Here is a 288358-nt window from a genome sequence, read left to right as displayed (position 1 = left end):
TTTGGGGCTATTCTGGTGGTATTTGGGTCCATTTTGAGTATGGATTGAACTCGGGTAATCTATAATTCAGCACTGAGACGGTAAAATATATTATACTGTTTCTTTATTCTGAGTCTTGAAAAACAATATAGTACCGTTTGCCAGATCAGCTAGTAGTGACATTAGTGACGATAGTGACATTATCCATACTTCTTTTATTATTAATGCAAAAGTATGCATGTCTATCTGTCCGTTACCTCTTCATATCCATCCGTCACCTCTGGTTTTGCTGGGTATGATACTTTGAATCCCGGTAAAAGACATAGGATACCTTTTATTCCGGAAAATCGGTACCTTCGCGTTAAACGAATTTTGGCGCAGCGGAGTTGCGGGCGTCGTCTAGTATTTTATTACATCTAACGCCTCCGTGGTCTAGTGGTATAGAGCGTGGCGCTTGACTCGGAGGTCATAGGTTCAATTCCCGCGTTGAAAACATGTTATTTCCAAGTTTGGTTAGGACAATGCAGGCTGATCATCTGATTGTCTGAGAATATGATCCATGCGTCGAATGGGCATGTGACTTTTTACATGCCCATCCGACGCCTTCTCTCGCCAGTCGTGTCCGTCTTCCATCCCACTGGGTTGTAAGAGTATAGGAATAGAGAGAGAGTGTACTGCGCACACACTTGGGCACTATGAAATTACTCCTACATAAGTGGCCTGGTTTCAATGAAACCGGCCACCATGACCGAAACCGGTGCGGGAGTTATTATTACATCCTCCACGTTCATTTTCATTCCCTCTTAACAAAGTGTCTTTAATGAAGTAAGAAATTTGCTTCAAACGCCAGGTCAAACTTGGAACTTAATAATACTAAAGACAACTTATTTATTAACCTAACCTGTTTTCTCCAGTTGTAACTAGTTTCCAGTAGTTCCAGACATCAATGGCTATGAAACTCGAATCAGAATTCTAAATTGTTAAGATCTACATTTCCCAGTATTGTGAGTAGTTCAGCTACTATTGTGTAGAACTTTAATGCAGTATTTTAGTATAGTTTTAAATATCACAATATTAGATGATATCCGCAATTCCGTCCAAAATTGGTTTATCGGGTGTGAATTGTATATTTTACCGAGATAAAAAGTATCCTAAGGGTCTACACAGACGGACCGCATTTCAACTGCAATCCAACTGCAAATTGCAGTTCGAGTGCAGTTCGAATGCAGTTGACACGACTGCAATACGACTGCAATATAACTGCAAACCAAACGCGCAGTCGGATTGCAGTTCAGTTGTAGTTGGCGTGCAGTCGCGTGAACTGTTTGGTTTGCAGTTCTATTGCAGTCGTGTCAGCTGCATTCGAACTGCACTTGAACTGCAATTTGCGGTTGGATTGCAGTTGAAATGCGGTCCGTCTGTGTAAACCCTAAGTCTTTGTCCGCGATTCAAAATATCTTCGTGCCAAACAGCTAAAAAGGGTCCGCGTGAAAAGGTTACAGATAGACAGACATACTTTCTAGTTAATAATATAAGTATAGGAATAATTGTGGATGATTAATATTTTTAATTGCGTTTAATAACGCGAGGATCGGACAGCCACCTTTACCTAATTTGTTGCGAGTTACTAATTGATAGTGATATTATGCTAAGAACTACGAATAATAAAAACTAGCTAAGAACGATCTGTACCTAATTTGTGGACGTCTGTGGACGTTTAATATTCTCAAATGCCTGTGTAGCACCTCCATCGTGGGTTTTGCAGCCACAATAGATTTTCAATTGTTATGCGGCATCCGGCTGCCGCTTGGGGATTGATGGGTTAAAGTTTTTCTTGATTACAGTTTTATTTTGTGAGAGTAAAATATGAAATGTTTGTGATGATAAAATTCGTATGAAAATTTAAACAAATTAATAATAATCATCATCGCGAAATATATTTTAATGATGTCACGAACTTCGTATTATTGAATTGCGACTGAATATGTAATTTAAATAAAATTATTGCGTATATTCCTGCTGCTGTATTGCTCAAATTATATCGAGTTAAAATAAAATATTGACTTTCGAAAGTTTATTCAATTATAAAAATAATTAATCTTTGAAGATAAATGTTTTTCATTTGGCCAGTGCATTAACATTATTTTTAATTTTTATAAATAATATTTCGATAGTGCTAAAAATATATTTTTGTAGATCATGTTTTTACAAAATAACTATTCGACTTTATTAATTATTTTACAAATCGTCGAGATGGCAAGAATGCTTTAAGAAGTACCTACAAAAGGATATATTATTATGGCAATTATCAGATACATAATTACCAGAACAGACAGTAAACAAAAACCTTTTGTCGAAATTCTGTTATGCCGTGTGCAACATGTCGTTGTTTGGTAGGATTGCTCACTGCGTGTGCTGGCAGTGCCCTCTCCTCCGACCTTGTTCCCTATTATTGGAACTCACAACAAATACAACCAATGCATGAGAAAGTTAAGCAGCATATCATAATAGATAATATTCTCGCTAAAGTCTCCGTGGTCTTGGCTTAGGTCATGGGTTCGATTGACAAGTTGTATTGTTAAGTTTGGTAAGCATAATGCAGGTTTTTCACCTGATTGTCTGCCACGAAATATGATCCATGCGTTGGATGGGTATGTATTTGGTCCTGCACCTTATCTTTCATCGGTCGATCACTCGTCCCACTGATTTGTGAGAGTAATATCCAAAGGAAAATGAAGAGATCCTAATTAATTATTCACGCTAGTTCCCACGCTGATTTTCGGTGAAGATTTATATTTAGTTATAGCCATTCGTTTGTGGTATGATGCTTACTCTTTCATAAATATGAAGATCGAAAGAGACAATATACGTAACATAATATATTATAGTCGCATGTGACCAAAATTAGATTATTCCGTTTGTAACCGTGCGAGTTAAATATATGGTTTTGGTTAGACAATCACATATATCACTCCCTCCTATCTTATCTTAAAGCCTTACGTGAGATCCCCCTGTATTTATACCCTAAATCCAGATGAAAAGAGTCTAGACTTAAATTCCAATCTGGATTTAATATTAAATATTAACGTTTTTATAAGTTATATCAAACGTCTTGTGATGTTTGAAATAGCTTCGTATTTATCTTGATAATAATCCTCCTGATGACGGATTTAAGGATTATTTAAAGTAAATTCCACTTAAAGATTTATTATAAAACGAGCTTTTTCCCGCGGCTTCGCTCGCGTTAAGAAGTATTATTATATACAAACTTTCATTCCCTATTTGAACCCCTTGGGGTTGGAATTAATCAAAATCCTTTCTTAGCGGATGCCTACGTTATAACATCTACCTGCATGCCAAATTTCAGCCCGATCCGTCCAGTGGTTTGGGCTGTGCGTTGATAGATCACTTTGTCAATCAGTCAATAACCTTTGAGTTTTATATAATATATATTATAAGATATATAAGATATAAGATAGGTACGTGTAATTTTATATTTATGAAAAGTATTTTAATTTTTTAAGATTAATTACGTGCTTACGTATTTATAACTTATTTTAAAGTTCAATAAATAATTATCATTAGTAATTACAATCCAGCGATCCAAAATAACACCGAGGGCAATGTGCGAAATATCAAATCGGACAAATTATGATAGTGCGGACAATCATATGAATCCCGGTTGAATTCAGGCCGAAATCCCGGATCTGTAAACACGGGAAACCCGCAATTTGTCCGGGCATTAGGCCTGTTTAAACATCCAGCTAATCATGACTGCATGGATTTATAACTTCCGAAATGATTTCACGACTTCGGAATTTAATGATGGCTTTTGATTCGGCATCAATCTATGTAAATAAAAAAATATAATACGTGTGGCACTCGGAGACTGCCGCGGTAAAGCTATTGCATTTCTTATCAACTTATGCATTTATAATTAGCATACGTCGCGCACACAAACACCGTGCCGGTGGAGGTGTTAGATGTTTTTCGTTACGGAATTTCTCGATTCGGTCACCGCGTTCAAAGCCCACGATAAAAGCTATGCAATAGCTTATAATTAATTTTAAGCGTTAAGTCTCGCTATAACTTGAGAACGGCTGTCTGCCGATTTGGCTCATTTCAGTCTTGAAATATTCCTGTAAGTCCAGGGAAGGTTTCTGTCAGGAGGTAAGTGATACGAAGTTAATGTCAGTCATCTAATTTACGATAATATTACATTTAGAAAAGAAAGAATCCCCGATCCAAAACTCTGATAAGTGTAATCAGAATACTTAATAAAAAAAAAATATGTTTAATACATATCAAATCACTAGGAAATACCAAAAACCTCTGGGTTTTGTCTCTTCATAAAAGAAATATCTAAAAAGTTTCGTTAAAATCTGACCAGAAGATTCACTATTCGAATAAGTTGACCTCTTCACGGCCAAACCGCTAAACCGATTTTGGTTTTTGGTAAGGAGATACTTTGGGTCTCGGAATACTTTTAGCCCGGAAAAATGTGCGGTTCCCGCGCGACGAACGAGTTTTAGATCAACGGAATGGCGGCCTCATGTAGGACTAAATATATCTTGGAATAACGTTAAACATAAATATTATAACTTTTTTTTTTTTTTATGAAAAAAAGCAAACGAGCAAACGGGTCACCTGATGGAAAGCAACTTCCGTCGCCCATGGACACTCGCAGCGTCAGAAGAGCTGCAGGTGCGTTGCCGGCCTTTTAGAGGGAATAGGGTAATAAAGGAGGGTAGGGATGGAAGGGAAGGGAAGGGAATAGGAGAGGGTAGGGAAGGGAATAGGGTAGTGGATTGGGCCTCCGGTAAACTCACTCACTCGGCGAAACACAGCGCAGGCGCTGTTTCACGCCGGTTTTCTGTGAGAACGTGGTATTTCTCCGGTCGAGCCGGCCCATTCGTGCCGAAGCATGGCTCTCCCACGTTTATACTGAGATATTATGCACAAACAAAACTCATGATGGCGGTTGTAGGACAAATTGTACTAATTTGCAGACATATCCGCCATCATGCAGACACATGCGCCATTATACAGATTGCCACCGCCACATTTGTCAAATCTTCTATTGTTCGAGACCTTACCGTGTTATGTAATGGACAGGATTGTTGTGGTTAAGATAATTATCATTAGAAAGAAATATCAATTTTGTTTGTGATTATCCTTTCGAAGTATTAAGAAAGTGCTGGCAGAAGTAAAACAAAACAGCAGCGGGGCTAAAACGGTCACATTTAGCAATTCCTCTCAATCAATTCAGCAAATCAATTGTCAAAACAGAGGAATGTCAAATTAGTACGAATTACAAAACATGAATTGCAGACAGTGTGACCATTTTGCGATTTAAAAAAGTGATATTATGATTCTCCAAGCGACCATTTCAGTCCCGCTGGACAATATTATGCTAATTGATAGCCTTTTCCTCTAAATATCTAAAAAAAAAAAACAAAATTTCATCATAATCGGTTTAGCAAGCCAGACAGAAAAACAAACACTTTCGAATTTGTAATATTATGTTCTAAGGTTCTAAGGTAAGTATCTAACTTACCTATTTGAAATCCCTTTATAAACAACACCTTACCAAATATCATAAAATTCAATTCAGTGCTTTAATCTCGGACGTATCAGACAGACAGACAGAACACTTTCGTATTATTAGTATGGATTTTCATTTAAGGCTTCATTATAAATACGTAATATCGGGGCATATTCCTTTTGTGGCTGTACAGTGATTGATGGTGCTGATGTTGGCTGAGCTGAGTTTAATGTGTACCGTTCAATGTTATTTTACGCCTGACATCACCCTTATTCCAATACTTTATGGTTCATTTTAAAGAAAATCAGAGGCAAAATACACATGACCGTGCCGCGGCCGAATCCCGAATATTCTAATGTGTTTTCTTTTTATCTGTACCTTGTTTTTTAATCTGCTATCTTTTGAATGTAATGTGTTTTGCTATAGTCTGTACTTTGTACGTAATTTAAAATGTGTGTTTTTTGGCTGGACTGGGTTTAAACAAGGATTATGTACCTTAAAAAGTCTTTGAATGACCATTTTCCTTGCTTGCTGTACTTGGCTTATCTTTAATAAGTTTGTGATACGCCAACAACTATGTTTTACAATAATATAGCAGCGTTATAGCTTAAAATAGTGGACGCCAAACATTAAAATGACACGAATATGTAAATTAAAAACTTTCTTAAATCAAATAAAAAATATATCAGGGTGATAATATAGATTTACTTTTAAAAATAGTTAAAGTGCACATAATAATATGTTGTCGGTGTAAATCATAAAGTTAATATACTTACCTAGCGGAATAGAGCAACAATCTCGAGCTGTCAAACGTAACCAAAATTGATTTTCATCTGTGTGAAAAATATGTACGTATACACTTACACAAGCATGATTGAACATGAATTCTATGAGATTAAATTGTCAACGTGCGGCACGTGCCGACTGGACGTCAAAAAAAGAGTGCATGACAGCAGTCATGTATCACACGTCTCTTTTTACCACGCAGTGTTACTGATAGTGACATCTCTCTTGGTCAGGCCTTTGTTGCTCTATTCGGCTAGGTATAATATTAACTTTATGGTGTAAATACCAAAATATACAAGGTCGAAACCACAACTCAAATGTGATGACGTTGTGAAAATTTTATTCAGCGTCTTCTTTTTCTATAGAGACACATCATGATATTGAAAAATCATCTACTTTATAGCTTTGAAGCCGTAACAAAGCAAAGTTATAAAGCTTGGGTGTGTATAAATTTAAGAAAATCTTGAGAGGTGTCAAGAGACACTCGAATGGAACGAAGTTATTTCTTATTTTCAAAAAAAAAACGCCATCTATTGACGCCCAGGAATACTAACAACGCGTCGCTGTTTATAAAAAAAACGCCATCTAGTTGACACACAGGAATACTTACTAATAACGCCCTCTGCCCCTAACATTACAAATAAAAAAGTGTCAAGGTCAAATCAAGGTCAAATATCGTTCTAGCCTTTAGCTAGCCTTCAGATTTACGCCGAACGCGCGATAAGGAACTCCGTTCCAACTACCTTTAAGCGTTGCTACTTTCACAGTGAACTCTACACAGGGGACTAAACACAATAAACTATTATCACTTTGTTTTGTTAAATTTGTATTTCCTAATCTGTACACTCCACGCGTCAGTACTTGACACATATAGTTTTACCACTTAAAATGAGTTCTTGTTAATTATATACGGTTAGAACGTTAACTATTCACAAGGGCCTTCGTCAACATGACTTGTGGATGTGACACCTCGCTCATCCTTTGAATAGTATGAGTATTGAGAGTACCTAACATACACTATATATTAATTTATTTATTATATCCACACTAATAATTATTATTATACATGCAAAAGTGTATCTATCTTTCTGTTTGTCTGTCACCTCTTCACGACTAAGCCGCTGAACCAATTTTGCTGAAGTTTGATATGGAGATACTTTGAATCCCGGGAAATAACATAACATGATAATTTTACCCCGGAAACATTATGTGCGGTTCCCGCACGATAAATAAAATTTTGAAACGTCATCATACCGGTTGATGTAGTAATCATTGATGAAAACGAAAGTAGACAATTTGTCACCGTCAATTAACAATTTTTTTTTTTAACTATAATATTGTATTTTTTTAAGCCGTTTAAAAATGTATATTGTTTTTTTAAGCTGTTTAAAAATTTATATTATAAGTATTTTCTTACAAAATATAAACATTTTAATATATTTTGGGCTGATAATTCTAAATATATCCGTAGCCTGAACAAAACAAACGCATGTAGATAGACATTTTCTTAACTACTACAGAAATGAAGCCAGGTTTAAAGGCCTGTGGATGCAAAATCTGGCTGCGTCTGTAATAGTCTGTGGCGCGATAAATATCGTGTAGTAACGGGGGGAATTGGGTCAACGGGTGTCTGAATGCTCGTAACCGGGCATTATCTCGATTGCCGGGAGATTTTTAGGTCGTTAGTGTGCGTGTGCTTTACGATTAAACATGTGTACACGAAGGAACTTAACTGATTGCTTTGTCCACACTGTGCCTTTTTCTGTTCGTCAAGGGCATGCGTTATAGCGCAGTCAACAGTGAACGTGAGGCATGCCCGTGACGCATGCCCTCTGACCGTATCCAAAACTTAAAAAATCACAATATTGGCGTTGCGTTCCTTGACGCATTCAATTATTGAATGCGCCAATACGAAAGTTGATGACGAAAATTGAAGATGAAAGTGCACAGTGTGGACATAGGTAGTTATTGAGATATTTGACAAACAAAAATAAATAAATAAACGAATAACGGTGTCTAGTTGCCCGCAACTCCGAATAAGATCCCCTTATCGCGTGGAAACTGTACATTATTCCGCTACAAAAACTACTGTATGCCCTTTGTCGGGAATGAAAGTATAATATCAATAATATGCATATGATTCGAGTCCCGTGATTCACTGCAATGCATATCAAATTTTATCAATATCGGTTTAGTGAAGCGTGAAGAGGTAACAGATGGACAGACAGACATAATTTAGTATTTAAGGGTGGCATTTAGCTAACCTAACCTAAATAAAGTTTATTTTTGAATGCATTTTTGTTGATTTTTTTTACTTTTTTGACACGTATTCGTGCGTAGACTTCGTGATCACACGCAATATAATCTAAACCACTCACTTTTAATTTTCATTGTGCTCTATGTTAATTTATTTGTTTTACATACAAATACAAATAATTTATTTTCCAGAAAAATACAATATTATACAACTTCAGATTAAGACAAATCCCCACACTAGGCATAGCCTGTCCTGTAGCCGGGCCAGTAGGAACATATTGGAGAAATTTATAACTTTTACACTTAGGATAACTATATTAAAACGATTACAACAAAAGATTAGAGGTAAGTTAGGAGTGGGTGTGTGTGTGTCGTATTAAGATCTTATACAGTAACCTTTAGTATGTTTTCAGCTTCTTTGTAAGAAGTACTGAGAAGCATTTTTGTAATTATTTCTTTAGATTTACGTAGAGGGAAACTTTCTAGTTGGCATAATTTGATTAACTTATTGTAGATAAACGGGAATAGAAAGGGCGCGAAGCGCTGGACAACGGAAGTTTTGACAGTGCTACCAGGTAATCTAAAGTCTCTCTTTTTAATTAAGGTGACATGTTGTGTAGATCCAAGTACTGATTTGTGGACAGCAAGCGCTACCTTCAATATGTATAGTTTACGAATGCTTAAAATCTGATAGTCGCGGTATATGGCAGAGGTGGAGTATCTACGACGTTTGTGTAGTCCTACCTTGAGTATGGCCCTCTGTGCTCTTTCAGCGGAGATTAGGGTGGTCGAGGATATACCTCCCCAAACAAGTATACAGTAGTTGATTATCGATTGGCACAATGCTAGCTAAATCATTTTGAGCATACGAAAATCATCTGAAGTTAAGGATGTTTTTTATTATTGGAATTATTTTCCTAATGCGAGAGCACAACAAACTAAAATGACTAACTAACATGAATCTGAACTTTATTGATCACATCTACGGTTTTATTTCGCTTGAATTAAATCACGATAGTACTGATATAAGGCTTGAAATGACCCTTTTCAAATCTCGTGAAGGTATCTGACATGCGTTTTATTATTTACCGTGATGTCAGTGAGGACCAAAAGATTTTCTATGAACCATCACGTCAGGGGTCTTCGGATATTTTAACTAACTTCCAAGAAAGAGGTGGTTATATTGGGAAGTGAAATTTTTATGAAACGCTTATTGCAAGCCACAAAAGCTTAGTTTTAAATAATAAAAAAAACGACCTCCGATTTGAAACATTACTAAGTGTCTGGAGTAAGTTTGCACGTGAAACTTAAATTACACACCCCATTTTTTGTCGGGGGTTGAAATTAAAACTGTTTTACCAAAAGCAATAGGGCATTTTGGGATAACTATCTTTTCTCCGTGAGTACTTTAAGCAAGCCCTGGCAATACAAAAAGTAGGAAACAATTAATATTTTACCTATTATATTATTATTTAAGGCGTTTGCTGTGTTCCTTGGTTTTTTTGTAATAACGTTCTTTATTACAGCGATGCGTAACAATCTTACTATTGGGAAGTGTATAATTTTATTAAAATAAAAATATGCTTACTTATTTAATTCTGGAGGCTTTGGAGAGTCATATTATGAATCATAATATGATACATTTTTTTTAAATCGCAAAATGGTTACTCTGCTTGCAATTCATGTCTAGTAATTCATACTAATTCGACATTCGTCAGTTTGACAGTTTTGACAATTCATTTGCTGAATTGATTGAAAGGAATTGTTAAATGTGACCATTTTAGCCCCGCAGTTCTTCATGGCAAAATGCTTTCGCAATATTTTTTTCCTTTTTGCTATAATAGTGATATGCTTTTCTTGGACACGCATATAACTATGGACGAACGTTATTAATAAAATTCCTTACAATGACATGTAAATTGTAAAGTTTACAGCCCCTATTTTCTAAAACAAAAAAAAAAACAGTAATAATGACCATTATTACTAAATTCATAATTAAAAATACATCACGCACATAATTGTAACCTCAATTCGTTTATTTAATTAGACATTTTCTAACGAATCACCTAATTATTTCTGTCTGTGCTTACTTTTCTCTAGACGTTAGTAATTAAAGTACAAGAGCACTCGGTTCAGAGGTAGACCGAAACTAATAGATGATAAGTACTATAAAAACAGATTTTCAGATTTAAGTTAGCTAAGTTACTTAATGGGAATAACCAAAATATTTAGTACTTATTCTAGTACTTATATGTGGTACCACTTATTGTTTGAGTTTGTTTTGTAATTAAAATCCAACGAAATAACAGTATTTTTATCAATAATATTATTTCGTAGTACCGCGTAGTACCGCATAGCATCGCGTAGCATCGTGTAGCACTGAGCAGCATCGTGTAGCACGGCATAGCATCGTGTAACACGGCATAGCATCGTGTAGCATGGCGTAGCATCGTGTAGCACTGAGCAGCATCGTGTAGCACTGCGTAGCGTCGTGTAGCACGGCATAGCATCGTGTAACACGGCATAGCATCGTGTAGCATGGCGTAGCATCGTGTAGCACTGAGCAGCATCGTGTAGCACTGCGTAGCATCGTATAGCACGGTATAGCATCGTGTAGCACGGCATAGCATCGTGTAGCATGGCGTAGCATCGTGTAGAACTACGTAGCTTCGTGTAGCACGGCGTAGCATCGTGTAGAACTGCGTAGCTTCGTGTAGCACGGCGTAGCATCGTGTAGCACGGCGTAGCATCGTGTAGCACGGCGTAGCATCGTGTAACACGGCATAGCCTCGTGTAGCACGGCGTAGCATCGTGTAGCACGGCGTAGCATTGTGTAGCACGGCATAGCATCGTGTAGAACTGCGTAGCTTCGTGTAGCACGGCGTAGCATCGTGTAGCACGGCGTAGCATCGTGTAACACGGCGTAGCTTCGTGTAGCACGGCGTAGCATCGTGTAGAACTGCGTCGCTTCGTGTAGCACGGCGCAGCATCGTGTAGGACTACGTAGCTTCATGTAGCACGGCTTAGCATCGTGTAGAACTGCGTAGCTTCGTGTAGCACGGCGTAGCATCGTGTAGCACTGCATAGCAAAAATTAACTCTGAATAAAAATTATTTGATGTGATTTAAATTGATTACAACATTTATTGAGTATCAATATTTTCTGGCTTTTAAAATTTATTGGAATAAATCATAATTATTACAAATAAACATTAATTATATAATTATCTGACCATAGTGAATACACTTAGTGCAATAATTCGATAATTGGTATTTAATTGTCACAAGCTGATGATCCATCTATTAGAGATCTTCAAAATAAGGCTAATTTTATATGGAAAACTCGAGAAAACTAGTCCTTGGTATCAATTTATAAACTTTTTTGTTTACGAAAGCTTCTTATTTGTAGGAGAAATGATTAATTAATGCGCAAAACAATGGCAAGAATAACGAAGTGGGGGAGATCCCTTGTACATTAAGATGATTAAAACAAGATATTTTCATTGAGAAATCCTAGAATCTGTTTTATATCTAGAATAATACCTAGAAACAATAGGTTACTATCACAATTAACAGTATAATAGTCCTTCACTATTGCACACTTCGAAAATTCATTGATTTAAGCAATATTTTTGATCAAGCAAACTCAAAAGTTTATGTTACAATCTTACACTAGAGTCATAAAATAAGCAATTAATATTATAATATTATAGAAAAAGAAACAAATATTAATACGAGTCAAAGTAGAACATACGTATACAATAAACATAATTTCTGTATTAAATTACTTCTAATGTTTTTCTATTGTAATAATGAAATCTACAAGAATGTGCCATCTGCTGTGTGTATAATATTTATTTATTAAATTAAGTATTGTTAGCTTTATTATCTCACAATTTTAAATCTCTCACCCATTTCTTGTGATTTAATAAAATTTGTAGTTTTCCTAAAATAATTTATACTTGAAATATTTTTTTAGATTACCTTAAGTTGTGTTGTGTGTCTCGTCAAGACTTTTTGTTTGATATGTTAGTTAAATTTAGCTTTAATTTATTATTTATAAGCGAAAACTTGTTATTGGCATGTCGTCATTTAATATGATTATCGCTGTTATAGTTATAAACTGTAAGTTTTCGTAGTAAAATAAAATAAAATAAATAAATATGATCGGTTCTTTGATTTGAGAGCAGGTACTTTTAAGTTTTACTTTATAGTGGTAACTTTTATCTATAAAGTTTGTGTTTGATTTGTCATTTTTTTCAATCTAATTGAATTCATGGATCACAACATTGATTCGAGTACACCCTATAAGTGTTGAAAAGGTAACATTTTCAACAAATTTCAAAGTATTTATAACGTAAAGTAATATACATTTTCACAAAGCTTTGCTTTCGTTTTACTATCTGTACTTTAACGCTATTCAGCTGGAGAGGGCTTATTCTGATGAATGAGCATTCCACTATTTACAGGATGTTTTAAACCTTATCTTGTCAAGCGATAGTGTCAGTGTTCCACAAACGTTTTCTAAAAGTATTTAAATAGAATTTTAGTATGAGTGTGTGTAAAGTGACAGTGTTGTTGTGATGTAGCTTTTATACTATTGTTTAATATTGTTTAATATTGTTTGCTTAATAAAGAATTTGAATTTAAATTTTAAACTTAGAACAACAATAATTTATAACTATACTGTAAATGAATTAATGCCCGTTTTCTCATTTTTAAGGTTCCGTACCCAAAGGGTAAAAACGGGTACCTATTACTAAGACTTCGTTGTCTGTCCGTCTGTCTGTCTCCAGGCTCTATCTCAAGAACCGCTAAAGCTGGACTTCTGAAATTTTCACAGACTGTGTATTTTTGTTGCCGCTATAACAACAAAATGTACTAAAAACGAAACAAATATATATAGTTAAGGGGGCCTCCCATATAAGAAAATTGACTTTTTCAACCTTTTTTGCTCGATATCAATAATGGCAACAGGTAGGTACTTGAAATTTTTACACAGTTCTTATTTATATGTGTACTTTAATAATTAACAATAAAATTAAAATATTTTAATTTCATTGTTTTAGCTTCCATACAAAAATCACAATTTTTGGCCTATTTTTGCTTTATAACGGTACGGAACCCTTCGTGCACGAGTCCGACTCGCACTTGGCCGATATTTCTGATTAAGGTTTGTCTATTTCCTTTGATTGTTTTATTTCACGTCATACAAATTAAACACGAATCGCTACAATATTGAATTATGAAGTAAAAGCATTTTATATACGGTTAACAATAACCCGTGCACTCATTATTCATACTCAGATAGTTTTGAATATGCTAAAATTTTGAGGATAAAGTGACTAAAAATGTATACGACTTTATAAAGGTACGATTACAAAATGAACTTTTCAGAACTTTGTCGCAAAGTAATTTTCATGAATACGACTACAGAGGAAGGGTCATAGAATCATAAGTATGCACTTAGAGCCAGTCCACACGGCGCGTTGCGTCAGCGTTGCGTCGACATACAAATAACCAAGGTGTTGCTGCGTCGTGACAGCAGCGCGCAACGCACACATGGCGTACAGCAGCCCCCGAGATGAAGCGGAGGGGGTGTTGACGTAAATACACTGACCTCCATTATACATTACCAATTACAAGTACGCTGGACTTATGATATCCTTTGAAATGACAGCTATTTTTTGTTCCTATTTGAAGCGGAATCATCGCCCGCAATACGGGGGAAGAGAACTAAATCTGACGTAAAAATGACTTATGAAAGTCGCCATATTGACGCTGATAGCAGTAGTGAGAGTACTTGGAACTAATACTAGTAATGACAACCAATAACGATTAAGCGGCCATTTGCAAGTTACGTCAGATTTAGTTCTCTTCCCCCGCATTGGGAGCGCTGATTCTGCTTCAAATAGAAACAAAAAGCAGGTGAGTATCATAAGTCCAGGGTCCAGCTATCTACGCAGTGACCTCCATTATACAAATAATGGAGGTCAGTGCGTAGATAGCTTCGTAATAACGCTGCAATGTCGCTACGCGTCAAACGGCAGCGCTGCGTCGACGCGACGCTGACGCAACGCCCCGGGGTGACTGGCTGTTACTCGACCTACATGCGGTTGAGTAAGGTAGGAAGTATGTACGATGAGTACACACTTCTGTGAAATTGAACAAAATGTGAGGGTCGGTGTGAAACACAGTGGTGTATTTGCAACCATAAGATGCATATTACGCACTAGGTACTCTAGTCTGAAAGAAACGTGCTTGACACAATTGAGGTGTCTCAAAAATTATAGAAATAAAATATAGCTTGAACAGTTTGTAAAAAGAAAAAACTAAAAATGTGCCCACAAATGGAAGATTAGCGGAATCATATTAAATATTTAGTACTTTTGTACGAGAAAAATCAATTATAAGTGGTATATAATGTTAAATTTGAAATAATTTTATACGTAGTTTCAAGCACAAAAAAAATCAAATGCTTACCAATGCAAAAAAATCCATATAAAAAATCCCAGTGATATGTCATTCCCAGAAACTTTAAGTGATTGACTGACGATTGTCCTAAAACTTATAAATATACTTTTATAACTTTTAAGACAATCGTCAAGTTACATTTCATCGTTTGACAGTTACATCTGCTATAATAATTGTACTAAAATTAGAAATCAAAGTGTGAGGCAAGCGTTTCAAACTATTTCAGAGTCATGGATTAGTACCAGTGGATTGAAATACGGCTGTTATCCAAACAGCCTTCGGCCGGGGTCAGATCGATCCCCGAAATAGCAGCGTCAACGCACCTGCGTACCCCTTTGTATTGAAGATACTATGATAAAATTGATATTTTTATTTAGATTAACTTACCTTAAACAAAAAAAATGTATTTCATTTTATCTATATAATTATATAAAAATGGATCTTCAATTGCGTTAGTAACGCTATAACTCGATAACGGCTTAACCGATTCTGCTAATTTTAGTCTTAAAATAATCCTTTAAGTCCAGGGAAGGTTTTAAATTGGCACGAGGTTCACCGGGACAGCTAGTTTATTCTAAAATAGTAAGAAAATAATTCATTAAAATAATTAATTCATTTTTTAAGTGTAGTTTATCTATTCAACAGTGCTGATTGGTTAATATTTTAAAGTAAGCCAATCAATTAGCGCATTGATTGGTGAGTCGATAAAATAACTGTCAAAAAGCGGAAACTGGATAGTAATTTAGCGTATGCATAGTCGGATACAAAAATAATAATCATTAGAAGTGCAGTTCTATTTTAGATTTTTTATTTTTAATATTATTTTTAAGTTTGTTCTTTGTTTGTGGATTTTTTGTTTGACCGACTAAAAAAACCGACCAGCCAAAAAAGTTCATCAATTTCTAATCTGTAATAATTAATAATATTATTATGTATGTTCTACCGTAGCGAATAAGACCATGATATTATTTCGGTACGGCATAATAAATATTTTTTTATAATATTTAACCTTTGAAATTTACTGCAAGATCCAGACAGCTTAAAAGAACAGCAGTACACATTGCTGTTCTTTTGACTTAATTCTCTGTATACACCTAGAAAGCTGAGTATAAAAGTTTATTTCCCTTTATTTCTTTCACAAACACATTTTAACTTATTCAGTAAAGATTCAAAGGAGTTCATGGTTGGTTTTACAACGTAATCGAGGTGGCTCGGCCATTTGCACAGAACATTAGTGGAAGTTTATACAGTCGGTTCCTTTAAAGAGTTTTTAATAATGCTTTTATTGAAGGAGATTGCTGTTTTTACGTTTAGATTCGAATTTTATCTTAAGTTTAAAATGAACTAAAAAAGGTAGTTCAATCAATGTCTTCTTATGCTAAGTACTCACATGCGGTTTTGCTCGATAGTTTTACTCCAAGTCGAGTAATAATTACTGTGTGGACCGCAAAACTGACAGCTCGAATGGAATTAAATATATCAATTTAGAATAAAAGTATCGAGCAATGCTGAATGTGTGGACGAAAGCCCGAGCCACGGGTTTTGCTCGATGTTATTGCTTGATCGAGCAAAACCGTATGTGAGTACTTAGCATTAGAGTGAAAAGTTTTTGCAACATCATCCATCCTTTTTGGGATGGGTAAAAAATGTTATAGTCACGTCAGGACGTTTCCAAATCCAAATCTTGTGTTTAGGTGAAAGGATACTAGCCATGTAGCAAACATGTAAGCATGCAAATTATGCACTATTAAATTGCTAAGAACACTCTAAAATAACTTTATTTCCCTTTTTGGGTTCGAATCTTACTCTTACCTTGTCTATATTCGGGTAAACGTACGATAAAACAGCAATATATCTCCAGGAACATTATAACTGCAAATATTTTGTGTACGGAAACGATTCACAAAATACATTTTGCTACATGTACGCCAGTGTCGCGTGTAACGTAAAAACAATGTACCCTTTCCACGACTGAAATAGTCTTAAAGAATTATTTATATTTAGGTTTATAAACTACTTCTATTTTCTCAGCAAGTTATTTAAAGAGTTCTTATCTTTGTCTGACATATCGCAAACTTATTATTTTGAGAACCTATAGATGATTAATACATTATATAGAAACCGTTCATGCAAAACGTTAAAATTGTGAGCAATATGTTTAAGGGGCCGGCTATGCCAAAATTTACGATTTTATAATTCATTTTTATACTTGAAAATAAGCCCCAAATTGTTTAATTTTCTAAAACTAGATACTAAATTATATTTCCAAGAATCAGATCTGAGCAAAAATACGATATCTTAAAATTTTCTCGATAGTAAAAAAATACAAATATGCATCTAATTTTCACGAATTTTTCATTTATCGCTATAGCCGTGCATTGAAATAAGTTAATATTTTAACACATTGTATAAAATTCTATCATTAAGAAACCGACCTAGCGGATTTTTAAAATATTGTATATTTATCGAGCTATTGAGAAAAAATAAATTTGGTGATGAATCCGCGTCGTCCTTTTTCACCTGGCATATGAAAGACGAGCGTGAGTGTGAAGAGAGAAGGACGATGTTTGATTTTTTGGGTTAGTCGCCCTCTAAGTACAAAAAAAATATTTCAATATTGCTGTAAATTATGTAAGTATACATATTATATTATCTTATATATAAAAATGAATTTGCAAGTGTGTTAGTAACGCTAAAACTCGAAAACGGCTGAATGGATTGGGCTAATTTTAGTCTTAAAATATTCGTAGAAGTCCAGGGAAAGTTTTAAAGTGACACGAAGTTCACCGGAACAGCTAGTATTATATACAGGGTGTAACAAAAATAAGTGATAATACTTTAGGGTGTGTATGTGTTCCATATAGAGAGTTCACTGTGAAAGTAACAGCGCTGAAAGATCAATTGTTTTTTTTTCTCTTTTGTATGGGAAAGCGCCCGAGCGTCACGAGTTCCCCCATACAAAAGTGAAAAAAAAATTGATCTTTCGGCGCTGCTACTTTCACAGTGAACTCTCTACAAGGAACACGGACAGACCCTAAAGTATTATCACTTATTTTTGTTACACCCTGTATAAATAATTATGTGATAACATCGCATGACTGATAAAAACAGCGGATCCATGCATGAATATCTTCACTAGCAAAGACTTTAAATTCTAACATCGAATATGTACTCATATTAACATACTAAAGATCAAGCGTCCACGATAAATAAGAATAAATTGTATATTAAATTAAATGGGATATTTGATACCGGCTGAACCGTTTTAATCCGAACATTATTCGGCCGATGTCTTTGACAGGCGGAGGAGACAGCAGCTCGGAGCAAAGCCGGGGATCGTTACATAAGCTGTCGGAATTGGCCAGCTGAGTTATACCAGCTTTAATAGATTTGGGATTGAATGGGAATAGAATATTAAGAGAGTTCTGCTTTTAATAATTCGTTTTATTTTAGGCCAGATGACGTCCGTAACTCCAGTGCGCCAATATTCGTTTATTGCGCGGGCACCGTACATTTTTCCGGAATAAAAAGTATCTTATGCCTTTTCCCGGGACTCAAACTATCTCCATACCAAATATCACCATAATTGGTTGAGCGATTTGGACGTGAAGAGATGTAACAGATAGACAGACAAATAGACATACAGTCAGGCACACTTTCATGTTTATATTATTAGTAAGTTTCACACACTCTTTCTGTTACACCCTCAGTTACACCTCTTCACGCCCAAATCGCTCATCCAATAATTATGGTGACATTTGATATGGAGATACTTTGAATTCCGGGAAAGGACATACATGGGATACTTTTTATCCTGGAAAAATGGAGGGCTCCCGCACGATAAATGGATTTTGGCGCAATGGAGTTGCGCCTGCATGTAGATATTTATAATGCTAAAAGTCTAAGGGCCTGTTTAACCACTTTCTGATAAAGTACCTAATAGGCTATTCACAACTTTTTTGACAGATTCTCCATACTTGATCTGTCAAGCTAATTGGTGGATAGCCTTATCAGGAAGTGGTGAAACAGGCCCTAAACATTATATGCATCACGCCATAAAGACCGTATTTAGTTTTAGACATCATTGTATTGTTGACTTTGCCAGCATCCGGAATCCGGATATATAGAAAAAATATACCCTACCTATTTTAGCAGAGCTCTGGTGAATATTTTTAAGAAAAGACTCGTGGATATTCGCCATGTGTCGTAACACTCGGAGCGGGGCATTTCTTGACTTGCAATACTAGCTTAAATAATCCCTACATAGGAATTGTATTTTATTTATGTTCTATTGTTTCTAGACCGAAATGTACTTGATATTTTTCGCACGTTTTTAGTGAGACACGGAAATTCTGAGCTGCAGAGGATTACGGTGTATCCGATAGAAGGTTCGGAATGATATTTTGAAGTTTACAGTTTGCATTGTCTTGGTTTAAATGTGATGATATCGTCGACCGTTATTATAACGAAGATAACACAGGAATGTTTATGTAAACTTGGGCCGTAAAAACCATCAAATTCGTACCGAAAGGTAAGAATTTTAAGGTTTTTGGGCTATTGGTACTTTTAGTGTGGTTTGGGCATTATTATAGGTTTAGTATCTGTCATTTTAACTTCTTATTTTGCTTTACATAAATTTTAATATTTTAAATAAATTAGCCAAACATTTATAATTTACGATAAAATGAATTGTTAGTTCTAAAATCATTGGATTTTTATAAAAAACCACAACTATAAATCTTCATATTATTGTGAGCAAAAATGTTATTTTGAAGGTTGTTCTATAACTTTATATGTAGCATAACCTACGAATAATAAAGTATTCGTAGAGCATAACTGATATTTAAACATTACTTTCAGGATGACATCGCCCATTCGAAATTACGAGATATTGCCAAGACGTTGCCATAACAACCGAGATCTAGATCATTTGAATTTCATGCTAAGCTGTACCACGTGTGTTTACACGCTGTATCTGAGCTGGATATACGTGGCATGTAACCGGGTTAGCTGCAAATTGTGTTATCACTTATGGTGTATCGGTTTATATGGAATTACCACGTCAACTTTACTTGTTAGGGTTTTAGTTACTTGTTATCTAACAAGCTGACAAATTAAGATGTACAGATACAGTAAACATTACGTCACGAAAATAAAAATAACATACACTGTCATAAATTCCCTCACTACCTTTTGGCGTGCGCACTTTTTAGGTTTTTTTTTTTTTTTTTTTTTTATGAAATAAGGGGGCAAACGAGCAAACGGGTCACCTGATGGAAAGCAACTTCCGTCGCCCATGGACACTCGCAGCATCAGAAGAGCTGCAGGTGCGTTGCCGGCCTTTTAAGAGGGAATAGGGTAATAGGGGAGGGTAGGGATGGGAAGGGAATTGAGGAGGGTAGGGAAGGGAATAGGGTAGGGGATTGGGCCTCCGGTAAACTCACTCACTCGGCGAAACACAGCGCTAGCGCTGTTTCACGCCGGTTTTCTGTGAGAACGTGGTATTTCTCCGGTCGAGCCGACCCATTCGTGCCGAAGCATGGCTCTCCCACGTATAGCATGGCTCTCCCACGTATGGATAGAAAATGATAAATTCGCGTAAAGACTTATATATCGTAAATAATAGTATTTTAAAAAGGGTAAAAGCGACTTTAAATTTGTACTAAATTAAGAATTAAAATACTTTACTACATCTCAAAAACGACTTAACCGATTTTGATGAAACTTGCAGATTCTCAAGTTGAACAATACTCAGTACAACTAAAAAAAGCAATTATATCAGATTTGTAGTTCCGGCAGTGTGTGAACACAAACATGAAAACTTACAATACATACATACACTTTTGAAATTTAGCACATTTGTCTGCGTTACAGCGTCTGAACGTTGATATATATTATAGACTAACATATTATACGCAAACTGGAACTATTACATACATACGGGTCAAATAATTGATAACCTCCTTTTTTGAAGTCGGTTAAAACAGAGAAAGAGTATACTACCGATGCGGCGTAGCAGAGGAAATAATATCTTCTTGTCTTTCGACCAAGTGCCGATAAGTATGCCTGTCTCTGCTGTTTTATATTCACTTTAATATCTAGAAGCGAATTTTTACCATATGCATACTAATATTATAAATGCGAAAGGGTATCTGTCTGTTACCTCTTCACGCCTAACCCGCTGAACCAGTTTTGCTGAAATTTGGTATGGAGATACTTTGAGTCCCGGGAAATATACGTGGGAGAGCCATGCCTCGGCACGAATGGGCCGGCTCGACCGGAGAAATACCACGTTCTCACAGAAAACCGGCGTGAAACAGCGCTTGCGCTGTGTTTCGCCGAGTGAGTGAGTTTACCGGAGGCCCAATTCCCTTCTCTATCATCCCCAATTCCCTTCCCTTCCCATCCCTACCCTCCCTTATTACCCTATTCGCTCTTAAAAGGCCGGCAACGCACCTGCAGCTCTTCTGATGCTGCGAGTGTCCATGGGCGACGGATTTTGCTTTCCATCAGGTGACCCGTTTGCTCGTTTGCCCCCTTATTTAATAAAAAAAAAAAAAAAAGAAAGAACAAACGAATTTTGGCGCAACTGAGTTGCGGGCGTCATCTAGTTCTTTCTATTTTTATAATTCAAAAGTAGATGTTAAATTACACCCGCGTAAATTAGGAGTTTTACGGAAACCGTACATTTTCCCGCAAAAAAAGCTTATGTCCCTTCACGTAGTCTACTCTAAATCTTTCCAGATAACTTCAAAATTTGCGAGATAATCGGCTTCAAATAATTTTTCCAGTTCTTTCCACATTTTCCTCTGTTTATTAGCTTCTATTGGTTTGAGAGTGATAATTTATAGCCTATAGCCTTCCTCGATGAATAGGCTATCTAACACTGAAATAATTTTTCAAATCGAACCAGTAGTTCCTGAGATTAGCGCGATCAAACAAACAAACTCTTCAGCTTTATAAGATTAGTATCCAGATTAATAAGATTAGTACTATATAGATATAGACTTTGTGTTAATGCATAATAATTTAGCAAAGTTAATCTTCACCTCCATAAAATATAATTTACCAATTAATTTTTAATACCACTCGGGAGCCAGCATAACCGTCCCAATAATACTTCAGATTAAAATATTACATCCATCCGTTCTCATTATTTTTTATTTTACACAATATTCATAATTTTATTGTACTAAATTCGCAACAAGTGAGTGTTTTTGTGGTATTTATTATTTAAAAAGTGTGTTGTTTTTTTTTTTTTTTTTTAAAAAGTCTTGTTTCATAACTAAGTAATAAATGAAAATAAATGCGTTTATTTTAGGCACTTACCATTTTTTTATTGCGTACAAACTAAATTTAGGGCATATTCCAGCTTTTTTGACAGATTCTCCATGATACTTGATCTGTAAAATTAAGTGGTGGATAGCGTATTCGGCACTTTATCAGAAAGTGGTGAAACAGGCCCTTAACAACTTTGTAAACTGTAGTCTGTGAATAAAATATAATTTGAATTATTTATTGTTTTTTAACCCCCGACAAAAAAGAGGGGTATTATAAGTTTGACATGTCTGTCTGTCTGTTTGTCTGCGTGTGCATCGTAGCATTCAAACGGGTGGACCTATTTTGATCTAGATTTTTGTTTAACAGCTGACATGTTCGACAGTGTTCTTAGCTAAAGCCCGTCCAGTGATGAAATATTTGGTTTTATAAACTTCTGTAACCAAATTTTTAAATTTTATTTGAACTTGGAATCGGGGGTTGTTTTTAAATTTCTAGTTTAACATTATTCTCGAATCAGATGTAACATCATTTTAATAATATTTTTTGAGGATTCCGTTCCTAGTACTCGCACAAAAACAGGACTCTAAGGCTGCGTTTCCACCAGAGCTGAGTGGAGCTGAATTGCGACTTGCGATTAATGTGATTTTGACAACCAATAGCATCGCCGCGCTGAGCGGTGTCATGGCAAAGTCATGTCATGAAGTGATTCTATTGGTTCTCAAAAACACATTCCTCGCAACACAGCTCCGCTCAGCTTTGGTGGAAACGCAGCCTAAGGGTGCGTTTCCACTAACGCGGAGCGGAGCTTAGCGGTGCCCGAATTGACCAATCGTGCTATTCCAGCGGAATGACAGCGAAGCGGAGCGAAGATTTCGAGCATGGTGATTGGTCAATTTGGCAGCGCTAAGCTCCGCTCCGCGTCAGTGGGAACGCGGCCTAATACTAGGACCTCGTTATCCATCTTTCTGTCTGTCTGTCACCAGGCCGTATGACAAAAAGCGCGATAGCGATGCAGTTGATTTTTTTACGGAAATCAACGTGGGCAATTCTGACTCGCACTTCGTCGTTTTTATTTTATTTACGTTTAATCTATACTTTAATATAATAAAAAAAAGTCCATGGCGTGATGGACTACAATTACAATTAAGTAATAATAATTTTTCAATTATCCTTGGTGCGAAAAACCTATATACAAAAAAGGACATGGGCGAATAGCCCACAGACGGCCCCAAATTACATAATAAAAAAAATATAAAGCTGAAGAGTTTGTTTATTTGGTTGAACGCGATAATCTCAGGAACTACTGGACCGATTTTAAAAATTCTTTCACCAATGTATAGCTAAGATGTCCCTAAGTACTATAGGCTAGTGGCCGTGGTACATACTAGGTATGTACCACGGGCGGCGCCAAGGCGGCTAGTTTTAAAATATGTCGAATACGGAATATCCAATAATGTTTGTAGCAAATAGAAGTACATACAACGAATTTACATGGAGTTAGCGACATACAGCGCTGATACGAAGCTCGTTTAAATTTATGAGATACAATTAAATGGGTACAGTAAAGCCGAATGTCAGGTAGAATGTAAATACAGATTTACATAATCGCGAACCCCTCGATCAATTTTACGATGGACGTAAAGACGTACCTGATACAGTATAATTATATACAGTAGTACACCCTCAGCCGTAAAATCAAAATATTCGTTTAAAATGTAGGTATTTATTTTATATCTATAGACGCTTCACACCACGTCAGTCTGGCCCCGTGATAAGTACCTGATGGACTTGTGTTACGGGTACCAGACAACGGAAATATATTTAATACTTTTATACTATACATATATTTACTATATCATACACATATTTAATACACATCCATGACCCAGGAACTTTTGAAATGCAAAAGAAAATTGATACAAGATTTGCGGGCGCGATGGTTATATTTTATTTTATAAATCTACAAAATATAAATCTTTAAGCCGTGTGAGAGTGAAAACAATATTATGTAATTAAGCTATTGTAAAAAATTCAAAACGAAGATAAATTTTCTGCATTTAAAGTAATTTGAAATCACTCTTATGCGTGTGCCTGATTTGGGCGATCTCGTATGGTGATGATTAATGATAAAAATAATAATAATAACCTTACCTGACGTATACTAATTGGCTTTGGACCGTAGATACTAGTTTACCGGTGAGAACCGTGAACATCAAAATAATCACAAATAATAATAATAATAAAAAATATACATTGTGATCTACTGTTATCTTTATACTGTGTACCTTATGTGCGCAATTTACTTGGGTTTATACGTTCAAACAAGGGCGTTAACACTCATGTATTAAAATACTCTATTGCTCAATTTTATGTTGAGCTATTACTGTGATTACTCAATTGAAAGAAAATTCTTGAATGAGGGTTTTTAAGTTCGACAGCTGTTGACACGAAATATTCTATGATATAGCGTTTTCGGCATCAAGAAATGCCCCGGGGCAGGGCAGGCCGAATGGATACGAAAATAGCCGAGGTTTAAATTACTACTTAAAAACTGGGTCAATTCAGACCACAACGCGACGAGGCGAGGCGAGGCGCGGCGCGGCATAAATTTGTGTGGATTTGACAGATTCCAATTGCGTGAGACGTCTTGCGAATCTGTCAAATCCATACAAATTTAGAAATGCATCTACGCGTCACGTTACGGTCTGAATCAACCCTTACTAGTATCTAAGTGCTTCGTGGTTCACCGGTTTTGTTCAGTTCCCGGGCAGTTCTGAATTCCGAAAACGCTAATATTATATACATTACATAATACATTGCTCCGCCTGTGGCAGGTAGGTAGGTGAGTGGCAGAAAACTCTTATGAACTATGTCCACACTATGCGCTTTTGTCTTAAATTTTCGTCATCTTCTTTCATTCAACTTGAATGCGTCAACGAACGCAACGCCAACATTGTCATTTTTAAAGTTTTGGATACGGTCAGAGGGCATGCGTTGCGGGCATGCGTCACGTTCACTGTTTACTGCGCTATAACGCATGCCCTTGACGAACAGAAAAAGGCACAGTGTAGACAAAGCTATTGACAGTTTTTGAAAACACTAGTTCACCGCGTATAGTGTTCGTAGGTCTGTCCCCTAGCGGCAAATTAAACTGTCATTGACATTTATTAATAATAATCGTACCTTCTACACCTGTTTCGATTATGGTGTTCGGTTTTTTTTTAATGAAATAAAGGGGACAAACGAGCAAACGGGTCACCTGATGGAAAGCAACTTCCGTCGCCCATGGACACTCGCAGCATCAGAAGAGCCGCAAGTGCGTTGCCGGCCTTTTAAAAGGGAACAGGGTAATAGGGGAAGGTAAGGAAGGAAAGGGAAGGGAATAGGGGAGAGTAGAGAAGGGAAGGGAAGGGAATAGGGGAGAGGGTTGGGAAGGGAATAGGGTAGGGGATTGGGCCTCCGGTAAACTCACTCACTCGGCGAAACACAGCGCAAGCGCTGTTTCACGCCAGTTTTCTGTGAGAACGTGGTATTTCTCCGGTCGAGCCGGCCCATTCGTGCCGAAGCATGGCTCTCCCACGTAAAAATTTCCCACGTTTCATTGAAACCAAGCTCGTTACGCAGGAGTAATTTTATATTGCCCAAGTGTGTGCGCAGTATTAAAGAGTACTCTGTTTTTTCAGGACGGACGACCGACAGGCTAGAGATCAGGCACAGGACTGACTTTTTACATGCCCATCCGACGCATGGATCATCTTACTTGTCAGACAATCAGGCATCGCTCAAATTACCTTCAGTCTAGCAATTTTCATAAAGTTCAATTTTGTTTCCTATTTAAGGTTGAAATTAGCCTTCTGAAACAACGAACTGCAACAAACTTCAACAGTTATTTTCAATAAAAACTTTCCCAGTCTTCTCCGTTGTAAATTACTAGATTTCAGACAATTCTATTTCTTACATTAGTGTGATTTACTGTGAGTACGCGTTTTATTGGATTTCTTTGTTACCAAACTTCCTTGGGCATACCTCCAGCAAAAATATTTATCGTTTCCTCAAATGAAGTAACTCTCGTGGATGATGTATTGTCATCTAAAGTGCAGTAAGTACTTATTGTCTTTGAAAAGAATTAATCATTGTTTTTTTTCACAGAAGGCTAGTCAACGCCTCTGGTTATTTTGATATTAACTAAACCAACCATCAAAGGTGCTAGCTGGGAATAGTTAAAAAAGGAACATAAATTTTCGCAGCGCTGAAAGTATATTATGTACATCTACAGGTACCGTCTCGCAAATTTTCGCTGGTCACTTGTTTTGATGCAGGTTTAACATTTTATCCATACCAAAAAAGTGCACAATGATCTTAGTTATTTTTTTGTGAAATAAGGGGGCAAACGAGCAAACGGGTCACCTGATGGAAAGCAACTTCCGTCGCCCATGGACACTCGCAGCATCAGAAGAGCTACAGGTGCGTTGCCGGCCTTTTGAGAAGGAATAGGGTAATAGGGGAGGGTAGGGAAGGGAATAGGAGAGGGTAGGGAAGGAATAGGAGAGGGAGGGGAAGGGAAAAGGGTAGGGGATTGGGCCTCCGGTAAACTCACTCACTCGGCGAAACACAGCGCAAGCGCTGTTTCACGCCGGTTTTGTGTGAGCCTGTGGTATTTCTCCGGTTGAGCCGGCCCATTCGTGCCGAAGCATGGCTCTCCCACGGTAAAAAAAACCATCCCAGAGGTTATTAGTATTTTTAAATTAATATGATGTAAGTTACTAACTTTAAGAGTAAGCTTCTAGTTCGGAACACTATCTCTAGTGTAAACTCGGAATTAATTATTTCACATTATCATACTAAAACGTCTTTATCTGAGCGAATTTGGGAACAATATTGTACAATGAATTCTAAATGAAATGATTACGAACCGTTTGCATATTTTATGTGCTCAATGTTATATAATATTTGGTTATTTGGTTACTGTATTTGGTTATTAAGATACTTCTACTAGATGACGCCCGCAACTCCGTTGCGCCAATTTTCGTTTATCGCGCCGGAACCGTACATTTTTCCGGGATAAAAACTATCTTATGTCCTTTCTCCCGAGAAAGGACATAGGACATCGAGCTAATATTATTTTGAGACTTTGAGTCCCGACTCAAAGTCTCAAAATAATATTAGCTCGATGCACTCCTTCACCATATAAACTATAACTGTGCAAAATTTCATTCACCTACGTTTCCCCATTTTTCGTCAAAAGGGATACAAAGTTTTTGGGTCACGTATTAATATATAGATAATATTACAACTATTTCAGATTTATTAAAAAAAACAACAATCAATTTTTACTTCGACCATAAACAAAGGAGTATAAGAGTGTGCGCGTTGTAGTGTGTGTAATGTTTTATTTATTAAAAAATGTATGATAAAAGCATAATTTTAAAACAATATTAGATCTATGCACTCCTTCACTATATAAACTATAACTGTGCGATATTTCATGCTCCTACGTTTCCGCATTTTTCATAAAAAGGGTTACAAAGTTTTTTGCTCACGTATCGCGTAAAAACTTTACATTTTTTCACAACAAAAACTATCATATTATGCCCTTTCCTGTCTCGCAAATTATCTCCATTCCTAATTTCAACCAATGTGTAAAGAGGTAACAGACAGACAGAGAGACAATTTCACATTTATAATATTACTATAGATTGCAGTCATCTGATCATAGTCTTAAAGGGGCGACTAACCCTAAATTGTCAATTTTATAATTCATTTTTTTAAATAGAAAATAAGCCCCGAATTGTTTCATTTTCTAAACATAGATTTTCTCGATGGAAAAAAATCACAAAGATGCATCTAATTTTTACGAATTTTTCATATACTGCCATAACCGTGCATTAAACTAACTTAAAATTTTAACTCATTGTATAAAATTCTATCATTGAGACACTAACCTGGTGGATTTTTAAAATGTTCCACGTTGTCCTTTTTCACCTGGCATATGAAATACGGGCGTGAGAGTGAAGAGATAAGGACAATGTTTGATTTTTGGGGTTAGTCGCCCTCTTAAGATAAATTATGTCTCGAGTGCCAAGCCAACCCTAACTTGACTAAAAATTCCATAACTTGGTGCTTTAATTGCTCACGCGAGGTTCGTGTATAGTTTATATCGGGAATTAATGCACGACGCTGCACTGTTTGCTCGCAGTTTACCCGGCGCTAAGTTTACTAATTAGCTTACTGTGACGTCACTGCAACGGGCAATCTGCTGTTAGGCCTATAGGCATATTAGCTATACCACAGAATATATATTAGTAGTACCAACAGATTTCTCACTCGTGCAACCCGTTTAAAAAAATAACAACTCATGCTACGATACTGTAAAGTTCAAATTCCGACCGCGCAGTGCTAGGTGCCTACAATTATATTTGCCTACATGTGCGCTCTCTTTCTATCGCGTAAGAGGCACCCTTTCTGACGAAATCAAGATTGTCACCTTTTAGAAAATAAAATAATCTTCTTTTAATTACTATAGCTACTAATAGCAAACTTGTTTATAGTAATAATCAAATAGTAACCCAACGTATATTTTATATTAGTTTTATATTCGATTATAGTGTAGGAGCTGGTCAGGAATTTTTTACAACTTAAACATAGTAACTTGTGTTTATTTATGTGTAGTATGCGGTTTGTTTGTAACAAATTAATTTATTTGCTATGTTTGTGTATTTTTTTTAATCTTTTTTTGAATTTTAAAGTCTTAAATTACTTTATTCAAATATTTCTTTGACTTTTTTCAATTGTTCATATTTATCAGACTAATAACGATTATGTCACAGCGGTTAAATCAGTACGTAGATATATGCGACGAAAAAACCTCGCGCGCGCGTCACCGCTCGCTTGTGAGTTCCTTGTGATCTGCCCCTTTAAAGGGGTACTTACAGTTCGATACCTAAACGCGCGAGTGAGACAGGCCTGGCTATACTCCATACATACTAATATTATAAATGCGAAATAGTGTCTGTATGTGTGCCGGTTATCTCTTTACGCCCAAGCCGTTGTACTGATTTCGCTGAAATTTGATATGGAGATTGGAGATACATTGAGTTCCGGAAAATTTTGGCAAAATGTTCACGTTCAATCCATACTAAGCTCATTTTGTGATTAAGACACTCAATTCTCATGCTTATTTATTTATGTACTATCACAGAAATTGATTCACAGGCCAATGTAATTTGGTCGGATTACGACATATCACAACTAACATTGATTTAACCCGACCAAATAAAGTTTTGGTGTTAACTTAAAACGTATTAACTTAAAAATAAGTGGAAAGAGCCATCCCCATTTTATGTCAGAAAACTTTTGAAAAAGGACAGGCATGAAGTTTTTGAGTTGGGATCAATAAGTAGCTTATATAATATCTCAAAAAGTATTTCTCAATACTCAAGAATACAAAGTTTTTTAAAAATATAGCGTAACAAACCAATTATTTTGTTTGAACTTTCTACTCCCTAGGAAGTTTTTCTCGAAGATTGTATAAAACTAGCAATCGGAGTTTTTGTATCCGGAAACTCGCTGTCTCTTAGGCTGGCCGCATACATACACGTTTTAGATTTCCGAATTCGTTTTCCGTATTCGGAAAACCAAATACATGGACTCAGTAGAAAACACATTGCGCCAGGCACACGTTCGCTTCTTATCGGACGGAACGAATTCTGCACGTAAGTTTCAAGAGCAAGGCGGCGTTCGCGCGTGAAAAATTCGAACGTTTTTGCGCTTGTCCCTCGGAATTTTTAATCGTAATTCCACATTAGGAAATCGAATACGGAAAACATTTGTGTATGCGGCCAGCTTTAATATTTGTGCAGTAACCTACTTCGATAAGAATTTGGTTCACAATAGTAAGGCTATGTAAGAAAATTACTGAGCGGGTCTGCGGTTTCAAATTTCGTACTCACATAGCGAAGCTAACGTTTTAAATTGGTTTAATTTAGTTTTACTAACGAGATGGAATTTTTATTTTGTTATTTTTAGGAACTCTATTTCTATTACAAATTAAAAGAAATAACAGTCTTAAGGTGACGCCGCCTTAAAGTAAAAAATCGTTTTGGATATGTTTTAGATCGCTTGTTTTCTATGAAATGGAACAGCAAGAAATGGAAAGGGCGTAAGCGACAAAATGGTTTTTGTCGCGTAATTTAAAAACCATAAATATATTTCATATAAGCTATGGGCAAATTATAGTGTATGCTTGAACTAATCTATACAATACAAATTTTGGAAGCTTCAATCACTCTCCTCTGTTGGTAAAATTAGAATCCCCGTTTTTATAGACGTCTTTTTGATTAATTATTCTGTGTTATAAAAGTTGACTAATCATGTTATGCTATGGGTAATTCAAAGACTAAGACATGATGAATACTGACAATGAACTATAATTTCCTAGCTTTAGTCATTGTTGAAAAAAATCGATATCGCTACAGCCAAATTCGTCGTCTTCGTCGTCTTAAAACATACCTTTTCTACACTAGATGACGCCCGCAACTCCGTTGCGCCAAAATTAGTTTATCGCGCGGGAACCGTACATTCTTCCGGGATAAATCTATCCTATGGTATTTCTCGGGTAAAAAATTAATATCTGCATATCAAATTTCCTTACAATCGGTTCTGCAGTTTAGGCGCGAAGAGGCAAAAGACAGACACACTTTCACATTTATAATATTAGTATGTCACATGATATAAATGTCACAGTCCACTTGTTAAAATAGCCGTTCAATCAAACAGCTAGCCCGTTGACTGAACAACGCCATTCACACAGCTATACGTCGTTTAGCCGACTTGTTGACTGCAACGTTCAACACTACAGCTAGATGACGCTTAGCAAACTGGTTAAATGGCAAATTAACTTAGGTAACCATAGTTTAGTGTTATTATTAGATACAGTACAAGCCTAATGATAACAAGTAGAATAAATTGTATTCTAACTCATTTTGAACACAATTGCAATAAATACCTTGATGATGCATTTCATGATATCGTAATTTGTCCACGAATATATTTTGTTTAAATTTTGATTTACTCGTATACAGTGCCCTCATAATTCCTGTCACTTTAATAATACTTGTAACGTATATTTACGAAAAATATCTTAATATAATCACAAAGTACCGGCTAGTTGACGCTATATTGTAAACAAAAAGCACCTAGCGCCGTGGTGGTGAGCGCTGATCTAATTCAATCAAACGGCTGCTTTTGAATCAGCTGTAGTGTTGAACGTTTTGAGCGACTGAAATATTCAATTAAAAAGCTAGACGTATGATTGAATGGCGCTGTTCAGTCAAAGGGCTAGCTGTTTGATTAAATGGCTATTTTAACCAGTTGGCTGCGACATAAACACATGATCGTGTCCTATGGCAAGCTTTAGGGGAGGCCTTATAATATGCTGAAACAATATTTTGAAATATTAAAAAGACTAGAGATCGCCCAATGGTCGAAATTCGACCTTAATTTCAACGACATCAGGGGGGTGAGCCAAAATCTTTTCGTTTACGCTTCGTTATAGAATCGCCGATGAAAATGTATGGAATTGACATAAGCGTTCGTTAATATGACGTTGACCTTCGACTCGTCTGATGTCAGTTCCATACATTTTGATCGGCGATTCTATATCGAAGCGAAAACGAAAAAGTTTCGGCTAAATGGCCTGGACTCCTTCATATATTTTGTAAAAATATTAACTTTATCATATTCTTTTCAACTCTCGTCTCTGGGACTCAGACTCTGATCTCAGACTGGCCGTGTAAGCATTATCTAATAGTATCTCAGATTCAATAAAAAAACTATAATCCATTTTCAATTTGTCACCTTGTTGTCAACAGACTTCAACCATAAATAAAAGACTATAATTCGTATGTATAGGCTTGTCACTCAAAAAACTGTCATTTTTCCTAGTGTGTGTGCTGTAGTGTGTGTAACGTTTTATTTGTTAAAAAAATTTATGATAAAAGCATAATTTCAAAATAATATTAGCTCGATGCACTCCTTCAGCATATAAACTATTACTGTGCAAAATTTCATTCACCTAAGTTTCCCCATTGTTCGTCAAAAGGTATACAAAGTTTTTGGCTCACGTATATATAGAATATATAGATTGTCAAATAAACATATTAAGTCATTCATCCATGCATAATAATAATGTATGGATGAATGACTTATGTTTTAACGCTCCGTAGTTAAAAAGAAGCTGCTGTGAATCAATCAATGATATTCTATGTTACTAACGTAACTAGATTGGAAGTTTTCGGTAGCAACGCGTTGCCACTTCGAAGATGCCTGCAGGCATATCTCACATACATAATGACATAACGAATATATGACTTGACATTGTCTTTTGAACAAAAAAGTGGTTACGCATTTCTGAGAATCTTTTGTAAGACATTGCTACTCTAGTATTTTAGAAACTCATTGGAATCAATAGTAAGCCAGAGAAACTAATCATGTAAATTGATACATGACTTAAGCATAGGCATGACGGAAATATAAGGCAATATTATAAGAAATGTCTCATCGTACTCTTGATGGCGAACACTCAAGTTTTCATATCCAGGAGCGTCTTGATGAAACATTCTTCGCGTTATTTTGTTTTGTTCTAGAACATTCTGCGAATCGAGTTGGTCGCGGATGACGTCACGAGATCACGTAGGCCACGGTTTATACTCGTATAGCAGTGAAAAAGATGGCGATATTTTTATATGAAAATAGAGCGAGACAGGTGAAATATCCATACTTAATATTATAAATGCAAAATATGTCTGTCTGTCTGTTACCTCTTCACGCCCAAACCGCTGCACTGATTTCGCTGTTTGGTAGGTCTGAGAATCGGCTACTGGCTACTTTTTATATTGATAAATTTTGCATTTGTTGAATTTATAATAGTAAATTATTATAATTTATACTTAACTCGAGACTGACGGCGACCATTGTTTGTGCGACGGGATAGCGATGGATGCTGCCATGGTGCCATATAGGTACTTATTTAGTCTTTTTTTAATCATTATTAGTAATTCGCATATTTTTATGTACTTAAATAAAAATATGCGAATTACTTTATATGGCAAAACAACGTTTGCCGGGTCAGCTAGTATAATAATAATATTATGAATACTATTCTCCACCCTATTAGAATTATTTGTCTACCTAGATTGCGACACAGTGCCACTTGGAGTGTAAACTTCTCAACAGTTCCGACGTGGAATTCCCAAAGGCTGTGAGTGTGCACATAACAATCAGTTTCAAATTACGTCACACAGTAACTCGATAGTACACAGGGAGTTTTCAAGGCTCGATATCTCGATGGTAGACACAGAGAGTAAGTTTTAAAGAGAAAGAAATATGTATGAAATAAATGACTTTGTCGCGAAAGCCTGTATAGTGCTTTTCGCCCATAATTTTTATCTCATTTTTACGAATTAAATAATTGTAATTGTTCATCTTATTCCAGATTTAGAGTCATTTACTTTGGGACATTTTGGTCGAAGCCATACATAATATTTACTGATATACAGTAGAATTTGTTGAAGTTAGGTAAAGTTAAGCTGAATCTAGCAGCTTGGCTCTACATATTAATATGATCTGATATCTTTTTCACAGGGCAAATCTTATGTGGTCGTCTTGGCAACATTTTACATGAAATATTTTTGGTGGGATTATCCTGTGTTATGATGATGATACCACGTAGAACAGTAGTGACGTCACAGCTGCAGTTTGCAATTTTTCCCGAATAATCGCCGACAATTTATCACACCACTGGTAACTCAATAGATCCAGTCAGTAAAACAAATTAATCAGTTTTACGAGCGAGCGTCAATTTTCTAAAAAAAGTTGTAAAGCTACGCCATCCATAAATAATACGTTTCCCAGTGCAACGGAGCGCGACGTGGCCCGAGGCAAGAGGTTAGCGGTTTGCGTCCTAAATGATGAACACTCGGAATTAACACTGAAACAAATGAACACTCAGTATCTGACTAGTACCTTTTATTGGTCAACTAGTTGATGCCCGCAACTCCGTTGCGCCAAAATTCGTTTATCGCGCGGGGACCGTACATTTTTCCGGGACTAAAAGTATCCTATGTCCTTTCCCGGGACTCAAAGTATCTCCATGCCAAATTTCAGCAAAATCAGTTCAGCGGTTTAGGAGTGAAGATGTAACAGACAGACAGACAGACAGACAGACACACTTTCGCATTTATAATATTAGTATGGGAATCAAAACGCTAACTATACCTCGATTGTTATTAATGCAACAAGAATTCTTCTTTATTTTTATTATTCTTGGTTATTGGCCCATTATGCTTTGGCACGAATGGGCTCGACCGGAGAAATACTACGTTCTCACAGAATACCGGCGTGAAACAGCGCTTGCGCTGTGTTTCGCCGAGTGAGTGAGTTTACCGGAGGCCCAATCCCCTACCCTATTCCCTTTCCTACCCTCCCCTATTCCCTTCCCTTCCCTACCCTCCCCTATTACCCTATTCCCTCTTAAAAGGCCGGCAACGCACATGCAGCTCTTCTGATGCTGCGAGTGTCCATGGGCGACGGAAGTTGCTTTCCATCAGGTGACCCGTTTGCTCGTTTGCCCCCTTATTTCATAAAAAAAAAAAAAATGACAGAGTTTACCGGAAGCCCAATCCCCTACCCTATTCCCTTCCCTACCCTCCCTTATTCCCTTCCCTACCCTCCTTTATTCCCTTCCCTTCCCTACCCTCCCCTTTTACCCTATTCCCTCTTAAAAGGCCGGCAACGCACCTGAAGCTCTTCTGATGCTGCGAGTGTCCATGGGCGACGGAAGTTGTTTTTTATCAGGTAACCCGTTTGCTCGTTTGCCCCTTATTTCATAAAAAAAACGATATCATTGATTCTATACAGTTTGAGAAAACTATAAAATTTTCTTATTTAACAAATATTCTGATTGGTATATACTTTAATTCGGTATACAGAAAATATGTTTAATTAAATGGTATTTGTATTACGTTACATAAACCAAAGAAAATATAATTAAGATAGTATGGAGATGTTTTGAGTTACTAAAGAGGACTTTTGATAGATTCATGATTCATGACGAAATAATATTATTATGGACATTTCCCACAAAAATATATATTCGACTATGGCTATATTGGCTATTAAATCAATGTTAATCGTAATTTATAAGTGGAGTCGATCAGCTTACGTAAATTCGGTAACTACCATTAAATAACTATCTATTTTATTATTTTTTCGCTTGAAATTGTCAAATCCTGTAACTTGGACCACCTTATCCTAACTCGTAAACGAATGTAGCAGCTATAAACAATATCAGATAATTGTTCGTCCGCGGGAGGCTGCGATGCGTTTTACATTCCCATAAACTCTAATGTTGCTAAAAGGAGGTGGTGGGGGGGGGGGGGAGGGGTAGGTGGTCGTACCACCTAAAAATGAAACAGCTTTAAAGTGCTGATTGGATTAAGAGATGATGAAAGTTGTATCTATGAGGGACCCAAAAAAAGTCAATCGGTAAACTACCATTTTACTTGACTAGAGCTATAATGCTATGCGTATCACGTATGATTATGTACTATTAGAGAAATTAATTCATCATATTATTATAGGCTAGTGGCGGATAAACGTTAATTAGTTGGATTATAGCAAGCCCAGCCAACATGTATTGACGATGGCTATAATACAGCTGTGAAATATTTTTTCAGCTATTACGCATTTACGTAAAATATGTTTTTACTGTGTTGTAATCCATGAATCTTGTCGTCAACATTATACGGGATTTTTTTTGAGGAAACATTTTCTATGTTTGCGGATAATTTTTATACCATAGAAGAATTCCAAGAAACAGTTTCATTGTTTGAAATTCAATTCCAAAGACTTGTGAGATCACAGTAAAAACGGATCTTCAAAGACTTACACAATTGAGCGACTTCCACGAAGGATCGTATAGTATAAAATGTTTTATTTTGAAAGGTTTCGTACCATCAGATATATTATATTATCCCAGGCTGATAGCGAATCCAGCTTTATCCAAAGTATGATAATAATATACCTACCTTATAATCCAGTAAGCCATTTCTCAGCAACGGCAATTATGTGGAAATGAATTTAATTTGCGCATTATCCTTAAAGGATTCCAGTGCATTGTAGTAAGGCAATAGCCCATCGGAATTTTGCGAGCAATGCATCACATACACCGACATACACACGTCGGGAATGCTCTCGTAAATCGCTTTCGATCCAGAGCTGGAATGTAGAATATGTAGATGGGTCATTTGGTTCAATCAACTGACGAAAAACTACTTGATCTCGAGTTAATAGTTTTTTGTATGTTCATCCCTAACTTTTTAAATATTAGTCCGGAACCGATGATTCTTTTTTGATTGTAAAATGCTTTTTTCTATGTCGGTCCTATTGTCATCGAATGGTTCTACTAATCATTCAAGCGAATTTACGTACTTGTCATCACGTCTACCTAATTGGATCCGTAGGGAATAGAACGAGCTCTTCTTGTATGGTGACACCAGTAGCGATTTAAATTTTATTATCTTGACTGCGTTCTTACTGTATAAGCTTTCCCAAAAGGTATTTAAAATATTAGTAGGGATTATATAACTATGTGTAATTTAACTGACTAGACATTCCTGCTGCTGCAAAAAGTGTGTCTTCTGTCTTCTTTTCACGCTGGAACAGCTGAACAGATTTTGCTGAAATTTGCTATGGCGATACTTTGAGTCCCGAGTAACGACAAAAGAGAGTTTTTATCCTGGCAAAATGTTCAGTTCCCATGCGGTAAACGATTTTTGGTGCAGCAGAGTTGCAGGATTTGTCTAGTTTTTAATAAACATAAAACTTACGAATAATAAATAGCATAAAATACATAAAATCGTTCTAGTTTATGTTAAAATTACTGTAGGTAGTCTAGGTAAGCTAACAAGCACTAACGAGTGCAACTACGAACTAACTTCCATCGATTTAAGTTAGACTCTTGGAAAACATCGCCCGAGCGTGAAACCTCTTTTGGTAATAACTTTTAGCAGGTATTAATGTTGCAGACACAAACTTTAGCTATTTGCCCATGAAAAATACAGTTAAAAAAATAATTTAAAAAAAAACCGGCACTCCAAATTTTTGTTAAGAGTACCATTCTTATAATTAAGTCTCGAATCTCGATCTATATTATTATTATGTGTCCGCGTCATAGAGCAGTTTGACAGCTATAAAACAAAATCACAAGCAATTTTGTACGTAAATAGCACTGCGACCGCTTTTTAGGGTTTCGTACGAAGGGTAAAAACGGGACCCTCTTACTAAGACTTCGTTGTATGTCCGTCCGTCTGTCTCCAGGTTGTATCTCAAGCTAGACCTCTGAAATTTTCACATATTGTGTAAGTATAATAAATCTATTGCCGCTATAACAACAAATGCTGAAAACAAAATAAAATTAATATTTAAGGTGGGCTCCCATATAACAATCGAGATTTTTTCGGCCTTTTTCGCTCGATATCAATAATGGCAAGAGGTTGGAATAATGGAGGAGAGAGAACACACACTATTTTGTTATATTATGTGTACTTTAATATTTAATAATAATATTAAAATAAAATAAAAATTTAAGGGGGAAATGGAATCTGAACATTTTTCATTATAATTTTAAGTAAACAATAAGTAATAACATATTTGTATGCGAATGGAGGCAGCTAGTGTTAAGCCAATGAACTTTACATATTTTATTTTATCTTGTAACTAAACGTACAGGTGTAGCACAAAATTAATAGCAAATACATTCCCTATTATTTTATTATAACCCCTCTTCCTCCATTACTTCAATAATTGCATTCAACATAAATTAAAACGAACTACGTTTTTCACTTACCGTACATACGTGAAGTAATTGTATTTTTTGCTTTAGGAACCAAGCCCACCTGTGCCGATAGCCCGACCTTATCATAAAATAGGCAAGCTAGACTGTAACGCATCTGTTACACATATTCAATTGACAGCTAGGACAAATGTTACATAACTTTTCTGTAAATATCGTTTTAAAATGACCACAAAACGGCAATTCTTTTCCTTGAAACGAATATTAAATTTCACCTTGTTCACAAGTAAATGATTAAGTGCAAGTGCTCCTACATACCAGTATCACCTTATTTTTAACCCCTGACAAAAAAGAGGGGTGTTATAAGTTTGACGTGACTGTCTGTCTGTCTGTCTGTCTGTCTGTTTGCCTGTCTGTGTATCTGTCCGTGGCATTGTAGTGTCCAAACGGGTGGACCGATTTTGATCTAGTTTTTTTGTTTGAAAGCTGACATTATCGAGAGTGTTCTTAGCTATAATTCATCATCATCAGCCTGCTCAGTGCTGGAAAATCAGGGTTTATCTGGTTTATGAAAGGTCGTTAGCAACTTGTAGTCGTTTGATGGGTTTTATATTTCATTGGCGGGTTTTTTTTTTAATTTCTTAAAGGACTATAACAATAATAAAATCAGAAGTAGTAATGTAGGTGATGCTTAAAAAATCAATAAGTTGAGAATTCTTTCAGCACATTGCTTTCTTTACTTTTTTTTATTCTCATTGAGCAATTATCGAATCAATAATAAACTGAACTAATAAAATAATTGGCTGCTGCAAGTTGGATATTTGTAGACGTCCCTTTATGCCCGCAGGTGTAGCAAAAAGATTGATCAAACTTTTGCAATAATAAAAGAGGACATCTCCAATTTATACGAGATTTATTCGTTACTTGTTATACACTGCTCGATTCTTTATTTAATACTCCATCCATGTAGAATATAAGCCGCAATGTAAAAGCTAAATTGGTTTAGAACATAACAAACATGACAGAAAGAAAAGAAATTTACTGAATTGTTCCTACTGGAATAAAAGTTATATCTCTTCCGAAACCTTTTAAGTCAAAGGTCCCTGTGTACCCAGATTTACATAATATTATACAATTCCAAATATTACATGTATAAAAGGGTCAAAAAGTGGATGAATCAGACATATTTTCATTGAGATAATATTATATTTATTCAGTATCTTTTGATTCAAATTATTTCCCCAGTGCGGTGGTAACTTAATTATTAATAATATTAACAGTATTAAAAAATATATATTACCTTTTGATGTTTAAGAATCTCCAACCGTTTTGATGAAATTTTATATAGGGTATATATTCATCGATAAATATTCAGAAAACAAACATTTCTGCGCCAACGAAAGTGACAAACAATTTCACTCTGCTTTCAGTTCCGAGCTCTTTAATTTATTTTGTTATATTCGTTTTCTTAAGCAAAATATACCTCAGAGATTTTCTCACTAGATCATTGTTACCACGAACAATGTATGTAAATTGACTGGTCAGAGAATGTAGAACGGATTGGCCTGTATGTCTACAATGACCTGTGTACCTACTTGGTTTGTACATGTTTGTACTATCAGAGAAGTTGATTCCTATGCAAATCGGGGACCTAAGTAGTTTGGTTGCGTTACGTCAAACCCAGCTGACAGATCACAATTAACATTGAATTGACATATTCGACCAAATAACGTTGGTCTGTCAATTGCATAGGAATCAACTTCCTCGATGGTACAATGTTATGTTTGGGTCACTTAGAAGACACAACTTTAGTTGGTTTTTATACAAGGTGTCACAAAACTAAGTGATACTCGTAATACTTCATGTGATGTTTCCAAAAATGCAGAAAAAGTCATTGTATAATATTTAGTGTCTAAACACAGCATGCCAAAGTTCCGCGGCAGAAGTTCAGCATGATTCATGACACGCCATGCCGAAATTACGTCGTGTTATATTGTATGCGTTTGACATTGCTGAGGTAATCAGGCGGAATTTCCGCCGAGGAACTTCGGCATGGTGTGTTTCGACACTTATTTGATATACAGTAAATATTTTTTAAAATAATGGTGCTAGATGTTGCCTCCCTTGCACCAAAAATAGCTTATTGCGCGGGATCCCTATATTTTTCTGGGAATAAAGCAATTTTTTTATTTTTGGAGAGTGTGACAATATTTTTATACTAAACATCTAAATCGTGAGGAGGTAACCGACATCTCACAATATCTGTCAGTCACGCAGACATAACAAATAGCATACTTCCACTGATCTCCATTATACAAGTACGCTGGACTTAATATGATACCCAACTGTTTTTTGTGCCTATTTGAAGCGGAATCAGTGCCCCCAATGCGGGGAAGAGAACTAAATCTGACGTAACTTGCAAATGGCCGCTTAATCGCTATTGGTCGTGGAAACTAGTATTAATTCTAAGTACTCCCACTACTGCTATCAGCGCCAATATGGCGACTTTCAAACTAACATTTTTACATCAGATTTAGTTCTCTTCCCCCGCATTGGGGGCGCTGATTCCGCTTCAAATAGGCACAAAAAATAGCTGTCATTTCAAAGGGGTTGTCATTGTAGTTATCATTTCAAAATAAGTCCAGCGTACTTGTATAATGGAGGTCAGTGGCCAGTGCATATTACTTTCCATTCATTAACGACGATTTGACGACCTCCGTAGCTCAGTGGTTGAGCGTGTTGGCAACGATCATGCCGGGGGTCGCGGGTTCGAATCCCGCCGACGGAACAAAAAGTTTTCAATGTTCCTGGGTCATGGATGTGTATCCTGTAATAAAAATCTTAAATATATGTAAAGTATAAAGTATTAAATATATTTCCGTTGTCTGGTACCTGTAACACAAGTCCTTCAAGTACTTTTTAGCACGGGTCCAGACTGACGTGGTGTGAAGCGTCCATAGATATTATAAAAAAAATCATAGGCTAAATTGTGGGGCTCAAAAAGTATTTAATTGTAAGGCCATGATCACACCTACTCATATTAAAGTAATATGTAAGTTTTAGGGACAGTCCATATCGAAGCGACCTTTGTCATCTATTTCGGGGGACACGTGTAGCGAATATTCTAGAAACTTTGCCACGCATGATTAAAGGTGTGGCCCACCTACGAATTTTTGGATTTTCCTCTGAATTATTTACTTTATTAAATTAGAACTTTAAGTAATACTTAAAAGGCCGGCAACGCACCTGCAGGCTGCAGCTAATCTGGTGTTGCGACTGTCCACAGTCAACGAAGGTAGTTGCTCCCCATAGGGCGAACTGTTGACTCGTTTGTCCACTTATTTTATAAAAAAAGGTAAAATACAACAACAGTAAAACATAATAAAACAACATTACACTGTGTACGAATAATCCTCTATCTTTAAACGAGCAATTATTGTATATATGTATATAATATATACATGGAATCTCGGAATCGGCTCCAACGATTTTCATGAAATTAAGTATATAAGGGGTTTCGGGGGCAATAAATCGATCTAGCTATGAATCATTTTTAGAGAATGTCATTTTATTCGTGTTTTGATGAATACCGAGCAAAGCTCGGTCAAATAGCTAGTGATTATTAAAGAGACATAACATGGAATATTTTCGACTCTAAATTATAAAAATACAACCAAAATATAACCAAATTTCCTCTTAAATTAAAGCTTAATAAGGACATCAAATCGGTCAACTTCGCATAATAAAGTCGGAACAATGAAAATATTTAATTACGGTGACTTAAAACGATCACCCCGTGACGTGACCGTATTGTGAGGTACGTCACGTATACGGGGTGATGGTAACAAATCGTGACGGAGATTAACTCTAGAGAGTAATCGCACCATCTGTTCAGAAGTTTGGGTGGAGTTGACCTTAGCTTCGTAAGGCTTCGTCATACTTTGTAATTTGTACTGTATATTTATAAAATATTTTTGAAAAAGAAGATGAAGTTACTTGATTACAAGGTACGTCACGTATACGGACCTTAGCTTCGTGAGACCTTTGTCATAATTTGGATTTATTATAATTATAAACAGAAGTATGAGATCATAGGGTACATTCAATATTGTCATATATATACGTCAGTAGAAATTACGCTATTATAAGTTACGTCACATATTATACTGAGTAAGAGCCAGTCCACACGGCGCGTTGCGTCAACGCAGCGCTGCGGTTGCGTTGTTTTACATACAAATAAGCAAGGTATCGCACGGCACGCTGCGTCGTGACAGCAACGCGCAACGCACATACGGACGAAGCGGGAGGGGGTGTTGACGTTAAGTCTGCTTCGTAATAATGCTGTGATGACTCAGCGCCCGTGCGGCCGGCTATGCGTCAAACGGCAGAGCTGCGTCGACGCAACGCTGACGCAACGCCCGTGTGGAGAGGCTCTAAGGGTCAATTCCGACCGCAACGCGACGCGTAGATGCTTGAATTGACAGACTTAAATTGCGTGAGACGTCAGACTTGCAAATCTGTCAAATCCATACAAATTTAGAAATGCATCTACGCGTCGCAATGCGGGCTGATTTAACGCGGCACATAATATTATCTCAGCTGGAAATTCACAAAACATCATTGCTACTAAGTTTCGTGATAAGTAAATTATGAGAATTATCATTTAATAATATATTTTTAATAATAAAATAAAATAAAGAGATTATAATTAGGTACGTTACGTATAAAAGGTGACCGTTGTAAAATACAAACACTAACTCAACAACGGAATAATTATTGTGACATCTGTGCCGCTAAAACTTTTGCTTGGGTCGAATTTACCCTAACTTCACTTTTAACACTACACTTTATGAGTATTTTATATATCTATTAAAACTATATGACGCCCGCAACTCTGTTGCGCCAAAATTAACAAAAAACCTTACCCTTTTTCCGGCGAAGGTATCCAATGTCCTTTTCTGGGACAGTATCTCCTTGCCGAATTTTAGCAAAATCGGTTCAACCGTTTGTGCGTGAAGAGGTAACAGACAGACAGACAAACCGACAGACACACTTTCGAATTTATAATATTAGTATAGGTGTTCTTAATATTATTTATTATCTATATATAAAAATAAGTCGGGTTTTCCTTCCTGACGCTATAACTCCAGAACGCACGAACCGATTTCCACGGTTTTGCATTCGTTGGAAAGGTCTCGGGCTCCGTGAGGTCTGTAGAAAAAAAATTCAGAAAAAACTTCAAGACAAAAGCAGGAAAACAGGGAAAATTTTATGGCAAAAAAACGTTTGCCGGGACAGCTAGTTTATTATAAAGCTACTCTTCTAAAAACCATTAAATTTTAAAAAAGTCCTTTCACTACCCAGTCAAAGTAACAAATTCACTAGCGTAACCTACATAACGAACCGTTATTTATAACTCGATCAAGTAACTTGGTAATTGCCAATTCGCTTATGCTTAGTCAAACTGTAAGTTAATTCAGGTGAGCGATCAAACATAGTTTACTCTGTCGCGAGTACACTTCAATCTACTAAAGCCACTGAACGGATTGCGCTAAAGAGAAGGTTGATTAGTTAAACGCCATCTAATTAGAATACAGTAGAACGGCGATTCTCCTATATTTGGCCACGCAAATATAGTTCCAGTTAGGGTGAAGCCAAACGAGAGTAATTTGTGAGTTGTGAGTCGCAGAATTTCGGCTGGCAGAAATTCTGCTGCTTGCTGAAAGTTTCATACAAAAGTCTTTCGTGAAGTAGATAACCCCATATTCTCCAGCATCGAGTGGGCTGATGATGACAAACTTTTGCTTAGCACTCTGTCAAAAAAAAAATGTTCTCGAACACACACACACACATACACGCACACAGAATTAGAAAACAAAACATATTGAAAAGAAATAAGTATCAGGCCATTTAGCCGAAACTTTTTCGTTTTCGCCTCGTTATAGAATCGCCGATCAAAATGTATGGAATTGACATTAGACTAGTCGAACGTCAACGTCATATTAACGAACGCTTATGTGAATTTCATACATTTTCATCGGCGATTCTATAACGAAGCGAAAACGAAAAGATTTTGGCTCGCCCCCCTGGATCTATTTAATAATAATAATAATAATATCTATGGACGCTTCACACCACGTCAGTCTGGCCCCGTGGTACCTGATGGACTTGTCTTACAGGTACCAGACAACGGAAATATATTTAATACTTTTATACTATACACATATTTAAGATTTTTTTATTATAAGATACACATATTTAATACACATCCATGACCCAGAAACTTTGAAAACTTTTTGTTCCGTCGGCGGGATTCGAACCCGCGACCCCCGGCTTGAGCCACCAACGCGCTCACCGCTGAGCCACAGAGGTCGTCAAAAATCGTATTTATATGAGTTTAAAAATATTTTGCTCGTAAGTTTCAGGTTATTCACATTTTAGGTAAATAACCTCTCCAAAAATATCACAACAAGAAAACAGACTTTCCAAATTATCACAAACGAGGAAAAAAATATTTCCAACAAGATCGATAAGCAATTTGAATAATCCCCAATAATCATCGCAATTGCGATCGTGAAAAATCCCGTTTCAAAAATTATATTAATTAAATTGGTTAGGGGATTCGTCGGACCGATAAGACGATTATGACTTCGTCCACGTGGATTTTATTAAAAAACGAGCTTTTGCCCGCGGCATCGCTCGCGTTAAGAAGTATTATTATATACAAACTTTCATCCCCTATTTTAATCCCTTGGAGTTGAAATTGATCAAAATCCTTTCTTAGCGGATGCCTACGTCATAACATCTACCTGCATGCAAAATTTCAGCCCGATCCATCCAGTGGTTTGGGCTGTGCGTTGATAGATCACCATGTCAGTCAGTCACCTTTGAGTTTTATATATATAGATATATTAAGTTTTGATATTTAAACGAATCTGCCATTTCTAACCCTGAATAAAAACAAAAGGGAAAAGTTTTTTTTTAATTTCTTTATTATTATTCGTAGTGTCTGTACTTATCTTATAATGCATTGCGCTGAATTTTTTATGGTACGGGAACCGTACAGTTTCCGGTATAAAATTATTCTATGTTCTTTCCCGGGATTCAATGTGTCGCCAGACTCATTTTAGCAAAATTGGTTTAGCAGTTTTGGACGTGAAAAGGTAACAGACAGACAAACAGACACACTTTCGCATTTATAATATTAGTATGGATAGTATGGACTTAGACGTGTCGACTTACCCCTACTCCGAGGTTGTTTTGGGGCTAGTTTGATATTGATGAAGATAAAATACTGTTTTTTTGTCATAAATCTCTTTATTTTAGACCTACAGATCTTATTCAAAGATAATAAAGGTGCCGGTTGGCAGCGGACGACATAAAGTAACCGCAGACGACGTGTCGTCGCGTCACTACTGGTTTGTATATATTTCTATGAAATACCCTGCACAGCTAGCGACACGAAGCTAGCGACACATTCATATAAATACATAGAAATGACGTGTCGCGACGACACGTCGTCTGCTGCAACTTCATGTAGCCGGCTTCCAACTTGAACCTGGCTTAAGTACCCGTAGTCGCAAAATTTACAATATAAAGTCGATTTTTGAATCTGCCATCGGCACTACATTAAGGCATGGAATTACATTTTACATCGCGAAAAGCTTCTACACCTCAATCTACGGCTGAAAGGGAATATCGATTTAAAACACTCTCAATGCAGACACGCTCCTTACAGCGCGTTGGGAATAAATTAGAAATACGTTTTCTATAGACATCAATAATAGTCTAAGCTCTAGTATATTTTCTTGTTTATTTCACTTCGTGAAAACTAGTTTGCATAGTGTTTTATTGCTTGATAACTCATTGACGTGGAAGAACCATGCATCGGCACGAATGGACCGTCTCGACAGGAGAAAAACCACGGGCTCACAGAAAACCGGCGTGAAATAGCGCTTGCGCTGTGTTTCGCCGAGTGAGTGAGTTTACCGGAGGCACAATCCTCTACTTTTTTCCCTTCCCTACCCTCTCCTATTTCCTTCCCTACCCTTTCTTAAAAAAAACTCACAATCTTTATTATAGGCAGTCGCCTCTCCCCTCCTTCTAGAGATCAAAATATGTAGTAAAAGTACATTGATACTGGTGTAGCGGACAGGGTAGAGCTCAGGGAAAACACACGGTGAAGGTGGTAATAGCAATGAAAGATTTATTCACGATTCTCACGGCTTATGCTAAGTACTCACATACGGTTTTACTCGATAGTTTTACTCCGAATCGAGCAAAAACTACCGTGTGGACCGCAAAACTCACAGCTCGAAGGCTCGTATTGAGCCGGCTCGATGTTTCCTTCGAACTTACTCGACGCGAGCCGTCGAGCTTTACTCAAGCGTATGGACGTGACTTCGAGTGGCGCGAGTCGACCTTCTCCTAAGTTGAACGAACATCTTTAGGCTCGAACGGTTCGGTGAATACTGAACGGCGAGCTTACTCGTTAGAGTAATGCTGAATGTGTGGACGAAAGCCCAAGCCGCGGGTTTTACTCGACGTGATAGCTCGATCGAGTAAAACCGTATGTGAGTACTTAGCATTATAATATACAAAATCACAAAAAATAATTTCAACGGCGAACGTCAGGGAGCGCTGCAGACATCGTCCAATTGGCCTCAATATTAGAACATCTTATTACAATCGCATCGTCATCAAGGCAAAGACTTCCAAAGTGTAATGCTAAGTACTCACATACGGTTTCGCTCGATAGTTTTACTCCAAATCGAGCAATAACCACCGTGTGGACCGCAAAACTGACAGCTCGAAGGCTTGCTTCGAGCCGGCTCGATGAAATTAAATATGTCAAACATGTCATTTCCTTCGATTCGGAGTAAAACTATCGAGCAAAACCGTATGTGATTACTTAGCATTACGCTTCATGCTCTCGGCTGTATTTATATTTTTAATCCTCCGTGATGTTGCCAAAAGATGAACCTAGAAATATGCCATTGCTTTATCTGCTTTTGTTAAATACAGTTTCGCAATTCGCATCGATAAAAATAAAATCCAAAAGTTACCCAACTCATTAATTTCCGTCGTAGGACGTAATTTTCTGTCAAATTCAGCATTAAATTATTATAATCTGTGATTCAAAAGGAATTCCGCGTTCCGCTCGTTTTGGCTTTGTCAGTACTTTACAATTGTGGAACAACTTTATGATATCAAGACACATACGTAGTGACGTGCCCTTCCTTTGAATTAAAATTTTAGCCGATTGCTCTAGAAGGGTGACGTTTTTCCAGGGTCTGTTTGGCGGCTTGTCGGATTTTAGCTTGAGAAATATAGTTATAAACACTTATGGATTATCGCAGAACACTTTTCTTATTCCGTATCAAAAAAAACTTGAGAGGTGTCAAGGGACACCCAAATGGAATCCCAGTCATTTCATATATTCAAAAAACTGTATACATATACACTCAAAAAATAATTAAAAAAACTCCATCTATTGACGCCCACGAAATTTACTATCAATGCCCTCTGCCCCTAATATGCAGGTACTAATAAAAAAGTGTCGAGGTCAAATCAAGGTCTAGCCTTTAGATTTACGCTGAACGCGCGATAAGGAACTTCGTTCCAATATGAAATCGCTTCTCGCTTTCCAACGGCCGTGGTTACGGGTTGACTGAGATAATAGTTGATGTCTAACTTATTATTAAGTTCTTAAAAATCATCAATATCTTCCGCTCGACGTTGCACTATCAAAATTTTAAATCATCTTTCTCGTAACTGTAACACAATATACAGGGTGTAACAAAAATAAGTGATAATACTTTAGGGTGTGTATGTGTTCCTTGTAGAGAGTTTACTGTGAAAGTAGCAGCGCTGAAAGACTAATTTTTTTCACTTTTGTATGGGCTAGCGCCCGAACGTCACGAGTTTCCCCATACAAAAGTGAAAAAAAATATCGTTTTTCAGCGCTGCTACTTTCACAGTGAACTCTCTACAAGGAACACATACACACCCTAAAGTATTATCACTTATTTTTGTTATACCTTGTATAGGTAACCAATTAAAATTAACAAAATTGGTGTCGAATTTGTCTATAGAGGAAAAGACAAAAAATGCAAATGTCCATACCTAGGAAGTATTTGCCAAATGTATCACTCAATTTTTTTTCGTAACACGTGTTTCTCGCCGTAAAAATTATTTTGTGAGAAATAACGTCTTAAGCCGTAGGTTTTGTTTAGATACCATACTCATTTACGAAATACCCGTGATTTTAATACGCCTATTAATTTTATTAAACTCTTGTTAAATAAATATATGAATTTGACGCCAAAGTTTATATACCGGTAATGAAGTTTCTAAGAATTTTGTATTAATAAAGGTACAGGGAAGTTTTTATGAAATTCTTGTTTCACGGGTTGTGATAAAATTTCTTTAAATATTTAATAAAATCCTAATACACGTGTAGATGGAGGTTTATAAAACATGAGTAAACTGTATATTCTTAATATTATGTTGGCAATGTATTTTAATAAAATAGATAAGTAAGTATTACCAGGGGGGTGAGCCAAAATATTTTCGTTTTCGCTTAGTTATAGAATCGCCGATGAAAATGTATGGTATAGACATATTTAATATGACGTTGACGTTCGATTATATTTATTGTGTCAATACCTACAAATAATAGAAACAGGAATCGTAAACTCCCATACTATTACCACAGTATAACAATATGACATATCCCTACAGTAGTGAAACGAATGTACTTGCGCAGAGCAATGGAGGGGTACCCGCGGGGAAGCGGGCGGCGCGGACCCGCGTACATAAACTCGCGGCGTTTGTATACCTGCGCCCACAGGGGTGACGTTGGCGCGTTGTCTACGAATTTTGTGTTATAAAACGATAACTTATCTTATAAACAATTGGATATTATAATAAATGTTCAGTGTACGGATGCAAATCTGATTCAAAAAACAAAAAGGATTTAAATTTTCATAAATGTCGGCTCACAGTTTACACTAATATTGTGTTGACCTTGGCGGATTAAAAATCTGTCAAATGCCCTGTTACATACTAATTAGTACCTACCTAGCTAGGTACACACACCAAGTGTAACATTTTGTCCTTTGGACCGCCCTTACCGCGCACGTAATAAGAGTTTTAACCGGATGTTAGACGGCCACTTGGAAATCCTTGTATCGAGCTGAAAACTGGTATCGGAAACCGAAAACTGGTACGCCTGTGCTCCGCTCCGGCGCTGCGAACACTGATGACAAACTGTGTCGGAAGTCGCATCCCAGTGGAAAAAATTAATATTTTAATTTCGTATACTGTTAATAGAGGGCAGTAATCATCGAACTCACAGAAGAAATATCATTTTGAACTGCATTACCTTTTTGATATTATACTGCATACTTAATTTGGGTATAAAATGTAAAATATATTGAAAAAAATAGATAAATGATTCATAACGAAGATTTTTATAAGAAACGAGGGTTCGTTTGCCTAACCAAACAATGGAAAAGAAGTCCGAAATAAACAAATTGAGATTTCAAAAAACATTTTTACACACAACACAACTGTTTTATATTTCCTTTATAATATAAAAGTTTTATATTATTGTGGCAGTACCCACATTCGCCTAACATTCTTGCATCGCGCTATCGAAGTTTTCTGAGCGCGTCGGTATATATACGACAGCTGAGATGTATCACGTGGGCTCCGGCCTGACCGAGCATAAAACCTCGCTCGGTCGGAAGATCTTCCTTTGGCCGCCACACATTATTCCCACATTGGTGACCCTCGACAGAACACGCCTCCTTCATCATCATCACTCCCCGACCCTCCGCACCGCGCCAGCCAGCATCGTCTCATCGGGTACATCGTCCACTAGCCGCAATGTACCGCGGTCTGGGCGACTCCGCATCGGCATCATCGGGCTTTCTCACTACACCGACCGGTCAGCAAGCAGAGCACATCTCTCCTGGTCAGCACGTAGCATCGGCCCCGCACGGCAGCTATCCGACTCACTGGATCCCGTGCAGCAGCTTACAGTTCCGACTCACTGGGACTCACTGCAACAGTTCCGACTCACTGGAACTCACTGGCACTGGCGACTCAAGCGACAAGACTTCAAGATTCGACCTCCGGTCTTCGGGGGGGAGTGATGTGGCGGTACCCACAATTCGCCTAACATTCTTGCATCGCGCTATCGAAGTTTTCTGAGCGCGTCGGTATATATACGACAGCTGAGATGTATCACGTGGGCTCCGGCCTGACCGAGCATAACACCTCGCTCGGTCGGAAGATCTTCCTTTGGCCGCCACACATTATTCCCACATTATAAAGAAAATCTGATTGGAATGTTTTTTTGCATGCATCTTTGAAATTTTCAGGTTATTCTATATGGTCAGTGTATTTTGGCCATAGCACTGTCACTGCTCTGTTAAAAGTCGCAGACGATCTGCGGCTAGCTATGGAGGAAAAATGTGTTTCCATTCTGGTTCTTCTTGCCTTTAGTAGTGCTTTTAACTCAGTTGATTTTGATATCTTCCTTTCCATACTTCGTTCCCTTAACGTTTCCTCCTCAGCGGTAGAATGGTTCTATTCATATCTTCGGGGACGTTCGCAGCGGGTTCGCTCTGATGAGGTTACCTCGGACTGGTGTGATCTCGATGCGGGGGTCCCACAAGGTGGCGTTCTCTCTCCTCTTTTATTCTCAATTTTTATTAACACAGTAACCTTAGTCATATTATTATGTAACTTCCATCTCTATGCAGACGACTTGCAGATTTATCGTCAATCGCACGTTGAAAGCATTAGTTCCGCAGTCAGCGATATTAACGCTGATCTACAGCGGATTGCTGATTGGGCTAACTCTTTTGGTTTCTTGGTAAATCCTAAAAAGTCACAAGCCATTATCATCGGTAGTAAGTATATGACCCAGCGCTTGCACAATGTCCCCAAGATCATGTTTAATGGTACTCCGATTGATTATACGAACACAGTGACAAACCTTGGTATAATTATAGATAATTATTTATCTTGGAACGCTCAGGTCAATGATGTCAGCAAAAAGGTGTATCATTCACTACACAAGCTTAAGACCCTCCAAAATTTCCTGCCCTTGAATACAAAAATCCTTCTAGTTCAAACCCTTATTTTCCCTATCCTTGATTACGCGGACTCCTGCTACTTGGACGTTACTAAAGAGCTGTTATCAAAACTGGAACGGTTGCAGGATCTCTGCATCCGTTTCGTATTTGGGCTAAAAAAGTACGACCATGTAATCAGCTTTTCGTTCGAAATTAAAGTGGCTCCCAATCCGGCTCCGGCGAAATTCCCGTATCCTGTCTCTCTTTTACAAAATCCTTTACAATCCTATATCTCCCTCTTACCTTATAGATCGCTTCAATTTTGCTCGATCTCTTGACATCCCGTGCAGGTCCAACGTGAGAACGAATCTTTCCCTCCCCTCCCATCGCTCCAATTTCTTCTCCTATTCCTTTACCGTTCATGCAGTTAGATTATGGAATTCCCTTCCCCACACCATTCGTGACAGCCATTCCTTCGCTGTCTTTAAAAAGCGACTAAAAGAGCACTACCTCAGCAATAAATCCTAAAACTCTTATAAAATATACATATAGTATGTATTTGTATTTGTTTATTTTAAGTATGTATTTTTAAGTAATTTTTTTTTATATTCTATAAAATAATATAATATATATTTATTATTTTGTATATTTTAATATATGTATTTATGTCATGTATTTGTATTATATAATTATAATTTTTTATTGTATGTGTATTACTATGTAGATTGTAGATTTCTAAAATTTATTCTGTGCACGTCCTATCCGATATTTCCCATCACATTTCTCTCCGTAGGACTGCTGGAAGAAATTTCTGTTAGAGATAAGCAGTTCCTGTTGTGTCGTTTTTCTTCTGTGTATATTTCGTGTTAAAATGTATGTGTGCAATAAATAGTAAATAAATAAAATATCTCGACGTATGTGTAAATGTATGCTTGAGATCTCTCTTAAACCGCTCGTACGCGCGAATGCATAATATAAATTAAGCCCTATATATTTTTTTTCTATCACTCAAAGATTTTATTCGGGGATACTTTTCCGTCATTCGTAGATACTGTAACAAAATATAATATAATATAGTGTTACGAACTTACGACTCCCTCAAGTTATTTTGTTGATCGATCCCAAGACGGTTATAACAATAATTGCGATATTGGATCGGGAGTGCTTCGTATTGATAGTATTTATTACGAGCGAACATACATATTTACTAAAATGTAAAAATACTGCAGAATAGAAAAAAGTTTATATCTGTCTGTGACTCAACAATTTTAAAAGAATTAGAAACAACTTACATTAACTATAGCTTTGTCCACACTGTGCCTTCTCTTGTTCATCAAGGGCGTGCGTTATAGCGCAGTCAACATCGCTCGTGAGGCATGCCTGCGACGCTATGACACTTTTTTCCAACGCGGGTAGATGTTGACGCATTCAATTGTTGAACATGCCAAATGATGAAAACCGGCGTGAAACAGCGCTTGCGCTGTGTTTCGCCGAGTGAGTGAGCTTACCGGAGGCCCAATCCCCTACCCTATTCCCTTTCCTACCCTCCTCTATTCCCTTCCCTTCCCTACCCTCCCCTATTACCCTTTTCCCTCTTAAAAGGCCGGCAACGCACATGCAGCTCTTCTGATGCTGCGAGTGTCCATGGGCGACGGAAGTTGCTTTCCATCAGGTGCCCCGTTTGCTCGTTTGCCCACTTATTTCATAAAAAAAAAGAAAAAAAAGATAGTTGAATAAAAAGATAATGACAAAAATTTTTAGATGAAATTGCATAGTGTGGATATAGCTATTAATATATTTATTTTGGAAAAATAAAGTTTTGAGCTACATTTACGCACTTTGAAAATAAAAAATATAAATTGCTTATAGGCCTCTCCACTTTATAACTTTAGTCCATAGTACAACATGATCATTGCAAAGATGTCTATAGTATAAGCAGCTGAACCAATTTAGTTAAAATTTGATAAACAGATAGTAAGATTTGGAAAAGGAACCTAGGATAGTTTTCATCTTATAAAAATGTGTGGTTCTCAAAATATGATAAATAAACTTCCGGACAACCTATTGTAGTAGTTAGGACTACATTATGTATCCGGGTGCACGGCAGTGCGCCCGCCGAGACGAGCTAAGCGAAGTGCAAGGGCACTACCTACCTTTTCTCGAAGTGTTTCGTCGTTTTTTGAACCCTCATAGAGGTGGTTTCCGATGTACCAGATAGTTCATAATATTTTCAGGAAGTCAGGATATGATCATCAAAATGTTTGGCTACTTCCTGAAGTTCTAGAAAGCTGGATAATCTAAGTTTAGTATACAACCAACAAAAAATTACTAACCGCCCTCCATCCCAAAAAAGGAGGGGCGGGTGGAGGTTTATATATGAAACATATATTATGACAGTAACTAATCTACCTTTAATAAATACTTACATGAACCAGCATACAAAAAGAACTGAAATCCCACCAAAAATATTTCCTATAACATATAGCCGATACGATCACATAAGGTTTACCCTGTGAAGATCTTATGTAGAGGTAAGCTTCTGAATCTACACGGCCGAACTCTACTGACCCTAACTCAAACAAATTTTACATAATACCAGTAAATACTAAATATGTATGGCTCGGCTGTTTCGTTACAAAAATCAGATCAGAAACTAAATATTCGCATCACTTCCACAACGGTAGTGAAAGGGCGAAGCCATACATCTGGTATGTAGAATTTGTTGAAGTTAGGGTCGGTAGAGATAGGCCGTGTAGATTCAGAAGCTTGAGATCTCATAATATTATCTTTTTCACACGATAAACCTTATGTGGTCATCTCGGCTACATTTTACAAGAAATGTTTTCGGTAGGATCATGTATTTTAGGAAATGTAAGGTTACATTTTCAATAAAATCCGTCGGATTCACCCTCCGAATTCCTTTACGAGTGTCACATCCCTACACACTCGCTCCTTTGTTGTGTTAAACTATGGTTCAGCGGCTCCGATGAATTAGACATAAGGCGTTTTCCTCTGGTATTGGCTTCATAAGCCTCAATTGTTACGTTACGTTTAATAGAAGATGGTAGACATTCAAATAATAATTTGCTTAAAAGTATTTCTCGTGAAGTGCCTGATAGACGTACGAACTTAAAGCACGCGAGTTTTAAGTTTGCGAACTTACTCGGCTCGCGTCGGTGATATACGTACGAACTTTAAGCACGCGGGTTTTAAGTTCGCGAACTTACTCAGCTCGACGTCGGTGACGCACGTGAATGGCTCACACTAGATTACCATGTCCCCAGGCTCGCGGCTCGCGGCTCGCGGCATACGGCTCTCGGCTCGCGGCTTGCAGCTCGTAGCTCGTAGTCTTTCCCGACGTACTCGTACGAGCCAAAACGAGCTACGCGTAAAATTCCAAGACGGAGAACTTGCGCGGCAATCTATAAGTGCGCGAACTTTAGGTGATACACTGGCGATTAAGATCGTCGAGCCATAAGTCCGCATGAGTACGCGGACTTGTGGCTCGACGATCTTAATCGAGTAAGTACTCGCACGTCTGTCGTCACCCCTTTATAGAAACAACGGATCTGCAGGGTGATTCACGATTTCCATTCGACTCGGATTCGTAAACTTTACCGTGCAGTCATTGGTCCACGCCTAGCGTTTTTTTTTTTTTTTTTTTATGAAATAAGGGGGCAAACGAGCAAACGGGTCACCTGATGGAAAGCAACTTCCGTCGCCCATGGACACTCGCAGCATCAGAAGAGCTGCAGGTGCGTTGCCGGCCTTTGAAGAGGGAATAGGGTAATAGGGGAGGGTAGGGATGGGAAGGGAAGGGAATAGGGGAGGGTAGGAAAGGGAATAGGGTAGGGGATTGGGCCTCCGGTAAACTCACTCACTCGGCGAAACACAGCGCAAGCGCTGTTTCACGCCGGTTTTCTGTGAGAACGTGGTATTTCTCCGGTCGAGCCGGCCCATTCGTGCCGAAGCATGGCTCTCCCACGTATGAAAATGAAATAGCGTGGCGAGTGTTTATTGGGTGTCGGGTGACGAAGTTTTCGATTCCGAGTCGAATTGCGCATTGTGAATCGGGGCCCTGAAGCTGGTCGAAGTGAAAACGTAACAGCTCATTAAAAGCGTAACACATTTCCGCCGCGCGGTAGAAAAAGTAGTATTACCCTTCCTACGCCGACACCACGATTTTTCTCAGTCTGTATTACTAATTTTCTTTTAAAAGTTGATAGTAGGCCTGGATGTGAATGTCCTGATACGTAGTTAAGATATTTTAACCAAAAAAAGTGCCCAACGACGCAAAAGAACTGTTAAATATGTATCATTATCTTTTTCATTCGTTCAAGGACGTTTTGGCACGTTACGAAAATCATGTGATTATTTCAATTTTGGGACAATAATCAAAGGCCAAGTATAAATTTCAAGTAATTTTTTTTAACGGCCTGGCCATTTAGCCGAAACTTTTTCGTTTTCGCTTCGTTATAGAATCGCCGATCAAAATGTATGGAATTGACATAAGACGAGTCAAACGTCAACGTCATATTAACGAACGCTTATGTCAATTCCATACATTTTCATCGGCGATTCTATAACAAAGCGAAAACGAAAAGATTTTGTGTCACCCCCCAGATTTAAAAAAATATCATAGCGCCAACTTTATTCATTTTATATATTATGATTCGCAAACATTTTTGATGCTTTCTATTTTCGTCTTTATTAAATAATCCCAACAATATTGTGTAATAAAGTTAAAGCTGTAGGTATTCTCAAATTAATTAAACATTATTAACTCAAAGTCAAACACTCCCGAACTTCGATAGGTCGATTTGTTTCTGAATACTTTGTGACCCAGTGCTCAGTTTTGGTATCTACCCAGTGACAGCTGCCCCGAAGTGTTGTTTTGCCTAATTTAAATACTTCAATATTAATATGCTTGCATCTTACATAATATTTAATAATAATTTATTTATAATTATACTATTTTTGACGGTGAAACCATAAAACGTACGAAATCTGTTTTCAACTTTCTGTGTTGTAAACACTCTTTAATAAACAATATTAAGGTGACGCCGCGTTAAAGTAAAAACCGTGTTGGATATGTTTTAGATTGCTTGTTTTCTATGAGAGGCCGGCCCGGCTTCTCATAGTTTTATTCATTGCTGAGAAAAATCGATATCGCTAGGCAAATTATCAAGGCGTCGCCTTAAAACCGCAGTTACAATATACAAAATAATCAAAGCGTAATTTTCCTCAACTATCGCGAAAGGTGAATATCAAGTGAACAAAATGTTTACTTATTAAATTAACAATCACGGCAGATAAACAGTCCCGGGGGCCCCGGGGCGGGGCACCGGGGCATGGCGAGGCAGACGAGTTTTCATTCCCAACTCTCGTTTTACTTAAAACTTCAACCTCTTTTTATATTTTCTCAACTTATTACGTTTCTTTACGACGGTAATAATGTTTGCGTGTTCTATTTTTAAACTGATATTCAAATCTTTAGGCCCAATTTCACCAACGTCTGTTAGTTGTAACAGCTTGTTAAAATATCATGTCTGCTCTTTTATTCATATGAAAAATGAAAGTGGAAACGTGATACTAATTCGAGCATTCACTTTAACAGTTGTTGATGATGAAATTGGACCTAAATGTGCCTGACTTTGTAGAATTTTAAACTGAGAGAAAATTTTGGACTTGGTCATAGTAAATGAAAATCTTATAGTAAAACTTTATCTATTTCACGACTTCTGCATTAGAAAAAATCTTAAGTGGCATGGTACACTTTTTTGGGGGTGGGTAAAAAATGATAAATTGGCGTTTTCACTTTCACTTGACCTCGTCGAGATTTTCAAAAGGCAGAAAATAGCCTAAAGAAGTAATGTGAAAAGGGAAAGGTAAGAAAATAGGCGTAGGAAGTATAATTGTGAAATTTTCTTTGGTGAAAATACTCGCTCTGCTGTATCTGCATACACTCCCAAACCCGTTGTTTTTATGTAAATTTTATATCAAACGAGCTTTTGCCCGCGGCTTCGCTCGCGTTAAGAAGTATTATTATATACAAACTTTCATCCCCTATTTTAACCCCTTGGAGGTGGAATTGATCAAAATCCTTTCTTAGCGGATGCCTACTTCATAACATCTACCTGCATGCAAAATTTCAGCACGATCGGTCCAGTGGCTTGGGCTGTGCGTTGATAGATCACCATGTCAGTCAGTCACCTTTGAGTTTTATATAAAAAGGATTATCAAAAATGTTCATTCGTTATAACTAGACATCGGATTATATGCATTTGCATACTTGCATATGCAAATGCATATAATGGCACTTTTTAGGCGTTAGTGCATGTTTTGCCAGTTTTTCGTTCATATTTTGGTAGTTTTATGCCCTCGTAGTATAATAACTTGTAACTTATAAGTAACCTTGATGTTCCGAATTCCTTATCATTCCCTTTCTCTCTTTGAAGTTGTGAAATCTTCGTGTATAAAACGTAAGACATCTAAATTGGAGCCACGTGTTCCCGTAACCTTCGTTCCACGGTCACCCCGAGCCCTCATTTTGCTGTGATATATTTACGCACTCAGGAACAAAAATAAACTCACTGTCAGATAAAATGTAAACGTGAGACCATGATGGATTTTGTTGCACGATGTTGCGCGGCAATGCTGCACGGCAGTGCTGCAGCGGCAACGCTGCGGCGGCAATGCTGCACGGCAATGCCGCGGCGGAAATGCTGCGCGGCAATACTGCAGTGGCAATGCTCCAGAGGCAATGCTGCACAATAAAGCGAGTGCGCGATTATTTTGTGGCGACAATATTACTGCGATAATGCTGTGGCGATATTGTTGCGGCAAAAATGCTGCGCTGTTCCAATACTGCGTGATACTAATAGGGCGGTAATGTTATGGCGATTATGTTGCGGCAATATTGCGGTGGCAACGTTGCGCATCAACATTGTGGCGGCAGTGCTACGCGATAGTATTGCAGCGATATTGTTGCAACTTGCAGCAATAAAGTTGCACAACACATTTGCGTCTAAATTCAGGAATCTCAACCTAATTAATTTTAGCCGTCTAATTTGGCAACCCGACTAAATCACGAAAACCCACCATATACCTAAGGGTAGGCATTCACGAGCGATCCAGATGGCTCTCACGCCATTGGCTCGATACTCGATGTCGAGCCAAATTAATGGCATTCACGAACACGCCAGCGAGCCGTTTCATTTGATCATTTTGAATGTAGGCGTTGACAGCACCGAACGTGTTAAACGCAAACTAAAATCAAAATGGCGTCTTTCGCGAGTAATTACACTATTCACGAGCGCGCCGCGCCAATTGGCTCGGCGCAGATGGAATTCCATCGCGTCGAGCCGATCCATTTGGACCGACAGTGTTTCCACATTCATGGACGAATTTTCGATCGACAGTGTACCAAATAGATCGATGGATCGCTCGTGAATGCAGGCCATAAGAAACAGTTCTCCAATGTTATTCCTCTAGTAAACTCTAAAAGCAAAAATTTCAAAACAATTTTTACTCAACCCCACCTCGCTGCGCATTCATCAGGCTTTATTTACTAAAGGATACTGAAGGTTTAATTAATACTAATCGCCCATTCAGGAAGTGATTTCTTCCACCTCCAATTATCCCTGGATGCCGGCCAAATGAAAGTTGCTCATTATGGTTGAGATTAAGGTTGAATTTACAAAACACTACGCTGCAAATTCTTTCGACGCGCTTATTGCAGTGAGTAACTGCGAAGGAATTAAAACTCTATGTTTTACAGATAAGGTGTATTTTTCCGTTTCGTTATCTTGAATTAAGCCATCTTCAAGATGACAACTTGTTAGCTTTGCATTCTTTCAGGTTTCTAGACTACGAGGAATCTGAATCTATGTTAGTTGAATATACCGTTTCGCCAGATTCAATGAAGGAAATGTTTTAGGTGTAAAATATGATGTGTAAGAAAATAATAATTAGTATTATTGTAAAACATTTTGTTTTAAGAAAATAAGGAAATATTAAAACGACAAACAGTACTATATTATAATTATAATTATTTCTATTTTCTGCTATCTTCAAAGTAGACATTACAATCAATACTATGAATATAGATACTAAACAGAAAGGATCATAGTATTAAAAACTAAAAAAATACATTTTGTAGACAAGGTTAAAAAGGAATAAAACGGTTACGCTCTTTTGGATTACTGGCAGAAGAATCCTCTTCTTCCGCCTTACGAACTTCTGATCAGCAGGCGTAGCATGGTCACCATAGAAACGGTTTCATTCTACGGAAGAATTCTCCATTGTCTATTCTTCCGTAGAAAAAAATCGTTTCTATGGTGACCATGCTACGCCTGCAGGTCGGGATCGCGAGAGAGAGAAGGAGGAGACGCAGCACAGTTGAGAAGTCGAGCCTCGGAGAAGGCCGAGGTGGAGACAAAGGACCAGATATGGTCACAACGTCCCGTTTTACCAGGGGAGCTCGGGGAGTCGGCATGGGGCTGCCGTCGCCCATGATATCGAGTCCCTCGCATCGTCGCGGAGTGGTGTGGAATGTGGTGCTTCTGCACCGCCGCAGGCCGAGGTGGTGGGTCTGCGGTCGTGTATCCCCTAGTCCCACCTTCAGGAGCAGGAACACCGTTGGGGTTTTAGTGGGTAGTCTCGGGTGCTTTTACGTCCGCCCCGGAGAGTCCTACATACCTCGATGGTCCATCCCAGGTCCAGGGATGCGTAAACGCATTCCCCCAACAAAAAAAAAATGAATTGCGAGTTTAACAACTCAAAAAATGTATAACTCCGCTAAAGATTTAATTTAATTAATTCCTAGCGATGCAATGAATCCATGAATATACTCTACTAAGTGGTAACCCCAGCCTTAACACACAAAACCGCAAAGCCGCTGAGTGTTCTGTCATCACGATTGCATAGCGACACAATTTACGAGGTCTTAATCTAGGAATTTCGTTGCCTGGTCTGCAGTCCAGCAAAGATGTAGGATTGTTTGATAGATTGATAGGATTGATGATTAGTGTGTAGATATATTAAGAACCAGATAGGATTGATGATTAGTGTGTAGATCTACGAATAATAAATAGTTTTTATTATTCGTAGGTGTAGATAGGTACATATATTAAGAACCAGATCGGATTGATGATTAGTGTGTAGATACATAATATAATATTAAAAACCAGATAGGATTGATCATTAATGGGTAGATATATTAAGATCAAAATAGGATTGATGATTAGTGTGTATATTTAGATCCTAATAGGATTGACGATTAGTGTGTAGATATAATATTAGGAACCAAATAGGATTGATGATATTATTGATTAGTGTGTAGATAATAAGGAACCAGATGACGCCCGCAACTCCATTGCGCCGAAATTCGTTTATCGCGTGTTAACCGTACATTTTTCCGGAATAAAAAGTATCATAATATGTCCTTCCCGGAACAAAATATATCCATACCAAATAGCAAGATCGGTTCAGTGGTTTAAGCGTGATAAGCTAACAGATCTTCTGACCCTTTTTACTGTGGATATCAATTCTTTAGTGTATAATTTTGCTTGTGAGTTGTGACTAAAATGAAAAGGTGAAAAATGTAAAAATGTTTTGTTGCATTCGCTTATTTCGATACCAAAGTATTCTAACTAGCATATTCCCTGAGGCCCTAGCCAACCCTTTTTTTTAAAGAATCGCCGATCAAGATGTATGGAATAGGCATGACGAATTTTTGTTTCTTGTTGGTAAGTGAAGGACCATTAAAAAATAGAAATATAGGTGAAAAAATGACTTTGGCAGCTTAAAAACTCTCCAAGATATCCATACAAAATGTTACCTAACTGTGACGTCACGCTTAGCCCCAATTTCACCAACGTATGTTAGCATTAACAGCTTATTAAAATGTCATATCTTCTCTTTCATTCAAGAAAAATAAAAGAGGTAACGTGATACTAATTCGAGCGTTAACTTTAACAGTCGTTGGTGAAATTGGGGCTTAGGTAGTTTGTTCGATAGCTATGTTAAAATTGCGTTTCTGAAAGTGGTTTCATATTTTTTTTTATAAATTGCATAATTTATCGAATGGTATACAAAAAACTTTGAAGGCTCATAACAAAAAAGTTATGAAGCTGAAATTTTGGAAATACTTATAGTTTATCTATGTCTTTATTTTATTTAAAAAATCAGCTAATCTTTGACCTTGTCGTCATCCCTATTGACATGACATGAGTCGAATGTCGACTTCACGTTATCGAACTGACCATTTTTCATCGGCGATTGAGAGCTCTGCTTTAAATCCACGATTTTATTACAATATACCTTTTACCTTTATATACCTTGCATATAAAAGGTATATTGTTTGAATTGTTTGGCCTAGACTACTCCAAACTGTATCCTTTCCGATTGGATCAGCGCTCGCTCATCCATTCCTCTAGACTGTCCAACTTCCATCCTTCAATAAATTTGTTTATCGACGCTCAAAGCTAAAATCCTGATATTAAACTTATTTCGAAAACATCCCCCAACTTATCAGACCGTTGACACAATCTTCAGGTGCAAATCGAACGGTACTGATTTGAGTGTTTCTCATTTTCGACTAATTCTATCTTAGCGATATATTTTGTTTATTTTGCGATGTATTTATATTAAATTTATGTAACTTCTTTTATGAGTATACTCTGTGAAAAAGTGTTTGAGTTTTTTTTAATCAATTAATTAATATTGCCTTTTTTTGTAAGCTAATAAATAGGTACACCCTTTTAAGAGATACGCTGAATTTGATTGTGTTCACATTACAAAAGACAATTATAAAAAAGTTATATTAAAATTATTAAAATAACCTTATTGCATTAAAATAAACACGTAAACACAAAAAATAAAGTATCTAAATTCCTGACAATATAATATTTGTAACATAATATTACGTCCGATTAAATATTATTGTAAATAATTGGTAAACCCTTAAAAAACTCAAGAGAGAAGAAAACACAATGAAACGTCTTGTGTTGACCACAACAAACTTATAAACACATCCTACGTTGCGTTCTTACGTACAAAACACCCTTCCATCCATAAACATGAACTTTTTTTTTTATGAAATAAGGGGGCAAACGAGCAAACGGGTCACCTGATGGAAAGCAACTTCCGTCGCCCATGAACACTCGCAGCATCAGAAGAGCTGCAAGTGCGTTGCCGGCCTTTTAAGAGGGAATAGGGTAATTGCGGAGGGTAGGGAAGGGAAGGGTAGGGAATAGTTGAGGGTAGGGAAGGGAATAGGGTAGGGGTTAGGGGATTGGGCCTCCGGTAAACTCACTCACTCGGCGAAACACAGCGCAAGCGCTGTTTCACGCCGGTTTTCTGTGAGAACATGGTATTTATCCGGTCGAGCCGGCCCATTCGTGCCGAAGCATGGCTCTCCCACGTATATATGGCATATAGTTTAAATTGTTTGATTTATTACCAAATAAATCAAACAATTTAAACTATATGCGATCGGAACTTGGTGAATCTGCTAAAAGTCATTTAAAACTGGGATGGCTCCATTTAAGGCGCTTTGTTTTTTCCTTATTTCGCTTTTAGCAGCCTAATGGCCGCCGAGAAAGCCTTTTCAATGCCTTTAAATCCAATGAGAATGATAAATATACAAGTATTGAGTGCTTTAACACTTATTGTTCGCCTGAAATAACTGAGGGCTTACGGCCGTTCCCAATATTTGACCTATCTCTGGTTTTGCCCTACTAGAGATAGGAATAGCTCACATTAGACATTAGAGACATATATTTTATGTCAATTGTGAGCTATTCCTATCTTTAGTAGGGCAAAACCACAGATAGATCAAATATTGGGAACGGCCGTTAGCAAACACGATTTTATCGCGTCTTTATAGAATCGCCTATCATAAATGTATGGAATTGACATACGCGTTCGATAAATAAAAATAAAGTCGACATTCGACTCGTATCATGTCAATTTGATATTTTGATGGATCGACGATTCTATTAAGAAGCTATAAAGAAGACGTGTTGGCTAACCTGTTTTAGTTTTTGCTTTTCCTCCAAAATTTGAATGCTGCGACAGAATAAAGATACTTTTTTCAACCCCCGACGCAAAAAGATTGGCGTAAAGTTTGACGTATTTTAGTTTGTGGGTATCGGTTGGTTAATCTACCATACCAAATTATATCCCCCGAAAAGCTAAAGCCATTTTTAAAGAAAAAGTAACAATATTTTTATGGCTGACTAAAACGAAAAAAGCAAAAAGGTATATTGTTACAAATACGAAACCAAAGGAGCAAACTTTGAACTAACAATAAATATTTCCTTTATAACTCGAGGGAGTCTTGATACAATTTGAAATGTGAGTTTAGTGAAAATGCAGTGTTTTGATTATATTTTATGAGATTTTACAAATGGCGGCTCTCAGACAGCCCGCTCTCTTGAAATTAAAGTTATTAGTCTTCTTAATTATCTACTACGTAGAGAATTAATCAAAGATAATGATGACTAAGTTGTTATTGATAAAGGAAATGATTAATTGGAAATGTAATTAAAATTTGTTAAGCCTTTTTATTATGTTACATAGTTAAATAATTACGGCAATTACCATAGTAGTCGCTATAATATTATGCCGCGTGGCCTGACACGACACGGCAAAATATAAAACCATGGATTTATAAGGTATACTACATACATTTCTATATTCTATCGATGGCTAAGGTATAGAATATTATCAGGGCGAGCGAAGGGAGCCCTAGTATATACCACAACCTGAACATTTTGTCGTACACTTTAAGAAAAAAACTATCATGCCTATTGATTTGTACTTTAACATAGTAATTATTATTAATATGTAGATGTGTCATAATCAGTCAGTCAAGGTGTGACGACGCATGCCCTCACAAAGCTCGGCTTATAGCTAGTGATACCTATTAATTTAACAGTTGAGCTACTGCTTTAAATAATTGGTATTTAAATACCTTTACAAAATCATGGATTACAAACGTACGTAAAAGTTCCAATCAACCTCAGAATCTTTTATTTTATTTTATATAGAAACTATAATAAGATTATTCTTGTTTGTAATATTACGCTACACGAGAAGTTCGTTACCGTTTAAATATCCTTAATAAATACAAGCTCCTTTTATAATAAATTATTTAAAAATGACAAGCGAGATTTCTTTACGATCTAGACTGCTGTAATGTACCAAACCTTTCGCGAGGGTAATTTTTATTATTAGGCAACAAATTGTGATTTTGTATAGCAAAATATGGCCTATTTATTTTCGTTATCTTTTCCTCGTGGTTAAATATTTGAAGGCATTTATCGCAGAAGCTGAGGGCTAGGTTTAGTTATTAGTTCTTAACCAGAATTTGATGGTGATAGGTAGAATAATTGAATTGAATTTAATACCCACCTAGGAGGAATTAGGCCTTACTCAATATTTATTAACCTATTCGTCGTAACTCTAATGCTCTTAACCGACGAAAAAAGACTATTGAAACGAAATGGAACGGTCAAGGAAAGCTGCATTAATGTTCCATTTTAGTATTAGTACAATCAATGCAATGCTTATGGTAGCTATTTTTGACGATTTATTGATCCCTCCTAAAATTGTGTAAAATCCCTAAAAGTGAGGTATATATCCGGTGAGATTTGGTTCTTTATGATCCTTGTTCAGATGTCAAAAATGTATGGGATTTGACATAACTCATCGGAAGCGCCATGACTCTTAGAGATGCCATAATATTATGACAAATCCCATATAATATTTTTGCATCTGGCTTTGTTATCGAAACAGCCTAAAAGTGAGATACTGTGATATCCGGTGAGATTTGGTTCTTTATGGTCCTTGGTCAGATGTCAAAAATGTATGGGATTTGACATAACTAATCAGAAGCGGCATGACACTTAGAGATGCCATAATATTATGACAAATCTATATATATAAAACTCAAAGGTGACTGACTGATTGACATAGTGATCTATCAACGCACAGCCCAAACCACTAGACGGATCGAGCTGAAATTTGGCATGCAGGTAAATGTTATGACGTAGGCATCCGCTAAGAAAGGATTTTGATAAATTCCAACCCCAAGGGGTTCAAATAGGGGATGAAAATTTGTATATAATAATACTTCTTAACGCGAGCGATGTTGAATCTATAAACACAACTCATTCTGTCAATGTTAGTTGTGAACGTCACTAATGTCATTTGATTTTGACATCTGTCCTTTCTGTTTCCGACACCACTGCGATTGTAGTGCTTAACCTTTTTATCTAAATAAATCCGTGTTCATCTTCCAAGTTTGTTTCTTTTATGTGCATAATCCTTCAAGCGAAGCCGCGGGCAAAAGCTCGTCCCATAATAATTATAATATTTTTGACATCTAACTTTGGTAACGAAACAGCGAATGCATTTTGACTAAGTACTCTTGGGTCTCAGGTCCCCAGCTCAAAAACCTCACCCGCCCGCTATCAAACAGACGTCTTTCAAGTAGAGTAAGAGTAAGCTGAAAATTTACCTGTTTGTTACCATTACAGAGGTAAAAATGAGCAGCAACTATAGAGTTTTGGTCGCGGTTACTTTAGGAGGCATCCAGTTCTGAAGAGTAAAGTTCAATTTAATATGCAACTGCAACAACAACTGTCAAATATGTTCGGCACTGAAAGACGAGATTCCTCCACTTACCGCGAAGAATATAAGCTATGAAATTAAGCTTCACTCCTTCTCGAAGGTCAGGTAGAACTTCAGAACTGGATACATCTTAAAGTAACCACGACTGAAACTCCATAGTTGCTGGTTGTACTTACCTCTGTAAAGGTCACAAACAGGTAAACTTTCAGCTTTACGAAACGAAGGAGCTAGTACCTCGCGGGCTCTTGGTCTAAAATGTAGAAATCGACAAATCGATGTCAACTTGATGACATTCTAGCAAGTCGTCCCGAAATTCCGTCGCGATAAGGGAGTATGCGGACTTAAATCTGATTTTATTCCAGCCGTGACCCAAATGACGCCCTCGGGCAGACTCCGGCCGGAATTAAACAAAAAACTAAAAAAGAATTCTCACCTGTCCTAAAATATCGGGGTGTTACGAAATTGATGAATTCAGTTCGCGTTATAGAAATAAGTTTTATGCGCTCCCTAGATGGTAATTCAGCATGACATGCATTTACGTGAGAGTATTAATTGTTGCATGATATGTCGATCGCGAAACGATCATGCGTGCATGTCATGCACATATTGCAGGACGAAAAATTAAACAACTTGTCAATCAATGTACAGCACGTAGGTAGTAAGCATGTCATTCGCATCAATCAAAACAATAAACGATCATGCGTGCATGACAGCTCGTAACGCATGACATGCTGCACGAACGTCTAGGTTTTTTGGATTGCAGTCCTGCAAGGATGTTTTATGTGTCACTTTAGAGACAACTTGTACCCACGCTCTCTTATCAATATATAATATCTTGGCCACGTAAGCTCGAAGTTTATGTGGCCAAGATATAGTCGAAGGAGTTATTATCCATTTATCGTTTAAGGTGACGCCGCGTTAAAGTAAAAAACCGTGTTGGATATGTTTTATATTGCTTGTTTTCTATGAGAGGCCGGCCCGGCCTTTAATAGAAAACAAGCAAGCAACAGCACGAAATGGAAAGGGCGTAGCGACAAAATAGTTTTTGTCGCGTAATTTAAATACCATAAATATATTTCATATAAGCTATGGGCAAATTAAAGTGTATGCTTGAATCAATCTATGTACAAATTTTGGAAGCTTAGATCACTCTCGTCTGTTGGCAAAATAGAAATCTATTTTTATAGAGGTCTTTTTGATTGACTATTCTGTGTTATAAAATTTGACCAATCGTGTTATGCTATGGGTAATTACCCATAGCATAACACGACAAAGACAAAGACATGATGAATACTGACAATTAATTTTTAATTTCTTAGCTTTAGTCATTGCTGAGAAAAATCGATATCGCTACAGCCAAATTATCAAGGCGTCGCCTTAGTCGTGAACAGGTATCAGACAGACAGACAGACACACTTTCGCATTTATAATATTATTAATAAATACTATTAGTATGGATATAATATTTGTAGTACTGCTAGATTCTTGTAGGTCTGATAACAGTTTTTTTATTATTATTTGTTCGTTGCACCAGTGTATTTGATATGTTACTGATCTGACATGCGTCAAAATTCACTACAAAATTGAATTGTTTTTAACAAATATAATTATTAAATAGAGCTTATAATTCAAATATACCACCCTTAAGTATTACCAGCCGTAAGTTTTGTTCTACCCTATATATAGCAAAACAAAGACACCCTTACAAAATCGGTTAAAACTTGGCATGTTTCTGCATTTTGGCTGCAATTCCCTATTTCGGGTTTGACAGTATAAGCTACTCTGTAGCAGTATAAGCCCAGTCCCTCCCAATTTAAATAACACGTTACAACGTAGGGTTGTGAGAAACCTGTAGTTGGTGACTGGTTTCATTGAAATGAAATCTTTTACGCATAATTTTATAGTGCTTAATAAGTTTCCATCGGGCAATCCGATTTTGTTTGCCATGGTCGCTTCTATATAAATGTACCATAATTTTACTTACTTTAGTTACATACTTAGCGTAAATGAGTTTAAACTGTCATTGTTATTTTCCACCTTTTTGGTAAAAGGTGGCCCCGTGCGAGTTTCTTACGCCGGTCCTTCTCGGCGGGATAGTTCCCGAACCGGTGGCATTCCTCATGTAGACACGACGCTCTAAAAAATAACTTTTTTAACCTATTTGGAAATAGGTTAACCTATTTGGAAATATTTTTGATTTTGATTTTATTTGAAACTATATGACGCCAGTAACTCAGTCGCGCAGATATTGTGCAGATAAAAAGTATCGTTCTTTCCCGGGACTCAAACTATCTCCGTACCAAATTTCATCAAAATCAGTTCAACAGTTTAAGCGTGAAGACTTTACAGACAGACGGACATTTTTTTAAATATAAAATAAGGGGGAAAACGAGCAAACGGGTCACCTGATGGTAAGCAACTACCGTCGCCCATGGACACTCGCAACATCAGAAGAGCTGCAGGTGTGTTGCCGGCCTTTTAAGAGGGAATACGCTCTTCTTGAAGGTTTGCAGGTCGTATAGTGACATATAATAATATTTTCGCATGTATAACTACCAGCAGCCTCAGAACAGCCATTTTATATCATAATACTTACACATTTTTCCAGATCATAACGTCACTTTCAAAATACCTTTTGTTTCACCATAATGGGCCATCAAACCGCAAACTTAGGCACTTACCTGCCCCATTTTCATTTGCAACGATGTTGACATTGTCAGAAGGCGTGAAACAATGTTGTTTTGTTCCGGCATTCCGAGTTGAGTATCGATTTTAATCGCAGCCGATAGTAATGTAAGTTTTCACCTATGCTATTAAAGCATTCTATAGATATACATACACATAGATGATAGAAGTACACAATTATGAAGGCATTAGTGGATAAAGTGGCTTACTAACATAATAATAATATCTATAGACGCTTCACACCACGTCAGTCTGGCCCCGTGCTAAGTACCTGAAGGACTTGTGTTACGGGTACCAGACAACAGAAATATATTTAATACTTTTATACTATAATAACATATATTTAAGATTTTTATTATATAATACACATATTTAATATACATCCATGACCCAAGAACATTGAAAACTGTTTGTTGCGACGGCGGGATTCGAACCCGCGACAGCGGGATTGAGCGTTGACCACGCGCTCAACCACTGAGCCACAGAGGCCGTCATAAGGGCATTTAGTCATTTCTTCCCTGATAATTTGAAAGACCCTTGCAACTCACCTACATCGAACATCAAACTCAATTTATTTGTATCTAAGTACAAATAATCAATTTCATCAAATCATCATCTGGATAACTTTTGTAAGTAAACATAAAGTCCACATTTTTTTAATGCAAATCATTTTTCCTGTCCTAAAGTAGGCAAGGCAAGAAAACGCAAATTTTTAAAAAAGTTATTTAGCCACTTCATCTCTCCTTACCTGCAATTTAACTACACGATAGTATTTTCTTTCTTCTTTGTGTTAAGCTTCATACAAAACAAGAGCGGTCCGTTATCGTAGATAAAATTTTAAAATATTATCTTTGCTGTGTGACGAACCTAAACCTATTTTATTATTAGCAATTTTTATTCTTATAATTTTATTCTAATCCTACCTACTATTAGGAATTATCTAGTCTTCATACTCAGTCATATTGTATGCGTCTTCTAAAAAAAGTACACGCTTTTTAAGTTTATATTATGACTGTGTGATACTTTTACTTAGTGAAAAATTCAATAAATTCAAGAAAATCTAGCTTATAAAGTTTCTCAAGTTCCAGAGGAATAACTTTGAGAAAGGTACACTTTTAAAAGAAAATAGTGTCAACTGCAAAAAGCACTTTACTTTAAAAGGATAAGCATGACCTCCTTACACTCTCAAAGCTTAAACACTTTTTGTTGAAACTAAATCAAGTTTTACTTGATGCTAATTAAAAGTAAGTTTAAAAGTTGCTAGTCATAATTGGATCTATCATGTAATATAGAAACTAATATTTAAGTGTAATTTCCAACACCCTGTAAAAATGGAACAACTAAATATATGACAACATTTTTGAAATCGCTTAACCTGGTTCAACTCAAAAAATAATGAAATCGTCTTGGATAAAAATTTCAGCAACTTCTTTTGATATAATACGAGTACTGTATTTTCACTTTTTTTTTAAATAAGGGGGCAAACGAGCAACCTGATGGAAAGCAACTTCCGTCGCCTATGGACACTCGCAACATCAGAAGAGCTGCAGGTGCATTGTCGGCATTCCAAGAGGGAATAGGGGAGGGTAGGGATGGGAAGGGTAGGGAATAGGGTAGGAGATTGGGTCTCCGGTAAACTCACTCACTCGGCGAAACATAGCGCAAGCGCTGTTTCACGCCGGTTTTCTGTGAGAACGTGGTATTTCTCCGGTCAAGCCGGCCCATTCGTGCCGAAGCATGGCTCACCCACGTCTAAGTCACTGTTACTATTTTACTGTTTGAACAAAGTGTACAACCAAAATAATTAATTTCCCACCCCTATAATACCATCCTTCCCCATCAAAAGATACAATATATAAAAGCACGAAAATAGAGAATAAAGGAAGGGTATAATAAGCCAAAGGAATATAAGAGCGCTCTAGTAAGGGTTTATTTCAGACCAGACTGTCCCTTAGGACCGTCAAGTACCAAGGGAGCTATATTTTGTAAGCTCGCAACAGACTATTTCGCACTAGAATATATTATAACGGAATATGGGGTACGTTCTGAAATGTTGCACAGTATACTGGTCACTGGTCAGTGGTCATGACGTCGAGAATTGACGTCATACTGTTAATTTGTTATATCGTCCGAAATATTCTTGCCAGTTCATTGCTGCATTGGTATCACTCTGTTGAGATGAGTTGTTTCAAGTCATATACTACTAATACCTCATACCTGTCTCACCAGAGTAATATTATATCGTCCTATTTAGAAATAATGAGCACTGGCTGGGCGCGCTGGGTTTTATTTCGGAACTCACATATGAGTATTTTTTATCTATGGACGCACTTCGTTAGTCTGGCTCCGCAGTAAGTGCCCGAAGGACTTGAGTGCCAGACAACGAAAATATTATAATTCAATTATTTTATACCATGTTCATTGTTCATATTATATTTGAGATTTTTATTATAATATGAAACACATATTACACATTCATGACCCAGGAACATTGATTCGAGTGTAACCTCCACCCGGTTTGGTTATTCGCTCAACAACTGAGCCATAGAGGTAGTCTAATAGAAGAAGGAATGGGAATAATACACGAAGTATTCACGATTGTTTATTTTGTCGTAATATTTTTTTTGTATTTGATACTTGTCATAAGATACTTACGGTTACAAAGAAATCGTTCAACAAGTCGATTAATCAGTTCACGATTGACACAAAATCTATATCTAAAGACCCTCCACGTTGGTCAAGGATGGATTACCATAGACGATTCACTTTGCTGGTCATTACCATGATTGAAAAGCTGTCTTTATCGTGAACATTCGACATCGATCATTTGCAATCATAGATGAATATGGCCATCACGTAGTCGATTGTCCATCATGGACCAACGTAGAGGCATAACAACGTAATACACAAAGTATGAAAACATCAAAGTATTCGATCAAAGTAACAACCAATTTAATCACTTTCGTAACATTTTCATAGACTAACACGGATATTCATATCCTGAATTCTGAGAAATATCGTTAATTGGAACTTTTAAAACAATACAACCACAGTCATTAAAAAAAAAAATAACCTGTACAATGTACCGCGATTAAAACGCAACAATTTTCAACATTAACTTCTCATCCAAAACAAAAGAAGCCCTAAACGATTATAAAGACGATTATTTTGTCGTATTGAGGTAAATATAGGACAATTTGACACGCAATCTTTACAGTACAGTCTTTAATCACTAGTTTATGTACATTTATTTGAAACTTCGTATTACTAGAAGTAAATTTTTAATTAACGTCCGATTTACTCGATCATGTAGGAGGTATATAATTAATTGATTCATTCTAAAATCGTGGTATCCCGTGAACCCATTTCATGGAGGCTATACTATTTACATTTATTGACTAGAATTTACACTATAGAGTCACTTATTTACATTTTCGTCGCGATATTTACAACTATGCACTCCGTGAATTGTGTCTCTGCCACAATGATAAGTATCACTTTATACATAATTGTAAATATCTTCTATTTCTCATGCGTTGATCTCCGACATGGCCGCCTGCGGGATTCGCGACTTCTGGAAGTGCTGGGAGGGTGATGATGATGGGACCGAGCCGTTGCCTGGAGTTTGCGACTGGCCAGTCTGCGCCTGGACGTCCGGTAAGTTCCCGCTGCTCATAAACGTCGCATTCTTGGGCAAGGTCATACAATTCGACGCGCTGCAGATCTGATTCTGGTAGCTGAAGCCGACCTTTCTCGGTAGCGTCGTGCACTGACCTCTGTTGGTCGGACTCGATTGCTTTAAATTCGACATTTGAATTCCCGTATGGCACACGTTCGGGCAATTCGCACTCGTGAAATGCGGCACTCGATTCGTCATCGCGATAATTGCGGATTTGTCCTGATGGTCGATGTCGACTATCGTGCTGGAGCTTTGGGAGTGGCCGACGAAGAAGTGCTGATGCTTCGACGCGCCGTCGAACGTGGAGTGATTCCGTTTCTGCTGCTGGAGCGCCTTCACCTGTAATCTCGTTTTGTCCCTCTGGTAGTACACTCCGGCAAATATAAGCACGTTCAGGATCAGCAGAGAGCATCCTATAGCGATAGTGACGCTTAAAGCGGTAGAGTATGCCGTGTACCCCGCGACTTCCAAATTAGAAACGTCCTGACGGGAATCGTTCCGACTTTGAGTGACAAGCGAGTCGGGTCGCGGGGACACGACGCTGATGCAGGTCGTGACGTACGTCTCTATTGTCGTGGACGGGTCGAGGGACATGTTGGGTCGCCGGTACGTCTCGAGCGTCGGGTCGTAGTAGTTGGCGCGGGTCAGCGGGTCGGGCCGGACGAGCCCGTCGTACAGTTCCATGTCGTTGTGGTTCCGGAACAGGTTGTGTTTCGCGACGACGTCTTTCATCCCCGCTCTGTGGATTTCCGGTATCAGCCGCAGCCACACTGACAGCTGATGGGCGCGATAATGGTTCTTCATGCGGGGCTTCATCCCTGCGAATAAATAAGCTTTGAATAATCAGCGTGAAAGCTGTTTGCGTAAAGCGAAGTTAATTAATTCATATTTTAATTAATGGTACAAATATGAAAGTAATTTACAGCTCATAAGCTTTAATTAGTTTGATTGTAATTAATGAATCATCCTTTTTACTTCAGTATTTACATAGTATTTTGTGTTTATAATTATTTAATTTAGATAATGTATTTGTATAGGGCTAATCCCAAAGTAAGATTGACGGTGTCCACCTACTCACAAGCCTACACGGTACACAAAAAGCCATCTAAAATTATAAGTAAACCGTTTTAAAAGTTAAAAGTAAACAGGCCTCAGAGCCGCGTAGAAAAAATCTACCCTGTTCGATAAACTCGGTCCAGATCAATAAATACAAAGTAGATTTCCGCGTTAACCTTATTTGCCATGAACGGAAAATCAATTAATAATTACGTGCTTTTGTTTGCACATACGCAATAAAATGGCTTTTAGTCATTTCATGTTGACATTATGACGTTTTATATTGTGCATTAACGTTGGCAATCATTAATCATCTATTTTGATAGTTCCGTGATTCGTGAACCGTATTATGATAAAATAAATGTTTCTTTATTATAACAAAGTTTATTTTGTGTATTGGTTTAATATTTCCCGTTCCGCGTACTACATTATGATAATGTAATTATTATGTAAGACAATAAATTATGTATAATTATATCCGATAAATTCATTGTTATGTTTGTTAAAGTTTTCTAGGATATATGTACGCTATTGCATAGAGCATGTTATAGATTATTAATTGCACAAAAATCCCAAAGTACATTCTAGATATTACGTATCCCAGGAGATTATCTCTGGTAGATACAGTAGCAGTAAATAGAAGTGCTAAAAATACAGTATCATAGTTATTTTTTCCCAAAGATAAAACAAGCGCTGTTATTCTAATACTCGCTCTACGTTTAGATAATATTTTGACATCTTTTAGATCTTTTATCTTTCCTTTGATCTTCTTTTGATCCTTTTGGGTCAGACGGAGACTTTTGGGCGTGTTATTGACGTGTTTCAAACCTCCGATATCTTCGTCTTTTACACCTGTCTAGCCGCAAACTTGGGGCAAAATAATATGAACTTTAATATCAGTTAACATGGTTGAGTTTCCTTCAACTGTTTGTGTACTTTAGCTGCCTAGTATCATAACAGATGCTTCGAGAATAACAAAGCATGTTTCGGATTTAGGTGCCTAAACACTACAGTTTATTATCTATAAGCCTGTGAAGCATCTAACGGGATGAGGTTTTATTAACGCTTCAATGCCTTGACATCTATAGATTTCACTGATACATGAAACAAAGGATGAAGCTTCGATGTTAACAAATCTGTAGGCAGGCTTATGTAAATATTTTAGTTATTCATAGAAAGTTAAATAGAATAAAGGATATCATAATAGAATCACTTTACAAAATCTTGATTTATATTTTCAATTAACACGATAAATCAGAGCTAAACAGAATATCTATGAAATCTTTGCTGAATTCTAAATAGTACTATTAATGATTTAAAATCAAATGCACAATGCTTTGCAAAATAAATCCAATATTGCTATAAGTGCATGTCATGCCAAATAAAATACAAACACAATTATTACTGCTTTGTCCTAGATCCATTTAATCCTAAATCATTAATTAAAATGATTTAGGATCAAATGCTGTACTATAGAATTGATATTGTCATGTTATAGGTGTAATTATTGTATTTTTAAATAGATTTTTTTTTAATGCTTAACGAAATAAAATCGATATTGACATGAGTGCATTGAGCCAAATAAAATAAAATCATTAGTTTATCCTAGATACTATTAGATAATTTAGAATCAAGTGCTATACTATACACTTAAACTGAAACTATAGATATAGTCGTCAATTTTTGTAACAAAATTATTATTTTTTAACAAAAAATTAAAACCGACTTCCAAGGTAAAAACAAAAATAATATTCTTAAACATAATCTAAAAAGAATCAAATAATTCTTATTCCTTATTATAGTGCCGTTTTCAGACTTCGCCTAAACCTCAACTATTTCTGTACTCAATCTTCGTACTTTTGAAGTCGCTACCAGAAAAAGTTCTGAGATCCTTGGCATAGAACTTACGCTAAGATAAGCTGGTACCGACATCAAAAGCATGAAGATTGAGTACAGAAATACTTGAGGTTTAGGCGAAGTCTGAAGACGGCACTATAATAAGGAATAAGAATTGTTTGATTCTTTTTAGATTATGTTTAAGAATATTACTTTTGTTTTTACCTTGGAAGTCGGTTTTAATTTTTTGTTAAAAAATAATAATTTTATCCTTTTTAGTTACCTATGAGACCACAAGGCTATATTACTTATAGCTCGTTGTCTTAGAGTTGTACATATTATTACTAGCGGTCGCCCGCGGCTCCGCCCGCGTGGATGTCGGTTACGACTGCAAAAAGCCTACCCAGGAAAGACTCGGTCAGCAAAATGATTCCCAGGTCAATTCACAGACTCCAACACTGACATCGACGACGCGGACGCAGTCAGTATCCGAAGGGATGCATATAGTGCACACTGCACAGATTGTCTTCCTCCCGCACACGCACCCCCGCTTGGTGACACCCACAGACCTATCGTTATATTTTAATTTTGCTATAATTTCAAAACTAAACGTCCAATTTTAATCATTTAAAGACCAAATGTTATTTACATAAACTGTACTTAGTGATGAAATAATTTATTTTCATAAGATTAATAGCATAAGTAAAATAAACGTGTTTAAATGTAGTCCAAAAAAATTCAAGATTTTTAAATAAAAAAATGGTTATTGTACTTCACTCGACATAGATAAGTATAGTGTGCCGCGGACTTTTTTGTAGATATTTATAAGATCTACAATTACTTAAAACATTTATGGTTCTATCTTTTATAGTTTCGGCAGCGTACGCAAAATAAGTAACTTTTCTGGTTGATTTTACACCTGGTGTCCGAAAAACCCAAATATATTACGAAACCCAATTTTTTCCAAAATAAAATTTAGCCTATGTTCAGCAGAAATAATATAGAATCCATTGGCTTTTGCTTGGAGTAGTTTAAATAAAGCCAAAATCCTCGAACTTGTATCTATAAGGATTCAAAAGTTCTGTTGGGTACCTTCGGAACAAGTAAGGAAAAAGTAAGATTTTGCACCAGAATAGGGTACATTCTGGTGCAAAATCTTACTTTTTGGTAGTATATGCCTAAAGCACTTCAGAAAAAACCGAAATCACTATATGTTTCCATATTAATTTTGAGGAGTTCCCTCGATTACTCATGGATCCCATCATCAGGTCACCACTTTTATGAACATGGTACCAAACTCGAGTTAAACCCTATACAACACAAAAATAATTTTGTAAATCGGACCACAAACGGCTGAGTAATCGTTGAACATACATAAAAAAAATACATACAGCCGAACGTATTACCTCCTCCTTTTTGGAAGTCGGTCAATAAAATCAATATTATCATGAGTGCATGTAAATTTTGCAATCGCTGCCGGAGTCATCGGAGAGATTATTGGAAACGAGCGTTTTATACCAGCTGTTACGTACGCCATTTGCTAGCTGACAAGACTTAAAAGTTAAACCAATTTCTGAGCTATTAGATATTCTTATTTTGAGATTTCTATGATTTATAGCCAATGCAAAATTCTTTATTCTGGTAAATTACAGTAGTGTTATATTTTTTACTTTTAAATTAGGTTCCAATATAATATTTTGGCTTCGGAATAATACTGGTTTTAATTTTGATTGTTGGCACTTGACAGATGTGATTGAACATAGATTTTATGAATTTATTTTTTTCATTAATTTGTACTTCTATCTTGAATTTATGAAATTCAAAAAACTAATATTTACCGATTTCCAAATATTTCTGATGAAGTGTGTCGTACTCGTCCCACACGATGCTCTTGAATTTATTCCTCTCTCTGGAAATTGGTAGAATGGCTTCCTGTTTCTGTGCTTCATTGGGGTTCCTGTTGACAAAATACACTTCTTACTTACATTCACATTAAGACCCCTTTCTGAGAAACCAATGTTTATGAATAATCTAATATATAAAATTCTCGTGTCACAGTTTTCGTTGCCATACTCCTCCGAAACGGCTTGACCGATTCTCATGAAATTTTGTGAGCATATTGAGTAGGTCTGAGAATCGGCCAACATCTATTTTTCATACCAAAAATTATTTATATGGCAAAACAACGTTGGCCGGGACACTACTTTAGATTTCATCATAACATGTTCATGAATGTAGGGTTAAGGTTTTTTAGCGGGGTTGAATACTTTTTTGGAATGGGTAATCTGATAGAATATTATGAATTCTGTGGCTCAGCAGAGAAATTAGTGTTCTTTCTACCGCACGTTTCGTTTTTCACTTCTACCGGAGCTCTAGAGAGCAACCATTTTTTTTTGCAATTATTCCAAAATTAAAAACCTTCAAATTAAGAGATAAAATTCAGAACATGTTTACTTGAATTGAATCAAAATATGTAGTTGGATATTTGAACGCGTTTACTATATTAATTATGTAACTTTATGTTCCTAACAAGTTTTCTCAGTCCCATGTGTGATGACTGTAAACTTTAGCATCCATAAATCATCATTATAAATTAGTATTAAATATTTGTGAATAAATTCGGTTTAGGCGGCAGCTGGTGGCATCGGCGGTGAGCCGCGCCGGGCTGGTGGTTTTATCATATTATATTATCTGAAAATTATATTATGATATTTTCAATTTGGCGCATCATTTTGATCTGCACGAAATGAATACGGTTACGTTCTATCAGAGAAATTAATTGGTTCTAATTGGGTCATGTCAAGCCTAGACTTAGATTACGACCGTTGACTTGACATAATCCGACCAAATGGCAGCAGCCGCCATCTGTTTAAGAATAAATTTATCTGATAAATACAGTATAAGACAAGATCAAATATGTTTTACAGGGATATTATAGAATGACAACCAGGGGGCCTAGACAAGCGGCTGCAAGCGGTAAGCGATTATCGTAAACGCCAACGCCACAAAATTTATGGGATTTGACATTACTATTTGCTCGAGAAGCGATGACTTATGTCAAACTGCATACATTTTGTTAGCGTTTACGATAATCGCTTGCCACTTGTCTACTAGGGCTTGTCTGCAACAGCTCGACCTTTGCGTATATATATTTATATCGCGCGGAAAACGTAAATTTTTCCGAAATGGAAAATATCCTATGTCCGTCCCCGAAACTAAAAGTATTTTCGTATCAATAAGAAGGGGTGATAAAAAACATACACTATTTTAAATCAAGTGTGTATATAATTATAACTTTAGCTTTTTATTTATTGCACATTATTATTTTCTCGAAATTTAATACCTCGATCGTGGGAATCACAGACACAATAGATTTTCAATTGTTATACGGCTGCCGCTTGGGGATTGATGGGTTAAGAAAATAGTAAACACCTTTTCAGTGTAGTCCCTTGATATTTTAATCGAAGTAGCTGAAAATGTAGATAAAGAGATACCTAAAGAAAAATAAGTGCCACATTTCTTTCTCTTGGATATTTTGATTATATAAGATAAATATTATTTTATTTTCATAAATAAGATGGTAACAAAACGGATAAAAATAATTGTTATATCTAACCTAGAAATATTATTATCATAAACGTAGCTTCATATTTTTGGTTCTTACAAAAGTTATTCCAACTTACATCCTTCCTGTATCATTTCATATTAATGTGCGTATTATATAAATAGGAAACCGTTGAAAATACAACGCTTAGAAAATGGATGAGAAAGGAAAACGGAATTCCGTATTATTTTTACATTACTTTTTTCTTTGATGTAAATAAATACGTTCAATTTGTAAAGAGGTCAAAGCAATTTAGAATTTTGATAATATTTTTTTAAAAGGGAAGCCCGCAAAAATAAGGAAAAATGGCACAAAAGAAATAAATTCGATTACTGTCTCCCGCACGGGTTTCGGTGACGGTGACCGATTGATTGAAATAAGAGCCAGCTAAGCAGGAGATGTGATGGTTGACTCAAATGCACAAGAGCATTTTCTTACTTTACTTTCATAAGAGAGTCGGATGACCGTCACGACTTGCAAAGGGCTCAGGTGCAGCAGGCTTAGCATAGTCACCATAAAAGCGGTTTCTTTGTACGGAAGAATAGACAGAGTGACAGACAAAGGTATTCCGCTATTTTATCAGTAAAATCTATGAGTATTTCCATTCTTTCCCGTTTCTTATGTTGTTACGCTAATCCTGCAGGACCAACTCTTCTTGTTGATGCATGGATCACATATTTTCTTGTGAGGCAGTCAGGTGATCAGCCTGCCTTGATTTATGTTGATATTCTCCTCACTCCTCAGTAATAAAAGCTTTTTTTAAAAAAAAAAAATATTACTTGTTTCACTTAAAATGATTTAAGCTTCGAGTATCATTTATTCGACAAAAGATCGTCCTTTTTGCTATTGTCAAGTAAGTTTCGTCCGTCTTCATTCCTTTGTTAGTCCTGCTACACACGTTACGATCAAACTGCACAGTTTTGTTATGGAGGACATAATTAATTAATTTCAATTTCTTTTTTTTAAGACATACACATCATAGCACACACACTAAATCAATAGCTATTGTGTGCGTGTTTTTTTTTTCAATTTGATGGAAATAACCTCTTATAACGCTAAGTACTCACATACGGTTTTACTCGATCGAGCAATCACGTCGAGCAAGCCCGCGGCTTGGGCTTTCGTCCACAAATTCAGCATCACTCTATCGAGTTAACTCGCCGTTCAGTATTCAGCGAACCGTTCGAGCCAAAATATGTCTGTTCAACTAAGGAGAAGGTCGACTTGCACCACTCGAAGTCGCGTCCACACGCTTTAGTAAAGGTCGACGGCTCGCGTCGAGTAAGTTTGAAGGAAACATTGAGCCGGCCTTCGAGATGCGAGTTTTGAGGTCCACATGGTGGTTTTTGCTCGATTTGGAGTAAAACTATCGAGCAAAACCATTTTGGAGTACTTAGCATTAGACTCAATTTACATTGCGACCAATGTTTTTGAATGAGCCACTCAAATCCAAATGATGCAAGTTTGGAAGCAGTTCAATACCGCGGGCGGCAAGTCTGTCAACTCAACGTATGTTTGCGTGAGTAGTAAATAAAGTTTAGTTGCGGATGGCACTAAAATGCTTCGCTTGATATTATCGCTTTGTTTCGTCACAAGGTGGCTATTAAAGTCTAGTGTGGTCGAACTGTACAGTTCCGTCGTCTGTAGCGGGCATAACACGGTCGTTTGTAAGTTCTTTGTTCATAATACATTATCGGGCATTGTTACGTCTGTCAGAGCCACGGCGTTCATTAACCGCTATAATTGTGATTTAATTACTTTTTCTAATTGAGGGTCTAACTATTATACAAAATGGAAAAGGAATTTTACTAAATGCTGTAATTGGATAAAAATTGTATTTATAAAGCGAATTGAGCAATTACAATTTTTAAACTCTATGTAGTTTGAGTAAGGTAAGATTTTGCTCGTATATTTTAGTACGCATACAATTTCGCTTTTCTAGAGATATCCTTACTAGATCCTCCGGAAACATAATTTCATAGACATTCTCATAACCATTAAAAGAGATTTCTTAATAACCGCAAGTATTTCCATTAGAATGTAAAATTAAAATTTTGAATATTGCCTTATTCTTGTATATTTCAATAAAGAATGTAAGTATGTATATTGTTACGTGCTAGGGTTCGAGGATTTGGAGAGAAAGACCTGGTGACTCTCTTGAAGACTTTATTAACACTGCACTAAACACTAGGTCACAACACTTAGCACTAGGTCCAATCACTAAGCACTATCACTGTCCTAGGTCGTAGCCAAGTCGCAGGTTTCACTGGTTCACTCACTATTGATCACTTGTGTTCACTCCGAAATCGCCTTGATGAAAGCTCGAAACAAACTGAACTGCCGGACCTGCCTGCGGCTCTTTTTATATGGCGAGACGAATTCCAGAAATTTCCCGATTCACGTAAACAAGTAAACAACCGTGGGAAATTTCTAGGAGGCTCGGGAATGTACCACAATAAAACTGCCGTCCTTGCGATAAGTGCAGTAAGTTGAATTTAATTTAGACCTTATGGACTCAGTCATAAGGTCTAAATTCAAACACGCTAACAAATAAAGGGTAAACACGTAAACAAACATTGGACCTTTTTAGAAGGTTCGAGTATGTACTTGCGCACCACGTGTCCGTATACCATGTACCGTAACACTACTCCCCTCTTAGAGATGCTAGTCCCGAGCATCATTGTTACTGCCATGGTAACGCGCCAGACGGTCTATGTGTACCACTTTGAATGTCCCTCTTGGTTGCTTTTGAATCCTGTAAGTCACGTCATTCAATCGGGTAACCACTTTGTATGGGCCGTCCTACTTGGTCTGCAACTTTGGAGATTTGCCTTTTCGGCGAGTTGGGTTGTGCAGCCACACCAGTGACCCTTCTTCGAAGCCGCTTGTATTCGATTTCCGGTCGTATCTGGTCTTCATGTTCTCACTTGACTGTAACCCATTTTCCCGAACCATGGTGTGTATATAGCGCATCTTTTCCCTTAAATCGCAGACATAATCAGGTACGGTCTTTGGTTCTTCCGGTGATCCTCCTGTCAAAAGGTCTACTGGTACTCGTAGTTCTCTACCGTAATTGACATACGCCGGGGTAGCTTTTATGCTCTCATGCTCGGCGGTACGGTACGACAGAAGGAAGAGTGGTATATACTTGTCCCAGTCCTTTTGTTTGTCATCTACCAATTTCGCCAAATGCCTCTCAAGGGTCTGGTTAAATCTCTCAACCATTCCATCAGACTGTGGATGGTACGCGGTGGTCCTCGTTTTATGCATTCCCAAAATTCTGCACACTTCCTGGAAGACCTGCGATTCGAAATTCCTGCCCTGATCGGAATGGATTTCTAGAGGCACACCAAAGCGAGATATTACTTCTTCGACTAGCTTAGAAGCAACTGTTGTAGCTTCCTGGTTTGGTATGGCGAACACTTCGGGCCATTTGGTGAAGTAATCCATGACAACCATGAAATACTTGTTTCCTGATTCCGTTACAGGAAATGGCCCAGCTACGTCAACTGCGATTCGTTCCCACGGTGCGCCAACGTTATACAAGTGCAGGCTCCCACGGCTCCTTGTCTGTGGTCCCTTCACTGCAGCGCAAGTAGTGCATTTGCGGCACCAATCCTGTACATCGTCTCGACAATGCAACCAGTAGAATCGTTCTTGCACTTTTGTTAACGTCCTCTTTACTCCTAGATGACCTCCTGATACGCCATCATGCATTTCACGGAGAACATCCGGTACTCTCGTTCTTGGGACCACTATCTGAAGATGGAACTCTCTACCGTTAGTCTTCTCCCATTTCCGGTAAAGTATTCCGTTTTGAAGAATCAGACTGTCCCATTGCGCCCAGTACGCCTTAGTGACAGCGCCAGTGGGTGCAACCTCACTCCAGATTGGCTTTACGTCATCCCGTTTCTTCCATGTGATGATGTGTCGAAGGTCGTCATCTTTTTCTTGAGCCTCTCTCATACCATCATTCTCCCATGGACCCAAAGGACTTGTTTTCGTTAACTTTAATGTTACTTCATTAGATTCCTGCTTAACACAATGTTTGCAGTCTTCCGAACACGGCCTTCGCGAAAGTGCGTCGGCATTCCCATGTGCCTTTCCGCTGCGGTGTTCCGTCTTGAAGTCATACTCCTGGAGTTGTTCAATCCATCGAGCTACTTGGCCTTCTGGGTTCTTGAATTGTAGTAGCCACTTCAAGGCTGCGTGATCAGTTCGCAGTAAAAACTGTCTGCCGATGAGATACTTGCTGAAATGTTGTAGCGTCTTTACGACAGCCAAGAGTTCTCTTCTTGTCACACAGTAGTTTCTCTCTGGCTTAGATAAAGATTTGCTGAAATATGCAATTACGACTTCTCTTTCACCCTGTTTTTGAGATAACACCCCTCCAATGGCCGTGTTGCTTGCGTCCGTGTCGACTATAAACTGACCTTCAGGTTGTGGGTACCCCAGGATTGGTGTTTCACACAGATGTTTCTTTAGTTTCTGAAAAGAATCTTCGGAAGTCTCGTCCCAAATAAACTGTCGTTTATCTTCTGTCAGCCGATGTAATGGCTTGGCTATCTCTGAGAATCCCTTAACAAAACGCCTGTAGTAGGAGCATAGGCCAAGAAATGCCCGCACTTCGGTTTTGTTCTTAGGGGTTGGCCAATTTTGGACTGCTTCTAGTTTCTCCGGGTCCGTCTGAATTCCATCACTGGAGATAACATGGCCGAGATAGTTCACCTTACTCCTGAATAAACGACACTTTTTCGAATTCAACTTTAACTTGGCCCCCTCTATTTTGGCGAAAACTCGTTCTAAGTTTCGCAAATGGTCCTCGAAGTCACGGCCAACAATGATGACGTCGTCCAAATAGACTAAGCAAGCCTCTCCAACTAAGCCTGCCAGTACACACTCCATGAGTCGCTCAAATGTGGCAGGTGCGTTGCACAATCCAAAGGGCATGACGTTAAACTGCCATAGACCTTTACCGGTGGAGAACGCTGTCTTCTCCTTGTCTTTTGGATGAATTTCCACCTGCCAGTATCCAGATTTCAGGTCCAGGGTCGAGAACCATTTCATGCCACTCAAGGTATCCAGAGTGTCGTCGATTCGAGGTAATGGATAGCTGTCCTTCTTAGTGACATCATTGAGACGTCTGTAGTCCACACAAAATCTTGTGCTGCCATCTTTCTTCTTCACTAATACAACTGGTGAGCACCACGGACTTGCAGACGGTTCAATGATCTTATGCCTTCTCATGTCCTCCAAAAGGCCTTCAACTTCTTTTTCCTTTGCAATGGGTATCCGTCTTGCTCGTTGACGAATTGGATTCTCGCTTCCGGTATCTATCCTGTGCTGAACCATCGACGTTCTTCCAAGGTCGCCTTCCTGACTGGAGAAGATATTCGCGTGGCGTTGTAAAAACTTCTTAGCTTTCATGCCCTGCGAATAAGTCAGATTACTCTTGCAGTCATCGAGTAGTTCAGTCACTATTCCATAGTTGCTGGTGTTTGCTGAGTCTGAGCCTGTGATCGAACTACACTTTCTCATCCAGACAACTTCCTCGCACTTTCCAATGACGTCACCTTTGTTCAAGCAGATCTCGCGATCAGCAAGATTCAAAACCCTGACCACAGCGTTACTGCTTCCACTAACAAGGGTTCTCGCCGTCATCAGTTTTTGCGCTGATGTCTTGTTAGGTGTGTCTTCGATCAACACGCATCTATTCAACTTCTTCTTTCCAGCTGGCGGTAGTTTCACCAGCACCCGAGCTTCCGCACGTCCAGGTATTATGACTTTCTTTACACATTCAACTTTCCCGCAGGCGCCTCCAAGGATGAAAATTTCTTCTTCGCCACACTTGAACACTCCGTCGGCGACATTAATTCTGCAGTTGTGCTTCTTCATGAAATCCAAACCCAAGATGCAATCATCCATAATCTCAGCCACGATAACGTCATGAGGGTATGAGAACTCCCCCACATTCATCGTAACTGACATTTCTCCCAGGACGGGTATTGGCTGACCGGAGGCGGTAAGAAGCCGACAGTTAATTCTCCTCTTGTGCCTCCTTGCGGCTTTTATCAAATTTGGGTTCACTATTGTTCTAGAGGCTCCTGTGTCTAGAGTCATTTTGCAATCCGTCCCGTTAATAGTCCCCTGAATCACCAGACTATTCCCGCTGCTTGCTTGGGAGACAACCGTTATTGGGGCTTCCTCCGTGTCAGCCAGCACTCGCCCCTTAGTCCTGGCTTTTATTCGTTTCCCTGCTCCCGGGCAGGGGATGAAGCTCCTTGCTTCTTCAGCTCCTCCATTTGTTCCTCGAGCCTTTTCATTCTTGCCATCTGGGTCTCTTTTTGCGGGCAGTTAAGCTGAAGATGGCCCCTCTCGCCGCACTTGTAGCACATGGCTCCAGAACTTCTCTTCGTAGGAGCCTTAACCTCCTTGACTTCCTCAGAGACCTCGCGGATCTTATATATCTGCCGTATGTCACGCCGAACAGCCTCGACCTCTAAAGCATGCGCCAATGCTTCCTTAAGCGAGGTGTGGTGACGTAGCCTCACTGCAGCTCTGACCTCTAGGTCCCTGATTCCGTCGACAAATGCTTGCACAATGTTCGTGTCGATCATCTTGGAATCGGCTCCTGGGTGTGCCTTCTTGACCAGTTTTTCTATTTCCAACGCCCATTGTTGTAGTCCTTCTCCTGGGCGTTGGACTCTGTCACGCAGTTGGGCACGGAATACGTGCTCCAGGTGTCGCTCCCCGTATCTGGATTCAAGTGCCTCCATCAGGTCTTTAAACCCATTTCCTGTATGCGCTTCTAGGACCGACAAAGCTTGCCCTCTGAGCGCAACTGTGAGAGCGGTCAGGCATTGTTCATCATTCCATCCGTTGGCAGAAGCAACCGTCTGGAATTGCTGACGATAAGCGTTCCAGGAAGTAGTACCGTCGTATGGTGGCACTTTAACTCTTGGTCCTTGTACTACTACGGAAGCTCCACTAAACGCCGCGACTCCTGTGGTTTCCAGGCGCACTACTTTCTTCTGTAGTTCAGTGAGGCCGGTTTTCACATTTTCCACATCCACTCCTAACCCGGTAACGCGTTCGTCCATTACGTCGACATCTTTACGAAGCTTAGTCACCGTGTCACTGACATCCTTTATGGCCAGAAGCGCTTTCTCTTGGAGGTCCTTTTGTTGCTCTTGGGACTCCTGCAAAGCGCCGAGCTTGCGGTCTTGTGACTCCTGCAAAGCGCCGAGCTTGCGGTCTTGTGACTCCTGCAAAGCGCCGAGCTTGCGGTCTTGTGACTCCTGCAAAGCGCCGAGCTTGCGGTCTTGTGCCTCCATCATTGCCTTTTGAGAATCTTGCAAAGCCTGAATTAACTCAATTATACTTTCCAATTGAGGAGCCATTTGAGGGGCCGCAGAAGCTACGGGCGATGCATGGTGTCTGGAGCCAGTAGGCAGGGGTTGAGCAGACGGAGCTCGGTGGGCGGAGCTAGTGGGCGTGGCCTGAGTGGGCGTGGCCTGGTGGGCGGAGCCAGTGGGCGTGGCCATGCCCAAAGTGGGCGGAGCCATGCCCAAAGTGGGCGGAGCCTGAGGGGCGTGGCCAGTGGGCGTGTCCCGGTGGGCGGAGCCATGCCCAAAGTGGGCGGAGCCTGAGGGGCGTGGCCAGTGGGCGTGTCCCGGTGGGCGGAGCCAGTGGGCGTGGCTTCAGCCAAAGTGGGCGGAGCCATGTGGGCGGGGCCAGTGGGTGGGGCCTGTCCCTCAGTGGGCGGAGCTTGGTCCCCAGTGGGTGTGGCCTCCGCAACTCCTCTCTCGGAGTCAATGGCAGCAGCTCGCTGCGCCCTTGTCCTGACACTCCCCTTGAAGTCCTCTCTCGGAGTCAATGGCATCTCCAAATCGCACTTCTGACACCAGTTTGTTACGTGCTAGGGTTCGAGGATTTGGAGAGAAAGATCTGGTGACTCTCTTGAAGACTTTATTAACACTGCACTAAACACTAGGTCACAACACTTAGCACTAGGTCCAATCACTAAGCACTATCACTGTCCTAGGTCGTAGCCAAGTCGCAGGTTTCACTGGTTCACTCACTATTGATCACTTGTGTTCACTCCGAAATCGCCTTGATGAAAGCTCGAAACAAACTGAACTGCCGGACCTGCCTGCGGCTCTTTTTATATGGCGAGACGAATTCCAGAAATTTCCCGATTCACGTAAACAAGTAAACAACCGTGGGAAATTTCTAGGAGGCTCGGGAATGTACCACAATAAAACTGCCGTCCTTGCGATAAGTGCAGTAAGTTGAATTTAATTTAGACCTTATAGTCTCAGTCATAAGGTCTAAATTCAAACACGCTAACAAATAAAGGGTAAACACGTAAACAAACATTGGACCTTTTTAGAAGGTTCGAGTATGTACTTGCGCACCACGTGTCCGTATACCATGTACCGTAACAATATTATAGCTTCGTATTTATTTCTTATATCCGAAATATCTTTGAATCATCGATCCCACTATCCGTTAAGTCCAGGGTTTTTAATCAATGCGTTCTACCGGTAATGACATACGGAGCTGAAACGTGGACACTCACCGGAGGACTAGTCCACATGTTTAAGGTTGTTCAGCGTGCTATAGAAAGAGCTATGTTGAGAGTATCTCTGGTAGACAAAATTCCTAATATAGTCATTCGCCAGAGAACTAAAGTCACCGACATCGCTCATAGAATTAGCACGCTGAAGTGGAAGTGGTCTGGTCATGTCTGCAGACGGGAAGACGGTAGATGGACCAGACAAGTGTTAGAGTGGAGACTACGCTTAGACAAACGTAGTGTAGGACGTCCCCCGATGGATGAGGGCTGCCCAAGATCGGGATGGTTGGCGCTCATTGGCCTACGTTCAGCAGTGGATGGCAATAGGCTGATGATGATGATGATTTATTTCTTTACGGCGTACTCGTGAACTTAGAATTTTCAAGTTGCGATTTCGAGATTCGAAAATCCGACGCAAGCGCCCGGAACGTGTAAATAGTAAAGCAACGTGTAAATAACCCAAACTAAGCAATTTAAAAAGTGAACATTGAAAACCTGAATAAATAAAACTAACTTTCTCACAGCCAGTATTTACTAACAACTTACCCCGGATGGATAGAGTTTGAACGCTTTAGACATGGCTGTTCCGGTTTCGGAAAAGTCCTTTGATGGAGACTGTTTCTTACAACGATTTCGGGTAAAATATTATAGTGTTCGTTTGGCGTGGCTTATACGAAAATATTTTTGAGAAATAGCCTCAGAATTTTATAATGTTTGTCTCAACAAAATACAATTTAGTATAAACTAGGTATATAAAGATTATACAACGTTCCGCTCATAATATTATGTCCCCAATTACTTATAAACACATGGCAACGAAAATGGTATTCAGACCTACGCGAGTATGACAAACTACTAACACATTACACCTTGAGGAAGATTTTGAGAAAACATTTTTTTATTCAGTTACACTTCTACGCGGCCCTTTTACGACAAAACGATGCAACCCGGGTTACATCGTTTTGTTACAATATAGTCTAAATTTATTTACTTGATGTAAGCTTTGTATTGATTGAACCCAAAAAATTGTGCACAAGTTTTTAACCGAAATATTCCATGTATCATGCTGTAACCCAAAATGTGGATGAAATATTTCTGCAAAACATTATAAGCCACCCGGCTTACAGCGTTTTGCAAAAATATTAAATATTGCAGCGTTTTGTACCCCTAGTAGGATAACAATCACCCAATTTTGAGCTTATTTTTATTTTTGCAAAACGCTGTAAGCTGAGTTTGCCCCTTAATATTTTATATTGGCACATGTTTTTATAGTATTTTAAGATAATTAAAAACATATGATAAAATAATGTTCTAAAATATAATGAAAATTTGGAAATATTATAAGTAATAAGCTCATATAGAAACCATGTACCTATCTACACTGTGCACTGAATAAAATTTGGTAACGTGCTTAAGTTATAAAAATTTAAACTCATTTTTTTAAAGTTGACGTGTTACAGGATATTATAGCGTTTTGTCGTAACAGGTCGTACGTACGTGTCGTACGAGTATCAATTCATTTTCCACATAAAGCTTTTACAATTTCATAATAATATATTAAAGTCAAGCAAATACTTACCCAGTCCGAACGAAATTTGCCATATAGAGTATAAAAGCTTCAGACAAGGCGACTTCGGACTTCGTGTAGTTTTTCGGAAAGTGCCCCAGACCCTCAACTAATGGGGCCCCAAATAAATACGGCAGCTCCTCCCCATGGACCGAGCCCATCCTCTGAAAAGGAACCTGATTTATAATACGAGTAATAAAAGTAATTTCGGCTATGATTTATGAATGATGCAAAAGATTTTATGTAAAATATCGTCTCATAAATAGACAGGGACAACCTTTTTCGATAAAATCCCATTTTCCTTTTCGATTATACACTTGCATTAGAATTTTTGGATAACAATTTATTTTTAACGTTTATTTTTAACTAATTCTTAGTTTCCCATTATTTTATTGTTATGATTGCAAACTTACGACCTAACTCTGTTTAAGATCTAAACCATAATTTATTTATTTTATTTATTTATAGTTGAAGTAAATAAAAATTACGGGGATAGATTAGACCTTGGATAAGTATTTTTTTTAATTCTGAGTAAAGACTAAAGATACAAGATGTCTTACATAAATAATAACTAGCTGTATGACCGAGCTTTGCTCGGTATTCAATAAAACACGAATAAAATGACATTTTATAAAAATGATTCCTACCTAGATCGATTTATCGCCCCCGAAACCCCCTATATACTAAATTTCATGAAAATCGTTGGAGCCGATTCCGAGATTCCACAACTTTAGAGTATTTAAACGAGTTTTTTTAATTAGTTTTTAATTAAGTAAAGATTCTTTAAAATGCAATACATGAATGAAAAATATAAAATAAAAATTATCTTTTTTTTCATAAATGGAGGTTCTAGGACCGACAAAATGATTTTAAATCAACAAAATGTGGATTTTATGTATAGTATGTATTAGCTAAATAATTAAGTTGACAAGTTACAAAATTTGTTGAAATTATAAAGGAAAATTGAATGATTGCTCTATGTTGTAAAACGTTAGTTACCCGGTTCACTCACTCATGAATTCAACTGAAATTGAGTAGTAATTACCTATAAACTTATATAACCCTGTAAAATCAAGCATTCAAACGCGACGCTGTTTGTATTATCAATAAACATAATGCGATGGAAATGGAATACTCAAATAGTTGTTTAAATCAAACAAATACGGTTTGTTTACGGAAGTTTTATCTGAACATACTAATGTGAATATTATGTGATTTCACTTTGATTTTTATTTGCTGTACACGTACTTGTTTTGTATTTGTATTTTGTGTTTCTAACTTATAAATTTATGTTTATAAAAATCCCAGGACTGGATAATCGATGTTTATAATGAATTATTATATTATCATATTATTGTGTAAACATTGTAACCTCTTTTACTAATCTACGAGAGGCCGCATACAAGTAAGTGAAGTATGTTGAGTCGTGTGGTAGGTTCTAAGGGCAGCACTCTAACCGCCTTACTCAGTCACATTTAATTATGATTAACCTTCAATTTAATGAAGAGTTTGACAGATAATGTATGGCTTATGTCAAAAAATTTTTAAGCAGCATTTAAGTTATTAATGTTCCACTCTGAGTGCGGCAGTTAATGTTTAATGATTCCTTAATTTAAATTAAATGAAGATTTTCACGTACACTTGTAGATTGTTCCTTAAACTCTTTGTTAAATGAATATTAAGTAATCTTCTAATATCTCTCAGAGCGCTTTAACGTTGTTAGTGGCGGCCGAAAAGGAAGATCTTCCGACCGAGCGAGATAGCATGCTCGGTCAGGCCGAAGCCCACTGACGTCATTTCAGACGTTGTATATATCTTGCCGTTCTCCGAAACTTCGATAGCGCGATGCAGGAATGTTAGGCGAATTGTGGGTACCGCCACAGCGCAAAGATGCAAATCGGAAATTATGCCATGTCGTCAGCTATTTCATCTTTTTAATTATTTACCTGTGGATAATCCCCATCCTTCGTCTGATAGTCAAACACGTAGAAGAACGTATTTGATCCTGTGCCTATAGAACTCTTGCTGACGCTGAGGAAATCCCCCGTCTGGACTAGAGGAGCGACGTATTGCGCGTCAGACAATGCGAGAACAGCCGCGTCGCGCGTGTTGATTGGGTGCTGGAAGAGGAAAAACTCTTACAATTTTGATCTCATTGGTCATAATGAGTGGTTCTTATTTTATGGTAAGTTACTGAAGCTCCTGGCAACACAGGTGTTTCAGTGGTGGCATGTGTGGTGAGCCAATCGCCGTTAAAAATTGTCTATGGTCGACATTACAATTATACAAGGAAAAATAATGTTGGGTTCCAAAATTGCTAAACTGGTTATGGACCTCGATGGGAAACACAAATGGTTTGTATTCGAAATTCCGAATAGTCAAAATGTACCCGATATCATTCAAGCAAAATATAGACAGCGACACTAACAAAAAAAAGTCAGACATGGAACAAAAACAATTCATCTGTAGTTTCCATAGCAGACAGCAAATGAAGTATATATTATCTGTATTCATAATAATGTGTACAAAATTACACATTTGTACATCAGCAAAAGGATAATCTAACGACCTCTGAACAGTATAGTGGTCGTTCCGAAAACGAAGCTTTCAAATTCTCTCATTACCTGTAATTTTGCCTATTACCACATTCACTGACGGTTTTGTGTGGAAAACGGAATAGTGCTTTGGCATAACTAGGAGCAAAATGAAAACACTATGATTGTGAGCTACACAGTAAGCTACTTACATGAAAAAGAACAATGGCCAAATCGTACCAGGTGGGCGGTGGCGTCCCGATATGCCATTTGTAGCAAAAATTCCCTAATATTTTAAGGCATCGAAAATCATTAGAAATGTGTCTATAAATAGCCACAAAAAATATATCAATATATTTTAGTTTTGTTATGTTCTGACAGCCGGCGATCATTCGCATTCGTTCTATTATTTGGGTAATACTCTAGGAAAAATTGAAATAATTAGAAACGAGATCGCCGAATATACACTTGTAGGCCACACCGCAGTCGGGAAAAAGGTAGTTCTTAAGTCTAACCTCAAAATAATTGTAAACGTTATTAATTATTATAAAAAAAATCGTTGCTATTTAGACATAATTCTCAAACGGAATTATGTTTAGAGCATAAGAACAACCAAATCTAACTATAGTTTATTTAGGGACATCAAAAATAAAAGTCGAGTCCAGCTCCTATACAAATTTGGCCATGATTCTTTGTACGTTGACCCATCACTTATTTCTTTACTATCCACTCGAATATATTAATTTATATTCGAGTGGATAGTAATAATAAATGATAACATGTAAGCTGTACCCAATTTTTAAATCACATAAATAATATGAAACCTTATTAAATCGAGATAAAAATGTGCAAAACGATGATCTTTTTGATTACGTTTAGAAAATTCTGTACTGCGTCTACACTCTCTTGACAGACTGTAAATTTAGGTTTGTATTTTACTTTAAAATTGTAGTGGCATAGTAAAAGGAGGGGAAGTAAGTTATCTTCATACAAAGGCACAGCGCGCGGCTTGTATGTGTGCGCCATAGTATCAATGCGTCGCCACGTACGGCACACAAAAAAATCTCGGCGGTACCAGCCTAGTAAAACTGGCCAAGATTTTGTTGTGTGCCGTACGTGGCGACGCATTGATACTATGGCGCACACATACAAGCCACGCGCGGTGCCTTTGTATGAAGATAACTTACTTGGCCTCCTTTTACTATGGTAGTGGTAATTGGTAGCTTTTATTTAGTTTTATAAGGAGCGCGAACCAGCAACTGTATAAACCTATCAGGGATTTTTGTTACTGTATTTAATATTAAAATGTATCTTGGTTGGAAAATAAATTACATTGTTTAACATCTACGTGGTCTAAGCCAAGCGTGATAAAGTGAGATGTAGTATTATAATAATCCTTAGGTCTATAATAGAACTATGGATTATTATAATACTAGATGACGCCCGCAGCTCCGTTGCCCCAAAATTCGTTTATCGCGCAGCAACCGTACATTTTTCCGGGATAAAAACTATTAAATTTGGCATGGAGATATCTTGGGACTCGAGATATCTACATGCCAAATTTCATCAAAATTGGTTCAACGGTTTAAGCGTGAAGAGGTAACAGATAGACAGACAGACATACAGATACACTTTTGCATTTATAATATTAGTATGAATGATTTCAACAAGCTCTAAGAAAAGAGAAAAATGGCAATGACACGAATGAAATTTATGATCAGGCATTCCAGTAAAATTAATTATAACAAGGACAAAAATAACACAAAGCACTTAGAACATTGAAACCCATTAACCTCGATTCAAATACCAATACCAAAGATCATATATTTGCCAATACTGTAGCAATATTTCCGAATTATTGTCAAACAATAATTAAGTTCACAAATTAATAAGGCCAATTAGTGAAATATATTAGTTCTGTACCATTGAATGTAATATTCAATCTAACGGGTCCTACTTTTGATACTAATTGGCCTAAATTACGATGCTAGGAACGGTTAGAATACTAAGTTATAGAATGATCAGTTAATTTAATACATTAAAAATAAGATAAACCTATCAGGGTTATAGTAAGAAAAGCTCCAACTTTTTGGAAATCAGAAATAACTCTTACAGGTGAAAATTTTATTAACTGCGTTGTGACTTGTGCACATTTTTGGGTAAAATGTTAGAAAATTAATTATTATTAAGTTGACCTGATCGGAAATTCGTAAGACCAACAAGATTTATGTTTACCACGCGGCCAAAATATCGTTTGCCTGTTTTTATGGTTACGTAAAAACGGTTTTTTTTTAATGAAATAAGGGGGCAAACGAGCAAACGGGTCACCTGATGGAAAGCAACTTCCGTCGCCCATGGACACTCGCAGCATCAGAAGAGCTGCAGGTGCGTTGCCGACCTTTTAAGAGGAAATAGGGTAAAAGGGGAGGGTAGGGAAGGCAATAGGGTAGGGGATTGGACCTCCGGTAAACTCACTCACTCGGCGAAACACAGCGCAAGCGCTGTTTCACGCCGGCTTTCTGTGAGAACGTGGTATTTCTCCGGTCGAGCCGGCCCATTCGTGCCGAAGCTTGGCTCTCCCACGTTATTTGTTTTTGACAGCACTATTTTTTTGTCACATAACGCCTTATGGGCTATGGCTTTACTCCACGTAAAAATATTGACCAAGATAACACATCAAAATGTTAAAAAAGAAAAAGAAAACAATTTGTATTTCTGCGAAACAACTTAAAATACATGTGAGTGATGATGATGATAGATATTTCATTTTCTAAAGTGGCACTTTACCTGGACCGTCCTTTCCCAATCGGTGTACTCATTGACTATCGTAAAGAAAATCTCGCTCAGATGGTACGTATAGGCGTTCCGTACGTAGGTCCTGGAAATAAAATTAATGTGAGCAATATAAATTACAGAATAGAAAAATATTTACAACAAAATTTTGTTCTTTCTAATATGTTTGAAAAAATCAAACTATTTATTTACTAAAATATGAACTGTAACTTTTTCTACGGCAAAAACTATGCTGCCCTTTCCAGTCTCTCAAAATATTTCCATACCGATTTACATTTTAATCGGTTTAGCCGTTTAAGCGTGAAGAGTTTACAGACAGACAAACAAGCTAACAGAATATAGATAGACACACCTTCGCATTTATAATTTTTTTTAAATATCTATAGACGCTTCACACCACGTCGGTCTGGCCCCGTGCTAAGTACCTGAAGGACTTGTGTTACGGGTACCAGACAACGGAAATATATTTAATACTTTTATACTATACATATATTTAAGATTTTTATTATATCATACAGATATTATTTAATACACATCCAGACCCGGGAACATTGAAAACTTTTTGTTCTGTCGGCGGGATTCGAACCCGCGACCCCCGGCTTGAGCTGCCACACACTCAACCAATTAATTATTGAGCCACAGAGGTCGTCTAATCGTCTAATTGCACCTGCAAGTAAACTATTAACTACCTCTTCTAAAGTTATTTACTCGTTTACACACTCATTCAACTTATTCAAACCTTTACCTTATAATTTTATCCCTTCGCTCGCCCTCGAAACCGTTTTGTATATCTTGAGCCGAGAACTTCCAAAGGGCCTCACTCGTGACAACTCCAAATAGGAGATCGTATTTATTCTGTCCCCCTCTTATTCCGAATATCCTATCTCCGTTTCGTTTATCTGCTTTAATGTTATTGACTCCAGATACACTCGTGAACCCCTGAAGGTCGTTCGGAATGAAGAAAGTGAGGAGCTCCTTCGCATAATCAGTCTTAACCACGACTCCATCTACTGACGGTCCGAACGCTGTTAGGTAGCTGGGTGTGCTGATTTCTGCTGACATCAGTTCTAAAAGTGGCACCTCTCGGAGGCAATCGACGATAAGTTCGTGATCTTTGACGATGTCATCCGGTAGAGTGCAGTTGGATTCGCGTGCGAGCTGGACGGAATAGCTGACCGGGTCTTCGACGAGGGCCCACGAGCTTAGCGCTGAGCCGGATAGCAGGATCGCCCGATGGAACAAACCTAAAATACGCTATGTATGAATATAACACTTTAATTGTTTAATAATAATTATAATGATAAAACAAGTATGAAGTATATTTTAATAATGGAATTTCTTAAAGGTCATTCATACGATAGGATTTATGTATTTTAACTGATAGGATATGATTTAATCAAACTCTAATAAATCCTAAACTAACAAAAATAAATCATTTCAATGTGTATTTAGATCAAATTCAAATTAATAACCACATAATATAATAAATGTTTTATTCGTATATGAATAATATCAAAATAATTATACTTATTTCATTGTACTCGTAAATTAATACATCAGCTTTATACATGGCATAGTTTTCCCGATGTTAATAATATTAAACTTGCGTTTTGTATTTCAAATATCATTCAACTATTTTACCAAAATTGTTTATCAAATTTTCGTACACATTATGGCGACGCGCAGTGGGGCGGGCTGCATTTTTATACAAATGTTATCATCGCAATACAGAATCATAAAACTTGTATTTAAAATACAATCCGCTGCGTTCCGTCACAATGTTTTTTTTAAATATAAAATAAGGGGGCCAAAACCACCAACCAACGGGAAACTAGCAAACTAGTCACCAGATGTAAAGCAACTACCCTTGCCCATGGACACTCGCAACATCAGAAGAGCTGCAGGTTATCGAAATTTTAAGAGGGAATCTGATGTGTGCGTTCTATACTCACCAGGCATAACAGTGGGGGAGATCATAAGAAAGTTTATACAGGCAGCTCCGGAACCGTGACCCAACATTGTCACATTGCCCGGGTCTCCGCCAAACAGAGCGATGTTCTGTTGCACCCAGTGTAATGCAGCAATCTGGTCCATTAACCCATAGTTGGCTACTCTGGCTTTGAGGTGCGGTATGGGGTTGGCGTTGAGGAATCCTGCAACAAAGATGTTGAATTAATTTCCACTTTTTCTTTTATTTACCAGTGCCGTCTCATGTTAGTTTTTACGTGACTTTTTCCGTCGGGTTCCTGAACTCGTGATAGGTTAATAAGTAGAACTATCCAGATAAAAAATATTAAGAATCAAATTGATTATACAATATTTTCTTTAATAAATAAATTATACAATATTTTCTTTAGAATTTAGAATATACCACACATAATGTCAAACCGCAGCAAAGTGGGCCGTATCATCCATACAGTTTCTAAGACCGATATTATGTATTGGAAATGCAGCCACCTCTGATCCCCAAATAATATACACGTACCTTAAAGCGTATAAACGGTATTTTATACATATTATCCCCGTTTTTTCTGTGACTGTCACTTAAAATGTATACGTAACGAAAAGTTTATTCAATCAAAGTTTTATTATCAAAAAGCTTAGCCTAAAATTTGGGCATATTTTTTCAGGCTACATTTTTAAAGCCTAGCCTATGAAAATACCGAAATATTATTTTAAACGGCGCAGCACGAATCCTTGACCAAACATTCCTCAATATTTTCCTAAAACCTATCGAAAAACCATATTTATTATTTTAATATGTTTTCTCAGTAAACATAAAGCTTCATAAGATATTCCTAGCGTATCCGAGTTGTAAAATTAGTTATTCTATAATAATTTAATAAAGAAATTCAATAGGCCGCTGCGAATTTGTATTCGTAGAACGTGGTTTATTGAAATAGAGCTACGTAATGGAAAAATAGAAAATATTTGGGCCACATATAAGGCTAGGATCATACTAGCGATGTAGGTATCAACTACTCTTGTATTTTTTGTCTGTTTACTGAGTTTACTTTTTAGGGTTCCGCACCCAAAGGGTAAAAACGGAACCCTATTACTAAGACTTCGTTGTCTGTCTGTCTGTCTGTCCGTCTGTCCATCTGTCCGTCTGTCCGTCTGTCCGTCTGTCCGTCTGTCCGTCTGTCCGTCTGTCCGTCTGTCCGTCTGTCCGTCTGTCCGTCTGTCCGTCTGTCCGTCTGTCCGTCTGTCCGTCTGTCTGTCTATCCGCCTGTCCGTCTGTCCGTCTGTATGTCACCAGACTATAACTCCAGAACGGTAATAGCTAGATAATTGAAATATTCACAGGTTGTGTATATGTTGCCGCTATAAAAATAAATACTAAAACAAAATAAAATTAGTATTTAAGGGGGCTAGCTCCCATACAACAAACGTGATTTTTTGGCCTTTTTGTTCTATATCAATAATGGCAACAGGTAGGTACTTGAATTTTTCACACAATTCTTAGTTTTATGTGCTCTTTAATATTTATTAATAATATTAAAATAAAATATTAAATTAAGGGTGGCTCCCATACAGAAACATAAAATTTGGCCCAATTTTGCTCTATTATAGTACGAAATCCTTCGTGCGCGAGTCCGACTCGCACTTGGTCGATTATTAATTTACATTCCTGTGACAATTTTTTTTTTTCAAAAGGGTCTAAGCTACTGGTTTGGTTAAGACCATGGTAGTTTAATCGTGGCTATAACTAGTCTGTTGCTAGTTGGTTTGGAAATAAACAATGAGGGGGGCCTGGCCCCCTCCCCTAAAAACCTGTGACCATTCTATTTCTCCTTCATTATAATCTACTTTCTATTTCAACAGACGAGATATAAATAAACATTTGCACGAATTGGTATGTCTTGTTACATTGTATTTTACATAGTCGGGCTATAATATAATTATAATTGGTCTGCTTTTTTTAACTACTACATTGTACTTAAATCTCGTGATAAATCTATGATTCTGTTTTTCTTTTTGTGTCCTGAATCCTTTAGATCAGGGTTTAACAAACAGAGTTCTCAAACTTTCGGCTCCACGAACCCCTGTTAAAATTTCCAGGTGACAGCGAACCCTTTACTAACTAATGAAAGGTTTTTATTTGAATAAAAGGTAACATAAAGTATCAAAAGAAATGTCTTTCTAATATTAATGTGATGGTTGTGCTTGTTTCTTGTCGCAAATGGAATTAATGTTAGAAAATTTTAATCTTAATTCTCACTCGGTATCAAGTCGATTTCTGTATTTAGTTTTTATCATGACCAAGTGTGAAAACCAACTCTGACATAAGTATGTTGTAGCAAAGGGAAAAAGGAAATTCATCGCTTTGCGTGATTGTGATTGTTTGAAGTACTCTACCTGTCTAGCTGCCCAAAAATATATCAAAGACATCCTTTTGAAATCTGCTTTAAGGGTTCTACGGACATTTCTAATAGGAACTCCTGTTGCTTGATACTCAAACTAGAAATTATGTTCTCGTTCGTGACCGCAAACTGGTTACGAATCCAGCCATCTTTTCCAGCCAGTTATCAAGCTACTATTATGTAAATTTTGTCACGAACCCCTTGCCGTCGCATGGTGAACCCCTAGGGGTTCGAGTACCCAATTTGAGGAACCCTGCTTTAGATAAATTCGCCTTCTTTCAGCTATGATTATATTTCGCTGTTATCTCTTTGAGTAAACCAAATTCTGGTATTACGAACAATATAATATCAGTAAATAGGCTATTACGATCGATATAATGTAATTAAGCTCTACGCTTTATTTGCTCTAATAGCTTATAACGTAATCGGTACGGTGACCGCTAAATGGATTAATATCCGTTGCCGCAGTATCCACGTAATATTAGGCCCAAAACCAATCATAGAGCTACGAAGCCATTGTCATAAAATACGTTAAATTATTTATTATTGTGGTACTAGATGACCAGTAGTGCTAGCACGGTAACCAGTAGAAATGCGAAAGTATAAGACAAACTGTGGACCTAAACTTAAGGTGCCGTTCCGATCTTTACCGCGGCTAATCGCGACCGACAAAAATTCAATTAAAATGCCACTTTATGACAGACTATAGTATATGTCATAAATAGGATGTTGTTTTGATTTTAAGGACTATAGTATGTCATAAAGTGACATTTTAATAGAATTTTTCGGAACGAAAAAAGATCGGAACGGCACCTAAAGTTTATCTCCACAGTTTGTGACTATAGTCTGTCATAAAGTGGCATTTTAATTGAATTTTTCGGAACGAAAAAAGTTTGGAACGACTTCTTAAGTTATCTCCACCATATCTCCACAGTTTGTCTATACTTTCGCATTTCCACTGGTCACCGTGCTAGGGCTACTGGTAAACTTTGTGTTACTTCCTTTCTAATACTGGTCTTCCACGAATATTTCAAGACTAAAACTAGCCAAAACGGACCATGTTTTATTTTCTAGTAATAATCGGCCAAGTGCGAGTCGGACTCGCGCACGAAGGGTTCCGTACCGTTATAGAGCAAAAATAGGCTGAAAATTGTGTTTGTATGGGAACCCCCCTTAAATTTTTATTTTATTTTAATTATTAAAGTGCACATAATTATAATTGAGGCATTTCTGAAAATTTCAATGTTTTTCAATTTCAAAGTGCCTACCTGTTTCCATGCTCGTTATCAATATAACGAGCAAAAAAAGCCAAAAAAAAAAATACATTTGTTGTATGGGATCCCCTCATTAGATATTAATTTTATTACGTTTTTATTATTTGTTGTTAGAGCGGCAATAGATATACACAATCTGTGAAAATTTCAGAAGTCTATAGAATTAATGGTGATGATCACAATGCTTACCATTCTAATTTATAATTTTTAAATTTCATCCCGTCGGTAAAGCAAAAAATAAACAGAAAACTTATTCCTAGTTAATACTAGAGTACAATAAACAAATCAATTATTTCAACATCGTTTGATGGATAACGTTTTGCCACAAAGTAATAAATTATATACGTACCGATATCATGATGTTTTTCGGATGAATAAATACTTATATTGAGGGAAAATTGATTCGTATTGACTCGGGGTTCAAATATTTGCTTATGTTATTGATAGATCTGCTGATTGTATAAGTTTATCATAACTAAGGCATTCATTTTCTCTATGTAATACTAATGAATTTGTATTTTGTAAGGAATTTATTTTGCTAGAAGTCTTTATTATATAAGTTACAATAATGTTATTAAGATATCTATTATATTAACATACCAAACTAATAAAATCGCAAAATAGACTTAGATGGATAAAGAGATATTAAAATCTTGGAAAAAAACGCCGAATGTACGGTTTCTATGTGATATAATATTTGAAGAACAGACTGAAGACATGACTGGAAGTACCAGGTAAGTAACAATAAAAAAATTGCCGGTTTTTGCATAAAGGGAGGCTTTTGGACCGGAAAAATGATTTCAAATAAAAAATTGTGGATTTTATGGATTTTATGCATACATTAGCCAGATTTTTTAAAATATATTTATTCATTTCAAAAACTCTAAAACTAATACATTTTAAACCTCGCCAAACCAAAGTTTATTGGCGAGATACGCTCATTAACATTTTTTTATACTTAGGGCCGATTTTTCAATCCTCTGATAAACAGACAGAATATGGTATTTATTCGACAGATAGCAAGATATTGATTTTTACAATCGTCAGATAGGACTTAACCGGCGAATAACTCCGTTAACTGAGGAATAAAACTATCCGTCGCGTGAACCACCAAATAACCGCTATTTGACAGATAGTCTACGTTGACATTGGTAACTGGTATTTGGCTTGAGGTTTCAATTTACGTTTATTAATAACTAAGGATATTTTCGATGAAATTGATGATCTAACAATTAAAGAAGAGGCCATAATAAACGAATATATGGATGGAATGAATCCTTTAGAAAGAAAAGAAAAAATCATCAGATCGAGGCCTGATCATTATAAAAAAGATTTTCAGCGCCGATTCAGACTTTTAAAAGAATCTGTGCTACATTTTATTTCTCTTATTAAAATTAAGCATGAAACACAAACACGAAACACAGTCAATAAATAGATAGATATCCTATCAGGTACCTAATACAGTTGGTGCGGTTCAAAAAATAGATGATGAAGTAAATAAGTTACAAGGTTTGTTCGAATTATAAGGGAAAAATTAGATAATGTTAGTATGTTATAAATGTTAGTAATGTGGTTTCCTTTCACGTCTTCATTTAGTTTTCGTGAACTAGTTGATGGTAAAGGTTTGTTTTTATAAGTCGTGTGCCCCATTTATTGAGTAAGGTCATAGCTTTTATAGCATCACTATAAAAATATACGTCACGCTACGTACCGTAACATTACGCTATTAACTTTAAACTAAAACTTAATGGATGGAAGTCTTTTATCGTGGTTCTAGTTGCCAAATTCCACCGAAATGGCTGGACCGATGATAATAAAATTTTGTATGCTCATCAAGTAGATCAATGAGAATCAACCAACATTATTTTTGTGTTCTAAATAGTAATCTAATATATAAAAGTAAGTCGGGTTTTCCTTCCTGACGCTATAACTCTAGAACGCCAGACCGATTTCCACGGTTTTGCATTCGTTGGAAAGGTCTCGGGCTCCGTGAGGTCTATAGAAAAGAAAATCAGAAAAAAATTATTATATGGCAAAACAACGTTTCGTAGGACAGCTAGTATTGTATATGACAAAATATCTTTTACCGGTTCCGCTGGGTATACTAGATCTTTTTTAGCCATTAAGCCATCCAGCCAAAGAGGAATAAACGTTTATTCTTATTATAAGAATAAACGTTTATTCCTCTTTTTTGACTCTTACACCACAAGACATGATAAAGAAAGAAAAAAAATGATAAAACTAAAAAAAAGAAGAACGTACATTATATAGCAGTTTTCATATTTCGTGACAAAAAATACAAGAAGCGCTTGTATTCAAGCAGCAATCTAATTATGCGCAGCTTCGTCACGTTTCATTTTAGTTAATTAAACATTTTCTTGTTGCTTTGAATATCTTTTGAATTTTCAACTCTACTCCATTGTGATAACGACGCGAATCCGTTACAATGACTTTTTAAAGTATGCAAAAAGCATTGTTGAAATATTAATTTTCTACTTGGTGTTTTATGATAGTGTTATTAATTATGAAGAGTATGAATTTTAAAGTATTCTGTGAAATTGTCGTCGCTTTAGATGTTTAGGTTTATCAATATAAAATTATGACCTGCGACTATAATAGTAACTGATGCAGCTCCACAGGGTTTTTTTGGCCAAAATCAGGATTATCGAGTATATCGTCATCTTGTAACGTATGTTTTCGAGTATTATGAGACGTTGCGAGTATTATGATTATGAGACGAGCCAAAAAAAATGAGTCTTATACCACGTCTCATGATATAAAACTCATTTTTTTGGCTCGTCTTATGGTAATATTTAAATGAATTATTGCTTCGTCCGCGATGTTGTATGACAATTTATATTTAACCGTGTTAAATATAAATTTAAAATAAAAAAAAAACCGTTAAAAATAAAACCGTGTCAATTATAGCTAGCTTTATGCTTTATCCCACAATTTTATGTAAATTGTTTGTTATGTCTCACTATTTTATGTTAAAAGTTTGCCTTGTCTTACAGTTTATTCTAACAATATTTTAAAACTCTTACTCACCTAGTATCCCCAGTCTATAGTTGATGGTGATGACGACGAGCCCAGCGTAGCTCGCCAGCACGGCGCCGTCGTACACATTTCCCGAGTTCCACTCAAACGACTCCCCATGGATGAAGATCACTACTGGATACTTGGCGAGCAGCGTCGGACCAACTGCAACAATGAAACTATAATAAAAAAAAAGAAAATTGAAAATTGGTCTGTGAATGACGGAATTATCCTTGAACATACGAATAAAAATCTACAGTGTAATATAGATGTCAACTCATTAAAGTTGGTCAAAAAAGCCCTTGTTTAATATAATATAGGATTTAATTATGTCACTCTCATTATTCGTATTTTAGCTTCACAATCATAATAATGATAGTTTATATTTTATATGACTGTGAAAGTGCAAAGTATTCACTACGTTTCAAACATAATTACATCATGAAGCTTATACTGTAACACGTAGCGCCAGCTAATGATGTTGAACTTTGAAGTTAATGCGAACAATGCGCTACGCCAGGTACGTGGCATACAGCGTTGCATTTCGTTTTCATAAGACGTAACACTGCTACGAGGCGTAGCAGTGCTACGAGGCGTAGCACTGCTACAAGGCGTAGCACTGCTACAAGGCGTAGCACTGCTACAAGGCGTAGCACTGCTACAAGACGTAGCACTAAGGCGTAGCACTGCTACAAGGCGTAGCACTGCTACAAGGCGTAGCACTGCTACAAGGCGTAGCACTGCTACAAGGCGTAGCACTGCTACAAGGCGTAGCACTGCTACATGGCGTAGCCGTGCTACAAGGCGTAGCACTGCTACAAGGCGTAGCACTGCTACAAGGCGTAGCACTGCTACAAGGCGTAGCACTGCTACAAGGCGTAGCACTGCTACAAGGCGTAGCACTGCTACAAGGCATAGCCGTGCTACAAGGCGTAGCACGGCTACGATATTGCTACGAAATATAACAGAATATTCGCATTTCGCATACGGCATACTTAAATTTTATCTAAATGACCTCCAACCTTAAATATTTGACCTTGTTTCAGTATTAAATTTCTAAGAGTTTTCCATTAGCCTATAATGACGTCATCACCGTTAGGTACTCCGAGCCGAACACCTGTGCCGTTATTTTCATTTCGCCTTCTATTTACAGAGCCTTAATTAAATTCTGTTAAATATTAATTTGTTGTGAATTGCCGATTAATATTGTAACGGCTTGACCTATTATTTTTATTATAAGCTAAATGACGCTCGCAACTCCGTTGCGCCTAAATTCGTATATCAGGCAGGAACCGCACATTTTCCACACACTTTAGCATTTGTAATATTCGAATGCGCAGTATTATTAAGAACGTGCTGAAAAAATAAAAGAAAGGGATTCACTACAAAAAGTTGGTTGTATTAGAAATTAATGTTGGTGTTTTGTTCAGAACTTTCATTACAAGAGAATGCGTCGAAAGGTTCGGTCCAATCCTAAGCCCGTACCACGAAACTGTTTTGAGACTCAAACAATCGTACAAGAATACCGCGTCCTACTCTACACACACGTGAAATGACGTTGTGAGAGCAGGACGCGGTATTCTCGTCCGATTGTTTGAGTCATCATAACAGTTTGGTAGTAGACCTACAGCTTTCGTTCGAATCAAATCATCTCTTACATCTCTCACTCTAATGCTGATAACAAGGATTCGCGCATTCCTTGTTATCAGCATTATTACATTTAAGAAAATAAAATGTGATTTTAACGTGCTCTAACATTTTTTTGTATTTGAAAATTCTTTTCACTGAAGTTCATTAAACAAATATTATGTATGAAATAAAGCCATGTTTGTACATACGGTCAAAGGATTTTGTTGAAATCATAACGGTCTTCCTGTGTCTATCATCAAATATGAAACAGAAATTCCTATATTTATTTATGAAATCAAGCTGATGGAATAAATTTTTGGACGGTGAACGAATGAAATAAAAAAAAAACTTTTCATGTGCAACTAAATGTGGCCTACTAGTAAATGTTTGTATATTATGATACAACAAGTGTTAATTTTGCAGAAATCAATATATTCATTAATCAGCCCCAGGATCATACTATAAAAATTAAAAAAATCGCCTTAGTGTAAACATAGATAAGCTATGTCCACACTATTTATTTTCATATCATAATGTATTTTGTGAACTTAATAGTATTATTTATTTTTTGAACATCTATATTTATTTATTTATTTATTAATGTATTATAATATATAAATCCTATATTTATTATATACTTACTTATTTTAGTGATATGTTTTTAACTTCTTTATTTTTTGTTTAAAAATTGGGAGAAGCCGCTGACTCCTGAGATACGGGCGTTAGCCTAGTTTAGGTGTCAGAGTCTTCATAGGATTGTTGTAGCGATTAAGTCAATAAAGAATTTATTATTATTATTATTATTACTATGCGCTTTCGTCTTCAATTTTCGTCATCTTCTTTCATTCAACTTTCATTTTGGCGCATTCAATAATTGTATGCGTCAACGAACGCAACGCTTGTTTTTTGGATACGGTCAGAGGGTATGCGTCGCGGGCATGCCTCACGTTCGCTGTTGACTGCGCTATAACGCATGCCCTTGACGAACAGAAAAAGGCGCAATGTGGACAAAGCTATACACTTTTTTTTTAATGAAATAAGGGGGCAAACTAGCAAACATGTCACCTGATGGAAAGCAACTTCCGTCGCTCATGGACACTCGCAGCATCAGAAGAGCTGCAGGTGCGTTGCCGGCCTTTTAAGAGGGAATAGGGTTATAGGGGAGGGTAGGGATGGGAAGAGAATAGGGGAGGGTACGGAAGGGAATAGGGTAGGGGATTGGGCCTCTGGTAAACTCACTCATTCGGCGAAACACAGTGCTAGCGCTGTTTCTTGCCGGTTTTCTGTGAGAACGTGGTATTTCTCTTGTCGAGCCGGCCCATCCGTGCCGGAGCATGACTCTCCCACGATTCTTAATAAAAAGGAGTATTTTAAATAAAACAATTTGTACCTAGCTAAACAATAGCTAAAAGCCGAGCTTTGTGAGGACTCGCGTCGTTATTCTGCATGTTAATAATCTTGAAGGCAGTTTTTTTATATATATATATTTTTAATGGCGGCATCGCCGCGCCATCCTATATTATTTTTTCAGGAAGCTCTGAAAAGTGTTCGATGCCGGAAGCTAGGGGCAGACAACCATGTTAATTATAAAGTATCGAGGATGCAGCGACGATTTATAATTACTGATAAAGCACAAATTTCCGTAAAGTCACAGTTTTGTGGTACAAAAGTGACTGACTGACAAAAACTCAAAGGTGACTGACTGTCATTTTTTTTATTTTATTTATTATAGTCAACAAACAGTAACCAAAGTACATATTCCTTAAAAGAGTATTACAAATCAATCTTATTGACTGTGGTACCAACAACGTTAACTACAAATTACTACAATATAATAATTAAAACAATGCACTCAGTAAAGGGGCAGATGTAGACAAAATATACAATAAATGGGAAGATAAACTATAGATAACATATCCATACAAATCGTAATACAAAATATGATTTCTGATTTGTAGATTTGAAGAATTAAACGATACGTACATAGTGTTTAAATTACTGTACTAGGTAGTTAATCCTATACTTAGTAAGATAAATATCAAAGTAAAACTAATATTACAGTAAATAGTAAGTATTCGTATTCGTTTCGTTTCTCTTGCACATGCGCAGCGACATGGGTATCTATCAACGCACAGCCCAAACCACTGGATGGATCGGGGTGAAATTTTGCATGCAGGTAGATGTTATGACGGAGGCATCCGCTAAGAAAGGATTTTGATTAATTCCAACCCCAAGGGGTTAAAATAGGGGATGAAATTTGTATATAATAATACTTCCTAACGCGAGCGAAGCCGCGGGCAAACTGTGACATTAAACCAACGAGCTATTATTCAATTGTCTTTCAAACGAATATAAAACTTTCTCTATTTTTCCTCGTCAATAAATATGTAATAGAAAAACTTTTTAACACAAACAGCCGACGAATTACATTGAAACTTGCGAAGAAATTCTATTGTAAAGTTTTGAAACGTTCAAAAGGCGACACGTGAAATTTTTGTAACACAGGGAAGGCCCTGTAGCGTATAAAATAAACATCGATAGCTTAGTTGACCGAAGTATATTATACAGTCACAAAAATTAAGTTAAGGATAGTGATTTAAAAAAAAAGGAATAAAAAATAAGTCGTAAGATGTGATGATGATGTAAAATTAATACGGGTCATTAAAACGCGTAAAATGAATAATTGTTATTTTATTGAATAATATTTTAAATTCTTATTATCCTTATGAAATTCCCATGTTGTGCTTTTTGCTAGCAAATGCCTAGAAATATTGTGTCTTTTCTGTGTGTCTGAGAATCAGAAAGAAATACAGAGATAATGCAAACATACAGGCTATATACACATAATATTTGATAATATACCCAAATAATTTAAGGAATTACCCTTGAATAATAAAAAAACGGAATTGACATCTTGGCTTTTGGAAAATTGTTTTTATGACACAAATTATTTCATGCTACATAGGAAAAAATGGTACTAAACTTGTTAACTCAAGAAATTTTATAATTATAAATTACTATTATGATTTATTTTATTGTGGCGTTATTAAAGAAAATGAACTGGTTATGCATTAATTAGGACTTAATTTTGTATTGCGCACCATTTTGATAGGTAGAATGAAAGATTCAATTGTATAATATATAGAATTAAACCAACCTGTACTTCATTCTGGCAATAAACGAATTATGAATCGTCAAATAACAATCTACCTTTCTTAAAATAGCGTTATAGTATACCGAACGGCGCACAGTTCTAAAGCCCACTGTACATATGATATGCACAATGAGTGCGCCCAAACTCATTGAGCCAGCGCATTAAGCCTACGTGTAAAGTACAGAATGTCACTTCTAACTTATGGCCTCTATACGTTGATCCAATGTGTACAGCGGGCTTAAGTTGCACTATCAAAGTTTTTTTGAGATTGGCATCGCATAAAACGTCTCAAGGGCAACGTCTGTAATAGCTTTGTAAGTCTAAAATAATAATAACAGGGGGCTCAAGCTTATCATCACAACATTTATGTCAATATTTAATTCAATATTATTATTTTTTTATAAACTTTTCAATACAAAGTTTACCGTATCAAGTACCTAGTATTAAGTTGACCGCACATTTGTAGGCACCCGCGTTCTCGCCTGGGTTGATTCAGACCGCAACGCGACGCGTAGATGCATTGCTAAATTTGTATGGATTTGACAGATTCGCAAGACGTCTCACGCAATTGACATCTGTCAAATCAATACAAATTTATGCCACGCCACGCCACGCCTCGCCTCGCCTCGTCGCGTTGCGGTCTAAATTAACCCTTAGGATCGATTCAGACCGCATCGCGACGCGTAGATGCATTTCTAAATTTATATGGATTTGACAGAATCGCACGACGTCTTACGCAATTGAAATCTGTCAAATCAATACAAATTTATGCCACGCCACGCCACGCCTCGCCTCGCCTCGTCGCGTTGCGGTTTGAATTGACCATTACACGTCGAACGCACCGCATAGTACAGGAAAAGCGGCGCGTACGGTGCGGACGAATATTATGCGAGGTTTCACACCAATTCATACAGCGAATTCTAAAATGCGGCGCGTTCGGCGCGTGCTTGCTGATAAATGTGCGATCACTTTTATAATAATGTTCACGCAGGTTTTCATCAAAAAACATGGAACATGCGACAAGCGTGAAAAACAATTACACAGCTTTTGGAATCACTGAAATTTAAATAACAATACTTCACAATCATGAATGATTGCGGTATTTTTATGTAAAATACAATATTATATTTCTCTCATACTGTTATATTTATACAGGAAAAGTATCCGTTTCATATTTAAAATACGAATAATGTAGATATAGTAATTTGATTTTAATAATTATCCAAAAGTTTTTAGCGCGTCCAACCTACAACTGTTAAAAGTGTCAAAGTTTTGACGTTTGCCTCAGGTATAGACCTAGGCTAGGCATTAGTCAGTACTAATTGTAGAACCTTTTATGTAAAGTGATAAGTTATGTACTGTTGGATTAGTAAAGAAAATCTTCACTAGAAGTCCCAAAAGATACACTAAAACAGTATTTAACAGTATTTAACTAGCTAAAAGCTGAGCTCTGTGAGGGCTATCGTCGTCACACCTTGACTGACTGATGATAACACATCTACATATAAATAAAAATTACACAAAAGTGCTCAGGTTGTGGGTATACTAGGGCTCGCTTCGCTCGCCCTGATAAAAACATTTCAATATGGCGTTCGCATATCCAGACAGGCCAGGTTAAAGTTTTTGGCTTGGGTGGAAGCTGGTAAACCAGCTCAAGGCCGTGCCTATTTTGATATGTGTAATAGCAGAAAAGAGTTTAAACAAAAGCTCAAATGGTGTCAAGATAGGCAAGAGCAAATTAAAATGGATAATCTAGCCTATCATCACACAGCCAAAAGCTTTAATCAGTTTTGGAACGAAACCAAAAAAATGAATTGTAAGCCTGGCCTGCCTGTGAGTGTTAATAATGCAAATGATCCCAAAAAGATCTCAGAATTATTTAAAGAACATTTTAGAGTGAAACCAGCGTGCAAAAGCCCTTCTGTTCGTGGATTTTCTAGAGTGATGCTCTATCCTGAGACTGATCATGTAATAAGAAAAGTGAGGTTTACAGCTAAACAGGTGCGTAAAGTTATACTTGGCATTCAAAACGGAAAATCATCGGGACATGACGGTCTAAGTGTTGAGCATTTAAAATATGCAGGTGTACATCTTCCACGACTACTGTCAATGTTTTACAACTTGTGTGTTTGTCACGGCTATTTGCCTGAACAGCTTACTAGAACGATAGTGGTACCGATTTTAAAGTCTAGGTCAAGTGATGCGTCGGAGAAGACTAATTACAGACCTATCTCGCTTGCAACTATTTTTGCTAAGGTGCTTGACAGTATGCTTAATGTCGAACTGCTTTCGCATTTGAAACTGAACGATGCACAATTTGGCTTTAGAGCGGGCTTATCGACAGAAAGTGCAATCTTAAGTCTTAAGCATACTGTCTCGTACTACACGAGCAGAAAGACAGCAGTTTATGCCTGTTTCCTGGATTTGTCCAAAGCTTTTGACTCAATTTTATATGAAAAACTTTGGGAAAAGCTATTCAGGGCAGGTGTACCTGTTGAACTTATATCTGTACTTAAATATTGGTATGGTCAGCAGCGCAATTATGTAAGGTGGGCTGGGGTATTTTCCGATGCGTATGGCTTAGATTGTGGCGTTCGACAGGGGGGGATCACATCACCCGTTTTGTTTAACTGGTACATAAACGATCTCATCTGTGAGCTCAGCAGTACACATACTGGATGTATCATTGATGGAGTTTCTGTTAATAACCTTAGCTATGCCGATGATATGGTACTGCTGGGCCCATCAGTTGGGTCAGTTAGAAAGCTTTTATCGTTGTGTGAGGCATACGCGGAGGACCATGGGCTCAAGTATAACTCCAAGAAGAGCAAAGTCCTTGTCTTTAAAAGCAGTGGAGATAAAATAGCTCATAACCTGCCAATAAGGTTGAATAATGTTGCATTAGAGTTTGTAAAAACTTTTAGATACTTAGGACATATAGTTGCAGATGATTTGTCAGATGACGATGATATAGAGCGGGAGCGAAGGGCTCTGGCTGTTCGAGGCAACATGCTGGCACGCAGATTTGCGCGCTGCTCGTGTGAAGTTAAGATAACCCTTTTCAAGGCCTATTGTCAATCCTTTTATTCGAGTAGCTTGTGGTTTCGTCATCGGCGTCGGACAGCCAGTGCCCTTCGTGTACAGTATAATGACATTTTCAGGGTGTTGTTGCGGCTGCCTCGCTTCTGTAGTGCTTCTTCAATGTTTTGTGAAGCACGTACGGACGATTTTTATGCGATTATTCGCAAAAAAGTAGCGTCTATGCGTCAGCGCTTACGTGAAAGCAGCAACAGCATCCTGCAAATGATCTATGCAAGATTTGACTGTCCCATTCAAGATAAATGGATGAAAATCTTAATGGGACTAAAAATAGGATAGGTTTGTCATAATTTTAATGTGAACCGTAAAATTAATAACATTTGAAGTGATGATTTGTATGTGATGATGATTTGTTCTGATAATGTTTGGTAACGTAATGACTTAAAAAAAAAAAAAAATCTATGGATGTTAATCTGAAAATAAAATGATTATTATTATTATTATTATATCGAGTGTCAAATTATAACTTTATACAATATTTATCATATGCAACGTATTATCTCGGCGTCACATGTCGATAAAACGAAGATGAATTCGTATGAATATGGAAATGTTTTATAACACACTCGATAATTCATCCCAACACTATTTTCTTTGTTTATGAACGTTTCGCATGACAGATTCGTTGCGATCCAAATATTCCTTGGACGAATTCCAACGGCGTGAAATATGTTCTCGCCATAGAGTAGGGAAAATGCTCGTATTGTCCTAAATAAAAAGTTTGTTAGGTTAATGCGATAATGGCTCAAGTTTGGGTACATATTTGGCGATATTTTATTGCTCATTTCTCGTTATAAATGCTTGGTATTGTTCGCAAGAGTCCTTTACTGCACAGAAGCCATAGATTTTTTTAAATAAAATAAAGGGGTAAAAGAGCAAACGGGTCACCTGATAAAAAACAACTTCCGTCGCCCATGGACACTCGCAGCATCAGAAGAGGAAATAGGGGAGGGTAGGGAAGGGAAAAGGCGAAACACAGCGCAAACCCTGTTTCACGCCGGTTTTCTGTGAGCCCGCGGTATTTCCCCGGTCGAGCCAGCCATTTTCAATTTCATTTAAATCAAATCAAATAAAATTTCATTTAAATCAAAGCTAATTTAGATGAAACACAATTATATAGATATAGGTACACTTTTGCATTAAAGTATAAATTTAACATTACTTTTGATACATTTAAAAGTAATTTCTTGTAAATTAGAACTTATGTCTTCTGGTCATGATTAGGCATTAAATTATTAACACCAAGTCTATTTCCCTCCAAATAACTTACACCTATAAACAACAATTTTGTATTTGTACTAATTTTGTCTCGCGTTATTAAAATTAAGCGATCACTACGAAATAATCGAGAACAACTCGCAACAAAGCAATTAAAACAAATTACTTTTTTATCAACAATCAAGTTGTCAGAGTAAATGAAATTCTTTAATTTATTAGCAAAAAGATTTGTATCTTCGGGCGTGACCTCATACAGCGAACTCTTCCTACTTTCATGTTGTGAATAAAAAAGGTGTTGTTCAACTTTGTAATTATTTCTAAATAGTTCAACGCTTTTCTGTCTAATTATGTATAATAAGTTGTAGTTAAAATTAATTTATACTAGTACTAATAAATCTATAGTGTGTATGACTGTATCCTGGTCGGTCATGGTCATGTTTATCTATAATCTGCTGAACTAATCTATATGAGTGAGTTTACCGGAGGCCCAATTCTCTACCCTATTCCCTTCCCTACCCTCCTCTATTCCCTTCCCTTTCCATCCCTACCCTCCCCTATTACCCTATTCCCTCTTAAAAGGCCGGCAACGCACCTGCAGCTCTTCTGATGCTGCGAGTGTCCATGGGCGATGGAAGTTGCTTTCCATCAGGTGACCCGTTTGCTCGTTTGCCCCCTTATTTCATAAAAAAAAAAAATTATAATAATTGTAAAGAGTTTGTTTGTTTGTTTCAACGCGCTAGTCATCTAGTTTTTAAATAATTTGGTACAAAGATATCTCGAGCCTCTAGAAATGACATAGATTAGTTTTTATAATGATTAAATGAATGTGTATTGTTTATGTTTCTGCGCTATAAATGAAAAGTCAGCGCGAATAAAGTTTCGGATATGAAATATCATATTCTGTCTTAATCGGGAATTGTATCTATTATATCATTTTCTAATGGTTCATACCATTTAAAATTTTCTCTTGAGGCTTTTTCGCGGGTATTTACTTTTTTAATATATTAATTATAACAATATACACGCAGATTATAATTATATTATAGTTATGTAGATAATTCTTTCTGATTCAATAGTAGTAATATCTACTTAATCACTTTATTAATACATTAACGAGTCATACAACGAAGGAAATACAAAAATAATAATCTGTATATTTAATAATTGTAATGACGCAATTACAATAAAATATACAGACCCGTGGGTTCACAGACTAAAATTAGTTCAATTTGTCATTCAAGGAGCTAAAAGGGGTTCAGACAAAAAGAAAACTCAATTAACTCCGAAAATAAAACCAATCAAATATTACTTAGTATCAAAACAATATGAATATCACACAGTAGAGTAACTTTGTCGTACGCACGCAGAGACTGGTTGTACCGGTCAGAGTGATCACTGGTTGACCACAGATACAATTTACAAATGAATACACAAAACGAGTTATGCTAAGTCGTCCTACGTCAGTTCGACCTAATTCAATCAGAATTAAAATCAAACAGGCTCAATAAAATTTTAGAATTTAAGCACTTGATACTCACCCTTGTTTTGCTCTCTTAAATTATCTAAAATCATGGTTATGTGAGTGTACTTTAGATTCGGTAATGAATATTATAATAAGGAAAACTCTATATTCTGCTGCATACTTCTATGTAACGTTTATGTATGTGTACATTCGGGTAGTTTAGTATGAAGAGAGTCTACTATATATACTACTATATATAACTCTATACTCGGCTGCATACTTCTATGCAGTGTTGCCAGACCTGTATGTTCGAAAGTTACTTATTGTCATGCGAAAAGTAACATTTTGAGGGGAAAAGTAACATTTCGTATTACTTATATAATATTTTAAATTCCGGGGGGGGGGGGGGGGGATCCAGAATGCACGAAAACATACTATACATATAGAGATATAGAGATGAAGTGAATTTTTGGATTCCGTATAATTATTTTATTATTAAAATTATTTATATACCTATTAAAATGAAAATATAATAACATAAGCTCTTATACAAAAAAACACAATTTTTGGCCTATTTTTGCTCTATCACGGTACGGAACCCTTTATGAGCGAGTCAGACTCGTGGGCGGGGGCGCTGCTGATAAAGGAGAACTGTCAAAAATTTGTTTTCGTATGATGGCAGCGTTAGTTAGTTGTTAGTAGTAGTTATGTATGTGAACATTCGGGTAGTTTAGTATGAAGATAGTCTACTATATATACTACTATTGTGGTCTTGATATTCCCAAGGGCAAATTATAAATTCTGAAACCGTTGCGTGATTAAAATAAAAAAATCGGAGTTACTAAAGACCCAATTACAATGTTTTACGACTTCATTATGTCGTAAATTAATTCCGTTATTTGAGTGTTAATTAGCGCTTTAACGGCTTAAGTATAATTCAAATTGTGATAAACATACGTGACAATAAAATTAATTATAATAAAAAATACCACTTGATCATGATGAGTTTTTTGAGTTTTGTTTATAATTCTGTAACGTAGTGCATAATATAATATTATGATGGTTTGATTTAACAGTTATCACCCTTCATAGAGAATTTCATATAGAAATGGGTTATTAGAAAGTATATGAAATAGGTTATTGATAGAAATAAAAATCTATATAAATAAATAAGTCTTGAATCATGATTTCAAAATAGTCACCAATACATTATCAACTTCCAAATATTGATAAAAGTCGGCTTTAAAAAATTACCCACCCAGTTTTGTTGTCACGGAATTTCATCGATAGATTAATCATCGAGAGGTTAATCATCGATAGATTTATCATCGAGAGGTTAATCAAATATTTACATTTATCAGTAATCTTAAGGAGTGCTGGACCTGGTTGGTCTTATGTATTGTCATATGAGTAATAAAAGTACTCGTGTAAAATATATAAAAGTACAAAACAAAAAAAATATTATATTGTAACACCGAAATAACAAAAGTTTGATATTAAAAACAAGAGCTGTATAATATGAGCTAAACCTAAACGATTGCCATGGGGACGCGAAGTGGGTCGCTACATGTCCCACATTTGGATGCAGATGAGGCTGCCGTAGTTTAGTGGTGGTGGCCACACGATGTACGAATTTCAGGAAACGTTGTGAACTTGTGTGGAAATTTGGTGCTTTCGAGCTGTAGTTAAATTATTTTTTTGTTCTATATCAGTCATAAAATTGCCCGATGATGTGATTTGCGTTAACTAATATAATGCAAAGAAATGTTTTTTTCGTCTCTTGCTATGAACTAAACTGAACAAACTTTGATGAAAATACAACGTGTGAAAATTTATAGGTGGGAGAGTCATGCTTCGGCACGAATGGGCCGGCTCGACCGGATAAATACCACGTTCTCACAAACCGGCGTGAAACAGCGCTTGCGCTGTGTTTCGCCGAGTGAGTGAGTTTACCGGAGGCCCAATCCCCTAACCCCTACCCACCGACCACACAACCGTTGTGTGGTCGGTGCCCCTACCCTATTCCCTTCCCTACCCTCAACTATTCCCTTCCCTTCCCTTCCCTACCCTCCCCTATTACCCTATTCCCTCTTAAAAGGCCGGCAACGCACTTGCAGCTCTTCTGATGCTGCGAGTGTCCATGGGCGACGGAAGTTGCTTTCCATCAGGTGACCCGTTTGCTCGTTTGCCCCCTTATTTCATAAAAAAAAAAGAAAAATAAAACCACATTTGAATTTTTATTAAAATCCGTTGTTTTTGACGGCACAATGCACGGCTCCCAATATTAATATTTCAGCGTAAAAATTAAAAATAGTAGTTTTAAATGCAAAAATTATTTTGAGAACAAAAATATTTATGAAATTCTAGCAAGAAAATGAAACCTTGTAACCAAATTCAAAACATGAAACTTTTGATCAAAACATGATCCTGAATCCCATTAAGTACAAATAATATAATTCCTTAAACTTTTAAGTTGCTCTCAAGTAAACTTCCCAGAATTTAGGTTAAACTCGAATTGAGACAGTCCCGAGAAATTGCGCCGCCTGGTTACACTATAGCTGGTGATATTTGAGTACATAATTTCAGTAGTGAGGAAGGGGTGGTAGTGACAGATAAAGTGATTGCACTTAGACGCCTGGCTTTAGCGTTAATTTCATTATACCCGCTTTTGAATAATCGCATCATAGTAATATTATGAATATTAGCGTGATACGTTTATGTTTCGGTGTTCTTGGTTCGTCACTGGTTTTGATAGACAGAGACAGGTGCAGACGTGCTTGTTTCTCTATAATATGAGATTTATGATGTGGAATGCACATCATAAGCTATGTCCACACTGTGCACTTTCATCTTCAATTTTCGTCATCAATTTTCATATTGGCGCATTCAATAATTGAATACGTCAACGAACGCAACGCCAATATTGTCATTTTTGTTTTTTGGATACAGTCAGAGGGCATGCGTCGCGAGCATGCCTCACGTTCGTTGTTGACTGCGCTATAACGCATGCCCTTGACGAACAGAAAAAGGCACAATGTGGACAAAGCTAATGAGAAATATGCAACATCAATGCCAGCAGTAATATTATATAAATCAGGGCGAGCGAAGCGAGCCCTAGTAAATGTCACAACCTGTACATTTTGTGCTACACTTTACGCAAAAACTATCATGCCTATTGATTTGTGCTTTAACATAGTAATTTTAAATTATATGTAGATGTGTTATCATCAGTCTATCAAGGTTTTTTTATATGTAGATGTGTTATTAAGAGTCAGGGTGTGACGACGCGAGCCCTCACAAAGTTTAGCTTTAATATTATTATCTTTGGGAAAGTGTGCCTATCTGCCTGTAGGTTTGTTTGCCGTGTCTTCATACTGAAACCGCTGTATTATTTTAATTTAATGAGGCACTTGGAGTCACGGGAAATGACATAGGAGAATTTTTTAATCCTAGAAAAAAACTCCCGTGTCAGTAACTACTTATGGCGCAACAAAGCTAAGAGCTAAATCTAGTCATTTAATAATTAAATTATATTCCTAGTAGCGCTTTGTAGTAGAGTAATCTGGATGGGAGCAATTACTCAAACTAACGCATGCAATAATTATTATTTAAAGCTATTTTGAACTTCCGTTTAGAGTTTATAAAGCTTATACATATTTCTCTCGATCCATTATTTTTTTTATTTTTTTAATAATAAGAAAAATAATGGATGGTATTCGAACTTTTCAATAGAATACTGCAATCAAAGGATTTGCTACAGAGTAATGGATTAATTAATTGCCCCTCATGTCTATTGTAAGTAACAATGGCGTCTCCGATCGAAAATATAGACCATTGTGATCCGTGATTAAAATTTTTCGCTTCCGCTTCCGCCGTCTGCGATGAAAATTTCCGACTTGATTGAACTATAAATTTATATGATTACATTCTGTACTTTCATACTTCGACTGGTAAGAAAATTTTCTACTTAAAGTTGGTGGCTAAGAAGAGTTTAAAAGCTTTCCATCGAGTAGATATGCACAAGCCCGCAGTAATAAAAAATATTTACGTAGCGAACATAACTATTTATACTCTGCTAGGATTGTCTGTCGTGTGACGTTTATCTATATTAGCTACCAAATACCCGCCCCGGCCTCGCACGGGCATAAAATATATTATAGCCTGTCACTGGAAAAATGATTGAAATCGATTCAGTAGTATTGATTTTAAATAATTTATATTCATTACCACCCGACACCCGTGGCCCGCATTGGTCGGTACTGCCGCAAAAGCTACGTCCCGCAATTTTTAAATCTGTAATATTATCTTCGAAAATATTCATTTAAAATTTAAAATGCTGTAAAAGGCCATATTCAATAATGTATTTAAAATATTAATTGAATAAGAATTATTGCCGTATTGGTTAAAATCGCTTCGAAAATTAGCCATTATTTGAAGTTAAAAGTAAATGACAAAAAATGTTATTGTGGGATATCCATAAGAAATTTAGTACATATACCATCGCGGAGTTTTCTGTAGACCTTTTCAATGTGTACAATACTTGGTACATTATTTTGACAAATCTTGTAGGCCAGCCTGCATTTGTAATGTACTAGATGTCCCGCGCGGCTTCGCCCGCGTAAATTAGGAATTTTACAGAAACCGTACATTTTCCCATAAAAAAATATTTTCCCCGTTTTTCCCGCATTTTCCTGAGTTTCTTCGGTCGTATTAGTCTTAGCGTGATAATATATTATATAATATAGCCTATAGTCTTACTCGATAAATGATCAATCTAACACTGAGATAAGTTTTTAAATCGGACCTGTAGTTCCTGAGATTGACGCGTTCAAGCAAACATACTCTTCAATGTTGTTATATTAGTAAGTACCTGATGGACTTGTGTTACAGGTACCAGACAACGGAAATATATTTAATACTTTTATACTATACATATATTTAAGATTTTTATTATATGATACACATATTTAATACACATCCATGACCCAGGAACTTTGAAAACTTTTTGTTCCGTCGGCGTGATTTGAACCCGCAACCTCCGGCTTGAGCTACCAACGCGCTCACCACTGAGCCACAGAGGTCGTCAAACTATTTTTAGACATAAAATAAAGATTTTTTTTAATTATCGCTTGACAAACTCGAGTCTCGATCTAAAAGACTATGAAATGGTATAATATGGTAGTGATGATGATGATGATGATGATGATGATGATGAATGTAATTTGCATAGTAGCATATGGTTCCTGTTCTTAAAACAACGCCGAAACTCCCAAACTTGTATCTATAAAGAATCAAGAGTTCTCTCAGCACCTTCCGAACCACGGTATACCAGGTATATCTCGGTGCAAAATCTTACTTGTTGGTAGCATATGCTTAGAATACTTCTCACGTAACCGAAGTCACCACACGTTTCCCTATAAGTTTTGAGGAGTTCCCTCGATTACTTATGGATCCTTCATCAGATCACCACTTTTGTGAATATAAAAATCGGGTAACATACGGCGGAGTAATCGTTGAATATAAGAAAACGAACATAACACCTCCCCCATTTTGAAAGTCGGTTAAAATTGTAGCCTATGTGTTATTCTGATGTATAAGCCATATTATTGTAAAGTTTCATTAAAATCCGTTCAATAGTTTTTGCGTGAAAGAGTAACAAACATCCATACATCCACACATCCATACATCCAAACAAACTTTCGCCTTTATAATATTAGTAGGATGTAGCCTATAATATATTATCACGCTAAGACCAATAGAAGCGGAGCACCAATGAAGAATGTTTCAAAATCGGGTGATTTTTCCTATTGTGCTGCGTAAACGATAAAAGTTTCGCAAAAATTGGCAGAATTTTCTTTATTTACCCATGAATTAGTTACTCTCTCGGGTCTGTGGCTGTTTGGTTGTTCGTTTTGTTCGGTGTTGCTATGTGTCTGTGCGGATGATTTTCTTGCTCTCTGTATTCGATGCCTATCCCTATTCTGGCTGAGGCGAGCCTCACGCTCTACAGATGATTCTCTTTCTCTCTGTATCCGAATTCTATCATTTTTCCGACTGAGGCGAGCCTCACGCTCTACAGACGATTCTCTTTCTCTCTGTATCCGAATTCTATAATTTTTCCGACTGAGGCGAGCCTCACGCTCTACAGACGATTCTCTTTCTCTCTGTATCCGATTTCTATCACTATTCTGGCTGAGGCGAGTCTCACGTTCCGTTGACGATTCTTCATCTCTTGCTGAACGTGCTCTTTTGGCATTCACTGTACTACGACCTAAGCAACAAATAACCCAATCGCAAAGCAAAAACAAAAGTCCGTTTTTCTAACGCAAGTCAAATATATTTTTATCGACAATTCAGAAACCAAAGAACCAGAAACAATGAATATCTGAAAGAAAGCGCTGTGGTTGCTCCTCTGCGTTACCGTCTGCACAACCACACAATGACGAAATACACTATCTACTACAATAACATAAGCCCGAAGCTTATGAGAGCCCCCGGCCGGTTCTGCCGTAACCGCTATGTCCCTCGGCCGCCGCCGCGCGACATATTTTTTGATTCCGCGTAAGTTTATACGTTTGAAAACTTCTAAAGTATTGATCGAAATTGTATAGTGTAAAAGACAATTATAATCTACATTTAATGTCTTAGCTTCCAAACATGTTTATTTGGATAAGGGTTAATGTTGTAAATTGTTAAAATCGCTTCGTAAATAAGCCATTATTTTTCGTAAAAAGTAAAGAACAAAAATGGCTATTGTGAGTTATCCCTAAGAAATAGACATATACCATCGCGGACTTTTTTGTTTACCTAATTAAGGTGTACAATACTGTAGTACATTATTTTGATCTATCTCGTAGGGTTTAGCCAGCGTTTGCAATATAAACGCAAAAAAATGAATTTATTTACGACATAACATTAGAAACCTCTAAAATTATCAGTGTTTCTCTACCATATTATGCATATGTTATACATATAAACCTTCCTCTTGAAACACTCAATCTATTAAAAAAAACCGCATCAAAATCCGTTGAGTAGTTTTAAAGATCTAAGCATACATACACACATACAGACAGCGGAAAGCGACTTTGTTTTATACTATTTAGAGAAGCGTAAAAGAAAGGAATTATTTACGACATTACATTAGAAACCCCAACAATAACAGTATTTGTTCACTATTTAGTGAATGTTATTATACTTATAAACCTTCCTCTTGAATTACTATATTTATTGAAAGAAACCGCATCAAAATCCGTTGCGTAGTTTTAAAGATTAAAGGGGCACAAAGGGAGAGGGAGAAAAGCGACTTTGTTTCATAATCTTATATTATAATAAAATTCTTGTGTCACAATGTTAGTTACCGTACTCCTCCGAAACGGCTTTACTGATCTTTACCAAATCTTATACGCATATTCAGTAGGTCTGAGAATCGGCTACTTTTTATATTGATAAGTGCATTTTTTTAATGAATAATAGTAAATTATTACATCTCGAGTCTGACCGCGACCATTGTTTGTGCGACGGGATAGTGATGGACGTTGCCATGGTGCCATACTTATTTAGTCACTTTAATAAAATAATATGGGCGAAATACTTCATAATAATATGGCAAAACAAAACAATATTTGCCGGGACAGCTAGTAATTTATAAAAGAAAGACAAGCAGCCTGTATTTTATTCGACTTATAGATATTGTAGGCTATTGCATAGCTTTGAGTGCGGCCGAATCGACCGAATCAATAAATTCCTCGAAAAAACCTAACACCCCCACTCCGACCGGTACAGCGATGCGGCTTTGCCGTGCTAAACGATCTAACGTCGTTTAAGTCAGACTTCAGCATGGTCTTTGTGTGGGTGCGACAGATGTATGCGTGTAGACTAGGTTTTGATTTACCACGACAGTCCCTGAGTTAGTCAAGTTTTTGATGATAAATTGACAAGAATATATTATATTGATTAAACATTATTAATCCCCACCGCCCGCCTGATGGTAGTTCTGTCTCAAAATAATTAGTGTGGGATAGATCCTACATCAAGCGCAGTTAGTCAACCGAAGGATGGCGGTAAAACCATCAACGATAGGGTCAGTGAAGAAATCCATGTTCATCAATGGGCTGCAGCATTGATGGTTTGATTCATTGGCCCCCCGTCAGATTGCCAATCCACATGCTCCGCGTGGCAATTATAAGCAAATGCCTCTTATGAAACGCACCAGAAAAAGATGGCCCCTAGTTCCCGGTAGCGGTACTATTCCTGGCCACGGTAGCGGCCATGGTAACGGCACTGCGAGGGGTGCTAAGAATCTCCGGGCTACGGATCGCTACCACCAACTGGACCTGGCGACGTACAACGGACGAACGCTTAGACTCGAAGACCACCTAGTCGAACTGGAGGTAGAATTAGAAAAAATCCATTGGCACGTATTAGGGTTGTGCGAGTTCCGAAGACAAGGGGAAGACACCATGACTCTGCCATCGGGTCACCTTTTCTACTTCCGAGAGGGAGATCATACATCCCGGGGCAGCGTGGGATTCCTCGTCAACAAATCTCTCGTTGACAACGTTGTCGAGATCTCGAGTGTGTCGGAGAGGGTAGCGTACCTTGTTTTGAGACTCACCGATAAGTATTCTCTCAAGATAGTACAAGTGTACGCACCAACCTCGACACATTCCGATGACGAAGTGGAGACCATGTACGAAGACATCTCCAAGGTCTTAAATACGGGTCGAAGGTGAAAGGTTTTGCAGGCCCAAGCATGCGGGCAGGAAATCCAAACTTTCGAATGAGACACTCAAACTTATGAGAGAACGGAGGGAAAACACGGACTCGGGTTCGTCAGATGTAAAACTTCTCTCGAGGCGAATACGAAAACTTATACGTAGAGATCTTCGCCGCTCGAATACGCTGGAAATCACGGAAGCGATTGAGCGGAATAGAGGGTCTAAAGTTTTCGTAAGGCGCCTCGGGAGGAGTCATCTGACGAAGGTGAAGAATAGCTGTGGCCAAATCGTTTCCTCACGAGGGGGGGTTCTGTCCGAGATCGAGGATTTCTAAAGCCGCTTGTATGCTTCATATGCTTCGCAACCTGATCCTCGTGATGACGACCCGCGTGCCAAACTCACCCAGCATCTTTCTGGCGAGCTTCCTGACGTCAGTATAGGCGAAATCGGATTGGCTCTGAAACAACTTAAAGGAGGAAAGGCCCCGGGGAGGGACGGAATTACGATCGAACTTCTCAGAGCGGGAGGCGAACCCGTCTTGAGAGAGCTTCGTAAAGTCTTTAATTTTGTCCTTCAACGGGGAGTTTCCCCCGAAGAGTGGCTTAAAAGCGAGGTGGTTCTCTTTTTTAAGAAGGGCGATAACACCCTTCTTAAAAATTATAGACCCATCTCGCTTTTGAGTCACATATATAAGTTGTTTTCTAGGATCATTACGAATCGGCTATCCAATAACCTTGACGAATGCCAGCCACCGGAGCAGGCTGGGTGTCGCAGAGGCTTTAGCACCATATACCATATTCACACCTTAAGGCAAGTTGTACAAAAGTCACATGAGTACAGGCAGCCATTGTGCCTTGCCTTTGTGGACTATGAGAAGGCTTTTGACTCTGTTGAGACCTGGGCTGTTCTGGAAGCCCTGCAATGATGTCAAGTCGATTGGCGTTACGTCAAAGTTTTGAAAGGTCTATATAATGCCGCGTCTATGTCCGTCCGAGTACAGGGGGCCACAACAAGGCCAATCTATTTGCATCGAGGAGTGAGACAGAAGGATATTATTTCCCCGAAACTGTTCACAAAATGCGTTAGAGGACGCCTTCAAGACCCTAAACTGGAAAGGACGTGGCATAAACGTTAATGGCAAGTACCTCTCACACCTTCGTTTCGCTGACGATATCGTCATATTGGCAGAATCGTTGGAGGACTTGCAGGAAATGTTGAACGACCTAAATGAATCTTCCCAGCGGAAAGGTCTCGGGATGAACTTGGACAAGACGAAAGTCATGTTCAACTAACATGTTCTCCCGAGACCGGTTGCAGTTAACGGTGTCTTTCTCGAAGTCGTAACGAAATATGTCTATTTGGGGCACATACTTGCAGGTAGGTAGACATAACTTCGAGAAAGAAACCGATAGGAGGATACAGTTGGGTTGGGCAGCATTCAGGAAGCTAAGCCACATTCTCACGTCGCATATTCCGCAGAGCTTGAAGACGCAAGTCTTCGATCAATGCGTGCTTCCCGTTATGACCTACGGGGCGGAAACCTGACCTTTTACAGCAGGGCTAGCTCGTAAGTTTTCCGTCGCTCAGCGTGCTATGAAACGCGCTATGCTCGGAGTTTCTTTGGCGGATAAGCTTCGAAATGAAACAATTCATCAAAGAACTAAAGTCACCGACATAGTGCAGAGAATCAGTACGCTGAAGTGGAACTGGGCTGGTCACGTAGCTCGAAGAACAGACGATTGCTGGAGTAAACTTACTCTGGAATGGAGACCAAGGCTGGGAAATTGGGGTGTAGGTCGACCTCCAACTAGGTGGGACGACGATCTCCGCTTAGTTGCAGGCCCATGTTGGATGCGAGTAGCAGGAGATCGGTCATCTTGGCGTTCATTGAGAGAGGCCTATGTCCAGCAGTGGAGGACTATAGGCTGATATGATGATGAAACATTATTAAATGTGTAACGTGTTAAAGCAAACGGATCACCTGATGGAAAGCAACATCCGTCGCCCATGGACACTCGCAGCATCAGAAGAGCTGCAAGTGCGTTGCCGGCCTTTTAAGAGGGAATAGGAGAGGGAAGGGAAGGGAATAGGGGAGGACAGAGAAGGGAATAGGGTAGGGGATTGGGCCTCCGGTAAACTCACTCACTCGGTGAGACACAGCGCAAGCGCTGTTTCACGCCGGTTTTCTGTGAGAACGTGGTATTTCTCCGGTCGAGCCAGCCCATTCGTGCCGAAGCATGACTCTCCCACGTATAAATAAGTGGGAGAGCCATGCACGGGTTTCATAATTTATCCAAATAGGAAATATTCGTCAAACATTTTATATGTTGTTTTTCAGTGAGCATGTCGCTGCGAATTGTACTTTCAAATAATTCTGCTGTCAAACACGCTGGCCTGTGTTTGAGAGGCCGCTATTTCCATTTCAGTTAATACGATTTTATTTTGTCATACCAACAATCATCGTGCATGTCCAGCTATAGTCTGTTTGGATTAATTGTGATTGAGATATAAGTTCTATTTTAAATTGTTGTCCATACTAATATTTTAAATGCGATAGTGCCTGTTGTTTGTCGCGTTTCCGTGCGATAATCTAATTTTGGCGCAACGGAGTTGCAGGCGTCATCAAAAAGTATAGCGTATTATTTAGCCGATTTTAAGAGGGCGACTTACGCAAAAAATCAAAAATGGTTCCTTCTCTCTTCACACTCATCGTCGTCCTTTTTCACCTGGGATATGAAATACGGGCATTTTTTATATCCCAGGTGAAAAAGGACGACGCGGAATCATCGGCAAGTTATTTTTTAGCAAGTTAATTTTAAAAATCCGCCAGGTCAATGTGTCATGATAGAATTTTATACCATATTATGTTCGTATAAAATTCTATCATGAGACATTGACCTGGCGATAAATTGAGAATTTTATATAAAATATTAACTTAGTTTAATGCACGGTTATGGCAATATATGAAAAATTCTTGAAAATTAGATGCGTCTTTGTGATTTTTTTCTGTCGATATAATTTTAAGATATTGTATTTCCGCTAAGACAAAATTCTTGAAAATATAATGTAGTATGTTTAGAAAGTTAAACATTTCGGGGCTTATTTTCAAGTAAAAATATGAATCATAAAATCGTCAATTTTGGGTTAGTCGCCTCCTTAAATGTTATGTTTACATTCAGATTTGTCAAAAACAGCAGCGGGGCTTAAATGGTCACATTTAGCAATTCCTCTTAATCAATTCAGCAAATGAATTGTCAAAACTGTCAAACTGACAAATGTCAAATCAGTACAAAAATACAGACATGAATTATTGCAAGCAGAGTTGTATTTTGCGATTTTAGAAAAATGAATCATATTATGATTCATATCATGATTCTTCAAAGCGACCATTTTAGCCCCGCTGACTAACAATGAGAGCCAGCCATCCTGCCGACCAACCAATTCCTCTGATGACGGTATCCATTCCTTCTGTATAAAAGGAAAACACCGCAGGACTCTTAAGAGCGCATATGACCCTAACTTGACTACATACTTTAACCTAGATCTCAAAATCTGTAAGGTCTAGAAAACTGATTTTTTGACACAAGTAACTTCAGTTCATGCAGATTAAATGGTCAAGACGAAAACACGATTACTCAAAAAATGCTCGATAGTTTCTTTTTTACAAAAAAACTTGTTTTAAACACATTTTTGCTTGGATCTTCGAAGCTGTCTTTTCTTTAATATTTTTTAATATCTAAAAAGGTATTGATAAAACCTAAATTTGCTCAAAACACTTATTTCATAATCATTATAGTTCGTCTTTTATTCAAGTTAAACTAACTCGGCGATGATTCCGCGCTGTCCTTTCATATGAAAGACGGGCGTGAGTGTGAAGAGAGAAGGACGATGTTTGATTTTTAGAGTCAGGTGAGCTCTTAAAGATATTTCACTTTATGAAATTCAGGCTGTCACGTTGCTTGTAAATTGTTTCATCTTTCCAAAATTATAACCATAGAAAGCCCTATAAAACCCCTGCAATTTCGTATCATTCAATAATAAAATATGCACAACACATCCATTTCGCATAAAAATACAATTTCAGAGGAAAAAAATATATTTTTTCAGTTGAAATTCAACAGTAGTTGTATTATACCGTAATTTATGAGTTCGGATTGTCGTTGTTATGAATAAAACATAAAAGTTCACAACAGTAAATCTGTATGGAGCTTCATGTTTTAACGAACTGAAAATATGAAATTCACTTTTCAGTTCAAATAAGGTGAGGCTACTGAAATGACTGTGGGTCACAATTAAAGAAAAAAAAAACAATGAATGAAATGAAATTAAAAATATTTATTTCTAAGTACCTAGGTTATCAAAGTTACCACTTTTAGAACGTCGTGTCTACATGAGACCTACCACCGGTTCGGGAACTAACGCGGCGAGAAGAACCAGCGTAAGACACTAACACGGGGCCACCATTTACCAAAAAGGTGGAAAATAACAATTATTAAGAATTCATTAAGATTTTGTTGTCAAACTATTGACTAAATAAAAATAAAATAATCATTGATTTTATTTTTGAGTGCTGCCGTTAATAAAATATGCTCCAAGCAGACAACAGTTAATAATTTAATATATTAACTGATATTTTACGTATATTATACGTAAAGTAACTGTATACATTAAGACGTAATGTAACGCGGTACATTTTAAAGATTTACATTTAATTTCAATTTCGAATTTGGAGCTGTGCCGCGTTGCATAACTCATTATAAGAACAATGAGTAGGTTCCAGCATTTAATTATAAATTGCTGACTTAAAAACGTGTCTTATTTCCTTAAGCACTAAATAGGTTTTTGTTTACAAGCCCCGGATTTATAAATAGGCCGTTAAAATATAGGCTAGAGGTTGGCAGTGTCTGTATAAAGGTCCTCCAGTCCAGATTTCGTAAATGGGTGGCAGAACTAAACTGGCATATCATCCATAATATTACTAATATTATAAATACGAAAGTGTGTCTATCTGGCCGTCTGTCTGCCTGTTACCTTTTCACGCCCAAACCGCTGAACCGATTTTGCTGAAATTTGGTATGGAGATACTTTGAGTGCCGGGAAAGGACATGGGATACTTTTATCCCGAAAAAATGTACGGTTCCCGCGCGAATGACGAATTTTGACGCAACGGAGTTGCGGGCGTCAATTAGTAAAATTTTGGTACATGCTTACCTTGTACAGGAGTATAGATGTTCATATACAGGCAGTCTTCGCTCTGGTTCTTGAGTCTGGGCAGCAGCCTCCTCAGGTACTCCAGCCTGCCCTTCGGCATCCTCTCGAGGGTGAGGGTCTCGTTGGATATATCCGGCAGCTTCTGAGGGCAGACCGGGCCCATTTGATCCACCATCTTCACGTCATCCCAAGGCGCTGGAGCTCGTGTTGGTGCGAATCTAAAAAAAATACATTATGTTTCTAAATATAAACAAAAAAATATTCCATACTAATATTTTAAAAGTGTTTCTGTCTGTCTGTTACACTAAATGGAAATGTTAGTTACAAGAATAATTCATACTTCCATACTAATATTATAAATGTGAAAGTGTGTCTGTCCGTTACCTCTTCACGCCAAAACCGCTGAACCGATTTTGCTGAATCGGATTGGTATGGGGATACTTTGAGTCCCGGGACAGGACTTAGGATACTTTTTATCCCGGAAAAATGTACGGTTACCGCGCGATAAACGAATTTTGGCGCAACGGAGTTGCGGGCGTCATCTAGTTTCTAATAACGAAAATATATTTTTTTAATAATAATAATATCTATGGACGCTTTACACCACGTCAGTCTGGCCCCGTGGTAAGCACCTGAAGGACTTGTGTTACGGGTACCAGACAACGGAAATATTCCTTTTATACTACACATATATTTAAGATTTTTATTATATGATCCACATATATAATACACATCCATGACCCAGGAACTTTGAAAACTTTTGTTCCGTCGGCGGGATTCGAACCCGCGACCCCCGGCTTGAGGTAACAGCCCCCCAACTGAGCCACAGAGGTCGTCAAAATTTACCGTTTATAAGAAATTAAGTTCCAATATGCAGGAAAATATTATTAATTATATCTCTTTAGATAGTAGATTATATTTATTAATATAGTATCAAACTTCAAATACCGAACTTAAATAAACAAACTATCTTCTTTCACTGCCGAACTTTCATATTCTTTGTCACAAAGAACTTTGGAATAAGCGAACATGTAATATAGTGAAACTCTTTTATTTTATTTCCATAAAACTTTCCTCCTATTTTTATTGGCTCTCAAATGTGATAAAGAATACGTATAAGGTTTCCAGGCAACAGATCTTTTGATCTTAAATCCTAAATCATAATAAAATTCTTTAGATGTTCTACTTTGTATCTGAACTTATCGCTATTTTTCTTAAAGTGTATAATATTATGTGTATAAATTATTGATATTTTAAGTTATTTAAATACTCATTTTGATGTTAGGCTACAGTCGATCGTCATAGTAATTTAAATAATGATTTTCATTGGTTGATTGCATTGATAGGCAAAAAAGACTGGGCCGATTTTGATGACATACACTTAGACTACGACTAAAGTTTACTGAAGAGCTGCATGTGCGTTGCCGGCCTTTTAAGAGAGAATAGGGTAATAGGGGAGGGTAGGGAAGGGAAGGGAATAGGGGAGGGTAGGAAAGGGAACAGGGTAGGGTATTGGGCCTCCGGTAAACTCACTCACTCAGCGAAACACAGCGCAAGCGCTGTTTCACGCCGGTTTTCTGTGAGAACGTGGTATTTATCCGGTCGAGCCGGCCCATTCGTGCCGAAATTACACGCTTATCGCAAAACCGTACTTTTTTGGGGGATAAAAAGTAACTTATGGTATCTCCATGCCAAGTTTCAGCAAAATCGATAGAGCGGTTTAGGCGTGAAGAGGTAACAGACAGACATAGAGACACACTATGATATTAGTATGAGTTTTTAAGCACCATAAACGTCGTTAAATTAAAGTTCTAGTGAATCTCTCTCAGTGGGGCCGTAAGTAAGTCAGGTGTCATTATTTATATATTTAGCTTTAAAAATAACTAGCTATTGCCCGCGGCTTCGCTCGCGTTAAGAAGTATTATTATTAATAAGTATCAAAGTCTCAAGCCAATCGGTTTAAAATTGACAAAGTTCCCCTATTTTAACCCCTTGGAGGTGGAATTGATCAAAATCCTTTCTTAGCGGATGCCTACGTCATAATATCTAACTGCATGCCAAATTTCAGCCTGATCGGTCCAGTGGTTTGGGCTGTGCGTTGATAGATCACCATGTCAGTCTGTCACCTTCGAGTTTTATATAAATAGATATATAGATTACCTATTGGATCCAGTAGGAGGCGTCGCGTACGGCACTCCAAGATATGCTTCAACAGGCTTCAAGTACTTATGCTGATCCATTGGCAGGATCACACCCTGCAGCTTCCCGTACCTAGTGCCTATAATTCTAGTCCGTAACATAGAGTTCCTAGGATAACTACCGTTCGAACTCATACTGAAAACTAGCACTAAAAACAACACTACACCAAAGTTATTTTTCTGTCTGCGATACTTATGGTTGAATATGTAGAAAATTAGAAGGTATATTTTCACTTTGAATGTGTGCCAATACTGTTTGATCGAGTTGCAGATCTGCAGAAACAGCTTTTCGGCCATCTTACTTCATCACCTCATCACACACATTATAAATTTGTTGTGTGTGGAGTCATCGTACTATCGTGTTCTCCCCGCGTTGTACCTGAAACAATATAGACTAATTTTAGTTTTCTAATAGGGGTATAGTCGCCAAATTTCGTCCCCGATCCTAATTCCATCCCCTTTGATATCTACTTATTTAAAAACTGCCATCTATCATTAGTGGCACGAGCTAGGAGCAGAGTATCAGTCGGTCACTGTGAAGAAGTGAGGGCATCACGCCTTCCGTACCGGCAGGAATTGGAAAATTAAAAAAAGTTTTCAAAGTCAGTTTTTCATTGAAATATTCTTGGATACCATAAAATATTAATATGCCTGACTTATTGATACAATTTGTTTGTAAAACTAATTATTATTACCTCAGAATATGTTAATCGATTAAGTAACATTTTGAGATTGTAACATGTTTCTTGTTTAACTAGATGAACCAAAAAAATTAAAATTTCCTAATATCGTCCCCAAGACGATATTAAGATCTCCAAACAGTAAATGGATCTCGAACGTTCATATCACTTCTTTTTGCTTGAAACTGTAGAAAAATATGTTTTTTTAGGGTTCCGTACCCAAAGGGTAAAAATGGGAACCTATTACTGAAACTTCCTTTTCTGTCCGTCTGTCTGTCTGTCTCCAGGCTCCATCTCAAGAACCGCTATAGCTAGAATTCTGAAATTTTCAGGAATTATGTTACCTAAATTCTGTTGCCGCTAAAACAACAAATACTAAAAACAATTATATTATATTTATCCCTTTAATATATTTATATTAAAGGGACGGAATTAGGAGCCCAAAAATAAATGTTGAAAATATGAGTATTTTTGTTAAATTTACTTTTAAACTTTTCCTGAAAACGTTAACGCATTTTTAATTATTTTTAAGAATGAAGGGATAGTGAAGCTACAGTTTGATGTTTGATTTATTTGTACTGTAGTATTTTATTTAATTTTTTTAGAACGTTTTTAAAAAAAGGGGACGATATATGGCGACTGTACCTTAAATGTATAATATTTAAAACATGTGATGATAATTTTATTAAAAATTTACACAAATAAAATATAAATTAATATATTTTACTCAGTACAAAGTAAAACTTTAAGAAACTATAATAATTGAGGACGTGACATTTAATATCATAAGGGCCAAAACTCAGTTTTTCCCTTGTAATTAAAAGACACCTTGTAACTTATTTTTTAAAGGAAAACTTACAGCTAGTAGAAAGGTAACAATACAAATGCCAATGAAAAGTTTTAGTGACTAGGTATTTGTTTAAATTGTACATAACTGACGCACTGTGATTAATAAAAATAATAATCGGCCAAGTGCGAGTCGGACTCGCGCACGAAGGGTTCCGTACCGGTATAGAGCGAAAGTAGACAAAAAAATTTTATATGGGAGCCCCCCTTAAATATTTACTTTATTTTATTTTCAGTATTTGTTGTTATAGCGGCAACAGATATACATAGTCTGTGAAAATTTCTAGGTAGTACCGTTCGTGAGTTACAGCCTGGAGACAGACAGACGGACGGGCGAAAAGACGGACAGACATCGAAGTCTCAGTAATAGGGTCCCGTTTTTACCCTTTGGGTACGGAACCCTAAAAAGTAAACAATAAAAATGATAGCCTATCCCTGGATCGTCAGTATCAGTAAATAATGTGCAAATTATTATCTAACTAAATTAGCTTGTATCAGTAGTATTAAAGAAATGGTCTGTTAACACTTTTCTGAGACTTCTAGTACTACTTTGGTACTTTGAGACGTTGTATTGTACGCTTTGCTAGCTCGCACGATGAACGCCAATTTTGCCGGTAGGTCGTAGTGGCATAATATGAAACGTATAGGAGTTTTTTTTTTAAGAAATAAGGGGGCAAACGAGCAAACGGGCCACCTGATGAAAAGCAACTTCCGTCGCCCATGGACACCCGTAGCATCAAAAGAGCTGCAGGTGCGTTGCCGGCCTTTTAAGAGGGAATAGGGTAATAGGGGAGGGTAGGGAAGGGCATAGGGGAGGGTAGGGAAGGGCATAGGGGAGGGTAGGGAAGGGAAAAGGGTAAGGGATTGGGCCTCCGGTAAACTCACTCACTCGGCGAAACACAGCGCAAGCGCTGTTCCACGCCGGTTTTCTGTGAGCCCGTGGTATTTCTCCGGTCGAGCCGGCCCATTCGTGCCGAAGCATGGCTCTCTCACGGAAAAGTGGAGTTGACGTCTTCTGAGCGAACCGTTGGGTATTTTGTCTATCTACTTCATCTTCATGTCATGTAAATACAAACAACCCACTTTCATATTTTGATTTCAAATCATTTTTTAGGTCCTAAAGCCTCCGTTTATGCAAAAATCTTCTAACCATTAATTGGTATTGCTATAAAAAGACAAATAAAAAAGAAATGTATACGTGGGAGAGCCATGCTTCGGCACGAAGGACCGGAGAAATACCACGCTCTCACAGAAAACCGGCGTGAAACAGCGCTTGCGCTGTGTTTCGCCGAGTGAGTGAGTTTACCGGAGGCCCCATCCCCTACCCTATCCTCCCTCCCTTCCCTTCCCTCCCCTATTCCCTTCCCTATTCCCTTCCCTACCGTCCCCTATTACCCCATTCCCTCTTAAAAGGCCGGCAACGCACCTGCAGCTCTTCTGATGCTGCGAATGTCCATGGGCGACGGAAGTTGCTTTCCATCAAGTGACCCGTTTGCTCGTTTGCTCCCTTATTTCATAAAAAAATAAATAAATACAGACATATTACCTCCTCCTTTTTGGGAGTCGGTCAAAAACAAGCATCTAGAGCTACATACGTAACGGACTTATTTATACTGACGATATAAAAACCTCATTTGAAAATAGAATATATTACGCGAAGCATTTCATTTCCGCCTATTAGGGCCTGTCACTTTAAACGGATATTCCCTTTGGATATTTAACAATTTACAAGGAATTTCCGAAAATAAGATTGACGGTTTTAATGTTAAATCCTTGTCAAAACTTTAGACAAGATCCCCAAAAGTTCCGGAATGACAACTCTTTTGGGGGCAAATGAAATATGAGCGAAATGATTTATTTAACTCATTCCAATAGTTGAATAATTGATTGCATTGCTACAAGGATTACTGGCACGTGGATGACATTGTCATAGTGTGTGGATGCCATAGCTGTCACTTAAAATGCAGTACTTACCTACTGGCGATAATTATAATTGGCTACATGAAAATTTATACTTGATGGAGTGCGTGGATATAAAGCACCTGTCCTATATCTGAAGGTGATACTTTTATCTGGGGGCATGGCAAGGCCAACTTTAGAGCAATACTATCTTTTAAGTACCGGAATACACAAATTACGTTATTGAAAACTTTTTAATCACATATTGTACACATGTAGACTTTTTAGCCGTCATGAAAAACGACCTGCAAACCTTCAAGAAGAAAGCGTATTCCCTCTTAAAAGGCCGGCAACGCACCTGCAGCTCTTCTAATGTTGCGGGTGTCCATGGGCGACGGTAGTTGCTTTCCATCAGGTGACCCGTTTTCTCGTTTTTTTTTTCATAAAAAATAACCTTTTCAATTTTTAAACGATTTAATCCCTTACCTTGTTTCGAATTAACAAAAACTGAAAATCCAGAATGAATTAAGAATAAATTCATAGGGTCAGTTCACTTTGCAGTGACTCACTAATATTATATTTTGTCACCATTGTGTATTGTCCATAATGTTATAATTAATACAGTATACACTTTTTTTTATCAGTCAGTCAGTTTATCAGTCCGTCAGTCAGTTTAACACGTTAAGATATTGCGGCAGTGAACTAAATTGTAAGCTTACTACGAGTATGTAGCATCTGTTTGTAGCTAATCTGTAACGAAAGAAATAAACCAAAGTACAAAGAACGCAAATATGAATTCAGAACCTCGGAATATGAAAATCCTTTCGTTTATTTTATTCCGATATTAAAAGTCTGTGTTGTTATAAATTCTCTGTATATTATCAAGGGATGTGTTTGGGGCATTTTTCAAATGTTACTCCGAAATTATTTTTTAAGCCAATAAAGGAATTAGATACTTCCTAATTCAGCACGTTAAATAATTCATGCAGGTTTGTGTATTTTACCGCTACAACAACAAAGTTCAACAGCTCAGTTCAGAAGCGGTAACCGGAGTCTACATAATATAATACTGCATTTACACATTCGCGTTCGCTATTCGCCTCGTCATTCGACGATACATCCCACGAAACATTCGTATACAAATGCTGTTGCGAACTACCGTTCACACATTCGTGGGGTGATTCATTTTGATATTCGCACGCAGTAAGAAAAGAAACAACTGTAATAACTACATTATTATAATAATAACATGATTACATTGTAATATTATACACTGACGTACTAAAAATAGGCTTATTTTCAGTACAGTGTACTTAAGTCAAATATGTATGTGCAGCTTTGTACACGTCCTGTAGGGTCGGACGCTAGCTGTCAACTGAATGCAGGCGAATGTGTTAACAGTAAGTTCGTATTCGCTATTCGTGCCCTTTGAATCGCGCGCGGGAGGCGAATAGCGAGCGCACTGTTTACACATTCGTGTTCGTCATTCGCCTCGTGATTCGCCTCGCTATTCGTGCGAATGTATAAATGCGGTTGTATGTAAACAACCGCGCTGCCATTTAAATAATCGTTGCATACATTTGATTGCATTGTGATCTCGCGGTGTAGCGGTTAAAACGCACGTTCGCGCGGACGTATATAAATCCAGTCGGACGTAAAACAACTATAATATACAACCTTAGACAAAGTTAAATCGAATTACAATTTTACGGTGTAATAAAAGCTCGCTTAGGCCAATTAAATTAAATGTTTTATTATTCTTGCTTACATTTTAGTGCGTGCGTAACTTAAATAACTAAAGTGATGGCTAAATTGCTTGGTAAAAAATTAACGACGGAAGAAATCTACGATTCAATTATTAGGAAATCAGCCAGACGCTCTTTTTAAAAATACTACTCCATCGCGTTTTTAAATTGGGGAATTTCTTTAATTTTTAGACCTCGCCCATGACTATTAACAATGTCGGATGTGAAAAACGACAACTTAACAGGAGAGCGATTCAAAGTCTAAATTGTACATCTTCCTAGCTTTTTGCAGGACGATCGTGGGTGTAGTTATTAAGAGAAATAGCAATATCTCTGTGATACTAATTAGGTTCAATTGATAGGTTAACAGCTGTGATATTAGGATAGTTTTTGGATCGTGCCACTGTTTTATTGAATATTGAGTAATTTTTACTATTGACATTGTATTAATTTTATAAATTTTATTTGTAATTAAGTATTAATTTTAACATTGTAATATAATTGGCAATTTTAAATTATTCATAGTAGGTCGTAAACAGGAAATGTATGTGGGAAAAATTGTATTATGGGAATTAACAAGCCCTGATAATGTTAGGGGGAGGAACTAAATTAAAAAAAAAAAGAGTACTTAGTATAAAAGGGTAAAAGGACTTTATTTATTCAATCGATTTGTTGCCTTTAATCCCAAATACGTGACTACTAATACTTTTACTATTATCTATTCTGTGCTAATAATACTAAACATCGTGTAACTCACCCCTTACGTATAACTGCTGACGGAACCCTAAATTAAGATGGCGGCTCACAAATCTAAAGCGACACTCCGCTGACTCTCAATTTGTTATGAAAGCCCAATTAGTACTTTATTGGCACGATTTATCCCTGATAAAGTTAATTATGAAGATTTTACTTCACCCCTTCTGTGAGTTACTTGCGCCATATTTATTCGACGGCCTTTCTGGCTCAGTTAGAGCGGTGACTTTTGTGAAATGTTGCGAGTTCAAATGCCCACGGGCAATTTTTTCGATTTCCCTGGGTTACAGGTTAATCGTTTTACCTAAGTCATGTGTGTGCATTAAGCAATATTAAGTACTATGTATTATAAATAACAATACAATAAAAAAATAAAAATATTATACACTCGTAATACAATTAATTATTATTTAAGAAATATAATATGGGGCCAGACTAACTTGATGTGAATCGTTTAGTTCAACGATTTAATATTACCAAATGCTCGAAATCATGACTCACAAAATTACGCTCGTGTGAATCAAACAAGACTTAATTTGTATGAAACTGAATGCAGCAGAATTTCTGCCAGCCGAAATTCTGCGACTCACAACTCACAAATTACGCTCGTTTGGCTTCACCCTTACTGTGCAAAATTTCATTTCCGCATTTTTCGTCAAAAGGGATCCAAAGTTTTTCGCTCGCGTATTAATATTACATACTTAGATTGTTGTATTTTTTACTGCGCTAGGCGTCACCCGCTACTTTGCTTTTTAGTAGCCGTAAAAAGATATTATTAAAAAATCATATAAGTTTATCTCTTTTTTTATTACTTTTTTATAAGATATCGTCTTCTGAATCTCTATGACGAAATAAGAATTCTGACCATCGCGTCTCCATATTATGTTTCGGAAAATTTGTTATAAAATATTATTAGAAATAACTAAAATAATATCAAAAAGAGAAGCGATAACATATTGTAAGGTTGAATAGGATAAATAGCACAAACCTTTTTACAGTAACCAAGTATTATTTGACGTTACATAAAAACCATCTTAGCAGAGCCCTAAATAAATAATGGTTTAGACTCAGGACTAAAAGCTAAAATGGTCTTAGTCACGATTCTGTGCGATAATTCGAAACAGTAAAAGCGTTTATAATCATCGTAAAAGTAAGGTTTACATTAAACACTTAGGGAATTTAATAAAAGTTTCCATCGTAAAGGGAAATTCTTAAGTGTTTCACGGGCCCGATTCAAATTTTTAGATTGTATAATAGGCTGTCTTTGCAACACTTGCTTAATTATGTGAGCGAAACAGCCTGCGATTCGAGCGACATTCAAGGCATCCGAATTGGTCTTTAGTATGCCGGTTGAATGTTTAAATCCATACTAATACAATAAATGCGAAAGTGTGTCTGTCTGTCTGTTACCTCATCACACCTAAGCCACTGAATCGATTAACTGTTTGGTAAAGAGATACTTTGAGTCCCGGTAAAGGACAACGGCTACTTTTGATACCGGAAAAATGTGATCCCGCGCTATAAACGAATTTAGGTGCAACGGAGTTGCGGGCGTCATGTAGTCTTCTTTCATCTTTGATGCCTGTTGTCTGTTCAAAAGGGGACAAACGAGCAGACGGATTACTTGATGGAAAGTATACTATACTAAGAATAGTAGTCTCCAGTACAATTACAGTAGAATCCGCCAGAATAATAGAAGTCCTGTCGCGACTTCCAAAATAATGATACTTATCTTTAATTTAAATTTTTTGAAATTTAGTAAGAGTTAAGATTAAGTCATATTGTTCGATTGTTATTCGATCATTTCCTTCCTAATATAAACCTTCCCTGAACTGCTACGAACATTTCAAGACTAAAATAAACTCGAGTTTCAGTGAGATTAGCAACTTATTTATCTAAGCGCACGGAAGTGCGCAGGCCAAGTTCCAGCAATATATAGATTTACAATTTAATTTCACTTGCTACAGTTAATAAAACAAAATAAAAATCAGTTGCTATTTCTTTTCGAGCCTCATATTGTTTTGAAAGCGATCCAAGAACACTTTATTTCGAATGGAGTCGTAACAGCTAATAGTTCTATGTTCAATAAACGTAACATATAGACACAATAAGTACCAGGAAACTTATACACATGGAGTGACACAAATAGTGCTTGAGTAAAATGTGTCTGAAGCACTTACGGGTAAATTATGCCGCGCCGACTTCATAAAAACGATTCTCAACCTTATGCGCGTCGCATAAAGCCGGTTATTGCTTTTATAAACTGAAATGAGTAGAAATGTGAAATATGTATGTAAATATTCGTTATTTTCTAGCCGCCTACTTTTATGCGTATTAGACTATAATATAGTGGATGAAACGCCTACGTCCTACTCAAACTCACATATTATTAAATTCTCGCGTCGGGGTGTTTGTTGCCAAACTTCCAAAACGGCCTAACCGATTGTGTTCAAATTTTGTGTGCTTACACTGTAGGTAAAGAGAATTGGGCTACATCTAGTTTTACCCGAAATATTTTGCCGAGACCCTTTAGGTGTACGAGGACCTAAGACTATAGGGTACACCCTGTAGTCTTAGGTCCTCGATAAGGTTACATGTACCCTCATGCAAGTTTATCTAATAATGGCAAAAATAAGCAAAAAATTGCATATTTTGGTATGGGGATAAAATATTTATTTTGTTTAAATTTTCCTTAGTCCTTCGATCGTGGATTCTTGAAAATCTATTGTTAGTCTATTGTGTCTCGCTCACCGGTGAGCTTATGGGGCTTGATGGGTTAATTTATGAGTAGAAACAGAATGAAATGGAAGTACCATTTCATCGATTTTCTCATGGGAATAAGACATTTTCCACAGTAAAATATAGCCCATATTATGTTAATCCAGGATGTCAGCTAACTCCATGCCAAATATTGTAGAAATCGCTTTCAGCCGTTTATGCCTGGTACTATTTCAGCAGACATACACATAATACACACTAACAAATTTTCGCCTTTATAATAATATTAGCATGATTAGTATGATATTATATTGTGATAATTAGTAGAGGAAATTAATGCTATTTTCTATTAATTTCATTGACACGCTAATTTTGATGTCACAGCATGCTAAGTATTATTGCTTTGCTATTTGCTATAAACGCGGCAACGTGAATTATCGGTTCGCATCGCACCGCTCGCGTCGAGTATTATTTCGCATCGAGTGAATAATAACAGTTGGCACCGCGGTGCGAAATAGCATTTTATCATGATCGCAGACTATTGCTACGCACGATATTAGCAATCGTATTTTTATCAAGTACGTTTAATTTAATTATTATGAATAGGCATTTAAAAATTAATTATTATTGCTAATGTTATTTTTACCAACACTAGTGTTAATCCAGGATATCAGCTAACTCCATGCCAAATATTGTAGAAATCGCTCTAGCCGGTTAAGCATGAAGAACTTACCTGAGACTCACAAGTTTTCGTCTTTATAATATTAGTATGATATAATTATCACCATTTCTAAAAAAAAAGTGTTCAGAAAGAAGTATGTCTTTAGAAACCGTCACAAAATCATTTTGAAATACATAATACCCATTAAACCCGTAAGTTTACATTTCCATAACACACCGCACAAGATTAATCCATTTTCCAACCCGTAAATACGTAATAGTGTACGTATTATAATAGTTATTTCATAACATATTCTGTTTGATTTTAATCTATTAATATTTCACCCGGCGTTTGAGCACGCATAATTTTAGTATTAACATCACTGGTTTGTTAATAAGAACAATTAAATATTACCACATCGACATCATCATTACGTTTCGATGGTAGATGGTTTTACTGAAATCAGTGGGAATTATCTTAATGACCAAGAAATAAGAATGTACCAAAGAAAAATTTCTGTTTCTTTGCTTCTTATTTGTAATATACTGCTTTAATAGAGACATATTTTAAGGCTTGACCGCACTAAAGCGACACGATACGACGCGACGCGACTTTGTAAAACGTCAGATTCACGTTTGTAATAAATACGTCAGTTCTATAAAACGTGAAGTGTCGCGTTATGTCGTGCGACCTTTAACGTATAATAGCTCCCACACCGGTTTCGGTGACAGTGGCCGGTTTCATTGAAACCAGGCCAGCTAAGCAGGAATAATTTTATAGTGCCCAAGTATGTGCGCAGTACACAAGAGTACTCTCTATTCCTTTACTCTGATAACACAGCGGGACGGAAGACCGACACGACCGGTGAGAGATCAGGCGCAGGACCGACTTTTTACATGCCCATCCGACGTATGGATTATCTTACTTTTCAGACAATCTGGTGATCAGCCTGCATCGTCCTAACCAAACTTGGAAATAACATGTTTCCAATGCGGGAATCGAACCCACGGTCTCCGAGTCAAGAGCCGCGCTCTATACCACTAGACCACGGAGGCGTTCATTTAAGGTAAGACCGCACTAGAGCGACACTTCACGACACGACTCTTCACCTTCATAGAACTGCGTTTTACAAACATCAGTTTTATGGAGGTGAAGTGTCGCTTGGTGTCGTGTTGCACTAATGCGGTTTCACCTTGAGCTTGAGGCAGACCGCACTACGTGACACTACGCGGCAACGACGAGACGCGGCACTTCACGGTCCATAACTGTTTACCAGGCGCGGTCCGAAGGGGGGGGGGGGGGGCCTCCAAAATGTTAGGCTGCGACCGCGCCTGCTGTTTACAAACGTGAACCTAACGCCTATTAAATTATTATTATATTAAATCAGAATTATTATGCTGCACGCTGTTGATGAAGATGATTACGATCGATAAAGTGCATCAGAACCTTAGTATTGGATTGAATTTCAACTCTTTTTGTAGGCCAAAAATTTGCCGATAGGAACTTGGCCCCATTTTAACAGGTATGTTTTTGGTGGGATTTGTATTTTGTACTGTATTGAAAGAATTCAATTGCGTGAGACGTCACGCAAAATATCTGTTAAATCCATACGAAATATTTAAAAATGCATCTATGCATTGCGTTGCAGTCTGAATTTACCCTTAGTGTCTAAACACACTAGGCCGAATTTACGCGGCGGCTCCATACTAAAATTTCTTAAAAAAATTATTACTCCCTTATGATGAGTCTTTTTACATTTTATTATGTAATAACAACTAGGAAAACATATTTCAGCCCAAAAAAAGACATCTGGAAATTCAAGTTCCTATACCTACATTTGTACTAATAGTTAGTACTACTAATATAATATTATATTCTGTGCTAATAGTTTAGAAATTTTTAAATTATATCCACAGTAATATTACAATTAATGCGAAAATATCTCTTTTTTCCGTTTGTCTGTCTGTTTTGCTTTCACGCCAAAACTACTGAAAGACATCGCTGCATACCCATTGTCAAAATCCTGTGCACGCCCCTGATTACGCCCGGCCCACAATGTCAAACGCATATGTGATAAGTTTTTCTTATCAAAATTTATTACAAGACATGTAGCCAGATGGCTATTTAATTTTTTAGTTTTAAGACAAGCCAACAAATTGGCTAAACCAAACATTGCTTTTATTGAGCATTCAACTATTTTAAACAACTGTACAGACAACAGTTTGGAATATGTTCCAAATAATTTAAATTAGTTACTAAGACAACAGAGGCTCACTTTAGCGATGTATATAACATTCATAGCTCAGATGCCCACCACCGGGAAACCACCAAAAATAATGGGAGTTACTGTAATTTTAATTTTAACCTTATACATCAGAATTTGCAAGGGATAATATGAAAAGAATTAGATACCTATTGAACTGTTTCTAAATGAATGTAACATAGATATTATGTGTATAACAGAACACTGGCTGAGAAATCACGCATTAATATTTAACTTTTGTATTCACCAGAAAGCTAGTTCGTTCAGCAGAGAAAATGCCATTAGAAGTGGCTCTTTAAATTCATAAAAAGTTTAAGTTTAAAGAACGAAAATATATTGTAAAACTCACTTCTGAACGAATAATTGAAGTGGCCTGTATTGAGTTGAGCCACCTTATTATTGTGGGCGTATACAGGCCTCCATCAGGTCTATACGACTCTTTTGAAAAAATAATTGAACAAGTCTTAAATAAATTATGTGCATCTAAAAAAAAGGTTATTGTATGTGGTGATTTCAATATTAATTTGCTAGACCTAAACTCCACCACTATTAGATTCACATCCTTATTAAAATCGTATAACCTAATTAATTTATTTAATGAACCAACTAGAGTTTGCGAAACAACTGCCACTTGCATAGATAATATTTTCACAAATGTTACTCCCTGTAAAAAAGAAATAGTTAATGCTCTGAGTTCTGATCATCGTGGACAGTTACCTTCTTTTAACATTAAATTTAAATGTGATAGTAATACTGAAGAAAAGATTGAGTTTATTCCTGTAAATACAAAACGTATTGAGAAATTTAGAAGTAAACTTGTTTCAAGTCTTCAGCGCTTAGATATGTCAAATAAAATAGATGAAGCTTTTAATACATTGTTTAAAGTAATAAGAAATCAATTTAAGTCTAAAACGGTCAACATAAATAATAAAAAAAATAATTTCAGAAATTGGGCAACTGCAGGTATTGTTGTAAGTAGGCAAAGACTGTATGAGTTATATGATGAAAAAACAATTAATACTAGTGAATCCTTTAAAATATACGTGAAGAAATATTCCAAATTTTTTAGAAAAAACTGTCAAGCTGCGAAGGCCCTCCACATAAAAGAAAAAATTAAGAACTCTAAAAATAAAGTGAAAACCACCTGGAAAGTTATTGCAGATGAGACTGGAAGAGTCAACTGTCGTAACTCGAAACTTGAACTTTATATTGATGATAAAAAGGTCAACTCTGACCTTGAGGTTGCGACAGTCTTTTAGAAGTTTTTTGCTGACATTCCGATCTCAACTACAAAAGACTTAAATTCTTCACCTGCAGTTGCGGAAAGGTTGCTTAAAGAAAATATCAATGAATGTGATGTCAATTTTATTTTTAAAGAAATCGACTCCAGGGATATTATTAAGACTTTTAAATCGCTGAATGTTAAAGTACAACTGATCTCTGGGGTATGTCCACAAGAGTTATTAAATCAATAATTGACATCATTGCCCCGCACTTAGCTCTAGTCTTCAACAATTGTTTTAAAAATGGTGTGTTCCCTGACCTAATGAAGCATAGCAAGGTGATGCCTTTCTTCAAAGCTGGGACTAAGTCTGACCCAGCCAACTACAGACCAAAATTAATTTTGCCAACTTTTAGTAAAATATTTGAAAAAATAATTCTTAATCAATTACTAGTTCACTTTATCTGTAATAATTTGTTACATAACGATCAATTTGGCTTTACTAAAGGTAGGTCCACAACAGATGCAGGCATCAGTCTTCTATGTAGTATATTTGAAGCTTGGGAGGGGTCGCAGGATGCACTCGGTATCTTCTGCGACCTATCCAAAGCATTTGATTGTGTCGAACATGCTACATTAATCAGAAAATTGTATCATTATGGTATAAGGGACACGGCCCTAAAACTGTTAAGTTCTTACCTTGCAAATAGAACGCAAAGAGTAGAAGTTAATTCTAAAAGGTCTGATGGTAGTAAAATAAAGCTAGCTGTTCCACAAGGATCTATTTTAGGTCCCTTTCTTTTTCTCATTTACATAAATGACCTGCCTTATCTAGTTAAAGATAAGCATGAGATAGTACTTTTTGCTGATGATACTTCACTAATTTTTAATGTGAAGCGACAACAATATAATTACGACGAGGTAAATAGTGCTCTCTCAAAAATAGTACAATGGTTTAATGCTAATAATTTACTATTAAATTCTAATAAAACGAAATGTTTAAAATGCAGTTTGCCAAATGTTAGGCAAGTACAAACCAATGTACTATTAAATGATGAGAAAATGAAATTAGTGGACACCACTGTTTTCCTAGGTATAACTTTAGACAGTAAATTACAGTGGAGTCCGCATATTGCAAATCTGGCGCATAGGCTCAGTTCTGCAGCATATGCTGTTAAAAAAATCAGAGAAGTAACTGATGTAGAAACAGTGCGACTTGTTTACTTTAGTTACTTCCATGTATTGTATATAAGAAAGAACATAAATAATTTCAAAAAGAATAGCGAAAATCATTGTTTTAACACTAGAAATAAGAACAAATTAGAAATACCAGTAATCAGACATAGCAAAGTCAGCAAATCTTTTAAAGGCCAATGTATACGCCTGTACAATAGAATCCCAGTAAACGTTCAAAATCTCTCTATCAATAAATTTAAAAAAGTTGTAAAAGAACGTTTGTGTACTAAAGCTTATTATAAAATCAATGATTTCATCGACGACAACACACGTTGGGAGGTGGTTCTTACAGGGCACTTGAATACTCTTTATAATTGCTTTTGTAAATAGATTTAAGTCATAATATTGTTACAGTTCGACAAGGCTTTAAATGAACGTGGCGAGAGGGGGAACTAGCGCTGTTTTCGTACAAAAACGTCATTTTTGACAGTTCTTCTTTACCAGCAGCGCCCATTGACATATTCATTTAAAGCCTTGGTGCACTACATATGTTCAAATTTTAATTTTCCATCTTTTTTGTAAAAGATGGCCCCGTGCGAGTTTCTTACGCCGGTTCTTCTCGCCGGGTTAGTTCCCGAACCGGTGGTAGGCACCTTAGTATCGACGTTCAGAAATATTTTTTTAAAAAAATTACTCTGAATAAAAAATATTTTGATTTGATTTGCATACAATATACGGACGTAACGCGACAGAATAGTGTGTCATCGGTAACTTAAAATACATTGCGGGCGTAATCATGCGGAATTTCCGCCGCGTAACTTCGGCCTAGTGTGTTTAGACACTTACAAACGTTTTATGGAATGCGAAGTGTCGTGTTGTGTCGCTGTCCGGTCTTGCTTTAATTGATATCAATATGTCCGGTCTTTGGTATAGAAATGTGAAAAATTATAAAACTATACCAACGTTGAATAGAATTTTAAACCGGTCACTATTGATATAAATGCCAGTTACGTTATTTCAGTACAAATGTTTGAAGAAGACATTTAAACACCGTTTCTACTTTTTCTAAAAGGATTTTATTACACTTTATATTCTTCTTTTTTGTTTTAGGAGCTAGGAACTTTATTACAACACGAAAATCGGCATGGGAAACGAAATCTAAGATAAAGAGAAAAAGTAATGTAAATTCAATTTTGATAATAAAAAGCGTTTTGGGATAAACTTTTTTAAAAAACACATCCTATGAACATCGTGGTTTACTATAATTTCTCTATGCACAGCTACGAATAATAAAAACTAAGAAAACGTAACTCCCATACTATTACCGTTAAAGGTTCCTTTCGGACTGTGACAAAATTGTAGAACATGTTTTTGACGGAGACACTTTTCGTTAGTTTCTTTTTATTCGTAGGTACACAGTATAACTACTAATATAATTAATAACATATTATAAAGGCCGATAAAATTGCCCGACAGCACGGTTTCGCCACTGTGTCTACTGTCTAGTCAAAGTAAGTAGTCAAAACCCTAATAAAAACAACAGAAGTTTTATTGCAAACTTCTAAATCTAATAAACTTGCTTTGTGCTTTAGCATCTAAGTTTCTTTTGGCTCGTTCTGAGCTCTGTAAATGAAATATTTTTCAGTTTTAGTTAATAGTGCTGGCTGCCAAGAACAGGAGCATAACGACCCAAAGAAACAGGTCAAGACGAAAATATTGTTGACACTCACTTAAGTCGGATAAAATTTTCTATTACAATTGAAATTTACTTCTTAAACTTCTTTTTTTAAATATTTCTTGGTTTTAATGCTTAAAGATTTTAAATTGTTTATATTGTATTTGTTTTTATTTAATGTTAACTTCTATGGATTTTGTAGTTACTTGTCTCCTATCTTGTCGATCGAGAATTGGACTCTATAGTCATCAAAAGAAGTGTCTGAAACAGAAGCTTGCAGTCGGCACCCATATGACCCCTACCTAAATCATCAGTAACTGATGAAGAGGCCAATTATGATGTCTCCTATACTTTTGATTTGATTGAACTACTAACCGATTGACTGAAATAAATAAGGACGTAAATTAATTCGTTCAGTCACCATTTTTCTATATTACTTATCTTAAAAAAATACGTAAAATACTTAGGTTCTCGATATTAGCGGTTAAACAAAAAACTAACTTTTCTGCTTCATCCCTTGAATAAAAAACTTTCAATTTAAGATTAAGTACCTACATATTATTAAGAATTGTATACATATATAATAAGAAACTATTATGAAAATAAATTCAATAACTTAAGCAGCAAAAGCCGTGCAGACTGTATCAAAATACGGACTTTTACGGGATCCTTTAAGCTTTTTGTAATTACGGACTTTACGGAAATCCGCGGTATAAAAACGTTAAATATTTTATTAGCAATACGCTGCTGCAAACGTATAACGTATTCAACAATTTTGTTTCAGCTTAAAAATAAAACGTTTTATTCTAAAATGAAAGGAGTTAAGCTTTGGGATATTAATTTTTAGGGCTATGTCACGACGTAATCTATATTATATTTTCTTGGTAGGGATAAAAGAGACTGGCAATAGGGATAGCGAATTTTGTTAATAAAATAAAGAAATCACGGTGAAAAATAAGTGTTCCCAAAATTACAGCTCGATAGCATTTTTTTTTTGTTATGCGCCTCCAAAGTTAGATAATCAAGTCGATTTTTTTTCAATTAAATTTCCTAATATTTGTATACCAATCGATAACTTATGCAATTAAAAGCAACTTTTGTTATGAAACCACTTTCATAAACGCAATATTTAATATACCTGTCGAACAAAGTTGTCTCCCGATGCGTACAAACTACGAAAGACTGACGACGTTTCGGGCAGGTCTATTTTATGAGATGTTTGAATAGTCATATCTTGGTGAATTTTTAAGCTATCAGAGTCATTCTTTCAGCGATGTTCCTATTTTTTAAGGGTCTTTCAATTACCAATAAGAAAAAGAAATAGTCATCTAGGCTATTTAATGGAAAGAGACAGATCTTCCAAAGCTAGAGGTATGCAATGGGATTCCGTCACCACATCGTCTATTTTTAACCGACTTCCAAAAAACGAGGAGGTTATATATTCGGCTGTGGATATATATTTTTTTGTTACATAATAATCACAACATAATGGTCGTGTTCTTCGGCATGACTTTTGGTGAATGCATGCGCAAAAAGATTTGTGCGATAAAAATGAAACAAACACGATTTATGTTATAAAAATTGTTATAATAATGCTAAGTAGGTACATAACAGTAATATAATATTATGATACTAGATAGAAAGCATAACTGCGTGATAGAAGCTTTGAAACTGATCATGATTAGAGTATTGGAGATCGCCAATGAAACTGCACAGAAAGCCGCAAAGGGAGTTGTGAAATAGCAAAACAATTTTAGGAGAAATATGACCTAGTATCGCCAGCACCAAAAAATACTGTCCATAAAATTGCGAAATCTCTATACAGGGTGCGCGGAATGGGATAAATTTCACAAATAAATTCCGATAGTGGTAACCCTGACGCACTTTTATTACTGCCGACCCCGTTAAGCCTGGTTTTTAGAAAATGAAATATTTTATTGTTTAATCTACACTTTTGATAGCCTTTAAGCCTGCTATTTCAATATACAATTGGAGTTTTATTTGGCTTTAAAAGGGCTTCTTGAATGAATGAAAAGTTAGTCACGTGTTTATAGTTTCTTTAAAGGTGCTTTTTCATGATTTCCAGTCTACGAACTCTTGGATAAAAGTTTTTTTAAGAGTTCGTAGACAATTAAATTTGAGATAATCTACATTTTGTTATCGTCTTTTGAGGAACACTTCCAATATATTAGAGAAGCATTGTCTCAGGACAATCTCTAGCATATCTATCAATTGTATAAATATTTGTAATAGTACGGGAGTTCGACAGAAGACCTTGCCAGTCAAGTAACCGCCAAACAAATATTATTTTGGTTTACAAAAATAAAAAATAAAAATAAATAATTAGTTAAATTACAAAAACGCATTATTTATAATAATATCAACTAAACAAAAACAAATACAACAATGTTTCTACAACATAAAGTGTTACATTATGAGCTTATATTATTATAATGAGCATTAAAACTGCCACATAAAACAATATTATACAGTGTGTAACAAAAATAAGTGATAATACTTTAGGGTGTGTACATGTTCCTTGTAGAGAGTTCACTGTGAAAGTAGCAGCGCTGAAAGACGAAATTATTTTTTCACTTTTGTATAGGCAAGGACCCGAGCGTAACGAGTTTCCCCATACAAAAGTGAAAAAATATTTTGGTCTTTCAGCGCTGCTACTTTCACAGTGAACTCTCTACAAGGAACATGTACACACCCTTAAGTATTATCACTTATTTTTGTTACACCCTGTATACAGTGAATGTCGTTATTGATACATTATGAAAGTTATATTTTAAAAGCTCTTTACAATGATAGCTTTTATGTTTTCAAAAGCTCGTATTACAGAGTGACACTTTCACAAAGGAGTGTATGAAATATTATAACAAGTTTTCAATTAAAACGTTCATTATGCTACAACGTTGATAAATAAAAGTTTATGTGTTTTGTATTCCGTGAAAAGGCCAAAATGTAATATTATGTTTAGAATTTGGTGTTATTAATTTTAAACGCTTTTTCAACTCGCTATAAAGTTACTTCCTACACAGTGACGTTAAAATTTTATACGTGGGAGAGCCATGCTTCGGCACGAATGGGCCGGCTCGACCGGAGAAATACCACGTTCTCACAGAAAACCGGCGTGAAAGTTCGCCGAGTGAGTGAGTTTACCGGAGGCCCAATTCCCTTCCCTATCCTCCCCTATTCCCTTTCCTTCCCATCCCTACCCTCCCCTATTATCCTATTCCCTCTTAAAAGGCCGGCAACGCACCTGCAGCTCTTCTGATGCTGCAAGTGTCCATGGGCGACGGAAGTTGCTCTCCATCAGGTGACCCGTTTGCTCGTTTGCCCCCTTATTTCATAAAAAAAAATAAAAAAATTTAAATAAGGGGTTAAAAAAAAGGGGTCTTTTGAGGAACACTTCCAATATATTAGAGAAGCATTGTCTCAGGACAATCTCTAGCATATCTATCAATTGTATAAATATTTGTAATAGTACGGGAGTTCGACAGAAGACCTTGCCAGTCAAGTAACCGCCAAACAAATATTATTTTGGTTTACAAAAATAAAAAATAAAAATAAATAATTAGTTAAATTACAAAAACGCATTATTTATAATAATATCAACTAAACAAAAACAAATACAACAATGTTTCTACAACATAAAGTGTTACATTATGAGCTTATATTATTATAATGAGCATTAAAACTGCCACATAAAACAATATTATACAGTGTGTAACAAAAATAAGTGATAATACTTTAGGGTGTGTACATGTTCCTTGTAGAGAGTTCACTGTGAAAGTAGCAGCGCTGAAAGACGAAATTATTTTTTCACTTTTGTATAGGCAAGGACCCGAGCGTAACGAGTTTCCCCATACAAAAGTGAAAAAATATTTTGGTCTTTCAGCGCTGCTACTTTCACAGTGAACTCTCTACAAGGAACATGTACACACCCTTAAGTATTATCACTTATTTTTGTTACACCCTGTATACAGTGAATGTCGTTATTGATACATTATGAAAGTTATATTTTAAAAGCTCTTTACAATGATAGCTTTTATGTTTTCAAAAGCTCGTATTACAGAGTGACACTTTCACAAAGGAGTGTATGAAATATTATAACAAGTTTTCAATTAAAACGTTCATTATGCTACAACGTTGATAAATAAAAGTTTATGTGTTTTGTATTCCGTGAAAAGGCCAAAATGTAATATTATGTTTAGAATTTGGTGTTATTAATTTTAAACGCTTTTTCAACTCGCTATAAAGTTACTTCCTACACAGTGACGTTAAAATTTTATACGTGGGAGAGCCATGCTTCGGCACGAATGGGCCGGCTCGACCGGAGAAATACCACGTTCTCACAGAAAACCGGCGTGAAAGTTCGCCGAGTGAGTGAGTTTACCGGAGGCCCAATTCCCTTCCCTATCCTCCCCTATTCCCTTTCCTTCCCATCCCTACCCTCCCCTATTATCCTATTCCCTCTTAAAAGGCCGGCAACGCACCTGCAGCTCTTCTGATGCTGCAAGTGTCCATGGGCGACGGAAGTTGCTCTCCATCAGGTGACCCGTTTGCTCGTTTGCCCCCTTATTTCATAAAAAAAAATAAAAAAATTTAAATAAGGGGTTAAACGAGCAAGCGGGTCATCTGATGGCAAGCAACTACCATCGGCCATGGACACTCGCAACATCAGAAGAGCTCCAGGTGCATTGCCAGCCTTTTAAGAGGGAATACCCTCTCTTCTTGAAGGTTTCCAAGTCATACTGGTGGCAACGGTTCATTCCAGAGTTTTACAGTGCGCGGCAGAAAGTTACGCGAAAAGCGCACCGTGGAAGACTCATCAAGGTGAAGACGATAGTATTTTGGCGTGGAACGATATAGAGTCAATGTCGGTGACAGCGACCAGTTTAAAACCAGGCCAGCTTATAAGTACATTTTTATAGTACCCAAGTGTGTGCGCAGTACAAGCTCTGGCGATAGGTCAGGCATAGGTGCGATACACCAACTTTTTCGTGTCCATATAATCTTCTATATAAAAATGGATTTTTGGAAGGTTTTGAAGTGACACGAAGTTCACCGGGACAGCTAGTCTATATATTATATATAAAAATGGATTTCTGGAAGGTTTTGAAGTGACACGAAGTTCACCGGGACAGCTAGTCTATATCTTATATATAAAAATGGATTTTTAAATGTGTTAGTCGCGCTGAAACTCGAAAACGGCTGCATGGATTGGGCTAATTTTAGTCTTAAAATATTCGTAGAAGTCCAGGGAAGGTTTTAAAGTGAACTAAGTTCACCGGGACAGCTACTAGCGTATAAAATGTCATCTTTTGGTGTCATACAATAAGATTATCAGCCATCGAAGTTAATTCGAAGTAAGGTGATACTATCATACGTCTAGTGCTATATCACAGAAATTATTGATCCTTTTAACAAAAAAGACAATTCGCAGTCGTCCAATAAACCCTTCCCCATTTTCCATAAAAGCGTTCCATAAAATCTATACCGTCTTACACACGCTTCTCAAACATTCCGTGTCAGGTGGCGCCATCTACGGCTCCCAAACTTTTACGCGTTATAACTCCATTTTATTAATATTCCTTTATTCAGTTCGGCTATCGTTAAAACTTTTAATACTCGTTTCTATCTCGGCAATAAAATTTATGTTTGAAAATGTGCCGGTTATTATTCCTTAAAATCGTAGTTAAAATCTTTTTCACGTTGGACGAAGTTTGACTAAATGAGGTATTATGAAGAATTTGATTTGTAATTTGACTTCTTTTATCATTTGCTGTGATATTATTATTAGTGGAACGTTTTAATGAGTGATAAATGAACTTAATTAATACAGTGTGTAACAAAAATAAGTGATAATACTTTAGGGTGTGTACATGTTCCTTGTGGAGAGTTCACTGTGAAAGTAGCAGTGCTGAAAGACGAAAAAAAATTTTTCACTTTTGTATGGGGAAAGGCCCGAGCGTCACGAGTTTCCCCATACAAAAGTGAAAAAAAATTTTGGTCTTTCAGCGCTGCCACTTTCACAGTAAACTCTCTACAAGGAACACGTACACACCCTAAAGTATTATCACAAATTTTTGTTACACCCTGTATATTTTATGAAAATGAATGAATACATACATACATAAAAAAATACGTGCGAATTGAGAAACCTCCTCCTTTTGAGAAGTTGATTAAAAAGTAAAATAAGTCACAAGAACGTTTGAAATGTAAGCACGACATTCAAAATTGGAAACAACATTCATAAATTAAATATTAAAGTATAGCCATCGAGAAATTTAAATTTACGAAATTCTAAAAAGGTACGAAACAAAATACATCAAAGAGGTGGTAACGACCCCAGTGTCGTGTTACCGATAACATCAGCCTTTGTGACCCGGTATCCATTATGAAAAATAATTATGGAAATATTCTTCATTATAAGTTTGAGAAGCGCTGTTCGTTAAGCGGGATAAATTCCATAAATTATCTGTAGGTATTACCTGAGTGCTCCGGCAAACTTTCGTTTTAAAATATTACAAGGATTAAGTTGTACATTAATCATCTTAGATGGAAAGGCTTTCAGGATTATTCACAATAATATAGAAACCGTTGGAACTACTTAGACTGAAAAGTGAAATTATACATTCATAACTAATATTAGAGGCGCCCGCTGACTGTCGGTACTGTTATGATTTACGTAATTCAGTACTTAGTTTATTGTTTTTAGAATACTAAATTATTGTAACTTAACTATTTTAGACTAAATTAGATGGTAGTTTTAATATTTAAATCTGGCCACACTGACAACGTGCAATCCCAAGGCTACGTTCGCTTCACTTGGAGTGGGGGTTGACGGGTAAAAATTGTGTATAAATACCCCAAGAGCGCAGTATGATGCGAATTTTGACGGAAGAACAATTCTAAGAGGAATCTCTGCCCGAAAGTGTACCACTGTATAATATTGTAGAATAAATGTATTTGAAAGTCATCATGCAGTTTCTTATCATCTCAGAAGAGGGAGAAAAATCCAGGTACGCTCACTTTATATTCACTTATTATTAAATTTCTTAACTGGGATTAAATATCTTTATTTCTCATAAGTGTAACGATGCTCCCAGATAAGAAATCTGAAAAGTAATAGTAGTAAAAGAGTTATCTAATGATAGCATACAATGATTTGAAATATTCACATACAATTAATACGATACGAAATTGTATGATTTTTTTAATGAAATAAGGGGGCAAATGAGCAAACGGGAAAAATGTTGGAAAGCAACTTCCATCGCCCATGGACATTTGCAGCATCAGAAGAGCTGCAAGTGCTTTGCCGGCCTTTTAAGAGGGAATAGGGTAATAGGAGATGGTAGGGAATGGAATATGGGAGGATAGGGAAGGGAATAGGGGAGGGTTGGGAAGGGAAAAGGGTAGGGGATTGGGCCTCCGGTAAACTCACTCACTCGGCGAAACACAGCGCAAGCGCTGTGTCACGCCGGTTTTCTGTGAGCTCGTGGTATTTCTCCGGTTGAGCCGGCCCATTCGTGCTATGATGCTGGCTCTTGGGCCATAGAAGTGCCGATTGGCAGCGAGCGACATAAAACTAACTCAGACCGCAGTTTGTATACAGAATGTAACAAAAATGAGTGATAATACTTTAGGGTGTGTACGTGTTCCTTTTACAGAGTTCAATGTGAAAGTAGCAGCGCTGACAGACCAAATTTTTTTTCACTTTTGTATGGGGAAACTCGTGACGCTCGGGCCCTTGCCCATACAAAAGTTAAAAAAATTTCGTCTTCCAGCGCTGCTACTTTCACAGTGAACTCTCTACAAGGAACACGTATACACCCTAAAGTATTATCACATATTTTTGGTACACACTGTATATTTCGATGAAATACCCTGCGCAGCTAGCGACACGAAGCCAGCGACACTTATTCATAGAAATACATAGAAACCAGTAGTGTCGCGACGACACGTCGTCTGCTGCAACTACATGTAGCCGGCTTCCAACTTGTACCTTAACATTCAGTAAATCAGCACTGACTGTTATGAGCCAAGAGCCAGCGTCAGCCAGATTTTCATCATTTTATAAAACCTGAAAAACCTGTTTATGACCCAAATTCAATGTGATATGAGTATTTGAATAGAATTTCTTTGCGAATAACACAAAAAGTATCATATATCTTTTTCGGGGATTAAAAGTATTTCCGTAGCAGATTTTGACAAAATCGGTTCAGTGGTTTTAAGCGAGAAGAGGTAACAAACAATTAACACTCATATTCGAATAGACGACGACCTCTGTGGCTCAGTTGGTGGGCTGTTGGTAGCTCAAGCCGGGGGTCGCGGGTTCGAATCCCGCCGACGGAACAAAAAGTTTTCAAAAGTTCCTGGGTCATGGATGTGTATTAAATATGTGTATCATGTAATGTTATAAAACTCTTAAATATATATTATCATATATATAATATCATATTATGTATAGTATAAAAATATTAAATATATTTCCGTTGTCTGGTACTTACCACGGGGCCAGACTACATGATGTGATGCGTCCATATATTAGACTAGATATTATCATTATTATTAATAGATGGTTATTGGTTATGGATTGAAAATTACATAAAGAATAACTATATTTTATTTAAACAAACTCACTCCAAACTTGCATACTCTCAATGCTTTACAATACTGCTTGCGAATTCACTGGATCGGGAATTCACACGTCTTAAATATTCAGATTAATTCCGCACTCCCGTGTCTTGCTCCGACAGACTCTCGATTTGAATATCTTTGTTTCTTCAGGAGGAATTCTAAATATCTATGAGAGAAATTTAATGTTTTTATCCAACTATTACAATTATTATACTTATATGTACATCGACGACGATGGACAATAATTGCATTTTATTAACTAAGTAGGTTTAAAAGGGTTAGGGATAATATATTATAACTTGATAAACATTAAACTTGATAAATATTTTTGTCGTTTAAAATTGAAACTATCGAAGCAGATCACGATCGACATTGGTTTGGTACATAACCCGATAAAATAAGGTATACTGTACTCGGCGAAACATGGCGGTAGCGGTCATTGACTCCCTGTCAAAAACTTGTAATTTTCTATGTAAACCGCGATTGACAATGAAGTGTCAGATGTTGTCAATCACGGCTTTGTATAGAAAATAACAAGTTTTTGACAGGGAGTTAACGACCGCTACCGCCACGTTTCGCCGAGTACTGCAGTATAGGTTCGCTAAACAGCCTACGAAACTATGATAAAAGAAAAGAATTTATAATTTAAGCAAACGGTGTCACTGACGCCAATCGCTCGAAAGGCTATCTTCAACTAACCAAAATCTTTTCTATCAGTCAAATGTCAAAGTATCAGTTGAAATCGAATTTCCACAGGAAAAGATAAGTCTGATACCTTTATCATTGGGAGCAATTCCAAATAAGTACGAAATTGCTTCTGAAAGACCGTTTACCAGGGATCGTGAGATCGAATTTCCTTTATTCTAATGAAGGGTACACCTTGGAGGGAAGCCAATACGAGATTATCTTTTTGCGTGGTAGCAAAACAGTTTTTCTTATCACTTCAAAGATAATTCTATTTACGCCTTTTTATATTGTGTTCTCGCAAATACGAACAAAGGGTTTATGTTGAAGTTTACCGGTTTGGTTGTGGTTTCTCGGCAAAAGTGGTTTCCTTGTTCTGACGCAAGTTAACAATTTTTAACCATTCCTAAAAAAGCACAACACCGCTAAACAGTTCAAGTACAAAAAGTCGTTTCGAAAAAGATCTAGTTGGGTCTTGATATTTTTTTTTCTGTAGAATAATGAAGTATGCCACAGTTATCTTACAGTTTGACTTTGCATTGATTTGGTCAGGGTTTAAATTCAGGCAAAACACTAACATCAGACGAAACTCTTAACTCCAGTTGCGACCCAAGATAGGGCTTAATAAGGACTACAAAAATAGCTAAGTCTGCGACCGTTACACACAGCGCAAAACAAACGAAGCGAACAAAATGCCTAATGCGGTAAACAGCCCGCATATAAAGAGGATACACCAGGGGCGAGAGAAATTAAAAATAGGTATTTGAAAATGTATTGCTGTCTCACCAATCTCAAGTCTCCCACCGCAGAGCGCGATAGAGACAACACAACAAAAGTTCTAATAAAAGAACAGAAAATCTTCGATTCGTTGTCCGCTGATTCCTTCTCCAAAACTTAACCGATTAAAGTACTTTTTTTCATTAGGAATTAAAGCAAGGCTTGAACTGTGTTCCTATATTTTACTTTTTTTGTATATTTTAGCCAGTTTTATTTTCTGGGTGTTTGAACACAGAGGACAATCTGGCCATTTTTTTGGCTTTTTGGACGTTCTTATCTTTTTTATTAACTAAATTATGAAAAAAAAAGAAAACATAGGGACATGCTAATAGTGGCCATAGATATTCAGGAAAAAAATCATAACTCTACCGGCATTATCCAGGGAGGAAACAGGGGACAACATTTTATGGAAAATCAGCGGTGTGGACTCCTCTTAAGCGGGAAAAGTTAACAAATATTTGTTATAACAGACTTTGGAACTACTTAACTTATCTAAGTTGTTAAAAGTGCCCGAGGGTTGAGCCTAGTTGGACCTGAACTTATAATATGGTAAGTAACAAGGCCACACAATATTGTACCTTACTATAAACTCCTAAAGTTTATATTGCCTTGCCGTTTAATTCTTTTGCCTCCTCATTTATTTTGAAAGACTAGAGACGTTGCCTACAACTTGGTTTGTACCGAAATTCGATAACCAATTAAATACCCTGATAACATGGGAGCCGTACAATTTTCCCTATAAAAACTTTTCTATGTCCCTTACGACTCATACCTCACCAAAAAAGGGTCTGTGGGTCAAAAGTTTAATCGTAGTCATCAAATCATGCTTAAAGTCATTTTAATAATTTTAAACTTTTGTGCCTCGAATCGCGATTTCGATTAGCAAAATCGCGAGCAACAGCAAGTAATATTATAATATTATTGCTCGCTATACTAAAGGCCATGAATTTAGACCTATCCATATCTATTTATATTTCGTATTTAGACTCCTAGCTTTTAGTATATCGTGGTGAAACGCCAATGATTTCTTTAGTATTCGGTTTTATGAAATACTGCGGTAGACTTCGTGTTTGCATGCTTCGGGGCTATAAATTCGCTTCAGGTTACCGCTTTCTGACATGTAAGGGAATCACATAACAATCATAATTATAATACTAAATACAAGTGAGATATTGTATTGGGGTCACACTAACGACGCAAGCTTTTTGGTCAGGCACACCTATAACATACTTTACGTCCTTCGCATGTACTATCAGGGAAGTTGACTCATAGGCCTATAAGACCTTTGTTACTTGATCGGGTTATATCAATTCAATGTTTTCTTGATCTATTATATTATGACTACTTGTTAAGTCTGGTCAACGGAGTCATAGAAACTCGGTTTTTAGGGTTCCGTACCCAAAGGGTAAAAACGGAACCCTATTACTGAGACTTCGATGTCTGTCCGTCTGTCCGTCTGTCTCCAGGCTGTAACTCAAGAACCGATATAGCTAGAATTCTGAAAATTTTACAGATTGTGTATATCTGTTGCCGCTATAATAACAAATACTAAAAACCAAATAAAATTAATATTTAAGGGGGGGTTGTATGGGATACAATAAACGTGATATTTTTAGCCTCTTTTGCTCTATATCAATAATGGCAACAGGTAGGTACTTGATTTTTTCTCAAAGTTCTTAACTTGTATGTAAACTTTAATATTTAATAATAATATTGAAATAAAATAAAAAAATTAAGGGCTCCCATACAAAAATTTTTTGGCAATTATAATGGTACGGAACCCTACCTGAGCGCGTCCGTCTCGCACTTGGCCGATTAGTGACTTATAGCTTGTCTCTTTCATACGAACAGAAAATGCATAAAAAAAATTTGTACTCATGTAGAGCAGGCGGTTGTTGGACTAGAGTAAGCAAAATAAGCGAAGAACGCACCGATAATAATATTATGACTCTTGGCAACATTAATTAGAATCATAATCTGCGTGTTTTCCTTAGTTCAACCCCATTCACAAAACGTGGTAGTCATATTTTGCACACTCAACTCTACCCAACATTCGATTATTAAAGCGTCTCAACATTTTAGTGCAACTTTAAGTACACTTTTAATAATTAACAAGTACACTTATAAATACATCGCATGGGAACCGTATATAAAAAATATGTTATGTTTTCGGGACTCAAACTCCATAACAAATTCCATCAAAATCGGTTCAGCGATTTGGGTGCGAAGAGGTAACAGATAGACAGACTTTCACATTTATAATATTAGTAAGGATTAGAAGAATTGATTCTGAAGTGGACCTATTAAACAGGAAGGATGTGGTTATATCCAGCCCAGCTGTCAGAAAACCCAATCAAATTACATGTAGGTACTCGATATTGTGAGTAACTTCCTTTGAAATTAAACTGACATGTTGACGTGATGTGTGTTTCGTGTGCATGTGAAAAATAAAGCAAGCCTTTATTTTTTAACTGATTTTCATTAAAAATCGTATTATGATCGGAAAATTGAACTTTTACACCCTCCGAATAAACCGATTGAAACAGAAATTAATTCCGAGAATTCTCATCGGTACATTTCAATTTAAATAAAATTACTTTTAGCAAATATTTTCACGATTCTCAAGCTCACTTCCCACTAGATTAAAGAAACTACAAAGTACAAAGTTCATTGTCAAAGTCCGCCTGAACTTTGAAAGTACTTTACCGCGGATTTACGTTCACGGCTTAGAATAAGTGCCGTATAAATATCTGTGATATTTTTTATGTTTTCAGGTCAAAAAATATGGTCATTATACCTTTAGATCGGTTATAATAAAGTTTTTTATTACTTCCTTACTTTAATTATTATGATCTATATTCTATACAATATGTTTTCTTTATTAATATTTTAATTATTCCGAAAAATTATGTGGGTGGAAATTATTTGTTAACCCTAGAAGCCCAAACACATTTTTCCTGCTTTGAAGCCCAATCATACGTTACAACGACGTGTATATAGTAAAGTCACTCGATTTCACCTTTTTATTTTAGCTTAGCTTTTGCCCGCGGCTTCGCTCGCGTTCAGAAGTATTATTATATACAAACTTTCATCCCCTATTTGAACCCCTTGGGGTTGGAATTTATTAAAATCCTTTCTTAGCGGATGCCTACGTCATAACATCTACCTGCATGCCAAATTTCAGCCCGATCCGTCCAATGGTTTGGGCTGTGCGTTGATAGATCACTATGTCAATCAGTCAGTCACTTTTGAGATTTTACCGACTTCCAAAAAGGAGGAGGTTATACGTTCGGCTGTATGTATCTTTTTTTTTTTTTGTATGTTCAACGATAATTCAGCCATTTGTGATCCGATTTTCAAAATTATTTTTGTGTTGTATAGGGTTTAACTCGAATTTGGTACCATGTTCACAAAAGTGGTGATCTGATGGTGATCTGATGGTGATCTGATGGTGATCTGGGATCCTGGAGGAATCGAGGGGACTCCTTGAAATATGTATGGAAACATATAGTGACTTCAATTTTTTCTGAAGCATTCGAGGTAAATGCTACCAAAAAAAAAGATTTCGCACCAGGTTATACCCTGGATCCGAAGGTACCCAACAGAACTTGTTAATCCTTATAGATACAGGTTCGGGGATTTCGGCGTTGTTTAAACAACTGAAAGCAGAAACCAACACATCAATTTATTTGATCATCATCATGAAAATCATAATTATGCCATGGGTCATCACATTATGACCCAATTATTGATGCTTTTCGTGATATTTTGCATCGAAGCAGATGTTTTTGATGATTATTTCGCTGTTTGTGGGCCGATTTTCAAAATTCTTGTGTTGTTGTATAGGATGTAATCTTGATTTTGTATAATAATTACGAAAGTGGTGAGCTGATGATGGGATCTATGAGCAATCGAGGGAAATCCTTGAAATTTATCAAAAGACTCATAGTGGTTAAAATGTTGTTTCTAGTAACTTAAACATATGTTACGAATAAGAGAAAGTTCATACGAAGGTGTCTCTTGGTCCAAAAGCACTGAACAAAACTCCTGAACTTTAAAAGATAAAAGTTTTTAAATTGCAGCATCGCTAACGGCCGTTCCCAATATTTGATCTATCTCTGGTTTTGCCCTACTAGAGATAGGAATAGCTCACAATTGACATAAATGTCTAATGTGAGCTATTCCTATCTCTAGTAGGGCAAAACCAGAGATAGATCAAATATTGGGAACGGCCGTTAGATAACTGCAAGCATTTACCACAATTTCGCTTACAGTAACATAATGTGAATAGTTAACATTCGTAGTGGTTATTTACGCATAAAGCCTTATCTTGTAGATAACTAAAAAGAGTGGAATTATTATTTTTAACAAAAAATTAAAAACGACTTCCAAGGTAAAAACAATAATAATATGAACTAAAACGTATTAAATAACTCTAATTCTATAATAGTGCCTTTTTCAGAATTCCTCTAAATCTCAACTATTTCTGTACATACTACAGTCTTCATTACTTTGAAGTCGGTACCAGTCCCAAAAGCTTCAGATATTCTGACATTGACTGAACTCACGATAAAATTAGCTGGTTTACCTTGGAAGTCGGTTTTAATTTTTTGTTAAAAATAATAATATATAATATATAGATTTAGATAATATGCAGATTTTGTAAGTTGTGCTACGAAGTAAAATATCGAAATTTCAGCCATACTAATAGTAGTAGAGAAGTGTATATTATATTCTGCGACATCTCAATCCAATCGAACCGGTTTCGGAAACATTTGGTCTTAATTCTCTATATCCCTGGAAAGTGGAAAGGATTTTTTGGTGCAGAAAAATGCACGGTTGCTGCAATAGTAAAAATAAATCTTCCATAGTGCGTTTTTCGCGTAACTTTCTGCCGCACAGAGTAAAACTCTGGAATGGACTGTCACCAGCAGTATTTCCGGACCCATACGACCTGCAAACCTTCAAGAAAAGAGCGTTTTCTCTCTTAAAAGGCCGGCAACGCACCTGCAGCTCTTCTGATGTTGCGAGTGTTTTGTGTCATTAGAAGGTGCGCATTGGAATGCTCGACTCTGTAACGTTACATTACAAGCGAATGCACCCGGTAAAATTGAATCTCTCTTTACGAATTTTTAAAAAGTTCTAAATTATTCTAAGGCGATGCAAAGATTTATTGTTAAGTGTTTAATACTATAATTTGTTAATACTTTACAGGTATGGTTTACTTACCTTTTATAAAAATAGCGGAAAAGGGGTCTTTCGTAACATTATGAAATTAAAAACAAAAATAATAAATGTATATATAGATAGGTACTTATAATTAAAATTACAAACTGTAGGTATGTGTTATTTAAAAATATGATAAAATACAATAATTATAGCTAACTGTGATGACTGAAAAATTGGTAGAGACTTTTCGTAAAATATGGAATGAAAGTATAATAATTAATCTTTTTAATGTTTAAAAATAACAATACTTAAATAAAAAATGTGTAATAACTTTGAAGTCTTATAACAAATAATAGTCACGAGGAGGTCGATCATTCGAGTAAAATAAAAAGGAATATAATACAAAATATAAACTTACTAACGATATACAATTTTTAGCAGCCTCTTTATACTAACTACTAAAATATAGGCAGCATCTAAGATTCTAGAATAAGACAAACAAAAGAAAAAAGTTAAGCAAATAAAAAAAAACCTTTGCTAAAAGGTTGGCGACGGTAGTTGCTTACCATCAGGTGACCCGTTTGCTCGTTAGCCCCCTTAATTAATAAAAAATATATATTCATAGGTCGTTGTAACAAACTTGCAGAGATATTATTATCTTATAACAAAAACTTAAACAAAAACGGTTTTGAAATAAAGAAATTTACCTGTTATATTAAGTCTTACATTAAACTCCGCTTAAACCCGACCTATGGCACGGCAATTGCACAGAACTAAATAAACAATTCGAGCTCAAACCCGCCTTGAGTGGCCATTATTTTATTGCAAAGTTAGCAAAGCCCTAGAATTTTAGTTGGAGAAAAAACTCAGCAATGAAGCTAGTCGAAAACAGGAGAAACAAATCATCAATACAAAATATTTGTTTATTTTTTTTTTTTTTTTTAATGAAATAAGGGGGCAAACGAGCAAACGGGTCACCTGATGGAAAGCAACTTCCGTCGCCCATGGACACTCGCAGCATCAGAAGAGCTGCATGTGCGTTGCCGGTCTTTTAAGAGGGAATAGGGTAATAGGGGATGGTAGGGAAGGGAAGGGAATAGGAGAGGGTAGGAAAGGGAATAGGGTAGGGGATTGGGCTTCCGGTAAACTCACTCACTCGGCGAAACACAGCGCAAGCGCTGTTTCACGCCGGTTTTCTGTGAGAACGTGGTATTTATCCGGTCGAGCCGGCCCATTCGTGCCGAAGCATGGCTCTCCCACGTATAAAGACTTTATAAAGATTGTTTGTACTGTATAGGTTTTAAAACTACTGGATTGATTTTTATAAGAATTTAACATAGTACTTAGAAGAGTGGCTAGAGAGAGGAGAATTCATGGTTGCGTTTTTGTATAATCGTGGAATTTTTGTAACATGCGTGACACAAAAGTTATAAATCAAAATATCTTGACTAAACTACTAAATTTCAGAAAAAAATAAACAAATTCCGTATTAATAAGATTTCTGTAAACAAAAGTATGCTATCATTTTTTTTGATGATAATAATTGTGTTGAGGACAGCGGCCTCGCACCCGATAAACACATAGTGAGTGCATACAAACTCGTTAACAGTGAAATATGAAAATAAATTCAGTGCAAAATAAGTGTTTTTAAAAATAAACTTTAGAAGTGAACTGTGATAAATCTGTGGCTCCCTAAGAGGTAAAAAGTAGTTACCTTGGCTCATGGCAAAATATGGAAAATAGGGAAAATAGCCGCTTCCGATAGTGAAAATAAGACTGAAGAGACGTGCGAATCGGAGCGACTCTCTCTATGGCATTGCCGCAGTCGGGTACCTCAGAGGGGCTTTCTATATGGCATTGCCTTGATCCAGGTAACCGAGATGCGTTTCGGGGCCAATGTTCTCCTCGACGACTCGTGTATTATTTACGCCCCCGCTCAGCAAGATATACCGGTGTAGCCTTGGAATCTTCGAGTCCGATCCGAGCCAGCGGCGAAACCTATGGGCGAATACAGTCCCAAACAAATTGATCTCGGTCAAATAGCTAGTATTATAAATGCGAAAGTGTGTCTGTCTGTCTGTCTGTCTATCAATGCGAAAGTGTGTTATCTCTTCGGGCGGAAGAGCCGCTAAATCGATTTTGTTGAAATTTGGGATGAAGATACAAACGGTCTTACTACAAAAGATTTAAACACCTGTTGAACAGTTGATTAGAGAAAAATTCAGTACAAAATGGTCTCAAAACAACTCTTCAACAGACGTTTAGTTTTTGTGGTAAGACCGTTAGAGTCCCGGGAAAGGACAATATATAATAGGATACTATTTATCCCAATAAACATAATAATATGGTTCTCTCGTGATAAACGGTTGCGGGTGTAATCAAGTTTTTAAGCATTTTCATTGGTGATATGGCGATAGTTCAATAAACCTAGTATACACCACATTAATAGAACATGTACATTCAATAGGTAAAGTTGTTACACCGTAGGTTACATTGGCGCTCAGAAGGGGGTGCCCCACGTGTAGTACTAATAGGCTCAGGCTAGAAACATGATACATGCCGTTAGTACAGAAACGTAACTATAGCAAAATGAACTAATATATTACTTATTTATAAAAATATAAACTTGTGGAGGTAAATGAAATTTTATACGTGGGAGAGCCATGCTTCGGCGCGAATGGGCCGGCTCGACCGGAGAAATAACACGTTCTCACAGAAAACCGGCGTGAAACAGCGCTTGCGCTGTGTTTCGCCGAGTGAGTGAGTTTACCGGAGGCCCAATCACCTACCCTACTCCCTTCCCTACTCTCCCCTATTCTCTTCCCTTCCCTTCCCATTCCTACCCTCTCCTATTACCCTATTCCCTCTTAAAAGTCCAGCAACGCACCTGCAGCTCTTCTGATGCTGCGAGTGTCCATGGGCGACGGAAGTTGCTTTCCATCAGGTGACCCGTTTGCTCGTTTGCATTATTTCATTAAAAAAAAATGAGGAAAATTCACTATAAAAGACACTATAATTATCTTACTGACGTTTTTTATACACAAATCAATAACAAAATATAAAATAATATGACAAAAGTAATTTTTATAAAACCCTTTCCATTTCACTTCTGGCACTCCCGCATTAAATAGTTGTTTTTTAATTGACATCCAAAAAGGAGGAGGCTATATTATATTCAACTGTGTATTTTTTATTGAATCAAAACGTATGAAGTGCGACTGTGGTGTAAATTCCTCACAACCTAAGTTGCGTCAACAATCTAGTTCACTATAGATACTTTTTCTATCATTTCTTAGATAGAGACAACAATCCATCTCTCTCATTTTCACGACGTTAATAAAGATCTTTTCCCGGCCATCATCCTACTTATAGACACTGAAGTACTTTCTTAGAACAAAAAGCTTTACGAAGCAATCTGAAAGATGAGCCGATGGGGCATTTTTCAAGGGCCCTCCTTCGTCTCTATAACGTCTGCCGCAGAACTGACATTAATAATGAGGGAATTATGATCTACAGATCATAATTTGGTCTTTGCTTTTTGAATGAATCAAATATTATGATCTACAGATCTGAATTTGGTATTTGGTTTTTTAAATTAAATTTTTGATAGTTAAACGTACACTCGCCCGATGGGGATATTTTTTTTGAAAAAAAGTAGCTTATATATTAATCAATAGCCTTAATTATTACTATATTAATTATTATCATACTAGGTGACATAGGTATCTTCGCATCATTTAACTCCTAAATTTTCTAATAAAAACTTTCGTTTGATGTCCACGAATAATTTTAAATTAAAGTTTAGCAAATCGATTCTGCGGTTCTCGAGTTTGAGACTAACAAAAACTGAAACAATTCATGTTTATTTTATACACTAGATGACTCGGTAAACTTCGTTTTACTTTATACCTCGTAACCTTCCTGTACTTACACGAATATTTCAAGACTAAAATTAGCCAAATTGGCTAAGCCGTTTTCGACTTTTAGCGAGAGTTACAAAATTGAAAGTTCATATTTATTTATATAAATATAGCATAATACTCTATTTAGTAGTTTTGGCCTTAAAAGTATCAAACACATAATACTCCTTTCTAATATTAAAGTGTGACAAACTTACAAAATTGACAACAGCGAATATTTGGTTACCAAAATAGGTTCATGAATACCGTTAATCGTATCCTTCAATTAACGATCGATTCCACTTAAACCGAGGATTAAACTCGGCTTATCTATGGGTTAGCACGCTTTATCTACTTCCCAAATCATATCTATTCTGTTGACAATAGCTGTGCTGACTTGCATCTTAATTAGCTTAGTATTATCACTATAATTAAGTAGATGTTTCTGTGATTTCATTGTTGTCTCGCGGAAACCTTGAATTTTTAGAATATAATATTAAATATTCTAAAAATGCAAGTAAATGCAAGCATGCAATGATATGCAAAAAAAGTAAATGCAATATTATATATACTTATTATAGCACTGAATATACAATGTGTCCTGACACCGGTGTTCGATTCTTTAATGTCATGAATCATGATCTATGGCATATATTTTTATCGACAAATTAGCTCTCAAATTTTTTCTCTCTTACGGTTGTAAAATAACAGCCATTTTAGTTTTTAGGACTTTCGCACTAATCTGACCAGTACTTCTTACTTATATAAATATCCTATAAAAATAAAAAAGGTTGATAGCTAAACTTGTGGACTACGCTTACGTAGGCAATATGTTATAAATTGCAGGGAATTAAACATAGAAAAACCAGAGTTTAAGGAAAAAAAAATATTTTCTAAATAATGGCTTTTTGTAAATAATCTAGTGCATTAAACTGGTTCTTTTTTATTTTAAAAAGATAGAGGTTTTCATCTTTAATAAATTCCTTTACTTCTATGCTCTAAGTCAAATAGTAAAGAAGTTATAACGATTTTCTTGTGAAGTATTGGTCAGATTAGTATGAAGCCAGAGAATTTTTTTTTCAAAAGATGGAGAAAAAAAATTATGAAAGCCAATTTGTCACTAAAATATGGCATACATGAAATTAAAGGATCGCACACCGGTGTTGGGACACATTGTATATATCATGTAATAAAATCTGGTGGTATATGAAGGGGTAACAGACAGGCTGACAGACACGTATTTATCATAGTAGTAAAATTTTTTCAAGGATAATACTTTTTCATGTGTAACACTACTATTTTTTTTTATTTCAGATATGTTAATAACAGCGCAAGTATTTTGACAAAATTGGCGTGGTAAGTTAAAATGTGTAATACTCGTAGTCTATTCACATATTATTATACACAGTCTTAAAATCAGAAAATACTTATAGTTTTTGCCAAGCTTTTTCCATCAGAGAATTATCAGAAAAAGCTTTCAGTTCTTGCTATATACTTTTAACGAAAAAAAAAAAAACAATTTCGATACGGATTTGCGTAGGCTCATACCACTCCGTAGTAGGAACAGTCGTAAAATCTCGACTCCAATTCCGTTATCCATGTCGGTTCTAGCTCGAAAAACGATACAAACCTTTAGAGTACAGTTTAATCTCATAGCACTTAAGCGATCTAGAATTTTAAAAGTAAATGTCTTTGATCGCCACTCTATGACTTTTTTTAATTTATTTACTACGTTACTAACGGCCGTTCCCAATATTTGATCTATCTCTGGTTTTGCCCTACTAGAGATAGGAATAGCTCACAATTGACATAAAATATATGTCTCTAATGTCTAATCTGAGCTATTCCTATCTCTAGTAGGGCAAAACCAGAGATAGATCAAATATTGGGAACGGCCGTAAGCCTGACGTGTTACTGAAAAATCTAAATCGTATTTTGTAAGCCTATGGTACTTTTGATCTATCTTCTATTTATATTATTACTAGCTGTCCCGGCAAACGTTTCTTTGCCATATAAAGTATTTCGCCTGTATTTTTTTTTTTATGAAATAAGGGGGCAAAGGAGCAAACGGGTTACCTGATGGAAAGCAACTTCCGTCGCCCATGGACACTCGCAGCATCAGAAGAGCTGCAGGTGCGTTGCCGGCCTTGTAAGAGGGAATAGGTTAATAGGTAAGGGGAGGGTAGGGATGGGAAGGGAAGGGAATAGGGGAGGGTAGGGAAGGGAATAGGGTAGGGGATTGGGCCTCCGGTAAACTCACTCACTCGGCGAAAGACAGCGAAAGCGCTGTTTCACGCCGGTTTTCTGTGAGGACGTGGTATTTCTCCGGTCGAGCCGGCCCATTCGTGCCGAAGCATGGCTCTCCCACGTCAGATATTATTTTATTGAAGTGACTAAATAAGTATATCACCATAGCAACGACCATCGCTATCCCGTCGCACAAACAATGGTCGCCGTCAGTCTCGAGTTGTATAACTTACTATTATTTATTCAACAAATGCAGTTATCAATATAAAAAGTACCCAGTAGCCGATTCTCAGACCCACTGAATATGCATATAAAATTTGGTTAAAATCAGTAAAGCCGTTTCGGAAGAGTACGCGGCCTAATGTGCGAGAATTTTATATATAAGAATTCTAAAATGAATAGAAATGCATTTTTAATTTTGTTAGTCTCGTTAAAACTCAAGAACGGTTGGCAACGGCTGACTCATGGTAGCCCAAGCTTTATATTTGGAGGAAAATAATACAGTCATTTAGTAAACAAAATTGTTAATATAATATTGTAGAGACGGATGCAAAGTTTTATTGTTAATATATATATTTTTTTTTTATGAAATAAGGGGGCAAGCGAGCAAACGGGTCACCTGATGGAAAGCAACTTCCGTCACCCATGGACACTCGAGCATCAGAAGAGCTGCAGGTGCGTTGCCGGCCTTCTAAGGGGTAATAGGGGAGGGTAGGGAAGGGAATAGGGGAGGGTACGGAAGGGAATAGGGGAGGGTAGGGAAAGGAAAAGGGTAGGGGATTGGGCCTCCGGTAAACTCACTTACTCGGCGAAACACAGCGGAAGCGCTGTTTCACGCCGGTTTTCTGTGAGGACGTGGTATTTCTCCGGTCGAGCCGGCCCATTCGTGCCGAAGCATGGCTCTCCCACGTCAAAAATGTAGATACAGATGCAAAGTTGTAACAATTTCTAATTATAAAATTGTACATCATAAAAGGAGGTGTTACTGTGATATATCACTTTTAAAAGTATCTCGATACCACTTTAATCTCGAAGCTGCGACGTAGAGTTTTAAAAGAATCTCGATGGTCAGGGCACTGAGACAAATGGTATCAATGACTCACGGTTTTCTCATTACGGCACTTTATTAAGCACCCGTCGATTTAAAAAATACGCTCCAAATTAAATCCAAACGAATAGGTGCGCTTTATAAGTTAGGTGATAAATATCACTGGAGTTTTGTATGTCTGACTAATTTGCATCTAAATGAAAAAATAATAATATTAAAGTGGACATTGTACCTAGTTGTTCATACGTGGTTAATACGTAATATTAAAATTGGTAGCATTATAGTCGCCTGTATGGCGTTTAGTATCGTAGTATTAAGGCGCTGTGGTTGTTGCAACTAGGTAAAATGGGTTTTTTAAATAACGTTTTTAGTAAAGGAAATGACATTATTTAAGTATAAAATAAGTACAGTTTTAAAATTGAGAAAATTTCCTATACGCAAAGGTATATCAGTACACAATTTGAAAAATTCTGCTCGATAGAAAAAAATCTCAAAGATGACTGTTATAACGCTGTTTTTCATATTTAAATCATTTTATGGCTAAATTACACACTTTCTAGAAAAAACAAAAAATGTAGTATATGTGTCGTAACCTAACGTAAACGATTGGATATATTTGATTTATGTAATACTAAAAACAAAAGGTTTTTACTCCTATTTTCTATAATATATTCGTAACCGCCACTGTACTATCAGAGAAGTTGATTCCTAGGCAGATGGGGGATCAACGTAGTTTGGTCGCGTTACGTCAAACCCAGCAGCAGCAGCAGCAGACCAGCAGACAGATCACAATTAACATTGAATTGACATGATCCGACCAAATGACGTTGGTCTGTCTACTGCATAGGATTCAATTTCCTCGATGGTACAAGGCACGCTGATATGAATGTTATTTTAATGTACTTAACATCGATATTCAACCTCTGTGGCTCAGCGGTGAGCGCGTTGGTGGCTCAAACCGGGGGTCGAGGGTTCGAATCCCGCCGACGGAACAAAAAGTTTTCAAAGTTCCTGGGGTCATGGATGTGTATTAAATATGTGTATCTTATAATAAAAAAATCTTAAATATGTGTATAGTATAAAAGTATTGAATATATTTCCGTTGTCTGGTACCTGTAACACAAGTCCATCAGGTACTTACCACGGGGCCAGACTGACGTGGTGTGAAGCGTCAATAGATATTATTATTATTATTCGTACTGACAGACATCGACCTGCTAATTTTAGGGACTACTGGGCCTTCAGATTAAAGATGTCAATAATTGTTCTGGCTAAGCCCAGGCACCTGCACCAACTCTATAGTACCATAATCATCTACATAAGATAAGCATAGGTTTTCAGTAAATCTGTAATATTTTTGTGTTTCAGCAGCACGATATACCATCGTAGGAGACGGAGAGATAGCCACCTCTCACACTAGAGTTTTCAGATTACGTATCCACTATGTAGTAAATTTTATGTTTTGTTGTTGGTATCTCAGGGGGGTGCCCTATAAAGAAACCCATTCTCATTCCGATTTGGCCTTAAGGGATGAATTTGTAATAACACTTCTGGGACACTCGGGTGAGAAAGTTTTTCACATTTTCTTTATTTATATTTTTTGCTTTTAAAGTTTATACAAACGTTCGTTCCTTTACCCCCTTAAGGGCTGAATTTCCATTGTTATCTAGACGAAAACACTTTCTGTTTTAATGCAGTTGTTTATCTTAATCTTGTTTGTTTAATATTGCTAGTGATATAACAAAAATATATTGTTTTAGTTTCCACAAATTATAATATTACTAAACGCCGCCCGCAACATCTTTTATCGCGCGGGGATCATACATTTTCCCGGGACTCAATGTATCTCCGTTCCGAATTTCAGCAAAATCGGTTCAGCGGTTTGGGCGTGAAAAGGTAACAGACAGACAGACAGACACACTTTCGCATTTCTACTAATAGTATGGTCGATTATTGCTTGGCCAAAAATTACTTTTAAATGCAATCGAACACAATAAAGATTATTTAATTATTTATTACATAAATGAAGAATAATAATTTTAAGAAGTAAGTATCTACCTAGTTGACGTGCCCAAACCATAGAAACAAACAAAGAAACTCATTTTGAATTCATTAATACTTAATTTGAATCGTTTGTTTTAAAATAGGTTTGTGTCCATACTTTACATAATATTATGAATACGAGTGTTCATCTACCTGTCAGTCTGTGTCCTACCCAAACGCGATTTGAACGAAATCATATACTTTGGAACTCAAGGAAGGATTATTTATTATTCTACTTTTTATGTCAGAAAATTGTAGTTAAAAAAAACCGGCCAAGTGCGAGTTGGACTCGCCCATGAAGGATTCCGCAGCAGCAATAAGGTTTATTTCTATGAAATTAAAAGGTTTTTGATTTATTTTTATATTTCAGTGGATTTAATTAAAGTTAGACTTTGGAAGAGTCTCTCTCGTAAACTATTCAGGTTGGAAAAAAATGATATTAAAAACCTCAATATAATTTTTTAAGTCCTATCCATAGATACCCCACTCGCATAGGTTAGACGAAAAAAATTTTTTTTGTTTCAGTTGTACCCCTAAAATTTTTGATAGTTTTTCCATTTTTTTTCCAAGTTTCAATTGTAAAGCTCTTATAGTTCCGCAGAAAAGTGGCTGTGACATACGGACGGACAGACAGACAGACATGACGAATCTATAAGGGTTCCGTTTTTTGCCATTTGGCTACGGAACCCTAAAAAATGAGTTCCTGCGAAAACGATGCTATTAAAGAAAAATACATTATACAGTGTGTTAGTGTAAACACCGTTATCCATGAAACCATAAAATGAGCCCGTCAAAATGAACAACTTTTTCTATAAGAACAATGCTGGGAACTCAAAAAAAAAATGCCCGGATCGACAATTTGTATGGGTATGAAGACGGATTTTTTTGAGTTCCCAGCATTGTTCTCATAGATAAAGTTGTTCATTTTGACGGTCTCATTTGATGGTTTCAAGGATATCGGTGTTTACGCTAACATCTTTTTTTTTTAAGAAATAAGGAGGCAAAGGAGCAAACGGGTAACCTGATGGAAAGTAACTTCCGTCGCCCATGGACACTCGCAGCATCAGAAAAGCTGCAGGTGCGTTGCCGGCCTTTTAAGAGAGAATAGGGTAATAGGGGAGGGTAGGGATGGGAAGGGAAGGGAATAGGGGAGGGTAGGGAAGGGAATAGGGTAGGGGATTTGGCCTCCGGTAAACTCACTCAGTCGGCGAAACACAGCGCAAGCGCTGTTTCACGCCGATTTTATGTGAGAACGTGGTATTTCTAAGGTCGAGCCGGCCCATTCGTGCCGAAGCATGTCTCTTCCACGTCTTTTATATAAATATATTATATGAAATTTAAACCACAGCTTCTATGAGGCTCTTTATTTCTATAAAATAGGCTAATAAATTTCTGATTACATAATATTATTATGAGATATTTTCCCAACAGTGGACAACAATAGATGACCTAATTACCTTCTCTACCTTACTGGGGGATGGATTTATAATATACGTTACAACAGATAGATTAATAATATTTTATTACCTAATAAGGTAAAAATCGGCCAAGTGCGAGTTGGACTCGCGCACGAAGAGTTATGTACCGCAATAGAGCAAAAATAGGCTGAAAATTGTGTTTTTTGTATAGGAGCCCTCCTAAATTATTTTATTTATTTAAATTTTATTACAAATTATTATTTTCAAATAAAACTGAGTATTTCGTGATTATTTCAAGTGCCTATGAATTGTCGTTATTTGATATCGAGCAAAAAATTGCAAAACAACATGTTTGTTGTATTGCCCCCTTAAACATTTAATTTATTTTATTTTTAGTATTTGTTGTTATAGCGGTAACAGATATACACAATCTGTGAAAATTCAGAAGTCCAGCTATAGCGGTTCTTGAGTTACATCTTGGAGACACATAGACAGACAGACGGACAGACGGACAGACATCGAAGTATTGGTAATAGGGTCCCGTTTTGCCCTTTGAGTACGGAACCCTACAAATACAGGGTATAACAAAGCAAAGTGGTAATACTTTAGGATGTGAAACCCTTATAATTATTATAAAGTTCACTGTGAAAAATGCAGCGCTAAAATAGTTTTTTTTTTGCAATTTGTAAGAGCTTAAAAAAGCTACTCCATCAACCCTACTGATTCCAAAGTGAACTCTATTTAGGGAACTAACACACCCTAAAGTACTTATACTTTCTTCTGTGACGTCTTTTACATCAATATTTTCATGCTAGACGGCAGCACCGGCACAGACAGTGAAAAAAAACTTGAGAGGTGTCAAGGGACACCCGGATGGAACGAAGTTATAAAATATAGGAGTCTATTTCTCAATATTAGAGATCACCCAGTGGTCGAAATTCGACCTCAAATAAAAAATGAAATAAGGGGCAAACGAGCAAACGGGTCACCTGATGGAAAGCAACTTCCGTCGCCCATGGACACTCGCAGCATCAGAAGAGCTGCAGGTGCGTTGCCAGCCTTTTAAAAGGGAATAGGGTAATGGGGGGGGGGGGGGGGGGGATGGAAATAGGGGAGGGTAGGGAAGGGAAAAGGGTACGGGATTGGGCCTCCGGTAAACTCACTCACTCTGCGAAACACAGCGCAAGCGCTGTTTCACGCCGGTTTTCTGTGAGCCCCTGGTATTTCTCCGGTCGAGCCGGCCCATTCGTGCCAAAGTGTGGCTCTCCCACGTCAAAAATTGTTTGACGCATTATGAGAATACCGTACATTTTTCATATTGGATCAAAGTTGTATGTTGGAATAAGCAGAAAGGTTCAAAACCTACGGTTACCTAAAGTTATGTAACAAAATATTATAATTGCTATGGTTCACGAGGTCAAATCAATGCTTACCCTTACCCTTTTCGGGCGCACGTGTATTCTTAAGGTAAAAATGTAACCTCTTGAGAATTTATGAATACGTTTGGATAAGAATGTTTGTATAAATAAAATTATGTCATAGTGAGTGATGGGATGCAATATCTTCTTTACTTTCAAAAGATATAACATAAAGCTGTTCGGCAAACGCTGTTTTACCATAGCTTTTGTGCAAATGTACTTGAGAGACTCAAAGAAAAACCTTCTAACCGGGCCAAGAGTTATTTCATACGATGTAATCACAATTTCTTTAAAAGCCCCCAAATTCAATTGCGCGTTTTAGGATTGCGCATTATTTGGTTTACCGTAGTTATAATTTATTTTATAAATTTTCTTTTATAATTAACTGTTATATTTTAGGGTATAAAACAGATGCTAGCATGTTTTAAACAGTGTGTGTACTGTTTCTACACTTAAATTTTGAACTAATATTATTACAGGACAAAAAATGTTGTTAAAAGATTCATTATCGATTTTCTTGTTATAAACGTGATCTTGTGTCTGGGTTAGTGCGTTCAGTAATTGATTCGGAGATTCTATAGTGATCCTTATGTGGTTGGCATAAAAGTGCTGTTACAGGCAAAATAACAATGAACGCATTGTCATACAAAACCAATATCGTACGCTTTAGTTTTTATTCTCCTTTGTTCAAGTTTTTTATTTTCGTTCAGTCATATTGTTTGTGATTCAAGCATTTTTGTAGCAAATCGAAAAACCGAAAGTTGCAAGAGTTTCGAAGCCGTTGAATTTTTTTTTTTAATAAAAATGATTTGAACGACGAGAATACTTACAAAATTTGACGATTTTTGCACACCTATTTTCTCCTATGAATTATGATTGTAAGTACCAATAATTTAAAATTTACCTCTAATGGGGTAAAACAGTCATCAACATCGCTCCAACTTCTTTTCCTACTCCTTTACTGTTCATGTAGTCAGATTGTGGATTTCCCTTTCCCATGCCATCCGTGATAGTCCTACTATTACTGTCTTTAAAAGACCCTTGAAGGAGCACTACCTCAATTCTGAATCCAGCCATGTTTATTAAATATACATATTATATCAATATTTTATTATTAATATAGTAAGTATGTTATTATTATTATTTTAATTTAGTTATTTTTTGTTTTACATATAATACTGTATAACATAGTAATAATTTAGTTGTATATTTCATTTGTGTATATCATGCACACCCTATCTGATGTTTTCTGATCAAATTTCTCTTCTTAGGTCTACTGGAAGAAATCTCTTTAGAGATAAGCAGTATCTGTGTCGTCTTTATAAGTAATAATTTTTTGACGTGGGAGAGCCATGCTTCGGCACGAATGGGCCGGCTCGACCGGGGAAATACCACGTCCTCACAGAAAACCGGCGTGAAACAGCGCTTGCGCTGTGTTTCGCCGAGTGAGTGAGTTTACCGGAGGCCCAATCCCCTATCCTATTCCCTTCCCTACCCTCCCTTATTCCGTTCCCTTTCCATCCCTACCTTCCCCTATTACCCTATTCCCTCTTAAAAGGCCGGCAACGCACCTGCAGCTCTTCTGATGCTGCGAGTGTCCATGGGCAACGGAAGTTGCTTTCCATCAGGTGACCCGTTTGCTCATTTGCCCCCTTATCTCATTAAAAAAAAAAAAAACTTGTTACATGTTTTTGTGTGCAATAAACGGTCAAAATAAAAATAAATAAAATAATAAATAAACAGTGGATTAAAGTTTATAATACAATCTAATTATTGTACTAGTATAATTCAAGACGTCAGTGGAAGAATAAAGTAAGTAACATGAAAAAACTTCCCGTTTTTTTGCTTAAATGGAGGCTTTAGGGGCCGGAAAATTATTTGAAATAGAAAAACTGTGCATTATATTATGTGTAGCCAGATATATTAGCCAGGTGATGAAGTAGATAAGTTACAAGTTTTTTGAAAATAATAAGGGAAAAAATGAGTTATTGTCCGTAATATGTTACGAAATGTTATATACTTGTTCGATTCTTCCACTCACGTCTTCTTAAGAATATATTTTTATGACTATTGCAACAAACATAATATCAATATTCGTTTTATAATTTATAAGTTATGAATAGTTATTATATTTTAGCTTGTTTTGTTTATCAAAGTTATAAAATTTTACAACAGCCAAATCCAGGGCGTTGATCACAGTCATGATTCAGTAATTGGAAAACCCAGCACGTTATAAAATAGCTGGGATTTCTTTGGACTCTAATTAAGTATGTTTACCTCATTAGCACGATTCCCTAATGGCTGCCACAGACGTTTAAGTAATTTGAATCAGTAGAAGAAATAAATAAATATTATGAATGTGAAAGTGTCACTGTCTGTTACCTTTTCAAAACGGCAGACTGAGATGATTTAGAAAATTGATATACTTTTAAGTTTTTGTTGCGAAAATAAAAAGAAAAAAAGCAACGTTGCACTTCAGGAGTGCCGGCAGAATGAAAAACGAAATAATAAGAGTAGGCATGAGCGTACCCAAGTAGTGGCAGGGGGGGCAGCTGCACCCCCCCTAGAAGACAAAATAAACGTCAATTTTCCTGGCAAGTGGGAATTAATAACGTACGTTACGTAATCTGCGCAAAATGAAGTGTTGGAAACAAAATATCTTTGAGCTACCAACAGCCCACCAACTGAGCCACAGAGGTCGTCAAGAAAAGGGGACCTACTCGCCTAACGACTTACGAACTTTTTATCAGTTCATACTTCATACACACGCTGTATTTTGGATTCGTAGAAAGATTTCTTATTTCTCTCATTTAGGAAGTTCTTCCCCGAAATTAACAAGTTTTTCACAAGTTAGGGAACTTGTCGTTTTTCGGGTCGGTGACAACGTCTCCGTCTCCAAGTTTGAGCTGACAGCTGCTTCGTATCCGGTAAATTTATCTCGATGTGGCCCATTGAGTTTGTTTCGCCGACGAGGTCAGGTAAATACAAAAGATTTTTTCGACTGGTGAACGCTGTTAAAGGCAGTTACAGTACATTGAGTCAGTCAGTGCTGACCTGGCCACTGCCATAGTGTAAATTGATTTCAAGTCAGCGCAATGCACTAATGACAACCACTCGATGTAAATCTGCCTTTGCATATGGCAGTGGCCTGGTCAGTACTGACACGGCATGCAGTGGACTGACGTCAGTTACTGACTCAATGTAAATGCTTTAATGATTTTTAGCTGTCTTCCATAAAGCTTCGCGCATTGTGTGAGAGAGTAGCAGGGCGGGGCATTTTCCATACAAGTTTTAGACCGAGTGCGCTATGGGTCACAAAACTAGTTTGAAAATGCGGCCCGCCCCGCAGCACCCCGTCAAAATACGCGCGAAGATTAAAAGGGACTGGGGGTATAAAGCTGATTGTCATTACCGTTTTTGGAAATCCCTGATACTGGCGCAAACGTTTGTTTTTCTTCACGCGCGAACACGCTGGTTTAAAATGTACGAGCGGAATTCTTTCCATTTGGAGAAAAGGAAACGTGTGCGTCAGTTAATGTATTTTCTACTGACCCAATTGATTAGGATGTCCGAATATGGAAATTGAAAACGGAAAACGTATGCGGCCAGACTTATTTATTTATCGTCGGAAAATTTACTGCTAAGACGTTTATGACGATCAAAATAATATTATATTGAATATATTATCTGTAACTAATTTTGCCGCACTTAATAAAGTTTACGTACTCACACCCAATCAAAGTAACATATCCATACTAATATTATAAATGCGAAAGTGTGTCTGTCTGTCTGTTACCTCTTCACGCCCAAACCGCTGAACCGATTTTGCTGAAATTTGGCATGGAGATGCTTTGAGTCCCGGGAAAGGACATAGTATACTTTTTGTCCCGGAAAAATGTACGGTTCTCGCGAGATAAACGAGTTTTGGCGCAACTTATAGTTTCATATATTTTCAATTTGCGAAAAAGTCGTAAACAATCGCAGCTTTGAGCCAATAGCATGGCAGGTACGAGACTTTTCCGGCTCAAAAATGGAACCGTACATTTTGTGAATCAATTGCATAGTAAACAATATTATCCCTTCTCAAAATTGCACCAAATTCACAACTGTACCAAAAACGGTTCAGCAGTTTCTGTCTTGTGATACATTTTGCATCATTTCAGGAAGGATAATAAAATTTTACCTCCGTGCGTATTATCCGGAACCCTCTGTAAGTGCCTCCCCGCGATATAAAATCATAATATGATACCCCAGAAACTAATTGGAAAGGTCTGTATCATCATCATCTTTGGCTTATAAAGTGCATCTGTTTGTCTATTAGCTCTTCACGCAAAATTTTTACCAGAAGACACAGCTCTGGCAAGATGCACGATTCCCACACTATGTATATATTTTACGATATTGCGGGCAATAATTAATAAATTAGATATTATTATACCAATAATAATTTAGAAATTATAAATACTTCAAAACTTTTAACTAAAATCCTTACTTTTTGAATACGAAAGTTTGTGTTCATGGATTTATTTTCTTGTTCACGAAATAACTACTGAATTTATTTTAGCGGCATTTGGTATAATAGCAGCTTAGATTCAATACTACATAAGAGCTGAGATTGGTAGCATCAACATTTTTCGTTAATTTTTCAGGCGTTAAAATTCGTAAGCATCGTCTAATGTTCAGGTTATACTTGAATACTTGTTAGGTTAGATATTATTCGTTTAGTTATACATGTAGATAAAAAATATAATATTAGGTATAATATTTTTGACATTTAAACGAACAGCTGTTTTTCTTGCATAATTATTTGTTACTCGATTCAAACGGTTAGCAAAACATAGATACTCACATATCGAAAATGTCTCCAAACTCGAACTATAAGCACAACACTAGCACAGCACAGCACTAATTAGCTATCGACAAAAAAGTCCCCGCACTATCGATAAAGCGTTCGATTTTCGAATTTTTTCGTAATCATTCCCCCGCGTTGTCGAGCCTGTCACAGCGTTAGGAACACTGAACAGTGTGGACCGGGCCGTGTTTCTTGATATCTGCCTCTCTGTCCCTCGCGCACGGATTTTCGGCCGCGCGATCCAGCGTCCCGCTCGCACGCCCTGAAAGCGTAGAGTACTCATAATACGTATAGGTCAATATGAAACCTCCTCGGGTGCTGGAGGCTGCAATTAGGGTGTCAACGGTCGCAAAAAACGGGCAGGATCGTGACGTCACGAGCAAAAATTGTGACCCCTGGAAGTGGAGGGTTTATATCGTTAAGTGAAAATGTTAAATGTTTTTAGCAGTGGAGAAGCGAGCCGCTGCGCAAGTTACTAGGCGCTAGTTTATGAGTAGCTAACTAGTATGTAAGTTTAGTCTTATTACAACAGAATGTTGTGCTGTATTTATAATGACAATCTGAAATGATTATGAACGAAAATTTTAGTTAATCCCAAGTCTAAGGGCCTGTTTCGCCACTTTCCGATAAGGGCCGAATAGGCTATCTACCACTTAACTTGACAGATGAAGTATGGAGAATCTGTCAAAAAAGCTGTGAATAGCCTATTCGGCACTTTGTCAGAAAGTGGTGAAACAGGCCCTAAGTAAAAAAAAAATCTTATAAGTTGGTAGGGTAGGTAAAAATTAATTTCACTTTCATTTGTTAGGTCGTGGTAATTATAATTTTTATTCAAAACTGTATCCACAGACCACTAGGTATACAAAATTCACTTACAGGTAACATTCAACTTTTCCATTCTCTAACTCAGTGATTTATAAAAGAAGGAGAGGAAGTTAGCTGTCACTTCACTCGGACAGTCCTGACATCGGCGAATCCTTGTCACCCTACAGTCCTCGCTGGCCGCCGCACCGCGCCTGCGCAAGGCTCCAAACGTCACTGAGCGACTGAGCCTTACATTTCCTTAGCGGAGTTACAGCCGCTCACATACAAAATCACTTCTACACACGCAACCCTTCTCAACACATATAAATAATGACAACTCTGTGAGTGTGTGGCGAGGGTAATACACTGCTGGTTTTGCTATTTACGTGCTATACAGATGAGGAGGTACACCCGCAATGTATGTCGCGGTAATGTTATGATCGCATTCTCCAATATTATTCATGTCTTCGGTGTTGATAATTCCCGAGCCTAGGAGGTGCGAATTGAGTGGAGTATCGATTTAATTAACGTTATACTTACTATCTCGCAAAAACCTAATTAGGTTATAATTAATTGCTAAGTTACTCTAAGTAAAATACAATATTTTGGTCAGACACATGTTTTAATTATCACTATTTTATATTTTGTAAGTACTAGATGATCCGGAAAACTTTGTTTGGCCATTGCGAAAGAACCCTATCTTATAAATTTCTAATTTATGGACTAGGCCGCCTACAGTTCCTTTTTAGATCCTAGCTGGCAAAATATAATAATTTGAAAATTAAAACTTAACAAAGGTCGTGAACCTTAAAGAAGTATAATAGAATCTTAGGAAAATAAATATTAATATAAGGCTTGATCGATTTTGTTGAAATCGTGATCGAGTAGAATATCAATGAATCGACCGACGTCTATTTTTATAAAAAAAAAAAAACAAAATATTCTATCGCAAAACAACAAACGGGCCAGCTACATAGTATATGACATTCTCTTTGGCCAGCTAGTCTTTGTATATCACTCAATAGACTTAACAAATAGAGTCAATTAGTGACGTCACGTTGTCTCTGCTCGTGGCTCTTTGATATTGAGCATTTGATTTTAGAACAATACCGGCTTATATGGTCACAGCTCTGAATCAAAAATCAAAATTAAAAATCAAAAAAATCTTTATTTTCGTTAAATGTACATATTTGCAATGTGGTGGGGTTCGCCTTTTAAGTAGAACTTGTATAAGCGAGACCCGCTCTTTCAGTCTAACATGTATTATTTTAATATTACAGTGATATGCTTGTTTAATAATTAATTTTATTTCATAATACAAAGTGTTAAGTGTAAATTAAATATTTTCTATAATTTTTGACGACCTCTGTGGCTCAGTGGTGAGCGCGTTGGTAGCTCAAGCCGGGGGTCGCGGGCTCGAATCCCGCCGACGGAACAAAAAGTTTTCAATGTTCCCGGGTCTGGATGTGTATTAAATATGTGTATGATATAATAAAAAATCTTAAATATATGTATAGTATAAAAGTATTAAATATATATCCGTTGTCTGGTACCTGTAACACAAGTCCTTTAGGTACTTAGCACGGGGCCAGACTGACGTGGTGTGAAGCGTCCATAGATATTATATATTATTATTAATGATTAAAAAAAAATAAAAAATTTAGTTTGTGTGTGTTTATGTGTATGTATGTATCGGAATGTTAAAGATGTAATTCAAATATCATGTATTTTCATATGCATACTAATATTGTAAATGCAAAAGTGACTGTCTTTCTGTTACCTCTTCACAAACCAAACAGCTGAACCGATTTCGCTGTTTGGTATGGAGATTATTGGAGTCCCAGGAAACTTTATATGCCGGAAAAATGAATTTTAAGTTTTGTTACTGTAGCTAAAACTCGAGAATAGCTGAACCGATTCGGCAAATTTTAGTCTTAATATATTCGTGGAAATTCAGTGTAAGTATTCCGAGGAAATTGATACGAAGTTTATCGGTTCTAGTAGGTATATTTATACGTGGGAGAGCCATGCTTCGGCACGAATGGGCCGGCTCGACCGGAGAAATACCACTTTCTCACAGAAAACCGGTGTGAAACAGCGCTTGCGCTGTGTTTCGCCGAGTGAGTGAGTTTACCGGAGGCCCAATCCCCTACCCTATTCCCTTCCCTACCCTCCCCTATTCCCTTCCCTTCCCATCCCTATCCTCCTATATTACCCTATCCCCTCTTATAAGGCCGGCAACGCACCTGCAGTTCTTCTGATGCTGCGAGTGTCCATGGGCGACGGAAGTTGCTTTCCATCAGGTGACCCGTTTGCTCGTTTGCCCCCTTATTTCATTAAAAAAAAAAAAAAAACTATTGTCAACGTGTTCATTGACAGGCTAATTACGAATTCGGCAGCCTGGGCTTCCAAAAAAAACCAAAAATTATAAACTGCTGATGTGTTTCCTCGTAGGCGATGGCGTTGACCGGGCACGTGTGGCTGCATCAGCATTCTCCTTTAGAGGTCCGTGCGTAATTGGCGGTAAATAAACCTCAAAAACGATTGGATTGATTTTAATGAAATTCATATTGACATATTCCTCCGAAATAGCTTGACCGATCGCGCTGTTAAAGTTAGTTCTGCTTTGAGGAAGGAATACAAGATGTATTATAGAACAATAACATTTGCCGGATCAGCTACGTAGTTCATATTGAATGATTGAATAATCATGGCAATCTTAGGCTGCCTGACTCCTGTACTAAAACGAGCCGCGCGGCTGCCGCAATACCTACTCGCGACTCAATGTGAAGGCGGCCTTAAGCATTGCAAAATCTTTTTGGGTTATTTTCAATTTTCCTTGCAAATGTGGTCTCAATGATATAAAGTACTTTACCTACACTCAAATTCAAAGGATATATTTTGTTCTTTGATAAGATATCTTCAATTCCCATTGGCAGTTGAACAAACAAATAGTGTTGGCGCAGTTTCGGCTTTTGTTACTTTCGGCTAATACTCGTAATGGCCGAAATCTCGCCAAAGACTAATTTCCCAGAAATCGAACATCTATAGAATACGAACTGTTGTGAGAAATATGACTACTTCAAATCTTATTCTTGTTGTATATCTTAATATATATAACTCAAAGATGACTGACTGACTGACATAGTGATCTATCAACGCACAGCCCAAACCACTGGTCGGATCGAGCTGAAATTTGGCCATCAGGTAGATGTTGTGACGTAGGCATCCGCTAAGATAGGATTTTGATCAATCCTCAAATTATAAAATAGGAGATGAAATTTTGTATGAAATTTTGTAAATTTTAGCCCGATCGGGCTGAGTCCTTGATACCTACTTAATAATAATCGGCTTTGATACCTAATTAATAATAATACTTCTAAGCGAGCGAAGCCGCGAGCAAAGGCTAGTTAATTCAAATATTAAGGAAATTAAAGATCAAATAGTGCATGAAAAAATAAAAATTTTATTTTTTTTTCTTGTACTCCTCTTAATATTTTAATTTTTTTATTATTATTATTTACAAGTTAAAGCTAAGAGCTATGGCAAATCTGAACCAAAATTTGAAAATTCGGCTTAATCGAGCATTGAAGTTCGGCTTGGATATTGGCCAAAATCGGCTTTCAGTCGAACACTGCAAGCAAACAATAAAACAAAGATATTGTATAGCTGCTCTGTTCGCCGGTCACTCAGTTCCATATATTTCAATGAATAAATTATTGTTTTGTTTATACGCAAATAACTTATTTCCTCGATGGTTTGAGGAAGTATCTGTTTTTCCTCGCATCGAGGCGGAGTCATATTTTTTTATGAAACAAGGTGGCAAACGAGCAAACGGGTCACCTGATGGAAAGCAACTACCGTCGCCCATGGACACTCGCAACATCAGAAGAGCTGCAGGTGCGTTGCCGGCCTTTTAAGAGGGAATACGCTCTCTTCTTGGAGGTTTGCAGGTCGTATAGGTCCGGAAATACTGCTGGTGACAGTTCGTTCCAGAGTTTTGCAGTGCGCGTCTGAAAGTTTCGCGAGAAATGTACGGTGAAGGACTGTAACTCATCAAGGTGATGAGGATATTTTCCGCGTGGGACGATGGCGAAAAGTTGCAGGTGGTATAATTCCGAACAATTCCCCAGAGCACTCCCCGTGATACAACCGATAGAGGATGCAAAGTAAAGCTACATCTCGGCGTAATTCCAAGGGGTCCAAGCTGTTTGAAACACTATGGCAGTCAATAATTTGAGCGGCCCTTCGTTGGATACGATCCAGAGGGAGCAGTTGGTATTTTGGCGCCCTTGCCCAGAGATGAGAACAAAATTCCATATGAGGCCGAACTTGCGACTTGTAGAGTTGTAGGTGTTGGTACGGACTGAAGTATTGACTCGCTCTGTTCAAAACATCAAGCTTCTTCCAGGCTAACTTGGCCTTACCCTCTAGATGATATCGAAACTGGACTTCGCTTGATATGCTAACGCCAAGTATTTCAATGCTAGGGGAGATGGTTAAAGATGTGCCCTCAAAACGAGGATATACGACCATTGGTGACTGTGATTTTTAGTGGTGAAAGCGCAGACTTGTGTCTTGGGTTGGATTGGACCAAGTTACGTCTACCCCATTCAGAGACCTTCTCCAATGAATTCTCCACCTTAGACACAAGTTCGTTTCGACTCTCAATGACATTTAGCCGAGAAATATTGGGGGTATATACAGCATATTCACCTGTGCTATCATCGGCATAGCAATGAATGCCGTTGGTCTGTAACATGTCATTGATATGCAGTATGAATAGGGTAGGCAATAGCACACAGCCCTGAGGGGCACCAGCATCAACAGACTGAGTTTCCAAGCATTCGCCGTCAACCACGACCTTTATGCTTCTGTCTACTAAGCAACTTGTGACCCACTTGCATAATTTCTCGGGCAGCCCGTATGATGGTAGCTTTAATTTCAGCGCTTTATGCCAAACCCGATTAAAGGCCTTTGCAATGTACGAACTAACAGCCAATGCCTCTCCCTTCGACTCAATTGCCTGAGCCCAAGGATGAGTTAGGTACGCCAAGAGATCACCAGCCGAGCGACTCTTACGGAACCCGTACTGTTTGTCGCTTAGTAATGCCTGGCCGTCCAAATATCGAAGAAGCTGGCTATTGATAATGGATTCCATTATCTTCGAGAAGAGGGAGGTTATAGCGATTGGTCTGTAGTTGAAAGGAATTGAGCGATCACCTTTTTTTGGGATCAGGTGCAACAAGGGTGTCTTCCAAGAAGCCGGGACGATTCCAGAGGACTAGGAGAGCCGAAAAAGACCCGTCAAGACCGGAGCCAACTCTGGAGCACACTTTTTCAACACAATAGGAGGGATTCCGTCAGGCCCACTCGACTTTTGGATATCAAGGGAACGGAGGGCTTTTCGCACTGAGCGCTGATGAAACCGAATATCCGACATGATGCTCGAACATCGCCGTATGGTTAGGTTAGGTATAGGGTTTCTGCCCCCCGTCATCTAGGGTCGAGTTTGACGCAAAGACCTTGCCCAGAAGATCGCCTTTGTCTTTTGCGTCCTGGGCCAACGATCCATTTCCTACGTGTAGGGATGGTAGGGTTGGCTTGCACAGGTTCCCAGGAAGGGAGGCGCTCGAGTCTCTTGCCAGTTCTATTGACGTGCTGTTTCTTTGGCCGAGTGACCTCTCTCTTGAGGGATCTAAAGGCAAGGTTGTACTCTATTTTATATGTGCTGGTATTTAAATCCCGAGCAGTCACTGCATTGGCCCAGGATCGGTAAGCCTCCTGCTTCCGGCGAGAAGTTTTTTTCGATGATGAATCAAATCAGGGACGAAATCTGCCGCCAGTTGGCACTACAGAGGACGGAATAAAAAGTTTCATCCCTTGCAACACCACATTTGCAACAGAGTTGGCTGTGTTGTCGGGATCATCCGGCGAGAAGCACACGTGCCCCCAAGGATAGGAATTAGGATTCAAAAAACGACCGCATCCCATCCCAGTCTGCTAACTTGTAGTGCACACACGATGGTATTTAGCAGCACGCTGTCGTAACACCGTCGTAAGTGGCACAGAACTCTTAATAGGGCAATGATCCGATGAACCGAGTGGTGCGGTAACGGATATTTGGTAGCCATCAGGATTTGAAGTCAGCAGAAGGTCCAACAAGGAAAGATTCTGACCGTCCACATCTGGGATTCGCGTAGGTGTAGTAACCAGTTGTGTCAAGTTGTTCGCAAGGGCAAACTTGCAGACAGATCTCCCCGCATGATCAGTTTTACTGGAATTGAGCTAGTCGGCGTGCGGCATAATGAAGCGAATTAATGTACAACAGGTTAGAGAAAGAATATTCTTTCTTCGATTTCTTATTAACAGCAGAAGAGACGCGATGTCGTATCGTGAAACGAAGCAGCATCGTTGTACGACGCAACGTCTTATCGTGTTTATGTGTGGGAACCATAATGTAGATACTTTGAAAAGTAAATACTCACGTTCAAGCCGTAGTAAGTAAGTATATATTAAAGTGTTAATGTGGGTACTGGGTATGTAATGAACAGAAGCACCTTACTATATCTTTCCTTTATTCTTATTCTCTTTCATTAAACAAAATTAAACGAACGTTCACCAATAACAGAGCCGCGATGAGAAAATTTTTCATACAAAATGATATTACTTTTTCTTCGGTTTTAAATTGATTTCATTATTTTTTTTATTCATATCATAAATATTCATACATACAATCATTCATTCCATAGCATTCTGTGATGCTACAACAGTGGGGACGGAGTCCATATATTTTGTCCTATTGTTCTTTAATATACAGTGTGTAACAAAAATAAGTGATAATACTTTAGGGTGTGTATGTATTCGTTGTAGAGAGTTCACTGCGAAAGTAGCAGCGCTGAAAGACGAAAAAAATTTTTCACTTTTGTATGGGCAAGGGCCCGAGTTTCGTCATACAAAAGTGAAAAAAAATTTTGGTCTTTCAGCGCTGCTACTTTCACAGTGAACTCTCTACAAGGAACACGTACACACCCTTAAGTATTATCACTTATTTTTGTTACACCCTGTATATATGTTTATTATACAGATTTTATTTTTTATGAATTATGTAATTAATTTAAAAGTAAAGAAAATAAAATGTTATGTATTTATTTCATTAAATGTAGTCTAAAATCAAGAAAAGCAAAATAATGCATGAATAATAATAAAAGCAAAACAACAATCATAACAAATAGATTTTACAAACAATTTCTCACCAAGCATTAAAAACAAAGTATTCTTTTTAGCCATCATTTTCAATTTGTATAACTTTATCACTTTTAATGTCTTATCGGTCAATGAACTCCAAGTCTACATTTTTTAGCCTCGCAGCAAGGAGGTGCTTCTGGAAACCGATCTTCTTGCCTGATTTCTGCACAGCATTCACTTTAAATTGTCGCATCAGATGGACAATCCCTGCCTTGGCTTGTACCGTAGCGAACCTCTGGCCGATACACATTCTGTTTCCCTTACCGAATGGCAGGAAAGTTTTGTCTATTATGGGATCCTTTTTCTCCTTCGAAAACCTCTCCGGCTTAAAAACTTCCGGCTCCGGATAGTGCCTCTCGTCGCGTTGCAACGCAAACACAGGAATAAATACGGTGGTTCCCTTGTCAATTTTTATGTTTCCTACGGGAAGAGTCGTATTCTTAACGCACATCCTGCCCAAAAATCCGATAGCGGGGTAAATTCTCATGGACTCGTTTAAAACCATTTCGAGGTATTCCATATCCGAAATGATATCGAAAGTCAAATTTCCTTGGCTCTCCTCGAATGCTTCGTCGACTTCCCGATGCAGGCGCTCCTGGACTTCCGGGTGCTGTCCAACCAGGACGAAAAAGTTAAATATTGTCGTCGCCGTTGGTTCCACGCCAGCGTTGAAGAAAAAAAATGCTTGCGCTGAAAGAACCTCGTCAGTCGGCTTAATTTCCAGGCCCGTTTCATTATCTCTCAACACACCTTTTTCTTGCAAAGCTACGCAGAGATCTCCGAAGTCGTGTCTTTTAACGTTCAACTTCTTCCTTTCTCCGATGATCTGCTTAATCGCTCCGATGAAGAACGCCTCGTGTTCTGCGGCCAGTTTCACATTGAAAAGCTTCGTTATGAAGGAGCTGGAGATCGATATAACAAATTTCAAGTTCTGCCAGAACGTCGTGACCCCAGCTTTCTGCGCCATCTTCAGAAACGGGGAGTCAAAGACCGACTCCGTGGTGACACCGAACACGGCCGCTCCCATGGCCGCGCTGCAGAACGTGCAGAGGGTATTAAATGCGTTACCTTTCTTCAGTTCTGGATTATTTTTTATGTACGGCACGAAGTCTTTGGCGCTCTTGTCTATAATGTAGTACATCGACTTGAGTTTGGAGGACGTGAACAGCGGCGTCATGCTCTGCCTCATCAGCTTCCATTTGGCACCAGTGATGAAGATCAGGCTGTTGGACAGCGTGTCCCTGCTGTTTGGCGCAATGGATCGGTCCATGAAGGAGTTGAAGTCGACGGTTGTCACGTGCTGGACGTTCGTCGGATCGGTCACAATCAAGTTGGGCGAAAACAACGCCCCGATCCCCACAGCCGGTTCGTTGCGGAACTCGTAGTAGATACCCTCCATGTGTTCGAACAGACTTCGATCTCCCTTGAAGAATTCATAGAATATTCCGAGCGCTCTACTCTTTTGGTAAAATTTGACACCCCGTTTTTTCCAGTAGGCTTCATTGTATACTCCTCTTAGATAAATTGCGGCTAGCAGGGCCGCTACTGCGACTATCAATAGTAACGTTATCATTTTGTCAGTGAGTGGTCCACGAGTGTTTGGCACGAACTTTAAATACTAACTGTTATCTCGTAGTTGTTATTATTAATATGGACAATAATGCTTGTCATCGTGACCAAGCATTAATATTTTATGATATTGAGACACTTTAACTTCTTAGTGGAAATCCATGTTTGGTAGTAATAAATAATATGCACTTTGCATGCACTTATTCAACTTTCTTAATGTACAGGATGTCATAAAACTAAGTGATAATTACTTTAGGGTGTGTATGTGTCCCGTGTATTATGTATAGAGTTCACTGTAAAAGTAGCAGCGCTGGAAGACCAAATTTTGTAGAGTGGAAATCTGTATAATTTTATCTTCCAAAATAATGTTGATAAGAATGTTATGATTAAAGAGGTTAAATATATCTCATTATCAACAAAACAGATTGTCCTATCCGGCGGTTTGTCTATCACAAGACTCGTAAACTGATAACTTAAGTCCGATCACCAAAGTCTGTATCGGTTTTGATAGAGCGCTAAGGAACAGTTCACATTGCAACGTGACAAGGCGATGCATTTTTAAATAGACTAGCTGTTGCCCGCGACTCCACTCGCGTGTACTTCAGCTTACAGCGCGCGGTGTCAGCCCGTTTCCGTGGTAAAAGTGGGATAGCTGCAAAAGCCTACATTACCACCAAGTTCTCTCAAAATCCATCTAATAAACAATATTAGTCTTTTAAAACTACTCCAAAAAACAACTTGAGAGGTGTCCAAGGGTCACCCGGATGGAACGAAGTTATAAAAAAAACTTGAGAGGTGTCAAGGGACACCCGGATGTTTTGACCACAAAAAGGGTTCTGTACCGTTATAGAGCAAAAATAGGCCAAAAATTATGTTTTTTTTGTATGGGTACCCTTAAATATATTTTTCATTTTTATTTTATTATTATCAGTCAATAAAGGTGTGACGACACGAGCCCTCAGAAAGCTCAGTGTATCTGCACGAATTCCTCCAACAGAGAGCGCCGCTCGCCGCTCTATAGCATACGAGAAAATTTTGTTCTGACAATTTTTCTGAGAAGGCTAGTATTCCAGCTGAAATTTCAAGTGCTTTTCATTGTGAACGCTTGCGGAGACCCTGTGATCAAAACGTTGAACTTTTGTGTGGTCGGCCGACCGAAGATTCAAGACAGAAGGCGGCTGCTTACTACGGAGCCCGATTGTCTACTGAAAAGGTAGGACCGACTGCTATCTGGCTCAGAATGTTAAGAGCCGCATAATAAAATAATATACTCATTCTTTAGATTGTCCCTTTTTTGAAGGTTCAAATTGAGAATCTTGTAACTTAACCGCAGTCGAGAGCTATTTACACGCTCTTGCCCACCTCTTGCCTCCCCAGAGAGCGTACAATTAAAGTGTTATAAATATTAAATTTATAATAATAATATGTAATACTAGATGTCCCGGTGAACTTTGTGTTATATACTCGTATATAAACCTTCCCTGGACTTTCAGGAATATTTGAAGACTAAAATTAGTCACACCGGTTCAACCGTTATCTAGTTATAACTTGACTAACACATTTGAAAATCCATTTTTATATACATAGACTATAATACTTTACTTGGATTAGATTTTTTCTTGTAAAATCGTAAATTAAACACACATTATAACTACATCATAATTATTTAAAATGTTATTAACGACTTAATATATTTTTTTAAACTGTAATATAACTGTAATAAGTATAAAGTTTATATAAAGTATCAAAAATTTTTATAGTGACCGGATACAGTGTGGCCATAATAGGCCACACCGGAAACAAGTGGCAAGTATTATTGTCGTCTCTTTTTTGACGGACTATATTTATTTCATTTAATGTAATTTTAAAATATAAAACCAATCAAAGTAAATGTATGAATAATAATAAAATCAAAACAAAAATAATAACAAATAGATTTTCCAAACAATTTCTCAACAAGCATTTAACACGAATTATCCTTTTAGCCATCATTTTCAATTTGTGTAACTTTATCATTTTTAATGTCTTATCGATCAATGAACTCCAAGTCTACATTTTTTAGCCTCGCAGCAAAGAGGTGCTTCTGGAAACCGATCTTTTTGCCTGAAATCTGTACAGTATTCACTTTGAAGTGTCGCATCAGATGGACAATCCCCGCCTTGGCTTGTACCGTAGCGAACCTCTGGCCGATGCACATTCTGTTTCCCTTACCGAAAGGCATGAAAGTTTTGTCTATAATGGGATCCTTGTTCTCCTTCGAAAACCTCTCCGGTTTAAAAACTTCCGGCTCCGGATAGTATCTCTCGTCATGTTGCAACGCAAACAATGGAAGGAATATGGTGGTTCCCTTGTCAATTTTTATATTTCCTACGGGAAGAGTCGTATTCTTAACGCACATCCTGCCAAAAAATCCGATAGCGGGATAAAATCTCATGGACTCGTTCAGAACCATTTCGAGGTATTCCATGTCCAAAATGTCGACTTCCCGATGCAGGCGCTCCTGTACTTCCGGATGCTGTCCAACCAGGGCGAAGAAGTTAAATATACGCCAAAGAATATAAACACTACGCGAAGTGACGCCCAGAATTATAAAAGCGCACAATGTGCGCGCAACAAATAAATAATGCGACAAAAGAATTTCAAACACAAGAAGATTGTAAACTAAAATATTATATGAAAACTAGCATAAATCATCTCTAGTATCAAAATAAAAAGTAGATAAAAAGCTATTCTCAGGCCTAACGAATGTACATACAAAGTTTTATAAAAATCGGTAGAGCCGTTTTGAAAGATTTCGCGCACAAACACTGCGACACGAGAATTATAAATATTAGAAAAATAACATACAACCAAAGTCAATCAAAAATGTATAATATAAAAAACCCATCCGACTGTAATCAAATTCAAAATAACCATCAATACAAAAGATTCGATCTTTTTGTGAGATAAAATTCAGGATCTTTTATTTCTTTGTATTGAAAAAAGCATTTTCTATTTTATTTTTAAAGAACAAAGAAATTCCTACCCTAGTAACAAGTGTAATCTTTATTTGATTATGGAAGAGGAATTCAATTTTAAACTCAATTGCTTCCCCATGAAGGTTAAATTTTGCTCGCTCGCACAGTTTTATTGTATAGACAGTACTTTGTTTTGAATTACCCCAAATGATTTCCCTAAAAATGTTACAAGGACAATAATTAATTGCCTAAAAACTAAATTGAAGATATTCGTCGAAAATTCTATTTCCAATCTCTGTAGATAAGGAAACAATTTGCAGGGAAATAAAATTCTTTTTTTTGCGTGGTAACGCGTGGGTCAAAAGTGGGTAAAAATTGTCTCTGGCATGGCACTTTCTATTTTTAAAAGCTTTTATTTAACTTGCCCTCTATGTATGTCAGTATGTATGTTCGGGTGGAATTTTTTATAAACTTCAACTAGTACCTAAGTATTGAACTAGACTAGCCTACTTCATAATATTAAGAAAATTGGAATTGGAGGTTTAATATTTACTCGTTTAGGCGATAATAATCAGAGTTTCTAAGGCGCTAATATTGACTAAGGAAACTTTTAGTTATTATTATCAACATAATAATGTATAGTGTAATTACAGTATTAATAGTGCTGGTTAAATGACATAAATACTTGTGGCAGTGCAAATTGTCCTTGCGCAGCTGTATTTCTTTAGATATCTTAGTATTTTTACTCTGTTTTCGTATTATCATACGTATCATACTTGCGCTCTAACAAAATATTTAAGAAACAGATAAGGAAAACCTTTTTTAACCTATTGTACGTAAGTTCTCCTAAAAATACGAAAAACCTTGATGCTTTTCGTTTAATAATTGACGTCACCCTTAACTTCCGTCGTGTAGAAATTTGACAACCGTGCTGGAATCTTAGGATTTTTATGGTACTGGCTTACTCAAATGAAATTGTCGCTTGTTTCCGCGGTTCAAATGTAAGTCCAACGCCGAAACTCCCAAACTTGGATTTATAAAGAATCAGGAGTTCTCTCAGCACCTTCCGAACCACGGTAGGTATACCAGCTGGTATACCTCGGTGCAAAATCTTACTTGTTGGTAGCATATGCTTAGAATACTTCTCACGAAACCGAAGTCACCACAATATGTTTCCCTATAAATTTTGAGGAGTTCCATCGATTACTTATGGATCTTTCATCAGATCACCCTTTTTGTGAATTTAATACCAAATTGAGATGATACCCTAAATACCAAAAGAAAAATTGTGAAAATCGGTTAACAAACGGTGGAGTAATCGTTGAACATAAAAAAACGAACATAACACCTCTCTCATTTTGAAAGTCGGTTAAAATTGTAGCCTATGTGTTATTCTGATGCATAAGCTTTATTGTTGTAAAGTTTCATTAAAATCCGTTCTGTAGATTTTGCGTGAAAGAGAAACAAACATTTTGTTTTACTTTTGTTGTAACAATTGGTTATAATTAACTGTAATTGCTACCCGAAATAATCAGGCTATCGTCAGCTTATTTTCTACTCCATTTAATGACATAGGTTTCAAATTAAACATTTATAACCCACGCCCATGTCCCACGAATATCACTAGTCCCACAATCTGTCCAGTCTTCGCAAAAACCGTACAAATGATATCAAGGACAAGGGATCAATCAATGTCCAAAATTTTCGCCCGCTGCTATAATTTAATATTAGAAAAAGTTTTGCCACCCCTGTCCTAAAGATTGTGTTGATTAAGGGGGAATTTACAAGACTCTTTCAATTAAAGATCTTTTGGGTTACGAAACTTTGTTTATTCTTTGGCATGCCTTGCAGCTATAACAGTTTTGTTTCGTACCGTGTACACTTTGGCAAGTAAGAAGTTCAAAATTTTTTCGAATTGTAGAAAACTTTAAGTGTTTTTTTTTTTCATTTTCTTAGCCATTATAGATCCATACTAGTATATTAAATACCAAATTGTGTCTGTCTGTCGGCTATTCACACCCAAACTATAATTGATAACCTATTTTGCTGGGTATGGAGATTTTTTGGTATTAAAAAATATAGTCCCGGGATATATCCCGGCGGAGTAATCGTTGAACATAAAAAAACGAACATAGCACCTCCTCCATTTTGAAAGTCGGTTAAAATTGTAGCCTTAGATGTTTTATTCTGATGTATAAGCTATACAATATATTATTGTAAATTTTCATTAAAATCCGTACAGTAGTTTTTGCGTAAAAGAGTAACAAACATCCATACATACATACATCCAAACTTTACTTTTAACATACCGAAAAGGGACGGTTCCCGCTTCCCGCATTGATATTATTATATGAATAAATTATAATAATATCAACGCGGGAATGTTTTGGATGAGCACAAAATAATTCATGTATTTTATGTACTTCAAAAAGGTCGCATTGTCTCAGACTATATCAGATTTTATCACTCTCTGAGATTATTTTTTTTTAATTATTTTTCCGCAAAGTAAAAATTTTGCAACATTAATTGATATTTTTTACAGGCTTTTTCACCTGTAAAAATATCATTTTTTTTTTTATTAAATAAGGGGGCAAACGAGCAAATGATCTACCGCCACATTAAACTCGAGATTGTTTGACTTATTATAGTTATTACGTGTTTAGGTTAGTACCTGTACTAAAATATATACTATCTAATACTTAATCTGAATAAAATTTGAGTTTGAGTTTTGAATTTATCAGAACACGTCCTACTATAATTAACTACAATGTAAATATTATATTTCAAGTAAAAAAACTTTTCTTAACTAAACAATTTCAGTTGGTAATTATTTTCGACTTCGCCCATACAAATAAATAAAATGTAGCAAATAATCAAATACGCAAATTACTTTTAGCAGACGTCTTAATTTCATACAGTAAACAAAGACCGTCTATTTACACAAAAGTCGAATGAATTTGGTACTTAAATTTTATTTACTCAATTAATGAAAATTAAATGATTATTTTTAGTTCGGTTATAGAATCAATATCCAAAATGTAAAAAAAAGAAGTAAAAAAATATTTACACTAATAATAACTCCCACACAAGTTTCGGTGGCGGTGGCCTACGCAAGAGTAATTTTATAGTGCCCAAGTGAGTGCGCAGTACGCAAGAGCACACTGGCGAGAGATCAGGCGCAGGACCGAACACAACCTCCGAGTCAAGAGCCATACTCTTAACCACTGGACCACGGAGGCGTTAATTTATACCATTTATCTCATGAGAGGAAAACGAATACATACGGTCTATATCATAAAGCTGAAGGGTTTTTTTTTAAATTTATTACATGAAATTTTAGTGTATTGTTACAAAACATAAACTCGCCAAAGTATGACAGTTGATCACCTCAAAACATCCAATTTATCGTACTATATATTTTGTAGTCTAATCACTTTTTTTTCTATTTCTGAAAAACAAAATAGGCCTTTTTGAACAGACACTCTACAACTGTGTTATACGGTCATTTCCTATTTTGACTAGTCTTATATAGCCCCATTGAACGAATTAGGTGCAATACCATGCCCTTAACTACCATTAGAGCTTGGTATATTGGCAATATATGTCACCATGGCGTCCTTTAAACATTATTTCCTCTTCTGATAAGGCCTTTGGTTAGATTACCATTATTTACAGCTAAAAGTTTAAGCGACTGTACTTTTAGCTTTGTTGCAGCTTATTCAAGATAAAAGTAATCTTATAGTATATAAAATTCTCGTGTCACAATGTTAGGCCGCGTACTCCTCAGAAACGGCTTTACTGATTTTAATTAAATTTTATATGCATATTCAGTGGGTCTGAGAATCGGCTACTGGGTCCTTATTATATTGATAAGTGCATTTGTTGAATAAATAATAGTAAATTATTACAACTCGAGACTGACGGCGACCATTGTTTGTGCGACGGGACAGCGATGGACGTTGCCATGGTGACATACTTATTTAGTCACTTCAATAAAATAATACGGGCGAAATACTTTATATGGCAAAGAAACGTTTGCCGGGACAGCTAGTTAACATAATATAATTATAAGATGATCATCAAAAGTTATTCATGATAATATATAAGATGATCATTAAATCTTTTTTGTGAGTTAGTTTCTCGATTATATATGAAATATTATTATTTATAGTAATTATCCCAGCAGTATAAGCGTCAATTTGACGGAAACAATATGCATTTGTAATTTAAAAAATCATCTAATTGAGTGGCATGGTTTCTAAAGAAGTCAAGGGTTTTCAGTTACCTATATAAATAAAATCTTTATAAATATTATCTCAGTTTCTTACGATTCAGCATAAAACACGATATCGAATGAAACATTTGGTGCATTTGCCCGCGCAGAGATTGACATTTTTACGACGAGCCATAATGTAATGACTAAAGTTTTTTACTGTTCCCCAAGATGTTAAATATTTGAGTTCAGTGACTTTTGCATCGCATACACATTTTAAATTCAGGATTAATAAAGCATATTATGCTATTTATAGCTTGACCACTGTAAATTCGACCCTCGTAGCATACTCGTAGCATACTAAATGTATGCTACGAGTATGCTACGAGGGTCGACTTTACAGCGGTCAAGCTTTAGTACTCTGTCAGAACGTGTAATATTTTTAATTAATCTTGTAAATGATAAACTACACTAAAAATATTTCATGTATACATCGTACTTCGTAGTATGCATCACGTAGACGTTGTACAGCTACCGTAGAACAGCTTACCATAGCATACAGCTATGGTAAGCTCGGTGTAGTATAACCCTCCGTAGCATACAGCTACGAGAAGTATGGCGAATCGTAGCAGACAGCAACGCGAAGTATAGCAAACCATAGCAGACAACTACGCGTAGTGTAGACAACCGTAGCATACAGCTATGAGAAGTATAGCGAATCGTAGCAGACAGCAACGCGAAGTATAGCAAACCATAGGAGACAACTACGCGTAGTGTAGACAACCATAGCAGACAACTACACGTAGTGTAGACAACCTTAGCATACAGCTACGCGTAGTGTAGACAACAGTAGCATACAGCTACGCGTAGTGTAGACAACAGTAGCATACAGCTACGCGTAGTGTAGACAACCGTAGCATACAGCTATGAGAAGTATAGCGAATCGTAGCAGACAGCAACGCGAAGTATAGCAAACCATAGGAGACAACTACGCGTAGTGTAGACAACCATAGCAGACAACTACACGTAGTGTAGACAACCTTAGCATACAGCTACGCGTAGTGTAGACAACAGTAGCATACAGCTACGCGTAGTGTAGACAACAGTAGCATACAGCTACGCGTAGTGTAGACAACCGTAGCATACAGCTATGAGAAGTATAGCGAATCGTAGCAGACAGCAACGCGAAGTATAGCAAACCATAGGAGACAACTACGCGTAGTGTAGACAACCATAACAGACAACTACACGTAGTGTAGACAACCTTAGCATACAGCTACGCGTAGTGTAGACAACAGTAGCATACAGCTACGCGTAGTGTAGACAACAGTAGCATACAGCTACGCGTAGTGTAGACAACCGTAGCATACAGCTACGCATGGTGTAGACCACCGTAGCATACATAATATAATTGTAGATGTATAACCCTCAGTACAATACAGCTATGCGAGTGTAGACAACCGTAGCATACAGCTATGCGTAGAGTAGATTACTTTATTTTACTACGCACAGTGAGGCATTATATAGCATATAGCTGCGTAGAAATCTGTAGCATACAGCACCGTAATAAAATGGTAACATACCTGAAACATAACGTAAATTCGTGGTAATGTTCATTATACAATGCAAGTTGACGCAACAAAGTAACTTACGGTTTAACATCTATTATGTTGAATAAACGCTTTAACTTAAATTAATGAACGATTAAAGTCGCTTTCATACTGTAAACTATAAAATTGAAAGCTAATAAAAACATAGTAAGAATTTAGTTAAAACAGCGTCGCATTAATTTCGGTTCTCAGTTTCAACGCGTCTACGCATCGTGTTGTGGTCTGAATTGACCCTTTGTGACTTTTCACCTTTTTGTAAAATTGAAACTGAGAACCGAAATTAATGCGACGCTGTTTTAACTAAATACTTTCAATTATACAACTTTATCTATATCTCAACGCTTTACTATTAATTAGCGTTTAAAGCATTAGTTTAGCATATTTTATTTATAATAATAATATTATGTACTATGTACTTCAAAGTCATAGTTTTCAGAAAAATCTTTTCTTGCACTGTGGTGACTTTTTTTTTATATTACGTGCCCAAACTTTCTTGACTTCCTTGACCAAACACGATAAATATTAAAAATGTAGTAAATACCTTTTAAAATATTACAGCATACCTTAAAGTATAGCGCATAAAATGATGTGGGTAGCCTTTAAATCACGAGTCGCGAAGAAGCCTACATGATTAATATTTCCCGAGATTGTTTGCGTTTGCCCCGCTATTTACATTAAATTACAACTGGAAATTAGTTCAGAACAAGGTGTGTGTAAAATAAATAACCTTGAAGTGGAGGTGAGACCTAGAAACAATTATACAAATTGATGAACAAGTTGGTTGATTGTCCTAACAATTTTTATAAGCTTATTTTATACGTGGAAGAGCCATGTTTCGGCACGAATGGGCAGGCTCGACCGGAAAAATACCACGTTCTCACAGAAAACAGGCGTGAAACAGCGCTTGCGCTGTGTTTCGCCGAGTGAGTGAGTTTACCGGAGGCCCAATCCTATATCCTATTTCCTTCCCTACCCTCCCTTATTACCCTATTCCCTCTTAAAAGGCCGGCAATGTATCTGTAGATTTTCTGATGCTGCGAGTGTCCAAGGGCGACGGTAGTTGCTTTCCATCAGGTGACCCGTTTGCTCGTTTGCCCCCTTATTTCATTAAAAAAAATAAAAATAAAACTTCAGTCTGCGTACCTCATAAGTAACTAGCTGTTTAGCTGATTGACTCAAGTAACAATATTATACCCATTCGAAGGACCTCCGATATTTATATCGGAAAAGATAATAAAGTATCATTTCTCCACAACAAAGCTCAAAGGAACAAGTCGCGCATTCGGCGTTTTTTAAATATTTCGCTACATTTCCCGAAGTCGTTATTGTAATGACTGTAATCGTATTACATGCTTATCGATTTCACGTTACATTTGCGGTTTCGTTCGCATTAACTCGCATCGAATCGAATAACTCTGATATCGAAACTGCTCATATGAGTATTGTTCGACGCTTTGTTATATGCAGCTACTAAATGTTACATACTGCTCTACCCGCATTGATGAAGAATTTCGCGAGAACAGCATTTTCCGCAAAAAGTAACTTGTGCTTTCCTCTGATTAACTTTATAATTTGTATCCATTCTAAATTACATAAAAATCGCTCTAATACTTCTATGATTAGCGCGTTCAAACAAACTCTTCAGCTTTATAATAACAAGTTTTTTCTGGTTTTAATAAGAATGTAGACTAACGGCCGTTCCCAATATTCAATCTATCTCTGGTTTGACATACAACCCATCACATCTAACATTGAATTGACATAAAATATATGTCTCTAACTAGCTGTTGCCCGCGACTTCGTCCGCCTTAACATAATAATATAATAACAAAGTTCGATAATTTTCCCCTTTTTGTGGTTCCTTATACAAAGGTTAAACGGGACCCTATTTAAGCAAACGTCAAACGCAAACGTCAATAAACTTTCATGTTTCTAACTATAGAAATGACGGACTTTCATTGAAATTGTCTACGCCAATTTCACCCCTTGGGGGTAGAGTTACCAGAAACGCTTAAATACGTATCCATTCATTTTTAATCAGTAGCACAAAAATAAAGTTTCATGTTTCTAACTCAAGAAATGACGGACTTTCATTCAAACTTTCACCCCCTATTTCACCCCCTTGGGGGTAGAATTTCCAAAAACGCTTCAATACCTATCCATTCATTTTTAATCAAAATCAAATCAAAATCAAAATCAAAATATTTTTTATTCAGAGTAATTTTTTACAAAAATATTTCTGAACGTCGATACTAAGGTGCCTACCACCGGTTCGGGAACTAACCCGGCGAGAAGAACCGGCGTAAGAAACTCGCACGGGGCCATCTTTTACTAAAAAGATGGAAAATTACAATTTGAACATATATAGTGCACCAAGGTTTTAAATGAATATGTCAATGGGCGCTGCTGGTAAAGAAGAACTGTCAAAAATGACGTTTTTGTATGAAAACAGCGCTAGTTCCCCCTCTCGCTACGTTCATTTAAAGCCTTGTCGAACTGTAACAATATTATGACTTAAATCTATTTACAACAGGAATTATAAAGAGTATTCAAGTAGCCTGTAAGAACCACCCTATTCCCAAGGTGTGTTGTCGTCGATGAAATCATTGATTTTATAATAAGCTTTAGTACACAAACGTTCTTTTACAACTTTTTTAAATTTATTGATAGAGAGATTTTGAACGTTTACTGGGATTCTATTGTACAGGCGTATACATTGGCCTTTAAAAGGTTTGCTGACTTTGCTAAGTCTGATTACTGGTATTTCTAATTTGTTCTTATTCCTAGTGTTAAAACAATGATTGTCGCTATTCTTTTTGAAATTATTTAAGTTCTTTCTTACATACAATACATTATCCAAGACGTATTGAGATGCGACGGTCAGAATATTTATTTCCTTAAACTTTTCTCTTAAGGATTCACACGATGACATCTTATAAATAGAACGTATCGCTCGCTTCTGCAGCACGAATATTGCATTAATGTCCGCTGCATTTCCCCATAGAAGGATTCCATAGGACATAATGCTGTGGAAGTAACTAAAGTAAACAAGTCGCGCTGTTTCTACATCAGTTACCTCTCTGATTTTTTTAACAGCATATGCTGCAGAACTGAGCCTATCCGCCAGATTTGCAATATGCGGACTCCACTGTAATTTACTGTCTAAAGTTATACCTAGGAAAACAGTGGTGTCCACTAATTTCATTTTCTCATCATTTAATAGTACATTGGTTTGTACTTGCCTAACATTTGGCAAACTGAATTTTAAACATTTCGTTTTATTAGAATTTAATAGTAAATTATTAGCATTAAACCATTGTACTATTTTTGAGAGAGCACTATTTACCTCGTCGTAATTATATTGTTGTCGCTTCACATTAAAAATTAGTGAAGTATCATCAGCAAAAAGTACTATCTCATGCTTATCTCTAACTAGATAAGGTAGGTCATTTATGTAAATGAGAAAAAGAAAGGGACCTAAAATAGATCCTTGTGGAACACCTAGCTTTATTTTACTACCATTAGACCTTTTAGAATTAACTTCTACTCTTTGCGTTCTATTTGCAAGGTACGAACTTAACAGTTTTAGGGCCGTGTCCCTTATACCATAATGATACAATTTTCTGATTAATGTAGCATGTTCGACACAATCAAATGCTTTGGATAGGTCGCAGAAGATACCGAGTGCATCCCGCGACCCCTCCCAAGCTTCAAATATACTACATAGAAGACTGATGCCTGCATCTGTTGTGGACCTACCTTTAGTAAAGCCAAATTGATTGTTATGTAACAAATTATTACAGTTAAAGTGAACTAGTAATTGAATTAGAATAATTTTTTCAAATATTTTACTAAAATCAGCAGTCCAAAAATAAACTTTCATATTTCTAACTTAAGAAATGAAGGACTTTCATTTAAACTTTCAACCCCTATTTCACCCCCTCGGGGATGGAATTTCCAGAAACGCCTAAACACGTATCCAATCATTTTTAATCAGTAGCCCAAACATAAAATTTCATGTTTCTAACTCAAGAAATAACGGACTTTCATTCAAACTTTCAACCCCTATTTCACCCCCTTCGGGGTAAAATTTTCAAAATTCCTTCCTTAGTGGGTGTCTAATTAATAAAAAAAACCCTACTCACCAAATTTCGTGGCTGTAACTTTAACAGTTTTTGGTCAGCGATGATGAATCAGTCAGTCAGTCAGTCAGGACATGTAATTTTATAAGTATAGATGTCTAATGTGAGCTATTCCTATCTCTAGTAGGACAAAACCAGAGATAGATCAAATATTGGGAACGGCCGTAAACTGATTTCAAAATGACTGTGTTAAGGTGCCGCTTGGCAGCGGACGACATGAAGCAACCGCAGACGACGTGTCGTCGACACTATTGATATTTTGTATGTATTTCCATGACACGAAACTAGCGACACATTCATAGAAATACATAGAAATGACGTGTCGCGACGACACGTCGTCTTCTGCAACTTCATGTAGGCGGCTTTCAACTTGTACCTTTGCCTTAAAGTTAGATTCAATTGTAGGAAATCATTGTAATATACATTATACAACTAGATATTGCCTCAAACTTCGTAGCATCGAAATTAGTTTAACAAGGGAAAGGCACATTTTCTAGTATTAAATTGTACGTACAAGGAAATTGTTCTTGCCCTTTCTAAGGACTCTTTAGGGTTGATTTAGACCGCAACGCGACGAGTAGATGCATTTCTGAATTTATATGGATTTGCCAAATTCGCAAGATGTCTCACGCAATTGAAATCTGCCAAATCCATACAAATTTTAGACGTGGGAGAGCCATGCTTCGGCACGAATGGGCCGGCTCGACCAGATAAATACCACGTTCTCACAGAAAACCGGCGTGAAACAGCGCTTGCGCTGTGTTTCGCCGAGTGAGTGAGTTTACCGGAGGCCCAATCCCCAAACCCCTACCCTATTCCCTTCCCTACCCTCAACTATTCCCTTCCCTTCCCTTCTCTACCCTCCCGTATTACCCTATTCCCCTTAAAAGGCCGGCAACGCACTTGCAGCTCTTCTGATGCTGCGAGTGTCCATGGGCGACGGAAGTTGCTTTCCATCAGGTGACTCGTTTGCTCGTTTGCCCCCTTATTTCATTAAAAAAAAAATTATGCCGCGTTGCGGTCTGAAATGACCCTAAGGGTTGATTCAGACCGCAACGCAACGCGAATATGCATTTCTGAATTTATATGGATTTGCCAGAATCGCAAGACGTCTCGCGCAATTAAAAATCTGCCAAATCCATATAAATTTATGCCGCGCCGCGCCTCGCCTCGTCTTATTACGGTCTGAATCTTATATCTTTAAACAATAGAAGTTTTTGTTTTAAACGAGCAATTCTTATATATTACATATTTGGAACCTCGGAAACGGGTCCAACGATTTTCATGAAATTTAGTATATAGGGCGTTTCGGGGGCGATAAATCGATCTAGCTAGGAATAATTTTTCGAAAATGTCATTTTATTCGTGTTTTATCGAATACCGAGCAATGCTCGGTCAAATAGCTAGTTGACCCTTATAAGTATAAGGGATATAATATAACTAGTTGCAGTGTTGATTCACGTCGGCGCGCATGTAGAAGTTACGACGCATTTTGAGCTTCAAAATACTTTTATCGTCAGTCGCAGACGGCAGTTAGAGCTACTTACCAAAGTTGTGCTTAAACTTGACTGCGAATTTATGTATGCTAATAAAATAGCATGCGCTACTTCTTTACGTGAATACGTCCTTATTTTTTGCTATTTTAAGCAATCTCCGCAGAATTGGTATTAACATAGAAAATCCAATCATAAAACATGATATAAATTGTTTAAAATCAACTACAGATAATTTTGGAACACGATCTTCTTTGACTTTATTATGCCTTAAATACTGACAACACGTGGAGTTGCAATCAACCTAGTATTATTATTATAGACTAAGGGTCTGTAAGGGTATGTACATCTGTCAACTTGACAGCGTAAAGACCTATTTTGGGAAGCTCCGTATTTAAAATCATTTTGATACACAAAAACTACAAATTTCGCACAAACCTTTTTTTCAAGCAAATTTTAAGCATAAGTTCTGTGTAAAGTGCAAAGTAAAAATAAAAACAAAGTGTTAAAACAGTGTTCATTAACATCAAAAGTGTAATTATCGTCGGTAGTTGTTCTAAGTAATAACCCAAAACAAACACAAAATCAAAAGTACCGGCAGTTCGTGCATTAGATACAGTAGCACTTATTTCGAGTGTACGTCATAGAGACGTTGGTCTAGCGGTAGCAGCCCCGCGCTCTAGCCCGTAGACCGTAACCCGATCCTGAGTTCAAATCCTACGCTTCTACGACTTTTTGCAAGACTCCTCAAATATTTAAATTGAAACATTTATTTGCGACATGCCGCTTAAAAGGACTCCTCCAAATATAAATAATTTAGCCACTCAAGACATTGAGAATCCGAGCATGACGTCATCGCTCCATACGCCTGTTCAATACGACTCGGAACCAGACTTTACCGAAAGAGATCAGTCTGATACGGATTTTATCAATAAGAACAGGAGAACCGGTAAGCGCCGCGCCATCGGGAGCCCGCAAACAATCAACCAATCTCCGCCCGCCTGTACTAACACTGATAATATGTCCAGTTTTATGACCGAGATGCGTATGTTGTTTAAAATACAAGCTGAGCGGCAAGAAAGACAGTTCAAGGAAATGAAGGATACATTAGATAAACAGAATTCAGAGATAAAAGAGAGTATAATTTTTTTGTCAAATAAATATGATCTAATCAAGGATGAAATTGAAAATATACGGAAACATCAAAAGGATCAAGATAAAAGTATCCGTGAAATTGGTGAGAGCTGTAATTCGGGTAAAGTGGATGTACTTGAGGCCAAAATAGATTTACTTGAACAACAAGCCCGTCAATGCAATATTGAAATTTGTAACTTGCCTGAAAAGAGAAACGAGAATCTCTTAGCCCTGGTGGAGTCTATCGGCAAAGTATTAAATTTTCAGTTCTCACCAAATGACATTCTGTCGGTTCATAGAGTGCCTCATGCCACCCAGCTCGCCAATAAACCTAAAAATATCATTGTCAAGTTAAAGTCAAAGATTACACGGGATAATTTACTTAGCGCATTTAAATCCAAAAAGAATATTCAATCCGATCAGCTTGGAATCGCTGGCTCTCCTGTTAAAATTTATATGAATGAACACCTGACCCTGAAGAACAAATTGTTGTTTCGTAAGACCAAAGAAGCCGCAAATAAATATGGATACAAATACGTTTGGATTAAGAATTCGACCATACTTGTTCGTGATCGAGATGGTTCTTCGGCGTTTGCTGTTCGGTCTGATGGGGACCTGCATAAACTTGTTGATAGACAAAAATCATATACACCATCATCATCCAATATGTGAAGTAGATAAAAAATTAAAGTGTTACACCATTAATTTTCGCTTTAACACTTTAAACTTCCGTTTTTTGTTGTACTTATTATTCTTGTCACTAGAATTATTATATCATACTAGATTTTGTATTTGTACTTGTTTAGATAATTTAATTTCTGAGTATTATAGAGGTAATTGTACGCTTAGCTTAATGTTTTGCAGCATATATAAAATAATCTCCTATAACGTTAAACTAGTTTTAAGATTGATAAATTTGTTGGAGTTCTATTTCGGATCAATGTCATATATTTTTGTGGCATTAATTATTATTAGTTTTTATAATCATAATGTCTTCAAATAGCATTGTTATGTATTATCAGAATTGTGGAGGCATACGCACAAAATTACAAACATTGCATATGAACATATTGGCTAACTCCTATGATGTAGTGATTCTCGTTGAAACTTGGCTTACACCTGACATACTTGATAGTAGTTTTATTGACGATCGCTACGTAGTCTTCCGATGTGATCGTGATAGGACGGCTACCTCCAAAGCTGATGGCGGTGGAGTCCTAATAGCAATTCGTCGTGAACTAAGGCCTATTAAACTAACTAAACCTTATGATAACTCTGCGATTGAGCAGGTTATTGTAGAGCTCCCTGCCGCAAAAACTGGATCACATCATATTATTAGTGCTGCATATATACCGCCTCGCTCTAGTGACACAGTATATCGTGCATATTTTGAAATTTTGCAAGATATTATTGTTAATGACACACTAATTGATTCCTTTTTTATCACTGGTGATTTTAATTGTCCAGATATAGATTGGACAGTCCTGAACAATTGTGTCGTTCCTTCTTTGTCATCTTCTTCTAATAGGTCACCTAGCCATATGCTAGTTAACTTCATGTCTGTCATTAATGGTGTCCAATACAATACATTTAAAAATAATTTGGACCGAATACTTGATTTATTTATATCGAATGTCGATTGCGAGGCAGTATTTAATAATTCTATTCTCAATGTTGTCCCACACCATCCCCCTTTTACCATAATAGCCAATTTACATACCGAGTTTATTCCAATGAAACGTCAAACTCTACTTATGTATAAATATTTCAAAGCTAATTATGAAAATATAAACAAGGAACTTAGCTTACTAGACTGGCACACAATACTTTCCCACTTACCAGCAGAAGATGCCGTTGATACATTTTATGAAACTCTGTTCGGTTTAATTAAATTGTACGTCCCCTTAACTCGATCTAAGAATTCTAGTTTCCCTATCTGGTTTTCTCCCAATCTAGTAAGAATGTTTAAAAACAAAGAACGAGCATGGATAAAGTGGAAAATATACAAAAATCGTAAAGACTACGAACACTTTTCTAGCTATCGGAAGTTAATTCATAGTGAAATGATAAGGTGTTTTCGTGGGTATATAAAATCGGTGGAAGACAGTATACCAACAAATGTTAAACACTTTTGGTCCTACATTTCAAATAAGAAAAATAAATCTAATTTCCCTAATCACATGTATTATAATAATGCCTCGTCGAATAATCCCACCAATATATGTAATTTATTTTCCACTTTTTTCCGCTCGGTCTACGAACATTCCACTCTAGATCCACTTAGCTGGAAACCCTCTGACATTATTTCCGAATCTGCTCAAGGCCTATCAAATATACATCTAACTGAAAAATGTATTCTAAAAGCCCTGAAATCACTGGATTCATCCAAAGGTGCCGGTCCGGATGGCATTCCGCCTTTTTTCTTTTTGAAAACCGCTAATAACATTTCATGCGCTTTGTACATCTTATACAATAAATGTCTCCAAGAGTCAGTATTTCCGTCGGTTTGGAAACAGGCATTTATTACACCAATATACAAGAACGGTGACAAGAGCAATATTGAGAATTATCGTCCCATTTCTATTTTATCTGCATTGTCTAAACTCTTTGAAAGACTCGTACATGATGCAGTGTACCCGTTTATCCATGATCTTATCCTACCCGAGCAACACGGTTTTGTTAAAAAAAGATCTACATGCACTAACCTCATATGTTTCGTTGGTCGCTTATTTAGTGACATGGATATGCGCGTTCAGGTTGACACTATATACACAGATTTTAAAAAAGCATTTGATAAAGTGGATCACACGCTGCTATTGGAGAAATTAGCGTTCAACGGAATTCGAGGCAACTTATTGCGCTGGTTCATGTCTTACATTTATAACAGAACACAAAGGGTTGTAATCAACGGCTACGCCTCTGACTCCTTCATTGTGAGCTCAGGTGTCCCCCAGGGATCAATATTGGGTCCACTTCTATTTATAATTTTTATCAATGATATTAAACAATGTATGTTACACTCAGATTTTTTAATGTACGCTGACGATATGAAGATTTTTAAATCATGCAAAAATATACAGGACTGTCAGCTTTTGCAACAGGATCTATGCAGACTAAACAATTACTGCATTCGTAACAAACTTTTCCTCAATCTCCCTAAATGCCAAACTATTTCTTTCTCCAAAAAAAAGATAAAACTTGACTTTATATATACTATAAACAATGTGCCTTTGAATAAAGTAAACCTAATCCGGGACTTAGGGTTGATGTTAGATTCTTCTCTGCATTTTGATACACATATTGACAATATAATTAACAAAGCCTATCGCATGTACGGTTTCATACAAAGGTCCACCCGTGACTTTGTGAGACCATCGACACTATTGCTGCTATACAAGACCCTAATTAGATCACAATTAGAATACGCTATACCCGTTTGGAATCCTCTTTACGTCAAATATTCCGATAGAATAGAGTTAGTACAAAAAAAATGCCTGCGCACCATATTTTTTAAATGTAAACAATCTAAATTGCCATATAATGAGCTGTTAGACCATTTCAAACTTTTAAGCCTAAAATCCAGACGTACACTTCTTGATATCATGATGCTACATGGTTTTGTAATAATAAATATGACTGCTCTGATATCACCAATCAGATCTGCTTCTCGGTGCCGAGAACAATTTATCAGAGAAAAGCGCGACAATTTCAGTTATTCTTCACTAAAACGTGCAAGACTAATGCTGGTCTCCGTATCCCCCTACGTCGTCTTGTTGATACATACAACAAATACTTCACTAATATTGATATTTTTGCCCTTTCTGATAGTTTAAAATTTAAAAAACAAGCCATGGAGACATTGATCAAATTAGCGTCTGAAAATGAACTCTAACTTATTTACTTATTGAAAATTTTGTTTTATTTTACATGTAGTTTTTTTTTTTTTTACAATGTACATTTTTATTCTGTGTTATACTTTTTTGTTTTTTAACTTTACATTGAAAATATCCTTTGTTTTAATTCTTTTTATTATCTTTAATTTAATGTGTTATTGCTTTTTGTAGTTTAGTATCTAGTCTTACTGTCACATATTTTTATCCATATATACGCTGTGCTTTCCGTTTTTAATATGCGAACAATGGTGTGGGTTATGTGTTTACCATTTCTAAACCATAGGTAATTGTAATAACTAAGTTTTAACATGTAACTGTTTATTGTTCCTAATAAAGAAAATAAAAAAAAATAATAAAATAATAGACTAAGGGTCTGTTTAACCACTTCCTGATAAGGCTATCCACCAATTAACTTGATGAAGTATGGAGAATCTGTCAAAAAAGTTGTGAATAGCCTATTAGGCACTTTATCAGAAAGCGGTGAAACAGGCCCTTAATATTATTATCTTTTATCACAGAAGTCCTCTAACTTCAAAATCCCCAATGCCAAAACGACAGTCTATTTGTAATTCCGCGGTTATATTGCTGACTTGAAAACTTTAATCCATTTTAAGATTAATATGAAATTCCCTCATAATTATTCATGATCTGTGTTAACATGCTGCATCTTATAAATATTGAGAGACTCGTATGAATTATTCACTTCAGTGCATGTTGGATGCCGCTATAACCCACCAGGTTATATTTGTCTAGCTATTTACTTTATTGTATTTCTAGATGTTTGCAACGTATGGGCTAGCCTTATTTTATTTGTTCAACAGAACATGAGCGCGTGATAAGTGTTCCTGACATACAAAATTTGATCTCCTACTTAACATTTTTACAATCTATTCCTGATCGATTATACAGTGTGTAACAAAAATAAGTGACAATACTTTAGGGTGTGTAAGTGTTCCTTGTAGAGACTTCACTGTGAAAGTGGCAGCTCTGAAAGACGAATTTTTTTTTTCACTTTTGTATGGGCAAATGCCCGAGCGTCATGAGTTTCGCCATACAAAAGTAAAATTTTTTTTGGTCTTTCAGCGCTGCTACTTTCGCAGTGAACTCTCTACAAGGAGCACGTACACACCCTAAAGTATTATCACTTATTTTTGCTACACCCTGTATAGACATTAGCTGATCCGGCAAATGGAATAATAACAAAAGAGCATAATTGTTTTGCCATAAAAACGTGGAAATATGCGTGAGTCTCAGAAAGATGTTCCGACAAGAAGAGGGTTGTATATTCTACCGATGACGCGTATATATAATAAATGGTACGATAATCTCATACAATTCTTAAGGCGTGATTCTGGAGTGTCCGCTGTTCGGTATGCCACAGCGTTATTTCGTGCATGAAAAACAGCAGTTGGTCATTCCACAAAATTTCAATATAATTCTTGGGCACTGTAGGTCTTTAACCTTAATTATTGTAAACTCAATGTAAGTTTTTATGTATACATGACTGTTGCCATAATAAAAAAAAAACGGTACAGCCAACATGGCAAAAACATTGCGACATGAGAGTTTTATAAATAAGGCACATTATATCGTAAACTAAGGACCAACGCAACAACTATCACATTTCAATCAGCTTTCTTCCTATCTTTGTGTAAATAAGTCCCATCGTAAAAGGTTTAGTTCGGTTTTACGATCTCCTGCCTTTCATCAGGCCGCCATCTTATATAATGGCGTATTGCAATCAACGGCTTAGCCGCGCCATACGGGGCATACCAATAATCAGCTATACTGAAACCACTTTATTGCATATAAAGGAAGAGTGTTTTTATGTTATAACATAATGATTATTTAATCTATACATATAAAAACGTGGTATTTCTCCGGTCGAGCCGGCCCATTCATGCCGAAGCATGGCTCTCCCACGTATAAATACTTTCGCATTTAATATAATTTATATATAATATAATATATAATATAAGAGTATGGATAATATTTAAAGTTTGTATATATTATATCTGTTCAGCAACAGGAAGAGGGAATAGGCAGAAAGATAATGGGCACACTTTTCCATTTTGAATAATATTAATATGAATTTTATGTTCGGCTTTTTTAGAGATGGGCTGGAACAAAAGTATTTAGTAAGAGCAAAAGAGTATTTATCTTTTTTTTACCTTTATTTATCAATCAATCTTATACGGCGCAATATAAGCTTATACAAGTTTTACTATGGACCGTCGCTCAGCGCGGCGATGCTATTGGATCTTTGAAACCACATAAATAAATCAAGATAGAACGGCTAAGCGGGTGGTGTACGCGTGTTTCAATCTTGCAGTATATTGCAAGATTCGTTGAACGTTCATTCAGCCAGCGCGCACGTCTCGACTTGATTACACCGGTTGTGCAAAAAGGCCTCATTGTGCAGTGTCTAATTGTAAAAACAGAAGTACGAAAGTGAATCAGTCAAAATGAGGTATTTCATTCCACGGGTAAGTTATTTGTTTTAACTAAAAGCAAAGCACGAGCGATTCCTTAGCAACGCACGCGCGTCGCCTTTCTATCTTGATTTATTTCTGTGTTTGAAACACATTACTCGCAACACATCTCTGGTGGAAACGCAGCCTAAAAGTCTACCATGAACCCTTGTCACGCCTTCCAACTTTTTCCCTATTCAAACCACAGGGATATTGGCCGTCTAAATATCATTTAATGAACCGTTTTGGCCGTTTCAAATTTGCGAAAAGCCGAAAAAGAAATCAAAATCCTTTGTTCTGTAACCGAGGTCCGGTAAGGGCGCTTCACACTAACTTATCTATTTTTTTTAAAGTTTGATTTTCTAATCAAATAATAATATTATATTTGCTCACAAACAGTACTAGATAAAACGAAAATAGGTTATTGTGCAACTATTATAAAATATTTTACGACATTAATTGCATAAAGTGTTCAAAAATAATGTTTGTGTTTAAGAGGAAAACTTGCACGTCTAAAACTTGTTTTTAATTTTGTATAAAGATATTATGATGTAACCATAATGTATTTATTAATGGTAAGCTTAAAATAAAAATTATATTATATTAATAATATGAGAACTGCTAAAATACATCTACATTCATTGTAGGTGTCCATGAGTGAACGGACATCATAGAATTTCAGAAAGTGGTTTAAGATCATAATAAAAGTAAGTACTTCTTTCTATTATGTTATTAAGAGGAAAAAAAATAATTCTACTAGTTTTTACACGTCATGTTACTGCATGACGTGTAAAAGCTAGATTAAAATTAGTTTGCGAAAATAAATAACTTTTATTTGTACAAATAATTCTAAGAAATAACGTATTAATAATGTAGAAAAGGCTTCAGAATGCAGTCCGCGTCGCAGCGACTTTAAAACAAAGTGTGAAAGTGTCTGATCGTTTAACGTTCACGAAATTACATTAGCAATTAGCAACATCTGCGGTCAGCGGCGACCGTTTTTATTTCTTACACATTTCCTTTGTACAAACTCTAATACGACTTCAACTTGTAATAACGGTATCATACTGTATACTTTGTATTAAAAAGAGAAAATGGTTTTTGTCTCGTCCACAAGTAAACGAAAAATACCGACATTGTCTGTACTGTCGTCTATATAGATGTATTAGGTGTGCTGAAATATTTGAACACAAAAATAATTGAAGACCTGAGCGGAAGAAGACATTTTTTTTAATGTTACCTATCTGGTTCTTCCACTTCCGTCTTCTGTTATAATAATAATATTATGTCTGATATTTTAAGTTATAACTGCGAATGTATTTCTTGCATAACTGCAACAGTTTTTCTCTTGCTTGGTTTATCAATTCTTTACTTTGGCATCGCTTATCAACATTCAAACAATGGCATAGCTAAATCTATAACGTTAAATAGGACCGTTTTCTTATGCAAAATAAGTATGGACAAGATTCTACCCTGGCGATACGCCAGTGGCTTGATACTTCAGAATTCTAAAATTTTATTCCATTTTATTGTTGTGGCTCTAGAGAATGCGTACGGCTATAGAATAACTAATATCAAGGCAAAATTTGCGTTTCGAAAGCAGACAACTTGTATAATTATGTGGTGAGGATTCAGAATGATACTTGTAGTGTATGCGCAGTGTATCTACATAGTAGATACTTAACATTGTCTCATAAACATCAGTAGTGGGGATGCAGTCTATATAAATCATCTGTCAAGTAGTCAATATCTATCAGTTGCATAGTGACAGTGACGGTGGATAGACGTGCCCTCCGCAGTGGTACTGGGTGTGTTAGTGAGCCAGTGTCTCTAAGATACTGCAATACTGATTGCTTATTTTTTTTCGTACCTTTAAAAAATAACGTTTTGAAATTAGACAAAGCACAACTTAGCTATTAAACTTTGTTGGCTATTGGATTTTATACGTAATCAACTTTCATTTCTTATTATTTATTTATTTTCAAAACGTTTCCTTGGCGTCACCAAATCTCAAGCAATGATTAAAATTCCTAAAAAGTTTATTTTATTTCTTATTTATATATTAAAGTAAACTTTTTAAGTGTGGGTGGACAAAAATATAATTGTTATTACTAATAATAATCATTATTGTTATTAAAGTTTGTCTTTGTCACAATAAGGAGTAACTTGACACTATTATCATATTCATCTTCATTTTATCCTTCAGGGGCTTGTCTTGATCAAAGGGAAGTATATATTAAGATTTCCCTCATTTATTTAATATTAATCTTGAAACTACCTTAATAATAATGATTGTTAATTGTGAACATGTAAATAACCTTTTCTAAAAAGAACAATATCATTTAGGAACTTTTTTTCTCCTGAGTGGTGATAATGTATGCCTGCATTGTTTTTTCGTTTACATTTAATTTTCTGCTGGCTTAAAAAGATAAACTTTTTCCATTTTGGTCTATATACCGAATACATATCTTTCATTTTATATACGTACGGTATATAATATAAGATACATGTTATAATTTACATCATAGAAGCTTCCATCAAAAACTGAAGCTGTTCTCATTTCATCCATTTTCAATATTAAAAAATACTCAGAAGACCTGTGCAGCTGTAAAATTACATAATATTTAATATTATTACTCAATAAAAAGTTACGATACTGACTTTGCAATTCGCAAAAACACGTGGGGAACATAGAAGATAAAAATAATGGAAAAAATCAGGGAGTATTTTCCGCAACCTGGCTTAAGCTCAATTTACACCGGCGCGGAATGGAAGCGTTATTATATATGCTCGAGCATTCTCGCGAATTCTCGTGTCATGATGAGGATATCCCATTGTTCAGTCTGTATCTTTTATATTTTGAATAGTCCGCGCCACTTCCCGCGGATTCCACAGATCAACTGGTCCAATGTTCTACAATCTACATTCTACAAATTAATAGACTAAGAGCCCGCGAGGGCCAGACCTTCCTTCGTTTCGTAAAGCGGAAAGCTTGTTTGTGATCTTTACAAAGGTAAGAACGACTTGCAACTATAGAGTTTCGGTCGCGGTTACATTTTTTTAATGAAATAAGGAGACAAACGAGCAAACGGGTCACCTGATGGAAAGCAACTTCCGTCGCCCATGGACACTCGCAACATCAGAAGAGCTGTAGGTGCGTTGCCAGCTTTTTAAGAGGGAATAGGGTAATAAGGGAGGGTAGGGATGGGTAGGGTAGGGGATTGGGCCTCCGGTAAACTCACTCACTCGGCGAAACACAGCGCAAGTGCTGTTTCACGCCGGTTTTCTGTGAGAACGTGGTATTTCTCCGGTCGAGCCGGCCCATTCGTGCCAAATCATGGCTCTCCCACGTCTTACATTAGAAGGTATCCAGTTCTGAAGGTCTACCTGATCTTCCAGAATGAGTGAAGCTCAATTTCATAGCTTATATTCTTCGCGGTAAGTGGAAGCATCTCGTCTTCCAGTGCCGGACATTTTTGACAGTTGCTTCCCACTACTGGATATCCTCAAATACTTTAAGAAAGTTTAAGGGTGGGAGAAACTGTCAAAAATGTCCGGAAATGGAAGACGAGATTCCTCCACTTACCACAAAGAATATTTCAAGCAATGAAATTGAGATTTACTCCTTCTCGAAGGTCAGGTAGACCTTCAGAACTGGATACCTCCTAAAGCAACCGCAACCAAAACTCCATAGTTACTGGTCGTTCTTACCTCTGTAAAGGCCACAAACAGGTAAACTTTCAGCTTTACGAAACAAAGGTCTGGCGCTCGCGGGCTCTTGGTCCATAAAGCCAGATTCAAAAGTCATATTTTAAAGACTACTAGAGATCGCCCAATGGTTGAAATTCGACCTTAGTTTCAACGTCATTAGGACTACTATATTTTGTAAAAAAATATTGACTTTATCATATATTTTTTTCAACTCTTGTCTCTGGGACTCAGCTGACCTCAAACTGGCCGTGTAAGCATTGTCTAATAGTTTCTAAGAATCAATTAAAAAAACTATAATCCATTTTCAATTTGTCACCTTGTCAACAGACTTCAACCATAAATAAAAGAGTATAATTCGTATGTATAGGCTTGTCACTCAAAAAGCTGTCATTTTTTTGAGTGTGCACATTGTAGCGCATTGTTGTGTGTGTAATGTTTTATTTGTTAAAAAAATGTGTGATAAAAGCATAATTTCGAAATAATATTAGCTCGATGCACTCCTTCACCATTTAAACTATAACTGTGCAAAATTTCATGCACCTACGTTTCCCTATTTTTCGTAAAAAGGTTTACAAAGTTTTTCGCTCACGTATTTATATATAGATACCGTACCTAATTTTCACAATATTTTAATCATTCGCGTTCTCCTAGGGAGTTCTTTACTAATATTCACGTAACGTTACAAGAGTATTGTAATTACTCAGTTACCCAACCTTTTCCGTCGTAAAAAATCCAACATAAACATAAATTTCTATTACATTGTAACTCCTCATATTCGCCGCAACAATGTGGCAATAACGCCTCCTATACATCAGAAGATTGCGGAACATGCCACTGCGAGCTGATTCGAAAAGTTCGCGAGTTTTTCCTCTTGCCCCTACTACTTGTAAACGGAATCGAGGTAAGTTCGAGTTTGTGGAATTGACACGAATATGTTTTGCATGCCGGTGTTTTTAGATAGACTTACAATTGACGACGTAAGTGGACGAAATCGATATAATATTTTCAGCTATAGAACCAATATACTATATTATTTTAATCTCGATTGACGACCTCTGTGGCTCTATTGGTTGAGTGTGTTGCAGCTCAAGCCGGGGGTCGCGGGTTTGAATCCCGCCGACGGAACAAAAAGGTTTCAATGTTCCCGGGTCTGGATATGTATTAAATATGTGTATGATATAATAAAAATCTTAAATATATGTATAGTATAAAAATATTAAATATATTTTCGTTGCCTGGTACCCGTAACACAAGTCCTTCAGGTCCTTATCACGGGGCCAGACTGACGTGGTGTGACGCGTCCATAGATATTATTTTTTTAAAAAACCGGCCCTTAAGCCTCCATCCTCATCTTCATAATAATATGTTGAAAGGGCTTCTATAGCTTTGTACATAGGCGCACTATCCTGATTGGCGCTATCGAATTTTCTAAAATCTGCAAGACACACGCATCTAATTAATAAAGATTGTGGGCTCGGTCAGAACATCTTGCTTGCATCAACTTATGATAAGGATTTGATACTCGTACTACACGAATATCAAATACTAATCATAAGTAACGTTTTAACCACCAGTCCCGAATCCAGACTGTTATTATAAACTAGCTGTTCCGCGCGGCTTCGCCCGCGTAATTTAGGAATTTCACGCAACCGTAGATTTTTCCGAAAAAAATTGCCTATGTCCCTTCACGTGGTCTATTCTTCATGTTTGCCAAGTAGGTAACATAAAAATTGATCCATATATAATTTACCCCGTTTTTTCCACATTTTTCTCTATTTCTTTGCTCCTATAAATAATTAGTCTTAGCGTGATAAAATATAGTTTACAGCCTTTCTCGATAAATTAGCTATCTAAAACTGAAAGAATTTTTCAAATCGGACCAGTAGTTCCTGATATTATCGCTTTCAAATAAGCCCTTTCATATAATTTCTCCCGTTTTTTCCACATTTTCCTCTATTTCTTCGCTCCTATTAGTCGTAGCGTGATAAAATATAACTTATAGCTTTTCTCGATAAATAGGCTATCTATCACTGAAAGAATTTTTTAAATCGTACCAGTAGTTCCTGAGATTAGCGCGTTCAAATAAGCCCTTTCAAATAATTTTCCCCCGTTTTTTCCACATTTTCCTCTATTTATTCGCTTTTATTAGTCTTAGCGTGATAAAAATATCCTATAGCCTTCCTCGATAAGTGGGCTATCTAACACTGAAAGAATTTTTCAAATCGGACCAGTGGTTCCTGAGATTAGCGCGTTCAAACAAACAAACAAACAAACTAACAAACTCTTCCGCATTATAATATTAGTATAGATGAAAAATTGTGTCTGTCTGTTACAGGTCTTCATGCTTAATACACTGAACCGATTTTGATGAAATTCGCATGGATACAGTTTGAGTCCCAGGAAAATACATAGGATACTTTTATTCCAGAAAAATGAACAGTTCCTGCGCGATAAACAAAATTGTGTCATATATAGTATGAGATATTTATTTTGAATTTTTCAAGTTGTTTTCTAAATCGAGAACCATTAATAAGGCTTCTTATATTGCTATTGGTATAACTAAACACCGTTTAACTTTGATTAGCTCGTCGTCATTTTGAAATAGTTTTCTTATTCCTCTCACATAAACTTTACTTTGCCACTGAGAATAGCGTCATACTCGTAGCTCATAAGAGTCAATTCAGACCGCAACGCGACGAGGCGAGGGGAGGCGCGGCGCGGCATTTTGTATGGATTTGACAGATTTCAATTGCGCGAGACGTCTTGCGAATCTGTCAAATCCATACAAATTTAGAAATGCATCTACGCGTCGCGTTGCGGTCTGAATCAACCCTTAGTCATAATAAGAATCATTATTAGAAACGTGCAATTTTATAAATACCTATTATGAAATGTTAATTACCTGGATGTTTAGAGGTACGTAACGTAAGCTACTTTTTATTTAAAAAATACGTAATAAATGACACTTAGGAACTACCGCAGAAGCGAAAGCTATTGCATATAATTTTTTTCCTTAAATTATGCGGAATTACATTTTGCATACGTCTAGGCTCTACTCGAACGCATACAAACACCGTGCGAAATCTGGCAACGTCGTAATTCGCACCGACCGTCACAGCGGTGCCGCATCGCGGAGTTGGGAAATAGAATGGATAGGATTTTTTTTTATGAAAAAGGGGGCAAACAAGCAAACGGGTCACCTGATGGAAAGCAACTTCCGTCGCCCATAGACACTCGCAGTATCAGAAGTGCTGCAGGTGCGTTGCCGGCCTTTTAAGAGGCAATAGGGTAATAGGGGAGAGTAGGGTTGAGAAGCGAAGGGAATAGGGTAGGGGATTTAGGATTTATCCTAACGGAATTGCTTGATTTGGTCACCCCGCTCAAAGCAGAGCTATGCAATAGCTTAAAAATGTAATGACTATTATCAAAGTGGTACCAAAGTTGTAACTGATACTACAAAATTATTGTCTTAAGGCCATCCCCTGAGCAAATGACCTTGGCCACACATTTGCCGCGTTGCCGAGCCGACCAAAATCCATTTTTTTAACTTATCTTAGTTCAAAATGGATCTAAAAAAATTCAAACGACGAATATGTAGTTAATAAAATTGTGCATCTATTGACGTGTGTTGCAAATAAACGTAATTTGTAAATAAATACTAGGGAGATACTGAATGTATGCTTGAATATAAATTGGTAGAAGCTTCAGAAGCTGGTATCATGAGTATTAATAAACAAAAATAGGAAATTAATGACGGAGAAAGGAATGCTTATAATATGCTGAAGATTATTGCTGTATTTTTATTATAATTTTGTAGCTTTCAAATTATAAGTAAACAAGACTCTAAAAACGGTAAATTGCGCCATCTCCTTAGGGGGAGGGCCTTGTAAAATAAGAAACCAACTCTTCACTTACAACGTGTTTATTGCAAAAAATTGCAACGAAACTCTCTAGACTCTACAGACAAAAGATTTATGTACTAAAGAAAATAGAAAATGGCGACGACACGCCAGTCCGACTGGTCTGGCCACTAGTTTGGCCACTAGTCCGGCCATTGGTCCGGCAGTAAAAAATCTGGCGCCGAAGAAACTGCAGCTCTTAATGACATACGACACTGACCGAGCAACTTGAACGTAAGTAAGAAGCGATAGATATGGCAGAAAATATTTATTTAAGAGCTCACCTGTCTCTAAAAATCAAACATCGTCCTTCTATCTTCACACTCACGCCCGTCTTTCATATGCCAGGTGAAAAAGGACGGCGCGGAATCATCGCCGAGTTAGTTTTACTTGAATAAAAGACGAACTATAATGATTATGAAAAAAGTGTTTTGAGCAAATTTAGGTTTTATCAATACCTTTTTAGATATAAAAAATATTAAAGAAAAGACAGCAAACTTCGAAGATCCAAGCAAAAATGTGTCTAAAACAAGGTTTTTTGTAAAAAAGAAACTATCGAGCATTTTTTGAGTAATCGTGTTTTCGTCTTGAGCATTTAATCTTTATGAACTGAAGTTACTTGTGTCAAAAAATCAGTTTTCTAGACCTTACAAATTTTGAGATCTAGGTTAAAGTATGTAGTCAAGTTAGGGTCATATGGGCTCTTAATAATAGTAATTTAGGATTGTGAATTTGTGACTGACGCGTGATGTTCTATGCGTCGTAATTCATTTATTGCGCATGAAAATTTTACCGTAAACAACCACCCTATATCGACCTTGAGATCCAGAAAATCCCTATATAGATTTTCTTCTTAATCAGTAAAGAAAATTGAGAGAACAGTGGTAACAGAACTGTGGCGGTGCCCACAAATAATAATTCGCCTAACATTCCTGCATCGCGCTATCGAAGTTTTCTTAGCGCGTCGGTATTTACGACAGCTGAAATGTATCACGTGGGTTTCGGCCTGACCGAGCGTAAGACCTCGCTCGGTCAGAAGATCTTCCTTTACGGCCTCCACGCATATTCCCACATTGGTTAGTTATTTTTAATTGGAACTGCCGTACCTGCTTATAAATACAATTCCCAGCTATATTAATTCTGAACGTAAACGGCTAAAGCTCACCCATTGTTTAAAATATGTATAACGAGGACATATCTACCAACTATACACTCTATAGTTTCACCCAGTAGGAAGAGATTTTTTAGACGTTCTGCCCTACATTTGAATTGGACCGTCCTTGTGTGGATATAAATACATTAAACGTTTAAGACTTTAAAAGAGTGAGTTATGTAAATACCTACAGGAAAAAGTAGCTTGCTTCTTGACTCTATAAGAGGTTGACAAAACTTGGTGACATTATCCAAATCGGCTTAGCCACGACAATTAGATCGATATCATAATTACTATCTTATGGTATCTTGCACATACTGTTATGAGGAATGGTGGGACAAGTTCATAGCACAATTATAGCTCTTATCAGTAAGACGACAAGGGTTACTATTGAATCTAAAATTCTCCCAATTCACAGCCCCATGTTATGTCTTATACAGTCTACAACATTTTATAAAAAATGTAAAAGAAATGAGAAGCTATAAGCAGCAATTGGGTAAAATTAAAATTGCACCTCGTGGGATTGTAATGGAAATGAAACCCAATAAAAACTCCCCAGAGACCTTAAGGCAAAAGGCATTAAGCGGTAAAACATCAATTTTCTCCCAGTACTAATTAAAATTCGATGGTGAAACTTGTTTTTCAATTGAATCTAGTCGTTTTGAGGTTCGTTTCGTAGTCGTTTAACTTTTTTTGTGGAATTGATTTGCCATTAGAGAGAATTTGAGAGTAATCTGTATTCCAGAGGTCCTCAAACTTTTTTCAAGGACTTTCATTTTACATTTTTGCTGTACCCCCCGAAAAAATGTTTTGTCTTTGAACAAATTTTCTGCATGCTGGTCTGATGTTATATTTTCTAAAAGAAATATTGTATCGTTCGCGCACAAGACTTGCTCCGCCGAGCACACTTTGAGAATTGCTGCTGTATTCGATACTGGTAAACGACAGTAAAACTTTTTTTTACTAAACGACCTCTGTGGCTCAGTGGTGAGCGCGTTGGTAGCTCAAGCCGGGGGTCGCGGGTTCGAATCCCGCCGACGGAACAAAAAAGTTTTCAATGTACTCGGGTCTGGATGTGTATTAAATATGTGTATGATATAATAAAAATCTTAAATATATTATGTATAGTATAAAAGTATTAAATATATTTCCGTTGTCTGGTACCTGTAACACAAGTCCTTTAGGTACTTAGCACGGGCCCAGACTGGCGTGGTGTGAAGCGTCCATAGATATTATTATTATTATTATTATTTACAAAAAAACACATTTTGTTACAAACATTACAATGTAGAAATATAATAATTTAAAAATATAAAGACAATCAAAGTATAAAAACACATTGTTATTAGAGTTCTTACTAGATAGTTTTAAAATAATAATTATTTATATTTTATATTGAACTCAAAATAATATTACTAAATCTGTTAAATTTTCTTTCCATTCCGCTTCTCCAAAAAATTCCTCCTTTCATATACAAAAGGCGATTATTTATAATTGCCATTTATTGTATTAAATTTTTTATTTCATTAATATAATAAGTAAGTCTTCAATTTAAATGAGGAAAATGGGGCTGGGCTGGGATTGCAATACTTTTTTCTTTATGAGTTAGCGTAATTAGCTAATTGATCTAATAAGAATGACGTATTATATTACAATGTCTTTATACCTGTTTCTTTTTTACGCTAAGCCACTGAATCTATTTTGATGTAATTTGGCAAAGGGATACTTTGATTGCCGCGAAAGGATATAGGGCAATTTGATGTCGAAAAAATCGGTTAATGCATGGTGAATTGAATCTTTGCGCCAATGCTGCCTGCATTCATGCAAATATTCGTTTGTCAGGTCAGGCAGTCAATCTTATCAGTAAATAAATAAAAAGGTGTTTTACCTCCTTTACAGCCTTTTCGTATCAAGAAAGACCATTAAGCCGAGAGGCCTCTAAAGTGATAAATAAAGCCAAATCTAAAATAACGATATCGCTAAAATAAATTTACACTCCGCCCTCTGGACGCTAGTAAAATGGTTTCCAATAGAATGTTGAGAGCTAATAGTTTCGTGGTCTATCGAAAGGGGCTTAGATGTTACGTTAGGGATTAGAGTGTTTTAAGGATTTATTAGATTGAATATTCTAGAACTTTGTGGAATTTTCTAGATTAAAATTTGGGCTATAGGCTATTTTTTCACGTTCTCTAAGGGCCAACCCACACGTACCGCAACCACGCCACATCCCAAAGACAAAATGTCGTCGAGCAGTGGTTACGTGTGAATGGTGTCGCTGCAGATTTTTGTAGTTGCGTTGTGGTTCCGACAAAATGTCGACGTGGTATCGTTGTCGCCAGTGGTTGCGATATGGTTACGTACGAAAGTCAATGAAACGGAGGGGGGGAAGAGCGCGGGCGCACCGCCCGCGCGCGCGCACTGTCTTTGCATCGATGCAACGTTGTGGCTGCGATGTGGTCGGCCGTGGTTGCGATGTGGTCGGTATCACACAAGTGGTCGACAACGACTGCAAAATGTGGTACGTGTGAATAGTCCAGTTCATTTACAATACAAATTATACGCCCGACCACGTCGTGTGGTTGTGGTGTGGTTGTGGTACGTGTGGGTTAGCCCTAATAAAAACAGTAGCTTGCACTTCAGAAGTGTGCTTGAACTCCGGCAGAAGTAAAAACGAAGCAGAACATGCATACATATTCGCTGGAATGTAGAGTGAGACAGGGATATTACTTCTTCCCCCACGCTGCGCCGGCGGCCTACATTTAATTTAATTTTTCTTACTACAGGAGTAAACATAAGCTCGTCTCAGCACCACCGTGCCCCCAGTATGTAATGCGGAACCACAAACAAGCTTAAGTACTAAGTATAGAGTTAAATGAAACTTGAAACATGACTGTACTTAGCCGAGGCTGGAACCGCGGATAAATCGCGTTACCAAACAACAACTGTTTTGCTTCATTTTTCGATTCCGCCTCACACACCGAAGAAAATCAGTGACTTTTTTTATATTTTGAAGTTATTACATTTAAATGTCTTATTTATTTGTGATTAATCTCTTTATATTTTATACTAAGTTATAAGTATATTAATGTTGTTAAATACTTGTTCTAATATAATATAAACAGCTTAGAATATTTGAACGATATATTATATGAAGATAATGGGTGGTAATAATTACTTTGTTATTGTCCTTAAAACTGCCACAACAAAGCTGTGATATAAGTTTGTTGATATTTCAAATCAAGAACCGATTAATTCCAACATAATTTAAATGTATATTTTATCAATTATTTTAGCAGTGCCCTGAAAATCGGTCTCTACTTAGTATTAATAATTATAGTTGATAAAGTATTTCTGTCAATTTAACACACACCCTTTTATAAACCTGAATGAGATACCAATGTAATAGTTACACACACAAAACAAAATAAAAATTACTCTTTAAGCTTAACGGCTCTAATACACTAATGTTAATCCATTAATCAATGATTACAATTCGGTCAGTCATACACTTAAAATAAAGTAAAAATCCCTCTTAGACCTTTGTTTTATGACTCTAATCAAAACACTAACTTTAATCCTTCAATCAAAGATTACAGTTCGGTGTGAGGGGTGCCGTTATGAAGCTGTATCCGCAGAAGCTACCCAGTGATTTATTAGAAAACTTCTCATTGTCCTCCACTCGCCAGACGCTTTTATGGACAACTGTTTATGATGTAGATTATTCCCTTATTTATTTGAGTTTGCATCTTATACGCAAGCCTTTGTTTCATAGTCAACTGTTGTAAACTCATACTCCAAATTAAACTTACAGTTAAATAAACAGTAAAAGTATCTTTTTTCTTTTTTTAATTATTACACACTCATTACTGACCACTAAGTAAAAAAGCGGCCAAGTGCGAGTTGGACTCACCCATGAAGAGTTTCGCAGTAGCAATAAGGTTTATGTTTATGAAATTATAATGTTTTTGATTTATTTTTATATTTCAGTTCATTTAATGAATGTTAAATTAAGGTTTACCATTTATGACGTATAAAAAAACTACTTGCTAGATCTCGTTCAAACCAATTTTCTTTGGCAGTTTTTATAGTAATGTACATCACATATATTTTTTATCTCTCTCTCTCGCAAACTATTCAGGTTAGAAAAAAATGATATTTGAAACCCCAATATGATTTTTAAAGACCTATCCATAAATACCCCTCACGCATAGATTAAATGAACATTTTTTTTGTTTCAGTTGTGCCTATGGGGACCCCTAAAATTTTTAATAATTTTTCCATTTTTGTATCAAAATCTTATTGCGGTTTACAGACTACATCTACTTACTAAATTTCAATAGTATAGCTCTTATAGTTTCGGAGAAAAGTGGCTGTGACATACGGACGGACAGACAGACAGACATGACGAATCTACAAGGGTTCCGTTTTTTGCCATTTGGCTACGGAACCCTAAAAATATACAACGCAAAAATATTATTCTATTTCATACTCTTTTTCAATTTCAGCTAAGGTCACCAAAAGTCGAGCACTGAACTGTTTTTTATATTTAATGAGCTTTTTTCAGCGCCAAAAAGGCTTTTAACTACGCCCTTATTACTGTAAAGTAAGGTTTTGACCGCGATAAAGGGACACCTTCAGAATATCGTGTGGAGCTGAACATTAAAATTCATTTTATATGCTGAATTTCAGCGTGATTTTTAACTGAATATGCAAAAGGGAGGAGGAAGTTAAAGGCAGTTTTGTTTGTTACTTTCTATTACCGAACCATCTGTCATACGGATATGGATAAATAATTAATGTTTTAAACGAAAAAAGAGAGGTTTTAAAAAATAGATTATTTTTTGTATACTTGTAAAATGTATATAATTGAGCGATTATAAATTATAATAATAATAGCTCCCACACCGGTTTTAGTGACGGTGGCCGGTTTCATTGAAACCAGGCCAGCTACGCAGGAGTAATTTTTATAGTGCCCAAGTGTGTGTAGCAGTACACAAGAGCACTCTCTATTCCTTTACTCTCATAACCCAGTGGGACGGACGACCGACACGACTGGCGAGAGATCAGGCGCAGGACCGACTTTTTACATGCCCATCCGACGCATGGATCATCTTACTTGTCAGACAATCAGGTGATTAGCCTGCATTGTCCTAACCAAACTTGGAAATAACATGTTTCCAACGCGGGAATCGAACCCACGACCTCCGAGTCAAGAGCCGCGCTCTATACCACTAGACCACGGAGGCGTTACTTATAATATTATATTCGGAAAACCAACTTTACCTTGTAATAATCAACGTATTTGTTTTTGTTGTACTTAATAATCACGAAACCAAAAACAATTTAAAACTTTTTTTATTTATATTACCAATCGTTGAAATAGCATGTTAAAAACCTGATTTAAAAATACATTTTCAAAATACTTTTTGGCTGCGTAGTTTTTTCATGTAACATAATAAATAGCCAAACTGCAAATAAAAGCAGATTGGCATAAAACCTGCAATCACACGAATCCATTTAACCGTTTTATTTTTTCAGCGTAAATCTCAAAGCAGATAACGCTGCGTAGTAAATCAGGGCCGTGTAAAGAATCAGTGAGGTTTACATTCCTCCGGCGGGCAGTTATTCATAAAAAATGGATCACCCAGATACAAGGTACGGCCCACGAGGATGTAGGCTGACTGGAAATGCTACGTAAGTTGTTGTCCACACTATGCAATTTCATCTTCCATTTTCGTCATCATCTTTTTATTCAACTTTCGCTTGGCATATTCAATAACTGAATGCGTCAAAATCCACCCGCGTTAGAAAGAAAAGTGTCATAGCGTCGCGGGCATGCCTCACGTGCGATGTTGACTGTGCTATAACGCATGCCCTTGAGGAACAAAAGTGTGGACAAAGACATTGGGAGGCTAACGGGTCATCTGATGCAAAGCAACTTCCGTCGCCCTTGTACACTCTCAACATCGGAGTTGCAATGGCGTTGCCGGCCTTTTAAAAGGGAATACGCTCTATTGTTGAAGGTTTGCAGGTCATAATAGTCCAGAAATACTGCTCGTCCTTTAGTATTCACCGTATAATTTAGCTATTACCACAGAATAGATAATAGAACAAGTACTATTACTAGTTATTCTAGTTCCTCAATGATCAGTAACTATGAACTAGGCTTTCGACTTGGAAGGGTTTGATTTCTAAAGTAAAGATAAATAATGTTGTCTGAATGTTTCTGATTGACAAACATTTTTTTCAACTCATGGATGGTCAAGTACAAAACCGATCCTACCGCCAACGCTTTACCTTTGGATAGACGAGCCGGTCAACTGTTCAACTCAGTTATAAAAAGAGTTGCGTGCTTATTAATCTCTTTGACTGATAAACCAAACCGACTGGCGAGAAATAAGGGACAGAACTAACATCTCATATGCCTCATCAATCTTCTGCGTCATCGGAAAAGTGAAAATTAAATTAGCTGCTAGTAATTGGGTGGGATAAAACCCTAGTAGATGACGCCTGCAACTTCATTGCGCCAAAATTGGCTTATACCATCGGATATAAGCCAATTTAGGCGGGCGACCCGATACAACCGTATATGTTTTCCGGGACAAAATACTTTTTATTATACGTAGGATTTTTTTATGAAATAAAGGGGCAAACGAGCAAACGGGTCACCTGATGGAAAGCAACTTCCGTCGCCCATGGACACTCGCAGCATCAGAAGAGCTGCAGGTGCGTTGCCGGCCTTTTAAGAGGGAATAGGGTAAAAAGGGAGGGTAGGGAAGGGAAAAAGAGAGGGTAGGGAAGAAAATAGGGGAGGGTAGGGAAGGGAAAAGGGGATTGGGCTTCCGGTAAACTCACTCACTCGGCGAAACACATCGCAAGCGCTGTTTCACGCCGGTTTTCTGTGAGCCCGTGGCATTTCTCCAGTCGAGCCGGCCCATTCGTGCCGAAGCATGGCTCTCCCGCGCCAAATAATAGGATACTCATATGTCCTTTCCTTGAACTCAAATATCGCAATAAACACACTTTCTCATTTATAATACTAATCTGGATTTCTAAGCTACCTTCTAAAACATTTTCAGCCTATCCAGGCTCTCTATATCCGGGTGGTGTACCGGGCTTTACCCGGGTACCTACAATATGTCACAGCACCGCACTATGATTCCTTGTTTGTGTCCAGCTGAGCGGACACACGGTGGCCACATAGCGGCTTTCTAATATTGATTCTTTGTCGTTATAAAATGCTGTTGGTTCATAGGTAAGAGCTATAAATGTTTATTAATAACAAATGTGTCCCAACACCGGTGACCGATCCTTTGATGTTATAAATGTTGAAATGGTTTTATGAATAATAAATAAGTAAATTTTACTATAATTTTTGAATAGGTATCTTTATTCCGGACACACGTTTTGCAAGGGAGGCAAAAATGCAAGAGAGCAAATTAAAAAAACTATTGAATGACAGTGACAAGCACAGATACAAAATATATTTCTATTCTTACAGACAAACAAATGGTGCTAGTTGCCTCTTAAGTAACTTTTATTAAATTATTTAAGATTATAATATTTACCAATTTACAACAATAAAATATGGCATTTTTATCGACGAAATGGCTCTTTTTTCTCTCCCTCTCTCACGGCTGGGAAATGGCAGCCATTTTATTTTTTAGGCTCTCATACTAATTTGACCAATACTCATCATGTAAATATCCTATGAACATAATAAAAAAGTCGCATTTGATAGCTAAATATGTAAACTACAATCATACAGAGAAGGGCTCCGTATCGTTATAAAGGAAAAACAAGCAAAAAAAAAAGGGCAATAAAAATATGTTTATTATATGGGATAAATATTAATATTATTTTGTTTTTAGTATTTGTTGTTATAGCGGCAACAGATATACATAATCTGTGAAAATTTTAACTCTCTAGCTATTACCGTTCTTGAGTTACAGCCTGGAGACAGACAGACAGACAGATGGACAGACAGACGGAGAGACGGACAGACAGACGGACAGACATCGACGTCATCATACGGAACCCTAAGAACCCAGACCACCTGACTTGTCAACATTAGTGTTCATGGTCAGAATTTATTATTAATTACACTAGCGCTATAATTATAATATTAAATTGTAGTATATTAGTGCTAAATTAGATATTTTGGACAGTGATGAAATAACTGCTATCTAGTTCCCGATAATGGTGTAATGGAATTTGGCGAATTTTCTGTTAATTAACAACATTCATTACCCGTGCCTTTATTTAGAAATTCCCGCCAAATTGACGCTGTCAGGAGGCAAATTAATGCGCACGTACTATCTAAAATGGCTGTCGTCGATCGCTAATCAGTCATTTTGTTAGACGCGCCGAATTGTTTACCTGTATTTCGTTATCAGCACACATTAAGGTAAAATGAAGCTATAGGTATAAATTTTAGTAAAGAGCATTGTTCGTAAACAATGCTCTTGTTTGTGCTAAAACATATTAAAATTAATATTTTAATGTGTCAAACGTTAATTATATTACTAACGCGACCTGTTTCGAAAAAACTGTATTTGTATTTTGTACTTTGTACGACGCCATAATATTTTATCGAATGGGAAAGTACGTTTTCCCATGATAAAAACTATTCTGTATAATATGCGGTTTGGGCGTGAAGAGGTATCAGACATACAGACGAACAGACACACTTTCGCATTTGTAATATTAAGTATGGAAGTATAGATGGACTGATTTAGATTCCATCACATCCAAAGATGATCATATATTATTTGATCTGATATAAGTAAGTACTAGCTATTTGACCGAGCTTTGCTCGGTATTCGATGAAAATGACATGTTCTAAAAATTATTACTAGCTAGATCGATTTATCGCCCTCGAAACCCTCTATATACTAAATTTCATGAAAATCGTTGAAGCCGATTCCGAGATTCCAATTATATATACAAGATATATAATTATATATATAAATATATATACAAGAATTGCTCGTTTAAATATATAAGACTAGCGACCCGCCCCGGCTTCGCACGGGTAAAAAATATATAGCCAATGTCCCTCACTGAATAAATGAGTTTTTAATCTATACTAATATTATAAAGAGGTAAACTTTGTTTGTTTACTCATAGATCTACTACTACTACTCGACTAAGAGCTGACGACCAAATCAGTCATGTAGCTTCAGCTGTGTTAAAACTCCGTTAGCTACTTCCCTGAACAACCCTTTCCTGCCAGCACGCAGATTATCAGAAAGGGTTGTTCAGGGAAGTGGCTAACGGAGTTTTAATACAGCTGAACCTACATTTTTTCTTTTTTTCCCCACCCCACTACTCCCATACCCACCGCCCACAGCCTGCCAGCACGCAGATTATCAGAAAGGGTTGTTCAGGGAAGTAGCTAACGGAGATTGAATACAGCTGAACCTACATTTTTTTTTCCCCACCCCACTACTCCCACACCCACTGCCTACGGCCTGCCAGCACGCAGATTATCAGAAAGGGTTGTTCAGGGAAGTAGCTAACGGAGTTTTAAAACAGCTGAAGCTACATGTAACATGACTGATTTGGTCGTCAGCTCTCCGTCGCGCGTCGATACTACTGATAGATATGTCGCAGCCGACTGGTTTAAAAAGCCGTTCAATCAAACAGCTAGCCCTTTGACTAAACAACGCCATTCAATCACACGGCTATACGTCGTTCAGCCGACTTGTTGACTACAACGTTCAACACTACAGCTAGACGACGCTTAGCCAACTGGTTTGTTTTTGTTTTGGCGGGGGGATGCGCCCCCCGAGCCCCCCTTTTATTTGCCGACGGTCGCCGGCTGCTGCCGCAGCACGCTCGCTGCGCTCGCTCGGCTCCCTCTGTGTTGTGGTCTAAGTTCTAATCTAACCTAACCAACTTTTGGGCTTTCTGGATTGTGTTTGTTTTTGTTTTGACGGGAGGCTGTGCCCCCCGAACCCCCCTTTCGGGGGAGGCTGCGTCCATCCATTTCATAATCCCGTAATTTCTCCTCGAATATTTGTTAAATTTTAATTCACTCGTATGTGCCTCCACAATTGTTGTCTCTTTAATAACACTTGTAACTTTTATTAACTACTTTCTTTCCAAAAAACAACCACAAAAACCAACAAACACCTGCTTAGTTGACGCCATATTGTAAATAAAACGCACCTAGCGCCGCAGCGGTGCGCGCTGAACTACTTCAATTAGACGGCGGCTTTTGAATCAGCTGTAGTGTTGAACGTTTTGAGCGACTAAAATATTCAATATAAAAGCTAGACGTATGATTGAATGGCGTTGTTCAGTCAAAGGGCTAGCTGTTTGATTGAACGGCTATTGAAACTAGTCGGCTGCGACAGATACATTACTACTCAATAGTCAATACTCATAGATCTAAACTCCCCTCCCGCGAGCGCACCCCCCCCGCCTTGGTAGCGCCCACTTCGAAACGGACGTAAAATGTAAATCGCAATATTTTAATTTCGCCATAACTTCTAAACCAAACGTCCAATTTTAATCATTCAAAGACCAAATATTGTCTACATAAACTGTATTTAGAGACGAAATAATTAATTTTGATAAGGATTATTAGCATGAGTAAAATAAATGCATTTAAATGTAGTCCAAAAAATATCAAGATTTTTAAATAAAAAAATGGTTGTTGTGCCTCACTTAACATGGATAGGTATAAAGTGTCGCGGACATTTTTGTAGATATTTATAAGATCTACATTTACTTAGAACATTGTATGGTTCTATCTTTTATAGTTTAGGCAGCGTACGCAAAATAAGTAAATTTTCTGGTTGTTTCCGAAAAACTGAAATATCTTACGGAACCCTATATTTTCCAAAATAAAAAGTAGCTTATGTGACTCGTAAATAATGTAGCTTTCGAATAGTGAAAGAATTTTTAAAATCGGTCCAGTAGTTTTTGAGCCTATTCGTTACAATTAAACAAACAAACAAATAAAGTTTATCTCTTTATTATAGATATATATTAGTATAGATAAAAGCAAAAACTACCAAAAATAAACTTTCCAAGTAATTATTAAACACATTCAGATTCCACCCACCAACGACCATTTTTGATAAGCATAAGTATTCATCTGAAGTAAAAAGTGAGAGTGAAATAATATTATGAAAGAAAATAATATTTAAGTAAAGGGTACGGAGTACGGACCACGCGGCTCCCGAGACTCGCAGCCTCCCATTTTTCCTTGGCTGGCACAGAGTAGGCGATCAAAGAGACTGCAGCGTATTGGATTCATAGTTGTGTCTCGTGCGCTTCTAATATAAGTGACAGTAACGTTGACACCAGTCAGAAACGTCAAAAAGATAATTTGAATAATTAAGTATGAACTAAGTAGAGAAATTCCACATTGGGGGATTCTACAGAGACCAAATTTTTCACAAATTTAGTCCCAAATTCAGCAACTTTGGGGTCAATTCACTTTGTAACGTCGTGAAGTCGTTGCGATGCATCTTCTAAACGAGCCATTCAAATTTGGAGCAGGCATTTAGTTTAGTTTGTCAAATATATCTGCACCTCTTTGTGTAATATATTTATCAAAAAATAAACGCGTTATATTGTAATAAGAACTGAACACTTTAAAAATGTAGCACTAACTAGGCAAATAAATCGCTTAATATTTTATCTTTTATGAATTGTCTTTTTTGCGATGCATTATTACTACGATCGGGCGCAAATAATGTGAACATTATTATATTAGAAACCAATTTAATATCAAATCGAATTATAAAAATCGATGTCATAATCATCGAATCAATAACACAAATATCGTTTCACATATTTTGGGTAAAACATATATGTTTTGGTGGTCTGTGTACATGGCAAATTATCTTTCGCCCGCATACGTTACCGCAGGCTATTTGAATAAAAACTTGACTGTGACACATGTGGACCAAACCTATTTCTGTGCTATATATCTTTGTATGTCAACTATTATGTATTTTGATAGAATATTTTATCTACATTTATCTATACTATATTTTTCGAAAAATATTATGATAAAATTTAGTTGTGACTAAAATTAGGAACTTTACCTAACCTGCCTTCGTTTCTCTTTAAATAACAGGTGCATTGCATCTTCACAATCTCAGCTGTCATTATCATCATCATCATCACCATTACATAGTCCATACTCATCTCTCTAGATCATTTTAGGAATGTATTGTTAGTCACTATTTTCATTTCAATTTCCGAGTTTGAAATGTGTGATTGACCTACAAGGATCTAGAGAAAGGATTATGATGATGACTCGAAAGTTCGAATGGCACTGCATGCCTATAACAATTATTTTTTTTAAAGTTAAAAAGAAAACTCTAATTGAGACTTAAAAGTATTTTCTCTACCAACAAGCAACCCAATTAGGTAGTATATTTTGTTAGAAACAAGTATTACTGACCGGATAGTAAATAACCTAATTAATTTAAATAACGAACAGATTGTCCACGTCCCTACCCGACCCTTAATCAAACCCGGCCCTCCAGATGATGTGCTTTAAATATTTTATTTCCCAACCATAGACGCTGGAACTTACACTCTATTACAACGCGATAAGAGTCAATATGATTCGAGAAATGATGCGTTGGTATCAAAAATTTTGCTGGGTCTTGTTTGAAATTCGAACAGGGTAGATCTTTAGGTGACAATTATTGGAATTTAAGTACCTGTAAAATTCTGTATATTTATATATTACGTAGAACTTTATAGGTTATTATTACTAATTGATCTGACAAGCTTGCTTTGCCATATACGTTGTGGAAATATGCTTTAGAGCCTTAAAGGAAATTCTGCCGATCAAGTGAGGTGGTGTCATTTCCAATGTTATAATAACAACTCCTTTCAGAACGTCCAAATTTCAAACACACTTCGAGAGCACTTTTCAGGATTGTGCGCTTGTTTCGAGTATGAAATGGTCGGTCTGAGAATCAATAAACATTTACTGAAAGCAAATCGTCCAGCCAGTCCAGCCTTGAGGAAGGAATTTGCTGACAAACAAATTACCTACACAAAGAAATACATGCCATTTGCTTTTAATCTTTCAAAAAGAAACAACCAGCTGTAGGACACTAACTTTTAATTCTGATTAATTCCAAAATCAATATCTTACTTAAGTATATCTTTAAACGAGCAATTCTTGCATATAAATATTTTATGTATATAATTGGAATATTGGAATCGGCTCCAACGATTTTCATGAAATTTAGTATATAGGGGGTTTTGGGGGCGATAAATCGATATAGCTAGGAATCTATTTTTAGAAAATTTCTTTTTATTCGTGTTTTATCGATAATCTGAAAAATATGACTCTTCCTGACATCTATTGGCGAATAATAATACTATTTTGTGAGCAACTAATTGCTTTAACGACACAACAGCTAAAGCTATTCCAGCAGATGGCGTTGTTAAGTAACACGATTACACGAAGTCAATGAATGTTTGCTATACCGAGCAAAGCTCGGTCATCCAGGTACTTAAGACTTATTAAAAAAGATAATATTATGCACAATAACATGAAACCTCGTTTACCATTCAACAAGGCATAACAGCGCAATATAATATCTAATAACAGTGAAAAGTAACAAGCTCGCGGCCTGTATTTGTTGACAGGGTGCTCCGAGAAAATTGCATTTGCATCCACTGTGTTGTAACGCGAAACGGAATGAAATATACGTGTCTTTAAGTGTTGTTCTCATATTATGTTGCAAAGGATTTTATGGTATTGTGACAATATTATGCTAAAGAGCCTCACTGTTTTGAACTTTTTTATGTTGCAGATGCTACCGACCATAATATGAAATTTCATAAAAATCATACTAAGGATTTTATTTCTTTTTTTTAATTTATAATACACTTAGTATGCCCCGCACTGTTACCTGCGGTTTATTAGGCATAATAAATTGTGATATTTTTCAGTTATTACTGCTGTGTTAATCCAGGGTATAAACCACAGAAGTAAATCAAATCAAGATAGTACGGCGACGCGCGTCCGTTGCTAAAGAATCGCTTGTGTCAATTTTTGCTTTGCTTTTAGTTAAAACATATTACTTACCCGTGGCAAGAAATGCCTCCTTTTGACCGATTCGTACTTCTATTTTTACAATTAGACACTGCACAATGAGGCATTTTTGCACAACCGCTCCGGTGTAATAAAATCGAGACGTGCGCGCTGACTGAATGAACGTTCAATGAATCTTGCACGACAGAGCAAAATTGAAACACGCGTACTCCACCCGCTTAGCCGTTCTATCTTGATTTATTTCTGTGGTATCAACTAACTCCAAAATAATTTTGGTAAAATCACTCCAGCCGTTTAGGCTAGAAGAAGTAACAAACAAACAAACTCACAAACTTTCGCCTTTATAATATTAGTGTGATGTCTACAAGAGTAAAGTGTTAGGTCATCATATTTGCATCCTAGCACACCCTAGGACTCTGGGCAATGGGCGCTGACTGATTTTAATTAAATTGTCACATAATATTATTATAGAAGTTGCCCAATAACGAGGATATAGCCTTTTTGGGCCAGAAAATTATAGGTTACGGCATGATTTCCTCAACTTGAAGTTGTGGGTAACTAGTTTTAAATTACCAGTTGATAAGGAGTCTACGTAAGTCTAAAATCCTCAATACAGGCAATCAACTACATATTGGCTTCATTCCAGGTAAATCGTCGATAGATAGGTAAATACATTTTAATACAAGTATGCTGAACGAACTTGGCTGATACCTACAGTGTTTCAAATTTTATGTCGAAATAAAATTTTCTATTTTATGTCCCAAATAGAGCAAGTAATGACATCTGTTGCGTAATGATGAAAACGAAAGCCAAACTAAAGATTAAAAAAACTCAAGGTGTCAAGGGACACCCGGATGGAACAAAGTTATAAATAGTATTTCTCATTACTACAGATCACCCAATAGCTTTGTCCGCACTGTGCCTTTTTCTGTTCGTCAAGGGTAGCGCAGTCAACAGCGAACGTGAGGCATGCCCGCGACGCATGCCCTCTGACCGTATCCAAAACTTAAAAAATGACAATAGTGGCGTTGCGTTCCTTGACGCATTCAATTATTGAATGCGCCAATATGAAAGTTGATGACGAAAATAATTGAAAATGAAAGTGCACAGTGTGGACATAGCTAATGGTCAAAATTCGAATTAAAAACAAAAGTTTAAAATTTTTAACGCTTTTCTATTGATATTCTTTTGTCAAAAATATTGACTTTATTTTTTAGACATAATTCCTGCGAAGTCTCAGATTAATTAAGTCAATTAATGATGAGTGATGACAGACTGGCCGTGTATTATTTGTCTAACAGTATTTAAGATTCAATATTAAAAAAAAAACTAAACTATCAACGCCCTCTGCCCCTACCATGCAGGTACTAATAAAAAGGTGTCGTTACAACTTTACGTTCCAAAAAAACATGCAATCCTACAAGGATGTTATTGCCAGTAGTTGAAATTAGAAAGCTGCAATCATGTTGAGTGTAACTCCAGCAGGCGTAGCATGGTCACCATAGAAACGGTTTCTTTCTACGGAAGAATAGACAAAGTGACAGTTAGACAAAACAAAGTGACAGTTAGACAATGGAAATCCGCTATTTCGTCGATAACAATCTGGACAGTATGTCGATTCTTTCCTATGTCTACTGTTGTTATGCTAGCCCTGCAGAGGATGCTGGTTCAGGACCGCATCCCCTGTGTAACCTAAGTACAATTTAACAGACGGCCGAATTAAACTTTTAGGTATGTGGTACTATAAGAAAAATTGATTCATATGCAGATTGCGGACCTACGCTATTTGGTCGCGATGTGTCAAACCCAACGATTATCATTGAATAATTGACATAACCCGACCAAATGACGCAGGTCCGTCAACTAATTGTCGATACCCTTGATTAATAAATAGGCTAGGTACTTTTTACCGAGGTAAAAATCACAATTTGTTTTCTCAAATAAATCATGGGTAACACCGTGGGGCGTAGGTAGTTGAATAAAATAAATGCTAGATCTCAAAATATACCACGGAAACGATTCAATTTAGATATCGGCGATCTTCAGGAGCTCAGCCGACCAGAAGTGGAATTGAAAACTTTGACAGGCGATGAATTACACGAAATTTATGACGTCATTTATCAGAATAACTTCCGCGTCCTAATTTATGTCTGTATCTGCTACAATCGCAGGCTTAGGGATCAATTGTACGCAGCGATTTACAGAAACCGATAGTAATCTTAGTTAAGGGGTAACCTTGGTATACTTTACTACAATCCATACTAATATTATAAATGCGAAAGAGTGTCTGTCTGTTATCTCTTCACGCTGCTGAAATAATATGGAGATACATGGAGTCCCGGCAAAGGACATAAGCTACTTTTTACCCTGGAAAAATATACGGTTCACGCACGATAAACGAAATTTCACGCAAGTCGCAACGGAGTTGCATGCGTCTAGTATTGTAATATAACAAAGCTCTGCGCTTTTTGTCCTTTCAAATATGAAAATTTGAAAGGACAAAAAGAAAATTAAAGACCTAAGCAATAGCTTAGGTCTTTAAAAATAAGATTTGTTTGCAAATAATAATTATTTGTTACATGAGAAAGCAGAAAAACAGAAAAAGACATAGACCTACGGGGCTAAAATGAACGCTTTGGAGAATCATAATATTATTATTATGATTAATTTTTTTAAATCGCAAAATGGTCACTCTGCTTTATAATTATGATCTTGTAATTCGTACTAATTTGACATTCGCCAGTTTGACAGTTTTGACAATTCATTTACTGAATTGATTTGAGAGGAATTGCAAAATGTGACCATTTTAGGTCAGCTATTACTTTTTCACGTGCGAAATTGCACTATTCCTGTACGATTTCCTATTGCTCTTACAATGTCCCAGAGAACAGCGAGTCTGTTTATATAAGAATGTGTCTGACTGTCTGTCTGCGTGTGCATTGCAACGTTTACAGTCTACGATTCTTGTAGATTGCAATTCCAGGTTTTGTAGTTCATGTAGTGCCAATCAGCCATGTTCTATAAATCAAATGAATGCAGCAGAGACATAAGTTTTTGCACTATTTTGCTCTGTAAAAGTTATTTCATATTATGATGTTATTGTCTTCTATACATATTATAAAACAAAGTCACTTTTTTCCCTCATGTCCATTTGTTCTCATTAATCTTTAAAACTACGCAACGGATTTTGATGATTCTTCAAGTGTTAGATAGCCCATTTATCGAGGAAGGCTATAGGATATATTATATCACGTTCAAACTAATAGGAGAGAAGAAATATAGGAAAATGTGGAAAAAACGGGGAAAATTATTTGAAAGGGCTAACTTGAACGCGCTAATCTCAGGAACTACTGGTTCGATTTGAAAAATTATTTCAGTGTTAAATAGCCCATTTATTGAGGAAGGTTATGCTACCGATTTTAATATTTTTTTCAGTGGCTTTATATGTTATACCCGTACGACGCCGGGGCAGGTCGCTAGTCTAGCTTATAGATACGAATTTTACTCTTTGGTTACCTCATGTTATTCCTAAAAACTCGCGTAAATGATACTCTTATACCCATGAGTGAAGTAGGCGATGGTTCCATGTATATTGTATACTCCGAAAGTCATTCAAACCCTTTTAGTCGGTGTCTTGAAAAAGAGATTCAAGATATTAGTTCCCTCGAGACCAAACCAATAGGGTTAAGATGATCTATTCCGTAATATAGTGTAGGTTTTATAAAATATAGGCTTCCCAACATTTTTTTTGTTTGTAATATAGTTATATAATAATATTATTTATATATCAAGTGAGAGTGACAAAAGATGTGCTTAGAAATCAGTAAAAACTATTTTGTACCTAATTCGACAAACAAGGTTCTTCAACTAAAGTAAAATCTATACTAATATTATAATTGGGAAGAGTTTGTTTGTTTGAACGCGCTAATCTCAGGAACTACTGGTCCGATTTGAAAAATTCTTTTACTGTTGGATAGCCCATTTATCGACAAAGGCTATAGGCTATATTTTATCACGCTAAGTATAATAGGAGCGAAGAAATAGAGGAAAATGTGGAAAAAACGGGGGGAAATTATTTGAAAGGGCTTATTTGAACGCGCTAATCTCAAGAACTACTGGTCCGATTTGAAAAATTCTTTCAGTGTTAGATATCCTATTCATCGAGGAAGGTTAAAAGCTATATTTTATCACGCTTAGACTAATAGGAGCGAAGAAATAGAGGAAAATGTGGAAAAAACGGGGGAAATTATATGAAAGGGTCTATTTGAACGCGCTAATCTCAGGAACTGCTTATCCGATTTGAAAAATTCTTTCAATGTTAAATAGCCCATTCATTGAGGTAGGCATGGGTTATATTTTATCACGCTAAAACTAATAGGAGTGAAGAAATAGATGAAAATATGGAAAAAACGGGGGAAATTATATGGAATTGCTTATTATATTTTTATGTTATTTGGCAAACATAAAGAATAGACCACGTGAAGGGACATAAGCTATTTTTTGCTGCAAAATGTACGGTTGCGTGAAATTCCTAAATTACGCAAGCGAAGCCGCGCGGAACATCTATATATAATAAAATCGTAGGAAAGCCAATTCTGTATAATATTGAATATTTTTGTACAATAAATAATTATTAGGGATGTGATCTACTATGCTAACGCGGACGAAGTCGCGGGCAACAGCTAGTTATAAATAAAAGTACAAAATATAATAATACTTGCTGTCCCGGTGAATTTCGTGTCACTTTAAAACCTTCCCTGGACTTCTATGAATATTTTAAGACTAAAATCAGCCCAATCCGTTCAGCCGTTTTCGAGTTTTAGCGCGACTAACACATTTGATAATCCATTTTTATATATAAGAGAAGATTATGGTTATTTTTTTTTATAAATAGGTACAAAATAGCTTTGTGTATTAAAGGTATAAGGTGTATTGCATTTATCACATTTTTTTCACCAAAACTTTTTCATAAATCTTTTGCAAAATATTTTCTTTCGAGTTTTAGTTAAACATTAGAGTTGTAATAAGTAGGTAGATCATCTTATACGGTCTAAATAAATTAATTTGAAAGCAAATGGAGTTATTCTTGTCTATTACAATTTATAAGTCATTTTGGAGTTATAAAACATAACTCAAAAGTCAAGAACTTGATTTACTTTATTTATTCTTCGGGAAGTAATCAGTGAAGTTGGTGAGTTCTGTTTGTGGAAACAAATTATTTCGTTGATTCGTTTCGCTCGATTCAATTAAGATATTACAACTTTCCTTCATCATTTTGAGAACTTTTAAGGTCTCAAGGTTCAATTTGCCTGACAAATCTAGACAAGATTTGTCTTTTTTTTAAGGGCTTTGGCCCACCACACAATTCCACCACTGTATCTCCTGTGTCGCCAGGATCGACAGCGGTATCCAACCACAAAAACCCTTTGATATGATCTCAGGTAGCCCAAGGGACAAGCTGTCTTGGGACCCGCAACGAAATTAATCAGATGAAAATAGGAGGAGTAGGAAGAATTCCAGATTCCCTCCCCATATAAAGCGGGAGAAAGCACAAAGTTGCAGTGACCGAAAGTCAAAGAACTGAAGTGGGGAAGCACCACGGGAATAAGCGTTAATAATAATAGTGACTACAAGATTTGTCTTCTTTTTAGTAGTCTTTTTTCTTTACTTTTTCCTTTTAACGTTACGTAGAAAATAGGTGTGAAAGCTTTTTATCCTGGACGTAGAACCAAAGGCTCTTTACGCTTTTTGAGCGTTACTTTTTAACGATACTGCTTTTGGGAATTTTCTGATATAGTAACATGCACTCATGGATATAACAAAGTGAAACGCCTCCGTGGTCCTGTGGTTTAGAGTGTGGCTCTTGACTCGGAGGTCATGGGTTCGATTCCCGCGTTGGAAACATGTTAATTCCGAGTTTGGTTAGGACAATGCAGGCTGATAACCTGATTGTCTGACAAGTGAGATGATCCATGCGTTGGATGTGCATACAAAAAGTCGGTTCTGCGCCTGAACTCGCGCCAGTCGTCCGTCGAGAGTAAAAGGAATCGAGAGTGCCCTTGCGTACTGCGTACACACTTGGGCACTACAAAATTAGTCCTGCGTAACTGGCCTAGTTCCGATAAAACCGACTACCGTCACCGAAACCGGTGTGGGAGTTATTAAAGTTCACTTCTCGAAGGTTTGCAGATCGCAATGGTAAGAAATACTGCTGGCGACAGTTCGTTCCAGAGTTTTCTGTACGTGGCAGAAAGTTAACGCGAAAAACTCACGGTGGAACACTTACACTTATAAAGGTGATGATAATAGTACATTATTGACATCACACAATATTATGTATGTATTGTGTTTTGTGTTGTGTGGTGACAAAATAAAAATGTTCTTATATTCGCATTCGGCATGTATGAAATTCAGATTTCGAATATTTTTCAACATTCTTAATATTTTATTTGACTATTTGAATGTTGATTATATTAAATGTTTGCGACTGTACCAAGATATTCCGGTGCACTTATCACTTAATGTTTTACCTGTCCTCCAAAAAACTCGACAACTCCTTCCGATTCTCGAAAGTTCCCTGGCTCCCGGCCAAAGCCGCTTTCGACACGGGAGTACTTTTTCGGTTGTTAATGCTATCTGTGTTTCTTATGTCTGACAAGATTTGTCGCTATTGTTTTAAATAAAAAATATAAGCATACAACTCTATTAAGTTGTCTGCAATTTCTTTGCGCAGACTCGTTGGATTTTTCAGCAATTCAAAGTACCCCTTGTAATTTCTAAAAATCCAATTTACATCTGTGCTTTTCTAAACTTATTCCATGTAAACAAGCAAAAAATAATAGGTGCATGTTTTTTTTATAAAATAAGGGGGCAAACGAGCAAACAGGTCACCTGATGGAAAGCAACTTCCGTCGCCCATGGACACTCGCAGCATCAGAAGAGCTGCAGGTGCGTTGCCGGCCTTTTAAGAGGGAATAGGGTAATAGGGAAGGGAACAGGAGAGGGTAGGGAAGGAAATAGGGGAGGGTAGGGAAGGGAAAAGGGTAGGGGATTGGGCCTCCGGTAAACTCAGTCACTCGGCGAAACACAGCGCAAGCGCTGTTTCACGTCGGTTTTCTGTGAGCCCGTGGTATTTCTCCGGTCGAGCCGGCCCATTCTTGCCGAAGCATGACTCTAATAAAATAATAATAAAATAATAATTATTATTTTATTAGAGTCATGCTTCGGCAAGTATTTGCTTTTCATATATGTAGATTTAATTGCAAGGGTCAATTTATATCGCAACGTGACGCGTAGTATGCATTTCAAAATCTCAATTGCACTATGCAAATCTGTCAAATCCATACAAATTAAGAAATGCATCTACGCGTCGCGTTGCGGTCTAAATGGAAATAGCAGCGCTGAAAAAGGGCCATGCCATAAATCACACATTTTATCCCTTACTTGATATACCTATGGCTGTATTGCATTTCAAAACTTCCTCCAAAACCACACAAGTTTCCCCATTCTGTTTAGGTCGCAAATTGGATTTGCAAATGATTCCTAAAAAAGACCTCTAATTCTATTTTCGAATAAAAGCGAATGAGAACCGCTGATCCGACATTGTTCGCCCAACATCGCTCTAACTTCGCCAATTAGCAAACCCTCCATGATTAATGTCATGGAAATTAATTATTGATCATTATTTAAAAGAATTTCGGGAATTTAAGCCTTCATCATCAGTACCCTGATAGGATAGCAATATTTATGTGTGTTCGTTCCTTGTATGATCTAGTACACATTTCATAAGCAACGAGAACCAATAAAAAGTAAGGCAAAATTAGACTGATACCCATTTTTGACGTGGGAGAGCCATGCTTTGGTACGAATGGGCCGGCTCGACCGGAGAAATACCACGGGCTCACAGAAAACTGGCGTGAAACAGCGCTTGCGCTGTGTTTCGCCGAGTGAGTGAGTTTACCGGAGGCCCAATCCCCTACCCTTTTCCCTTCCCTACCCTCCCCTATTACCCTATTCCCTCTTAAAAGGCCGGCAACGCACCTTCTAAAGCTGCAAGTGTCCATGGGCGACGGAAGTTGCTTTCCATCAGGTGACCCGTTTGCTCGTTTGCCCCCTTATTAAATTTAAAAAAAAACATACCGATGTCATGAAATCCGCATGTAGGCGTGAGTGTGACTATGATGCTGCCCAGCAAGTAGACACACGGCAGATCACCCAAAGTAGTGTAGTTTTATGCATCTGTGTGTGTAAGTGCGTGTAAGATGTAGATATTACCCTCAGTAGGTCTGAGGCTAATGTTATTTAGCTGTTCGTTATTTTGTGTATTTTGCTATGACTGACTAAGAATTTAAGGATAGTAATATTCAAAATTGACGCGTTTAACACTGCAGTACACGCGCCCCTTTCTTTTACACGAGTACTCGCGTGGCCTACCATGGTAGGCCATCTAAAAATCTTAATTGTTTTCATAATAATTTTTATTTAATTAAAATGACAAATAAAATCAAAAATATAATTAATTAACTTACTTCTATAATCAAAAACTATTTAGTTAATTATTAAATTACTGAAAAATCAACAAATTTGTGAATTTCTATGAAAATTTGACAAAAATGGTACTGATGAAATCACAACATGTGTATTCCTTACGTGACACTAAAATAAGTTAGACTTTTGTTTGTTTTATATTATTCAAGATTCGATCCTACTTATAGGTAAAAATATATAATATATACGCGGGAGAGCCATGCTTCGGCACGAATGGGCCGGCTCGACCGGATAAATACCACGTTCTCACAGAAAACCGGCGTGAAACAGCGCTTGCGCTGTTTCACGCCGAGTGAGTGAGTTTACCGGAGGCCCAATCCCCTACCCTATTCCCTTTCCTACCCTCCCCTATTCCCTTCCCTTCCCTACCATCCCCTATTACCCTATTGCCTCTTAAAAGGCCGGCAACGCACATGCAGCTCTTCTGATGCTGCGAGTGTCCATGGGCGACGGAAGTTGCTTTCCATCAGGTGACCCGTTTGCTCGTTTGCCCCCTTATTTCATAAAAAAAAAACAGAAATGACAAATCTATCACCACTTTCTTGGCGATCAAATTTGGGCTAATATGCAGCGTTGACATTGCCCCATACGTCTTATCGGTGGGGCTAAATCATGTTGGATTCTTAAAATATCCTTAACTTTTGCTACATAAAATACTTATAAGTTATTTCTTCTATTTATAAACTCAATTATTTCTATATTTTGATTATTTTTTTCTAAGAATAAACGACCCTAAACTTCAGAAGTCACCGTATTAGCTTATTTTCATACAAGTGTCACTCATAGACTGGGGTTTACAAAACTGGTCAATATTTGTCACTTGTATTACTCTTGATCGCTTATTTAGTTACAGCAGCCAACTTAGATCACAATTTTCCATTTCAAAATTCACATCAAAAGCCTGACGAGGAAATTAGACAACCGGCACTGATGGCGGTAAGTTTTCATTGTGAAAACTACAAAATAGTTTATTTGTTGATTAATTAAATACTTTACACTAGTTAAATATGTATTATTTATGAATTTTTAATTATATTTTTGCAATTTCGTGAGATTTCCTATGTTTCTGGTTAGTCATAATATGGTTATGACGTCAATACTTACAGGTCACCATATCTTATCAAAAAATTGAATTTTAGTGTTTGTAATCAAATTAATTTTAGTATGAATGCATAAAATGTACAATCATAAATAATAAAAGCGTTATAAATCAATAATTAAAAAAAACATACATGGTTGAATTAAGTACACCAATACTCGCGCGGACTACTATGGTAGTCCAGCGTTTTTTATGCTAAATATCTATAATTTCAATCGACTATCAGGTTATAGGAGGTACTGAGGTTTTGTCAAATTTATCAAACGAGGATTACCTGAAATGACAAGTTTCTAGCGAGCTTTACTGAAAAAATATCGCTGAAAAAAGTGACCCTGGTCTACCATGGTAGTCCACGCGTGTACTGCAGTATTAAATATTAATGTTTTCTTGTTTTAGCATAGTCATAATGTCGCGAATTCACTTATAGAAGATAAATTTCGTGTAAGCCGGAAGCTCTCTATCACCGGTCCTTGTTAATCCTGCAACACCATAGACTAAGAGCTAGCTAACAAGACTGCTAGGTAAACACAATCAATTTTGTATGCAGAATTAATGTTCAGGAGTTTAGAGACGCTAGAGCGGGTATTTTATCAGTAAGTAGGCCAAAGAAACTTGATAAATATACATTGTGTTGTGAATTTTGTTGCGTATTTAATTGTATTTGCATGCCACTTGCAATTAATGTCATAATTTTTATTTATTTATTTATTTATAGCAGGCTACATAGGCCCATACAATATATACCTTAATGACAAACATACATATGAATTATATACACTTACACCCGGTTTCTGAAAGGCTGATCAACACTAAAATTAACTAATCGCCTGTTAAATCTCTTGTCAAGTAACAATTGGGTTGCTAGAAGCACGGTTAGTTAGTTTAATTTGATCAGCGCGTCAAATGACGGTAGCTGTTCAATTTGACTCGAGAACGATATGTCAACCGCCATTTTGGGTTTCCGAAACGCTTGTCAAGCCGTAGTCATAGATTAAAGGTTTGTCAAAAGCTTTGTCAACTAATCGGTAATTATGGGTGAATTAACTTGTGAATTCAATTTATTTTTTATGTGAATCTATATTTTCTCTTTGAAACTACGTTACTATAAGGTTCGTAAACACATTTATTATGAAGTTTTAATAAAAATTCGTAAGAAATACGTCGATTATGCAAATAAACTGTTTATTTGCAGTACTCGTTTTATTTGCAAAAAATGTATATTATTATAATCAATTTATTTCTATAATGAAGAAGAACTTAGGATTCGATATAGTCTGAAAAATTGAAATTCGGAATTCTGACAAATGAACGAAAATAAACAAATCGCATATCAAATCAAAATTATCACAGATTAGTTAATTTTCGTCTGATCAATGTTTCAAAAAGTATCAGATTTGAAATTACCAGAACATTTTTAAAAGCAATGACAGTCTGCAATTCCTTATTTTGACATTTAATTTGCATTTTTGATAGTTAATAGTAAAGAAATGAACGAAAACAAACAAATATATAGCTAGTCAAATTAAAAATTATCATAGATTAGTTAATTTTCGGCTGATCAATGTATCAGAAACTCAAACTGATTTGAAATCCATGCTAAATTAACAGCAGTGTTAGTTGATCAGTGTTTTTACAGACCTTTCAGAAACCGGGGGTTAATAACTACACTTTATCACGCGTTACCGGCGACGTGACGCGCGCTTCATTCCGGAGTCTTCCCCGGAACCTTCGGTAGACCACATCAGTCGGCCAGAATTCCTCCGCTTCAAAGGTCGACAGAAGATGCGTCGGTACTCTTACCACAAAGGAACTGAAGTTGACCTTGTGGCGAGACTGCAGACGTTCGACCCTCAAGTGAAGGGATGTCTTCTTACTGATGTAGTTGACGACGTCCTCGACCTTCATGGACCAGTGCAGGCGAGATATGTACAGGGGCGTCGCGGGGACCTCGCTCCGCAGACGCAGCTCAGGTATATAGGGCGCGGTGCCGCGATGGTTGCGGGCGGCGGGCACCCCCTGCTCTCGTCCTTGCCAGGTTGAGAAGACTTGGCCTTGCGGCTCTTGGTAGCCTTGCGGCTATCCGCAGACTTACGGCTCTCCGTGGACTTACGGCTCTCCGAAGCCTTACGGCTCTCATTCTCCCCATTTTTGTTCGCCCGCAGGGAAGGTGCGGGGCGACCAGCAACAGTCGCGTAGTTATGCTGAGTCGCCTGTGGACTCAGCGTCGGTGCAACCGGGAGGGGAACGCGGGCGGGGGCGGCAGCGGCGGTGTTCGTTGACCCGTCCGATAAATATGCTGACGGGCTAAACGTGATCGCCTGTGCGCCTCGGCGTCGGGTTACGTATGCAGCGTCAGGTGACCCACATAATGAATTATTACTTTTCAATTGTGATAATTCACTACGTAGGTCACTGATGATAGATTCCGACGCCTGCAATCTACCCCGAACTCCGGCCAGCTCTTCCTTCAGGAACCTGATGTCCTTCAGTAGGCTGACGACGTCGACGTGGTCCAGCGTGACGGGCGGCAGCTTATGCAGCTGTTTAGCCACAAAAGCCAGTACCTCATCCGGATCCGTCTGCTTCAGCAGGGAGATGATGTCCTGCACGCTCCTTTTATTCACCTTTTGACATCACACAATATTAAGTATGTATTGTGTTTTAAATATTGTGTTGTGTGGTGACAAAATAAAAATGTTCTTTTTCTTATTCTTATTCTTTCGGTTCCGTCTTTTCGTCGCGACGGCATGTTCGCGCTCTGGCCGAGCGTCTCATACAGCAGCTGCTTCCCTTGGAAAATCTCCTCGCTGGTGAAGGAAGACTTGCAGATCTGCATGATGCTGACCTCATCCATGGTGTCGATGGCGTGCTGGATAAACGCCAGCAACTCGTTGGCCACGAGTGCCATGGTCACGTGCAGCGGCAATGTGCCGCGTGATTCGCGAAATATTAATTAATTAATATCTGCAGCGTGTGTAACGTGGAGCACGACCGTTCGCTAGCTTGACACATTACACACTAATAATGGAAGAAATGAAATTCTACTGCTTCATGAATCACTGAATTAGACTGAAATTTTGTTGGCATTTTATTGTGCATCAATAATTAGAACCCTCTAGGGTTTTTGTGACTTGTGTTATTATTAGAGTACAGGAAGAGAGAGCGCTTTTGTTTACTTCAAAAGTACTTTGGACGGTATAAAACCACTTCCCGCCTTTTCAGTGAAACCGTCTACCGTCACCAAAACCGTCGTATGCATTATTTAGCCACTAGCTCCTACACTAGAATTGCCTGTCAAATATTAGTTCACGAATTGGATACCGGAAATAGGCGCGATCGTCAGGGGATCGATATTAACCTACCGTTAGGGACGAAATAAACATATCCCGGTAATAGTCATGATGACTAATTTTTTTTCTTATCGGTAATTGAAAGACACTCAAAAAATAGAAACATCGTTGAAAGAATGACTCTGATAGCTTAAAAATTCACCAAGATATGACAATTCAAATATCTCATAAAAAGGACCTGCCCGAAACGCTCCATACAAAGTGCTACGAAAGTATGACGTCAATCTTTCGTAGTTTGTACGCATCGGGAGACAACTTTATTCGACAGGTATATTAAATATTGCGTTTATGAAAGTGGTTTCATAACAAAAGTTGCTTTTAATTGCATAAGTTATCGAATTGTATACAAATATTAAGAAATTTAATTGAAAAAAAAATCGACTTGAATATCGAACTTTGAAGGCGCATAACAAAAAAAATACAAATGCTATCAAGCGGAAATTTTGGGACACTTATTTTTTACCGTGATTTCTTTATTTTATTAATGAAATTCGCTCATCTTTGACCTTGTCATCATCCCTATTATACCAGCGTTATCTAGATCATATTGCTTCGATATGTTCTTGATATTTAATAGACTTGGTCCTGGATTTAGAAAGGCGGTTGTTACTGACTAACTTTACGAGGTGTAATGTCACTTATAAGTTATTATAGTCTGTGCAATCCACGAAGACGCGCCCCACCACTTTTTGGGTGAGCATTTTTCCCTTTGACCGTGACGCTTTTTCTTAATTTGTCTATTTATTGTAGCGTGAGCGTGCACTCATGGGTAATTAGTGTGTACCGATAATACTCAAACATTGGCGAAAGCTTGCACACATATACTTACTAAACGATTAGGAGGAGTAGTAATAGGGGGGCAAACGAGAATAAAGGGGCAAACGAGCAAACGGGTCACCTGATGGAAAGCAACTGCCGTCACCCATGGACACTCGCAGCATCAGAAGAGCTGTAGGTGCCTTGCCGGCCTTCTAAGGGGTAATAGGGGAGGGAATAGGGGAGGGTACGGGAGGATATAGGGAATTGGGCCTCCGGTAAACTCACTTACTCGGCGAAACACAGCGGAAGCGCTGTTTCACGCCGGTTTTCTGTGAGGACGTGGTATCTCTCCGGTCGAGCCGGCCCATTTGTGCCGAAGCATGGCTCTCCCACGTCCATGTGCGGACTATATTATACAGCGAGCATTTGTGCAGTCAGTACGTCGTGTGGGTACTACGGGTACGAGGACGAATGCTCGCTGTGTTACAAGTAACATTACACCTCATAACGTTGGTCAGTACGCACCTTAAGCAACCTGGTAATAAGTTGTATTTCTGGAATCTGGTATATTTTGTTGATGTAGCGGTAACAGAAACCACACAATTTTTGAAAATAAGCTGCTTAGCCATCATCTTGCGATACAGTCTATTAGACAGACAGACGGACTGACGGAAGGCGAATATTAGTATTTGGGGCCCGTTTTTCGCGCTTCTTGTCGTTTAATACCACATGCTGCTAGAGTGCCCTAGTTTAACCAGGATACATCCTCAACTTCGGAAAAATATAGACTTACTAGAATAAATTAGTGATGGTAAATAAGTGATCATAAACTGTTTCTATTCAATGTACCCTCAGATTGACTAAATAAATGCAATCACGGCTTACCTCAAACAAGAATGTATGTTACAATAAAGTTTCTATTGCGTCCGCAACGTATAAAAGTCGACATTACAAAGACATAACAGGTTCGTTTAATAGCGTATAAATTCCCGGCGACTCGCTACACAGTCTTAATGCTTGTAAAGGTATTATTTAGTGCAATTCACTTCGGTAAACATTTTTACGCCCCATTACAGAGGCTTGAGCAACCTGAGTTGCAGTATTTTATTAACGTGTGTAAATGCATTGTAAAATTGATAAGACATGGTAACGGCAGGATTTTGCGATGGCTGTGCAGCAGGGGATGGACAGCAGTCATATTAATAATATCTGCTGTTAATCTTGTACTATCGGAGAAGTTGATTTATAGGCAGATCGTGAACCTACGTTATTCGATCGGGTTATGTCAAACCCAGCCGATAGATCACAATTATTAACATTGAATTGTCATGTTCCGACCAAATTACGTTGGTATATCAACTGCCTAGGAATCAATTTCCTCGATGAAACTTAAGCATAATTTTTGCTGTCCAGCGCCTGTTGGCTAGCTTTTATAGTACCTACGGGAGCCCTAGAAGAATTTTTTTATATTAGTATCAAGCAAATTTTTGTGAGTAGCTTCGTTTTGATAAGACGAACAACCTTTTATCTGCGAAAAATCTAACAGAAATAGAAAGGATTTCATACTTTGACTTAAATTATATGACTATTAATCTATCAATATACAAAAAATCAGTCCGTTAGGGTTATAGGGTTCTGTATTCAACAAAACTTGGTTGACTACTGAACCTTAAAACGGAACCTTAACAAGCTGATTTTTTGTATATTGATAGATTAATAGTCATAATATAGGTAATTTAAAAATATCATTATCCTACAAATAAAACAGTATTGTTATTCGTCTTGTCAAAATGAAGCTCCCACAAAATATTAGCTTGATAGTAATAAAAAATAAATTGTTCTAAGGCTCCCGTACTATTATAATTATGATACGTATACATCCTGCGGGTTAGTGTCTAAGCATACTAATCCGAATTTTCGCAAAGCTGAAGTTCGTAGACCTACTACGAAACCGGTTTGAGACTCAAACAATCGGATAAGAATGCGGCGTCCTGCTCTAACAACGTCATTTCACGTTTGTTGGAGTAGGATGCGGCATTCTCGTTCGATTGTTTGAGTCTCTAAACGGTTTCGTGGTACAAGCCCTGAATTGACGACACGATATGCCGAAATTATGTTGTGTTACCATAATGGTTACCGTATTTCGTCAGGTTATATCAATACAATGGAAATAATTTAATTAATTAACCCCAGTAATTACAGATGACTGTTACAATGATCGGTGATACCTTACGTATATTACAGGATATTACGGTCCTTTATCTACCTATGATTCAATTTCTATAACAATACAAAGCAATAATTAATCAATCCCTAAAATATCAGCGGGGCTAAAATGGTCACATTTTGCAATTCCTCTTAAGTCAATTCAGAAAATGAATTTCCAAAACTGTCAAACTATAAATTGCAAGCAGAGTGACCATTTTCCGATAAAAAAATGAATCATAATTATTATGATTCTCCAAAGCGACCATTTTAACCCCGCAGTTTCTTTTTACAAAACAGAATTGTTCCAAATCTAAAAAAGATCACATCCAAAATACACCCGTAAAATCTCGGACGAATTAAAAAACCACAGATTCACGGTTTGACATTTAAAGCAGGATAATTTCCCCGAAAATGATGGATGGCGGGCCTCGGCCGAGGTAATTTTTCAAAGTGGGGAGCAAGTGTCGTGAAATGACCACAGAAACAAATCAATGGAATCCGCTGAGTCATGACTCTGATCGTCCAATTTTATGCCAATCTCATTTTATCTATCGCTTAAATGTTTTTGCTCTAGTGATGTATGGGAACGAATTTTACGTTATTATCAGAAATTGCTTCTTTAAAGTTACATTTAGCAATTTTTTTTTGGAATGAAGATCCTTTGCGTCCCATAGGATAATTTTATCCCGGAAAAATGTACGGTTCCCTTGCCATAAAGGAATTTTGGCGCAACGGAGTTGCTGGCATCATCTAGTATATACCTGTATTTTAAAACTGAAAAGTTTGTTTATTTGAACGCGGTAATCTCAGGAACTACAAATTATTTTTGTGTTGGATAGTCTATTTATCAAGGAAAGCTATAAAAACGGCAAAATTTATTATTTGTTTGCACTAACTGGATCAATTTTTATGATCTTTGGCACAGATATTATAAAGCACAGGGTTTTTTTGGACTTAGGCCATTTTTTTGTGAAAAAAAATAATATGTACTTTTTCCGCGGGTGGAACCGCGTGCAACGTTATGTATTTTTTTATTTTTTTTTATTAAATAAGGGGGCAAACGAGCAAACGGGTCACCTGATGGTAAGCAACTACCGTCGCCCATGGACACTCGCAACATCAGAAGAGCTGCAGGTGCGTTGCCGGCCTTTTAAGAGGGAATACGCTCTTTTCTTGAAGGTTTGCAGGTCGTATCGGTCCGGAAATACTGCTGGTGACAGTTCATTCCAGAGTTTTACAGTGCGCGGGAGAAAGTTACGCGAAAAACGCACTGTGGAAGACTGCCACTCATCAAGGTGATGAGGATGGTATGTTTTTCGCGTGGGACGATAGCGAAAAGTTGCAGGTGATATGATTCCGAACAATTCCTCAGAGCACTCCCCGTGATACAACCGATAGAGGATGCAGAGTGAAGCTACATCTCGGCCTAATTCCAGGGGGTCCAAGCTGTTTGAAACACTATGGCAGTCAACTGTATAAGAACAGTTAAATGTATAAGAACAAAACGAGCAATATACATAATATTGAAGATACACGAATAGGAACACATACACTATGATATTTTATTACAAAACTAAGTCACAACACTACAGCGTATCTTGCGATAAGTTTTCGGTCTCGCGGGTGAAACGGCAAAACAATGACTCGAGGGTGTAACATTAGCATCGATTTGCGTGCTCACAGACATTGTGTGTGTCATATTACATCTTGCAAGGGGAGTAATAGTCCACTTAAAAAAGATGGTGTAGAGTGCGTGAGCTGCAACCTAAGAAATTTCTTCAGAAATGTGTTTGGGATGTCTAGACGGCTCTCTTAGGAGCGGGGACTAAAAGTCCCCGCTCCTAAGAGAGCCGGAGTGGGGGGAGGGGGCTAAAGTTCCCAATTTTTAGTTTCTTGCTCATATTTTTAAAATGGTGTGTTGTAGACAAACATTGTGTTCTACAGGTGATAAGTTTTTCTAAATTTTTTGCTACACTTTTTCGAATTCTTTACTGTTTATGAAGTACACGCTCTGGAAAAGTGAAGTTTTCGAAAAATACCTACTCACACACTCTGCACCTTCATTTTGACTATAAAGAATAGTGGACTATAAAAGGAAATATTAAAAAATGCCAAGGTGTGTTGGTCTGTTACCTCTTTACGCACAAATTGCTGGACCGATTTAGCTGGAATTTGATATGGCGATACTTTGAGTCCCGGAAAAGAAAATAGGACACTTTTTGTCCCAGAAAAATGTACGGTTCTCGCGCAATAAACTAATTTTGGCGCAATAGAGTTATGGGCGTCATCTAGTCATATTATAATGGCATGGATACTACTAGGCCTTTACATCCGTTATGGATGATTTATACAGTATTTTTCAGAGCGAAGTAACCACTCCTCAAATACTGTTGTGCCTGGGACAAGATTTTTAAATGTCCGTATGGTTGGCATGGATACTATATAGGCCGGTTTTCATCCAAACGGATTTACGTCCGTTACACATTTTATTACAACTTGCTTTTTCAGGATGTTGGCCATTTCGTTGAAAGCCTTTAGGCTTTACAATTTCTTCGAATGAAATCAATGCAAACCAAACATTTCTATACGAAGCCCGCTTGCAGATAGATATTTGTGTTCCCTGCCGAAAAGGCTTTTTCAAAATGCTTATGTCAAGCCTCTGCAGAAATCTTCGTTTAAGTTGACCGTGCACATAATGTCATATCTTTCTGAAATTGTAATAATTAGAAAGATATAACGTCTTAATTTTTGTACTTCAGGGTCAGCTTTATAAATACAAGCAAGTGGTAATAAAAGGTTTTTTAATCATAATGAGGAATGACCAATACAGATCTACGCTAGAAAGCCTAAGGAGGTAGAGCAAGGTTAAAAGAATGAACGATAAATATCAAAATTGAGCTAAGCTGCGAGAACGTCCTATAATAATGGACTCCATTACTGTAAGAGAGTGACATTTTCCCCGTAGGATCGATCAAGTGTAAGAATGACACAATATACGCTAAAATATGAGCTGGGGTTATTGATAGCTCCGCATTATTCATTGGCCTCATCCGCGCATTGTGAACACGGACGTTTACGGAAATGTTAATCTTTTTCTTGGTTCTTGGTTTATGAGATTTTTATTCGATGTCATTCGTTGGTTATCTTTCTTTTTATGAGGTTAGTATGGATACGGCAATGAACCTGTATGCCTATTTATCTTGCTGAACACATTGTTGATTTTTGCGCAATATAAGGCATGATAAAAGATGAAAAGAAATGAATAACAGTAATAAATATTCCGGTGTTAAAAAAATTAAGACGATGTTAAAAATATGCACACAAATGGCAAACAGAGTACATTTGAATCGCACCAAAAGTTTGTTGTAATTGAGTCTTGAGATATTATTATGACAACAAGAACGCGGACAGCTCTATTCCTGTGACTTATAAAAGGCTTCACACTGTGATACAGAATTTAAAGTGATACAATGTTTTGTCTTTATCTAGTATGTTAGAAAAATACTTGACGGACACTTTACATAGTGCGTAACATTTTATCATTAAACGTACGTTTAGTGCATTAAAATAAAACCTATATAACTATATAAGTTATAATCCAATGTCTTGGGAAGCCATTATTGAATTTGGAGAGAGGCCAAGCTCCAACCGTGTCAGCCAACTGTGTCAGATTTACGCATCTCAATACAGTTTACTTCATTTAAACCTGATCGGAAGTGCTTTAGATCTATATCAATGACAAAATATATTCGCTTTATCGGCTTCGAAATTCAGCTTCGTGTTGTTTAATCTTCGTTTATTTGATTTTTGTCACGTTTGTGTAAATGTAAAACTTTTTGTTAAGGTGACGCCGCGTTAAAGTTAAAAAACCGTGTTGGATATATTTTAGATTGCTTGCCTCTCATAGAAAACAAGCAATGGAACAGCAAAAAATGGAAAGAGCGCAGCGAGAAAATGGTTTTTGTTGCGTAATTTAAAAACCATAAATACATTTCATATAAGGTATGGGCAAATTAAAGTGTATGATTGAACCAATTAATGTACTTTTGGAAGCTTAAATCACTCTCCTCTGTTGTCAAAATAGGAATCCCTTTTTTACAGAGGTCTTTTTGATTGATTATTCTGTGTAATAAAAGTTGACCAATCGTGTTATGCTATGGATAATTCAAAGACAAAGACATGATGAATATTGACAAAGAACTATAATTTCTTAGCTTTAGTCATTGCTGAGAAAAATCGATATCGCTACAGCCAAATTATCAAGGCGTCGCCTTAACGTTTACATGTAACTTTTATTTTTGGGCACATATTGTTCTTATATTATTTTGTTATCAGAGATATAATATCCACATTTCCTGCTAATATTATTAATCACTTCACGTTAAAGGCACTGATACAATTAAAACACAAAGAGATAGAGAGATACACAAAGAAGAGACTATTGAATCAGTTAAAAAAATATTCGGTAAAATCTGATAAAATCTTCCTACCCTTTGCAATAAATTTTTATAATGTACATTTTTATTGCCAGTTAATTCGATATTGAATCCACTAAGGGAGTCGGGTGATAAATTGTACCTTAAAATGATATGAAGATTGATGATCCAGTATTTGGGCCAGATTTATTTTTGCAGGTGGGCAACGGTGTATAAATCAATTTGACATTTATCCGTACGAAATGTGACTGTTTTGACGGAACAAATATTTGCGCGGGAAATGAAAGGTTGCATTTTTTTTAATATTTTCATGGCAAGACTATGAAATGGAATGATATTCAGCTTTAGTTTGGTGGGCCAGGATTCTGTTGTTACAGATTCTATGTATGGTTAAAAGCAGGCATTCGGTATTGAGGCTTCTTGATGAGTTAGATTCATCGACATAATATAATACAGTACAGAAAGACTCCAGAACAGAATGGCTCCAGTGTGTAATAAACACGTAGCTGGGGCAATAAAATTGCATGGTAAGCAAAAAAAGTACGAAAGTCCTACGAAATTCATACCTCAGAGAGGTAACTTAACCGTTTCAATCATTATCCCAGAAAATGTACGATTCCCGCGCGATAAACTTATTTTGGCGCAACGGAGTTGCGAGCGTCATTTAAAAGAAAAATATGCATAAAAATAATATTTTTCACTTCTAAACATCTTCCCGAAATTAAAGAGGCTATAAATGTTCCTGAATGCTTCTAAAATATTCTTATTCTTGCATCCTATCTTGGCAATACCGATGTAAAGCGCCGCGTCTTCGCAGCGTTATAAATTTGACGACCTCTGTGGGCGGCTCAGTTAGTGGGCTGTTGGTAGCTCAAGCCGGGGGTCGCGGGTTTGAATCCCGCCGAAGAAACAAAAAGTTTTCAAAGTTCCTGGGTCATGGATGTGTATTAAATATGTGTATCATATAATAAAAATCTTAAATATATGTATAGTATAAAAGGATTAAATATATTTCCGTTGTCTGGTACCCGTAACACAAGTCCTTCAGGTACTTAGGACGGGACCAGACTGACGTGGTATGAAGCGTCCATAGATATATTATATTATTATTATTACATAACTGTTCCTAAATGCTTCTAAAATTATCTTGTTCCAGCTTTCTATCTTGGCAATACCGACATAAAACGCCGCGTCTTCGCAGCGTTATAAATTATATGATAAAGCACCACTCAGCGTCATCAAATTGCGGGCTGACACACCTGCTGCAAAAAACTTCAGTAAACAAGCCACGCTGCCTGGAATTCCGCTGCAAGGTATTGGGGCCAGGGAAACAGCGATTAGTGTTCGCTATTTTAAAGTGAAAAACTCTTTTAGTGGTTGCGCACTTTTTAGGCTTTTTAAAAATAATTAATTCGGTCACATACCTGATAGAAAATGCAGAAGTTATAATATTCTGTGGATCTAGTGGATTCCTGGAAATCTATTGTTGTCGCGGACGAATACGACCGCTTGGGAGTTGAAGCAATATTATATTCCTGTCTTTCTATCATGCAGAAAATCCTAGAATGCAAACTTGTTATATTTTTTAAATTGAACTTTAAGACCTACAAAAACTTGTGGCACAAAGATAGTTGCTGCTAGAACCAAAGAAGAGCTAGATGCAATTCTGATTTTGTTATCCTCATTTTGTGATAGAATTTTGTCCGACTGTCACGTCTGAAGCAGATGAAAATATTATTCATTTCGCATACATTTCAGCATGTAGCATGAACAGTGAACACTTTGTTCTCTCTCTAGTACAAGGGTGGCCAACCTTTTCGACACTTGGGCCAAAATTCAGAAGTAGAATTTTACCCCGGGCCGCACTACCAAATTTTATGTAGTAGTGTAGTAGTGTGCGCCAGATAAGGTAATTTTAGTATTAACTTTTTTATTTAAAAAAAATGTGCTCGGCTCCGCGGGCAACAAGGTAACAGACGGCGGGCTGCATGTGGCCCGCGGGCCGCGTGTTGGCCACCCTTGCTCTAGTATACGTACTAGAGCAAGCTACGTACGCGTAGCTAACGTATCGCAAGCCATTGAATTTTAGAGTCCACTTCTATATTTGATAGCTTTTGGATGTAACTCGTGGCCACAGCGGTGCAGCTAATAAAGTGGGTCGGGCAAACATTCCACCGCGAAAACTACGCTTTTACTAGTTATTTTACTTGCTTTTTTTACTTTGAAACAACGGAAGATGTACGGTTTTGTCGGATTATGACATTTATTGCCTACGTAATAGGGGTTATGTTCGGGAGATGTAATTACCTAGACCAGGGTCGAGCGTCTCCTTTCATTAAACACTTTAGTTCTCCTGAATAGTAACTAAGTGACTAGCAAATTCTGAATTACATTTGAATGGTACAATTTTCCTGACAAACAATTTAAAACAAAAGTGATTCTACCCGCTGAACTTAGAACAGAGGTCACTAAATGGCGGACCGCGGTCCGCATCCCAAACATGCAACAAAAATTGACACTTTTCGCAATGATAATATTATGTAAACAAATAAATATTTTTTTTAATGTTTGGACCGCGACGGCCTTTTCATTTCTTAAAACGGACCCCGAGCGAAACTAATTGGTGACCCCTGACTGGCCCTGACCCCTTGAATATAATAATGATTGTAAATGTAAAACGCGATGTTTTCGTGATAATTCATATTATTATCCCTCTTGTAAATTGTACATTTTGTAATATAACACCGTTCAAGAGTGTAAAATGAGTAATAATATCTACCTCTAAATAACAGTTTACAGTGAACTTTATAAAAGGAACACACCGTATATTATTATCACTTGGTATTGTTACACCTAGGGCTGCCATCCGTTCGGATTTCTCCGGATTTGTCCTAGTTTTAAGGGCGTCCGGGAACCATCCGGTCGGGTTTTTTAAAAGTTTCCGGATGAAATCTGGACACTTTTGTCCAACTTTTTGGTCATGCAGAAATAGACAAAAGATAAATACTCGCTTAACATGTACACAGTTTCCCCCCTGGTTACGAACAAATATATAACTCAAAAGTGACTGACTGACTAATTGACTGACATAGTGATCTATCAACGCACAGCCCAAACCACTGGACTGATCGGGCTAAAATTTGGTATGCAGCTGTAGTGCTATGCCGTTGGCATCTGCTAAGAAAGGATTTTGATCAATATCTACTCCAAAAGACATAAAATAGAGGATAAAAGTTGGTATAAAACTTTATCAATTTGGGCTGAAACTTTGATACCTAATTAATAATAATACTTCTTGACGCGAGCGAAGACGCGGGCAAAAGATAGTCCTATATAGAATTCGGCATTCAATGTTTAGTTGGTAAAATACCAAGAAATCCAGCGTCTTTTCTCACGTACACTATTTCACCGCATATAGGTCAGGCAGAATTCGGCGCTTATTTATGTAGATATGTGCGCGACACGAGCATAACTCCTAAATTGTGCAGCGCAGTCCGTGTCATATGAGCATTTACAGCCCGCAAAATTCAGAAATTAGCATTGCTGAAAATATATTTACCTGGAATATTATTTAAATTTGACATGGAAGAGCCATGCTGCACGAATGGGCCGGCTAGACCGGAGAAACACCACGTTCTCACAGAAAAGCGGCGTGAAACAGCGCTTGGGGTGTGTTTCGTCGAGTGAGTGAGTTTACCGGAGGCCCAATCCCCTACACGTTTCCCTTCCCTACCCTCCCCTATTACCTTCCCTTCCCATCCCTACCCTCCCCTGTTACCCTATTCCCTCTTAAAAGGCCGGCAACACACCTGCAGCTCTTCTGATGCTGCGAGTGTCCATGGGCGACAGAAGTAACTTTCCATCAGGTGACCCGTTTGCTCGTTTGCCCCCTTATTTCATTTTAAAAAATCTAAATTAATCGTCATAGTATTTAATTTCGTTTTCGTAGGAAAAGTTTCGGAGCTTGACTGCCAACCGTCAATAATAAGAGAGGCACTAGAAGAAGAGGAAACAGTATTTACTTCATACTGTTTACATGAATTAAATTTAATCGCCAGGCCACAACACTGAGTTGCGGCGTTGTATCGCAAAAACAACATCGCACAGAAATGCGATGCGATGTAGCAACGCAAAAATTTCATATACTATATATTATATAGTACAGCTCTTTACATCGGAAATTTTCACGATGCGTTCTGCGGCGTCGTAGATTTATACGAGTACGATGCGACGCCGCAACGCAGTGTCAGGCAGTGTTGTGGCCTGCAGCGCTTACGGATTTTGTCACGGAGCAGTTTTCTTATTCCCGACCTACCGGCTGCTTTCCAGCGGCCGTGGTCATGGATGGACTGTGGTGACAGGCATCCAACACGCTGAAGTTGCTGAACTACCCGAAGATTCAGCAATAATTATAAAATCCTACAACGGTTTTGGTAGCGGGAGCTGGGAAAACCAAATAAACTACGTAGGAGTAATTTCATGTAGCCAAGTGTCAGCCAAGAAAAACAATGCCTGCAAATAACCTAACCTACTTAAAATGTTAACCTAACCTACCCAAACTTGAAAACGGCACATTTTGCGTTACAACTCCAAGTCGAACTTACTATAAACTGCACCATGCGCTTGTCAGAAATGACTTAGGGCTTCAAAATAAAAGTATTGTATAGATCATAAACACCAGTAATAAGACTGGATTTATTACACTTGTAAATACAATACAAACACTTTAATACTTTACAAGTACAATTCACTTAGCTTTTCCTCATTTTCATAAGCAATCGAAACAACTTTTCTGAAAAACCAATTATTAAGCTGAAAAGAACAGATATTAGCACTTTGATTTTAGCCAAAAGGCCTAGAAGCGTTTAAACCAATAAAATACTTTAAATACTTAACTTATAACAATCTTTGTTCGAAGTACTCAGAGCCAATTCACATTGACAGGAGGCAGAGTGACAAGGCTTACGGCAAGAGAGAGAGTGAGCCCCCTCCATCAGACAACCCGCCTTATATACAATCCCAATGACGTGTCACTCATCTAATATCATAAACACAATGATTTGTAGTTACAATCATCCTGAAAATCATCATAAATCAAGTATTCAAATATTAGATTTTTAATTAAATAATTTACTTTTTGTAACAAAAGTATCATAACCGGAAACCTTAATTAATATTGTCTGTTTAAAGATAAAATGTTAAAATATTAAATATTTTGTCGTTCAAATATCATTAATTTATTAAACAAGGACCATTGTTACCATAAATAATTATTTCTTTTAAGACTATTATTGAAATAATAGCCATTCATATTCATAAATATCTCACACGCTCATCAATATTTTATTCTTTAAGGTTTTAAATAACAAATACCATTGCCTTTAGTAAACTTCCCTTATTCTTTTTCGCAGTTTTTCCAGTATTTTCCGTTCATATTTGCAACGCTTTTCACCTACGCAAATCGCTTAAACGTATAAAGTAGCAAGTTTGGAATCGGTCCAAAGTGTGATCTTCACCGAAGTTACGTATAAAAATGGAAAATTCTCTGTCTCATATGCATGCTATTGTTATAGACTTCAGTAATTTAATTTGCTGGCTAAGCCAACATTTGCATACAGTTGACTGTAGCAATATTTGATAGTGGTGTTTTTTTTATTTTAACGAAACGTTTATAGTGCAAGAAAAAAACTGAAACTGTTGAATTACGAAGTAATTGTGTATGTACTTTGAGCCCCGGTAAAATATTATAAATGCGAAAGTGTGTCTGTCTGTCTGTTACCACATCACGCCCAAACCGCTGAACCGATTTTGCTGAAATTTGGTATTTGTGCCCCGGGAAAGGACATAGTATACTTTTTATACCGGGAAAATGTACGGTTCCCGCGCGATAAACGATTTTTGGAGTAACGGAGTTGCGGGCGTCATCTAGTACTTACTATATTATATACAGCAATAATATACTAATGGTAACTTATACTAATATTATGAACACCTGACCCAGAGCCAAGAGCCACACTCTCGATCAATAGATCACGGGACCTAACGTCCTTTTAAATAATATTGCCTCCTTAGTGTTGCCTAAAAAATATATATTTGTCTCAATCAGACGACCTAACTTACCTATCTGAGCTTCCTATGACATCTATGCTTTCATAAATTTTGTTACGAAATTGTACTAACGAGGAAATCGATGTCTATTGTCTAGGCAGTTGACAGACCAACTTCATTTAGTCGGATCATGTGTATTCGATGTCAATTTATGATCTGTCGGTGACCAAGCTACGTAGGTCCCTCATCTGTCTAGGAATCAACTTCTCTAAATGTAATAATATCCAACTCTGATTATATGCAACTGCCAGTGCGAAATATAGTTGGACGAAGTTGTTTTTGATACACTCCAGTAATGGAGTCACCAGAACTTGGCACTTACTTCAATTTCAAACGCTCTAATTTATATGCGCGCCTCGTGGGTATTGGAGATTTAAGTGTGGACGTGACAGCTTAGCTGCATGCAGAATTCAGAGATCGACCGAGCTTATAATCCTAATAGCAAAGTTTCCTTCAGTATCGAAGAACATGTTTCTGGTCAGGAGAAATTGCTTTTTTTTAGTTTTTCCAAACTACGTCTACGAGCGGTAGATTCGTTTGACTTTTTTTTTTTTTATTCTTAACAACTTTTGCTATTTTATATTGCAACAACTTTGCATCTCTACATTTGTATGAATACAATATTTAAATAATTAAAAAAAAATACTATCCTAAATTATATTATTACAAACTAATACAAGGTAATACTACACTACACTACACTATACTATACTACACTATTACTTATAACTAATATAGAAACTAATAACTAACACTATAATTTAACAATATTTGAACTCATCCAGGCACGCCTTAACCAAGACATACTCTACATAGTTATAATATTGCTGCTTTTACTTTTACTGTAATTACTTCATATACTTAATACAAATTGTACAATTACTAAGTAACACATTACTATACATATTTTATTAAGACAAGGACTGACTGAATATGCCTGCCAATCAACCATCCATTCACCTATTATAGTTATTTACAGTTTTAATTATGTTTCTAGCGTAATTTAAGAAATCGTTCCTCGTTTTTCCTGAGTTTATAAGCTGTCTTAGATTTGTTTCTTTTACTGCCAGGCCACACAGTATCTCTAGGTCCAGCCTTTCTTTGGCATAAAGCGGGCAATCATTCAAAACATGCATGATGGTTTCTTCTGCGTCAGGATCACATCTGCAGCTGGGACTGTTTCTGATTTTGAATCTATGTAGGTAGTGGGCGAGGCCTCCGTGTCCGGTCATAATTTGGCTGAATGTATTGTCTAATTGTTATTATTAAATTCGTTTGACTATAATTTATAAATGGCATTCCAGTTTGAAATATTATGTCTGCCGTCTAGTTTGTGTTCTTTGACAACAGCTTGTCTTTTTAATAACGTTGTTGATTGGTTACCTTCTTCAAGTTAGCCAACAAAAAGTGCTGATAAATGTATAAACTTCAAAAACCTTCAGAAAAAGAGCATTATGCGATCGCCCGTTAAATGAACGCACGTAGCTTTTTGGGCGTAGGCTTTATGTGCGAGTAAATAATATTCTTTCCGAAGACAGTTTAGGGAGGTTTTGTTTTCATTTGAATTATAGTAAGTTTGGTTGCGGCTAAAAAATACTTTTTGTATTTCAAGTTTCAACATTGTAGCTATTATATTTTTATAACCCAGCTAGTGCAAAACAACAAATGAACTTAGGAAATCCAGTGACTTGATAGTAAGTGAATTTAAAGTTGGGGAAAAATCGTTTTACGTTGACGGGACGCAAGTTTGTTAGAAACCTTCACGGTACGTGATCGAAATAGAAAATATCTTGTGGGGATCATGGAAAAATGCTGTCAATTGTTTCAATTTTCACACAAGGATCATCCGATAGTGAAAATAGGTAAACATTGCAATGCTAAAAAGTGTTTCACTTGACTTCCTATTAAAATAAGTCTAGTGATGTATGTTGTAACAGAAAAGTTTGTCCATTAATCTATTTATTATTTTTGACACGCACCTGAAAATGTTGGTATCTGGTATCTGGTGATTTTTTATTTTTATTTTATATTTTATTTATTTAATTCAGGCATCTTGGCCCATATTATAAATACCGTATAGTCTAACATACATACAATTATTATAAAACTAACACTAACACTAAAACACTAAACACGTATTGTCAGCGACGTGGGGCGCGACGTGTTCGGAAGTCGTCCTCGGAACCTCCTGTAGACGACTCCAATCGGCCAGAACTCCTCCTTCTCGAAGGTGAGTGATGATGATGATTTGAATGACATACCAATATATTTTTCTTGTACGAGTGAAAAAGACATGCGATGGGTCTACGAAATAATTTATGAATGAATGAATGAATGAAAAACATTTATTTCAGACAAAACAATGTGCCCATAGTAGTGTTAGTGTGTTAGTTACAAAATTATAATAATAAATAATAACAAATGCTTATAAAACATACTAAATATTATGTTAGTGATGTTAGTAATAATTTTCCTTAACTTAAATTACTCCTATTACTATCCTTATCCAATGTTCTTGGATAGAACAGTCAAATCTATCTGCAATTACTTTCAGAATGCTGTTGTTTGATTTTCGTAGACGTTGGAAAAGTGAAGCTGTTTTTTTGCGTATTACCGCTTTAAAACCGTCGGTACGCGCAGAGGCAAACATACCAGAAGCGCTACAGCGCCGCGGTAGCCCCAGCAGCATTCTGAAAGTATTGTTGTACTGGACGCGCAGAGCGTCACAGGTTCGATTCCTATATCCAACCCATAGGGCACTCGAATAAAAAGACTGGCAATAAGCTTTAAACAATAGAATCTTAACCCGAGTTGCACAACGAGTAAACCTACGGGCGAGCATATTACCTCGAACCGCTAACGCTCTACGTTCCCTCTCCATGTCCTCGTCATCCCTGAGGTCATCGGTCACAATATGACCCAGATATTTAAAATTTTGTACCCGCTCTAAGGCAACTCCATTCAGATACACTGGAGGAACACGTTCAGGATAATTCTTTCCTGCTTTGAAAATCAGCAATTCACTCTTTTTTGAATTATATTTAAGACCGTGTTCCTCCGCGTATGACTCACATATGCGCAGGAGTTTCCTCAAGCCACCTATCGAGGGACTCAGCAGCACCATATCATCTGCATAACTAATATTGTTCATACTAATGCCATCTATGAAGCATCCAACATGTGTGCTGCTGAGTCGCTCTATAAGCTGGTTGACATAGAGATTGAACAGGATTGGAGAACTCAATCCACCTTGTCTCACGCCACATTCAAGTTTGTACTCGTCTGATAGAGTACCGGCCCATCTCACCCGGTTGGTCTGATTTGAGTACCAGTACCTTAGAAGAGAAATAGTTTCAGGGGGTACACCTGCTCTTTCCAGCTTCTTCCACAGGAGATTATAGTGTACAAGGTCAAATGCCTTGGACAGGTCCAAAAAACAGGCGTATACTGGCGTCTTTCTCTTTGTGTAGTAGGTGACTGTGTGTTTCAGGTTCAATATAGCTGTTTCAGTGGACAGACCTGCCCTAAACCCGAACTGCGCATCGTGCAAACGAATAAATTGTTCAAGAGTACCGTTCAATAGACTATCGAGCACCTTAGCTGTTATAGTGGCGAGTGAGATAGGCCGATAGTTAGTTTTGTCGGACGAGTCTCCCGTTTTATTTTTAGCTATCGGCACGACTACGGTACGCATTAGAAGATCTGGCAGATATGAGTGACACATGCATAAATTAAATAGCATGGCCAGAATTCTTGGCAAATGCACTCCAGCAAATTTAAAATGTTCGATGCTGAGACCATCATGACCGGGCGATTTTCCTCTTTGCATTCTTTTTATAACCTTATTTATGCTTTTGGCAGTGAATAATGTACACTGTGATCCGGTCATAATGGTGTCAACATCACTCCCATTACAACGATGAGTTCCCAGGGGTGACTTTACATTAAAATGATTTCTAAATAAATCAGAAATCATTTTATGATCCTCAATACCGTCGACGCTTACAGGGAAACTTGATTTGGCATTTAATTTATTCGTATTTTTCCAGAAAGCTCTAAAATCTTTTGCAGAATGATTAGTTGCCAGCATGTCCATTTTTAATTGCTCTTGTCTATTTTGACACCATTTTAATTTCGACTTAAAAATTTTACGCGTCCTCACCATTTCTTCATATATTAAACCACTAGTTGGTTTTCCTGCTAACACCCATCTCTGAAACTTAATTCTAGCTTCCCTATGAGCGCCGGCTACATACTTGTTCCAGCCGGCTACATGTTTATTTTTACGCTTTTTAACAGTATAGCTCTGTTTAGCTGCAACCGACAAAGCATTTACAATATCATTATACAATATATCTATAACTATATGATGATCAGTATTTTTACATGATATGCCACTGCATTGTTCTAACTCTGCAGGGTAATTAATGTCACGGAGCATTGAGTGACATATTTCATTATATTTACGAACTTGGTTTGGCTGCCTTTCCCCCCAAATAATGTTAGCATACTCATTTTTAAAAGACGACTGAATTTTTTCGGTCAGCTTATTTATGTTGCATTCTATCATAAGCGGGAAGTGGTCAGACCAAAAAACATCGTACTTTACCAATATATTATTAACTGTTGCCCTTGCTGACTGGGTAACGATGCAATGGTCTAACCACCTTACACATCCGTGCGCATCACTACGAAAAGTAAAACTACCAGATTGCAGTCCTAGAAAATCTATATCAGCACAATACAACTGATTATCAGTACAAAAATTTAATAATTCATTATAAAATAATTCATTGGGATGCGCATTAAAGTCGCCCAGAATGTAAAATGCCTCGGTCCCACAGTTCTTTTCAATTTCTATAACAGATTGAATATTGCTTAAACATTCAGTAAACAAAGGTAAATTTTCAATACAATTAGTGGGCATATATAAACTAAATATTACAGAAGATCTATGGCCCACTGTTACTTTTATTGCCACAGTACGAACATTGTCACACTTTATCACTGACACTGACTGAAATGCACTCTTTTTCCATAATAGGGCCACACCTCCATATGGCCTCCCGATAAGCAGGCCCGCCGAGGTATCCACCGCAGAAGTGCCAGTGGCGCAGAAGTTGTCGTCGATCGTATTTAATAACGAAAGCTCGTGCGGCAATAGCCAGGTCTCCTGTAGTGCTATTATATCAGCTGTGTCGCATAGCATTTTTACACCCTCCATTGACCTCTTAATAGATTTACAGTTATAGCTTGCTAAGACACATCTATTTAGCCGTGAACTATCCATTTTTTAACTTATTTTCCTGTGCCTCACTACTAAATGACTTAAAATTAATAAATCGTCTAAATGTTACTCCAGCGGGCCACAATTGATCGTCTAGAAACATGCTAACTTTGTACTTGTTTACATAAATTTTAAAGGCATTGTACTTTCTGAGATTTTTCATCTTAATTTTTATGACAGAAACTGACTCACCGGTTTTCTTCTGTACATACTCATTTATATCCTGCTCCGTCACATCACAATGCACGTTCGATATAAACAACGGCACTTTTGTATCAGCAGCTTTAAAATTGTTTACACTATGATCAAGTTTAGCACTGCCTAATTTAGTTGCAAACTTCTTATTCTGCCGGTTTTTATAACGCACCACCGTCCAGTCGTTTTCGTGATTAGAATTATTATTTTCACACGTCTTATTATTGTCCTTTAATCCCGACATTATTTTGGTTTCTTTCGTGTAACAGTTAGTACTAATTGGCAAGTCATGCTTATCAGTGACGTCTGCCGATAGCTTCATCTCACTCGCACACCTTACTGTGTTATGGGTAGGTGACGTGGTCTCACTTGCACTAATGGCACAACTAGTTTTTTGTTTTAACTCGTCGGTTATTTTTTCAAAGTCATTTTGAAGAGTTTCGGATATGGCTTGCGGCCCGCTATCGAACATATTTGCACCCCCACGAAATGTATTTATGTTAAAACGATCTTCTAATCGCATGAATTCAGTCAATTTATCCTCGAGGTCATTTTTGCGAACGTAATCACATTTAATATCCTCCAACGACTTTTCAAATAGCAGTAATCTTTTTAACAGGCTTGAAACATCGATATGGTCGAATGTCACCGGTGGTAACTTATCTAAGTCTCTCGCCACAAAAACAGGCAATAATTCAGGATCGGTCGCCTTGATTAGCGATATAATATCATCAAGATTTCTTTGCGATTTGCCCGCTCGCTTACGCGTAGTTACTTTTTTACTTAACGATTCAAAAAGCAACGTTTTAGCCACTTCGATATCATTGTCACTAAAAGCACTTTCGCAGATTCTCACAAGACTTTCTTCGTCCATAACGTCTATTTTATTCTGTATAAACGACAAAACTTCCGATATAACTAAGTTACAACTCGAACACTTCAATATTTGCGAATTAGCCATATTTACGTATCGTGCGGTCAATGAACTCACACGCACCCCGTACCGCGGTCAAGCGCAGACTGTGTGTTTATAATATTATATTCTTTCGACTGGACTATTAGTCTATAGAAGAGAATTCCAAGTCCAAATGATGCCCAAACAAAAAAAAAAGATAGGTACTTTACTTTATCTTTATATCACTTTTAGGGTTCCATACCCAAAGGATTTATTTTACCATTATACGATTCCCATTATACGTGGGAGAGCCATGCTTTGGCACGAATGGGCTGGCTCGACCGGATAAATACCACGTTCTCACAGAAAACCGGCGTGAAACAGCGCTTGCGCTGTGTTTCGCCGAGTGAGTGAGTTTACCGGAGGCCCAATCCCCTACTTTATTCCCTTTCCTACCCTCCCCTATTCCCTTCCCTTCCCTACCCTCCCCTATTACCCTATTCCCTCTTAAAAGGCCGGCAACGCACATGCAGCTCTTCTGATGCTGCGAGTGTCCATGGGCGACGGAAGTTGCTTTCCATCAGGTGACCCGTTTGCTCGTTTGCCCCCTTATTTCATAAAAAAAGGGTAAAAACGGGACCCTATTACTGAGACTTCAATGTCTGTCCGTCTGTCTGTCTGTCTCCAGGCTGTAACTCAAAAACCGGTAAAGCTAGACTTCTGAGAATTTTACAGATTATGTATTTCTGTTGCCGCTATAATAACAAATACTAAAAAGAAAATAAAATTAATATTTAAGGGGGGCTCCCATACAACAAAGGTTATTTTTTGGCCTTTTCTGCATGTAATCAATAATGGCAACAGCTAGGCACTTGAAATTTACATTAATGCCTTAGTTTTATGTCTACTTTAATAATGAATAATAATATTTAAATAAAATAAAAAATTAAGAGGGGCTCTCATACAAAAAACCGGCCAAGTGCGAGTCGGACTCGCGCACCGAGGGTTCCGACAGCTTAAAGGTATTATAGACCTGAGTATTTGGTATGAATTTCAATTTAATACCTCTACGCGTTTATGAGGAAATGGGTAGTAAGTTTAAAATTATTAAAAAAAATATATTATGTGATGTAACTAAAAATTTATGGTTTTCGTAATTTTTCCTTTATCTATGCTATAAGACGTTGCTTCGTACCAAATTTCAAGATTCTGAGTTCACGGGAAGCACCCTGTAGGTTTTGATTCCCTTGCAAGTGTCGAAAATTTGCGGCATAAACGGCTGTATCTTTTGATTGCGTTGGCTTAGAAGTTTGATTTTTTCACAGCTTCAAGGGACAGTAGACCTGAGTAATTGATATAAATTTCAGCTTCATACCTCCACGCGTTCCTGAGAAAAAGGGTCTTGACAGACGGACGGACGGACAGACGGACAACAAAGTGATCCTATAAGGGTTCCGTTTTTTCCTTTTGAGGTACGGAACCCTAAAAAAAAACAATTTTGGCCTATTTTCCTCTACAACGATAACGGTATGGAACCCGACTCCGACTCGCACTTGGCCGATTATTTCTTATTAACAAAACACTTATTTTCTCACGTCAATTTTTATAGCCTTATTATCTCTCTTTATTCATCGCATAAAGCCTCTCGAAATAGAAAAAGCAATCGATTGAGAGTTAAATACCATTTCGCACTTAAGCCTGCGATACACGAAACGGCAATTTGGTAAAGCGCCCTACATTAGATCCCGTTCATCTTCATCAAGATCTTAGTTTTAAGCATGTATCCGCTTAGCTGAGCGTGGATTTGCATATTTTAACGGTGAAAACCTTTTTCAAGTCAATTTCGAGATTGAAAGGATAGGATATACAAGATACAGTTTTTGGTATATTTTATATCCAAACTAGATGACGCCAGCAACTCCGTTGCGTGAAAATTTGTTTATCGCGTGGAAGCCGTACATTTTTCCCGGATAAAAAGAAGCTTTTTACTCAAAGTATCTCCATACCAAATTTAAGCAAAATCGATTCAGTGGTTTGACGTCAGAGAAGAGAAAACAGACAGACAGACGGGCAGACAGACAGAGAGACACACTTTCGCATTTTTAATATTAGTATGGATGGATATTTCTCGACAATTCATTTTATTATAAGCCCAATGATAATATAAGCCCACGGGTTCCAAGGATACATTATATACCTGTCGTTCCAAGTAGTCTACTCTATCTGTGCCTCTTCAAAATCGGTCTTCCAGTTCTGGACTATTGGATTCTAGTAAAATCCACAAGCGTATCATTCTACTACATTGTGAAGATAATATTGGTTCTGTGTTACATTCGCGTTGTAAACAATATATAAAAAAAATGCCCTCATCTAATTCCGCAGATACGAAAGAAGTTTTCATTCCCCAAAATATCTTGGATGTCATTCAATTACTTAACTTGAAAACGTACACAAAACCACAGGGTTTTCAAGTGTAATGTAATTGACAAATAACTCATATTGTATCACGTAGCGTCGCAAACGGAGGAGTATGCAGCAAATTGGACCGTTTCTGTCTTTGTACTACGAGTAGTTGAAAATACGCGTTAAAATGCTAGGCAATCGAAGGTGAGACAGCAGTGAGGTAGGGTTTAGTTTTAATGCCAGTTAGTTAGGCTGGCAGGCTATTCCAAATTCACGTTTTTAGAATGAGTAATTTTTAAAGAAGAAGAAGCGTCATTAAAAAAAAACTGAAAAATAGATACAACTTTTAACTAGTGACTTTTTTGGTTAGAAACACAATACTAGATAATTTTACTCGATAAAAAAAATCCGAAACAACCTCGATTTTAAAAACATTTTGAGTTTTATAGGACTTACATTCGTCTATTTTAGTCGTCAATTAGGTTTTATTTGATAAACCGTTAATATTTTATTTGCTTCATAAATACACATCTACATATTTTTAGCTTCCTTCAAAAAGCTACTATAAATCATGGCATGACTTATATTTTATGTATCAGAATTCAGTACACAGAATAATGTTAATTTTATAATTAAAACTCGTTTTCAACAGAGGGTCAACAGACTTAAAACTTTTGATTTACGCAACCCTCTTGCACTAAGTTCAATTATAAGTTTGGCACGACATCACAGAACCATACATTTTAATTTAGGAAAATTGATTTATGCATAATCACTTACCAGTTAAAAGAATTATTAACTTATTATTGTAGCTTGTATTAATAAGAAAAACTGCCTGTATTTGATCCCATTAGAGGCTGAATTAAAAATATATTTTCAATAGATACTAGATAGTAATGGGCAACTTGAAATGTTTGCACATGGTTTTTCTAATGAGAAAATTTTCAAGTTTTTTGCTTTTTCAAGTCTTTAGTACTACACGATATTAATTAAATATATAATTATTTTGAAATTTAGTAATTTCAAAATAACCTTTCTATTCTAATAACTCTATCTTTATTCTTTATCATACAGATAGACTGAAATTTCTCATTGCAATTTTCGTAACAAATAAAATCGTGCCTATTATTATAAATCGTATTATTAGAAAGCACATTTTCGCACACGTTTTTCGAGAGACTTAATCCCGAAAGTGAAATGTGCGACATTTTCCAAAGTACAAACGATGATTGAAGAAAAACATAAAAGGAAATAACGATATGAGCGTTTGCTTAGAAATTCAAAAAAGGTTTGCGTCTTTCCTACGCAATATTATTTGCGTAATTTTTAATATGAAAGCCCAAGGGAGTTGAAATGTTGGTATAATCATGTGAATACATAAAGCAGTTTGACCGGTTGGTCAAATTTTGTAAAAAAAGAATCGAATTTTGTAAAAAAGTATACCTATCTTTTAATTTTGCATAAAAATGTTATGTACAAAATAGGCATGATGACTATTTTTTTTTCTTATCGGTAATTGAAGGACACTTGAAAAATAGAAACATAGTTGAAAGAATGACTCTGATAGCTTAAAAATTCACCAAGATATGACAATTCAAATATCTCATAAAAAAGACCTGCCCGAAACGCTCCATACAAAATGCTACGAAAGACTGACGTCAGTCTTTCGTAGTTTGTACGCATCGGGAGACAACTTTGTTCGACAGGTATATTAAATATTGCGTTTATGAAAGTGGTTTCATAACAAAAGTTGCTTTTAATTGCATAAGTTATCGAATTATATACAAATATTAAGAAATTTAATTGAAAAAAAATTCGACTTGAATATCCAACTTTCAAGGCGCATAACAAAAAAAATACAAATGCTATCAAGCTGAAATTTTGGGAACACTTATTTTTTACCGTGATTTCTTTATTTTATTAACAAAATTTGCTAATCTTTGACCTTGTCATCATCCCTATTGTCTAATTGTAATGGTGGTTAAAAAGGGTTGTACGTTGTTTTGATTTATTTTCAAATACCTACTCCATCAGTGAAAACTAAACGGCAAAAAGTAATGTGTTTTATATAGGCTTTGTTACATTACATAACAATGACTTTACAATTTCCGAAACAATTTCCAATCTATTTTTCTATCTTAGAACTTTTTAACAATTCTGCTCAAGTCATCAATCATAGAATAGTTAGTAACAATTACAATACGCCATTTATTAAATATAATTATTGGAATAGTCGTCTGCTAACGACAGTTGAATAGTTTCTTATTGTTCTGAATTTAGATGAGTTCTAAAAGGTAAAGTTGTTTTGGTAATTGTGTAGATAGGATAGCTGAAATCATGGAAATGATTACTTAATGAAGCTTTTATTATAATTTTCTTACCTTAGATAACATACAATTTTTGGGACTGTGACTATTTTTTGTTGGCTTTAAAACTTTTTGACTAATATAACAATAAATCTACTATCAAAAAAATTGATTCATATGCCCTGCGTTCCATTTGATGTTAAAAACGATCAAAACGCTCAAAATAGGAGGAAAAATCTGCCTATGAATCAACTTCTCTGATAGTACACACTCTTCTTCAATAAATAAATAAAATAAATAAAAAATGTTTAGTTTCTGAGTATATTTTAAGTAAATACTTTCAGAATGTTAATATTACCTACGTGTTGAGGACAGCGGCTGCACCCGCACCCGATAAACACATAGTGAGTGCATACAAACTCGTTAACAGTGAAATATGAAAATAAACTCAGTGCAAAATAAGTGTTTTTAAAAATAAACTTAAGAAGTGAACTGTGATAAATCTGTGGCTCCCTAAGAGGTAAAAAGTTGTTATTTTAATAAAATAGAACGTTAACTAATAAGTACCAGAAAATTTATGTCTGAAAAATAAATAGTTCGGAAAATATTAGAAAAATGTGTTAAAAACTTTGTAAATTGTATTAACTTTTATCTTCGCCTAGCTATAATTACGTTAAATGTAAATCTTAATATTTAGAATAAGTTGATTATTGTGGAACGATAAATAAAGAATTTCCCGAAATGCGTTTCAATTACCTTGGCTCATGGCAAAATAGGGAAAAGAGGGAAAATAGCCGCTTCCAATAGTGAAAATAAGACTGAAGAGACGTGCGAATCGGGGCGACTCTCCCTACGGCATTGCCGCGGGCGGGTACCCCCGAGGGGGCTTCTATACGGCATTGCCGCGGTCGGGTACCTCAGAAGGGCTTTATATATGGCATTGCCTTGAGCCAGGTAACCGAGATCGCTCAGCAAGATATACCGGTGTAGCTTTGGAATCTTCGAGTCCGATCCGAGCCAGCGGCGAAACCTATGGGCGAATACAGTCTCAAACACTACGGTGGGTACCACCGGTACTTCACATTTAAATAGAGTTAACATTTCGCTATTTTGCGCGAATTTCCAAAAAAAAAAATCATTAAATATACGTAACTAGATGATGTCCGGAACTCCGTTACGCCAAAATTAGTTCATCACGCGAGAACCGAACATTTTTCCATGATAATAATAATATCTATGGACGCTTCACACCACGTCAGTCTGGCCCCGTGCTAAGTACCTAAAGGACTTGTGTTATGGGTACCAGACAACGGAAATATATTTAATACTTTTATACTATACATATATTTAAGATTTTTATTATATTATACACAACCATGCCCCAGAAACTTAGAAAACTTTTTGTTCCGTCAGCGGGATTCGAACCCGCGACCCCCGGCTTGAGCTACCAACAGCCCACCAACTGAGCCACCTGAGCCAACTGTTTTTTCCTGTGACTCAAACTATCCCCATGCCAAATTTCACCAAAATCGGTTAGCAGTTTTGCCGTGAAGAACTCACAGACAGACAGACACACTTTCGCATTTATAATATTAGTATGGATGTATCTTCCATTTTGGTTCGATGCCCTATGTTAACTAAAGCAATAAATACATTGATCTCCAGACGTCGTTTGAGTCTAGAGGGTATTTCTGCCTGAACAAGTATCGGCTTTACTTTAACATTTTAAAGTGATACTCCATTGAATTGTAAACGTGAATGACACTCGTGGTTAATAGGTGCCACTAAAATAGAAATATGAAGGAAATGAATTGAACTTTATGTAAAATAAAATAAATAAAATATATTTTTATTCAAAATGGGTATCATGATACACTTTTTGAAAGTCGAACGAAGAAACTACGTTGCCTACCACCGGTTCGGGAACTACCCCGCCGAGAAGAACCGGCGTAAGAAACTCGCACGGGGCCATCTTTTACTAAAAAAATGGAAAATTACAATGTTATGGCTTACAGCTATGTAACAAAATTAAAAGAAAAGTAACCTGCATGGAGCCACCCTATTCCCAAGGTGTGCTGTCCTCGAAGAAATCATTGACTAAAGCGTATTATAAATACGCTTTAGCACACAAACGTTCTTTAACTGCTTTTTTAAATTTGTTTAAAGGTAGATTTTGAACATTTTCTGGGATTTTATTGTATAGGCGTATACATTGGCCTTTAAAGGATTTGCTTATTTGTAGCGACATCATAATATTAAAAACCTTTTTAACGGCGCGACGTTGTGCACCTTTTGGTACGTAGGGGAGGAAGAAATAGCTTCTTTTTCTTTTACTCGGCAAAAAATATCATAACTGCGCCTGTTCGTTTCGTCCGGCTATCTATCGGCACTGCCAGAGTGCACCCGTTGTTTTATTATCGCATGTTACATAATTTAAAAGATTATTTTTTTTCTCACTTTGGTGGGCAATGTACGAGTTTCTTACGCCGGTTCTTCTCGCCGGGTTAGTTCCCGAATCGGTGTTAGGCACCATGTAGGACCTTCTGAATTTTTTTTTTTATTTATTCAGAAATAAAGCAATTTTGATTTTGGTAATATTTAAATATTTCCCACCAATACCGATTCACTTTTTAAGAGCGTGCTACGAGAAGTCTTTCGCCAACAATCTGCACTTTGGAAATGTCATATTTGTACAAAACTTTTGTGACACTAAATTCAGAGAACTCTGAAGTGCAACTAACAAAATACATTAGCGTAAATCATAAAATAACGAAGATATTCTCCGTAGGACCGGTTCGGCAGAAACTATTACCCGGTGCGGTTAAACTCCGGCGCGCTCTAATGAGAACACCGGAACAGGGCGGCTGCAGACGCACGACTTGGGACAAGGTGTCAAATTGTGAAGTTATTTGACCGTACATGACCTTTATGACGTTGACATAAGGATCATATAAACCTAGAGATAAAATAAGACTGAACTTTGTTGTGGAGTTTTGAAGAACTTAGCATAATGTGTGATGGAACTAAAGGAAGATCTAGGATACAGACGTGATAGTTTAAGGCGAAGTTGCTTGTATTAATATTATATTTTAGAATGTACAGTCATGACACAAAAGTGATTGGATACCGCAAATATTCCATAATATTGTGTTCAACTTGAGTTTTGGACTCTTTTACACAAAATATATTATATGCAATATGTCCTATGCGATCTGCCATGCCTCTCCCAAACGGGGGACAAGACACAATATGGTATGTCTCCACCACGTTCCTTTTTCCTTTGATCTTTTGTTGATTTATTGGCAACCAAAAAGCCGATTTCTTTCGTTTAGATCGTGAAGGAAGAATTGAATGTAACGGCTGAAATCAATGACAATACGCTTGAAAAGTATAGACGAAACACAATTAGTAAATCCCTTACAGTACCTACAATGTTAACGTTTACCGCTAGAGGGTCATAGAAAGGGTCTATTCAACCTCAAAACGCTGTGACCCTCGAAGAGACAGAGAGAGATACTATTACAGAGATTAAGGGCCTGTTTCACCACTTCCTGATAAGTGCCAAATAGGCTATCCACAACTTAACATAACAGATAGAATATGGAGCATCTCGTCAAATAAGTTGTGGATAGCCTATCCGCCACCTCATCAGAAAGTGGTGAAATAGGCCCTAAGTTTGGTTACATCGAAGGATTAAAATGACAGATAGTAACAGTTAAGATAATCACAAAATCACGACTGGCATACTGATTTTTTAAGGTTACACAAATACAACATGAGCCTAATAATCTTGAGAGTCTCATACTAGCTGGGCAATTAGAGGGGAAAAGAGGCAGAGGCAGAGTGGCTACACGATGGACAGACGCGATTGTCAAGGCTGCTGACTGCACGTTCCAGGAGGCATTTCATCAGGCCAAAAATAGAGACAAGTGGAGAGCCCTATCCCAGAAAGCAAATTTTGGTGGTCACGTCCCTCATCCATGAGGATACGACTAGGAAGAAGAAGAAATACAACATTTGGGAAACTATAAAAATTACAATTACTAATATAAGGAGAAATATCAAATTGTGTAATGTGTATCTCTGCCACCTTTTTAACGCTTTTGCGTAAAGTTTGAATCTACTCCGAGTTACCCAAAAAGAGTATAGGATAGTTTATAGTACGAAATAACATTATGCACGATAAGCGAATTGTCTAAACTTTAGACTCTCAACCAAGGAGATATGAAAAATATGAATTGAAAAATTTGTATATTCCATTTGAAATGTAAAAAATTCTTCTATCGTCAGTGCCCACCCTTAACATTCCCAATCATGGTTTTTAGTGTTCCGTGCCCAAAGGGTAAAAAAGGGACCCTATTACTGAGACTTCGATGTGTGTCCGTCTGTCCGCCTGTAAGTCTGTGTCGAGTATGTCACTCAAGAACCGCTATAGCTAGACTTCTGAAATTTTCACAGATTGTGTATTTCTGATGCCGCTATAACAAAAAATATGACAAACAAAATGAAACAAATATTTATGGGAGGCTTCCATACAACAAAACGTGATTTTTTTGGCCTTTTTTGCTCGTAATCAATAATGGTAGCAGGTAGGCACTTGGAATACTCACAATAATATAATTATATTTGTAATTATTTAATAATTAATAATAAAATTAAAACAAAATAAATATTTAAGGGGGGCTCCCATACAAAAAACACAATTTTTTGCCAACTTTCGCTTAATAACAGTACGGAACTCTTCGTGCGCGAGTCCGACTCGCACTTGGCCGATTTTATTTCCTGTCGCAAGTCTGTCGACCGCCCTTAGCGTTCCAGCTGGTTTGGTAAACCAATTCATTTGTCCACCATCGGGTACGCTCAGATTTTCCAGCTTTAATTATTATGATACTCTTATCGCCCATATGCACTGCTCATTAAATAAGTTGGTTTTAAATCAGCTTGTAATTATAGAACGGGGCTTACCAAAAATTTTTAATTAAGGATATCCGTTCTCTAGTTTTCATTATTAAATTTAAAAAACACACCTCTTTTTTGTCGGGGGTTAAAGAAGGCTTTATGAGTAGGTTTATCTCATACTGAAAAATGTACGAGAATAATAATTAATGCTTTGGAAAAGAAAACACTTAAAAATAATACGTCTGCCTCTGCCTTTAGAACTTAAAGGTTAGATCACACTAAAACTTGACGAAACCGGGCGATGCGGCGAAACACAATAGCTAACAACTTTGTCTCTCATTTAAATTTTGTATCAATTTCATATCGCATCGTCTCGTCTTGTTTATATAATATGATCTGATTCTTAAATCACCACGTTTAATGCTTCTAGGTTTTTATTCTTTCCTAAAACATTTATCTGATAAATTCTTCAGTATAATATTACTTTTCCTTTCCACAAACCTCGCAAATTGAGGTGGCAAATAGAATAGTTTTCCGCTCTAATACGAACATCTTACAATAAAAGCCTGTATCAATTGGATGGGGGACGAATACACGAATCATTACATTATCTCATCTCCGGCCTAGGCTCGGAATACACTGTCGATCGTATCGATAAACTATATTTTTTATGGGCGCACTCATATACATTTTATGATGAACTTGAATTTAATGATGAGTACACAGATAACGTGGGCGTGTGTGGGCGATAATAATGAAATCAGTCAGGTAATTGAACGAATTTAATTTTTTCCCACTACGGCGCTAGTAGTCAACAAAACAAATATGGCGTGAAACAGCTCGCGCAGCTGATAGGACTGTGTTGATATATTTTAGATTAAATTTACATTAAAGTGCGTTATTTGTAAGGAAATAATATTACAGCGTGGGTTTACCTATTACAACCCCGCCAATGGCTACTTAAATTATAACATTCCATTTAACAACTTCACTATATTATCATGAATTATCACTAGACTCTTGACGTTAAACGTTACAGTCAACGTCTTGACGAGTTGTCCATTAGTCAGTAAATTAAATGGCGTCATTCAATGAACGCGCTAGTCATTCAATCGAATCACAGATTAAACCATATGACTCGACATAAACATGCACAACAGTAGTGAGTAAGCCGTCTATAATGAATTTGCATCGTTCTCCCTCTACACAGTAAGGGTTGATTCAGACCGCAACGCGACGAGGCGAGGCGAGGCGCAGCGCGGCATAAATTTGTATGGATTTGACAGATTTCAATTGCCTGAGAAGTCTTGCAAATCTCTCAAATCCATATAAATTTAAAAATGTATCTACGCGTCGCGTTGTGGTCTGAATCAACCCTAAGATTCACATGTGACGTGCATTGCTACTTAAAGTTACCTGAAATCATACGAATGTATGCATGCGACATTTCTGTCGGTCTATGTGAATTGTGAATATATAGTTAGCTATATAATGTTGTGGCAGTAGTGTGCACCGGCTTACACACTATCATTTATCACTAGGATCAGGTGAAGCGGCGGTCCATCCATCATAAGTAATAAAGGATTAGTAGCCTCAATTACTGTATCATTTTCTTGATGGCGTCTTCGCTGTTTCGCTATTAGATGGATGCAAAATTAATAATAATTATAACATATTTTATATGATGATATAAAGTTAACTAACTCGGCTAAAGAATTTTTCCGAATTCGTTATACTATATTGTTCATTTATAACATTACTATAAGCTTATACTATAAGTTAAAATATGTTAAGGGTGGGTTGCACCATCTTACTTTAACTATAACTTAAACTACAATGAAAAATGTCAAATCGTTGGTTAAAGTCAAAAATTGACGCCATATTAAACCATAACCATAGAGCTCGACAAGGCTTTAAATGCACGTGGCGAAAAAAGGAACTAACGCTGTCATCATACAAAAACGCAATTTTTGACAGTTCTCCTTTACCAACAGCGCCCGCGCCCACGTTCATTTAAAGCCTTGTCGGACCAGCAACGTCTTCTGTTAAATTCTGTGGTCAAAGTTAAGGATAAATTATCCTGTAGTGTAAGTACACTACAGATAAACTCCGGTGTGGAATAGATTTTGTACTTTTTTTTACCAAAAAATAGTCCTGACAATAACGAAGCTGACCAAAAAACACGTTCTATATTTAATTATTTAGTTTACAAAGAGCTATGGCAGATTTTTAGGCTATTCATAAAGTTCAAGTTATTAATAAAGTTATCACCAATCTTAGTGGGATCCACATCCCGTTGCTTAACTTGTGTCTTCATTAATTATTTTTGCCTAGCAATCGTAACCTCCATTTCTCCATCAGTTTCTTGAATATTTAATAATAAATACATTATTAAACATGGTACATGCATTAAATAATAAGCTACATAATTACATAACCTTCAAAACTTCTAAAAACCTTCAAAACCAAAAACCTGGCCTTCTAAAATCATGATTTTTTTTCTTAAGAATCAGTGCTCTTTAAAACAAGGTATATTTCATTCATAGAAGCTTACTTTATTTATGACCTAAATTCGTCTATGGGAAGCTGCCATAGCTCTTTTAAGCTCAAAGCCTAATTTTATAATAACTCAAAAAATTTAGTCCAGTTCAAATTATTCTCTAGTCTCGACGGAGACAAAGTTCGCTAAACTTCAGTTCTTGTAGACCGGGCTTGTTCGACCTTAAATGTTTAATCAGTGTTTGCTCAGACATTCTGGATGTAATTTTCTTTGGAAAACAGAAGGAAAGTGAACAAGTTTTGTCCATTTAGTCGTTACCGCATTTTTCATTTTAGTGTTCAGACAAAGATAAAATGCTTTATTGAGCAATCTTCCATGTAAATAAAAGCGAATTTTAGTTTTGTTAGTTTCCCTAAAACTCGAGAAGGTCTGAATCAATTTGCCATATATAATATTTTGTATTAAGGGAGTAATGGTAAAAATGTTACATCAAATTTTGTACTTTACAAAATAATAATTAAAAAGATAGGAAAAACCTCAAAAAATATTTTTGTAATAAGTGTTCCGCAGTAATAAGGTTTATTTTTATGAAATTAAAAGGTTTTTTTAATTTATTTTTATATTTCAGTTGATTTAATTAAAGTTAATTTTCGAAGGTTTACCATTTATGACGTATAAAAAAAAATACTTGCTAGATCTCGTTCAAACCAATTTTCGTTGGTAGTTTTTATAGTAATGTGCATCATATATTTTTTTCTAGACTACTTTAGAAGTTAGAGGGGGGGGGGGGCACATTTTACCACTTTGGAAGAGTCTCTCTCGGAAACTATTCAGGTTAGAAAAAAATGATATTAGGAACCTCAATATGATTTTTGAAGACCTATCCATAGGTACCCCATAGCCCACACGCTTAAGTTAGATGATTTTTTTTTTGTTTCAGGTGTACCTAAATTTTTTTTTAATTTTCCATTTTTGTATCAAAATCTTAATGCGGTTCACAGACTACATCTACTTACCAAGTTTTAATAATATAGCTTTTATAGTTTCGGAGAAAAGTGGCTGTGACATACGGACGGACAGACAGACAGATAGACAGACATGACGAATCTATAAGGGTTCCGGTTTTTGCCATTTGGCTACGGAACCCTAAAAATCGTCCGTTTAACTTTGTGCTTCTAAAGGCACCAGTCAATGAAGTTTTTAAAGTCCTTTAGCAATTATACCTTTTATATCAGAAACGTTCAAGTAGATAATAATAATTATAAGTTTGGTGCAAACGTAACACAAACTTATTTTAACAAGAGCGTCACAGTTTTAATATACAATACGGAGGCCATGGCATTTGCTCAGGAGCACGCCGACCATGAAGACGCGTTGTGTTTTTATCACGTTTTTGCTTGTTTTGACATTTGAGTGCATTCTTAGCAACGACCGTGAGTAAATTTTTAAAATCTAGTATTATATTTCATGAAATTAGTTCAAATTGTCTAGCATAAGTAAAATGACACCTAAAAGAAGAATTTATTTTGTCAATAAATTTTTTGGTAAACAAGGGCTTAAAGTAATTTCGACCTTATGCAATATAAAATAGAGAAACCAAAAAAATGAAGAACAGCTGTTCCAGCATAATATTGATTCCTCAAAAATATAATATAGTTTGTAAATAAAGTAAATAAAATATAGTTATAAATAGAAATAACTAAAATAGTTTAAAAATAGAAATAACAGAGAGAAAATTCTAATTCTTCAGCCAATACAACAAAACACAATAGGTGAAAATAAGAGATTCGGCACACACCATGGAAAATTATTTGGTTCTCTCAGTTGATAAAGAATGATGTTTGACAATTATTTGCATGCTGAATTATATAAATTCATGCTGGTGTCATTTAAAGTTAAGGGCCCCGAAGACGATCAAACGGTTTGACTCAAACACGTAAATTTTGGTTTGACTCAAACCATTTTGTAACCTAACAAGGTAATCAACCTCGATAATTAAATTTTATTGTCACATCGTTACTATTTCAAGGACCTAAAAACGTTGCAAGTGATAAAAGAAATGCATTTTAATAATCCTTCATATACGGGAAGACCAATCGGTTCGATTGGATTGGTTGCAAACCAAACTGACCAGACTAGTTTTGTGCATCCTTATGTGTGTTCTACTATCAGTCCCACAGAAATCGATCGGCCTCCCTTATAAGATACTTATTTCACTAAAACACCTATTTTCTGGGGACATTTACAATTTCTTGCTAATTTTATCGTAATTATCGACAACGTTAGATTTATTTGCATCTATCTTTTTTATATTTTATGATACGAAAACATAGAAATAACATATTCATTTAATAAATAATAAAAAATCTAGGTCGTGCTGGTTCTTGACTTCCTCTAGCGCCTACTCACTCCACGTAAGGTTAGAGCGTGTTTGTGAGTAGGTGACAAATGCAATTTATGTAATATTATTTTATATTCGTTATCTGTCATCGTACTGTAATGCATATTTAGTGCAGAATTTACCTCAGAATGCTCATTCTTTAGTATTACTGTTTTATTATCACTAGCAATTTGACCGAGCTTTGCTCGGTATTCGATAAAACACGAATTAACTGACATTTTCTAAAAATGATTTCTAGCTAGATCGATTGATCGCCCCCGAAACCCCCTATATATTAAATTTCATTAGTATATAGGGAGCCGTTTCCGAGATTATAATTATATATATACAGGAATTGCTCGTTTAAAGGTACAAGATGTAGTTTGATAGTGTCTTGAAGGTGAATTACCCACCAACAAACCTAAACTTTTTAATTTTGAATTTTATTTGGTCCTATTTATTTTTCTTCCAGTCCGTGACATCGATGATATAATTCAAGAAAGGCCATGCACTGACGCAGGGGGTCGTTGCGTTTATGCAAAAGATTGTCCAGAGAAGATCGATATCATGACGCGAGGCCAATGTCCAAATCAAGCTTATAAAAACGTCGATTGCTGTTTTGGAAGTAAGTATCTATTTTGCTTATGCCCTATTATAGTTAAAATATTAGTTGAATTACAAATAAATCGACGAAGATAAAACTATTTATCTGATCGAAATGATCGCAAGCTTACCTGACTTACGCACACACACAGGAATGCAAAAAGAGTCCAGAGGACCTAGACAAGCGGCAAGCGATTATCGTAAATGCCAACGCCAAAGCCACAAAAGTATTCGCTAGCGATGACTTATGTCAAATCACATACGTTTTGTTAGAGTTTACGATAATCGCTTGTCACTTGACGTCTACTAGGGCAGGCAGGTTGGCTTGCGACAGTCCGCCCAGCGAGGCTAAAATGGTCACATTTAGCAATTTCTCTCAATCAATTCAGCTAATGAATTGTCAAAACTGCCAAACTGACGAATGTCAAATTAGTACGAATTGCTAGACATGAAATGCAAGCAGAGTTACCATTTTGCGATTTAAAAAAAATTAATCATATTTTGATTCATATGTGGGTACAGATAAATTATTATAGTCAACTTACCCTTAATTACTGACAATTGCAGTAAAATAAATAGTCAGACTCAACATAGCAATACCCTGTAATTATAAATTCTGTTTAGTCAAAAAATAATAATTTCTTTTGGATGTGATTTCAGCCAACCAGTCGCAGGGAGAGAAACTTACATATTTCCTCCAGATTTCTCCGCTATTGTTTTTGCTAACGTACCGAATATTTCACTGATCATTGTCTACATCAAATCATTTTGAATAGTTCAAAAGTTAATTTTGATTGTAACGAAATAAGAAGGATGGGCAATAATTATATTGTATTAAGCAGAATATTTGTGTTATTAACAAGTAAACAACATCAAGAAAATTATTAAGATACAAAATCCTGATAATTATATTATTTTCCTCTCACTTTATTACAATCTATTTTTATTTGTATCGTCTATTAATTATTAATATTATGGTTCTTAATGAGTCTTTTCCGTTCTTTATCTCATTGCCTATCAATATTTCTCTCCTTTCATTTTTATCTTCTTATCATCCTATTATTACCAGACTAATTTTACTTCGATTTTTTCAGTATCAATAAAGGAAACTCGTTGTGAAAAACGTGGCGGCATTTGTATGGACAAGAGTGTCTTCTGTGGTACAGCCTTGAAGAATTTCAAGACGGACTGCGCTCCGAACGAATATTGCTGTATTTTAGTTTAATATATTATTACTACAAAAGAAACCATTTTTATATATTTTGCAACTTTTAACGAAACCACGCCACGCAAGAAATGATTTAGATCTCCTAGATTTTAATGTTAAAATTAGGCGTTTTAAAAACTTTAAACATGTTTAGAAATAAAGACAAATTGAATTGAAAATGACGCTCATAATAAATAAATGCTTAAAATAAATGATTTAGAGGATAGACTGCATAATAAACATAACAAAATATATTAACGAGCGTGACGTTAACAATTTTAGTACGTATTGAGTTTCAATTTGCGTTCCTTTGCAGCATGACAATTAAATTTTCACAGTAGGTAAATAAAATGAAATTCCTGCACAGTAGGTAAATAAATTTAAATTAAAAACTATTTTAAATAATCCTCCACATTCTGAGATTCCAATTATATATAATATAAATAATATATATACCATATATTATATTATATATAACATATTATTTATATTATATATAATATAAATAATATATATTTTTTCAAATAGATAATCTAGGTAAAAACAGGAAAGGACAACCTTTTTCACCACCGACGCAAAAAGCCCCTCTTTTTGTATTACAAGTTTGACGTGTCTGTCTGTCTGTCTACATATATCTCCCGAACGGATGAACCGATTTTAATTTACTTTTTTTTTCTATTAAATCTATTAAATGTGATTTACGTGCGAGAGTTCATCAAAGACTTCTGTTTAAATAGAATTCTTTGGAGTTCATAGACATGTTTTATGAAAATCGAAGAATCACCGAATGTCTGCAAGTATACTCGAGTGGGGCCTTAAATGAAAGCGCATTACGTGCATATCACAAAACCACGAGCATATCTACATACATTTAAAAAGTATCAATTTAATTATTTTTTTTCCGGTTCCGGTTGTCAAACAGTATAGACGCACGTATAAGAGGTCTGCGATAAAAAATTGTTAAAGGCGTAAAAAGTGATTTATCAGTGAAAAGAAACATAACCAAATCAAATAGACTGAACAAGAAGTATTATAAACAGTGCAAATCAAAGTGCAGTGCGATAAATCATCCAAAAATCTAGCAAATACGTAAAACCCAAGTATTTAACTACCCTCCAGTTATTTTATTATCACCTGCCATTGATAAGCAAATGAAATGCCAACATAACAAAAACAAACGTCACTCTGACGTTGATGACATATACATTAATAACTTTGACAACTTTGTCAGTGGCGAGGCATACCACTCAAAAAAAAAATAGTGATACCAGCGTAAACTAAAAATTTGCCAGGAAAATAGGTTGTCTGGCTGGAAGAAATTTACTTGGACAGCACATTTAGACAGGCCTAAATAAAAATGACAGACTCGTTCCAAAGTTTCCTGGATCAAATAAAGCTACAAATGCAAGAACAAACGAAAGAAATCATGAATAAAATAGATATAAAATTAAATCCATTAATAAACGAAATTATAGAACTAAAAGAAAAGAATGCTAATTTACAAAATTAAATTGAAGTTCTAGAGCGTGAAAAACGAAGAAATAACTTAATTATTTATGGATTAAGGGAAACAGAAAAATCACCATATGATTTGCTAGAGTATGTCGTGGAAGCGTTTGGAAAAGGAACTGTTTTTGTATCCAAAGGCGAAATAAAGTCAGTATGGCGGGTCGGAAAAAAATCCCAGGTATGAGCGACAAAGACAGACCTAGACCAGTATGTGTTTCATTCCTCCAAACATGGAAAAGAGACGAAATACCAAGAAACAAGAAAGAATACGGAAAAATTAACCTAGATGAAGACTACTCTAGGGATGTGATTGCTAAAAGGAAAGCCTTGATTCCGCAATTAAAAGAAGAAAGAAAGAAGGGCAACTACGCCATAATAAAATATGACAAACTAATCGTTAAGGAAAATAGACAAGGTAATGAAAAAAGAAAACTTAACTCACCAAATGGAGAAAATCCACGCAAAATAAACGCCTTCGAAAGAATGAAAGGAAAAGATGGCAACTCTATTTTTAAAGGCATAAACAATGGCCCAGGCACATCAAAACAGCCATAGCAACCAAAGACAAACATTGATTGTTTATCAATGTTTGTCTTTGGTTGCTATGGTTTTGGGATTGATAACAGGAACCAGATAACAAGCAAAACAATAATTACTTTAAAGAAAACAGAGACAAAACCCACAATATTCCCCAACCCGGCTGGTCCCCGTGGGGAATTAGACCAACACCCTCCAGGAACACTCAAGACATCACACAATAAGAAAACGTACAGTGGAAATAAAACAAAAAGAAATAAGAAAACACTATCTATAGCTACTTTAAACACGCTCTCTCTTAGAACAGACGATAAATTGGACGAACTCATAAACGCATTAAAACACATAAATTGGGACATTCTCGGGGTAAGCGAGGTAAGGAGAACTGGAGAAGAAATAATAGACCATGGAGAATATATACTTTGTTACAAAGGAGAAACACCAGGACAGTACGGAGTCGGTTTCTTAATAAAGAGCATACACAAAGATGATATAGAAGACATAATAGCCATTTCGGAGAGAATTATCATACGTAACATAAATATATTCAAACAAAACGAAACGTGGTCTATAATTCAAATATATTCACCCACAGAAAACGCAAGAAATGAAGAAAAAGACAAATTTTATGAAGAACTACAAATGGCTGTAAATAAATCATATAAGAATCTTATAATACTCGGCGATTTCAACGCCCAAGTAGGACCAAGACAAAAATACGAAGATAATGTTTTGGGGCAAATAGTATAGGCAAGAGAAATAATAATGGCGAGAGACTATTATCATTTGCACTCCAGTTCAATCTTAAGAGGATTCCACACCACCCTTTTTTCCATACAAACGTTGTCCCCTGTTTCCTCCCTGGATAATGCTGGTAGAGTTATAATTTTTTTCCTTAATATCTACGGCAACTAATACAATGTCCCTATGTTTTCTTTTTTTCATAATTTAATTATTAAATAAGATATGAACGTTCAAAAACCCAAAAAAATGGCCAGATTTTCCGCTGTGTTCAAACGTCCAGAAAACAGATTTGGCTAGATTATACAAAAAAAAGCAAAACATAGGAACACAGCTCAAGCCTTTTTTTAATCTTTAATGAAAAAAGTACTTAAATCGGTTAAGTTTTGGAGAAGGAATCAGGGGACAACGAATCGTTGATTTTCTGGATTTTCTGCAGTCTCTATCGCGTTCTGCGGTATAGGCTTGAGGTAAGGGAGACAGCTATAGATATTACATGACTTTTTTTTCATTTCTCTAGCCCCTGGTGTATCCTCTTAAAGTAATGAATAGTTTCTACAAAAAGAACAAGAGCCGCAAATGGACGTGGATATCTCCAGACCATAAAACAAAAAATGAAATAGATTTTATACTAACGAATAGACCTAAAATATTTTATGATGTAGAAACCCTAAATAGTCTCAACTTCAATACGAACCACAGAATTTTAAGAGGAAAGGTAATTCACGGAGTGGAGAAAACAAAAAGAAAATTTAAAACTGTAAATAAAAAATCAATTACACTGCCTCTTTCTACTTTCATACAAGATGAAACAAAACAACATCTCCAAAAATACAATGACATCGACGATATACAAACAGCTTACGATATCATTGAAAAAGAGCTGCAAAGTATAAACGAAAAGCTACAAACATCAAAAGCAAACAATGATAAAATTGGACCAGAGGCTAGAGAATTACTAAAGATAAGAAAAAAACTACTTGAAAAAAAGGACAGAACTGAAAATAAAAAGGAAATATCGAAAATAGGCAAAGAAATAAATGAATGTATACGGAACCATAAAAAGAAACTCAGAACAGACCGCATAAAATACCACATAGAACGATCAGGAGGAGTAAATAATGCTCTAAAAGAACTCCAGGATCATAAAATGTGGATACCGAAAATAAAAAACAAGAACAAGAATATCATTACTAACAGAAAAGACATAACTTTTCTGTTAGTAATGATAAATGCCACCGAGCAGCTTACAGTTCCGACTCACTGGGACTCACTGCAACAGTTCCGACACACTGGAACTCACTGGCATTGGCGACTCAAGCGACAAGACTTCAAGATTCGACCTCCGGTCTTCGGGGGAGAGTGATGTGGCGGTACCCACAATTCGCCTAACATTCCTGCATCGCGCTATCGAAGTTTTCTAAGCGCGTCGGTATATATACGACAGCTGAAATGTATCACGCGGGCTCCGGCCTGACCGAGCATAAAACCTCGCTCGGTCGGAAGATCTTCCTTTGTGGTGGCCACGCATATTCCCACACATTCATACTAGAAAGCGAAGTAGAAAAGGCCGTTATGTCACAAAAAAATCACAAGTCTCCAAGCGATGACCAAATTACCAATGAATTAATTAAAGGCACATTACCAGTTATGTTAAAATATCTTACAAACTTGTTTAATAAAATACTGCTTAAAGAAGAACTACTCGTACCTAGACAATGGTCACTAACTACAATTACCCTATTACACAAAAAAGGAGACAAAGATCAACTTAACAACTACAGACCTATCAGTCTGATGCCCAATCTGTACAAAATTTTCTCTAAAATAATATTGGCCAGAATAACTCAATCATTAGAAGAGAACCAGCCACTCGAACAGGCGGGGTTTAGACAAAACTTTTCTACAGTGGATCATATCTTGGTGATAAAACAAATTATTGAAAAATATACGGAATATGGGCAGGAATACTACATGGCATTCATAGACTATAATAAAGCATTCGACTCCATAAAACATCAAGTAATCTGGCAGGCATTAGAAGAACAGGGGATAGAACAGAAATATATAAATATAATAAAGCAGATATACAAAAATATAAGAGCTAAAGTTAGATTAGAAAGAGAAGGAAGAGACTTTGAACTTCAAAGGGGTGTGCGGTAAGGAGACCCTATGTCACCCAAACTGTTTTCAGCCGTTTTAGAACACATATTTAGACATCTAGACTGAATCCAGTATGGACTGAACGTAAATGGTGAGAACTTACAACACCTAAGGTTCGCAGACGATTTAGTACTTCTAAGCAACAACCCAGCTTCCTTACAAACAATGATCTTAGAATTAGACACACACAGCAAAAATTCTGGGCTTGTGATGAATACCACAAAAACAAAGCTAATGACGAATAGCTTGAGAATCCCGGTTTTAGTAGACAACAACATAATTGAATATGTTGACGAGTATCAATATCTAGGGCAAACAATCTCCCCAGTAAACCTATCTGGAAAAGTAATAGATAACAGAATATGCCAGGCATGGAAGCGCTACTGGTCACTGAAAGAAATAATGAAGAATGATCAAATCCCTATTGCTCTGAAATCAAAAACATTCAACATATGTGTGATACCAGTATTATCCTATGGCAGTCAAACCTGGGCTCTAACAAAGAAGAATTTGCAAAAGCTGGAAGTATGCCAGAATAATATGGAAAGGAGTATGCTAAATATAAAAAAGAAAGACCAAATAAGACTAACTGATATCCACCAGAAAACGAAAACAGTAAAAATTTTAGACACGGTAAAAAAGAATAAATGGAAATGGACGGGACATATTCTAAGAGGAAAAATAAACAAGTGGTCGAAAAGAATTATCGAATGGTACCCCAGAGAATGTAAAAGAAAGAAAGAGAGGTAGCAATACAGGAGATGGGAGGACGACTTTAAAGAAATAGCAGGAGCAACATGGAGGAGAGAAGCACAAAATAGGGATAAATGGAAAGCCTTGGAGGAGCCCTATGTCTATGGACAAGCCAGGAAAAGAGAGATTACAACATAAGTTTGCATGCAAATAGAAGAAAAATGAATAATATGCCTCTAATAATTATTTCGGACTAAAATTTAACATAATAATTAAAAGATATATATACTAGGTTATTATTATTGATATAATTTGTATAAGTATATTATAAATTAAAGTGCATGAATTTAAAATAATGAAGTTTTTGACTTCATTATTTTAAATTCATTCATTGTTAAAATTTTATTAATAATTATTATTGTATCATGATTTAATTTATAAAATATAGAATTTTAAATAATAAATATATGTAATTATTTAATAATGAATTGTACCTTAATATTGTATAACTGGCAATAAAGGCTTATTCTATACTATTCTATTCTAATTTAAAATTTTACTTAATTAAAACTAAAAAACCCCCGACACAAAAAACTTAACTTCCCTTTAAAAAGTAAAAAATAATAAAATTAAATTAATTCTATTGAACATTAATTACTATTTCAAAAAAATACTGGGGGACTGCTCCAAACTAACAATTTAATTTTTTATCTCATACTTTTTAAAGGTACATACTAGCATAATGTAGATTTGGTCGTGGTTTTGTAATATGCACGTAATTCGATTTAACGAGAGTCACAGTCTTAATATAACAATACGGAGGCCATTTCATTGGTACAGTAACATCCCAACCATGAAGACGCGTAGTGTTTTTGTAATATTTCTGCTCGTTTTGACATTTGACTGCATTCTCAGTAACGACCGTGAGTTTTTATTTTATTTTATTTATTCATTTGTCACGGGTATTGAGTTATGCATAGTTCTAAAAAGAAGATTAAATTTGCTATCAGTACAAAAAAAATAACGACATTTTTTATAAATTTTTGAATTTGCGACTTCCGAAAAGCACAAGTTGAGAAATTTGTATTTTAAGAACGCTTACAGACGAACGGCACGTGTCGGCGGCACGCGTCGGCGGCAGTCGACGGCAGACGACGGCACGTGTCGGCGATAGTCGGCAGCAGTCGACGGCAGCCGTCGACAGTTTATCACGCTTGCAGTTGTTTCGTAGCGCGTAAAGGTAAAGGTCCACAGGTCGGTATCGTACACACGTCGGACGTCTCGCATCAAACGGATATTTTTTTTACACTACGTCCACTGTATCGGCAGCGTGCGGATTACCGACTAGACAGTATGTTTATCTTCAAATTAGTCCAAACAAAGTTTCTAAGTCAAAATATCTGCTTTCGACTATTCCATCCAAACCCCCCTTTTGAGCATTCATTTACTAGGCTATTCCATAATCCGTACGCTGGCGATTCAGCGGAAGTACTGTGAAAAAATTATCCGTTTGATGTTTGATGGACGTCTCGACGTCCGTTGCGTATGATACCGACCTGTGGCCGCTAACCTTTAGGCGGTACGTCACAACAGCTGGAGACCACCACCTCTACTAAGCGACACCGTTTGACAGATAAGCAATAATTATTTTAACGTTAAGCTATAGCTAAACTTTTCTGGAAACATGATCGTTTTAGAAAAGGTCGTGGTAGGTCCCCTGCAAGCGTCATAAACTGTCAACGGCTGCCGTCGGCTGGC

At 36.9% G+C, this 288358-nt stretch overlaps 3 protein-coding genes and 4 long non-coding RNA genes across 7 annotated transcripts; 3 read left to right on the top strand and 4 right to left on the bottom strand.

The window, feature by feature from the left end:
- Nucleotides 1-39224: 39224 nt before the first annotated feature.
- Nucleotides 39225-46757, top strand: LOC121729846. Its single transcript, XR_006036015.1, has 4 exons — nucleotides 39225-39236; nucleotides 41783-41785; nucleotides 43289-43292; nucleotides 46668-46757. It is a non-coding gene; the product is annotated as an uncharacterized LOC121729846 (long non-coding RNA).
- Nucleotides 45967-52124, bottom strand: LOC121729845. Its single transcript, XR_006036014.1, has 3 exons — nucleotides 52014-52124; nucleotides 49977-49980; nucleotides 45967-45977 (listed from the first exon to the last, which is right to left on the bottom strand). It is a non-coding gene; the product is annotated as an uncharacterized LOC121729845 (long non-coding RNA).
- Nucleotides 49182-66579, top strand: LOC121729844. Its single transcript, XR_006036013.1, has 3 exons — nucleotides 49182-49192; nucleotides 56007-56012; nucleotides 66410-66579. It is a non-coding gene; the product is annotated as an uncharacterized LOC121729844 (long non-coding RNA).
- A 4762-nt stretch (nucleotides 66580-71341) lies between these two features.
- LOC121729629 (neuroligin-4, X-linked-like) lies at nucleotides 71342-177583 on the bottom strand. The gene is made up of 11 exons (XM_042118199.1): nucleotides 177432-177583; nucleotides 129555-129971; nucleotides 127395-127612; nucleotides 102917-103069; nucleotides 96183-96383; nucleotides 94976-95474; nucleotides 94225-94315; nucleotides 90850-91023; nucleotides 88916-89067; nucleotides 76993-77111; nucleotides 71342-73080 (listed from the first exon to the last, which is right to left on the bottom strand). The coding sequence occupies exons 2-11, from the start codon at nucleotides 129887-129889 to the stop codon at nucleotides 72113-72115; spliced, it is 2910 nt and encodes a 969-aa protein (XP_041974133.1). The 5' UTR covers nucleotides 129890-129971; nucleotides 177432-177583; the 3' UTR covers nucleotides 71342-72112.
- A 7788-nt stretch (nucleotides 177584-185371) lies between these two features.
- LOC121729482 (cytochrome P450 6k1-like) lies at nucleotides 185372-187059 on the bottom strand. Its single transcript, XM_042118005.1, has one exon. The coding sequence runs from the start codon at nucleotides 187057-187059 to the stop codon at nucleotides 185566-185568; it is 1494 nt and encodes a 497-aa protein (XP_041973939.1). The 3' UTR covers nucleotides 185372-185565.
- A 2022-nt stretch (nucleotides 187060-189081) lies between these two features.
- Nucleotides 189082-244357, bottom strand: LOC121729481 (probable cytochrome P450 6v1). Its single transcript, XM_042118004.1, has 3 exons — nucleotides 244143-244357; nucleotides 243723-244038; nucleotides 189082-189619 (listed from the first exon to the last, which is right to left on the bottom strand). Exons 1-3 carry the CDS (start codon nucleotides 244327-244329, stop codon nucleotides 189082-189084), a joined length of 1041 nt encoding a protein of 346 aa, XP_041973938.1. The 5' UTR covers nucleotides 244330-244357.
- Nucleotides 244358-280490: 36133 nt separating this feature from the next.
- LOC121729426 lies at nucleotides 280491-280997 on the top strand. Its single transcript, XR_006035966.1, has 2 exons — nucleotides 280491-280612; nucleotides 280845-280997. It is a non-coding gene; the product is annotated as an uncharacterized LOC121729426 (long non-coding RNA).
- The last annotated feature ends 7361 nt before the right edge of the window (nucleotides 280998-288358 follow it).

This window comes from Aricia agestis, chromosome 8 (assembly GCF_905147365.1).
Source record: "Aricia agestis chromosome 8, ilAriAges1.1, whole genome shotgun sequence".
Lineage (NCBI taxonomy): Eukaryota > Metazoa > Arthropoda > Insecta > Lepidoptera > Lycaenidae > Aricia > Aricia agestis.
The sequence above is the reverse complement of the archived record's forward strand: the minus strand, read 5'-3'. Positions and strand labels throughout refer to the sequence as shown.

Coding starts and splice junctions, on each gene's coding strand:
- LOC121729629 (XM_042118199.1), bottom strand. CDS start 129,889: ATGGCCGAAAAGCTGTTTCTGCAGATCTGCAACTCGATCAAACAGTAT. Junction 96,384..102,916: donor CTATAGACTGGGGATACTAG/GTGAGTAAGAGT, acceptor TCTTTGTTGCAG/GATTCCTCAACGCCAACCCC. Junction 73,081..76,992: donor TCAGAAATATTTGGAAATCG/GTAAATATTAGT, acceptor ATTTATTCGCAG/GGATGAAGCCCCGCATGAAG.
- LOC121729482 (XM_042118005.1), bottom strand. CDS start 187,059: ATGATAACGTTACTATTGATAGTCGCAGTAGCGGCCCTGCTAGCCGCA.
- LOC121729481 (XM_042118004.1), bottom strand. CDS start 244,329: ATGGCACTCGTGGCCAACGAGTTGCTGGCGTTTATCCAGCACGCCATC. Junction 244,039..244,142: donor GCGACGAAAAGACGGAACCG/AAAGAATAAGAA, acceptor AAAAGGTGAATA/AAAGGAGCGTGCAGGACATC. Junction 189,620..243,722: donor CAGGCGATCACGTTTAGCCC/GTCAGCATATTT, acceptor CACTTCGCGTAG/TGTTTATATTCTTTGGCGTA.